The sequence below is a fragment of the Bubalus kerabau genome, chromosome 1, assembly GCF_029407905.1.
Source record: "Bubalus kerabau isolate K-KA32 ecotype Philippines breed swamp buffalo chromosome 1, PCC_UOA_SB_1v2, whole genome shotgun sequence".
NCBI lineage: Eukaryota > Metazoa > Chordata > Mammalia > Artiodactyla > Bovidae > Bubalus > Bubalus kerabau.
In genome coordinates this window covers 191,063,606-191,307,398 of record NC_073624.1, presented here as the reverse complement: position 1 = coordinate 191,307,398, position 243,793 = coordinate 191,063,606, and the positions used below count along the sequence as shown (strand labels likewise).

The following is a 243,793-nucleotide window of genomic DNA, read 5'->3' as shown; positions in this document are numbered from 1 at the left end:
TTGAGAAAGCAAGAGAGTTCCAGAAAAACATCTATTTCTGCTTTACTGACTATGCCAAAGCCTTTGACTGTGTGGATCACAATAAACTGTGGAAAATTCTGAAGGATGTGGGAATACCAGACCACCTGACCTGCTTCTTGAGAAACCTGTACGCAGGTCAGGAAGCAACAGTTAGAACTGGACATGGAACAACAGACTGGTTACAATTAGGAAAAGGAGTACGTCAAGGCTGTATGTTGTCACCCTGCTAATTTAACTTATATGCAGAGTACATCATGAAAACCACTGGGCTGGAAGAAGCACAAGCTGGAATCAAGATTGCCGGGAGAAATATCAATAACATCAGATATGCAGATGACACCACCCTTATGGCAGAAAGTGAAGAAGAACTAAAGAGCCTCACGATGAAAGTAAAAGAGCAGACTGAAAAAGTGGGCTTAAAGCTCAACATTCAGAAAACAAAGATCATGGCATCTGGTCCCATCACTTCATGGGAAATAGATGGGGAAAGTGTCAGACTTTATATTTTGGGGCTCCAAAATCACTGCAGATGGTGACTGAAGCCATGAAATAAAAAGACGCTTACTCCTTGGAAGGAAAGTTATGACCAACCTCAGTGCAGTTGTTCAATCACTCAGTCGTGTCCAACTCTCGGTGACCCCATGAATCGCAGCACGCCAGGCCCCCCTGTCCATCACCAACTCCCAGAGTTCACTCAAACTCACGTCTATTGAGTCAGTGATGCCATCCAGCCATCTCATCCTCTGTTGTCACCTTCTCCTTCTGCCCCCAATCCCTCCCAGCATCAGGGTCTTTTCCAATGAGTCAACTCTTCGCATGAGGTGGCCAAGTATTAGAGTTTCAACTTCAGCATCAGTCTTTCCAATGAACACCCAGGACTGATCTCCTTTAGAATGGACTGGTTGGATCTCCCTGCAGTCCAAGGAACTCTCAACAGTCTTCTCCAACACCGCAGTTCAAAAGCATCAATTCTTCGGTGCTCAGCTTTCTTCAGAGTCCAACTCTCATATCCATACATGACCACTGGAAAAACCATAGCCTTGACTAGACGGACCTTTGTTGGCAAAGTAATGTCTCTGCTTTTGAATATGCTATCTAGGTTGGTCATAACTTTCCTTCCAAGGAGTAAGCGTCTTTTAATTTCATGGCTGCAATCACCATCTGCAGTGATTTTGGAGCCCAAATAAAGTCTGACGCTGTTTCCCTATCTACTGCCCCTGACGTGATGGGACCAGATGCCATGATCTTAGTTTTCTGAATGTTGAGCTTTAAACAAACATTTTCATTCTGCTCTTTCACTTTCATCAAGAGGCTCTTTAGTTCCTCTTCACTTTGTGCCATAAGGGTGGTGTCATCTGCATATCTGAGGTTATTGATATTTCTCCTGGCAATCTTGATTCCAGCTTGTGCTTCTTCCAGCCAGGGTTTCTCATGATGTACTCTGCATATAAGTTAAATAAGCAGGGTGACAATATACAGCCTTGACGTACTCCTTTTCCTCTTTGGAACCAGTCTGTTTTTCCATGTCCAGTTCTAACTGTTGCTTCCTGACCTGCATACAGGTTTCTCAAGAAGCAGGTCAGGTGGTCTGGTATTCCCATCTCCTTCAGAATTTTCCACAGTTTATTGTGATCCACACAGTCAAAGGCTTTGGCATAGTCAATAAAGCAGAAATAGATGTTTTTCTGGAACTCTCTTGCTTTCTCAATGATCCAGCGGATGTTGGCAATGTGATCTCTGGTTGCTTTGCCTTTTCTAAAACCAGCTTGAACATCAGGAAGTTCACGGTTCACATATTGCTGAAGCCTGGCTTGGAGAATTTTGAGCATTTCTTTACTAGCGTGTGAGATGAGTGCAATTGTGCGGTAAAGTTTGAGCATTCTTTGGCATTGCCTTTCTTTGGGATTGGAATGAAAACTGACCTTTTCCAGTCATGTGACCACTGCTGAGTTTTCCAAATTTGCTGGCATATTGAGTGCAGCACTTTCACAGCATCATCTTTCAGGGTTTGAAATAGCTCAAGCGGAATTCCATCACCTCCACTAGCTTTGTTCATAGTGATGCTTTCTAAGGCCCACTTCACTTCACATTCCAGGATAGACAGCATATTAAAAAGCAGAGACATTATTTTGTCAGCAAAGGTCTGTCTAGTCAAGGCTATGGTTTTTCCAGTAGTCATGTATGAATGTGAGAGTTGGACTATAAAGAAAGCTGAGCCCCGAAGAATTGCTGCTTTTGAACTGTGGTGTTGGAGAAGACTCTTGAGAGTCCCTTGGAGATTCAACCAGTCCATCCTAAAGGAGATCAGTGGGTGTTCATTGGAAGGACTGATGCTGAGGCTGAAACTCCAATACTTTGACAGCCTCATGCGAAGAGCTGACTCATTGGAAAAGACCCTGATGCTGGGAAAGATTGAAGGCAGGAGGAGAAGGGGACAACAGAGGATGAGATGGTTGTATGGCATCACCAACTCAATTGACATGGGTTTGGATAGACCCTGGCAGTTGGTGATGGACAGGGAGGCCTGGCGTGCTGCGGTTCATGGGGTCGCAAAGAGTTGGACATGACTGAGTGACTGAACTAACTAATTAAGGGGAAAAATTTCAATTCCTGAAGACTGTAAAAGGCACCTGTAACAGTTCTTTTCTCAAAAAGATAAAAAGTTTGGGGAAGATGAAGTTATGAAGGTGCCTGAAAAATGGCAGAAGGTAGTGGAATAAAACGTTGAATTCGTTATACAATAAAGTTCTTAGTAAAAATGATAAAGTATCTTTTATTTTTATTTTAAAACTGAAGGAACTTTTTGGCCAACCCAATACTTGCTATCATTCATCACATTTCCCTTATGTTATAGTGTAATATTCAAATTATCGACTTAGAGGGCACTGAAATGATACAAGTTTGCCATAAAAGAGGACATGTAACTATACCTAATTATGTAGATTAAACTGAAAATAGTTTCAAGTTCAGTGACAGTGTAGATTATATTTTTTTCCCCTTTTACTCAACATGACTTCTTTTCACAGAGAAATTGAGGTGTCTTAAAGTAGCCTCTTTATATTTAGGGGCAAGAAGGAAGTGTGAGAATAAAATAATTATTCATTAATAACATATAAATGTGGAGCTGTTCGGTTAGAAAGTTAGACATAAGGCCTACACTTTCACTCAGGAGTAGAAAATTTAGCCTCTGTGCAAACCCCAAAGGCCTCTGGGTCTCTGTCCACCTGATTCCAGTAACATAGAAAAGAGGCACACTCCTCCCTACAGCCATTTTCCAGTTATCAGATACAGTGAAAGGTGGCAATAAAACAGGAATCTTGCTCCTTTAACCACCATGCTAATAAGCACAACCTCAATTGTGCTGAATTCTTCTGAAACAAATTAGATTTTCATTGATAACATCTCAGAACAAGATAGTCAAATCAAGATGGTCAAGTAAAACTTCCTGAATGACACTTAGATGGACTCAGAGTACCTCAGTTTTAAAAACTCTTAAGCCAACCAATGATTTACTGCTGTATAATACGGGAATGGCAGTCATTTGAGGCAACAGAAAACAAACAATCATTATTTAACAAATATTTCTTCAGTCCCTCAAAGGTGTCAATTCGATGTTCTGGCTGTCTATTCCTACTTTCAGGAACTTAGTTCTTAGTGGGAAGAGGTGAAGTAAACAAAATGTTTGCAAGTAGTGGTAAAAGTTAGGAAAGAAAGAGTTAATAGTATACAACTGGAGGGAGCCAAATTTAGATACGGTGGTCAGGAAAGTCCCCTCCAAAGATGTGGGGTTTGAACTGAGGTCTAAAGAATGAAAAGGGACAAGCCATGGGAAGATGATGGTAAATAACATTATATAAAAGAGATGAAAAATACAAACACTCTGAGACAGGAAGGGGTTTCTCCTGTCTGAAGAAAAAAAAAGGGTGGGGAGGCTAAAACAGCTGAATATACCCTGGGAGGGGGAAGATGTTTGAGATATGGTTTAAATGGCGACATGGAGCCAGATTATGTAGAACCTTGTAAATAATGCAAAAGAGATTGGATCAAGTGTGATGTAAACTACTGTAGGAATTTAAAAGCAGGAAAGGGACATGATAGAATTTATTATTTTAGAAGATTACTCTGGTTGCTCTGTGGAGAAAGGAGTATAAAAGAATAAGAATGGTAAGAGAGAAACTATATGGGGGTAGACCATGTATTTTAGGCAAGAGTTGGTGTTAGCTAACTATTTTAAAACAGAACTAATAGGATTTATAGTAGAAGTGAAAGAAAAACTAAAGATTGACTCCTAGGTTTTTGCCTTGAGCAACCAACTGGAAGTAATTTCCTGATGCAAAGATGAGTGAAATTATAGGTTTAAAGACGAAAATCTAGCATATTAAGTTTGAATATATTAAGTTTGAATGACCACTAGCTATCCACCTGGAGATTCTGAGTAGAATATATGAGGAGAAGGCAGGACTGAAGAAAAATTTGCTAGACATCAGCTCATACACAGAATTTAAAATAACAGAATGAGTGAGTTTTCCTAGAAAGAATATGTATGTATAGTAGACAGTCCAGCACTAATATTCAGAGAGGACACCACTTACAAGTCTTCACTAGAAAGACTCAACAAAGAAGGATGAGTAGTAGTAAGACAAAAGAAGAAAATAACCCCCAAAAGGAAGAAGACATCAACTGTGTTGAATGTTACTGAAAGTTTAAGTGTCCATTAGATTTTTCAACATAGACATCTTGACAAGAACAGTTTCAATAGAAAGCCGAGTAAAAGCCGGAATGGAGGGAACTCAAAAGAGAAAGAGTAGGGAGGGAGTAATAAAGCAAGTACAGACAACTACTCTGCTTTGCTAAGATAAGGAGCAGAAAAAATGGGGATTGAGAGGAGATGGAAGGAGGGAAATTTGTCTTTTTTTTTTTTTTGAGATGGAAGATATTAGAGAATTTCATATGCTAAGAGAAAGAATCTAATAAAGATGATGAAATCAAACACCTGCTTAGTTCCAGGTGCTAAGGATGCAATAATGTACAAGACAGGTACAGCCCTCACCCTTAAGAAACCAACAAGTAAACAAGTTATTACAGATTGTGATAAGTGCTTTTAAGGAATCAAGCTTTTATCTTCAACATAAAATTGGCTTGAAATCTTCACATTGAATTCTACTGGAAGTATACAAAAGGAAACAGAACTTGACAGGCAATTACATGATGTTATATTATAGTAAATGCTATGATATGGGCAAGTACAGGATGAAAATAAGGAAAAACAAGTAACCTTTTGGAGGAATTAAGGGGAGTTTTCTGAAAGGGGAAATAAATCTGGATTAAAAATTAAAATGGGATATGCTAAAAAAAGATGTGGGCATAGAAAGTGTGTTCCAGGCAGATGGAGCAACACATTCAGGGCTTGGAGGCAAGAGAGAATTTAAAAATCCAGTGACCTACAATATAATCTAATGGTAAAATGGAACTGGATTAATAAAACTATGTAAAAATCATTTAAAAGACTTTATCTAGAGGACATGGGGAGCTATCAAGGGATTTTAAGCAGAAAACAACATGATCAGATGAGCATTTTAGAAATTTCTCTCTAGACGCATTGTGAAAAATTGACTATAGGGTACAAGAATAATGACTGAGAAACGAGTGAAGAGGCTTTTATTCTAAGCCAGGCAAGAAAATACTGGCATGAACTCAGAGAACAGCCATAGGAATGGAGGAATATGGAAAATACTGAGGACTTTTAGGATTCAAAATCAACAGGACTTCATGATTGCCTGCCTGTGAGAAAGTAAGAGAAAAAGGGTGATAGCAACTTTCTGGCTAGGTAACTTGGATAGATGAAGCTATCTAACACTGAAACAGATGATAGAAGACATAACTGCTTCAAGGCGATATAAATTCAATTTGGGATATGTTGAGTATGAGATACCATGAGAATCCCTGTGGTGATGACAAGTAAGCAGTTGGCTACAGAGACTTAGAACTCTAGAAATGTCTCATGTGAGTCCATCAGTCAGGATGTTCTGTGTTGCGCATGATAGAAAACCTAAACTAAACCAGCCTAAGCAAAAAAAAAAAAAAAAAAAAAAAAAAAAACTGATTAGCTAGCATAACTGGAGCTAAAGTACAGAACAGTTCAGGCACAGCTGTATCCAAAGACTCAACAATAATATCAAGAATCTAGCTTCTCTATTCCAGCTCTAATTCCTCTGTGTGAACTCCATTCCCAGACAGTGCCTCCATTTGTGGACACAAGATAGCTTCCAGCAGCTCTCCTTAGAGAAATAGTATAATAAAAAGGCTGTATCCAGTATTCCCAGAAAAAGCTCTGAGATTTAACCCAATACATTATTTTAGGCCTTGCCCCTAATCCTGAACCAATCACTGTGCCTGAGTTAGGAGGGCCATGTAATCGATTTAAACCATTAAAGGCCCACCTCTAGAACTAAAGGTGGGATCAGTTCAGTTCAGTTCAGTCACTCAGTCATGTCCGACTCCTCGCGACCCCATGAATCGCAGCACGCCAGGCCTCCCCGTCCATCACCAACTCCCGGAGTTCACTGAGACTCACGTCCATCGAGTCAGTGATGCCATCCAGCCATCTCATTCTCTGTCGTCCCCTTCTCCTCCTGCCCCCAATCCCTCCCAGCATCACAGTCTTTTCCAATGAGTCAACTCTTCGCATCAGGTGGCCAAAGTACTGGAGTTTCAGCTTTAGCATCATTCCCTCCAAAGAAATCCGAGGGCTGATCTCCTTCAGAATGGACTGGTTGGATCTCCTTGCAGTCCAAGGGACTCGCAACAGTCTTCTCCAACAACACAGTTCAAAAGCATCAATTCTTCGGCGCTCAGCCTTCTTCACAGTCCAACTCTCACATCCATACATGACCACAGGAAAAACCATAGCCTTGACTAGATGGACCTTTGTTGGCAAAGTAATGTCTCTGCTTTTGAATATGCTATCTAGGTTGGTCATAACTTTCCCTCCAAGGAGTAAGCGTCTTTTAATTTCATGGCTGCAGTCACCATCTGCAGTGATTTTGGAGCCCCAAAAAATAAAGTCTGACACTGTTTCCACTGTCTCCCCATCTATTTCCCATGAAGTGATGGGACCAGATGCCATGATCTTCGTTTTCTGAATGTTGAGCTTTAAGCCAACTTTTTCACTCTCCACTTTCACTTTCATCAAAGGCTTTTTAGTTCCTCTTCACTTTCTGCCATAAGGGTGGTGTCATCTGCATATCTGAGGTTATTGATATTTCTCCCAGCAATCTTGATTCCAGCTTGTGTTTCTTCCCCACCTAAATCATGTGACTTGGAAACTCAAAATCCAATTACAGGGGAGGTAGAGGGGAACAGAAATACAGTGGTGAACAAGATGTAGTTTCTACATTCAAGAATCTTAATAGTCGAAGGGAGAAAGTGTAGAATTTGAAAGGCAATTACAGTACATTGTGATAAATAGTATTATGTAGTAAGTACAAGATGCTGTGGGAACACAAGCAAAGACAATAAACTTCTGGGGGACACAGGCAGGGCCAGTCACCACACATATTCACTACCAATATCCATGGCAGTTACTGACAACGATTTGGGGTCAACTGAACAGAGATAATAACCAATGGCAGTGGTAGATGAGATCACCAAGAGAGACAGTGTAATATAAGAAGCCCTAGAATATGGGACTTCCCTGGTGGTTCAGTGGCTAAGATTCTGCACTCCCAATACAGGGGGCCTGGGTTCAGTCCCTGGTCAAGGAACTAGATCCCACATGCTGTAAGTAATAGTTCACAGGTCACAACCTGAGATCCCAGTGCAGAGCAACAGATAAAAAGATAAATTAAGAGAAAAAAAAAAAAAAAAAGAAGTCCTAGATTATAACTCAAAGAAACAACAAAATTTAAAGATGGGACAAAGGAAAGTAAGGAGAAATGGAAGATAAAGAGATCAAAGGTGGGATGAGATAAGAGATGAGATGAAAGCCTGGAGAGTAATGTTTCAGAGAAGTCATTCCTTACTGTAGTATTTCAAGAGGAGAGTAATAGTCTACAACATCATTAGCTAGGAGAGGCTGGGTAAGATGAGAACTGAGAAATACTCCTTAGATTAACATCAAAGGAGTGCTGGTAGCCTTGAGGGGACCAGTGTCAGTGAAGGGCCCAAGGTGAAACCAGGCTTTATGTGTGTTGAGGGTAGGGGAAGGAAGAGGAGAAAGGAATGAGCAGTGAAGGGAATCAGTGAAAAAGCAGAAAGGACTCTTCTCAGGAAACATGGATATAAACAGGTAAGGAATTATTATATAGGTAGAAGAATATATAGAATCAAGGGAGCATTTAAGATATAAGATGATCCAGTATTTTAAAATGAAGGTTAGAAAGCTACAGTAGAGCAGGAGACTGAAGATAACTTCTATCTGGAAAGTCTAGGCATCACACCCTTCATATAAGCACATATGCTGTGTGCACAATATGAGATAAAGAAGCTATTCATAACTGAACAAACCTTGTAAAGGTGAACAAAACTTTAGTTAAATTTTTTAAATGGAAATGGCATCATGATTGCTTGGCCTTTCATGAATTTTTAACTGAATTTTCTGGGTACTTGTGACATGAGGGTTCGTTTTTTCTTTTCATGAACTTGAAAATATAATTTTAAGTGCTTAGAAATGAAATGTAATTAGTTGTATGCTAAAATAAAGTGGTCCAGTCCCATTGTTAACCTTTTAAAAAACACAGACCACTTTGAAAATATGATGAAAACTACGGAGACACTCTCCCCAGAAAGAAATGAACTCCTTTTCTGATGGTCTTCCAGGGAGGTTCACTGAAAGATGTCTGGAGCCTACCCACCAATGCAAAGTTACAAGTATAACCTTCTAGGATTTGCCAACAGGAATCTTCCTAGAACTTCTCACGTCTGGCAGATAGCAAGTCGGGTTATTCTACTTTCCTTTCTCTTAATCATAACTAAAGTTATGTCCTTTACTAGTAAGCCTTGAACTTCAGTTGCAACTCTTTCCTCCCTCCCACCTTTCCCTGTGCTCCAGCTGATAAAAATAGTGGATTCACATAGTCCTACCTTCACTTCCTGGTTATCTCACTTTCTAAATCACATCAGCCTGGCCAAGTCTTTATCTTTATATTTTTCTTATCAGCAATATGAAACTATCAAATGTTTATTTCCTCCAGCCCCACTAGGCCCAGTCTAAGAATCAGGTATCATTTTTTCTCACAAGAACCTACCACCTGTTTAGAAACTATCAAATACTTTGTTCTCATTCTCACCCCTCTCCTTTGGATTATAAACTCCTAGAAGGCAGGAAATAAGCCTTCTATTTAATTTCATATTCCCCCGCTGCTTATCACATTACTGCTTTTTAAAACGACCACAAGAGTTGCTGACTTAGTTGAGTACTGATTGAGAAATCAGGTCTAAATTTGGTTCTAACCTCCATCATTAATGATCTCTTCTATATTTCCTAACAGCTTTCCTGTATTTTACCTCCAAATTAGAATATAAAACCAAAATCACAAGTAAGTTTTGTTAATGGCTTAAGGCCTTGTGAAATTATTTACAAGAATATCTTCATGAGACTCCTATTTTAAAATGAGTACTATATGGGTTATGTAACCTCAGTTAATTCTTCAATTTTAGAATTTTCCTTCATACTGAAGCAGCTCTGAAATTTTGCCTCACTTGATTTTATGTCTAATAACATTAGTAAAACCATCAGAATTAAAACCTCACCACCAGTTATACACTATACTGTGTTCACTGACAATAGGATTGCTGCTTTTTAGGAAGGTCATTTCCAAGATATATTACACCTCAAAAAAAATCCTACAGATAGATAGCACTAGCTAAAGAAGGTTGTTTGGGATGAGGTAATATTAAATACTTAGTATCTGATTGATTGAAAGTATTACACAATTCCTGCTTCAGCAAACCTTGAGTATAAAGTTTCTTTCGGTCAGACCTGGAATTAGGTCTCTCACTCATGTGGTTTCAATTAAGTTCTGTTAAAAATAGCTTGTAATATAAGCATCAACAATTTTACTACTGTCAATCCATACAAAGGATAAACTTGGGAAAAAACCATCAAAGGAAGTTACCTGGTATCCTGGTATTGCATCTTTATAAATAGCTGAAGTCATCTATTTAGTGTACAGTCTTCTAATATAAGCTGTTTGTTATTTTATAATACAAATATATATATATTTAAGAAACAGATAGAAGGATGATTCTTTCTCAGCTCATTAAAAGTAATTTATAAGACTCTCAGTAGAATTTCAACATCAGGATATAGCACAAATAATTAGAGAATTTTGATTTTTTAATTTTATATAATTTCAAGCAGATATTCTGCTTCACGGACTTTGACTTCACATCCAAGTCTTCAAAGTAGTGAAAATTCAGCCACACCTGCTACATCCTTCCACTTGTTTTTATTATAATATCTGGAGAAAAAAATAACAATAGATTATTTCATATACATCACAAGCATGTGTCTAATAGTTATTAATAACCAGTCCCTAGGGGAGAGAACACTTGATGTCCAAGCAACTAACTCTAGTTTCAATCCATCAATCCTTAGGAAACAAATCTAGAGGTCATCAAAATAAGAAAGAAAGAAAAAGGGAAAGCTGGCTCACTCCCTCCTGGACATACTGAGGATACTTCTCTTCTCTTTGGAGGCACAAGGAGACCTGTCTGACATTCCAACAGAAAGCTCAGGAAGACAGCTGTCAGTGGCCATCATAGGCTGCTAACTCCAGCCTGGTAACCTGGTGGAATCCATCCAGTTGTGGTTCCCATCCCAGTCCTCCACAGCCACCAGCTAGTCAGAATCTCCTTTTCCAGGCTATCTCTCCTTCCATTCTCCTACTGACCTGTTGTAGCTGAACCCAGGTTCTTTCCAATACAGGATTCTGAGGACTTTCTTCCTCCCAATATCTTGTACCTTTTGGAAAATCAAACAAAACCTATAGCTATCCTTAGATTTTGAGATTTTTATTTTCTCAGAAAAAATGATAAATGGTATGTTATAAATTCATATCTTAAGCTAATAGAATAACTGGACATATATCTTTAGTGAGAATTTGAATGTTTAGATGATAATAACAGGTGGAGTCAACTTTATGTATTTCCATTGTCACATTCATTCTATGATACACCTTATGCCTGGCCTAATCAGCCTATATCAATGGTTTTCAAACTCTGCTGCACCTTAGAGTTATTTAAGCTTTTAAAAATCCCGATATCCAGGCTATACTCCATACCAAATAGGACAGAACCTCTGAACAAGGGACTCAAATATCCAGGAAAGTCTGATGTACAGCTGTTTGAGCACCGGAGACCTGTATCTTTAGTGGTCCATGGACCAGTAACTTCAATGTCATCTAGGAGTTGATTAGAAATGTAGAATCTTGGGCTCCATTCCAGAGCAAGAGAATCATAAATCTCCATTTTTAATAAGATCCTCAAGCAAGTCACAAGTAAACTAAAGTTTGGGAAGTACTGGCTATTCTACCCTCTGCTGCTGCTACTGCTAAGTCGCTCCAGTCGTGTCCAACTCTGTGCGACCCCATAGATGGCAGCCCACCAGGCTCCACCATACCTGGGATTCTCCAGGCAAGAATTCTACCCTCTACTCTTCCTTATTGTTATCTTCACTGACCTCAGATACTGTTTGCTCACTTGTTGATCACTTTGGAAACTGGGCCACAGTCATCCTCTCCATACAACTTAAACTTTCCAAGTGGCAACCAGCCCATCCAACTATGTAGTCTCCTCCACCCCTCCTTGGCATTCATATATACATCCAGGGCCATGCTCTGTATTTACCCCTGACATCACCTACAGCATATCATCTCTCCTGCTGCTGCTGCTAAGTCACTTCAGTCGTGTCCGACTCTGTGTGACCCCATAGACGGCAGCCCACCAGGCTCCCCTGTCCCTGGGATTCTCCAGGCATGAACACTGGAGTGGGTTGCCATTTCTTTCTCCAATGCATGAAAGTGAAAAGTGAAAGGGAAGTCGCTCAGTCGTGTCCAACTCGTATCGACTCCATGGACTGCAGCCCACCAGGCTCCTCCGTCCATAGGATTTTCCAGGCAAGAGTACTGGAGTGGTGTGCCATTGCCTTCTCCGATATCATCTCTAAAACTTTATAATACTAGAGACCTACAAGTCATCCCTCTAACTGCCTTTCTCTCTCACTACCCTGAACCAGTACCTAAACAGTCACTAAATCCTGGTAATTATACCAATAAACATTTTAGGTTACACCGGTTCTCAGTTCCCAGAAATCTTGAATCAGACTTCTGAAGCAATGACACCAGAATCTGCATAATTTATAAATTTCCAATGTGGTATGAGCACCATACTTAATCGTATTTCTGTGTGATACTTCTGCCTGATGCTGCTGCTGCTAAGTCGCTTTAGTTGTGTCCGACTCTGTGAGACCCCAGAGATGGCAGCCAACCAGGCTCCCCTGTCCCTGGGATTCTCCAGGCAAGAACACTGGAGTGGGTTGCCATTTCCTTCTCCAATGCATTAAAGTGAAAGGTGAAAGTGAAGTCACTCAGTCATGTCCGACACCTAGCGACCCCATGGACTGCAGCCTACCAGGCTCCTCCACCCATGGGATTTTCCAGGAAAGAGTACTGGAGTGGGGTGCCATTGCCTTCTGCCTGCTACTATTATCTAAAAATTCAAACTCTCACTTAAGATATATATCCAGGTAAAAGCTGTTATTATACTAGCTTAAGATATAAATTTTTAACATATCATTTATCAGCTTTTCTGAAGAAAATAAAAATCTCAAAATCTAAGGATAGCTACAGGTTTTGTTTGATTTTCCAAAAGGTACTGTTACCTTGGAAGTCTTCCCTGACACTTCAAAGTTAAAATCATCCTCTCCTGGGCTCCTAGGATGCTTTGCTCCACTTCTAACTTATCACCTTAGAGAGAAGACTGTGAAGTCTACCTCATGATGAATCTGTAAGCCCTGGAGGACAAAAGCTGTATTCATATCCCTAGCTAATAATACAATGCATGCTTGTTGGCTGAATTAAAGTACCAATAACTTAGATCTCCATTGCTGTAACTGTAAAAGTATAAAGCAATGATTGGCTGGTTCTTCTTATTGGTTTAAAAAAAGTTTTAAGTCTCTGTTTAAATAAAATATAGAAATCCAATGTGTAAAGCAAAGAGAAGCAAGACTGCTCTGTCTGGATGAGCTGAGAAACTCAGAGCCCTATCTACTCTTGCATTCCCTATATGACAGCTACCCAGTCAAATATCAATAATCTCAGATATGCAGATGATACCACACTAAAGGTAGACAGTGAAGAGGAACTAAAGAGCCTCTTGATGAGGGTGAAAGAGGAGAGTGAAAAATTTGGCTTAAAACTCAACATTCATGACAAATATATGGGGGAAAAGTGAAAACAGTGACAGATTTTATTTTCTTGGGCCCCGAAATCACTGCAAATGGTGACTGGAGCCATGAAATTAAAAGATGCTTGCTCCTTGGAAGAAAAGCTATGACAAACTATACAGCAAATTAAAAAGCACAGACATCACTTTGCCAACAAAGGTCCATATAGTCAAAGCTATGGTTTTCCCAGTAGTTATGAATGGATGTGAGAGTTAGGCCATAAAGAAGGCTGAGCACCGAAGAATTAATGCTTTCAAATTGTGGTGCTGGAGAACTCTTTGAGAGTCCTTTGCACAGCAAGAAGATCAAACCAGTCAATGCTAAAGGAAATCAACCCTGAATACTCATTGGAAGGACTGATGCAGAAGCTGAAGCTCCAATACTCTGGCCCATGATATAAAGAGCAATCTCATTGGAAAAGACTCTGATGCTAGGAAAGACTGAGGACAGGAGGAGAAGGGGGTGACAGAGGATGAGATGATTGGATGGAATCACTGACTCAATGGACATGAGTTTGAGCAAACTCTGGGAGATAATGAAAGACAGGGAAGCCTGGTGAACTGCAGTCCATGGGGTCACAAAGAATCGGACATAACTTAGCTGCTAAACAACAACAGTCAAACTTAGCAAGAACCAGGAAAGCTAAGTTCTAGTTCTGATTCTGCCAGTAACTACCCATATGACCATGGACAAGTTACTTATCAATATAGCCAGGTCGTTTTTGTTGTATGCAAAATGAGTAAAACAAACTAGATTATCATATGGTTCTCAAATTTTAGTGCTTATAGGGATCATATAGAAAGCTCATCAAATTGTAGATACTTGTGCCATCTCTCCAGAGATTATAATTTATCAGATCTACAGTGATTCCGGTACAGGTAGTCAGAGGACCACACAATGAGAAACCTTGGACTGGATGTTTTATAAGGCCTCTTCTATCTGTCTGTCTGTAACCATTCTCAGATCTCTACTTACCCACACCATCTCTTCAACCATATCTCTTTTGGACTCGTGGTTTACTTTCACCAATTTTTTCTTTAATCAGCATAATACCAGTTATAAATGAACAAGAAGCATACTGAACAGGGGTCCTAGACCATCAAAAGTGAGCTTCGCTCTGTCCCTGATTAGATTACTGCCAAACTAGCTAAACTGTTAAATGCCAGGACTAAAAATAGGCTGCTGCATGTTTAAAATAACATGCTCACAGTTAGCTTGGGGCTTTGCTATTTTTATGAAAGGAAAGACAGAGACAAGTGCCCAGAGGTTGAAAGGGAATTACTTAAATATGGAGGCTGCTGTATGCGATGAGAGCCTAGGAAGAAGCCAGGAGGTGGCACAACTGGTTCAATATGCATCAGTGGGACTCTCTGAATTAAACTAAAAAATTTGGCCTTAACACTAGAAAGAACCTCCTAGACACAATTTAGTTTTGGTTTGTTGCATAATTAAACCCAGAATTATGACATTACCTGATGAGTTATTATGACAGGCCAAAAAGATCAAGTTAAGAGTTTATTTTTATCAATTTACTGATATCAATTTATCAATTTTTATCAATTTACATACACACAGAAAAGTACTATACAGCTTCTTGGGCCTTCAGAAACTTAACACATCCATGTAACTACCATCAGGATAATGAAACGGAACACTACCAACCAGGACCCTAGAATTCCCTCTTATAACACTTTCCAGTTAATACCAGGTCCCCAACAAGGACATCCACCATAGTGATTTCCATCATAGTTTAGTTTTGTACTACTAAATATAAGTGATATTAAATGTACTCTATTGTATTTGGCTTCTTGTGTGGGACTCATCAATACTCTTGCAAGTAACTGTATACTGTTGATTCTCAGTACTATATAGCACTTTAATCAGTGACTATATCACAGTTTATTTATCCATTCTACTGTTGATGGGCATATTCAAAGAGTTTCTGGTTTGAAGCTGTTACCAATAGTGCTGCTATGAACATTCTAGTATATTTCTTATGAGGAATATATGCGCACACTACAGTTGATGCTTTTGAATTGTGGTGTTGGAGAAGACACTTGAGAGTCCCTTGGACTGCAAGGAGATCCAACCAGTCCATCCTAAAGGAGATCAGTGCTGGGATTTCTTTGGAAGGAATGATGCTAAAGCTGAAACTCCAGTACTTTGGCCACCTCATGCGAAGAGTTGACTCATTGGAAAAGACTCTGATGCTGGGAGGGGTTTGGGGCAGGAGGAGAAGGGGACAACAGAGGATGAGATGGCTGGATGGCATCAGTGACTCGATGGACGTGAGTCTCAGTGAACTCCGGGAGTTGGTGATGGACAGGGAGGCCTGGGGTGCTGCGATTCATGGGGTCGCAAAGAGTCGGACACAACTGAGCGACTGAACTGAACTGAACTTACAGTGGATATATTCCTCAGAATAGAAATTCTGGGTCTCTAGGGCCCAGGGAAATGGAATTTCTGGGTTTCTTTCCATTTCAGTGAAACTTCTAGGGGTCCAGTGGTATAAGACATCTGCCTTACAAGGTAAAGGGTAAATTGTTGCATCTGGACCCTCCAACAACCGAAAAACCAGACACAATACGTAGAGGGCCATTTTAGATTTTGGAGTCAACATATCCCTCATTTGTGTGTACAACTCCAGCCCACTTACTGAGTGACCTAAAAAGTTGCTGGTTTTGAGGGGGTCTCAGAACAAAGAGAAGAGTCTGCAAAAGGTCCAGGCTACTGTACTGCTTGTGCCATAATGGTCCAGCAGATCGAATGGTGCTTGAAGTGGCAGTGGCAAAAAGAGAAGCTGTTTGGGGCTTGCAGATGGATAATCACAGTACAGGCCCTGAGGATTTTTCAACAGAGTGCTGCCATCCTCCGTGGGTAATCACTCTCTTTTTGAGAAATAGCTTATGCTCTGCTACTGAGTCTTAGTAGAGATCAAACCCTTAACCATGGACCACCAAGTTACAATGAGAGCTGAGCTGCCCACCATGAATTGTGTGTTGTCTGATGCACCAAGCCATAAGGCTGGCTGCGAAGAGCAGCACACTGTTAGCAAATAGAAACAGGTTTATGAGATTGGGCTCAAGCAGGCCCTGAAGGCAAAAGTAAGTTATATGAGGAAGTGAGCCACACACCATGTCCACTATTCCTGATACTTTATCTTCTCTTTCCCTGCTTGCTTTAATGGTATCATGGGGAGTTCTGGACAGGTAACTGATGAAAAGAAAGCTCAGGGTTCATCTACAGATGGTTCTCCATGATATGCAGACACCACCTGAAAGTGGACAGCTTTAGCACCTATAGCTTCTTTCTGGGACATCCCGGAAGGAAATCGGTGAAGGAATATCCTTCAAGTGGGCAGAACTTCAAGGACTGAATCCAGTTGTTCACTTTATTGGAAGAAATGGCCAAATGTGTGATTATATATGAGGTGGCTCAGATGGTAAAGAAGCTGCCTGCAAGGCAGGAGACCTGGGTTTTGTCCCTAGGTTGGGAAGATCCCCTGGAGAAGGTAATAGCTACCCATTCCAGTATTCTTGCCTGGAGAATCCCATGAACAGAGGAGCCTGGTGGGGCTACACTCCATGGGGTCGCAAAGAATTGGACATGACTGAGCGACCAACACTTTCACTTTCATTGGCTGTGACCAATAATTTGGCTAGGTAGTCAGGTACTTGGAAGATACATGATTTGAAAATTGATGACAAGAAAATATGAGAAGAGGTATGAGACTAGAACTCTCTGAATGGGCAAAAACATGATGATATCAGTATCCCACATGAACACTCAACAAATGTTACCTAAGCAGAGGACAATTTTCATAATCAAGTGGAAAAGATTACCTGTTATGTGGATACCAGTTAGCTTCTTTCCCCAGCCACCCCTGTCATCACCCAATAAGCCAATGAACAAAGTGGCCATGGTGACAGGGATAGATTATGCATGGCCTCAGCAAAACAGACTTCCACTCACCAAAGTCGGCCTGGCTACAGCCACTGCTGAGTACCCAATCTGTCAGCAGCAAAGACCAACACCTAGTGAAGATCCCCTAGAGAAAGGCTACCCACTCCAGTATTCTGGCCTGGAGAATTCCATGGACTGTATAGTCCATGGGGTCACAAAGAGCAGACACAACTGAGTGACTTTTACTTTCCCTGGAGTGGTCAGCGAGCTACCTCGTGGGTTGAGTACATTGGTCCACTTCCATCATGAAGGGGGAAACATTTTATTCTTACTGGAATAGACAATTATTCTGGATATGGATTTGCCTTCCCTGTACATAATGCTTCTGCCAAAACTCACCAACCAAGGATTTACAGTTATCCCAAAACATTGTTTCTGATCATGCTACTCACTTAACAGAAAAAATAGTTTGGCAATAGGCCCAAGCTCTTAGAATTTACTGGTCTTATCATGTTCCCCACCACTCTGAAGCAGCTGGCTTGACAAAATGGTGGAAAGGCCTTTAGAAGATTCATTATAGCATCAACCTGCAGAACTGGGGCAAGGTTATGCCTAAGGTTCTGTATGTTCTGACTCAGCATCCAATATATGGTGGTACTGTTTCTCCATAACCATGATTCACAGGCCCAGGAATCAAGTGGTAGAAATGGAAGTGAGACCATTCAATACTACCCCTTGTGACCCACTAGGAGAATTTTTGCCTCCTGTGGCCATGACTTTATGCTCTATAGGTCTATATATCTTAGTTCAAAAGGAAGAAATGCTGTTACCAGGAGTCACAACAATGATTCTATTGAACTGGAAATTAAGATAGCCACCTAGTCACTTTGGGCTTCTCACACCTCTGAGTCAACAGGCAAAGAAGAAACTTCTTTGTGCTGGCTGGGGTGATTGATCCTGACTGCCAAGGGGAAATCGGACTACTGTGCCATGATGGAGGTAAGGAAGAGGATATCTGGAATACAGGAGATCATTTAGAGCATCTCTGGGCTTTCTGGTGTAGCTCAGTCAGTAAAGCATCTACCTGCAATGTGGGAGAGACCTGGGTTCAATTCCTGGGTTGGGAAGTTCCCCTGGAGAAGGAAATGGCAACCCACTCCAGTATTCTTGCCTGGAGAATCCCATAGACAGAGGAGCCTGGCAGTACTAAGAGCATCTCTTAGTACTACCATGCCCCATCATTAAGGTCAATGGAAAACTATAATAACCCAATCTAAGTGGGACTACTGATGGCACAGGCCCTTCAGAAATGAGGGTTGTGTCACCTGACCAGTAAAAGAACCACAACCAGTTGAGGTGGTTGCTGATGGTAGAGGTAGTATGAAATAAGTAGTGGAAGAAAGTAATTATAAGTCCCTGTTATGACCACATGACTAGTTAAGCAAATATTTTTGTTTTCTTCCCTCTTTCATGCCTATATCATGTAACATAAGTTTTCTTAATAACACTTAACTTTATATCATAGTACCTAAGTTACAGGATATCAAGGAGAAAAACAAACATCACCCAAGGACTTTATCCTCTTCTGGGGAAGGAGTGATCACATTTTCAGTTTTATGTAGAGTAGCTGTAGTATGTTAGGCAGAAGTATTACTTTGTTATTGTCTTTATTTAGACATTAAATATGGTTTAAGGAGATGTGTATGAATGCATAGTTGACATGGAGTAGACTGTGATGGTAAGTTGTATGCATCAACTTGGCTAGGTAACATTACCTAATTAAATTAAATACTAATCTTGGTGCTTCTATGAAGGTATTATGGTTAACATATGTAATAAATAACTTTAAGTAAAGGAGATTATCCTTGGTAATGTGGGTAGGCCTCATACAATCAACTGAAAGACCTTAAGAACAAAACTGAAGTTTCTCTGAAGAAAAATTCCTCCTGAGGATTTACTGTATCATTGGCTCCTGCCCAAGAATTTTTAGCCTGCCCTATAGGTTGCAATCAGACCTTCCAATTGCATAAGTCAATTCTCTAAAATAAATCTCTTTATATACCTATACATATATGTGTCTCTCTATATATACCACTTATTCTGTTTTTTTGGTAGAACCCTGATTGATACAGCATCTACTATTCCCTACCACTATGCTAAAGTTATCAGAGACTGAGATAGAAAGAGGTCTATTACGTGATTTCTGTCATTTAAAACTTCATAACCCAAAGAATATAAAAAGTTAGCATTATGAATTATGTCAGGTAGACTGCCAGGCTCCTCAGTCTATGGAATTCTCCAGGGAAGAATACTGGAATGGGTAGCCATTCCCTTCACCGGGGGATCTTCCCAACCCAGGAATTGAACCTAGGTCTCCTGCACTGCAGGCAGATTCTTCACCATCTGAGTCGCCAGGGAAGCCCAGTAGTATATTATTAAGTGTCAAATGAGCATGACTAAATTAAGTAGTCAAGGAACTTAATGAAAAAGATCTCTGTGGACTTCAGGAGTGCTCTGGGCATGTTCTGTGGAGGAAACGGGGGCAAGGATCAAGTTATACATAACCTATTAAGTTTCAGTTTCTTTACTGCTTGCTTACCTTTCAAAGGTTCCCAAGCTTCATTGAGTAATTAGACATTCTGTCTGATATGCAGTGAGGGAAGTACAGAAAAATCTAAATTTGGAGCATAGAAGCCTTGAAAGATTGAATTCCTCTCCATTACTTGGTAGCAGTGTGATCTTGGACAAATTTCATACTACTTTAAGCCTCAGATTCTTAATATATTTTTTTAAAAGTATACATCCTGTTATCATAAAGTAATAGTGAGAAATAAAGAAGATATAATGAGGTGCCTTTCCCAGAGCAAGTGCTCAACTAATGCTAAGTGAATGCAAAAATATCTCCATATATTTAAAAGTGAAATATCTATGAAACCCAAAATCACTAATTTTAGATAATTATAAAAGGAAAGATACTAGATAAATACACTTTAAATCAATGGCATAACCTAATTTTTTAAGAGATGACAGTAATAGACTTTCAAAAAACCCATTTTACTCAGGTTCTGAAAACTGACCAAGCTTTTTTATAATTTTACCGTTTCCACTTCATGGAAGAACTCTCAGAATACAATTTATAACTAATTCCTGGGTACATAAGGAATTTACAATGAAAAAATCTTTTGTATCTTTCAAAGAGTAGGTTCTACATTCATACTATAGTACCTTGAGGTATATCTTCAGGAAGAGAATATTTCTTCTTTACAATAATTCCTTTACTTTCCACTTGTCTAGTTCCTGGTGATGCTTTAATAATATAACATATTTCTGATGCATTTGAAGGTACCTGAAAAAAACATTACAAAATTTTTCAGGTAATAAACCTATAGATTGTTTTATTTCAAAGGCAAATAGTCTCAATATTGATATATTTCATAGACATTCGCAATATAAAGCATTTAAGAAGTGCTTACTTCACTCCAGACACTATATAATTGGTTTTAAAACGTTTGCTTATTTAATATTCACAAGAACCAGCAAAACAGATTATATTATTCCCATTTGTAAAACAAGGAAACTTAAGTTCAGAGAGGCTGGATAACTTATTTAAAAAACATAGAGAAAAGTAATGGTAGAGTTGAGATTCAAGCACTCCAAAGTTGAAGAGAAAGTTTATAAGATTTACTGAATTAAAACATGAATTTAAATTTAAGTCTGAGTCAAACAATAGATTCCTTGATTTCCTAACTCAGTTAATTTTTTGGAAATTTTATGAAGATATTTATTTATTCTATAATTGATGGATTAAATTAAATAAGCCTTATATACCACTTTACATCTCTTCCCCCACAGCAATAATGTTTAGTTTTTCTAGTGGTTACTTTTATAACTTTTTAAAAAGTTGAAGTATAGTTATTTACAATAACATGTTAGTTTTAGGTATACAGTACAGTGATTCAGCACAGAAAAGTACACAGTACAGAAAAGAATCTGAAAAGGAATATATATATATATACATATATATATATGTATATATAGTATAGAATCCTTTTCAGATTCTTTTCCCTTATAGGTTATTACAAAATATTGAATATACCTCCCTGTGCTCTACAGTGGGTCCTTATTGGTTGTCTATTTTATATATGTAGTAACTTCCTAATTTGTCCCTCCTTTCATCCCCTTTAACCACTGGTAACTATAAATTTGTCTTTTCTACATCTGTGAGTCTCTTTCTGTTTTGTAAATAAGTTCATTTGTATCACTTTTTTAGATTCCACATGTAAGTGATATCATATGATGTTTGTCTTTCTCTGTCTGGCTTACTTCACTTTGTATGATAATCTCTAGGTCCTTTAATATTACTGCAAATGGCATTATTTCATTCTTTTTTTTAAATTTTTTAATTTTCTATTGGCATAGTTTCAGGTGAACAGTAAAGGGACTCAGCCTTACACATATATGTATCCATTCTCCCTCAAGCTCCCCTCCCATACAGGCTGCCACATAACATTGAGCAGAGTTCCATGCGCTATACAGTAGGTCCTTGCTGGTTATCCATTTTAAATGTAGCAGTGTATACATGTTCATCCCAAACTCCCTAACTATCCCTTCCCCCTATCCTTCCTCTGGGCAACCATAAATTCCTTCTCTGAGTCTGTGAGTCTCTGTTTTTTAAATAAGTTTAAGTGTATCATTTATTTTTAGATTCCACATATAAGGGATGTCTGGAGAAGGCAATGGCAACCCACTCCAGTACTCTTGCCTGGGAAATCCCATGGATGCAGGAGCTTGGTGGGCTGCAGTCCATGGGGTCGCTAGGAGTTGGACACAACTGAGTGACTTCACTATCACTTTTCGCTTTCATGCATTGGAGAAGGAAATGGCAACCCACTCCAGTGTTCTTGCCTGGAGAATCCCAGGGACGGGGGAGCCTGGTGGGGTGCCATCTATGGGGTTGCACAGAGTCGGACACAACTGACGTGACTTAGCAGCAGCAGCATAAGGGATGTCATATGATATTTCTCCTTCTCTGTCTGACTTACTTCACTCAGTATGACAATCTCTAGGTCCATCCATGTAGCTGCAAATGGTATTATTTCATTCTTTTTAATGGCTGAGTAATATTCCATTGTATATATGTATCACATCTTCTTTATCCATTCCTCTGTTGATGGATATTTAGCTTGCTTCCCTGTATTGGCTATTGTAAACAGTACTGCAATGAACACTGGGGTACATCTATCCTTTCAGATCATGTTTTTCTCCAGATATATGCCCAGGAGTAGAACTGCAGGGTCGTATGGTAGCTCTATGTTTAGCTTTTTAAGGAATCTCCATACTGTTCTCCACAGTGGCTGTACCAATTTACATTCCCAAGAACATTGAGGTGTGGCTTCCCAGCTGGTACTAGTGGTAAAGAACCTGTCTACCAATGCAGGAGACACAAGAGTCATGGGTTAGATCCCTGGAGGAGGGCATGACAACCCACTCCAGTATACTTGCCTGGAGAATCCTATGGATAGAGAAGCCTGGAGGGCTACAGTCCATAGGGTTGCATAAAGTGGGATACAACGGAAGCAACTGAACGTGCACTCACAACAGTGAGGGAGGGTTCCCTTCTCTCCACACCCTCTCCAAGATTTATTGTTTGTGGACTTTCTGATGATATCAATTCTGGCTGGTGTGAGGTGATACCTCACTGTAGTCTTTGCATTTCTCTAATAATTAGTGATGTTGAACATCTTTTCATGTGCCTGTCGGCCGTCTGTGTGTCTTCTTCAGAGAAATGTCTATGTAGGTCTTCTGCCTATTTCATTCTTTTTAATGGCCAAGTTATATTCCATTGTATAAACATACCACGTCTTTATTCATTCATCTTCCCCTGGGCAACCATAAGTTGGACATTCAAGTTGCTTCACGTCTAGCTACTGTAAATAGTGCTGCAATAAACACTGGGATGCACGTATCTTTTCAAATTATAGCTTGCTCTAGGTACATGCACAGGGGTGGAATTGTAGGATCATTAGTTCAGTTCACTTGCTCAGTCATATCTGACTCTTTGTGACCCCAGAGACTTCAGCATGCCAGGTTTCCCTGTCCATCACCAACTCCCTGAGCTTACTCAAACTCATGTCCATTGAGTCGGTGATGCTATCCAACCATCTCATCCTCTTTCAGCCCCTTCTCCTCCTGCCTTCAATCCTGCCCAGCATCAGGGTCTTTTCAAATGAGTCAGTTCTTCACATCAGGTGGCCTAAGTATTGGAATTTCAGCTTCAGCATCAGTCCTTCCAATGAATATTTAGGACTGATTTCTTTTAGGATGGACTGGTTTGATCTCCTTGCAGTCCATGGGATTCTCAAGAGTCCTCTCCAACACCACAGTTCAAAAGCATCAATTCTTTAGTGCTCAGTTTTCTTTATAGTTCAACTCTCACATCCGTACCTGACTCCTGGAAAAACCATCGCTTTGACTAGATGGACCTTTGTTGGCAAAGTAATGTCTCTGCTTTTTAATATGCCATCTAGGTTGGTCATAACTTCTCTTCCAGGGAGCAAATGTCTTTTAATTTCAAGGCTGCAGTCACCATCTGCAGTGATTTGCTGCTGCTGCTGCTAAGTCGCGTCAGTCATGTCCAACTCTGTGCGACCCCATAGATGGCAGCCCACCAGGCTCCGCAATCCCTGGGATTCTCCAGGCAAGAACACTGGAGTGGGCTGCCATTGCCTTCTCCAATGCATGAAAGTGAAAAGTGAAAAGTGAAAGTGAAGTCGCTCAGTCGTGTCTGACTCTTCACGACCCCATGGACTGCAGCCTACCAGGCTCCTCTGTCCATGGGATTTTCCAGGCAAGAGTACTGGAGTGGGGTGCCATTGCAGTGATTTGGGAGCCCCCAAAAATAAAGTCTGTTACTGTTTCCATTGTTTCCCAATCTATTTGCCACAAAGTGATGGTACCAGATGCCATGATCTTAGTTTTCTGAATGTTGAGCTTTAAGCCAACTTTTTCACTCTCCTCTTTCACTTTTATCAAGAGTTTCTTCTTTATCTTTATTCTTCTTTATTCTTCGCTTTCTGTAGGATCATATAGGAGCTCTATTTTTAGTTTTTAAAGGAAACTCCATACTGTTCCCCATAGTGGCTATACCAATTTAGATTCTCATCAACAATGTAGGGGGAGAAGGCGATGGCACCCCACTCCAGTACTCTTACCTGGAAAATCCCATGGACGGAGGAGCCTGGTGGGCTGCAGTTCATGGGGTCGCTAAGAGTTAGACACGACTGAGCGACTTCACTTTCACCTTTCACTTTCATGCATTGGAGAAGGCAATGGCAGCCCACTCCAGTGTTCTTGCCTGGAGAATCCCAGGGACGGCGGAGCCTGGTGGGCTGCTGTCTATGGGGTCACACAGAGTTGGACACGACTAAAGCGACGCAGCAGCAGCAGCAACAATGTACGAGGGTTTCACTGTAGTTTTGATTTTCATTTCTCTAATTAGTGATGTGAAACATCTTTTCATGTGCTTTTTAGTCATCTGTATATCTTCTTTCAAGAAAAGTCTGTTTAGGTTTCCTGCCCATTTTTTGATTGGGTTGTTTGGTTTTTTGATATTGAGCTGTGTGAGCTGTTTTTATATTTTGGAGATTAATCCCTTGTCGCTTGCATTATTTGCAAATACGTTCTCTCATTTTTGGGGTTATCTCTTCATTTTGTTTATGGTTTCCTTTGCTGTGCAAAAGCTTTTAAGTTTAATTAGATCCCATTCGTTATTTTTGTTCTTATCTCCATTACTCTAGGAGAGGATCCAAAAAGACGTAAATACAACTTATGTCAAAAGAGTATTCTGCCTATGTTTTTACTCTAGGAATTTTATAGTATCTGATCTTACATTTTGGTCTTTAAGTCATTTTTATTGTGCATTTTATTGTGCAAGTTTATTTTGTGCATGGTGTTAGAGAATATTCAAATTTAATTATTTTACATGTAGTTTTCCAGTTTTCCTGGCACCACTGATAACACTTCTAAGCATAAACATGGTCAGAAGACCCAGTCTAAACAATCAATGTATTCTATGCCCCTGGACATAGTGACTGGCTCAGTAAGGGGCTAACAGGAAGAAGGGAATGCTGAACATGAGATTCTGACACAAAACCAGAATCACTAAAGGGGGGCAGAGAGGTCCTAAATTGATACACAACCTGGGCTACACCTGTTGTAGTAGAAACAGATACAGATCTTAGGAGGATGAGATCATCAATTAGATCCACAGGATTCTCATCAAATAAAAGCAACAAAAATGATCAGGGTCAAGGTCAGTGTCAGAGTCATTCTTTAAGATTCAGCTCGGAATAGTTTTAAGCAGAAATGATGACAAAATACACTTCACATCTTCCTATAATTTCATTATAACAACAAAAAAGTAAGTACCAAAAGTGCTGTGGAAAATGTCACTGGTAATTTAATAGTAATTGTCAGTTAATTTTGACAATATCCCATCAAGCAGACCATCTCTAAAGAAATGCCATTTCTTTCAAATATAACATATCTTATCTCTTAGAACTCAGAAGCAGAGATACATATGTATGAAAGGCACCTCATATTTTAAATAAAGTTTATACAGAAGCCTATTCTAATGTAAAATTTATACTCTGAGGTGGACATCTACAATTTTCCTGCCCAGTATTCCTTTTCCCTCCTTCTGATATGGAACAGTACCAGAGTCTTCTTGGGAGAATGTAGTCATTTGGCCCCTTTGGCTGGTTGGAGAACCACTGGAAGAGATAGTAAGGCTGGAGAAACCTGGACTTCACTCATGAGGAGTGTGCAGGTACTGGCTTGATGCCAGGCAGGGAAGACAAAGGTCTGCCCCAGCAACTGCTGGGTTTCCAACAACTGCCTCACAGTACTCTCCAATTGAGTCAAGTGAACACCCTGGTCCAGCTCACTCCATGTCACAGAGTGGCACTGGATGTGTGGCAGCCAACACAGGGGAAAAGACATCACCTTGGGATGCAAAGGTGACTGAGCCTCTACTTTTAGGGTAGAGCCCAGGTGGGGCAGTGGCGGCGACTGCTGGTGCTTACTCAAGCAGTACCCCAGAAGCAGTCTAGACTTCTAACGACAGCAGAGCCACTGGGTTTCCCCAGATGAACTCAATCATACCCTTACCAGGACATGTCATACCTAAAGTGGCAGAAGTTAAAGAATTTCAAATACAGCAAGAGAAAAACAAAGAGTCACACACAAGTGAATTCCTATTCAGCTATCCCCTGATTTCTTTGCAGAAACTTTGCAGATCAGAGGAGAGCAGCATTATATTTTAAAGTCTTAAAAGGAAAAAACCTGCAACCAAGGATACTCTACTCAGCAAGATTATCATTTACAATAGAAAGAGAGAAAAAGATCATCTCAGAGGAGGAAAAGAAGTAAGAATTTATCAATATTAAACCTACCCTAAAAGAAATGTTGAAAGGTCTCTAAATGAAAAAGAAGTAAGAATCTAGAAGAAAGAGAAAATTCCAGTAGGAAAGACAGATATATAGTAAGCATTAAAGATTACTTAATTAAGCCAGTGTGCAGATTAAAAGACAAAAAATAATGGTAAAAGCAACTACAACTACAATTATCAGCAAAAAGATGAATGTGAAGATGCAAAATATGACATCAAAAACACAATGTGGGGGAAAAGAGTAAAATACCTGTGGCGGATTCATGTTGATGTATGGCAAAACCAATACAATATTGTAAAGTAAAAAAAAAAAAAATAAGTAAAAATAAATCAATGAGAAAAAAATTAGATCTTTCAGAATGTGTTTGAACTTAAATGAATACAAATTTAAAACAAGTAGATATAATTATAGGTCAATATTATTTCTATGGTAAAGTGCTAGTTGCTCAGTCATGTGTGACTCTCTGCGACCCCATGGACTGTAGCCCTCCAGGTTCTTCTGTCCATGGGATTGTCCAGGCAAGAATACTGGAGTGGGTTCCATTTCCTTCTCCAGGGATAACCACAGATCAAAAACCTACAACGGACAGAGAAACCAAAAAGAAATGTACCAAATACACCACTAAAGAAAATCATCAAAATATAATGGTAGAAACAAAAAGAAGAAAAAAATGAACAGAAAGCAACTACAGAAACAACTGGAAAAAAGTAATAAAATGGTAATAAGTACATACTTACAATAATTACTTCATGTGTCAATGAAATAAATGTGCCAACCAAAAGACACAAGGTGGATGATTGGAATAATAAAGTCTCTTCAATATGCTGCCTACCTGAGGCTCACTTCAGTGTTAAAGACACACACAGACTGAAAGTGAGGGGATAGAAAAAATATTTAATGCAAACAGCAAGAATGTGGGGGTAGTACTATTCATATCAGATGAAAGATTTTAAAACAAATGCTATACCAAAAAAAAGATTAATTATCATGTATAATGATAAAGGAAACAATACAAGAAGACGATATTATACTTATTAACATATACAAATCCATACAGGAGCACCTAAATATATAAAGCAGACATAACAGTCATAAAGGGAAAAATTGGCAATAACACAGTAATATTAATAGAAGAGGACTTTAAACATTCCACTGACATCAATGGAAAGATCCTCCTTACAGAAAATCAATAAAGAAACAGTGGTCTTAAATGGCCTAATGGACCAGGTATACTTAATAGACATTTATAGGATATTAAATCCCCAAACAGCAGAATACACATTCTTTTTAAGTGCATATAGCAAGTGCTCCAAGATAAATCACGTACTGGGCGCAAAAGAAGCCTCAAAAAATTTAAAGGGACAGAAATTATATCATGCATTTTTTTTCCCAATCACAATGGTATATAAATATAAATCAACTATAGAAAGAAAAATGGGGAAAGAACAAATGAGTGGAGACTAAACAACACATGTTACTAAACCAGTGAGTCAATTATGAAATCAAAGAGAAGACCAAAAAAAAAATCTCAAGACAAATGAAATGGAAACAGAATTTCCCAAAACCAATTAGATGCAACAAAAAAACATCTGTGGAATCTTTGTCAGGTTTTGGTATTAGGGTGATGGTGGCCTCATAGAATGAGTTTGGAAGTTTACCTTCCTCTGCAACTTTCTGGAAGAGTTTGAGCAGGATAGGTGTTAGCTCTTCTCTAAATTTTTGGTAGAATTCAGCTGTGAAGCCATTGGACCTGGGCTTTTGTTTGCTGGAAGATTTCTGATTACAGTTTCAATTTCCGTGCTTGTGATGGGTCTGTTAAGATTATCTATTTCTTCCTGGTCCAGTTTTGGAAAGTTGTACTTTTCTAAGAATTTGTCCATTTCTTCCACATTGTCCATTTTATTGGCATATAATTGTTGATAGTAGTTTTTTATGATCCTTTGTATTTCTGTGTTATCTGTTGTGATCTCTCCATTTTCATTTCTAATTTTATTGATTTGATTTTTCTCCCTTTGTTTCTTGATGCGTCTGGCTAATGGTTTGTCAATTTTATTTATCCTTTCAAAGAACCAGCTTTTGGCTTTGTTGATTTTTACTATGGTCTATCATTGATGAACATAGATGCAAAAATCCTTAACAAAATTCTAGCAATCAGAATCCAACAACACATTAAAAAGATCATACACCATGACCAAGTGGGCTTTATCCCAGGGATGCAAGGATTCTTCAATATCCACAAATCAATCAATGTAATACACCACATTAACAAATTGAAAAATAAAAACCATATGATTATCTCAATAGATGCAGAGAAAGCCTTTGACAATATTCAACATCCATTTATGATCAAAACTCTCCAGAAAGCAGGAATAGAAGGAACATACCTCAACATAATAAAAGCTATATATGACAAACCCACAGCAAACGTTATCCTCAATGGTGAAAAATTGAAAGCATTTCCTCTCAAGTCAGGAACAAGGCAAGGGTGCCCACTTTCACCATTACTATTCAACATAGTTTTGGAAGTTTTGGCCACAACAATCAGAGCAGAAAAATAAATAAAAGGAATCCAAATTGGAAAAGAAGAAGTAAAACTCTATTTGCAGATGGCATGATCCTCTACATAGAAAACCCTAAAGACTCCACCAGAAAATTACTAGAACTAATCAATGACTATAGTAAAGTTGTAGGATATAAAATCAACACACAGAAATCACTTGCATTCCTATACACTAATAATGAGAAAACAGAAAGAGAAATTAAGGAAACAATTCCATTCACCATTGCAACGGAAAGAATAAAATACTTAGGAATATATCTACCTAAAGAAACTAAAGACCTATATATAGAAAACTATAAAACACTGGTGAAAGAAATCAAAGAGGACACTAATAGATGGAGAAATATACCATATTCATGGATTGGAAGAATCAATATAGTGAAAATGAGTATACTACCCAAAGCAATTTATAGATTCAATGCAATCCCTATCAAGCTACGAACGGTATTCTTCACAGAGCTAGAACAAATAATTTCCCAATTTGTATGGAAATACAAAAAAACCTCGAATAGCCAAAGCGATCTTGAGAAAGAAGAATGGAACTGGAGGAATCAACCTACCTGACTTCAGGCTCTACTACAAAGCCACAGTTATCAAGACAGTATGGTACTGGCACAAAGACAGAAATATAGATCAATGGAACAAAATAGAAAGCCCAGAGATAAATCCACGCACATATGGACACCTTATCTTCGACAAAGGAGGCAAGAATATACAATGGATTAAAGACAATCTCTTTAACAAGTGGTGCTGGGAAATCTGGTCAACCACTTGTAAAAGAATGAAACTAGAACACTTTCTAACACCATACACAAAAATAAACTCAAAATGGATTAAAGATCTAAACGTAAGACCAGAAACTATCAAACTCCTAGAGGAGAACATAGGCAAAACACTCTCTGACATACATCACAGCAGGATCCTCTATGACCCACCTCCCAGAATATTGGAAATAAAAGCAAAAATAAACAAATGGGACTTAATTAAACTTAAAAGCTTCTGCACATCAAAGGAAACTATTAGCAAGGTGAAAAGGCAGCCTTCAGAATGAGAGAAAACAACAACAAATGAAGCAACTGACAAACAACTAATCTCAAAAATATACAAGCAACTCCTACAGCTCAACTCCAGAAAAATAAATGACCCAATCAAAAAATGGGCCAAAGAACTAAATAGACATTTCTCCAAAGAAGACATACAGATGGCTCACAAACACATGAAAAGATGCTCAACATCACTCATTATCAGAGAAATGCAAATCAAAACCACTGTGAGGTACCATTTCACACCAGTCAGAATGGCTGCGATCCAAAAGTCTACAAGCAATAAATGCTGGAGAAGGTGTGGAGAAAAGGGAAGCCTCTTACACTGTTGGTGGGAATGCAAACTAGTACAGCCACTATGGAGAACAGTGTGGAGAGTCCTTAAAAAACTGGAAATAGAACTGCCTTATGATCCAGCAATCCCACTGCTGGGCATACACACTGAGGAAACCAGAAGGGAGAGAGACACGTGTACCCCAGTGTTCATCACAGCACTGTTTATAATAGCCAGGACATGGAAGCAACCTAGATGTCCATCAGCAGATGAATGGATAAGAAAGCTGTGGTACATATACAGAATGGAATATTACTCAGCCATTAAAAAGAATACATTTGAATCAGTTCTAATGAGGTGGATGAAACTGGAGCCTATTATACAGAGTGAAGTAAGCCAGAAAGAAAAACACCAATACAGTATACTAATGCATATATATGGAATTTAGAAAGATGGTAACAATAACCCTGTGTACGAGACAGCAAAAGAGACACTGATGTATAGAACAGTCTTATGGATTCTATTGGAGAGGGAGAGGGTGGGAAGATTTGGGAGAATGGCATTGAAACATGTATAATATCATGTATGAAATGAGTTGCCAGTCCAGGTTCGATACATGATACTGGATGCTTGGGGCTGGTGCACTGGGACGACTCAGAGGGATGGTATGGGGAGGGAGGAGGGAGGAGGGTTCAGGATGGGGAACACATGTATACCTGTGGCGGATTCATTTCGATATTTGGCAAAACTAATACAATTTTGTAAAGTTTAAAAATAAAATAAAATTTTTAAGAAAAACATCTGTATGAGGGAAATTTATAGCAATAAAGGCCTTCCTCAAGAAATAAGAAAAATCTCAAATAAACAATCTAATCTTCCACTTAAAAGAATTAAAGGACTTCCTTGGTGGTCAAGTGGTAAAGAATCCTCCTGCCAATGCAGGGGATACAGTTTAATCCCTGGTCAGGGAAGATTCCACATACTGCAGGGCAGCTAAGCATGTGTGCCACAACTACTGAAGCCCACTTATCCTAGAGCTGGTGCTCCAAACAAGAGAAGCCCTTGCAATGAGAAGTCTACAAAACCGCAACTAGAGACTAGCCCCCACTCACTGCAAGTAGAGAAAACCCACGTACAGCAATGAAGACCCAACACAACCATAAATAAATAAATAAATTTTTTTTTTAAATTTCACTCTTTATTTGAAGATTTTGAAATGTAAAAGAAAAAAAAAAAGATTTAAAAAAGAAGAAAAGGCAAAGCCCAAAAACAGCTGAAGGAAGTAAATAATAAAGATGAGATGAGAGAGGGAGGAGCCAAGATGGCGGAGGAGTAGGACGGGGAGAACACTTTCTCCCCCACAAATTCATCAAAAGAGCATTTAAACATCGAGTAAATTCCACAAAACAACTTCCGAATGCCGGCAGAGGACATCAGGCACCCAGAAAAGCAGCCCAACTCTTCGAAAGGAGGTAGGAAAAAATATAAAAGACAAAAAAAGAGACAAAAGAGGGAGGGACGGAGTTCCGTCCCGGGAAGGGAGTCTTAAAAAGAGAGAAGTTTCCAAACACCAGGAAACCCTCTCACTGCCGAATCTGTGCCGAGCTTTGGAAGCACAGAGGGCAACATAAAAGGGAGGGGAAAAAAAAAATAAACAATTAAAAATCGCGGATTGTGAGCCCTACGGGAACTCCCCCAGCGGAGAAGCAGCGCAGACGCCTGCACACGGCATTAGCAAGCGGGGGCTGGGCAGGGAAGTGCGGCACAGGCTGTGTCCCTTAGAGTAAGAATCGGGCTGAATGTCCTGAGCGCTATCTGAGCGAAATAATTTGGGCTAGCAAACCAGACTGTGGGATATCTACCACGCGAAAAGCCAGCCCTAACCTAAGACACCGCCAGGCCCGCGCACAGAACAAAGGACTGAACAGAGATAGCCGGCTGCAGACCTCCCCCTCCGGTGACAGGCAACCAGAGCCGGAAGGGGGCAATCGCAGCCCCAGAGAGACACTATCTATAAAACTGTAAGCAGGCTTCTTTGCTAACTAAAACTTCTTGGGGGTCTGGACGGTCAACATCTGCCTGAGAAGGTGCGCCGGTTTTACACCCAGATAACCGAGTGGCGGGGAGGCGATAAGTCGCAGCATTGGCGCCCGCCAAGCACCTCATCGCCTGAGCTGCTCGACCTGGGAAGAACACAAAACGCAGGCCCAACCGAGTCTGCGCCTCTGAGGACTACCCGAGTGCCTGAACCTGAGCGGCTTGGACCTGGGAGCTCAGTCCAGGGCCGGCCTCTGATTGTTCCCGGCGGAACAACCTAGAGCCCAAGCAGTGTGGGCAGGGAGGTTACACGCGCCGTGAGCGGGGGCAGACCCAGTGTGGCCGAGGCACTTCGAGCGCACGCCAGTGTTATCTGTTTGCAGCATCCCTCCCTCCCTCCCCACAGCGCGGCTGAACAAGTGAGCCTAAATTAAAAAAAAAAAAAAAAAAAAAAATAGGGTCCTCCACCGTCCCCTTTGTGTCAGGGCGGGAACCAGACACTGAAGAGACCAGCAAACAGAAGAAGCTCTAACAGAGGGAAACGCCTTGGAAGCTACAGGCCATAGATTAAAACCCTGTGGTTACTACGGATTACATAGGAAGGGGCCTATAGATCTTGAGAAATATAAGTCGGACTAAGGAACTGCCAAAAATGAACTGAACCCACAATACTCACAACAAAACCAGAGAAAGACCTAGATATATTTTTACTATTTTTACGATCAATCTTTCTTTCTTTTTTTTTTAATTAAAAAAAAAATTTGTTTAAGTCCTCTATTGTCCTTTAATTTTCACTTTTATAACTATTACTTTGCAAAAAAAAAAAAAAAGACCCTATTTTTTTTTTTTTCTTCTTCAGCAAACTTCATATATATATTTTATAATTTTTTGACCGTGGTTTTTTTTTTTTTTTTCTTTTTTCTTTTTCTTCTTTTCTTTAACATTGCATTTTTGAAATTCCAAACTCTACTCTAGATTTTTAATTTTAGCCTTTTGATATATGTTATCAATTTTGTACCTATAGTTTTTTTCATAATTGCTGTGACTTTTTTTTTTTCCTCTGTTTCTTTCTCTTCTTCTTTTATATAACATCGTATATCTGCAATTCCAAACTCTACTCAAGATTTTTAATTTATGCTTTTTGGTATTTGATATCAATTTTGTACCTGTATTTTCTTTATAATTTTTGCGACATTGTTTTTGTTGGTTTGTTTGTTTTCTCTCTTTATTTTTCTTCTTCTTCTTTTTTTTTTTTTTTTTTTTAACGTTGTATTTTTGAAATTCCAAACTCTACTCTGGATTTTTAATTTTTGCTGTTTGGTATTAGTTATCAATTTTGTACCTGTAGTTTCTTTATTACTTTCACGACCTTGTTTGTTTTTCTTTGTTCGTTTTTTCTCTCTTTCTTTTCCTTCTCCTTTTCATTAACATCGCATTTTTGAAATTCCAAACTCTACTCTAATTTCTAATTTTTGTTTTTATGTATTTGTTACCAATTTTGTACCTTTAAGAACCCAATCTTCAGGACCCATTTTTCACTAGTGTACGAGATTACTGGCTTGACTGCTCTCTCTCCCTTTGGACTCTCCATTTTCTCCACCAGGTCACCTGTATCTCCTCCCTAACCCCTCTCTACTCTACCCAACTCTGTGAATTTCTGTGTGTTCCAGACGGTGGAGAACACTTAAGGAACTGATTACTGGCTGGATCTGTCTCCCGCCTTTTCATTTCCCCCTTTTATCCTTCTGGCCACCTCTGTCTCCTGCCTCCTTCTTCTCTTCCCTGTATAACTCCGTGAACATCTCTGAGTGGTCCAGTTGTGGAGTGCACATAAGGAAGTGACTACTGGCTAGCCCACTCTCTCCACTATTGATTCCACCTCATCTCATTTGGGTCACCTCTAACTCCCTCCTCCCTCTTCTCTTCTCCATGTAACGCTGTGAACCTCTCTGAGTGACCCTCACAGTAGAGAAACTTTTCATCTTTAACGTAGATGTTTTATCAGTGGTGCTATATAGAAGGAGAAGTTTTGAAACTACTGTAAAATTAAGACCGATAACTGGAAGTAGGAGGCTTAAGTCCAATCCCTGACTCCAGGGAACTCCTGACTCCAAGGAACATTAATTGACAGGAGCTCATCAAACGCCTCCATACCGACACTGAAACCAAGCACCACACAAGGGCCAACAAGTTCCAGGGAAAGACATAACAAGCAAATTCTCCAGCAACAAAGGAACACAGCCCTGAGCTTCAAGATACAGGCTGCCCAAAGTCACCCCAAAACCATAGACATCTCATAACTCATTACTGGACATTTCATTACACTCCAGAGAGAAGAAATACAGCTCCATCCACCAGAACATCGACAAAAGCTTCCCTAACCAGGAAACCTTGACAAGCCACCTGTACAAACCCACACACAGCGAGGAAACGCCACAATAAAGAGAACTCCACAAACTGCCAGAATACAGAAAGGACACCCCAAACTCAGCAATTTAAACAAGATGAAGAGACAGAGGAATAGCCAGCAGATAAAGGAACAGGATAAATGCCCACCAAACCAAACCAAAGAGGAAGAGATAGGGAATCTACCTGATAAAGAATTCCGAATAATGATAGTGAAATTGATCCAAAATCTTGAAATTAAAATGGAATCACAGATAAATAGCCTGGAGGCAAGGATTGAGAAGATGCAAGAAAGGTTTAACAAGGACTTAGAAGAAATAAAAAAGAGTCAATATATAATGAATAATGCAATAAGTGAAATTAAAAACACTCTGGAGGCAACAAATAGTAGAATAACAGAGGCAGAAGATAGGATTAGTGAATTAGAAGATAGAATGGTAGAAATAAATGAATCAGAGAGGATAAAAGAAAAACGAATTAAAAGAAATGAGGACAATCTCAGAGACCTCCAGGACAATATTAAACGCTACAACATTCGAATCATAGGGGTCCCAGAAGAAGAAGACAAAAAGAAAGACCATGAGAAAATACTTGAGGAGATAATAGTTGAAAACTTCCCTAAAATGGGGAAGGAAATAATCACCCAAGTCCAAGAAACCCAGAGAGTCCCAAATAGGATAAACCCAAGGCGAAACACCCCAAGACACATAGTAATCAAATTAACAAAGATCAAACACAAAGAACAAATATTAAAAGCAGCAAGGGAAAAACAACAAATAACACACAAGGGAATTCCCATAAGGATAACAGCTGATCTTTCAATAGAAACTCTTCAAGCCAGGAGGGAATGGCAAGACATACTTAAAATGATGAAAGAAAATAATCTACAGCCAAGATTATTGTACCCAGCAAGGATCTCATTCAAGTATGAAGGAGAAATCAAAAGCTTTTCAGACAAGCAAAAGCTGAGAGAATTCTGCACCACCAAACCAGCTCTCCAACAAATACTAAAGGATATTCTCTAGACAGGAAACACAAAAATTGTGTATAAATTCGAACCCAAAACAATAAAGTAAATGGCAACGGGGTCATACTTATCAGTAATTACCTTAAACGTAAATGGGTTGAATGCCCCAACCAAAAGACAAAGACTGGCTGAATGGATACAAAAACAAGACCCCTGCATATGTTGTCTACAAGAGACCCACCTCAAAACAGGGGACACATACAGACTGAAAGTGAAGGGCTGGAAAAAGATTTTCCATGCGAATAGGGACTAAAAGAAAGCAGGAGTAGCAATACTCATATCAGATAAAATAGACTTTAAAACAAAGACTGTGAAAAGAGACAAAGATGGTCACTACATAATGATCAAAGGGTCAATCCAAGAAGAAGATATAACAATTATAAATATATATGCACCCAACACGGGAGCACCGCAGTATGTAAGACAAATGCTAACAAGTATGAAAGGAGAAATTAACAATAACACAATAATAGTGGGAGACTTTAATACCCCACTCACACCTATGGATAGATCAACTAAACAGAAAATTAACAAGGAAACACAAACTTTAAACGATACAATAGACCAGTTAGACCTAATTGATATCTATAGGACATTTCATCCCAAAACAATGAATTTCACCTTCTTCTCAAGTGCACATGGAACCTTCTCCAGGATAGATCACATCCTGGGCCATAAAGCTAGCCTTGGTAAATTCAAAAAAATAGAAATCATTCCAAGCATCTTTTCTGACCACAATGCAGTAAGATTAGATCTCAATTACAGGAGAAAAACTATTAAAAAATCCAACATATGGAGGCTGAACAACACGCTGCTGAATAACCAACAAATCACAGAAGAAATCAAAAAAGAAATCAAAATTTGCATAGAAACGAATGAAAATGAAAACACAACAACCCAAAACCTGTGGGACACGGTAAAAGCAGTCCTAAGGGGAAAGTTCATAGCAATACAGGCACACCTCAAGAAACAAGAAAAAAGTCAAATAAACAACCTAACTCTACACCTAAAGCAACTAGAAAAGGAAGAAATGAAGAACCCCAGGGTTAGTAGAAGGAAAGAAATCTTAAAAATTAGAGCAGAAATAAATGCAAAAGAAACAAAAGAGACCATAGCAAAAATCAACAAAACCAAAAGCTGGTTCTTTGAAAGGATAAATAAAATTGACAAACCATTAGCCAGACTCATCAAGAAACAAAGGGAGAAAAATCAAATCAATAAAATTAGAAATGAAAATGGAGAGATCACAACAGACAACACAGAAATACAAAGGATCATAAGAGACTACTATCAACAATTATATGCCAATAAAATGGACAACGTGGAAGAAATGGACAAATTCTTAGAAAAGTACAACTTTCCAAAACTCGATCAGGAAGAAATAGAAAATCTTAACAGACCCATCACAAGCACGGAAATTGAAACTGTAATCAAAAATCTTCCAGCAAACAAAAGCCCAGGTCCAGACGGCTTCACAGCTGAACTCTACCAAAAATTTAGAGAAGAGCTAACACCTATCCTGCTCAAACTCTTCCAGAAAATTGCAGAGGATGGTAAACTTCCAAACTCATTCTATGAGGCCACCATCACCCTAATACCAAAACCTGACAAAGATCCCACAAAAAAAGAAAACTACAGGCCAATATCACTGATGAACATAGATGCAAAAATCCTTAACAAAATTCTAGCAATCAGAATCCAACAACACATTAAAAAGATCATACACCATGACCAAGTGGGCTTTATCCCAGGGATGCAAGGATTCTTCAATATCCGCAAATCAATCAATGTAATACACCACATTAACAAATTGAAAAATAAAAACCATATGATTATCTCAATAGATGCAGAGAAAGCCTTTGACAAAATTCAACATCCATTTATGATCAAAACTCTCCAGAAAGCAGGAATAGAAGGAACCTACCTCAACATAATCAAAGCTATATATGACAAACCCACAGCAAACATTATCCTCAATGGTGAAAAATTGAAAGCATTTCCTCTAAAGTCAGGAACAAGACAAGGGTGCCCACTTTCACCATTACTATTCAACATAGTTTTGGAAGTTTTGGCCACAGCAATCAGAGCAGAAAAAGAAATAAAAGGAATCCAAATTGGAAAAGAAGAAGTAAAGCTCTCACTGTTTGCAGATGACATGATCCTCTACATAGAAAACCCTAAAGACTCCACCAGAAAATTACTAGAACTAATCAATGACTATAGTAAAGTTGCAGGATATAAAATCAACACACAGAAATCCCTTGCATTCCTATACACTAATAATGAGAAAACAGAAAGAGAAATTAAGGAAACAATTCCATTCACCATTGCAACGGAAAGAATAAAATACTTAGGAATATATCTACCTAAAGAATCTAAAGACCTATATATAGAAAACTATAAAACACTGGTGAAAGAAATCAAAGAGGACACTAACAGATGGAGAAATATACCATGTTCATGGATTGGAAGAATCAATATAGTGAAAATGAGTATACTACCCAAAGCAATCTATAGATTCAATGCAATCCCTATCAAGCTACCAACAGCATTCTTCACAGAGCTAGAACAAATAATTTCACAATTTGTATGGAAAAACAAAAAACCTCGAATAGCCAAAGCGATCTTGAGAAAGAAGAATGGAACTGGAGGAATCAACCTACCTGACTTCAGGCTCTACTACAAAGCCACAGTTATCAAGACAGTATGGTACTGGCACAAAGACAGAAATATAGATCAATGGAACAAAATAGAAAGCCCAGAGATAAATCCACGCACATATGGACACCTTATCTTCGACAAAGGAGGCAAGAATATACAATGGATTAAAGACAATCTCTTTAACAAGTGGTGCTGGGAACTCTGGTCAACCACTTGTAAAAGAATGAAACTAGAACACTTTCTAACACCATACACAAAAATAAACTCAAAATGGATTAAAGATCTAAACGTAAGACCAGAAACTATAAAACTCCTAGAGGAGAACATAGGCAAAACACTCTCTGACATACATCACAGCAGGATCCTCTATGACCCACCTCCCAGAATATTGGAAATAAAAGCAAAAATAAACAAATGGGACCTAATTAACCTTAAAAGCTTCTGCACATCAAAGGAAACTATTAGCAAGGTGAAAAGACAGCCTTCAGAATGGGAGAAGATAATAGCAAATGAAGCAACTGACAAACAACTAATCTCGAGAATATACAAGCAACTCCTACAGCTCAACTCCAGAAAAATAAATGACCCAATCAAAAAATGGGCCAAAGAACTAAATAGACATTTCTCCAAAGAAGACATAAAGATGGCTAACAAACACATGAAAAGATGCTCAACATCACTCATTATCAGAGAAATGCAAATCAAAACCACTATGAGGTACCATTTCACGCCAGTCAGAATGGCTGCAATCCAAAAGTCTACAAGTAATAAATGCTGGAGAGGGTGTGGAGAAAAGGGAACCCTCTTACACTGTTGGTGGGAATGCAAACTAGTGCAGCCACTATGGAGAACAGTGTGGAGATTCCTTAAAAAACTGGAAATAGACATGCCTTATGATCCAGCAATCCCACTGCTGGGCATACACACTGAGAAAACCAGAAGGGAAAGAGACACGAGTACCCCAATGTTCATCGCAGCACTGTTTATAATAGCCAGGACATGGAAGCAACCTAGATGTCCATCAGCAGATGAATGGATAAGAAAGCTGTGGTACATATACACAATGGAGTATTATTCAGCCATTAAAAAGAATACATTTGAATCAGTTCTAATGAGGTGGATGAAACTGGAGCCTATTATACAGAGTGAAGTAAGCCAGAAAGAAAAACACCAATACAGTATACTAACACATATATATGGAATTTAGAAAGATGGTAACAATAACCCTGTGTACGAGACAGCAAAAGAGACACTGATGTATAGAACAGTCTTATGGACTCTGTGGGAGAGGGAGAGGGTGGGAAGATTTGGGAGAATGGCATTGAAACATGTAAATATCATGTATGAAATGAGTTGCCAGTCCAGGTTCGATGCACGATACTGGATGCTTGGGGCTGGTGCACTGGGACGACCCAGAGGGATGGAATGGGGAGGGAGGAGGGAGGAGGGTTCAGGATGGGGAACACATGTATACCTGTGGCGGATTCATTTTGATATTTGGCAAATCTAATACAGTTATGTAAAGTTTAAAAATAAAATAAAATTTAAAAAAAAAAAAGATGAGATGAAATAAGTAAAAATAGAGATAAAAAGATCAATAAAACCAAGAGCTGTTTTTTAAAAAAGATAAAATTGATAAACTTTTTAGCTGAGATCACCAAGAAGAAAAGAGGCCTCTGCCTCAAAATAAATAATGAAAGAGTAGAAATAATAACTGATACCACAGAGACATAAAAAGAAAAAAAAAAACATAATACTACAAACAGGAGAAGCAATGGAAATAGCAACAGACTTTATTTTTGGGGGCTCCAAAATCACTGCGGATGGTGACTTCACCCTTGAAATTAAAAGACACTTGCTCCTTGGAAGAAAAGTTATGACCAACCTAGACAGCATATTAAAAAGCAGAGACATTACTTTGCCAACAAAGGTCCATCTAATCAAAGCTATGGTTTTTCCAGTAGTCATGTATGGATGTGAGAGTTAGACTATAAGAAAGCTGAGTGCCAAAGAATGGATGCTTTTGAACTGTAGTGTTGGAGAAGACTCTAGTGTTGGGGAAGACTCTTGAGAGTCCCTTGGACTGCAAGGAATTCAAACCAGTCCATCCTAAAAGAAATCAGTCCTGAACATTCATTGGAAGAACTGATGCTGAAGCTGAAACTCCAATACTTAGGCCACCTGATGCAAAGAACTGACTGATTTGAAAAGACCCTGATGCTGGGAAAGATTGAAGGTGGGAGGAGAAGGGGACAACAGAGGATGAGGTGGTTTGATGACATCACCCACTCAATGGAAATGAGTTTGAGTAAGCTCCGGGAGTTGGTGATGGACAAGGAAGCCTGGCATGCTGTACCCATAAGGTTGCAAACAGTCGGACACGACTGAACAACTGAACTGAACTGAACTGAATGAACAGTTAGTATGCCCACAAATTGGACAACCTGGAAGAAATTGACAAATTTACAGAAGCAAACAACCTGCCAAGACTGAACCAAAAAGAAACAAATAATTTAAACAAACCAAATCATTAGAAGTTAAATAGAACCTTTTATTTTAAAAACTCCCATCAAACAAAAATCTAGGACCAGACAGCTCCACAAGGGAACTTTACCAAACATACAAAGAACTAATAGTTATCCTTCTCAAACTATTCAAAACAATTGAAGAGGAACAAATACTCCCAAGTTCATTCTATTATAAGGCCCCCATTGCCCTGACACCAAAACTAGACAAACATTTCAAAAAAAGAAAATTACAGACCAGTATCCTTGATGAATACAGAAGCAAAAATCCTCAATAAAATTTTAGCAAACCAAATCCAACAATATATAAAAAGAATCATATACCATGATCAATTTAGTCTAGGATTTGGATTTTAGTCTAGGGTCACAAAGACAGTTCATCATTCATGAATTAATCAGTATGATACAGCACAGTAACCAAAGTAAGGATAAAAATCATATCATCATCTAAACTGATGCAAAAAAACATTTGGCAAAAATCAACATCCATTCATGATAAAAACTCTCATCAAAAACTCTCAACTTAATAAAAGTCATTTACAACAAGCCCACTTAATATCATATTCAGTGGTAAAAAGCTGAAAGTCTTTGCTCTAAAGTGAGAAACAAGACAAAGACGCCCACTCACACCAATTCCATTTAACAGTAATGGAAAGCCTAGCTACAGTAATAATGTAAGGAAAACAAATAAATGGTATCCAAATTGGAAGAGAAGAGGTAATATGATATCTTTGCAACCCTATGGACTGTAGCCCTCCCAGATCGTCTATTCATGGGGCTTCTCCAGGCAAGGATATCGGAGTGGGTTGCCATGTCCAACTTGATACTTCATACAGAAAATACTAAAGCTCCCACTCAAACATTATTAGCAATAATAAATGAATTTAGTAAAGTTGCATTGCTGCTGCTACTGCTAAGTAGCTTCAGTTGTGTCTGACTCTGTGAGACCCCATAGATGGCAGCCCACCAGGCTCCCCCGTCCCTGGGATTCTCCGGGCAAGAACCCTGGAGTGGGTTGCCATTTCCTTCTCCAATGCATGAAAGTGAAAAGTGAAAGTGAAGTCGCTCAGTTGTTAGCGACCCCATGGACTGCAGCCCACCAGGCTCCTCCATCCATGGGATTTTCCAGGCAAGAGTACTGGAGTGGGGTGCCATTGCCTTCTTTGAAAGTTGCATTATGTGAGATTAAAACACAGATATCTGTTTTTCATAGAACTGATTTTTATTTCTATACAAAAACAATGAAATAATGGAAAGAAAAAAATCCTGTTTAAAATTGCATCAAAGAGAATAAAATACATAGGAACAAAATTAACCAAGGAGGTAAAAGATCTATATTCTAAAAACTATAAAACACTGTTGAAAGAAACTGAAGATTATACAAAGAAATGGGAAGATTCCCCATCCTCTTGGTTTGAAAGAATTAATATTTTTTAATGGCCATATTACCCAAAGCAATCTATAGATTTAATGCAATTCCTATCAAAATTAACAATATTTTTCACATAGCTAGAACAAGTAATTGTAAAAATCATATGGAACCACAAAAGATCCCAAGTTGCCAAAATAATCTTGAGATAAAATAACAAACATGGAGGTATAACCCTTCCAGACTTCAGACTATACCACACAGCTATAGCAATCAAACGGCAGAGTACTGGCACAAAAACACACACGTAGATTAATGGAACAGAATAAAAAGCTCAGAAATAAACCTACACACCAATGATCAATTAATCTATGACAAAGGACACAAGAATACACAGTGGAAAAAAGACAATCTCTTCAACTAGTGGTTCTGAGGGAAAATGGAAAGCTACATGTAAAAGAATGAGATTAGAACATTTTCTAACATCATTTACAAAATAAACTCAAAATGGATTAAAGATCTAAATCTAAGACCAGAAAGTATAAAACTCCTAGAAGAAAACAAAGATAGAACACTTTTTCACATAAATAGGAGTATATTTTTTTAATCTGTCTTCTAAGGCAGAAGAAGCAGAAGCAAAAAGAAATTAACAGGACCTAATTAAAAAGCTTTCGCATAGTAAAGGAAACCATAAACAAAATGAAAAGACAACCTATAGAATGGGAGAAAGTTTTCTCAAATGATATGGCCAACAAGGAGTTAATATCCAAAATATATAAACAGCTCTTATAACTCAGTATCAATAAAAACAAACAACCCAATTAAAAAAAAAAGGCTTAGAAGACCAAACTAGACATTTTTCCAAAGAAGATAAACAGATGGCTAACAAGCACATGAAAAGATGCTCAGGTTGGCTACTTATCAGAGAAATGCATGTTGAAACAACAATGAGACATTACCTCACATTTGTCAGAATGGCTATCATCATAAAGTCTACAAAAAGCAAATGTTGGAGAGGATGTAGAGAAAAAGGAACTCTTGTACACTGTTGGTGGGAATGTAAATTGGTGCAGCCACTATGGAAACCAGTATGGAGATTCCTCAAAAAACTAAAAATTGAACTACCATTTGATCCAGTAATTCCATTCCTGGGAATACCTGCAGGAAAAATGAAAAGATACATGCACCCCTGTGTTCACAGCAGCACTATTTGCAATATCCAAGACATGTGAACAACTCAAGGGCCCATCAACAGACAAATGAAAAAAGAAGATGCAATACATATACACAAAGGACCATTAGCCATAAAAAAAGAATGAAATTCTGTCATTTGCAGCAACGTGGATGGACCTAGAGAATATTACGCTTCGTGAAGTTAAGTCAGACAAAAACAAATACTCTATGATATCATTGATATATGGAATCTAAAAAATAATTATACAAACTGATATATAAATGTAAAACAGAAACAGGTTCACAGATACAGAAAGCAAACTTGTGGTTATCAAAGTGAAGATAGTAGAGAAAGACAAACTAGGGGGGCTGGATTAACAGATGAAAACTACTATGTAGTAAGTAGATTAGCAACAAGAACACATTATATAGCACAGGAATGAGAGCCAATATCTTATAATAACTTATAGTGGAATATTGTTTCTGAGGTGCCAGTGGTCAGCACATTCACCTTACTTGTAGTAGAATATAACCTACAAAAATACTGAATCACTATCTATATAACTGAAAACAGTATATTTTAAGTCAATTCTACTTCAATTCAAACAATTACTTAAAAATTTTTAAAACAAGATAAAATCAGCAAAAGGAAAAGGCACATAAGGTGCAGTCCAGAAGAAAAGTCATACAGATTTGAATTCAGGAGGATAAGCTTCCAGTTGTCCATTCCTTGCTGAAGTCAAATGGAGAACATTTATTTCTCCCGAGCGCAAAGTACTGCCAACCAGGGAAGCTCAGTGAGCCTTTGTATCAGGGTTTCTATTTAGAGTCAGTCACATAAGTATGCAGTGCCTGCAGAACTGACCTCAGCTACTCAGACCCCAGTCCCCCAGAGGTCAAACTGATACAAGGTGGCCCAAAGCCTCAGGCAACAAAAGCAGGTGTTTACCATAAATCATTTGTGAGCATAAACTATCTGGCCTGGCTCAGGACATACAAAAACACTGTTATCCAAGTATCCACTGATATTCCAAGGCTTCAGAGGTCATCTCCCAGGAGCCTCATTCCAGGATAAGCCTGAGGAACTTGGGAATGTGGAGGCCTGATATTTTTAACCCTTTACTGCATACATATAGTTTACAAAGAAATGACATTAGGCTAACAGAAGTCATAGAAAACTTGAAATAGCGTTAAGTTCTCAATCTAGTAAAGGATGGTGATGGTCCTGAGGTATTTCTCAAAGAGTTTTTGTTTTTCTGGAGAAGATGTACCTCCGGCCCCTTTCTGATTCAGTAAGGTCATGTGAGTATTTCTGGCCACTGAGTTTTGAGCAGAGGTAATGAATGTCACTTGCAAGCCAGAACATTTAATTGCCAGTGTAAGGCATTTCAGAGCTTTCTTTTTCACTGGCATAATTTCTAGAAATATTCAAGATGGGGCTGCTCTATGAGCAGGGCCCTAAGTCAACTTAATGGAGGTATTATAGCATCAGCAAGAAATGAAACTTTGTTGTTTTAGCTGCTAAAAATTGTTTTAGTTATTTCTCACTACAGGTCATGCTGCTTAATACAAGTTGTCTGTAAAATAAGTTTGCACAAGCTTTAAGCTTAACATACCTGTGGCAGATTCCTTTTGATGTTTGGCAAAACTAATACAGGGTTTCAGGTTTAAAAATAAAATAAAATAAAATAAATAAAAAAAAAAACAATGAAACTTTTTAAACAATTTCCTTTTAGATCTTAAATAAGAAATATGTTGTACTAGAGGTCCTATCCAGGACAATAAGGGACAGTTCTTATGGAAGAAACAAAACTGTTATTATTCTAAGATGATATGATTGTCTACATAGAAAATCAAAATGAATTCAACATATATTAGCATTAACAAGATTCAGCAGGGTTCTGCATATACACAAATATATACAAATCATTTGTATTTCTATACTCCATAAACAAATTTTTAAAATATAATGATAAAAAGACATAATTTGCCATAGCATCAAATAATATACCTAGGAATATATTTAACAACAACAACAAAAATACAAGGTTATTCTGGTTAAAATAATAAAACTTTATTGAAAAATATTGAGTAACACTTAAATTAGGAAATATATGATGCTCATGGAATGAAATATTTAGTAAAGATGTCAGTTATAAAAATAAAAAGAAATTAGAGGAAGTGAAGTGAGCTCGCTCAGTCATGTCTGACTCTTTGCGACCCCATGGACTGTAGCCCACCAGGCTCCTCCATCCATGGGATTCTCCAGACAAGAATACTGGAGTGGGTTGCCATTTCCTTCTCTAGGGGAACTTCCCGACCCAGGGATCGAACCCGGGTCTCCTGCATTGCAGGCAGGCGCTTTACCCTCTGAGCCACCGGGAGAGCACAATTAGAGGAATGAATGGCACAAATCCCAGGACAGTCATTACTTATGGGACAGGGTTAATGGAATCATAGTGAGATTCCTTGGGTTTCAGAGAGACAGTATTTGTACTGTTCTATTTCATTGTCTGCATAGTGGGTAAGCACAAGGGTATCCATCTAATTTTTTTTTTTTTTTCTTTAAACTACACATACTCTCTCCAGTTGTGGTACACGGGCTTCTCATTGTGGTGACTTCTCTTGTTGTGGAACACAGGCTTTAGGGCACACAGGATTCAGTAGTTCCAACTCTCAAGCTCTAGAGAGTGGGCTCAGTAGTTGTGGCTCAAGGGCTTAGTTACTCCCTGGCATGTGGGATCTTCCCATACCAGGAATTGAGCCTGTGTCCCTTGCATTGCCAGGTGGATTCTTAGCCAAAACATTAATACAAAAGATGTGGAAGATAAAACTGAGGGCATCTCCCAGAAAGTAGAACAAAAGGATAAAGACAAAAGAAATTGAGAGGGCTGGTATAGGAAGTCCACTATGCAAATAATAGATGTTCCAGAAAAAGGAGAAAAATGCAGAGAGGAGGAGATTATTGAAGAAATAATATGAAAAAATTCCCCAAACCAAAGTGTTTGTTTCCAGGTTAAAAGAAATCCACCATGTTCTACCACAATGCATGAACAAAAACATATACCAAAGTATTAATACATGATGATGAAATTTCAAGACACCAAGGATAAGGAAAAGATCCTTTTAACCCTCACAGAGAAAAAATTATTTAAAAAATTTTTTATTTATTTATTTTAGGCTGGCATTTCACATGATGTACTCTGCATATAAGTTAAATACCCAGGTTGACAATATACAGCCTTGCAGTACTCTCTTCTCAATTTTGAACCAGTCAGTTGTTCCATGTAAGGTTTTAACTGTTGCTTCTTGACCCCCATACAGGTTTCTCAGGAGACAGGTAAGGTGGTCTGGTACTCCTTTCTTTAAGAATTTTCCAGTTTGTTGTGATTAACACAGTCAAATGCTTTCATGTAGTCAATGAAGCAGAAGTAGATGTTTTTCTGGAATTCCTTTGCTTTCTCTATGATCCAATGAATGTGGGCAATTTGATTTCTGGTTCCTCTGACACTTTTCTAAACCCAGATTGTATATCTGGAAGTTCTTGGTTCACACACTGCAGATGGTGATTGCAGCCATGAAATTAAAAGATGCTTACTCCTTGGAAGGAAAGTTATGACCAACCTAGATAGCATATTCAAAAGCAGAGACGTTACTTTGCCAACAAAGGTCCATCTAGTCAAGGCTATGGTTTTTCCAGTGGTCATGTATGGATGTAAGAGTTGGACTGTGAAGAAATCTGAGTGCCGAAGAATTGATGCTTTTGAACTGTGGTGTTGGAGAAGACTCTTGAGAGTCCCTTGAACTGCAAGGGATCCAACCAGTCCATCCTAAAGGAGATCAGTCCTGGGTGTTCATTGGAAGGACTGATGCTAAAGCTGAAACTCCAGTACTTTGGCCACCTCATGGGAAGAGTTGACTCATTGGAAAAGACCCTGATGCTGGGAGGGATTGGGGGCAGGAGGAGAAGGGGACGACAGAGGATGAGATGGCTGGATGGCATCACCGACTCGATGGACATGAGTTTGGGTAAACTCTGGAAGTTGGTGATGGACAGGGAGGCCTGGCATGCTGCAATTCATGGGGTCGCAAAGAGTCAGACACGACTGAGTGACTGCCCTGAACTGAACTGAGGAATAAAGGGGAACTTCAACTTGCTATTAATAAATAACATCTATTAATATGAAAAAAAACCACTTACAGCTAACATCATGCTTAATGATGAAAAACTTGAACCTTTCCCACTAAGATCAGGTACAGGCAAGAATGTTCCCCCTTAACACTGTTTTTCAACATCATACTGGACATCTTTGCTAATGCAATAAAGACAAGAAAGAAAATAAAAGAAATACAGAGTGTAAAGAAGGAATAAAACTGTCATTATTTACAGATGACAGAATTATCTATGTAGAAAATCCAAAAGAGTCAACAACAATAAAAACTCCTGGAGCTAATAAGCAATTGTAGCAAGGTTGCAAGATACAAAGTTAATATAGAAAAATCCATTGCTTTTTTATATAACAACAATGCTGCTGCTGCTGAGTCACTTCAGTCGTGTCCGACTCTGTGCTACCCCATAGACAGCAGCCCACCAAGATGCCCCGTCCCTGGGATTCTCCAGGCAAGAACTCTGGAGTGGGTTACCATTTCCTTCTCCAATGCATGAAAGTGAAAAGTGAAAGTGAAGTTGCTCAGACGTGTCCAACCCTCAGCGACCCCATGGACTGCAGCCTTCCAGGCTCCTCCATCCATGGGATTTTCCAGGCAACAGTACTGGAGTGGGGTGCCATTGCCTTCTCCATAACAACAATAGAGAACTGGAATTTGAAATTAAAAACACATTACCAATTATATTAGCATGCCCAAAATGAATTATTTAGGTATAAATCCAACAAAATATGTATAAGATCTACATGAGAAAAACTATAAAACTCTGATAAAAGATATCAAAAAATAATGAAATAAATGGAGATATAACCCATAGTCATACATGACTTAATGTTGTCAAAATGGCAGTTATTCCCAACTAAATTTACTGATTCAGTACAATCCCAATAAAAATCTCAGCAAGTTATTTTGTGAATATTGAAAAACTGATTAAAGAGGCAAAAGACCCAAAATACAGAACATGATATTGAAGAAGAACAAATTTAGAGGACTTTAAGACTTAATTATAAAGTCTTTATAATAACTTTAAGTCATTATAAAGCTATAGTAATCAAGAGAGTGTGATATTGGCAAAAAAAAAAAAAAAATGGACAAACAGATGAATGGAAGAGGAGAACCCAGAAACAGACATTTATATATACTCAACTCATTTTTGACAAAGGAGCAGAGGCAATACAATGAAGCAAAATAGTCTATTCAACAAATGGTGTCAGTATAATGGACAGCCACCTACCAAAAAAAAAAAAAAAAAAGAATATAAACACAGACCTTACAACCTTCACAAAAATTCAAAATGGATCAGAGGTCTAACTGTAAAATGCAAAACTATGAAATACTCTAAAGATAACTTTGGGGAAAACCCAGAAGATCCTGGGTATAGTAATGTCTTTTTTTGATTAACATCTTTTTAGATATAACATCAAAGACATGATCCATGAAAGAAATCATTGATAAGCTAGATTTACTTAAGATTTAAAGCTTCTGCTTTGCAAACGGGTATATCAAGAAAATTAGAAAAAAAAAAGGCACAAGTGAGAAGAAAATATTTGTAAAAGATACATCTGATAAAGGACTGTTACCCAAAATATACAAAGAACTGTTAACAGTAAGAAACAGCACAATTAAAAAATGGGCCAAAGACCTTAACAAACACCTTACCAAAGAAGATATTCAGATGGCAAGTAAGCATATGAAAGGATGCTCCGTATCGCCACACAGGGATATGCAAATTAAGACAATGGTGAGATGCCACTACACACCTATTAGAATGGCCAAACTCCAAAACATCGAAAACAGTATATGTTGATGAAGATGTGGAGCAAGATGAACTCTCATTCTTTGCTGGTGGGCCCGAAAAATGGTATAGCCATTTGGTGTTTTTTTAAAAAACTAAACATACAGTTACCATCTGAGCTAGCAATTTTACTCCATAGTATTTATACAAATCATTTGAAAGCTTATGTTTACACAAAAATCTGCACATGGGGACTTCCTTGGTGGTCCAGTGGCTAAGACTCCACACTCCCAATGCAGAGGACCCAGTCAGGGAACTAAATCCCATATGCCAGAGATGGGACCACTTTCTCCCCAACAAATTCACCAAAAGATCATTTGAACACTGAGCAAATTCCACAGAACAACTTCTGAATGCTGGCGGAGGACACCACGCAAGGCAGCCTGCGAGGCAAGGCAGGACCCAGAAAGGCAGCCCATTGTCTTTGAAAGGAGGTAGGACAAAATATAAAAGATAAAAAGAGAGAGAAAAGAGTTAGGGATGGAGACCTGTCCCAGGGAGGGAGTTGTGAAAAAGGAGAAGTTTCCAAACACCAGGAAACCCTCTCACCGGCAGGTCTGTAGTGATTTTTGGAATCTCGGAGGGCAACATAACCAGGAGGAAAAAAAATAAATAAATAAAACCCATAGATTTTGTGCCTAACTGCAACTCCCATTGGAGAAGTAGCCCAGATGCTCACGTCTGCCACCAGCAAGCAGGGGCTGAACAGGGAGGCGAGGGCTGCATTGCTTAGGGTAAGGACCGGGCCTGAATGCCCTGAGGATAATCTGAGGGCGCTAACGTGAGATAGCAACCCAAACTGTGGGATAGCCAGAGAGAGAGGAAAAAAAAAGAAAGAAAGAAAGAAAGAGAGAAAGAACTTTCCCGCTAAAAGCTCTAACCTAAGGCACTGGTGGGCCACACACAGAACAAAGGACTGAGCGAATACCAGAGGAGAGCTAGCTGGCTGCGGACCAGCCCATCCCCCACCAGAGGCAGAGAGGCAGGGGGGCAACAGCCAGAGCCAGAATGCGAGGGGCAATCTCAGCCCCAGAGACCGCATCCTCTTCCAAACTGCAAGCAGACTCCCAGTTGCTAACCAAGTCTTCCTGGGATCCTGGATGGTTGACATCCACCAGGAGGGTCGCAGCCAGAGATCAGCTCCCCAGAGGAGACATATGGCACACCTGAGATGGCGCTCCCATTGCGTACCCAGGAAACTGAACAGCTGGGACTGCGGAGGTGATAAGACACACTGCTCACCTGGGGAGAGTGTGCTCACCAAGCACCTGGTCGCCTGAGCTGCTCAGACCTGGGAAGGGCACAAAACGCAGGCCCAACTGAGTCTGTGCCTTTGTGTAGTACCCAAGAACCTGAACCTGAGTGGCTTAGACTTGGGAAGTACACACAACCCAGGGCCCACTTTAGACAGTTCCCCTGCAGAGCAACCAGGAGCCTGAGCAGTGTAGACTGGGAAAGCACACATGCCATGAGCAAGGGCAAACGCAGTGTGGCCCAGACACTGTGAGCAATCCCCCCACACACCAGTGATATTTGTTTGCAGTGTTCCTCCCTCCCCACAGCACAACTGAACAAGTGAGCCCAAATGAGTGACCACCTTCGCCCCCTTGTGTCAGGCACACTGAAAAGACTTGCAAATAGAAGAAGCCAAAATAAACAGAGGGAACCGCTTTGGAAGTGACAGGTGCAATAGATTAAACCCATGTAGATAGTACCGACTACATTGGAAGGGGCCTATAGACCTTAAGTATAAACTGGAACTATCTGAAACTGAACTGACCCCACACTGCCCACAACAATTCCAGAGAAATTCCTAGATATATTTTACTATTATCATTTTTTAAATTAAAAAATTTTTTTGCCAAAAAGACCCTATTTTTAAAGCAAATTTCATATATAATTTTTTATAATTTTTGTGATTTTTTTAATATTGTGAGAGTCTAACCTCTACTCTAGATTTTTAATCTTTGCTTTTTGGTATTTGTTATCAAGTTTATACCTTTAAGAATCCAATCTTCAGTACCCATTTTTACTTAGGACTGTGACTACCGGCTTGATTGCCCTCTTCCCCTTTTGACTTTCTTTGTTCTCCCTCAGGGCACCTCTATCTCCTCCCACCCCCATCTCTTCTGTACCCAACTCTGTGAATCTCTTTGGGTATTCTGGGCTGTGGAGAACACTTAGGGAACTGATTACTGGCCAGATCTGTCTCTCTCCTTTTGACTCCCCATCTTCTCCTCCTGGTCACCTCTATCTCCTTCCTCCCTCTTCTCTTCTCTATGTAACTCTGTGAACCTCTCCAGGTGTTCCAGGCTGTGGAGAGCACATAGGGAATTGATTACTGGGTAGATTGCTTTCTCCCCTTTTGATTCCCCCTCTTCTCCTCCTGGTCACCTCTTTCTCCCTGCTCCCTCTTCTCTTCTCCATGTAACTTTGCGAACCTCTCTGGGTGTTCCTCACTGTGGAGAATCTTTTCTCCATTAACCTAGACATTTTATCATCAGTGCAGTATGCATGGAGAAGTCTTGAGGCTACTGTAAGAATAAGACTGAAAACCAGAGGCATGAGGCTTAAATCCAAAACTTGAGAACACCACAAAACTCCTGACTCCAGGGAATATTAATTGACAAGAGCTCATCCAAAAGCCTCCATACCTACACTGAAACCAAGCTCCACCCAAGAGCCAACAAGTTCCAGAGCAAGACATACCATGCTAATTCTCCAGCAATGCAGGAACATAACCGTGAGCATTAATATACAGGCTGCCCAAAGTCACATCAAACCCACAGACACCTCAAAACTGACTACTAGATACTTCATTGCGCTCCAGAGAGAAGAGATACAGCTCCACCCACCAAACACCGACACAAGCTTTCCTAACCAGGAAACCTTGACAAGCCACTCACCCAACCCCACCCACAGGAAGGAACCTCCACAATAAAGAGGAACCACACACTTCCAGCATACAGAAAGGCCACCCCAAACACAGCAATCTAAAGAAGATGAAAAGGCAGAGAAATACTGAGCAGGTAAAGGAACGTAAGTGCCCAGCAAACCAAACAAAAGAGGAGGAGATAGGGAGTCTACTGGACAAAGAATTCAGAATAATGATAGTAAAAAATGATCCAAAATCTTGAAAACAAAATGGAGTTATGGATAAATAGTCTGGAGACAAGGATTGAGAAGATGCAAGAAATGTTTAACAAGGACCTAGAAGAAATAAAAAAGAGTCAATCAATAATGAATAATGCAATAACTGAGATCAAAAACACTTTGCAGGGAATCAACAGTAGAATAACTGAGGCAGAAGATAGGAAAAGTGAGGTGGAAGATAGAATGGTGGAAATAAATGAAGCAGAGAGGAACAAAGAAAAAAGAATTAAAAGAAATGAGGACAACCTCAGAGACCTCCGGGACAATGTTAAATGTGCCAAATTTCAAATCATAGGAGTCCCAGAAGAAGAAGACAAAAAGAAAGGCCATGAGAAAATACTTGAGGAGATAATAGTTGAAAACTTCCCTAAAATGGCGAAGGAAATAGCCACCCAAGTCCAAGAAACCCAGACAGTTCCAAACAGGATAAACCCAAGGCAAAACACCCCAGTTCAGTTCGGTTCAGTCCAGTCGGTCAGTCGTGTCCGACTCTTTGCGACCCCATGAATCGCGGCATGCCAGGCCTCCCTGTCCATCACCAACTCCCGGAGTTCACTCACTCACATCCATCGAGTTAGTGATGCCATCCAGCCATCTCATCCTCTGTTGTCCCCTTCTCCTTCTGCCCCCAATTCCTCCCAGCATCAGAGTCTTTTCCAATGAGTCAACTCTTCGCATGAGGTGGCCAAAGTACTGGAGTTTCAGCTTTAGCATCATTCCATCCAAAGAAATCCCAGGGCTGATCTCCTTCAGAATGGACTGGTTGGATCTCCTTGCAGACCAAGGGACTCTCAAAAGTCTTCTCCAACACCACAGTTCAAAAGCATCAATTCTTCGGTGCTCACCTTTCTTTAGAGTCCAACTCTCACATCCATACATGACCACAGGAAAAACCATAGCCTTGACTAGATGGACCTTTGTTGGCAAAGTAACATCTCTGCTTTTGAATATGTTGTCTAGGTTGGTCATAACTTTCCTTCCAAGGAGTAAGCATCTTTTAATTTCATGGCTGCAATCACCATCTGCAGTGATTCTGGAGCCCCAAAAAATAAAGTCTGACACTGTTTCCACTGTTTCCCCATCTATTTCCCATGAAGTGATGGGACCAGATGCCATGATCTTAGTTTTCTGAATGTTAGCTTTAAGCCAACTTTTTCACTCTCCTCCTTCATGTTCATCAAAGGCTTTTTAGTTCCTCTTCACTTTCTGCCATAAGGGTGGTGTCATCTGCATATTTGAGGTTATTGATATTTCTCCTGGCAAGCTTAATTCCAGCTTGTGTTTCTTCCAGTCCAGCGTTTCTCATGATGTACTCTGCATATAAGTTAAATAAGCAGGGTGACAATATACAGCCTTGACGTATTCCTTTTCCTATTTGGAACCAGTCTGTTTTCCATGTCCAGTTCTAACTGTTGCTTCCTGACCTGCATACAGGTTTCTCAAGAGGCAGGTCAGGTGGTCTGGTATTCCCATCTCCTTCAGAATTTTCCACAGTTTATTGTGATCCACACAGTCAAAGGCTTTGGCATAGTCAATAAAGCAGAAATAGATGTTTTTCTGGAATTCTCTTGCTTTTTCAATGATCCAGTAGATGTTGGAAATTTGATCTCTGGTTCCTCTGCCTTTTCTAAAACCAGCTTGAACATCTGGAAGTTCCCGGTTCACGTATTGCTGAAGCCTGGCTTGGAGAATTTTGAGCATTACTTTACTAGCGTGTGAGATGAGTGCAAAAAAACAATACCCAGTGTGGATGTGACTGGTGATAGAAGCAAGGTCCAAAGCTGTAAAGAATAATATTGCATAGGAACCTGGAATGTTAGGTCCATGAATCAAGGCAAATTAAAGTGGTCAAACAGGAGATGGCAAGAGTGAACATCGACATTCTAGGAATCAGTCAACTAAAATGGACTGGAATGGGTGAATTTAACTCAGATGACCATTATATCTACTACTGCAGGCAGGAATACCTTAGAAGAAATGGAGTAGCCATCATGGTCAACAAAAGAGTCCGAAATGCAGTACTTGGATGCAATCTCAAAAACGACAGAATGATCTCTGTTCGTTTCCAAGGCAGACCATTCAATATCTCAGTAATCCAAGCCTACACCCCAACCAGTAACTCTGAAGAAGCTGAAGTTGAACGGTTCTATGAAGACCTACAAGATATTTTACAACTAACACCCAAAAAGATGTCCTTTTCATTATAGGGGACTGGAATTCAAAGTAGGGAGTCAAGAAACACCTGGAGTAACAGGCAAATTTGGCCTTGGAGTAACGAATGAAGCAGGGCAAAGGCTAATAGAATTTTGTCAAGAGAACTCACTGGTCATAGCAAACACCCTCTTACAACAATACAAGAGAAGACTCTATACATGGACATCACCAGATGGTCAACACTGAAATCAGATTGATTATATTCTTTGCAGCCAAAGATGGAGAAGCTCTATACAGTTAGCAAAAACAAGACCAGGAGCTGACTGTGGCTCAGACCATGAACTCCTTATTGCCAAATTCAGACTTAAATTGAAGAAAGTAGGGGAAACCACTAGACCATTCAGGTATGACCTAAATCAAATCCCTTATGACTATACAGTGGAAGTGAGAAATAGATTTAAGGGACTAGATCTGATCGATAGAGTGCCTGATGAAGTATGGACTGAGGTTCGTGACATTGTACAGGAGACAGGGATCAAGACCATCCCCATGGAAAAGAAATGCAAAAAAAGCAAAATGGCTGTCTGGGAAGGCCTTACAAATAGCAGTGAAAAGAAGAGAAGTGAAAAGCAAAGGAGAAAAGGAAAGATATAAGCATCTGAATGCGGAGTTGCAAAGAATAGCACGGAGAGATAATAAAGCCTTCCTCAGCGATCAATGCAAAGAAATAGAGGAGAACAACAGAATGGGAAAGACTAGAGATCTCTTTAAGAAAATTAGAGATACCAAGGGAACATTTCATGCAAAGATGGGCTCGATAAAGGACAGAAGTGGTATGGACCTAACAGAAGCAGAAGATATTAAGAAGAGGTGGAAAGAATACACAGAAAAACTGTACAAAAAAGATCTCCATGACCAAGATAATCATGATGCTTTGATCACTCACCTAGAGTCAGACATCCTGGAATCTGAAGTCAAGTGGGTCTTAGGAAGCATCACTATGAACAAAGCTAGTGGAGGTGATGGAATTCCAGTTGAGCTATTTCAAATCCTGAAAGATGATGCTGTGAAAGTGCTGCACTCAATATGCCAGCAAATTTGGAAAACTCAGCAGTGGCCACAAGACTGGAAAAGGTCAGTTTTCATTCCAATCCCAAAGAAAACAACCCAAGACACATATAATCAAATTAATGAAGATCAAACACAAAAATAAATATTAAAAGCAGCAAGGGAAAAACAACAAATAACACACAAGGTCATTCCCATAACAGCTGATCTTTCAACAGAAACTCTCCAGTCCAGAAGGGAATGGCAGGACATACTTAAAGTGATGAAAGAGAAAAACCTACAACCCAGATTACTGTACCCAGCAAGGATCTCATTCAAATATGACGGAGAAATCAAAAGCATTACAGACAAGCAAAAGCTCAGAGAATTCGGCACCACCAAACCAGCTCTCAACAAATGCTAAAGGATCTTCTCTAGACAGGAAACACAGAAAAGGTGTATAAACTTGAACCCAAAACAACAAAGTAAATGGCAATGGGATCATACTTATCAATGATTACCTTAAATGTAAATGGGTTGAATGCCCCAACCAAAAGACAAAGACTGGCTAAATGGATACAAAAACAAGACCCCTATATATGCTGCCTACAAGAGACCCACCTCAAAAGAAGGGACACATACAGACTGAAAGTGAAGGGCTAGACATGAAGACTAAAAGAAAACAGGAGTAGCAATACTCCTATCAGATAAAATAGACTTTGAAATAAAGGCTGTGAAAAGAGACAAAGAAGGACTCTACATAATGATCAAAGGATCAATCCAAGAAGAAGATATAACAATTATAAATATATATGCACCCAACATAAGAGCACTGCAATATGTAAGGCAAAAGCTAACAAGTATGAAAGGGGAAATTAACAGTAACACAATAATAGTGGGAGACTTTACTATCCCACTCACACCTATGGATAGATCAACTAAACAGAAAATTAGCAAGGAAACACAAACTTTAAATGATACAATGGACCAGTTAGACCTAATTGATATCTATAGGACATTTCACCCCAAAACAATGAATTTTACCTTTTTCTAAAGTGCACATGGAACATTCTCCAGGATAGATCACATCCTGGAACATAAATCTAGCCTTGATAAATTAAAAAAAATAATTAAACCATTCCAAGCATCTTTTCTGACCACAGTAGAGTAAGATTAGATGTCAATTACAGGAGAAAAACTATTAAAAATTCCAACATATAGAGGCTGAACAACATGGTGCTGAATAACCAACAAATCACAGAAGAAATCAAAAACAAAATCAAAATATGCATAGAAACGAATGAAAATGAAAACACAACAACCCAAAACCTATCAGTTCAGTTCAGTTCAATGTATGGCAATGTATGCCAAAAACCACTACAATATTATAAAGTAATTAGCCTCCAATTAAAATAAATAAATTAATTTTAAATAAATAAATCCCATTGCCACAACTACAGATCCCACATGCTGCAACTAAAGATCCTTCATACCACAATGAAGACTGAAGAATCCACATGCTGCACTAAGACCCAGAGCAGTAAAAAATAAATTAATTTTAACAACCTGCACATGTATATTAAAAGAAGCATTATTCGTTTTTATTTATTTATTTATTTATTTTACTTTAAAATATTGTATTGGTTTTGCCATACATTGACTTGAATCTGCCATGAGTGTGCATGTGTTCCCAATCCTGAACCTCCCTCTCACCTCCCTCCCCATCCCATTCCTCTGGGTCATCCCAGTGCACCAGCCTCAAGCACCCTGTATCATGCATCAAATCTGGACTGACGAGTCATTTCACATATGATATTTTACATTTTTCAATGCCATTCTCCTATATCATCCCACCCTCGCCCTCTCTCACAGACTCCAAAAAACTGTTCAATACATCTGTGTCTCTTTTGCTGTCTCACATAAAGGGTTATCACTACCTTCTTTCTGAATTCCATATATATGCATTAGTATACTGTATTGGAGAAGGCAATGGCACCCCACTCCAGTACTCTTGCCTGGAAAATCCCATAGACGGAGGAGCCTGGTAGGCTGCAGTCCATGGGGTTGCTAGGAGTTGGACACGACTGAGCGACTTCACTTTCACTTTTCACTTTCATGCATTGGAGAAGGAAATGGCAATCCACTCCAGTGTTCTTTCCTGGAGAATCCCAGGGACAGGGGAGCCTGGTGGGCTGCCATCTATGGGGTCGCACAGAGTCGGACACGACTGAAGCGACTTAGCAGCATACTGTATTGGTGTTTTTCTTTCTGGCTTACTTCACTCTGTATAATAGGCTCCAGTTTTATCCACCTCATTAGAACTGATTCAAATGTATTCTTTTTAATGGCTGAGTAATATTCCATTCTGTATATGTACCACAGCTTTATTATCCATTCATCTGCTGATGGACATCTAGGTTGCTTCCATGTCCTGGCTATTATAAACAGTGCTGCGATGAACATTGGGGTTCACGTGTCTCTTTCCCTTCTGGTTTCCTCAGTGTGTATGCCCAGCAGTGGGATTGCTGGGTCATACGGCAGTTCTATTTCCAGTTTTTTAAGGAATCTCCACACTGTTCTCCATAGTGGCTGTACTAGTTCGCATTCCCACCAACAGTGTAAGAGGCTTCCCTTTTCTTCACACCCTCTCCAGCATTTATTGCTTGTAGACTTTTGGATCACAGCCATTCTGACTGGCGTGAAATGGTACCTCATTGTGGTTTTGATTTGCATTTCTCTGATAATGAGTGATGTTGAGTATCTTTTCATGTGTTTGTTAAACATCTGTATGTATTCTTTGGAGAAATGTCTGTTTAATTCTTTGGCCCACTTTTCGATTGGGTCATTTATTTTTCTGGAATTGAGCTGCAGGAGTTGCCTGTATATTTTTGAGATTAATTCTTTGTCAGTTGCTTCATTTGCTGTTATTTTCTCCCATTTTGAAGGCTGTCTTTTCACCTTGCTTATAGTTTCCTTTGTTGTACAGAAGCTTTTAATTTTAATTAGGTCCCATTTGTTTATTTTTGCTTTTATTTCCAATATTCTGTGAGATGGGTCACAGAGGATCCTGCTGTGATTTAAGTCAGAGAGTGTTTTGCCTACGTTCTCCTCTAGGAATTTTATAGTTTCAGGTCTTACATTTATATCTTTAATCTATTTTGAGTTTATTTTTTGTATGGTGTCAGAAAGTGTTCTAGTTTCATTCTTTTACAAGTGGTTGACAAGTTTTCCCAGCACCACTTGTTAAAGAGATTGTCTTTTCTCCATTGTATATTCTTGCCTCCTTTGTCAAAGATAAGGCGTCCATAGCTGCGTGGATTTATCTCCGGGCTTTCTATTTTGTTCCATTGATCTACATTTCTGTCTTTGTGCCAGTACCATACTGTCTCGATGACTGTGGCTTTGTAGTAGAGCCTGAAGTCAGGCAGGCTGATTCCTCCAGTTCCATTCTTCTTTCTCAAGATTGCTTTGGCTATTCAAGGTTTTTTGTATACCCATACAAATTGTGAAATTATTTGTTCTAGTTCTCTGAAAAATACTGTTGGTAGCCTGATAGGGATCACATTGATTATATAGATTGCTTTGGGTAGTATACTCATTTTCACTATATTGATTCTTCCGATCCATGAACACGGTATATTTCTCCATCTATTTGTGTCCTCTTTGATTTCTTTCACCAGTGTTTTATAGTTTTCTATATATAGGTCTTTTGTTTCTTTAGGTAGATATATTCCTAACTATTTTATTCTTTTCGTTGCAATGGTGAATGGAATTGTTTCCTTAATTTCTCTTTCTATTTTCTCATTATTAGTGTATAGGAATGCAAGGGATTTGTGTGTGTTAATTTTATATCCTACAACTTTACTATATTCATTGATTAGTAATTTTCTGGTGGAGTCTGTAGGGTTTTCTATGTAGAGGATCATGTCATCTGCAAACTGAGAGTTTTACTTCTTCTTTTCCAATCTGGATTCCTTTTCTTTTTCCTGCTCTGATTGCTGTGGCCAAAACTTCCAAAACTATGTTGAATAGTAATGGTGAGAATGGGCACCCTTGTCTTGTTCCTGACTTTAGGGGAAATGCTTTCAATTTTTCACCATTGAGGGTAATGTTTGCTGCGGGTTTGTCATATATAGCTTTTATTATGTTGAGGTATGTTCCTTCTAGTCCTGCTTTCTGGAGGGTTTTTTTATCATAAATGGATGTTGAATATTGTCAAAGGCTTTCTCTGCATCTATTGATATAATCATATGGTTTATATTTTTCAATTTGTTAATGTGGTGCAATACATTGATTGATTTGTGGATATTGAAGAATCCTTGCACCCCTGGGATAAAGCCCACTTGGTCATGATGTATGATCTTTTTAATGTGTTGTTGGATTCTGTTTGCTAGAATTTTGTTAAGGATTTTTGCCTCTATGTTCGTCAGTGATATTGGCCTGTAGTTTTCTAAAAGTAGCTTTATTCTTAATTGCCAAAACCTGGAAGTTATCAAGATGTCTTTCCACAGGTGAGTGGGTAAACATCCAGACAATGGGATATTATTCAGCCCTAAAAAGAAATGAAATATTAAGCCTAGAAAAGACATGGAGGAACCTGAAATACACACTAACAAGTGAAAGGAGCCAAACAGAAAGGCTACATACTGTGTGATTGCAACTATATGACATTTTGGAAAAGGCAAAACTGTGGAGATAATTAAAAGATCAATGGCTGTCAGCGGTACATGAGGGGAGATGAATAGGTAGGACAAGAGGTTATTTAAGGCACTGAAAATACCCTATCAGTTAAGTTCAGTCACTCAGTAGTGTCCGACTCTGCAACCCCTTGAATCACAGCACGCCAGGCCTCCCTGTTCATCACCAACTCCTGGAGTCTACCCAAACTCATGACCATGGAGTCAATGATGCCATCCAGCTATCTCATCCTCTGTCGTCCCCTTCTCCTCCTGCCCCCAATCTCTCCCAGCATCAGAGTCTTTTCCAATGAGTCAACTCTTAGCATGAGGTGGCCAAGTATTGGAGTTTCAGCCTCAGCATCAGTCCTCCAATGAACACCCAGGACTGATCTCCTTTAGGATGGACTGGTTGGATCTCCTTGCAGTCCAAGGAACTCTCAAGAGTCTTCTCCAACACCACAGTTCAAAAGCATCAATTCTTTGGCGCTCAGCTTTCTTCACAGTCCAACTCTCATATCCATACATGACCACTGGAAAAACCATAGCCTTGACTAGACGGACCTTTGTTGGCAAAGTGATGTCTGTGCTTTTGAATATGCTATCTAGGTTGGTCATAACTTTCCTTCCAAGGAGTAAGCGTCTTTTAATTTCATGGCTGTAGTCACCATCTGCAGTGATTTTGGAGCCCAAATAAATTAAGTCTGACACGGTTTCCACTGTTTCCCCATCTATTTCCCATGAAGTGATGGGACCAGATGCCATGATCTTAGTTTTCTGAATGTTGAGCTTTAAGCCAACTTTTTCACTCACCTCTTTCACTTTCATCAAGAGGCTTTTTAGTTCCTCTTCACTTTGTGCCGTAAGGGTGGTGTCATCTGCACATCTGAGGTTATTGATATTTCTCCCGGCAAGCTTAATTCCAGCTTGTGCTTCTTCCAGCCCAGCATTTCTCATGATGTACTCTGCATATAAGTTAAATAAGCAGGATAACAATATACAGCTTTGACGTACTCCTTTTCCTAATTGTAACCAGTCTGTTGTTCCATGTCCAGTTCTAACTGTTGCTTCCTGACCTGCATACAGGTTTCTCAAGAAGCAGGTCAGGTCGTCTCGTATTTCCATCTCTTTCAGAATTTTCCATAGTTTATTGTGATATACACAGTCAAAGGCTTTGGCATAGTCAATAAAGCAGAAATAGATGTTTTTCTGGAACTCTCTTGCTTTTTCGATGATCCAGTAGACGTTGGCAATTTGATCTCTGGTTCCTCTGCCTTTTCTAAAACCAGCTTGAATATCTGGAAGTTCACAGTTCATGTATTGCTGAAGCCTGGCTTGGAGAATTTTGAGCATTACTTTACTAGCATGTGAGTTGAGTGCAATTGTGCAGTAAAGTTTGAGCATTCTTTGGCATTGCCTTTCTTTGGGATTGAAATGAAAACTGACCTTTTCCAGTCCTGTGGCCACTGCTGAGTTTTCCAAATTTGCTGGCATATTGAGTGTAGCACTTTCACAGCATCATCTCCCAGGATTTGAAATAGCTCAACTGGAATTCCATCACCTCCACTAGCTTTGTTTGTAGTGATGCTGTCTAAGGCCCACTTGACTTCACATTCCAGGATGTCTGGCTCTAGGTGAGTGATCACACCATCATGATTATCTCTGATATTATAATTACAGATATACCTATTTTTATTACCCTCTGCTTTACTGCATTTTGCTAGCACTATATATAAATTTTTTTTTTATAAGTTGAAGTTTTGTGGCAACCCTCTGTTTAGCAAGCCTGTTGGCACCATTATCCAATAGCATTTGCTCACTTGATGTCTGTGTGTCACATTTTGGTAAATCACACATTTTTCAAATGCTTTCATTATTATTATATTTGTTATGGTGATCAGTGACCTTTGATGTTACTATTACAATTGTTTTGTCAGTTTTTTGCAATAAAATTCTTTTTGCAGCCATGAAATTAAAAGATGCTTGCTCCTTGGGAGGAAAGCTATAACAAACCTAGACAATATATTAAAAAGCAGAGATATCACTTTGCAGACAAAGGTCTGTATAGTCAAAGCTATGGTTTTTCCAGTAGTCTGTACGAATGTGAGAGTTGAATGACCATAAAGAGAGCTGAATGCCAAAGAATTGATGCTTTCAAATTGTGGTACTGGAGAAGACTCTTGAGAGTCCCTTAGACCACAGGGAGATCAAATCAGTCAATACTGAAGGAAATGAACCCTGAATATTCATTGGAAGTACTGTTGCTGAAGCTGAAGCTCCAATACTTTGGCCACCTGATGTGAAAGGCTGACTCATTGGAGAAGAGTGTGATGTTGGGAAAGATTGAAGGCAAAAGTAGACTATATGAAGTCTAATTTAAACTATGGACTTTGGATGATTATGATATGTTAATGCGGGCTCATTCTTGATTTAAAAATGTACATTCTGATGAATGATATTGATAATAATTATGGCTATGCATGTGTGAGAGTAGTGAAGATATGAGAGTTCACTGAATTTTCCTCTCAATTTTGCTCCAAAACTAAAACTTTTCTAAAACAAATTTTAAAGTAAAAGGATACAAAAATATACACCATGCTAACAACAGTCAAAAGAAAGCTAGAGTAGCTATATTAACATCAGACAAAGGAGATTTCTATGCAAAGAATATTACCAGGGATAAATAAGGCCTTTCATGATAAACAGGATGAATTAATCAAGAGGATATAACAATCCTAACCACTCTTAAATGTTTATACATCTAGTAACAGAGGTTTTGTTTCACATATAAAACATTTTTCATATATAAAAATATTCACATATTTTATATGTGAAACAAAAAAGGATAGGACTAAAAGGAGAAAGAGACAAATCTGCCATTACAGTAAGAGATTTCAATATCTCTTAATAATCAATAGACCAAGTAGGCAAAAAATTAGCAAGGATATAGTCTACTTGAACATCACTACCAATAAACCCGACTGATTGACATTTATAGACCACTTTACCCAACAAAGGCAGAATACACATGATTCTCACATACACAGAACATTCACCAAAATAAGCCATATGGGTTATAAAACATATCTCAACACTTTATGGCAAACAGATGGGGAAAAAATAGAAATAGTGACAGATTTTATTCTCTGGGCTCCAAAATCACTGTGGATGGAGACTGCAGCCATGAAATTAAAAGATGCTTGCACCTTGGAAGAAAACCTATGACAAACCTATACAGTATATTAAAAATAGAGATGCCACTTTGCTGACAAAGGTCCATCTAGTCAAAGCTATGATTTTTCCAATAGTCATGTACAGATGTGAGATTTGGACCATAAAGGAGGCTGCTGCTGCTAAGTTGTTTCAGTCATAAAGCGACCCCATAGACGGCAGGCAGCCCATCAGGCTCCGCCGTCCCTGGGATTCTCCAGGCAAGAACACTGGAGGCTAAGCACCCAAAAACTCATGCTTTTGAACTGTGGTGCTGGAAAAGATTCTTGAGAGTCTCTTGAACAGCAAGGAGATCAAACTAGTCAATCCTAAAGGAAATCAACCCTGTATATTCACTGGAAGGACTGATGCTGAAACAGAAGCTCCAATACTTTGGCCACCTGATGCAAAGAGCTGCCTCATTGGAAAAGACCCTGATGCTGGGAAGGATTGAGGGCAGGAGGAGAAGTGGGTGACAGAGGATGAGATGGTTGGATGGCATCACTGATTGAATGGACATGAGTTTGAACAAATTCTGGGAGATGGTGAAGGACAGGGAAGCCTGATGTGCTGCAGTCCATGGGGTTGCAGAGTTGGACATGATTTAGCAACTGAAAAAAAACAACAAATTTAAAAGGAATCTAGGCATATACAGTATAGTCTCAGATCACCATGGAATGAAATTAGAAATCTGTAACAGAAATATCTCTGGAAATTTTTCAGATACTTATATAATGCTGCTGCTGCTGCTGCTAAGTCGCTTTAGTCGTGTCCGACTCTGTGCGACCCCAGAGACGGCAGCCCACCAGGTTCCCCCATCCCTGGGATTCTCCAGGCAAGAACACTGGAGTGGGTTGCCATTTCCTTCTCCAATGCATGAAAGTGAAAAGTGAAAGTGAAGTCGCTCAGTCGTGTCCGACCCTCAGCGACCCCATGGACTGCAGCCCTCCAGGCTCCTCCGTCCATGGGATTTTTCTAGGCAAGAGTACTGGAGTGGGGTGCCATTGCCTTCTCCAACTTATATAATAGCACACTTTTAAATGGCCCAAGGATGAAAGAATAAATACATAGGGAAAATGGGAAGTATTTGAACTGCATGAAAATGATAACACATTGTGTCAAAACTTGTGGGATGCATCTGAGCAGTAGTTGAAGTAAATGTATAGTTGAAGTAAACTGTGCTGTGCTTAGTAGCTCGGTCATGTCCAACTCTTTGCAACCCCATGGACTGTAGTCTGCTAGGCTCCTCTGTCCATGGGCAATCTCCATGCAAGAACACTGGAGTGGTGGGTTGCCATGCCCTCCTCCAGGGAATATTCCCAACCCAGGGATCGAACCCAGGTCTCCTGCATTGAAAGGTGGGTCCTTTCCCACTTGAGTCATAGGGAAGCCCATGAATAATGGAGTGGGTAGCCTGTCCCTTCTGCAGGGGATCTTCCCAATCCAGGAATTGAACTGGGGTCTCCTGCATTGCAGGTGGTTTCTTTACCAGCTGAGCTACCAGGCAAGCCCAGCATTAAAACTACTATATTAGAAAAGAAGAAAGGTCTCATATCAATGACCTCAGCTTTCACCTTAACCAATACAATATTGTAAAGTTAAAAAATAAAATAAAATAAAAAAATAAAAAAAGAAGAGCTAATTAAACCTAAACTAAGCAGACTAAAAAAAATAACATCAGAGCAGAAACCAGATTGCTCAGAAAAAGGAGAGAGAAGACATAAATTATCAATACCAGGAACGAGAAAGATTATATCACTACTGCTGCTGCTGCTGCTAAGTCGCTTCAGTCGTGTCCGACTCTGTGCAACCCCATAGACGGCAGCCCACCAGGCTCCCCCGTCCCTGGGATTCTCCAGGCAAGAACACTGGAGTGGGTTGCCATTTCCTTCTCCAATGCATGAAAGTGAGAAGTGAAAGTGAAGTCACTCAGTCATGTCTGACTCTTAGCGACCCCATGGACTGCAGCCTACCAGGCTTCTCTGTCCATGGGATTTTCCAGGCAAGAGTACTGGAGTGGGGTGCCATTGCCTTCTCCTATCACTACAGATGCCCATATATTAACCAATAATAGGAGAATATTATAAATACTTGACAATAAATTTACAGGAAATGGACAAATTCCTTGAAATACACAAACTACCAAAGTTTTCTCAAGAAGAAAGAGATAAGTTGAATAGCCCTAAAGAGGTTATACATGCTAAGTCGCTTTAGTTGTGTCTGACCCTTTGTGACCCTATGGACTGTAGCCCGCCAGGCTCTTCTGTCCATGGGATTCTCCAGGCAAGAATACTAGAGAGGGTAACCATGCCCTCCTCCAGAAAAAGGTAGTAATTGTAACATTTCTTTTCAACAAAGAAAATTCCAGGCCTATATGGCTTCAATAGTGAATTCCACCCAACAAAATAATTCAAGGCAGAAATAATACTATCTCTTCTCCAGAAAATTGAAGAGGAAGAAATACTTCCCAACTTGTTTTATGAGCTTATTCGTTACTCTGATACCAAACCCAGACATACACTTTATTTTTTTTAATCAATTTATTTATTTTAATTGGAAGCTAATTACTTTACAATATTGTAGTGGTTTTTGCCAAACATCCACATGAATCAGCCACGGGCACACATATGTTCCCCATCCAGAATCCCCCTCCCACCTCCTTCCCCATTCCGTCCCCCAGGGTCATCCCAGTGTACCAGCCCTGAGCACCCTGTCTCATGCATCGAACCTGGATTGGCAATCCACTTCACATATGATAATATGCACATTTCAACGCTACATACACTTTAAAAGAAAACTACAGACCCTCATGAACACTGATGCAAAAATTGAAGCAAATCAAATCCAACAATATGTAAAAAGAAAAATACATTACAACCAAATAGGGTTTACTTCACGATGCAGAGTTGGTTTGCAACACTAGAACATCAATCATTATATTCAATTTACAATCATCAATTCACCATATTAACAAACTGAAAAAGTAAAACCCTACGATCACCTTAACAGACACAAAAGCTACATTTGGCAAAATCTAGCTAAGAGTCGGACATGGCTGAGCAACTTCACTTTCACTTTTCACTTTCATGCATTGAAGAAGGAAATGGCAACCCACTCCAGTGTTCTTGCCTGGAGAATCCCAGGGACGGGGGAGCCTGGTGGGCTGCCGTCTACGGGGTCACACAGAATCGGACACGACTGAAGGGACTTAGCAGCAGCAGCAGCAGCATCTATTTCTGATAAACTCTCTCAAACATATTAGGAATAGAAGGTAACTTTCCCAAACTAAGAGAAAATATATAGAAAACCTACAGATAATATCATACTTAAGAGCGAATTACTAAACGCTTTTCATCAAAATATAGAAACAAGGCAAGCATGTCTGCTCTCTTTACGGATCTCTTTCAACATTGTACAGGAGGATGGAATCAGTGCAATTATGTAAGAAAAAACAAAAGGCATCCATACTGGAAAGAAAGAAGCACAACTGTTTTTATTCACAGATGATGTAATTGCCTATGGTCAAACAGAAACTTTAGGGGGAAATACTACTAGAGCTAATAATTAAGAATAGCAAGTTTACAGTATCTTTATTATGAAATGAGTGTGTCCCTCCAAAGTTTATATGTTCAAGTCATAACCCTCAATGAGATTGTATTTGGAGATAGAGCCTATGAGAGGGTGATATGAGTTCATAAAGGTGAGGCCCAATCTGAGAGATCTGGTGCCCTCATAAGAAAAGAAAGAAACACCAGAGCCCACTCTTTCTTTGCGTGGAGAGAAAAGGTCATGTGAAGTCATAGCAAGATGGTGGTCACCTACAAGACAAGAAAAGAGCCCTACCAGGTAATGAATAGGCCAGCACTTTGGTCGTGGACTTCCTGGCCTCTAAAACTTTGAAAAAATAAAATTCTGTTGTTTAATCCCCCTAGTCTATTGTATTTTGTATGGTAGTCCAAGAAGACTAATATAAAGATCAACAAACAAAAAGGTATATTTATTGGACTTCTTCTTGGTGGTACAGTGGACAAGAATTTGCCTGCCAATGCAAGGGACAGGGGTTCGATCCCTGGTCCAGGAAGATTCCACATGTCTCAGAGCAACTGAGCAACTCAAGCTCAGTACTCAGAGCACAGAGCAACTCAAGCCCATGTGCCACAATTTTTGAGACCATGCTCTAGAGCCTTCAAGCCACAACTACTGAGCCCGCATGCTGCAGCCACTGAAGCCCACATCCCTAAGACCTGTGTCTGTAAGAAGAGAAGTCTTTGTGATGAGAAGTATGTGCACTTCAACAAAGAGTAGACACCACTCATTGCAACTAGAAAAAACCTGGGCAGCAACAAAGACCCAGTGCAAACAAAAATACATAATTTTTTTAAAAAAGGAATCAGTTGGATGGGAGGGGAATTTGGGGAGAGAATGGATACATGTATATGTATGGCTGAGTCCCTTCACTCTTCACTTGAAGCTATCACAACATTATTAATCAGCTACACCCCAATACAAAATAAAAAGTTAAAAAAATAAAAAAGGAATCATTTTTTAAAAAGGTATATCTCTATATGCTAGCAATGAATAGTGAGAAATAGAAATTAATAGCATAAAAATCAGAGAAGGCAATGGCACCCCACTCCAGTACTCTTGCCGGGAAAATCCCATGGACAGAGGAGCCTGGTGGGCTGCTGTCTATGGGGTCGCACAGAGTTGGACACGACTGAGTGACTTTACTTTCACTTTTCACTTTCATGCGTTGGAGAAGGAAATGGCAACCCACTCCAGTGTTCTTGCCTGGAGAATCCCAGGGACAGGGGAGCCTAGTGGGCTGCCGTCTATGGGGTCGCACAGAGTCGGACATGACTGAAGCAATTTAGCAGCAGCAGCATAAAAATATGAAATATTAAAATTAGGTGAGAAATAATGACATCAGGTGGGAATAATGACCTGTACAGTAAAAATTTTAAGGTATTAAAGAAGACCTAAATAAAATGGACAGATGCCCTTTTTTCTAAAGATAGGAAACTCAATCTTGTTATGATGTCAATTATCCTCAAATTAACCTATAGATTCAATGCAATCCAAATCAAAATCCCATTAGAGTTTCTTGGTTTTTTTTGTAAAAATTGACAAGCTGATCCTAAAATTCATATACAAGTGCAAAGGACCTAAAAGCCAAACCAACTGAAAAAGAATAACAAAGTCAGAGAGCTAATACTATCTGATATCAAGAATTACTATAGTGCCACATTATTCAATACTGCATGGTACCAGTATAAAGACAGACAAGTAGATGAATGAAACGATATAGAGAATCCAGACAGAAACCCATACATATATATGGATAACTTTTTTTTCAGCAAAGGTGCAAAGGCAATATAGTGAAGAAAGGACAGCATTTTCACAAATGGTGCTAGAATAACTGAATGTCAATATGCCAAAAAAGGAACTTGAATCCATATCCTACATTATTTAATAAAATTAACTCATAGGCAAAAATGTAAAACTTTAAATTATGAAACTTCTAGAAGAAACCACAGAAGACCTTTGTGACCCTGGGTTAGGCAAAGATTTCTCAGATATGACAACAAAGGCATATCCCAATAACAAACTGACAAGTTGGATTTCATCAAAGTTAAAAATTTATGTTCTTCAAACTATTTCACAAGTAATTACATATTATATGATTCCACTTATATGAAATGCCCAGAAAAGGAAACTTGAGAGACATAAAGTAGATCAGTATTTGCCTGGGGCTGAGAACAGGGTTTAAGTGTAAATGGGCATAAGGGATCTTATTGTGGGTAAAAAATGTTCTAAAACTGACATATGGTGATGCTTAAACTCTCTAAATTTGCAAAAAAATCATTTAATTGTAAAACTTTAAATGGGTAAATTTTATTAAATGTAAAATATACTACATTAAGGTTTTGTTTGTTTGTTTGTTTGTTTGTTTTTAAGAAGACAGTAGAAATAGTGTGAAAAGACAAGGTACCCACTGGAAGAATATTCTTCAAAGCATATATCTCATAAAGGATTTGCATCCAGAACATGCAAAGAACTCTCAAAATTCTACAATGAGAAAATCAATTTTTTAAATAGACAAAATATTGGAACAGATATATCACCAAAAAGGATATGCAGATGTCAAATAAGTATATGCTGCTGCTGCTGCTAAGTCGCTTCAGTCATGTCCAACTCTGTGTGACCCCATAGACGGCAGCCCACCAGGTTCCTCTGTCCCTCTGTCCCTAGGATTCTCCAGGCAAGAATACAGGAGTGGGTTGCCATTTCCTTCTCCAATGCATGCATGCATGCTAAATCCCTTCAGTCGTGTCTGACTCTGTGCAATCCTATGGACAGCAGCCCACCAGGCTCCTCTGTCCACAGGATTCTCCAGTCAAGAATACTGGAGTGGGTTGCCATTTCCTTTTCCAAAATAAGTACATGATAAAGTGATTAACATCATTAGTCCTTAGGGAAATATAAATTAAAATCACATTACGATATCACTTTATATCTATTAGAATGGTTCAAATTAAAAGACTGGCCATATTAAGTGTCACAAGTTTCAAACACTGCTAGTAGAAATATAAGATGGTATAACTACTTGGAAAACAGCTTGGCAATTTCCATTTTTAGGTATTTATCTAAGAGGAAAGAAAATATACACCCATACTGTAAAAGAATGTGTATTATAACACTTGCTAAAACAATAAGGAAAATTTTATTCAAAACTTGCAATAGTGGTATTGCAATAGCAGAGAGAGGTTGTGTCCAACTCCAAATACAGCAAAGATAGCTGGGGATTTAAAGCCAATGAACAGTGAAAGCATCAGAGGATGGGAAAACTGCTAAGAGGAGAGACATCAAGAATAAGAAAATTCTTGCTAAACTGATCTAAGATACTATGATTTATGATAGGAAATATATATTTGATCTTTGCCCCCATTTCTGGCATAGAGCTGAAACTCCCTAGGTGATAAGAGAAATGAGGTGTCTTTTGTTACATTAATAGAGTGACTTTTGAACTATAGTTAGGATAGGAGCTAGTTGTGAGGGAAACCAACTATGTAATTAGAGGATTGGGACTTTCAGGCCCAATAACATCTTCTCATAAGGGAGGAGAGAGTAGCTAGAGGTTGAATGAATCACCAATGACCATTGATTTAATCAATCATGCCTATGCAATGAAGTCTCCATAAAATTCCAAAAGGACAGGGTTCAAAGAGCATCTTGGTTGGTGAGATTGGGGAGAATGGCATTCCAAGAGAAAGCATGGACCCTCTGCACCCTTCCACCATACTTTGCTCTATGCACCTCATCTATCTGGCTGTTCCTGAATCATATCCTTTTATAATAAAACAGTAATTTAGTGAGTAAAATGTTTTTCTGAGTTCTATGAGCCACTATAGAAAATTAATCAAACCCAAGGAGAGAGTTGTGAGAACTTCTGATTTACAGCCAGTAAGTTAGAAGTAAAGGACTTGTGACTGGAGTCTGAAGTCTCAGGAGACAGGTCATGGGACCTCCAACTTGTAGCCAGCCTGTCAGAAACACAGGTAACAACCTGGGCTTGCAATTGGTGTCTGAAGTATAAGGTGTTCCTGTAGGACAGAGCCCTTTACCTGTGAAATCTGTTGCTGTCTCTGGGTAGTGTCAGAATTGGGTTGAATTTCATCCACCTGCAATGTAGGAGACTTGGGTTCAGTCCCTGGGTTGGGAAGATGCCCTGGAGAAGGGAAAGGACCCACTCCAATATTCTGGCCTGGAGAATTCCATGGACTGTATAGCCCAAGGGGCCACAAAGAGTCAGACAGGAATGAGCGACTTTCACTTTCACTTTCTAGGATACCCAGCTGGTGCCTGGAAGTTGCTTGTGTTAAGTGAGGGAAAATCCTCCCCATCAATACACTCATTGAAACTGGGTCCAGGACCTGATTTAGACTTAATATGCCAGCATGCTAAAGGCAGCCAGAATGATCAGATATCAGAGGTGGAGGACTTTCTGTAAACTGGTGAGCAGAATTCTTGCTAAAATCATATTCAAGGATGGACATGGAAGCCCAAGGTCAAGGCCTAGTTTAGAAGAGAGCTCAGGATAGCCTCACTAAAGTTTGATTATGGAGAGATTCTTTGTTAATACAAATACTTCACTGAAATGTTCTAAGCAGCTAAATAATATAAATATCCATAAATAGATGAATGGGTAAATAAATTATGCTATACCATGCAATGAAATATTACTTAGCAATAAAAAGGAACAAACTATTGATACACTCAAACACAACAAACTGATACACAACAAAATATGGAAAATTCTTCAAGAAATGGATACCAGATCACCTGACCTGCTTCCTGAGAACTGTATGCAGGTCAAGAAGCAACAGTTAGAACTGGACATGGAACAACAGACTGGGTCCAAAATGGGAAAGAAGTACGTAAAGGTTGTATACTGTCACTCTGCTTCTTTAACTCATATGCAGAGTACATCATGAGAAATGCTGGACTGGATGAAGCACAAGCTGGAATCAAGATTGCCGGGAGAAACATCAATAACCTCAGATATGCAGATGACACCACCCTTATGGCAGAAAGGGAAGAAAAACTAAAGAGCCTCTTGATGAAAGTGAAAGAGAAGAGTGAAAAAGTTGGCTTAAAACTCAACATTCAGAAAACTCAGATCATGGCATCTGGTCCCATCACTTCATGGCAAATAGATGGGGAAACAGTAGAAACAGTGACAGACTTTATTATTTGGGGTCCACAATCACTTCAGATGGTGACTGCAGCCATGAAATTAAAAGACACTTGCTCCTTGGAAAAAAAGTTATGACCAACCTATACAGCATATTAAAAAGCAGAGACATTACTTTGCCAAGAAAGGTCCATCTAGTCAAGGCTATGGTTTTTCCCATAGTCATGTATGGATGTGAGAGTTGGACTACAAAGAAAGCTGAGCGCCAAAGAACTGATGCTTTTGAACTGTGGTGTTGGAGAAGACTATTGAGAGTCTGGACAGCAAGGAGACCCAACTAGTCCATCCAAAAGGAAATCATTGCTGAATATTCATTGGAAGGACTGATGCTGAAGCTGAAACTCCAATCCTTTGGTCACCTGATGCGAAGAACTGACTCATTGGAAAAGACCCTGATGCTGGGAAAGATTGAGGATGGGAGGAGAAGGGGACAACAGGGGATGAGATGGTTGAATGGCATCACTGACTCAATGAATATGAGTTTGAATAAACACTGGGAGTTGGTGATGGACAGGGGATGCCTGGCGTGCTGCAGTCCATGGGGTCACAAAGAGTCAGACACGACTGAGCAACTGAACTGAAACTGATTGATATACTCAACAATATGGCTGAATCTCAAAATAGCTATGCTGAGTGAAAGAAGTCAGACTAAAAAAAAAAACAACTCTCTCTTTCTTGAAGGACTCCAAAATCCAATCTGTTACGACAGTAACTAGATAAGTAGTTGCTTGGGAGGCATGAAGAAAGAAATTGTAATATTATAGGAGGAAACTTCTGGTGATGAATATTTTCACTATCTTGATTGTGGTGGTAGTTTCAAAGATGCTTATATACAGGAAAACTTTTTTTTTTTACTTTTGTTAGAGTATAGTCACTTTATAATATTGTGTTAGTGTCTACTGTACAGCAAAGTGAATCAGATATATATAGATATATTCTATTTTTTGGATTTTCTTCCCATTTAGGTCACCATACAGCATTGAGTAGAGTTCCCTGGGCTATACAGAAGGTTCTCATTAGTTATCTATTTTATACATGGCATCACTAATATATCTATGTCAATCCTAAATTCCCAATTCACCCCATTCCCCTCTTTTCCCCTTGGTATCCATAGGCTTGTTCTCTATGTCTGTGTCTCTATTTCTGCTTTGTAAATATGATTGTGTATATCAATACCAGGCTTTCCTGGTGGCTCAGGTGGTAAAGAAAACACATGCAATATAGGAGACCGCCTGCAATACAGGGGACCCAGATTCAATCCCTGGGTTTGGAAGATCCCCTGGAGAAAGAAATGGTAACCCACTCCAGTATTCTTTCCTGGGAAATCCCATGAACAGAGGAATCTGGTGGGCTACCATCTATGGGTCACAAGAGTCAGATATGACTTAATGACTAAACCACCACCATACCAATGTCAACTTTTGGTGATGAATATTTTCACTATCTTGATTGTGCTGATGGTTTCAAGGGTGCTCATATATGTAAGAAATTTAAATTGCACACTTTAAATATTTGTAGCTCATTGTATGTCAATTATATCATGGCTCAACAAAGAATTTTTTTTTTTTTTTTTTAAGTAACAGTTCCCAGTCTCAACAAGGCTCTCCGCAATGGGCTATAATTTTGGGTTTCCCTAGTTCTTCTATTCCCCTAAACTCCTATTTTAAACCCTTTTAAATATCTTAAGCCTCTTATCCTATATTCTTTCTTTCTCTTCCTTTCTCTGGAAGATTATCCCTCAAGCTGCCTCTAGTCTCAGCCTTTCTCCACCCTGGGAGCCAAAATAAACTTTATACTAGAACATTCATATCTCCTGTTTACAAACTCTTACCAGCACCCCCTCCAGAAAAATCCAAATTCCTTAACAAGGATTATAAGACCATCTTTGATGTTGGCCTCTACTTATCTCTACAATCTCATCTCTAGCTTTTTCCTCACCATCTGCATCCCCATCTTCACCTTAGGGTCACACTGGGGTCTAGCCACAATAAACTACCACCCATTCCTAAGTTCTGCATTTTTATTTCTTTAATCTCTCTGCCCTTTTCTTGTCTTATTCTTTCTGTCTCTCTTGTCTGCCCTCTCTCCCTTTTCTCTGTCTCTTTCTCTCTCTCTCCCAGCTTCTGTTCTCTCTTTTTCCAGTCGTCCTCTGTCTTTACTCCCATCCCCCCACACCCCCTGCCATGGCTCTTAAGAGTTATGCATTTTATTAGTACTTCCATATATTCTTGCTAACACAACTAAGTTGATGTCAACAATTTCAATGTACAGACATACTGAGTTTTGGATCCAAGTAGGATAATACTATTTCATCTGGGTTTTTTATATTCCTAGGTCTTGATGATGCAAAGTGACAGCCTAATATCCTTTATTTGGAATTATATCTGATAGCTGACTCCACATGTAGATGATGTTAGCCTCAACTGAGTTACAGATCTCGTAAAGTATCTCATATACAAAGTATCCAGTATAAAAGTAATTATTTCTTTTAGTAAGTGAAGGAAAATTTGAAACTACTACCTCATTTGAAGAATTGTCTTGCAAAGTTGACACAGGAACAATTTCATCTGAATTAACATAATTGCTGACATTTGGAAATAGTTCTTCAAAAGATGCTTTTTGCACTGAGGACAAATCAATCTACAAAAGAAGACATTACTCTTGTAGAAGTACAATACTGCAAAACAATCATTTTTAAGTAACCAAAGAAAAGTTGAACTACTCTCTCAATTGAATGATTTTCTTGTGAGCTTGACATATGAATAATTTTATCTGAATTAATATAATTGCTGATATTTAGAAATACCTCTTCAAAAGATGCATGTTTAACTGGGAAAATGAATCTATAAAGAATAATACAAAGCTCTTTAGCTTTAAAATTATTTTTAAATAAGAATTTTCATTTGCTAAAGTATCATTTAATTTATACATATTAAGTGGTCCCATCACTTCATGGCAAATAGATGGGAAAACAGTGGAAATAGTAACAGACTTTATTTTGGGGGGCTCCAAGTTCACTGCAGATGGTGATTGCAGCCATGAAATTAAAAGACGCTTACTCCTCGGAAGGAAATTTATGACCAACCTGCTGCTGCTAAGTCGCTTCAGTCGTGTCTGACTCCGTGTAGCCCCATAGATGGCAGCCCACCAGGCTCCCCCATCCCTGGGACTCTCCAGTCAAGAACACTGGAGTGGGTTGCCATTTCCTTCTCCAGTGCATGAAAGTGAAAAGTGAAAGTGAAGTTGCTCAGTCGTGTCTGACTCTTAGCGACCCCATGGACTGTAGCCCACCAGACTCCTCCATCCATGGGATTTTCCAGGCAAGAGTACTGGAGTGGGGTGCCATTGCCTTCTCCAATGACCAATCTAGACAGCATATTAAAAAGCAGAGACATTTGTCAACAAAGGTCCGTCTAGTCAAGGCTATGGTTTTCCCAGTAGTCATGTATGGATGTGAGAGTTGGACTATAAAGAGTGCTGAGAGCAGAAGAATTGATATTTTTGAACTGTGGTGTTGGAGAAGACTCTTGAGAGTCCCTTGGACTGCAAGGAGATCCAACCAGGCCATCCTAAGGGAAATTGGTCCTGGGTGTTCATCGGAAGGACTGTTGTTGAAGCTGAAACTCCAGTATTTTTGCCACCTGATGCAAAGAGCTGACTCATTTGAAAAGACTCTGATGCTGGGAGGGATTGGGGGCAGGAGGAGAAGGGGACGACAGAGGATGAGATGGTTAGATGGCATCACCGACTCAATGGGCATGAGTTTGGGTAAACTCTGGGAGTTGGTGATAGAAAGGGAGGCCTGGCGTGCTACAGTTCATGGGGTCACAAAGAGTCGGACACGACTGAGTGACTGAACTGAACTGAAGTGCCCACTAAATGAAATTCACCTACCCAGCAACTACACCTCATGGACTAATTTCCCTGATCTTCCCTTAACTGTTAGCCTTCCCCAGTGTTCTGCCTTTGCCTTCTTTTTGCCTACCACTGTACACTGGAGATTTTTTAAATCTCTACCTTGTTCCAGAGCACCATACCGATATCATTATCAGGTTTCTCAACTTACCACATATTTCTACATCAAAATCAAAATATTTAAAGCCAAAGTCACAATCCACATTCCTTAGTTTTGGATTTCAAGAAGCTCTGTCATGTTGAGGCGCCAGATCTGACTAGAGTAACCTGGCCTGAACCTCGGCTATACCACACGTATGTGTGCCTAGAATGAATTATCAACTGGCTGGGTGGGGACTGGGGGCATGTGCCCTTGCCCAGCTGCTCTTCCTCGTAGGGAGACAGAACAACTTCAGGCCTATCAATGTGTATTTTGAAACAGTGTTAAGAAGGCCACCTGAAAGTGTGACCCTAGAAAATGAAAGTCCTTAGAAGCCCTGAGTCAACTGGCCTCCTTTCAGGGAAGCCAGCCAAGGAATGACAGCTTGGAATTGAGGGGAATCTAAATGACCCATTTGGTGGCAGCAAGCTATGGAATGAACCAAAGGGCAAATAGACTCATTCAATAAAAAAAAGAAAAAAAATGTAGACTTAAAATGTCAAGCCACTAAGTGCTCTCAAAAGTATTTTTATTTATTAAAAGACACTAAATATTTACCTACAAAATGGGAGAAAACATTTGAAAATTATTTATCTGACAAGGGTCTAGTATCTGGAACATATAAATAACACTTACAACTCAACAATAAAAAGACTAATAGCCTAACTTTAAATGGCAGAGGACCTGAGTAGACATTTCTCCAAAGAAGATATACATAAGGTCAATAAGCTCTATTGCAAAATCACAATGATATACTACTTCACATGCCAAAAGATGGATGATGGAAAGTGTTGGTAAGAATACAGACAATCAAGACACTCATACTGCTGCTGGGAATGTAAAATTGTTCAACCGCTTTGGAAAACAGCCTATCAATCCTCTAATTATTAACCACAGAGTCACCATATAACTCTGCAATTTTACGTCTAGCTATATGCTCAAGGGAAATGAAAACACACATCCACACAAAAGTTGTATCTGAATGTTTATAGCTCCTCATTATTAATAATAGCTCAAAGGCAGAAACAACTCAAATGGCCATGAATACATTACTATTATTAGGCCACAAAAAGGAAAGAAGTACTGGTATATACTAACCTTCAAAATATGCTAAACTAAAAGAAGTTAGTCACAAAAGGCTACATATGATTTTATTCACCTAAATGTGAATAAATATCTAGGAAATCTATTGAGATAAAAAGTGGATTAGTGGTTGCTTGGGACCAGATAGTGGGATGGAGGAATAAAGTGATAATGGCAATGGTTAAAAGGAATGGGTTTTGTGTGTGTGTGTGTGGTGATAAAAAATGTTCTAAATTGACTGGGGTGATATACACCCAAGAAAACTGAAAACATATATCCACACAAAGACTTGTCCATGAACACTCATAGCACTGCTATTCATTCAAATACCCATAAACTGATGAATTAGTAAATAAAATGTGGTATATCCTTAATATGAGATGTTATTCAGCCATAAATAAACAAAATACTGATAAATGCTGTAACATGGATGAATCTTAAAAACATTATGGTAAGTGAAAGCAGTTAGACACAAAAAGCCACATACTGTATGATACAATTTATATGGAACGGCCACAATAAGCAAACTTTAAAGAGATAGAAAGTAGATTAGTAACTTCCAGAAGCTGGAGGATGAGATGGGAGGAATGATAAGTGACTGCTAAGGGGGTGATGAAAAATGTTCTTTAATTAGATTGTAGTAGTGATTGCACAAGCTTATGAGTATACTAAAAGTCATTGAATTCATACTTCAGCAAGGTGAATTTTAAAAAATGTGAATTATGGCTCAATTTAAAAAAGATGTTGGTATTTACAAAATAGTCAATTAATTAGTTTTGTAGGGGGAAAATCATTTTAAAACACATTTCTCATATATATATATATATATACATATATATATATATATATACCCAAAAGATAAAACAAAAATGAATAAAAAAAGAAAGTCATTTTCTAGGAAAAATATTAATCTTTAGAATACTAGAAAGACTGTGAGCAGAGTGTTCACAGAATACCTTTTTCCCATCTTGCAAAAGTGATCTTTGGTTAACTCTCCAGCTCTGTTCCACTAAGAATCTGATAAAGGTAAGAATGTCAACTATATTACTAGGCAACACTGCTTAGGGTAAAAATGATATCTAATTTTGAGGAATTATACATACAACGTAAATTTTAAAAATGCTAGAAAACACACATTATGGGCTTCCCTGACTCTTGTAATTAGGCATGTCCCTTGTGGGGACCCTGGAAGCTACATCTAGGTGTTATTATAAAAGATACTGAATCTCATCTCCTTGTATCTGAGCTCTCTCCAGACTGCTGTGCAAGCTACCGTATGAGCCCCTGTGAGGACCGCTTGCACTGAAGAGGCACACCTGATCTTGCTCTACTTGCAAGCTGTACACCTGCTGTTCAGCTGAACCTCAGAAGAACCCTGGCTGGCTAAGAGGCAAATTATAGATTCTTCGAAGAAAATACCAGGAGAAAACTGCGTGATATTGCATTTAATAATGACTTCTTCAATATGTCACAAAAGCACAGACAACAAAAACAAGAACAAAAGATAAACTGGACTACATGTCAATGTACGGCAAAACCACCACAATATTGTAAAGTAATTAGCCTCCAATTAAATTAAATAAATCTAAAAATTAAATTTAAAAAAATTTAAAACTTTTGTGCATCAAAGGGTACTATCAACAGAATGAAAAGGTAACCCACAGAATGAGAGTAAATATTTGTAAACCATATATCTGATAAGGGGTTCATATCTAGAATATATAAAGAACTCTTACAACTCAACAACAAAAAAATTAACAACCTGATTTTAAAAATGAACAAAGGACTTGAACCGACATTTCTCAAAAGAAGCTATAAAATGACCAATAAGCATGTGAAAAGATGCTCAGCATCATTAGCCATTAGAGAAATACAAATCAAAACCACAAAGAGATACCATCTTACACCTGTTATTTAAAAAAAAACACACACACAGAAAATAATAAGTGTGGACAAGGATGCAGAGAAATTGGAACCCTTGTAAATTGGTGGGAATGTAAAATAGTGCAGCTGACATGGAAAAAAGTATGGTGGTTCCTCAAAAAGCTACAATGAGAGTTAACAAAGGATCAGCAATTCCACTTTGAATAATATACCAAATGAATTCAAAACAGGGCCACAAAGAGATATTTGTATACCCATGTCCATAGCAACATTATTTACAATAGCCAAAAGATGGAAGCAAGCAAATGTCCAACAACAGAAGAATGGATAAACAAAATGTGGTACATTCATACAATGGAATATTATTCAGCCTTAAATAAGGACGTAAGTTCTGACATATTCTTCAACATTGATGAACCGTGAAGACATTATGCTGAGTGAAATAAGTCAGTCACAAAAAAGACAAATGCCATATGGTTCATTTATATGAAATGCCTAGAACAGTCAAATTCCTAGAGACAAGAAGTAGAATGGTGGTTACAAGGGACTGGAGGAGGAAGGAATGGGGAATTCACTATTCAATGGGTATGAAATTTCAGTTTTACAAGATGAAAAATTTCTGAGTATGGATGATGGTTACAACAATGTGAATGTACTTGAACTGTATATTTAAAAATGATTACAAGGGTAACTTTTATGTTATGTATTTTTTCCACAGTAAAAAATTTTTTAAAGAATAAAAATATTTCTTTCATGTATAACAGTATATAGAGTACTTCCAGTGAAAATATGTTTATGCAACAGAAAATACAGACATCACTGACTATGTGCAATATTCCCCTAGTCTAGGAGAAATAGAAAAAGAGAGAGAACAGAGAGCCAGAAAACAGATACTACAAGTGCTAAATGATAATAACAACACTTACCACTAAACCAGGTGTTTGCGAAGATGGAGTACTTGTTAACAGGCCTCTGCTTTTCTTATCAGAAGTACTGGATTGTGTGTTCTATCAATATTTTGTGAAACCGAGAATTGAACAGCAGAAAGAAATAAATTAATACAGTAAACACAAAATTTTATAATTTTATACTAGATCATAATGTGTTACAGTAATAACATTTTAATCTACTAACTCAATTTTAAACCACTAGACAGGTAACTAAAGAACTGTTTGACTTGAGCTGGGTTAAACAACTTCAAAAAAACTCCAAGTGGTACAAATGATAAACCTCTTTGAATAGGTGTCAGTATATGCTGAGAAGCCTGGAACCCAAACTCATAAAATTTGAACATCATAGGGAAGTTGTGTTAGGTTTCTTTTTTTCTTTCATCTTTTCTTCCTTTCACTCTTCTGGCTTAGAAATCTCTTAAACTAGTTGTTCAAGACATAATTTGGAATATTTATTAGGAAACTTTTATCAAAAAATTTATAGGTACATTTACCTAGCACACTAAATCTGTTAGCTCTCTAATTTATTAGCTATATAATCTTTCAATATGTTCATCTGAACAACAGGGATTATTCTACCCTAGGAACTGTCATGCAAACGTTACATATGATACATGCCACTCCACTGAAGGAGCACGGTTACCTGATAGCTCCCAGCTGCAACAGCTTTAGAACCTGCTTCAGCTTTTAGGTTGAAGCCATTACCTTCTTGGGCAAGCCTCAGCCAACATTTGAACATAGCAGCCCAATGTAAGATTCCTGTAATGGACAATCTATGCTCCAGACCTCCCCACTGGGAGAGCTTTTGTCAGCTCTGCATTGAAGACCAAGGCTATTTCACCCCAATCTTCCTTCCTCCCTGCTCTTCTTTCTCCAGTATTACCCCCTCCAGTATGGCACTTGAACTCAATTCTGCTGAATAATCTTTCCCAGTGGTTTCAAGCAAACCAACTGTCAACTGTCAGTCCATTTAAAACATATCTGCCTGTATATAGCTGTAAGTATATAGATTCTCTGCAATTTTTCCTAGCTTTGCTAAGAAATTACGTACATCTAAATCTTTCTAATAAGTACATTTTCATTTTACAATCTTTTCAAGAATCAGCTAATAAAAGAACAGTGCTTACCAATGCAGGTTTGAGAGGCTGAGGCAGCAGAACTTCAGCAACTGATTTACCTGCACTGCTTTCTACAACAGACCTCTGGTGAGACGATGGAACCTTGATTTTTAGATGACGAGAGCTTAACGTTGTTTGAAAATTTGTATCTCTAGGTTCAGGATCTTTTTCAGGCTGAAACAAATTCAGAATCCTAAGACACATTTCACAGTGCTATAAAAACATTTGTATCACTTCTCAGATGTCCTATTTTTATTGTTATATGGATGTGTGTTATAATTAAAATGGGATATGTATTTCTATCTATAATTCTCTCACTTCAAAGTTTAAACTTAAAGATAAAAATTTTTCTTAAAATAGGCAAAGCATTCTTCATTTCTGCTATAGTATTTTTGATCTCAAGCATTCCTTTTCTGATTATTCTTAGAATTTCCAACTCTCTGCTTATATTGCATGTTGTCTACTTTTTCCTATAACTGCCTTAGCATATTAATTACAGTTATTTTATATTTCTGCTCTGATCATTCTAACACTGGTAATATCTGACTGTGGTTGCAATGCTTATTCAGTCTCTTTAAACAGAAATTTCTGGCCTTTAGTATGGCTTGTAATTTTTGCTAAAAGGTGGACATGTTGTACTGGGGAATAACAACTGTGGTGAGTAGTCTTTAATAATGCACTGATAAATTGTGGGGGGAGAGAGGAAGCCTTCTACAATTCTATGATTAAGTCAGTATTTTATTGAGCCTATGCCCCTGGACTGTGAACATCACCAGTCCTTCTTAGTTCCCCTCCCCGCAAATTGAGACAGGATGGCTAGAAAGGACCATCCTGCAGTAGTTGGATACTTCCATTTCCCAATGTGGAAGGCTAGAGGGAGTTAGAATTGGGTAATTTCCTTTCTCCACTGGAAGGGCAGAGCTGGCTGGAATCAGATATTTCCCTTCCCCAGGGAGGTTGCTGCTGCTAAGTTGCTTCAGTCGTGTTCAACTCTGTGCGACCCCATAGACAGCAGCCCACCAGGCTCCCCCGTGCCTGCGATTCTCCACGCAAGAACACTGGAGTGGGTTGCCATTTCCTTCTCCAATGCAGGAAAGTGAAAAGTGAAAGTGAAGTCGCTCAGTCTTGTCCGACTCTTCGCAACCCCATGGACTGCAGCCTACCAGGCTCCTGCATCCATGGGATTTTCCAGGCAAGAGTACTGGAGTGGGTTGCCATTGCCTTCTAAAACCCCAGCAAGTTAGGATCTTAAATACCTTCTCTTGAGAGCAGGCTTTGTTAAGAAAAACAGAATATTTCAAAATAGTTGAGGTATTTCAAAATGGTTTCTTTTCCCTTCCCACTACCAGAACCATGAGGGTATTCTTCACTGATATTCATTATGAGGATCTGGTACAGTTTCTGCAGGTAAAACTCACAGAAGTGTGGAGGTTCCACTGATGAATGGGTTCCTCTTGAGTTGTCCACAATGAGCCTTCAGAAATTCATCAATGACATTTTTGGTTTTCCCACCCCAGCACTGGTTCTCAGGGAGGTTTCTGTTCATGTGTTTCTGCTCTGCTAAGTCAATATTCTCTGTATCCACCTGTCTGTCTTTCCATGATCTAGTGTAGCAGTTTACCATGCGACCTTACTTCTTTGACAGATCTATAAAGTGTTGCTGATTTTTCAGTTTGTTCAGGTTTCTACTTGCTAGGACAGAGCAATGATTTCTAAAATCCTTTCATGTTAGATCAGAAACTGGAAGTCCTCCAGTTTTCCAAAATTCTTTATAACACGACCTGCAAGCAGCGCTCAGCAAAACTGGCCACTCTCCCTTTTAGGAGCAAAAGTCCTCCTCCCTTATCTTCTATGATACCATATGCTGTTTATTTTCCCCTCCTCTATGTCCACTCTTTCTTTTCCATCTGGCTGTAGAATTTTCCAAGAATTGATCCTGGATCCCTTTCTCTTCCTTACTCTCTAGATACTCTTTCCCAAGTGATTTCGTCCAATACTATACATTCTAAAATATCTGTAATATTGTACACTCCTCTTTTATTTTTCTGACCTGCAAACTTACAGCCAGTGGTGCTTCCAACATTTTCATCTTCATGTGCCTTCAGACCTCCTGCTTTTCCTGTCACATTATATAGCACCTTTATCCATCAAAGCTGCTTAAGACACAAACCTAGAAGTCCTTCTTGACATCACTCACTCTTTCTGCCTCTATACCCAATCCATGAACTCTACAGGCAGAATATCTTGAATCCATGCATATTTTTTCATATGTCCTACAAAATATCCTAGTTAAAGCTACCACAATCTCCCACCAAAAATCTTTGTAATGAATCTTCTTGCTGACACTCTTGCGCTCTTTCAATCTGCTCCCCAGTTATACAATGACAGTATGGTAGAGTGAAAAAAGTATAGGCTTCAGATCAAGGAAGACTTGCCATAAATTCCTCAAGCATATTGGTTAACACTTAAACCTCATTTTCCTCAGCTATAAAATAGCTAAAAAATAAAACAAATGAAAACCTTACGTAACAGGAATGCTATAAAAACATATAATTAACAAAAAATGCTTAGAATAATGCTTACACTGAGTAGCCACTCCAATAGTAGCTACTGCTATATACAAAGTCAAGTCCGAATTCCTCCCCAAAGACCACTAGATTCCAGGCCTAATGTACTGATTTATAATTCCTTAACATAGAACATTGTTACTATGTTTTGATTACATTATTAACATGTTTTGACTACAAAGCAAATGCATTATTGTCACTTTAAATTACTAACAGATATCCAATTATCCAAAAAGAAATTGGAAAAATTGTACATTTTAATCCTCTTTCATTAAATTTATAGAGTATATATGCATGCAACAATAATGTAATATGAGAAACTCCAAAAATGTTTTCAATTATTGGTTTAAATAGCTGAAAAATAATTCATATAAAGTATTGTCTAAAAGAAAAAAGTATTTTCTATATTAAGAAAATTTATGGTTTATAAGGTTATTCTGCTTCAATACTTACTTTTTCTTTTTTTTCTCCAGGGGTCGAAGGGTAATTTTTCTCAGCAAGTAAAACTCTACAAGATGCATTATCTATAACAAAAATATATGTTAGTGTTAATTATTTAACCTGTTGTTACATCTAAAGTACAGAAAATAGAACTCAAATTTGAAAAAAAATTGATTTTAATGACTGATTTTGTAATAGTTTTAGAACAACCTAACTTGAACAACCTGACAGGAGAAAGAATTCTTAAAAATATATTTATCTCAAAACCTCCAGGTTTCACAGGAATAAATAAACTCTATATAAAAGATTTGTCTTTCAATTAGTAGAAAAAGTTGAATGTAACTTGAATTCTTAATTATCCTTCCATTTCCACTCTCTCTCTACTATAACTTTTTTTACTAGCATTTAAAACATACTCAGCCTTCTTTATTTTAAAAAAATTTATTTTTTAATTGAAGGATATGCAGATGCAGATATGCAGATGACACCACCCTTATGGCAGAAAGTGAAGAAGAACTAAAGAGCCTTTTGATGAACGTGAAAGAGGAGAGTGAAAAAGTTGGCTTAAAGCTCAACATTCAGAAAACTTAAGATCATGGCATCTGGTCCCATCACTTCATGGCAGATAGATGGGGAAACAGTGGAAACAGTGGCTGACTTTATTTTTCTGGGCTCCAAAATCACTGCAGATGGTGATTGCAGCAATGAAATTAAAAGACGCTTACTACTTGGGAGGAAAGTTATGACCAACCTAGATAGCATATTCGGAGAAGGCAATGGCACCCCACTCTAGTACTCTTGCCTGGAAAATCCCATGGACAGAGGAGCCTGGTAGGCTGCAGTCCATGGGGTCGCGAAGAGTCGGACATGACTGAGCGACTTCACTTTCACTTTTCACTTTTATGCATTGGAGAAGGAAATGGCAACCCACTCCAGTGTTCTTGCCTGGAGAATCCCAGGGACGGGGAAGCCTGGTGAGCTGCCGTCTATGGGGTTGCACAGAGTCAGACACGACTGAAGCGACTTAGCAGCAGCAGCAGCAGACAGCATATCGAAAAGCAGAGACATTACTTCCAACAAATGTCCGTTTAGTCAAGGCTATGGTTTTTCCAGTGGTCATGTATGGATGTGAGAGTTGGACTATAAACAAAGCTGAGCACTGAAGAATTGATGCTTTTGAACTGTGGTGTTGGAGAAGACTCTTGAGAGTCCCTTGGACTGCAAGGAGATCCAACCAGTCCATTCTAAAGGAGATGAGTCCTGGGTGTTCTTTGGAAGGAATGATGCTAAAGCTGAAACTCCAGTACTTTGGCCACCTCATGCGAAGAGTTGACTCATTGGAAAAGACTCTGATGCTGGGAGGAATTAAGGGCAGAAGGAGAAGGAGACGACAGAGGATGAGATGGCTGGATGGCATCACTGACTCGATGGACGTGACTTTGAGTGAACTCCAGGAGTTGGTGATAGACAGGGAGGCCTGGCGTGCTGTGATTCATGGGGTCGCGAGGAGTCGGACACGACTGAGTGACTGAACTGAACTGAACCTTTCTTCTCCTGTTCACAAGCTCCTTAATCTTTGATCTATAAAACAAATCTTTCTTCTAATGCTCATCCTCCAGGGTAGTAGGTGCTACTCTTTTCAAGGATGTGTGCTTTTACAAGTTTATTATCACCAGATTCATTTCCCTTAAGATGGAAACCACCTTAATCATTTTTATACCCATAACTTCTTAATACCTAGCATTTTCTAAATGCTCATTACGTAACTGCTTAAAGTAAGAAGAGAAGAAAAGAAGTGAAGTCGCTCAGTCGTGTCCGACTCTTTGCAACCCCATGGACTGTAGCCTACAACGCTCCTCCGTCCATGGGATTATCCAGGCAAGAGCACTAGAGTGGGTTGCTATTTCCTTCTCCAGAGGATCTTTCCAACCCAGGGATTGAACCTGGGTCTCCCACATTGTAGGCAGATGCTTTACCATCTATGCCACCAGTAAAGATAACACCAAAAATTCTTTTTTTTATAGCTCATACAGACTTTTATATGCATCAGGAACAAAGCAAGCAATTCTTTAAATTTATCCCTAAACAAATGCTATAAAACTTACTGCAGGAAATAAAGAAAATAGAAATCTGAAATGTAGCAGATGTTAATAAGGTTGTAAATGTCTTGCTAAGTTTATTCTAATAATAAACTGCATAATAGAGGGCCAAAAAATGCAAGGCATTTTGTTGTTTCTTTTATTTTTCGATCATCACACATAACTTCAATGTATCTGTTAACTGATTACCTTCTTCTCCTATAATTGAAATTTACAAGGACAGGAAAAATATATCACTCCCTGTTGGTATATATCAGTAATGCCTAGTATAGAATATATACTCAGTAGATGTTTATTAAATGAATTAATGATAGGTACTGTGGGGATAGTTAAGACCTAGCCTCACACATCTTCATTTCTTAAATACAACCACACACTAAAAAGCACTCAATTTCCTGGGCTACCAGTTTTCTTAACATATACCATACTGTGACAAAAATAAAGAAATAGAGGATTATAAAAATGATCAGTTACATGATTAATTACATGATTCTGAATATGAACCTGATTCAAATTTCATTATTAATTACCTGATTCTGCCTTTGGTTCTGGAGAAATACTTTGGTCTGCTAACATCGTCATGCTAGAATAAGAACAAATTAATGGAATTCTTTTACTCTTTCAGTAGCTTTTGAGAATCTTCAAATAATACTTAAAATAAGCACATTCCCATGCAATCAATTATCCTATATAAAAAATACAACTAGTTAGAAAAATGTTAATATATCTATATGAACTAATAGTTTTTTGAAAAGGCAATATGTGCATCCATCAGTGTGAGACAACAGGTACAAAGCATAGTATTTTTTAATTTTTTAATTAATTTATTTATTTTAATTGGAGGCTAATTACTTTACAATATTGTAGTGGCTTTTGCCATACATTAACACAAATCAGCCACGGGTGTACACGTGTCCCCCATCCTGAACTCCCCTCCCACGTCCCTCCCCATCCCATCCCTCAGGGTTGTCCCAGTGCACTGGCCCTGAGTGCCCTGTCTCATGCATCAAACCTGGACTGGCGATCTGTTTCACATATGGTAATATACATGTTTCAAAGCTATTCTTTCAAATCATCCCACCCTCACCTTCTCCCACAGAGTCCAAAAGACTGTTTATCTCTGTGTCTCTTTTGCTGTCTCGCATACAGGGTCATTGTTATCATCTTTCTAAATTCCATATATATGCGTTAATGTACTCTATTGGTGTTTTTCTTTCTGACTTACTTAACTCTGTATAATAGGCTCCAGTTTCATCCGCCTCATTAGAACCAATTCAAATGAATTCTGTTTTAATGGCTGAGTAATATTCCATTGTGTATATGTACCATAGCTTTCTTATCCATTCATCTGCTGATGGACATCTAGGTTGCTTTCATGTCCTGGCTATTATAAACAGTGCTGTGATGAACATTGGGGTACACGTGTCTCTTTCAATTCTGGTTTCCTCAGTGTGTATGCCCAGCAGTGGGATTGCTTGGGTTGTATGGCAGTTCTATTTCCAGTTTTTTAAGGAATCTCCACACTGTTCTCTATAGTGGCTGTACTAGTTTGCATTCCCACCAACAGTGGTAAGAGGGTTCCCTTTTCTCCGCCCCATCTCCAGCATTTAGAATCAGACAGATCTCGATTTAAAGCTCAGGTGTGCTACTTACACTTGAGTGGCCTTGGGAAAGTTACTTAACCTGTTTTGAGTCATGATTATCTCATTTATGCAAAAAGAATAGCAGTCTTGTCTTCTAGCATTCTTCTGGTAAGGATCTCAAGTAACATGAGAGATAATACTTTATTTATTTTTTGTTGTTGTTGTTTTGTTTTGTTTTGTTTTTTAAGATTTATTTTTTCAATTATGTTTAATCTTTTTTTTTTAATTTTATTTTTAAACTTTACATAACTGTATTAGTTTTGCCAAATATCAAAATGAATCCACCACAGGTATACATGTGTTCCCCATCCTGAACCCTCCTCCCTCCTCCCTCCCCATTCCATCCCTCTGGGTCGTCCCAGTGATAATACTTTAAAAAATTAATATTCTTTTTCTATTTTATTCTTTTGTAAATGAGACTGCCCCCAATCAAATGTGTGAAAGAGGATTGTTATTATAAGAATACAAAAAGACCAAAGCTCAGCCTTTGATCACCAAAGTGGGGTTTCTGAGTCTCCAGTGGACTTGAAAACTAAATGTGAAAAGATTATTTTTAAATTCCTATTACTGCTTTAGTGAGAAGTTGAACTCAGTAAGCAAAAAGAATTTTACTCCTTCATATTTCCCCTTTAAATTCATCCTGTCAAAAAGACAAATTTAAAACTATAATGCAATTCATGGAGTTGCAAAAGGCTGGACATGACTGATCAACTGAACTGAACTGAAAACTATAATTCAAAGACGCATATACCCGGGTGTTCATAGTAGCAGTATTCACAATAACCAAGACATGGAAACAACCTAAATGTCCATCAACAGCTGAACAGATAGAGAAGATGTGGTGCATGTATACAATGGAGTATATATATACATATATATAAAAAATACTACTCAACCATAAAAAAGGATAAAGTAATGCCATTTGCAGCAACACGAACACAACCAGAGATTATCATATAACTTATATATGGAATCTAAAATATGACACAAATGAACCTATCTATGAAATAGCAGAATCAGAGACATAGAGAACAGACTGGTGATTGCCAAGCAGGAAGGAGTTACAGGAGCGATAGAGTGGGAGGTTGAGGTTAGCAGAGGTAAGCTTTTATATATTGAATGAATAAACAACTGCATAGAGAACATACTGTATAGAATAGAGAACTATTAATGTATTCAATATCCTATGATAAATCATAAAGGAAAATAATACAAAAAAGAATATGTATGTATAACCCAATAACTTTGTTGCACAGCAGAAATTAACACAACATTGTAATTCAATTATACTTCAATTGTAAAAATAGAAAAAAAGAAACAAATACAACAAATACAATTCAAAGACAATAAATTCATCCTGTCAAAAATAGTACTTTTTTGCCCCTAAATGAAATTTCTTGTGTATTTTACTGTTTTTGTGGTACTCTCCGGTAATAAACACACACTTTTAGGTAATAAACACCCCACTATTAGTCTTCTTCAAAACTAGAGGCACTGAAACACAGTCTGAGAATAAAAACCCAGCCTTTTAGCACAAGTAGCTTGAGAAGCACTGCACTATTATGCTGATGCTTGCTGAAGAGAGGGTGTCTCACCCATGCCCACATGGAGAACTTGCTCTCACTGCCTACCTACTCATATTAACAGCATAAAACATTCCTCATTACTTTTGCCTCTTTAACCTGCTGGATGTCTTCAGAATATGTCACAAGAAAACCTGGATTCTGCTCTATCACCATCTAGTGGCTAAAAGCGGACAATGGCAACTTCTACAGGCTTCTCAGGAAGATCGCTCAGGGAAACTTTTGGATTTCCAGAACCGCACTGGGGTAACAAGCAGAAACTCCTGTGCCAGGTTTGTGATAACTGTAAATCACAGAACTTGGCTGCAAAGCAAAGACAAATGAGCACATCCTCACCTGGGACTTAAGTATTAAAACAAGATTAACAGTTACAATGTTTCCCTGGTGGCTCAGATGGTAAAGGATCTGCCAGCAATGCAGGAGACTGAGGTTCAGTCCCTGGGTTGGGAAGATCCCCTGGAGAAGGAAATGGCAATCCACTCCAGTATTCTTGCCTGGAGAATTCCACGGACAGGGGACTGTCAGGCTATGGTTCATGGGTTGCAAAGAGTCGGACACGACTGAGCAACTAAAATACATAATATCACAACACTAAACTCATTATTTAATTTAAACCTCTTCCTTTTCCCAACCTAGCTCTGAGTTAGATTCCTGAAGTGAGGAAAGCAACTATAGTTTTTTTTTTTCCCCCTTCTATTTCTTGTTATTTTCCCTCTCCCATTTGCTAACTACTCTTTAGGATTCTCTGGCATTGGAGCAGCAGGAAGGAATTGTAGGAAAAAATAGGAAAGGTCTATCCTGATCTTAATTGATAACTATTATAACATGTCCTTGGTGCCCTTTGGGTATGGCAGATAACCAAATGCTGACTCTTTCAAACCTGAAGTATTATATTTTGAAGGGTTCAAGATAAGATTTCCCTATCCCTAGGATGCTCTCACTTACTGCTCTTTATGATGTTCTCAGATTTTGCATTTGATGATACAATTTCCAGCCTTGTTTTTTTTAAATATATTTTTCATTGTGTTTTTAAATTTTTTACTTGTTTGGCTGCACCAGGTCTTAACTGCGGCATGCAGGATCTTTAGTTGCAGCATGTGGATCTAGGTCTCTGACCAGGGATTGAACCCAGACCCCCTGCATTAGGAGCTTGAAGTCTTACCACTGGACCACCACGGAAGTCCCTCCAACCTCTTTTAGTCAAGTTTATTTTGTCTTTTCCAAGAAGTCCTACTGGACATGGTCCCTTTCAAGATGATCCCTTCTGTGGGATCTATGTCTGACATTTGGGCAATATGCACAAATCTTTGCTGTGCAAAACTCTGAAAGTATATCTAGCATCCTCTTTATCAGCCACTCCACAGCATCTAACTGACCTTCTTGCTTTGAACCTTTCCAGATGTGAGTCAGAAACCAAATTCCAGAGAATACATGTTGAACTTTCCAAATGGTTCTCTGGGGGTTTCTTCTCTTGTGTTGTAGTGAGGGAGAAGTTTCTCTCTCTCCTTGCATATGATACCAACAACTCTTATCAAAGAAATAAACATTTTTAAAAAAATTATTCATTTTTTAATTGATGGATAACTGTTTTACACAATTGTGTTGGTTTCTGCCAAACATCAACATAAACATTCTCGATCATTTCATCCTCTCAGTGCATTCTTTTTCTTTTTTTTTATTTTATTTAAATTTTTTTATTTTTATTTTTTTTTAATTTTATTTTATTTTTAAACCTGAAACTTGGAGGTTGGTGATGGGTTAATGATGAAAGAATGAGGTTTTGATCTCATCTATTACAAGCGTGACATACATGGTTCTACACAGAATGAGGGATAGAGTAATTGTCATTTTAATTTGTTCTCATCTATTGAGGTCACTTTCCAAACTCTAAGACTACATGAAAGTACATTTAACATCTTTCTTGTTCAAAAGGTTTCACAAACCAAAGGCAATGCAGAGAAGGTGGTCAAATTTAGAACCAAAATACCTGGCATAGGGCTATTGTGTCTAGGAGAGTTTACCATGAAGGTTGCAGAAAGAAAATGAAGTCAAAGTCTTGGTGGAGAACTTCAATGAGGCTTAAGGGGCTTAGGGTGGTAACGAAAGCTAAGGTGAAGAAGAATCAGCAATGGAGAACTTCAGGCCCAAAATAAGGCTATAAGTTCATCAATGACTTTATCAGTAGAGTCCAGACCAGGTATAGAACTAGCCTTGAAACCTGCCACACAAATTAGTAAAAATTCAGAGACAACTCATGGGTCCCAGACACTCTCAAGACCCAACTTCACTTCTCCCCTTCTTTGGCCTATACATCTATATTTACAGTGATGATTTGTCCAAACTGGGACCTTTCTGAGAGTAAAAGTCAGCTCTATTAAAGATTATGTCACAATAGCAGGTACATACTGGGACTGTCTCAGGTAAATCATGAGGCATGACCATCCTCAGGAATAGTTTCATACTTCACCATTCAGCCCTTCAGTGGATTCTGTTAGCCCTGCTTTGAAAATATATCCAAACTCTGACCTCTCACTATCTCTTCTCTTGCCACTCTGGTCTGTAGTCCAATATTTCTTGCCCAGTTAGGGCAGTATTCTCCTAACTATAATTTCCCTAATTCTTTGTCTTATCCTAGTCTGTTCTCAACACAGCAGCTAGGATGATTCTTTCAATACATAAGCCATATAACATCATCCTTCTAAACCATTCAACAGCCTTAAAAGTCACTTATACTTGCCTAAAATGCTTTATTTGACCTGGCATCTTGATGCCAGTTTGCTGTGGGAGGTGAACTCCATCTTCTCCTATTCTACTGTCTTGATTCCCCTCCCCTGAATTATATTCCGAATAGATCTTTTTTCCCCCTTATCTCCTAACTCACTACTCCTCCTCACTTCACACCAGGAGCCCAAGCCTTCCTGCCTTAAGTATGGTTCCAGCTAGTCCCTCTACCTGGAATGTTCTCCAATGAATTACACAGCTTGGTCTATCTACTTCTTATGTCTCTGCTCAGATACTACCTTTTCAATGGTGAGTCTCTGACCACAATACTTAAAAGAGCAAATCTCTACCCTAATACTCTGTAGCCCCCTATCTTGCTTTATTTTTCTCCATAGCATTTATTACCATATAGAATGGCAATGGCAATCCACTGCAGTACTCTTGCCTGGAAAATCCCATGGATGGAGGAGCCTGGTAGGCTTCAGTCCATGGTGTCGCTGAGTTGGACATGACTAAGTGACTTCACTTTCACTTTTCACTTTCATGCACTGGAGAAGGAAATGGCAACCCACTCCAGTATTCTTGCCTGGAGAATCCCAGGGATGGCGGAGCCTGGTAGGCTGCCGTCTATGGGGTCGCACAGAGTCGGACACGACTGACGTGACTTAGCAGCAGCAGCATGGTATAAATTTACTTGCTTATTAATTTATTGTTAATATCCTACAACTAGAATGTGGACTCAATTAAGGCAGAAATTTTGTTTTTAATCAATTTTGTTACAACAATTATATAGTTAGACAGATAGACAGACATACAGATGGATAGATAGAAAATATACTCTGGTAATCAGAACAGTCCTGGCATATATAGTGAGTCCTCAACAAATATTGAATAAACAAACACCTGGATTTCTGGGCTAATAATCATACTTGCTATATAACTATGAGAACAAAAAGCATTAAAAACACAACAACTTTAAAAAATGTTAGTTCTTACACTTTTCTGTGGCATTTCTGATAGTCTTCTGAAGAGGTACCTAAGGGGGAAAAAAGATCTATTAGGAATATAATTCAGGGGAGGGGAATCAAGACGGCAGAATAGGAGAAGATGGAGTTCACCTCCCACAGCAAACATATAAAAAAAATATATCCACATGTGGAATAATTCTCATGGAAAACTAACTGGAAACTGGCAGGAAAATGTCTATACCACCAAAGCTGAAAGAAGGATCTCCACATAATCAGCTGGGCTGGGAAAAAAAAAAAGTCATCAGGTCAGGACGTGTGTCCCTGGGAGGAATCTGTAATGAAATAAAACATCTGTGTGGGTAGACCCTTCCCCTGGGGAGCATTAAGTTAAACCCAACCTGGGCATCACAGTCCTGGGGTCCTGTGTGCATGAGACAAACTTCCTTTCCTGCTCAGAAATCCACTGAGATGACAGTAGGTCTGGAATGAGGAGTACACACATCCTGGCTTGCCAAAAATCAGGGCAAAGAGACCCACATGGTACTTCCCAACCCAAAAGGGGAAGTGCCCCAGCCCCACTCACTCTGCACCACAGCCTGAACCAGGTTCTGGGCAAAGACTTGGTCTAGCTACACAGAGACACACTGGAGTGCCTGGGGCGTGATCTGGATGGAGCTGTGGTGGCCACTATCTTGCCTGCATGCAGGGTGGCATCAAAAGACTGTGAAGAAAGACTTTGGGACCCAGGAGGACCACATAGGTCCCAATGGATTTCAAAATCTTCAAATCACCAGAGGATCATCTAAGAGAGAGGGCTATTCATCAAGGAGGCTGACTTTAAGAGATGACTTCAGCTGGAGGACACAGATCCTGGTGCCAGTAAAAGGGTCTGCAGAAGTGGCACAGCATGCCTTCAGAGTAGATGTTGTCACTACTCCTTCTTGACTACTGAGGAAACTCAAGCACAGGGGACTTCAGAGATCAAGCCCTGAGCCTTTGGAGTGGGCGCACTGACTCCAACACCCTAGACTACCAGAGAAAAAACCCCAGGGAGTATCAAATAGTGAAAACTCACACAAAGGAAACCACTTGAATACAAGACCTGGCATCACCCAAACACCAGTAGCACCCTGTGCAGGATACCTCATCTAAACAACAAACAAAACAAAAATACAAAACCAATCATCAGCAGACAGGATTACCACCTCACTCAGCCTTGCCAATCAGAAGAAAAACAAACAAACAAACAAACAAAAACTCAGCACAAATCTCACCCTATACAAAGCTTACACAAACCATTGGACCAACCTTAGGAGGGCAGAAACCAAAAGGAAGAAATAATTTAACCCTGAAGCCTGGGAAAAGGAGACCTCAAACACAGTAAGTTTTTTAAGGAATGAGAAGGCAGAGAAATACTACACAAATGAAGGAACAACCTAGAAACACAGAAGTCCAAATAAATGAAGAGGAAATAGGCAAACTACCTGAAAAAAAATTCAGAATAATGATAGCAAATATGATCAAAACACTTGAACAAAATGGAGAAAATGCAAGAATCAATTAAGAAAGACCTAGAAGAATTAAAGAATAAACATACAGAGACAAACAACACCATTACTGAAATTAAAAATGCTCTAGAAGGAACCAGTAGCAGAATATCTGAAGCAGAAGAATGAATCAGTGAGCTGGAAGATAAAATGGTGGAAATAACTTCTGAAGAGCAGAATAAAGTAAAAAGAATGAAAAGAATAGAGGATATTCTCAGAGACCTCTGGGACAATATCAAACACACCAACATTCAAATTATAGGGGTCCCAGAAGAAGAAGAGAAGAAGAAAGGGTATGAGAAAATCTTTGAAGAGATTATAGTTGAAAATTTCCCCAACATGGAAAACGAAATAGTCAACCAAGTCCAAGAGGCACAAAGAGTCCCATACAGGATAAACCCAAGGAGAAACACACCGAGACACATACTAATCAAACTAACAAAGATTAAGCACAAAGAAAGAATATTAAAAGTAGCAAGGGAAAAGCAACAAGTAACATACAAGGGAAACCCATATGTTTTACAGCTGATCTTTCAGCAGAAACTCTGCAGGCCAGAAGGGAATGGCAGGATATATTTGAAGTATTGAAAGGGGAAAATCTATAACCAAGATTACTGTACCTGGCAAGGATCTCATTCAAAACTGATGGAGAAGTCAAAAGCTTTTCAGACAAGCAAACGTTTAGAGAATTCAGTACCACCAATCCAGTTTTACAACAAATGCTAAAGGGACTTATATAGTCAAGAAATACAAGAAAAGAAAAAAGATCTACAAAATCAACCCCAAACAATTATGAAAATGGCAATGGGAACATATATATCAATAATTACTTTTTTTTTTTGTTTGTTTTGTTTTTTTTTTTTGTTTTTTTTTTTTTAAATTTTATTTTATTTTTAAACTTTACATAACTGTATTAGATTTGCCAAATATCAAAATGAATCCACCACAGGTATACATGTGTTCCCCATCCTGACCCTCCTCCCTCCTCCCTCCCCATTCCATCCCTCTGGGTCGTCCCAGTGCACCAGCCCCAAGCATCCAGTATCGTGCATCGAACCTGGACTGGCATCTCATTTCATACATGATATTTTACATGTTTCAATGCCATTCTCCCAAATCTTCCCACCCTCTCCCTCTCCCACAGAGTCCATAAGACTGTTCTATACGTCAGTGTCTCTTTTGCTGTCTCGTACACAGGGTTATTGTTACCAATGTAAATGGATTAAATGCTCCAACTAAAAGGCACAGACTGGCTGAATGGATACAAAAATAAGACCTATATATATATGCTGTCTACAAGAAACCCACTTCAGACCTAAAGACACATATAGACTGAAAGTGAGAGGATGGAAAGATATATTCCATGAAAATAGGAAGCAAAAGAAAGCTGGAGTAGCAATCCTCATATCAGACAAAATAGACCTTAAAATAAAGATGATTACAAGAGATAAGGAAGGACACTACATAATGATCAAGGGATCAATCCAAGAGGAAGACATAACAATTGTAAATATCTATGCACCCAATATAGGAGCACCTCAATACATAAGACAAACACTAACAGACATAAAGGGGGCAGTTGACAGTAACACAATAATAATAGGAGACTTTAACACCCCACTCACACCAATGAAGTGGTCATCAAAACAGATAATTAATAAGGAAACACAAGTCTTAAATAATACATTAGATGAGATGGATCCCACTGATATCTTCAGGACATTTCATCCAAAAGTAGAAGAGTAAACCTTCTTCTAAAGTGCACATGGAATATTCTCCAGGATAGACCACATCTTGGGTCACAAATCAAACTTCAGTAAATTTAAGAAAATTGAAATTTTATCAAGCATCTTCTCTGACCACAATGCTATGAGACTAGATATCAATTACAAGAAAGGAAAAAAAAAAACCTTAAGAAACACAAACACATGGAGATTAAACAATATGTTTCTAAATAACCAGCAGGTTACTGAAGAAATCAAAAGGGAAATCAAAACATTTCTAGAAACAAATGACAATGAAAACATGACAACTCAAAACTTGTGGGATGCAGCAAAAGCAGTCCTAAGAGGTAAGTTTATAGCAATACAATTCTACCTTAAGAAACAAGAAAAACATCGAATAGACAACCTAACTTTACACCTAAAACAACTGGAAAAAGAAGAACAAAAAACCCTCCAAAACTAGTAGAAGGAAAAGAAATCATAAATATCCAAGCAGAAAGAAATGAAACAAACAATAATAAAGATTAATAAAACTAAAAGCTGGTTCTTTGAGAAGATAAGAAAAATTGACAAACCTTTAGCCAGACTCATCAAGCAAAAAATTGAGAAGAATCAAATCAACAAAATTAGAAATGAAAAAGGAGAGGTTACAACAGACAATGCAGAAATACAAGGGATTCTAAGAGACTATTATGAACAACTATTTGGCGATAAAATGGATAACCTGAAAGAAATGGACAGATTCTTAGAATAGTTCAATCTTCCAAGACTGAACCAGGAAGAAATATAAATTATGAACAACCCAATTATAAGCACTGAAATTGAAGCTTGATAAAAAATCTCTCCCTAAACAAAAGCCCAGGACTAGACAGCTTCACAGAAGATTTCTGTCAAACATTTAGAGAAAAGCTAATGCCTATTCTTCTAAAACTCTTTCAAAAATTGCAGAAGAAGGAACATTTCCAAACTCATTCTACGAGGCCACCATCACCCTAATACCAAAACCAGACAAAGACAACACAAAAAACGAAAACTACAGGCCAATATCACTGATGAACATAGATGCAAAAATCCTTGACAAAATTTTAGCCAACAGAATTCAGCAACATATCAAAAAGCTCATACACCACAATCAAGTTGGGTTTATTCCAGGGATTTAAGTATTCTTCAATATACACAAATCAATCAATGTGATACACTGTATTAACAAACTGAAAGATAGCCATACGACATTCTCAATAGATGCAGAAAAAGCCTTTGACAAAATTCAGCAACCATTTATGATTAAAACTCTTCAAAAAATGGGCACAGAAGGAACCTACCTCAACTTAGTAAAGGCCATATATGAGAAGGCTACAGCAAACATTATTCTCAATGGTGAAAAACTGAAAGCATTCCCCCTAACATCAGGAACAAGACAAGCATGTCCACTTTCAACACTGTTAATCAACATAGTCTGGAAGTCCTAGCTACAGCAATCAGAGAAGAAAAAGAAATAAAAGGAAACCAGATCAGAAAAGAAGAAGTAAAGCTCGCACTGTTTGCAGATGACATGATAGATAGTGTACACAGAAAACCCCAAAGATACTCTCAGAAAATTACTAGAGCCAATCAGTGAATTCAGCAAAGTCACAGGATACAAAATCAATATACAGAAATCACTTGCATTTCTATATGCTAACAATGAAAAATCAGAAAGAGAAATTAAGGAATCAATCCCATTCACCACTGCAACAAAAAGAATAAAATATCTAGAAATAAACTTGCCTAAGGAGACAAAAGAACTGTACACAGAAAATGATAAGACACTGATGAAAGAAATCAAAGATGACATAAACAGGTGTAGAGATATTCCATGTTCCTGGGTAGGAAGAATCAATATTGTGAAAATGATTATACTACCAAATGCAAAATACAAACTCAGTGAAATCCCTATCAAATTACCAATGGCATTTCCCACAGAACTAGAATAAAAAATTTCACAATTCATATGGAAACACAAAAGACCCTGAATAGCCAAAGGAGTCTTGAGAAAGAAGAATGGAGCTAGAGGAATCAACCTTCCTGACTTCAGTTTATACTACAAAGCTACAGTCATCAAGACAGTATGGTACTGGCACAAAAACATAAATATAGACCAATGGAACAAGATAGAAAGCCCAGAAATAAACCCATGCACCTATGGGTACCTTTTTTTTTGTTGACAAAGGAGGCAAGAATATACAATGGGGCAAATACAATGTGGCAAAGACCTCTCCAACAAATGGTGCTGGGAAAACTGGACAGCTACATGTAAAAGAATGAAATTAGAACACTGCCTAACACCATACACAAAGATAAACTGGAAATGGATTAAAGACCTAAATGTAAGACCAGAAACTATAAAACTCTTAGAGGAAAACATAGGCAGAACACTCAATGACATAAATCAAAGCAAGATCCTCTATGACCCACCTCCTAGAGTAATGGAAACAAAAACAAAAGTAAACAAGTGGGACCTGATTAAACTTAAAAGCTTTTGCACAGCAAAGGACACTACAAGCAAGGTGAAAAGACAACCCTCAGAATGGGAGGAAATAATAGCAAATGAAACAACTGACAATGGATTAATTTCTAAACTATACAAGCAGCTCATACAAGTCAATGCCAGAAAAACAATCAATCCAGTCAAAAAGTGGGAAAAAGACCAAAACAGACATTTCTCCAAAGAAGACATATAGATGGCTAATAAACACATGAAAAGATGCTCAATATCGCTCATTATTAGAGAAATGCAAATCAAAAGTACAATGAGATATCACCTCATACCAGTCAGAATGGCCATAATCAAAAAGTCTACAAACAATAAATGCTGGAGAGAGTGTGGAGAAAAGGGAACGCTCTTGCACTGTTGGTGGGAATGTAAATTGATACAGCCACTATGGAAGATGGTATGGAGATTCCTTAAAAAACTAGGAATAAAACCACCATATGGCCCAGCAATCCCACTCCTAGGCATATACCCTGAGGAAACCAAAGTTGAAAAAGACACATGTAATCCCATTGTTCATTACAGTAGGTAGAACATCGAAGCAACCTAGATGTCCATCGACAGATGAACGGATAAAGAAGTTGTGGTACATATACACAATTTACTCAGCCATAAAAAGGAACGCATTTGAGTCAGTTCTAATGAGGTGGGTGAACCTAGAACCAATTATACATACTGAAGTAAGTCAGAAAGAGAAAGATAAATATCGTATTCTAACCCATATATACAGAATCTAGAAAAATGGTACTGGAGAATTTATTTATAGGGCAGCAGTAGAGAGACAGACATAGAGAATAGACTTATGGACATGGGGAGAGGGGAGGAGAGGGTGAGATGTATGGACAGGGTCACATGGAAAGTTACATTCTCATATGTAAAATAGATAGCCAACGGGAATTTACTGTATGCCTCAGGAAACTCAAACAGGGGGCTCTGTATCAACCTAGAAGGGTGGCATGGGTAGGGAGATGGGAGGGAGGTTCAAAAGGGAGGGGATATATGTATAACTATGGCTGATTCATGCTGAGGTTTGACAGAAAATAACAAAATTCTGTAAAGCAATTATCCTTCAATTAAAAAATAAATATTTTTTAAAAATTAAAGAGAAAAAAGAGTGTGTAGTGGCTAAGTGCTGAACCGTGAACACAAAGGCCCTGGGAAAGGACTTCATCTAGCTCTTCAGAGAAAGCTGAGAGTGGCTGGAATGTGATCTGAGTGGAGCAGTGGAGGCCATTGTCAGCACACTCAGGAAGAGGTGGTGGTTCGTCTCCCAGTGAGAGTGCCCTGGCTCCACCAACTCCTTACCACACTTTACGGGTAGATCTGGAGCAGACAAGTTCTGGGAGAGGTCTGCCAGAGAGGCAGCTCAGATCTCAAGGGGCAGCACAGCCACCTCACTTCCTGTATTCACAATGCCGTGATCCCCAGCCTCAGTCTGTGTCTCATCACAGCCTCGTGCTGTATCTAGGATGAACACAACAGAGAAATGGATGTGACCTTGAGCCATTTCTGAGTAGAGCCACAGATGCCTACACAGGCAGCACATAGGTGCTCTGTGACCGAATAGGCCTCACCTGCTGCAGGGTAGAGGACACACTCAAAGGCAACAGAGCCTGATCAAACCTGACCCTCAGAGCTTCTAATCCAACAAATAGGGAGCAGACCTTGCCTCTGACAAGATGGGACAGCCACTGAGCAGAGAGAAAGCCCTGCCTCACATTCTGCATAGGCTCTAGATAGTCTAGCATGAAACACACCCCCTATCTAGGGAATAATGGTCAGCACAATCTGAGGAAAGACATGGCTGGTGTCGATACCAAAACCAGCCCTTACACCAAAAACACTGGACACACACACCCTGAACCAGGATGCTCCTATGTAAAAACATTCCTTCAAGATCATGGTAGAGAACTGTTTCTCTTAAATTAATAAAGACAGACAAAGTTAAGTAAAATGAAGTTAGAGGGACTACTCCCAATTAAAAGAACAAAGAAATCCTCTGTAAGCAAAAACAATGAAATGGAGATCACCAGTCCTCTAAACCCTGAATTCAAAAAAGTAGTAATAAAAAAGTTAACATAATTAAGAAACATTATTGATAGAAATGCAGACCACTGTAACAGGAACTAGAAATTATAAAAATGAACCAATCAAAACTAGACAATTCAATTACCAAGATAAAAACCAATGTAGAAGCAATGAATAGCAAAGTAAATGACACAGAAGATCAAACAAGTGATCTAGAAGATAGAATAATAGAAATCATTCAATCAGAATAGCAGACAGAAAGACAAATGAAAAAACTGAAAACAACATATGAAATATATGGGATAATATAAAACATTCCAGCCTACACAACAGGGGTTCTAGAAGGAGAAAATGAGAAATGGATGGGAATGTATTTCAAGAAATTATGGCTGAAAACTTTCCACACCTAAAGAAGGAAAAAGTATAGCAAGCACAAAGGGTACTAAATAAGATTAACCCAAACAGAGCACACCAAGGTATATCATAATTAAAATGGCAAAAGTTAAAGAGAGGATTGTAAGGCAGTGAGAAAAAAACAGAGCCAATTACAAGGGGACCCCTCCCCCCAAAAGGCTACTGGCTGATTTATCTGCAGAAATTTCACAGGCCATAATGGAGTAGCATAATATATTCCAAGTACTGAAAGGAAAAAACCTAGGATTCTCTATCAGCAAGATTATCATCTAGAATAGAAAGAAAGATAAAGAATTTCTCAGACAGGCAACAACTAAACGAATTCAACAATACTATACCTACCATAAAAGAAATATTGAAAGGTCTTTTCTAAATAGAAAAGAAGCAAGAATCTATAGTAATGGGAAAAAAACACAACAGGAAAGGCAAATATATAAAATGATTGAAGACCTGCCTGCCTGCTAAGTCGCTTCAGTTGTGTCCAACTCTGTGCGACCCCATAGACAGCAGCCCACCAGGCTCCACCGTCCCTGGGACTCTCCAGGCAAAAATACTGGAGTGGGTTGTCATTTCCTTCTCCAATGCATGAAAGTGAAAAGTGAAAGGGAAATAACTCAGTCGTGTCTGACTCTTAGCAACCCCATGGACTGCAGCCCACCAGGCTCCTCCATGCAGGGATTTTCCAGGCAACAGTACTAGAGTGGGGTGCCATTGCCTTCTTTGATGATTGAAGACAGTACAGAGTAAAAAAAAAAAACAATAAAAAAATTTGTAAAAACAATTATAACTACAATTATCAGCAAAAGGATAAGCATGTAGTTGTAAAATAGGACACAAAAATCACAAAATGTGGGGGAGGGCAGTATAAAATGTAGATCATTTTAGAATGTGTTTGAACTTGCATGACTATCAGTTTAAAGCATGTAGATATAATTATGGGTCAATATACTTGTAATCCAGGGTAATCACAAATCAAAAACATATAAAAGATACATAAAAATGAAAAATAAAAGAACTCAAGCATACTGCAAAAGAAAATCATCAAACCACAAAATAAAAAACAAAAGGAAGAAGAAATGAACAAAGAGAAACTACAATAACAACCGGAATACAAAAATGAAAATGGCAGTAAGTACATACCTACTTTAAATGTCAATGGACTGAATGTTCCTATCAAAAAACAGAGTGGCAGACTGGATAAAAAACAAGAAGCTACAATATGCTACTTAAAAGAGTCTCACCTCAGGACAAAAGACACACACAGATTGAAAGTAAGGGGATGGAAAAAGATATTTCATGCAAACACAAATGACAAACAAATAAGGGTAGCAATACTCAGACAAAACAGACTTTAAAAAACAAGTCTCAAAGAAAGAAAAAGAAGGGCTTTAGGTTCAGTTCAGTCACACAGTCGTGTCCGACTCTTTGCGACCCCATGAACCGTAGCACGCCAGGCCTCCCTGTCCATCACCAGAAGAATGACATTACATAATGATAAAGGAATCAATACAAGAGGATGATATTATATTCATTTACATAAATGTACCCAATAAAAGGGATGCCATGATCTTAGTTTTGTGTTTTTTTAATTTCTCTTATTTTGGTGATAAAATACTAGAAAGATTTAGGTAACATAATTTTGTAACGGGTTTACTCCCAGATATTATTTACATTTCATGTGTAAGGTGAATCACTGATGAAGATTTCCGGGTTATGTGAATGTTTACCACCAGGAGATTGAAAGAAATTATACATGTAAGGGGAGACAGATTTCCTTTTCCCAAACATCTGTAAGAGCATTAAGTGCCTTTTATTTGAACAAATAAAGTCATTATTATATATTTCTTTTCAAAAGAACAAAATATAACTCTCCAATAATGAAATGGTTTTGATTGTTATAAAATTTTATTTTTCAATTCGAATATCACCTTTCCCCAAAATTTTACCCTTTATGAATCATTTGGCATGCTTATGATTATTATGTAGAGCTCTTGAGCTTTATAAAACACTGAAGAAGAAAACTATGTTCTGTGTTTATTTATTTATTTTTAATACAAATTTATTTAATTGGAGGCTAATTACTTTACGATATTGTATTGGTTTTGCCATAAATTGACTGAATCTGCCACGGGTGTACATATGTTCCCCATCCTGAAGGCCGCTCCCACCTCCCTCCCCATCCCATCCCTCTAGGTCATCCCATTGCACCAGCCCCAAGCATCCTGTATCATGCATCGAACCTGGATTGGTGATAGTTTCATATATGATAATATACATGTTTCAATGCCATTCCCCCAAATCATCCCACCCTTGCCCTCTCCCACAGAGTCCAAAAGACTGTTCTATACATCTGTCTCTTTTGCGGTCTCGCATACAGGGTTATTGTTACCATCTTTCTAAATTCGATATATATGGGTTAATATACTGATTGGTGTTTTTCTTTCTGGCTTACTTCACTCTGTATAATCAGCTTAAGTTTCATCCACCTCATTAGAACTGATTCAAATGTATTCTTTTTAAAGGCGAAGTAATATTCCATTCTGTATATGTACCACAGCTTTCTTATCCATTTGTCTACTGATGGACATCTAGGTTGCTTCCATGTCCTGGCTATTATAAACAGTGCTGTGTTGAACACTGGGGTACATGTGTCTCTTTCAATTCTGGTTTCCTTGGTGTGTATGCCCAGCAGTGGGATTGCTGGGTCGTATGGCAGTTCTATTTCCGATTTTTAAGGAATCTCCACACTGTTCTCCATAGTGGCTGTACTAGTTTGCATTCCCACCAACAGTGTAAGAGGGTTCCCCTTTCTCCACACCCTCTCCAGTATTTATTGCTTGTAGACTTTTGGATAGCAGCCATTCTGACTGGCATGAAATGGTACCTCATTGTGGTTTTGATTTGCATTTCTCTGATAATGAATGATGTCGAGCATCTTTTCATGTGTTTGTTAGCTATCTGTATGTCTTCTTTGGAGAAATGTCTCTTTAGTTCTTTGGCCCATTTTTTGATTGTGTCATTTATTTTTCTGGAATTGAGCTGCAGGAGTTGCTTGTATATTTTTGAGATTAATTATTTGTCAGTTGCTTCATTTGCCATTATTTTCTCTGATTCTGAAGGCTGTCTTTTCACCTTGCTTATAGTTTCCTTTGCTGTGCAGAAGCTTTTAATTTTAATTAGGTCTCATTTGTTTTTTTTTGCTTTTATTTCCAATATTCTGCGAGGTGAGTCACAGAGGATCCTGCTGTGATTTATGTCAGAGAGTGTTTTGCCTATGTTTTCCTCTAGGAGTTTTATAGTTTCTGGTCTTAACGTTTAGATCTTTAATCCATTTTGAGTTTATTTTTCGGCATGGTTTTAGAAAGTTTTCTAGTTTCATTCTTTTAAAGTGGTTGACCAGTTTTCCCAGCATCACTTGTTAAAGAGATTCTCTTTTCTCTATTGTATATTCTTGCCTCCTTTGTCAAAGATAAGGTGTCCATAGCTGCGTGGATTTATCTCTGGGCTTTCTATTTTGTTCCACTGATCTATATTTCTGTCTTTGTGCCAGTACCATACTGTCTTATGACTGTGGCTTTGTAGTAGAGCCTGAAGTCAGGCAGGTTGATTCCTCCAGTTCCATTCTTCTTTCTCAAGATTGCTTTGGCTATTCGAGGTTTTTTGTATTTCCAGAGAAATTATTTGTTCTAGCTCTGTGAAAAATACCACTGGTAGCTTGATAGGGATTGCACTGAATCTATAGATTGCTTTGGGTAGTATATGCATTATTGCACATATAGAGTATATGCACTCTATATTGATTCTTCTGATCCAGGAACACAGTATATTTCTCCATCTATTAGTATCCTCTTTGATTTCTTTCACCAGTGTTTTATAGTTTTCTATATATAGGTCTTTTGTTTCTTTAGGTACATATATTCCTAAGTATTTTATTCTTTTCATTGCAATGGTGAATGGAATTGTTTCCTTAATTTCTCTTTCTATTTTCTCATTATTAGTGTCTAGGAATGCAAGGGATTTCTGTGTGTTGATTTTATATACTGCAACTTTACTATAGTCATTCATTGGCTCTAGTAATTTTCTGGTGGAGTCTTTACAGTTTTCTATGTAGAGGATCATGTCATCTGCAAACAGTGAGAGTTTTACTTCTTCTTTTCCAATTTGGATTCCTTTTATTTATTTTTCTGCTCTGATTGCTGTGGCCAAAACTTCCAAAACTATGTTGAATAGTAGTGGTGAGAGTGGGCACCCTTGTCTTGTTCCTAACTTTAGGGGAAATGCTTTCAATTTTTCACCATTGAGGATAATGTTTGCTGTGGGTTTGTCATATATAGCCTTTATTATGTTGAGGTATGTTCCTTCTAGTCCTGCTTTCTGGAGGGTTTTTTATCATAAGTGCAGGTTGAATTTTGTCAAAGGCTTTCTCTGCATCTATTGAGATTATCACATGGTTTTTATTTTTCAATTTGTTAATGTGGTGTATTACATTGATTGATTTGTGGATATTGAAGAATCCTTGCATCCCTGGGATAAAGCCCACTTGGTCATGGTGTATGATCTTTTTAATGTGTTGTTGGATTCTGTTTGCTAGAATTTTGTTAAGGATTTTTGCCTCTATGTTCGTCAGTGATATTGGCCTGTAGTTTTCTTTTTTTGGCATCTTTGTTAGGTTTTGGTATTAGGGTGATGGTGGCCTCATAGAATGAGTTTGGAAGTTTACCTTCCTCTGCAATTTTCTGGAAGAGTTTGAGTAGGATAGGTGTTAGCTCTTCTCTAAATTTTTGGTAGAATTCAGCTGTGAAGCCGTCTGGACCTGGGATTTTGTTTGCTGGAAGATTTCTGATTACAGTTTCGATTTAGCGCTTGTGATGGGTCTGTTAAGATTTTCTATTTCTTCCTAGTTCAGTTTTGGAAAGTTGTACTTTTCTAGGAATTTGTCCATTTCTTCCAAGTTGTCCATTTTATTGGCCTATAGTTGCTGATAGTAGTCTCTTATGATCCTTTGTATTTCTGTGTTGTCTGTTGTGCTCTCTCCATTTTCATTATTAATTTTATTGATTTTATTTTTCTCCCTTTGTTTCTTGATGACTCTGGCTAATGGTTTGTCAATTATATTTATCTTCTCAAAGAAGCAGCGTTTGGCTTTGTTGATTTTCGCTATGGTCTCTTTTATTTCTTTTGCATTTATTTCTGCCCTAATTTTTCAGATTTCTTTCCTTTTACTAACCTGGGGTTCTTCATTTCCTTTTTCAGTTGCTTTAGGTGTAGAGTTAGGTTATTTATTTGACTTTTTTCTTATTTATTGAGGTATGCCTGTATTGCTATGAACCATCCCCTTAGCACTACTTTTACAGGTTCCCACAGGTTGTTGTGTTTTCATTTTCATTCGTTTCTATGCATATTTTGGTTTCTTTTATTTCTTCTGTGATTTGTTGGTTATTCAGCAGCATGTTTTCAGCCTCCATATGTTGGAATTTTTAATAGTTTTTCTCCTGTAATTGAGATCTAATCTTACTGCATTGTGGTCAGAAAAGATGCTTGGAATGATTTCAATTTTTTTTGAATTTACCAAGGCTAGATTTATGGCCCAGGATGTGATCTATGCTGGAGAAGGTTCCTTGTGTGCTTGAGAAAAAGGTGAAATTCATTGTTTTGGGATGAAATGTCATATAGATATCAGTTAGGTCTAACTGGTCTGTCGTATCATTTAAAGTTTCTGTTTCCTTGCTAATTTTCTGTTTAGTTGATCTATCCATAGGTGTGAGTGGGATAGTAAAGTCTCCCACTATTATTGTGTTACTGTTAATTTCCCCTTTCATACTTGTTAGCATTTGTCTTACATGTTGCACTGCTCCTATGTTGGGTGCATATATATTTATAATTGTTATATCTTCTTCGATTGATCCTTTGATCATCATGTAGTGTCCTTCTTTGTCTCTTTTCACAGCCTTTGTTTTAAAGTCTATTTTATCTGATATGAGTATTGCTACTCCTGCTTTCTTTTGGTCTCTATTTGCGTGGAATATCTCTTTCAAGCCCTTCACTTTCAGTCTGTATGTGTCCCTTGTTTCGAGGTGGGTCTCTTGTAGACAACATATATAGGGGTCTTGTTTTTGTATCCATTTAGCCAGTCTTTGTCTTTTGGTTGGAGCATTCAACCCATTTACATTTAAGGTAATTATTGATAAGTATGATACCATTGCCATTTACTTTATTGTTTTAGGTTCGAGTTTATACACCCTTTCTGTGTTTCCTGTCTAGAGAAGATCTTTAGTATTTGTTGGAGAGCTGGTCTGGTGGTGCTGAATTCTCTCAGCTTTTGCTTGTCGGTAACACTTTTGATTTCTCCTTTATATCTGAATGAGATCCTTGCTGAGTACAGTAATCTGGGCTGTAGGTTATTTCCTTTCATTACTTTAAGTATGTCCTGCCATTCCCTTCTGGCCTAAAGAGTTTCTATCGAAAGATGAGCTGTTATCCTTATGGGCCTCCCCTTGTGTGTTATTTGTTGTTTTTCCCTTGCTGCTTTTAATATTTGTTCTTTGTGTTTGATCTTTGTTCATTTGATTAATATGTGTCTTGGGGTGTTTTGCCTTGGGTTTATCCTGTTTGGGACTCTCTGGGTTTCTTGGATTTGGGTGATTATTTCCTTCCCCATTTTAGGGAAGTTTTCAACTATTATCTCCTCAAGTATTTTCTCATTGTCTTTCTTTTGTCTTCTTCTTCTGGGACTCCTATAATTCGAATGTTGGGGTGTTTCACATTGTCCCAGAGATTGTTAACATTGCCTCAGAGAGTCTCTGAGATTGTCCTCATTTATTTTAATTCATTTTTCTTTTTTCCTCTCTGTTTCATTTATTTCTACCATTCTATCTTCTACCTCACTTATCCTATCTTCTGCCTCCGTTATTCTACTGTTGGTTCCCTCCAGAGTGTTTTGATCTCATTTATTGCATTATTCATTATATATCGACTCATTTTTATTTTGCTAGGTCCTTGTTAAACCTTTCTTGCATCTTCTCAATCCTTGTCTCCAGGCTATTTATCTGTAACTCCATTTTGTTTTCAAAATTTTGGATCATTTTCACTATCATTATTCAGAATTATTTATCAGATAGATTCCCTATCTCTTCCTCTTTTGTTTGGTTTGGTGGGCATTTATCCTGTTCCTTTACCTGCTGGGTATTTCTCTGCCTTTTCATCTTGTTTATATTGCTGTGTTTGGGGTGGCCTTTCCAGGAGTTCTCTTTATTGTGGAGTTTCCTCAGTGTGGGAGAGCCTGGACAGGTGGCTTGTCAAGGTTTCCTGGTTAGGGAAGCTTGTGTGGGTGTTCTGGTGGGTGGAGCTGGGTTTCTTCTCTCTGGAGTGCAATGAAGTGTCCAGTAATGAGTTATGAGATGTCAATGAGTTTGGTGTGACTTTGGGCAGCACGTATATTGAAGCTCTGGGCTGTGTTCCTGCGTTGCTGGAGAATTTGTGTGGTATGTCTTGCTCTGGAACTTGTTGGCCCTTGGGTGGTGCTTGGTTTCAGTGTAGGTATGGAGGCGTTTGATGAGCTCCTATCGATTAATGTTCCCTGGATTCAGGAGTTCTCTGGTGTTCTCAGGATTTGGACTTAAGCCTCCTGCCTCTGGTTTTCATTCGTATTCTTACAGTAGCTTCAAGACTTCTCCATCTATACAGCACCAATGATAAAACATCTAGGTTAAAGATGAAAAGTTTCTCCGCAGTGAGGGACACCCAGAGAGGTTCACAGAGTTACATGGAGAAGAGAAGAGGGAGAAGGGAGATATAGGTGACCAGGAGGAGAAGAGGGGGACTCAAAAGAGGGGAGAGCAAGCTAGCCAGTAATCACTTCCTTATGTGCTCTCCACAGTCTGGACTGCTCAGAGATGTTCACGGGGTTATATAGAGAAGAGAAGAGGGAGGAAGGAGACAGAGGTGGCCAGGAGGATAAAGGGGAGAATGAAAAGGAGAGAGACAGATCCAGCCAGTAATCAGTTCCCTAAGTGTTCTCCACAGTCCAGAACACACAAAGAGATTCACAGAGTCGAGTAGAGAAGAGAAAGGGGAGGGAAGAGATAGAGGCGACCTGGTGGAGAAAAAGGAGAGTCCAAAGAGGGAGAGAGCAGTCAAGCCAGTGATCTCGCTCCCATGTAAAAATAGGTATTGAAGATTGGGTTCTTAAAGGTACAAAATTGATAAAAATACCAAAACGTAAGGATTAAAAATCTAGAGTAGAGGTTGGATTCTCAAAAATACAATACTAAAGAAAAAAACAAAGTCACAAAAATTATAATATACAGATGAAGTTTGCTTTATAAAATAGGGTCTTTTTTTTTTGCAAAGTAATAGTAGGTTATAAAAATGAAAATTAAAGGAGTAATAGAGGACTTAAAAATAAAAAAATTTTTATTTTAAAAATTTAAAGAATGATAATAGTAAAAATATATCTAGGACTTTCTCTGGTGTTCTTGTGGACAGTGTGGGATAAGTTCATTTTCAGATAGTTCCTTGATCTGGCTTATACTTAGCAAGATCTATAGGCTCCTTCCTATGTAGTCGGTGCTAACTACAGGATTTTAATCTATTGCACCTGTCACTTCCAAGGTGGTTCCCTCTGTTTATTTTAGCTTCTTCTCTTTGCTGGTCTCTTCAGTGTCTAATTTCTGCCCTGACACAAAGGGGCTGTGGTGGACACTTTTTTAGGCTCACTTGTTCAGTCGTGCTGTGGGGAGGGAAAGTGAAAGTGAAAGTGAAGTCGGTCAGTCGTGTCCGACTCTTTGTGACCCCATGGACTGTAGCCTACCAGGCTTCTCAGTCCATGGGATTTTCCAGGTAAGAGTACTGGAGTCGGTTGTCATTTCCTTCTCCAGGGGATCTTCCCGACCCAGGGATTGAACCCAGGTCTCCCACATTGTAGGCAGACACTTTACCCTCTGAGCCACCAGGAAAGAACGCTGCAAACAAATAATACTGGCGTGTACTTGCAGTGACTCGGCCACACTGGGTTTGCCCCCACTCACGGCGTGTGTGCTTTCCCTGTCTATACTGCTTAGGCTCTAGGTTGCTCTGCTGGGAACTAAGGCCAGCCCTGGGTTGTATGCACTTTCCAGGCCTAAGCCGCTCAGGTTCAGGTACTCGGGTACTCCACAAAGGCGCTGACTCGGTTGGACCTGCGTTTTGTGCCCTTCCCAGGTCCAAGCAGCTCAGGTGACCAGGTGCTTGGTGAGCACAGTTGCTTTGACTTATCACCTCCCCTGTCCCTGCCACTCAGTTTTCTGGGTTTACAACCGGTGCACCTTCTCAGGTGTGCCTTGTGTCTCTTCTGGGGAGCTGATCTCTGGCTGCGACCCTCCCGGCGGATGTCAACCATCCAGAATCCCAAGAAGTCTTGGTTAGCAATGAAGCCTGCTTGCAGTTTGGTAGATGATGCCTCTCTGGGGCCGTGATCACCCCCTTCTGGCTCTGGCTGCCCTCGCCTGCCTGTCTCTGGCGGGGGATGGGCCAGTCCACAGCTGGCTAGCTCTGCTCAGTCCTTTGTTCTGTGAGCGGGCCTGGAGGTGTCTCAGGTTAGTGCTTTTTGCTGGATAGCTATCCCACAGTCTGGTTTTCTATCTCAAGTTAGTTCCCTCAGATTGCCCTTGGGACATTCAGGCCTGGTCCTTACTCTAAGCAGTGCAGCCTGAGCCTCCCTATCCAATCTCCGCTTGCTCGTGGTGGATGCCGGCATCTGCGCTGCTTCTCTGCTGGGAGTTACCATTGGGCATGTAATCTGTGGGTTTTAATTATTTATTTATTTTTCCTCCCAGTTATGTTGCCCTCTGAGGTTCCAAGGCTCCCCACAGACTCACCAGTGAGAGTGTTTCCTGGTGTTTGGAAACTTCTCTCTTTTTTAAGAGTCCCTTCCCAGGACAGATCTCTGTCTCTACCTCTTTTGTCTGTATTTTTATCTTTTATATTTTTTCCTACCTCCTTTCGAAGATAATGGGCTGCTTTTCTGGGTGCCTGATGTCCTCTGCCAGCATTCAGAAGTTGTTTTGTGGAATTTACTCAGCGTTCAAATGTTCTTTTGATGAATTTGTGGGGGAGAAAGTGGTCTCTCTGTCCTATTCCTCTGCCATCTTAGGACTGCCGATTTTAGGTTTTTTTAACATTGAGTTTCAAGTTGAACCATAAAGAAAGCTGAGCATTGAAGAATTGATGTTTTTGAATTGTGGTTTTGGAGAAGACTGAGAGTCTGTTGGACTGCAATGAAATCAAACCAGTCAAAGCTAAAGGAAATCAATCCTGAATATTCATTGGAAGGACTGCTGCTGAAGCTCCAGCACTTTGGCCACTTGATGAGAAGAGCTGACTCATTGCAAAAGTCCCTGATGCTGGGAAAGATTGAAAGCAAAAGGAGAAGGGGGTGGCAGAGTATGACATGGTTTGGTAGCTTCAGTGACTCAATGGACATGAATTTGAACAAACTCTGGGAACTAGTAAAGGACAGAGGACCTTGGCATGCTACAGTCCATGAGGTTACAAAAGAGTTGGACACAGCTTAGTAAATGAATGAAAACAACAACAATAAATATATTAAACAAATACAAACTAACATAAAGGGATAAATGGGTAATAGTACAATAGAGACTTTTAACACCCCACTGACATCAATGGAGAGATCACCCAGACAGAATATCAATAAAAAACAGAAGTTCTAAGTGACACAACAAACCAACTGGACTTAATATCTACAGGACATCACACACACACACACACACACACACACACACACACATATACATACACACACACACACACACACACACACATTCTTCTCAGGTGTGCATGAAAATATTTTCCAGAATAGACAATAGGTCACAAAATAATCCCCAACATATTTAAGAGGACAGAAATTATTTCAAGCATCTTTTCCAACCATAATGGTATGAAACTATAATGAAAAACAGAAAGAGAACAAAAACTCATGGAGACTGAACAACATGTTACTAAAAAAAACAATGTTGAAATCAAACAAGAAATCATAAAATACCTTGAAACAAACAAAAATGAAAACAAAACAATACAAAATTTAGGCGATATTGCAAAAGAAATTCTAAGAAGGAAGTTTATAGCAATATAGACCATCCTCAAGAAACAAAAAAAAGTCTTAAAGAACCTAATGTATTACTTAAAATAATTAGAAAAAGAAGAATAAAGATAACCTGAAGTCAAGAGAAGAAAGGAAATTACAAGGATCAGAGAAGAAATAAATAAAATAGAGATTAAAAAATAATTGAAAAGATCAATATAACCAAAAGCTGATTTTTTTAAAAGATAAAATTGACAAACCTCAGCTAGCCTCATGAAGAAGAAAAGAGAGGATCCAAATAAACAAAATAAGACATGAAAGAGGAGAAGTAACAACTGATACCACAGAAATACAAAAAAAAAAAAAAGAGAGAGAGAGAGAAGAGTATACTATTAAGATACGTAAGCCAGCATATTGGAGAACCTAGAAGAAATGGACAAGTTTCTAGAAACATACAGGCTGCCAAAACTGAGATAAGGAGAAACAGTTTGAACAGACTGATCACTAGAAATGAAATAGAATCTGTAATTTAAAAAACTCCTTGCAAACAAAAATTCAGAACTGGTTGGCTTCCCTGAAGAATTCCACCAAACATAAAAAGAACTAATCCTATCCTTCTCAAACTATTTCAAAAACTTGAAGAGATAGGAGCACTTCCAAATTCACTCTATGAGACTACCATCACCCTGATTTAAAAAAAAAAAAAAAACAAAAAACAGAAAAGGTTCTAAAAAAAAAAGAAAGAAAGAAAATTAAAGGTAAGTATTGTTGATGAATATAGAAGTAGAAATCCTCAACAAAATATCAGCAAACCAAATCCAAAAATACAAAAAAGGACCACACACTATGATTTACGTTGTATTCAATCCAGGGTCATAAGGATGGTTCAACACATGCAAATCAAGCAATGACATACATCACGTTAACAAAAGAAAAGACAAAATCACATGATCATCTCAATAGACACAGAAAGAGCATTTGATAAAATTCAACATCCATTTATGATAAAAAAAACTCTGGCCAAAGTGGGTATAGAAGGAACATATCTCAATATAATAAAAGCCATTTTGACAAGCCCACAACAAACATGATATTCAACTGTGAAAAGCTGAAAAGCTTCCCATTAAATTCAGGAATAAGACAAGGATGCCCACTCTTGGCACTTCTATTCAATGTATCATTGGAAGTCCTAGTCACATCAATCAGACAAGAGAAAGAAATAAAATGTATCCAAATGGAAAAGAGAACCCTCCTACACTGTTGGTGGGAATGTAAGTTGATGAAGTCTTTATGGAAAACAGCTTGGAGATTCCTCAGAAAACTAAGAATAGAATTACCATATGCTCTAGCAATCACACTTCTGGGAATATACTTGGACAAAACTATTAATATAATTCAAAAAGACAAATGCATTCCTATGTTCATAGCAGCACTATTCACAATAACCAAAACATGAAAACAACCAAAATGTCTATTGACAGATGAATGGATAAAGAAGATATGATAGATATATTAAATGAAATACTACTCAGCTATAAAAATAATGCCACTTGCAGCAACAGGGACAGATCTAGTGATTATTGTAGTAAGTGAAGTAAATCAGAAAGAAAAAGACAAATACCAAATAGTATCACTTATATGTGGAATCTAAAATATGGCACAAACAAACCTATCTACAAAACAGAAACTGACTCACAGACAGGGAGAACAGACTTGGTTTCCAAGGGGAAGTGGGGAGACAGAGGTATGGATCGGGAATTTGCAGTTGGTAGATGCAAACTTTTACATTTAGAATGGATAAACAACAAGGTCCTACTGTATAGCACAGGGAACTATATCCAATCTCCTGGGATAAACCATAATAGAAAAGAATATAAAAAAAGAACATATCTACGTATATAACTGAGTCATTTGGTTATACACCAGAGACTGGCACAACAATGTAAATCAACTATACTTTAATTTTAAAAATTCCTCAAAAATGGATTCAAATGGAAAGGAAGAGGTAAAACTGTCATTATTTGAAGATGACATGCTACTCTATATAGAGACTCCTAAAGTCTCGAGACAAAGATTATTAGAACTAAAAGATGAATTCAGGAAGGTTGCAGGATATGAGATTACTATATACAAATCTGTTGCATTTCTTTACACTAATAATGAAATATCTGAAAGAGAAAGTAAAAAAATCCTGTTTAAAAATCATATAAAAAAATCTAAGAATAAACTTACCTGAGGAGGTAAAAGACCTACATGCTGAAAACTATAAAACACTGATTAAGGAAACAGATGATTCAAAGAAATGGAAAGATAACCCAAGCTTTCAGATTATAAAAATTAATATTTTAAAAATTACAATACTCCTCAAAGAAATCTCCAGATTTGATGCGATCTGTATCAAAATATCCATGGCATACTTAACAGAACAAGAACAAATAATCCAAAAATTCATATGAAACCACAGAAGACCCAGATTGCCAAAGAAATCCTGAGAAAAAAGAACACATAAGGAGGCATAAGCCTTCCAGATTTCAGACAATACTACAAAGATACAGTAATCCAAACCCAGCATGGTATTAGCACAAAAACAGACATAGTCAATTAATCTACAGTAAAGGAGGCAAGAATATACAATGGAGAAAAGACAGTCTCTTCAGCAAGAGGTGCTAGGAAAGTTGGATGTGTTGTGCTGTGCTTAGTCACTCAGTGGTGTCTGACTCTGCAACCCCATGAACTGTAGCCCATCAGGCTCCTCTGTCCATGGGGATTCTATAGGCAAGAATACTGGAGCGGGTTGCTGGATAGCTACATGTAAATCAGTGAAATTGGAACACGCCCTCACATCATATACAAAAATAAACTCAAGATGCTTTAATAAATATAAAGGCATGACAGAGATTTCCCTGGTAGTCCAGTGGTTGAGAATCCACCTGCTAATGCTGGGCATGGGTTTGATCCCTGGTCTGGGAACTAGGATTCAACATGCTGAGGAGGAACTAAACCTGTGTGCCACAACTACAAAGCCTGAACTCTAGAGCCTGTGAGCTGAAACAACTGAAGCCCTTGCACCCTGGAGCCTGTGCTCCACAACGAGAAGCCATCACAATGAGAAGCTCAGTAGCCACAACTAGAGAAATCCCATGCACAACAATGAAGACCCAACGCAGAAAAGAAAAAAAAAGGACTGAAAACATGACATGATGAAACTCCTACAAGACAACACAGGCAAAATATTTTGGACATAAATCGTAGCAATATCTTCTATGCTCAGTCTCCCAAGGCAAAAGAAATCAAAGCAAATATAAACAAATGGGACCCAATTAAGCTTAAAAGCTTTTGCACAGCAAAGGAAATCATCAACCAAGTGAAAAGACAACCGACAGAATTAAAGAGAATATTAGTAAATGATGCAACTGACAATGGGTTAATATCCAATAGAGACAAACAGGTCAAACAACTCAATATGAAAAAGCAAACAACTCACTCAAAAAATGAGCAGAAGACCTAAATAAACATTTCTCTAAAGAAGACACATAGATGGCCAATAAACACACGAAAAACACTCAATATCACTAATTACTGGAGAAATGAAAATCAAAACCACAATGAAGTATTACCTCACACCTGTTAAAGTGGCTATCATGAAAATGTATATCCAAAAAAATGTTGGAGAGAGTGTGGAGAAAAGGAACCCTCCTACACTGTTGGTGGGAATGTAAATTGCCACAATGAAAATGTAGCCACTATAGAAAACAGTATGTAGATTCCTCAAAAAACTTAAAATTGAGCTACGTATGATCCTGCAATCCCATTCCTGAGAATATACCCAGCAAAGATGAAAACTCTAATTTAAAAAAATACATGCATCCTAACATTCACAGCAGCACTATTTACGATAGTCAAGACATGGAAACAACCCAAGTGCCTATCAACAGATGACTAGCTTAAGATGTAGTATGTATGTGTGTGTATATACATACATACAAACACACCACACAGTGGAATATTACTCAGCCATAAAAAGAATGTAATATTGCCATGTGCAGCAACATGGATGGACCTAGAGAATATTATATTTAGTAAAGTCAGACAAAGAAAGACAAATATATGGCATCTCTTATAGATGGTATCTAAAAAATAATACAAATGAATCTATTTACAAAACAGAAACAGACTCACAGACATAGAAAACAAACTTATGGCTATAAAAGGGGAAAGGGAAGAGGGAGAAGGACAAATTCAGAGTATGGGATTAACGGAAATAAACTATTATACCTAAAATAGATAAGTAACAAGGATTTACTCTATAGCATAGAGAATTATATTCAATATCTTACAATAATATATAATGGAAAATAATCTGAAAAATACATATATACATAACACCTTGTTGTATACCTGAAACTAATACAATATTGTAAATCAACTATACCTCAATTTAAAAAAGAAAGAAGATACACAGGGCTTTGTTCATTTGTGTAAAAGAAACACAAAAAAGATAAAGCATAAATTAAAGAGACTGCTTACCAAAAAGGGGTGGGTGGAAATGGGGTAGAAAGAAGAGGGCAAAAGCATCATGGTAGTAGTAGAAGAAGATAAAGCAATACTCTTCTGTAGATTGCTTGTATGATAATATTTTTTGTATAACTATAATTCTTAGAACCATAGTAATGTTTCACATACTTTCAACAGCCCTCTCCCCCTGAATAAATAAACAAAACCAAATAGGAAGGGGGAATCAAAAACTGAATTCAACACTACCAAATGAGTGTATTAATTACTACATAACAACTGAATAATAATTTCAGTGAAAGTGGAGGAAAAGAACTAGCCTACCTAATTTTTAAAAAGAGTCTGTTGATAGGACACTGTAATGCTAAAGACAAATAGCTAAGTCACTTCAGTCGTGTCCAACTCTGTGAGACCCCATAGACGGCAGCCCACCAGGCTCCCCCGTCCCTGGGATTCTCCAGGCAAGCACACTGGAATGGGTTGCCAAATAGAACTGTACATAAATGCTGAAGTAATCTACTTAGTAAATGTATTTCTCACAGAGATCTGGGTTAACAAATCTGAAACTTCTCTGTGTGTATAATAGGAAAAAGGAAGGGAAGGAGGGAGGGAGGAAGAGAGAGAGAGAAACAAAGCAAGAAAGAAGTGGATTTTAACCCATAAATAACTGAATAAATAAATGGCAGAAAATAGTTATTTTACAAAAAGAAATTTCCGTTAATAAATGTAACAGGTAACAGCAAAGTATTGATTGAAAATCACCATTACATGAACACCACAGTAAGAACTGTTGCAGTCAAGTTCCTCTGAGGAATGGTAGTATCAGTGGATGAAAGTTTGAGGAGAAACAGGACTTATGGAGCCATAAACTATCTTTTTTTTAGGTATTTATTAACTACAGAGGGAAACTAGTAACTTTACAGTGGAGAAAACCAGATATCACCTTAATCAAGTGAACATTAATATGACCAATAATAACATAAATGCACTGACATTAAGAACTCCTTAATACAACATCATTTCTGTGGTATTCTTATCAAAAACTGCATAATCTCTTTCTAATCATGAGAAAACACTGCTGCTGCTGCTGCTAAGTCGCTTCAGTCGTGTCCGACTCTGTGCAACCCCAGAGACGGCAGCCCACCAGGCTCCCCCTCCCTGGGATTCTCCAGGCAAGAACACTGGAGTGGGTTGCCATTTCCTTCTCCAATGCATGAAAGTGAAAAGTGAAAGCGAAGTCGTTCAGTCGTGTCCGACTCTTTGTGACCCATGGACTGCAGCCTTCCAGGCTCCTCCATCCATGGGATTTTCCAGGCAAGAGTACTGGAGTGGGGTGCCATTGCCTTCTCCAAATCATGAGAAAACACTAGACAAATTCAAATGGAGGGACATTCTACAAAATAACTGATCAGTAATCTTCAAAAGTATCAAGCTTACAAAAGACAAAGACTGAAGATCTGTCACAGTAGATTAAGGGAGAAATAACAATCTAATTTAACTTATATGCAGAGTACATCATCAGAAATGCTGGGCTGGAAGAAGCACAAGCTGGAATCAAGATTGCAGGGAGAAATACCAATAACAGATATGCAGATAACATCACCCTTATGGCAGAAAGTGAAGAGCTAAAGAGCCTCTTGATGAAAGTGAAGGAGGAGAGTGAAAAAGTTGGCTTAAAACTCAACATTCAGAAAACTACGATCATGGCATCCGGTCCCATCACTTCATCACAAATAGATGGGGAAAAAGTGGAAACAGTAGCTGACTTTATTTTTCTGGGCTCCAAAATGACTGCAGATGGTGATTGCAGCCATGAAATTAAAAGACACTCCTTGGAAGGAAAGTTATGACCAACCTAGACAGCATATTAAAAATCAGAGATATTAATTTGTCAACAAAGGTCCATCTAGTCAAGGCTATGGTTTTTCCAGTAGTCATGTATGGATATGAGAGATGAACTATAAAGAAAGCTGAGTGCCGAAGAGTTGATGCTTTTGAACTGTGGTGTTGGAGAAGACTCTTGAGAGTCCCTTGGACTGCAAGGAGATCCAACCAGTCCATCCTAAAGGAGATCAGTCCTGGGTGTTCTTTGGAAGGACTGATGTTGAAGCTGAAACTCCAATACTTTGGCCACCCGATGTGAAGAGCTGACTCATTGGAAAAGACCCTGATGCTGGGGAAGATTTAGGGCAGGAGGAAAAGTGGACAACAGAGGATGAGATGGTTGGATGGCATTACCGACCCAATGGACATGGGTTTGGGTAGACTCCAGTAGTTGGTAATGGACAGGGAGGCCTGGAGTGCTGCGGTTCTTGGGGTCACAAACCGTCAGACATGACTGAGCAACTGAACTGAACTGAACAATCTAATGCAATGTAGGATCTGAGATAGGATCCTGAATCAAAGAAAAGACATTAGTGGAAAAACTGATGAAATGTGAATAAGGTCTGTAGCTAACAGTTTAACGCCAATGTTAACTTCCTAATTATGAACACTGTATTATGCTGAATAATCGATGCTTTTGAACTGCGGTGTTGAAGAAGACTCTTGAGAGTCCCTTGGACTGCAAGGAGATCCAACCAGTCCATCCTAAAGGAGATCAGTCCTGGTGTTCATTGGAAGGACTGATGTTGAAGCTGAAACTCCAATACTTTGGCCACCTGATGCAAAGAACTGACTCATTGGGAAAGACCCTGATGCTGGGAAAGATTGAAAGCAGGAGAGAAGGGGACGACACAGGATGAGATGGTTGGACGGCATCACCAACTCAATGGACCTGAGTTTGAGCAAGCTCCGGGAGTTGGTGATGGACAGGAAAGCCTGGCGTGCTACAGTCCATGGGGTCACAAAGAGTCAGACATGACTGAGTGACTGAACTGAATTATGGTTATAGAAGATAACATTTCAGAAAGCTGGATGGGAGGTATATGGGAACCCTTTTTATTATTTTTGCAACTTATCTGCAAGTATATTAATAAAATTCAAAATACATGTTTTTAAAAAGTAAACCCATATATGCTTAAGTTCCTTAGTATTAGTCATATATTATGTGTAGCCAAAAGTAATCCTAATTGATTAATTTAGCTAAAAAATCATTCAGGAGAAAAAATACTTTGCTTTTTCAATACTGACAAGGGTTTTTCCCTTTATGACGTGAGGAAAAAGAATGTGAAACTTACCTAAAATTGCAGAGAGATTTGAAAACTCAGGTACCTTCTCTATTGCTACTGCTTTACTTATGTCCAAAAGAGTAGAATTCTTACATGGCATGTTTTCTTCCAACATGGGATGCTCCCATTCTAAAAGAAGCAGAGAGAAATGGCACAAAATTTTGAATAGCACACAAGTGGCAGGTTACCTTTTTCTCCCCAGCATAGGTCCCTAGCCCATACAAAGCTACGGTAATTGGAGAAAGTTTAAGTGAAGCATAAAGAAAAGCCTTGAGGACATCAGGATATTAAATAATCTTTGGGCTATTACAATACCCAAATACTCTTATTTCCTTTTCCCCACTTTCCCCATTATCCTCATATTATTATATGGCATATTTAGTTAGGCCAGTATTCAATGCAAACATTATAATGATAAATTGTCATAAAAATGCTGTCTTTAACTCTTTTGGTATATATACAATGACCACCTCTTGTTTTTCCCAGAGCCAATAAAATGTTGTTTATATTTTTCTGTATTCTTCATCTATTTAATCCTAAACCCTACCAAACTGTATAAATCCATTCTATTTATTCCATTCTCTGATGTTCTGAAATTTCATATTGTTCCATCTTGGTGTTTTTCATCTATTGTGCTAGACACTGTAATGGTCCTTTCAACCCAGAAATCATACTTCTTAGATCTAGAAACTGTTCTTGAGTTATATCTTTGGTAATTTTCTTCCTCCTGTTTATTTCATTATCTTTTTCTGAGACTCCTATTATTCGATACTAGATTTCATATACTACTTCTCTAATCTTTTTTATCCTTTTTTTCCCTCCTGACTTTTTTCCCCCTGGGAAATCTCAATTTATTTTCTAATCCTTCTACCGAGTTTTCCATTCTGCTATTGCATTTAATTTATTCTCTGAATATTCTCACTCCCCTTTTTTTAAAACAGCATCCTGTTCCTATTCAATGGATGCAATATACATATTTTTATCTCAAGGAAAACTTTCCCCCCAGATCTTTCTTGTATTCCTATTTCTGTTTGGTTTCTTCTCTTATTTTTAATTTTATTGTGGTGGGAACACTTAACATGAGACCTACCCTCAAATTTGAGAGTACAATAGAGTATTGTTAACTATAGGCACAATGTCGTGCAACATAGCTCTAGAACCTGTTATTCACCTTGCATAACTAAAACTCTACCTGTTGATTAGCAACTCCCCACATCTCCTTCTCCTTGGGCCCTGGCAACCAACAGTCTACTCTCAACTGCTATAAATCTAACTACTTTAGCTATCTCATACAAGTGCAATAATACAGTATGTTTCTTCCCATGACTGGCTTATTTCACTTGCCATAATGTCCTCAAAGTTCTTCTATAGTGTTGCATATAACAGGATATCCTTTTTAAAGGCTGAATAATATTCCACTATATGCATATACCATATTTTCTTTATTCATCCATCAATGGTCATTGGGCTATTGTGAAAAGTCTGCAATGCACATGGGAGTTCAAATATCTCTTCTAGATCCTGACAGTAATTATTTTGAATAAATACCCAGAAGATTGCTGGACCACATATGTTACTTATATTTTAAATTTTTTGAGTAACTGCCATACTCTTTCATTGCAGCTTCACTATTTTACATTCCTATCAACAGTGTACAAAAGGAAATCCAATTTCTCCACATCATTGCCAACACTTACCTTTTAAAAAAATAATAATAACCATCCTAATAGTTGTGAGGTGATATCTCACTGTGATCTTGATTTGCATTTCCCTGACGGTTAGTGATCTTTTCATATACCTGTTGGCCATGTGACTGTCTTCTTTGAGGGGAATATGTTTATTTAAGTTCTTTGTCATTTTTAAAAATCAAGTTATTTGGATTTTTTCCTATTGAATTGTGGGAGTTTCTGATATATTTTGGATATTAATCCCTTATCAGATATGTGGTTTCTAAGTATTCTCCCTTTTTATAGGTTGTTTATAGGTTATTCACTTCATTGTTTCTTGTGCTGTGCAGGAGCTTTTCAGTTTTATCTAGACCTACTTGTCTAATTTTGCTTCTGTTGCCTGTGTTTTGGTGTCACATCCGAGAAATAACTGCCAAGATCAATTGTCATAAAGCTTTTCCCCTATGTTTCTCCTAGGAGTTTTATAGTTTCTGGTCTCACATGTAAGTCCTTACTATATTTTGAGCCGACTTTTTTGTATAAGGTAAGGGTCCGATTTCATTCTTTTGTATATGGCTATCCAGTTTTGTCAACATCATTTGTTGAAGAGGCTATTTCTCCCACATTGAGTATTCTTGGCACTCTTGTTAAAGATCAAATGTCTTTATGGATTTAGTTCTGGGCCCTCTATTCTGTCCTACTGGTCTATATCTCTGTCTTTATTCCAGTACTATAATGTTATGTTTACTATAGCTTTGCAGTATACTTCGAAATCAGTTTAATGTTAATTTTCTGTCCAGATGTTCTATCCATTATTAAAAGTAGGAGTATTGAAGTCTCCTACTATGACTGTATGCCTATTCCTACCCTCAGTTCTGCCAGTGTTTACCTTATATGTTAGGTGCTTTGAAGTTGGGTGGATATTTATTCCTAACTGTTGAGTGTTTTTGATGAATTGATCCTTTTATAATTATGCAACATTCTTCCTTGTCTCTTATAAAAGCTTCTGACTTAGTCTATTTTTATCTGATATAAGTATAGCCCCTTGTGCTCTCTTTTGGTCACAGTTTACATGGAGTGCCTTTCCCCACCCATTTGCTTTCAGTCTATGTGCGCCCTTAAATCTTAAGTGAGTCTTTTGTAGAGAGCATACAGTTGGATTATTTCTTCAACCCATTCAGCCACTCTTTGTCTTTTGATTGGGTTTAACCCATTTATATTTTTGATAGAGGAGGATTATTGATAGAGGAGGATTTACGATTACAATTTTGTTAACTCTTTTCTGTTTTATAGTTATTTTGCCCCTCTTCCCTCTCTTGCTATGCTCCTCTGTCTTTCATTGATTCTTTTATATTGATACGCTTTGACTCCTTTCTATTTTTCTTTTATGTATCTTCTACAGGTACTTTTTGTGTGTGGTTACCATGGGGCTTACATAAAACAGTTTTAACAGTCTACTTTAAACTGATAACAATTTAATAAAAACTCTATGCTTTCACTTCACCCCTCAAATACATTTTGCAGTACTGATGTTATAATTTACCACCGTTCATATGGTATATCCATTAACATATTTTTATAATTATATTTAATATGTTTGTCTTTTAACTTTTATACCAGAATTAAGAGTGATTTATATGTCACTGTTACAGCATCATTGCATTTGTCTATATACTTACCAATGAGTCTTATACTCTCATATGCTTTCATACAGCTGTTTAGAGTCCTTTGTTCTAACTTGAAGAACTCCCTTTAGCACTTCTTGTAAGGCAGGGCTACTGATGATTAACTCCTTCAGCTTTTGTTTGTTTGGACTTATCTTCTCTTCATTTCTTAAGGACAGTTTTGCAGGTTTCGGTACTATTGGTTGGAAGTTTCTTTCTTTCAGAACTTTGTCTATTTACTTCCACTCTCTTTTAGCCTGCAAGGTTTCTGCTGAGAAATCCATAAACAGTCTAATGAGGTCTCACTGTATATATCAAGTCGCTTTTTAAACTGCTGCTTTCAAAGTGCTTTTTCTTTGACTTTTGACAGTATGACTATGTGCCCCCGTGTGAATTTCTTTGGTTCATCTTATCTGAGGTTTGTTGGGGTTCCTAGGTCTGGATGTACACTTCCTTCTCCAGATTTAGGAAGTTTTCAGCAACCATTTCTGTGAAGAAACCTTCTGGCCCTTTCCCTCTCCCTCCCTCCCCACTTCCCTTTTCCCTTTAGGACTCTCACAATGCATATACTGATCTGTTTTCTTGTGTTCTGTAAGTCTCAGACTTTCTTCATTCTTTTATATTCTTTTTCCTTTTAGCTCCTGTGACTGGATAATTTCAAATGACTTATTTTTGAATTTGCTGATCCTTTCTTCCGATTGATCTTTTACTTTTTTTTTTCCTTAGTGCATTTATTGTTTTTCTCAGCTCTAACATTTCTTTTTGGTTCTTTTTAAAAAATCTCTTTCTTAAAATTCTCACTTTTTCCATACATTGTTCTCCTGAGTTCTTTATGAACATTTGTTGCATATCTTTATGACAATCATTTAAAATTCTCTGTCAAGTACTTCACATATTTCCATTTAATCAGCGTCACTTTCTGGAGCTTTATCTTATTCTCATTTTTTGGACCATGTTTCCCTGCTTCTTCTTTCTCTTTAATCATTTGTGTTGGTGTCTGCACATTAGATAAAACAGCCAGCTTTCCCAGTCTGTAAACAGATAGGCCTCATACAGGAGAAGACCTTCATCAATCTTTCCAACCAGGATCTTCTCAAACCTTCTTGCTAGTTCAAACCAGAGTCTTTGTTTTCAGTGGCCACGAGGCATCTAGAATATAACAAATCCTATCACTGCTCTAAGACAAATGAGACAAAAGCTAGTCCCTTGGGCAGCCCTAGAAATGTTGGAATGTTGAACACAGTCCAAATCTTTCCCTCCCCAGAGAGAAGCTGGGATCTAGTGAATGTTCTCATGCTAGGATAAACTAGTATCTTTGTTTCAGCACTCATCAGACTTCTAGAGTATGTCAGGTCCCACCAGCACTCTGAGGCAGACAAGTCAGTAGTCCATTCTTTGCTTATCCCCAAATAATTGAGAGCTTTTGGAACACGGTTCAGTCCTTTCCCTTCCTCCCTAGGGAAAATCTGGGAGCTAAAGGTTTCCTGCCAATTGTATGGTGCTGTATGGCAGATGTGAATTATGATGAAAGGGTGTCTTGAATTTTTCTACTTGCTTTGATGTGACTGGTTTAAAGCTTGCCTTGGGGTGCAGGAGTCACTCAACCAGTTCTGAGATTTCTCACAAGGGAAATCTCACAAAGGGAAATACATGGACACAAATTAGTCCATGTATTGTTGTTGAATTGGTGTGTCCATGGGGAAAGGCAAGTCAGGGCTTACTATTTCAACACTTTACTGACTTACTACCATATTTTGCTGTTTTGACCTCTATGCTTTATGTTAGAGAATTCATCAGAAGTCTGGTAGTCCTTGTCTTCTGCTCATATTTAAGAGGGGGCCCTAAATGGCTAAGTGGCATCTCTATGGCTTAGCTGGGGCTGGCCACATAGGCAACTTCACTGTAGGGTTCCTGTTAGTTTCACTGAAGCACTACTGAGGTCAGTATCTTTTGATACTTTCTTTAGGGTTGCTCAGATTTCTCAGGAAAAAATCTTCCATTTTCCTGCCTGGAAGTTTCAATTCTGGGTGCTAGCATTCTAGAAGCTGAATAGAGAAATGGACCATTGGGTTAGAATGAGACTAAGCATTGGCTGAGCAGTCCCACAATTTGGAATATACATTTGCATTTAACTACCCCTTTCTGCATTCACTACAGTATCTGATGCAGTTGGCTTTTTCTATATAATAAATAACACTGAAATCTCAGTGGCATTAAATGAAAGCATTTCTTTCTTACACCTGTCTACTATTTGGCTCAAGCAGCTCCACTTCAGGCTATAGGTTGGGTAATCAACTGGAGCAGCTTTCTGAAGTCTGCAGTCTGCCCAGGGCTATCCTGCTCTGTATCTCTTATTCTGGAGTTCAGTAATAAAGGTAGAAGCTAATTAGGATATGCATATGGTCCCTGACTCACAATGGTTCAGCTTAAGAGTTTTTTCCATCATAAGTGGAAGAAGATGTGTATTTTCCTCATGATAGCAAAAGGATAGGGGGACAAAACCAATTATGTATGCACATATCAAAAGTTTGCTTCTGATTCTGGGCAACTGATATCCATGTTGCCCAAAGTCATATGGCCAACCCCAAAGCCAAAGAATGAGAAAGTAAACTTCACCCACCATGAGGCTATGACAAGGTTAATGACAACATTTCAAAATACCATGGTATCCCTGTTATTAACAGTGCTTAGTTCAGGGTCCCTCTGTTTCAAAACACCCCAAAGAATAAATTTCTAGGAAAGGAGAAAGAGAAGTGACCATAATTTTTGTATTTTGGACACAGCTTTTTACAAGTATTTTACAAGCCACATTGAAAGCTTTTCTGTGATACTATAGTATTGTACAAACTAGCTTGTTTCAGGGGTATTCCCATTGTTGATTCAGGAGTCAGCTTTTTAAGTCCACTTCATCAGACCATTTTCTATTTAGCTTTCCAAACTTTATGTTTTATTCTTTCTCATTCTTTTTACTCTTATGTGTTTATGTCTTTTTTTTAAAAAGTCATTTTCTGCCATTGCACAAAGTTGTGGAGGAAGGTATATGTTCAATCTGCATCATTAACCAAAAGCTGTTAATTATACATATGGCAAACATAAATAACTGATAATTTGTAGAAAAAATTCAAGCAGGGAGATGGTCCAATCAACCTTTGAATTACTGAAAAGTAAGAGAAGTATAGGAAATAAAAGATAACCCATAGTTCAAGAGAACAAATATACATATGTTATGTATAAAGTTGCTCAATATTAAAAACTGGATATGTATTACATGTAAATGCTAATCTCTTCATCTTTTCCTGATCTGGGGGGTTTTGATCTATAGTCCTATGTGACTGAGTGTGGAACACAGTGGATACTGGGCAGAGAGGTTTTGGTGAGGAAGATAAGTATACCTTCTCAAAAGGAACACTATTCATTGCAAAATTTGTAGACAAAGGACCAGTTTCTATGGAGGAGCAACTTAAGGTTGAAATTTTCTCACCTAAATAATCTGATCCTCTGAAGAGCTCAGGTGATGGGAAGCTACTTAAATTCTCTTCGGAACTCTTGTATTCTGTAGAAGAGTCTGTAAATGAATAACTTAGAAGAGAGCCAGAAATATCATGCTGCAAACTTAGTCCTATAGAATAAACAAGCAAAAAGAGTAAAATGATTCAACAGTAAACAGATTCAAAATCCTAAGAACTTAAACTTGTAGAAATATACATGCAGTTGTATACTAGTAATGTAAATTTACACATAAAACTGAAATGGCATGCGATTGTATACAATCTTAAATTGTACTTGAATTTCAATCTTAGAAAAGGTCTATTTTTGATATGAAGAAAATGCAATATAAACCCCTTTCATTGTTTTTCAAAGTTTTATACATTTATTCCTTCCCTACTTTGGTTCAGTTATAATTCTTGACTCAAAAATACAAATTTTATCAAGTACACCTTAATAATAAATATAAATAAATAAAATGTATACCTAATTTTTCAAGTGCAAGTTTTATATATAAGTAACCCATTAACTGTAAGCTGACTAGCTGAGAAGAAGAAAGGATGATTCTAGTTATTCCATTTAAAAAACAATGAGCATAAACATAGATTCAAGGGAACATAGATCAAAGGAACTGAACAGAGTCCAGAAATAGACTTACATGCATAAGAGTAACTTATTTTTGACCAAGATGCAAAGGCAATTCAATGGAGAAGGGATATTCTTTCAAACAAATTATGTTGGAACAACTGTATATCCACATGCAAAAGCAAAACAAAATAACTTGCACTCATATCTTCCATCATATAAAAAATTAACTATAAATGCATCGTGAGTCTAAATGCAAATCCTAAAACTACAAAACTTCTACAAAAAACAGAGGATAAAATCTTCATGACACTGAGTTAGGTAACAATTTCTTTAGTGTAACAATTAAAGAATGATTCATAAAACAAAAGCAGTGATAAATTGGGCTTCATCAAAGTTTAAACCTTCTATTTCAAAGAGACAAGCCACAGAGTAAGAGAAAACACTTGTAAATGGACTGGAATCCAAAATATAAAGAACTCCAAAAATTCAATAATAAGAAAACAAACATCTCAATAGGAAATTGGGGGAAATATATGAACAGAAAATCTCTCTAATTCAGAAGTCTTAAAGTCATCCCTGTGAGAGTAGACTAGAATGAAAATCTTTCCAATAAATGACAGGGATGGAACTTAGTATTTACTTGAAGAACCAGAAAGTTTAGTAAGAAAAGAGAAAATACACTCTACTATAGACAGTCAGCATTTATGAAACATTCCTAACATGATAAAACAGAGGTCAGCACTAACAGAAATTGGTGGAGTGTGGGATAAGGGATGAAAGGAGAGCATCACTCTTAAAACCCATTATCTTCTGCCCTGGAGCTGACTTATACCTATCTCTGTTCATTCATTACCTACCCAAGACTACTAACTCTTTATCCTTCCCACTTTGATCTCACCACATCTTTTTCCTTCACTCCAACCCTCTCCTTAATGTTGACAACTGCTCCCAATGTGCCCACCTCCTCCAGCCACCAGTACACCACTTAAATTGACTGACTCAAGCTACCATTCTTCCCCTCTTCAGATGTCAGTCAGGCTATTCCTCTGAATATGTTTCTCTTCCCATACTTCAGCTGTCCCAGAGTGTCCTTCCCTGTCCTTGCTACTTTTCTCACTGTCTTCATCTTTCTCATTCTTGGTTGCCGCATCTCTCGTGCCTTCTACCTCTCAAAATTCTATGAATACCACTCTTAGGAGAGGAAATCCTTCCATCAAACTCCAGAACTCAAACTGGGCTCAGAAACTAGGAAAGCCCTGTACTCACCCCCTGGGTAACTTGGCAGAGAAAAGAATAAACAAATGTTCCTGACTATAATAATAGAAGGCTGCTCCTGCTGTCACAAGTAAGAAATATAAATGCACTTCTAAATTACATTTATATCAAATTATACTATACATTTTAAAAAGTCAGTTCTACAAGCTTTTATCAAAAACTACCACCTCTTAAAGGAATTTTTAAAAAATTGCAACCTCTTGTCTCATAACTCCCTATCATAATGAGACAACTGTTTTCAACCCTATTAACTCTATTGTTTTTATATGCTTATATTTATAAATTAAATGTATTCAATGATTCTGTTATTATAATTGCTTAAATGTATTTACAGCTGAACCATGTACTATGAGCTCTATCATTTATGTTACATTTTTGCTACAAGTTCTTATTTTTCCTTTGAGTTATTGATTACCTAATTTTCAATTCATTTTCTAAGTACCTATTTCATCTCAACTTTTTGCAAAAGTATAAATTTCCTCTCAATAATTTTTTTAAAAAAATGTCAGGTTATCTATCAGTTTTTTTTCTTCCTTTCTTCTTCCCTTCCTTTTTCTCCTCCTTTTTCTTTCCTTCCTTTTTTTCTTTTTTTAAAGTACTGCTGCTGGAGATCTCAATACACTTGCTCAAATTGGGATTGATTGTCTGCTAGACATGCTGCACAGGTGTCTTCCTGGGATTTCCCTTTACCATGATCCTAAGAAATTCTTTTATATATTTCATGTATTAGAGCCTTTGATTCCAGATTTCATGATTTCTTCCTTATTGATTTCCTTTCTGGTTTTGTTGGAATAGCTTCTTCATTTCCTGAGAAAAGATGCATAGAAGACCTGTTTGAAAATTTCTTTATACTATCTTCCTATCTGAGTGATTGTTTAGCTGAGTACAGAATTCTAGGCCAGTATATTAAAAAGACTGATGCAGTCTTTAGTGTTTGACAGATTTAAACCTCACTGTTTCAAGTTCCCTTTCTGTCCCATATCTGTACAAGTTGATGAGCCCTGGTGCTCCATATTCTGGCAACAATGGCAAGTTAAAGCCTCATCCCAGCCCCACTCTAACCACCTAAACATCCCAACCCAGTTTCCTTTCCCTGCTCTCTCAAGCCATTTTCAGTCCTGTTCAGGAAGACAGTCTCCTCTCTAGGCGGCCTCATTATATCAGTAATAAACTTTTCCACACCCTCTTGGTATGTGAGCGGCATCATTAATCTTGAAATTTAAAACAAAGTTTGGGTGAGGATTTATCCTGTCTCTGCAAATCAGTTCTCTTCAGAAAAAGTGCACTTTTCCACCATGTTTTAGCCTCTAGAGTTGCTTCTGATATGTTCAATATTATTCACCTTATTGATTGCTTATTTGCAAAAGGTCATCTTTTTTCCTCTGAAAAACTGAAGGATTTCTCTCTTTATCTTGAAGATTTTTAAATTACATGACATTGGGTCTTGGTATGGGTCTTTTTCATTCATTGTGATGGGCAGTTGGTGGGCTCTTTCAATATGTACACTCATGAAGATGGCAGAGGAATAGGATGGGGAGACCACTTTCTCCCCCACAAATTCATCAAAAGAACATTTGAACGCTGAGTAAACTCCACAAAACAACTTCTGAATGCTGGCAGAGGACATCAGGCAGCCAGAAAAGCAGCCCATTATCTTCGAAAGGAGGTAGGAAAAAATATAAAAGATAAAAAGAGAGACAAAGAGGTAGGGACGGAGATCCGTCCAGGGAAGGGACTCTTAAAAAAGGGAGAAGTTTACAAACACCAGGAAACACTCTCACTGGCAAGTCTGTGGCGAGCCTTGGAAATTCAGAGGGCAACATAACCGGGAGAGAAAAAAATTAATAATTAAAACCCACAGATTACGTGCCCAATGGTAACTCCCAGCAGAGAAGCAGCACAGACGCCCGCATCCGCCACGAGCAAGCAGGGGCTGGACAGGGAGGTGCGGGCTGCACTGCTTAGAGTAAGAACCAGGCCTGAATGCCCCAAGGGCAATCTGAGGGAACTAACTTGAGATAGCAAACCAGACTGTGGGATAGCTAACCAGCAAAAAGCACTAACCTAAGACACTGCCAGGCCGGCTCACAGAACAAAGAACTGAGCAGAGCTAGCCAGCTGTGGACCGGCCCATCCCCCACAGGAGACAGGCAGGCGAGAGCAGCCAGAGCCAGAATGGGGTGATCACGGCCCCAGAGAGGCATCATCTACCAAACTGCAAGCAGGCTTCATTGCTAACCAAGACTTCTTGGGATTCTGGACGGTCGACATCTGCCAGGAGGGTCACAGCCAGAGATCAGCTCCCCAGAAGAGACACAAGGCACACCTGAGAAGGTGTGCCAGTTGTACACCCAGAACACCAAGCGGCAGGGATCGGGGAGGTGATAAGTTGAAGCGACCGTGCTAGCCAAGCTCCTGGTCACCTGAGCTGCTCGGACCTGGGAAGGGCACAAAACACAGGCCCAACCAAGTCTGTGCCTTTGTGGAGTACCCGAGTACCTGAACCTGAGCGGCTTAGACCTGGGAAGTGCATACAACCCAGGGCCGGCCTCAGACAGTTCCCGGCAGAGCAACCTAGAGCCTAAGCAGTATAGATGGGGAAAGCACACACGCCGTGAGTGGGGGCAAACCCAGTGTGGTCTAGTCACTGCGAGCACATGCCAGTGTTATTTGCTTGCAGTGTTCTTCCCTCCCCACAGCACAACTGAACAAGTGAGCCTAAAAAAGTGTCCACCACAGCCCCCTTGTGTCTGGGTGGAAATTAGAAGAGGCCAGCAAACAGAAGAAGCTAAAACAGAGGGAACCGCCTTGGAAATGACAAGTGCAATAGATTAAAACCCTATAGTTAGCACCGACTACATAAGAAGGAGCCTATAGATCTTGAGAAGTATAAGCCGGATCAAGGAACTATCTGAAAATGAACTGACCCCACACTGTCCACAACAACACCAGAGAAAGTCCTAGATATATTTTTACTATTATCATTTTTTAATTAAAAAATTTGTTTTATTTTTAAGTCCTCTATTACACCATTATTTTCATTTTTATAACCTACTATTACTTTGCAAAAAAAAAAAAAAGACCCTATTTTTTAAAGCAAACTTCATATATATGCTGCTGTTGCTGCTAAGTCGCTTCAGTCGTGTCCGACTCTGTGCAACCCCATAGATGGCAGCCCACGAGGCTCTGCCATCCCTGGGATTCTCCAGGCAAGAATACTGGAGTGGGTTGCCATTTCCTTCTCCAATGCATGAAAGTAAAAAGTGAAAGTGAAGTCGTTCAGTCGTGTCCAACTCTTAGCGATCCCATGGACTGCAGCCTACCAGGCTCCTCCATCCGTGGATTTTCCAGGCGAGAGTACTGGAGTGGGGTGCCATTGCCTTCTCCATTCATATATATATATATTTTATAATTTTTGTGACTGTTTTTTTCTTTAATATTGTATTTTTGAGAATCCAACCTCTACTCTAGATTTTTAATCTTTGCTTTTTGGAATTTGTTATCAATTTTGTGTCTTTAAGAACCCAATCTTCAGTACCATTTTTACTTGGGAGTGAGATCACTGGCTTGAATACTCTCTCCTCCTTTGGACTCTCCTTTTTCTCCAGCAGGCCATCTCTATCTCCTCCCTCCCCCTTCTCTTCTCTGCCCGACTCTGTGAATCTCTTTGTGTGTTCCAGACTGTGGAGAACTGACTTAGGGAACTGACTACTGGCTGGATCTGTCTCTCTCCTTTTCATTCCCCTCTTTATCCTCCTAGCCACCTCTGTCACCTTCCTCCCTCTTCTCTTCTCTATATAACTCTGTGAACATCTCTGAGCGGTCCAGGCTGTGGAGAGTACGTAAGAAGTGATTACTGGCTAGCTTGCTCTCCCCTCTTTTGAGTCCCCCTCTTCTCCTCCTGGTCACCTCTATCTCCCTCCTCCCTCTTCTGTTCTCCATGTAACTCTGTGTATCTCTCTGGGTGTCCCTCACTGCGGAGAAACTTTTCATCTTTAACCTAGATGTTTTATCATTGGTGCTGTATAGATGGAGAAGTCTTGAGGCTACTGTAAGAATAAGAATAAAAACCAGAGGCAGGAGGCTTAAGTCCAAATCCTGAGAACACCAGAGAACTCCTGAATCCAGGGAACATTAATTGATAAGAGCTCATCAAACGCCTCCATACCTAAACTGAAACCAAGCACCACCCAAGGGCCAACAAGTTCCAGAGCAAGACATACCACACAAATTCTCCAGCAACGCAGGAACACAGCCCAGAGCTTCAATATACAGTCTGCCCAAAGTCACACCAAACTCATTGACATCTCATAACTCATTACTGGACACTTCATTGCACTCCAGAGAGAAGAAACCCAGCTCCACCCACCAGAACACCCACACAAGCTTCCTTAAGCAGGAAACCTTGACAAGCCACCCGTCCAACCTCTCCCACACCGAGGAAACTCCACAATAAAGAGAACTCCACAAACTGCCAGAATACAGAAAGGCCACCCCAAACACAGCAATATATACAAGATGAAAAGGCAGAGAAATACCAAGTAGGTAAAGGAACAGGATAAATGCCCACCAAACCAAACAAAAGAGGAAGAGATAGGGAATCTACCTGATAAAGAATTCCAAATAATGATAATGAAAATGATTCAAAATCTTGAAGACAAAATGGAGTTACAGATAAATAGCCTGGAGACAAGGATCGAGAAGATGCAAGAAAAGCTTAACAAGGACCTGGAAGAAATAAAAAATAATCGATATATAATGAATAATGCAATAAATGAGATCAAAAACACTCTGGAGGGAACCAACAGTAGAATAACGGAGGCAGAAGATAGGATAAGTGAGGTAGAAGATAGAATGGTAGAAATAAATGAAACAGAGAGGAAAAAACAAAAACGAATTAAAAGAAATGAGGACAATCTCAGAGAGTCTCTGAGGCAATGTTAACAATCTCTGGAACAATGTTAAATGCCTCAACATTCGAATCATAGGAGTCCCAGAAGAAGAAGACAAAAGAAAGAACATGAGAAAATACTTGAGGAGATAATAGTTGAAAACTTCCCTAAAATGGGGAAGGAAATAATCACCCAAGGCCAAGAAACCCAGAGAGTCCCAAACAGGATAAACCCAAGGCAAAACACCCCAAGACACATATTAATCAAATGAACAAAGATCAAACACAAAGAACAAATATTAAAAGCAGCAAGGGAAAAACAACAAATAACACACAAGGGGATTCCCATAAGGATAACAGCTGACCTTTCGATAGAAACTCTTCAGGCCAGGAGGGAATGGCAGGATATGCTTAAAGTGATAAAAGAAAATAACCTACAGCCCAGATTACTGTACCCAGCAAGGATCTCTTTCAAATATGAAGGAGAAATCAAAAGCGTTACAGACAAGCAAAAGCTGAGAGAATTCAGCACCACCAGACCAGCTCTCCAACAAATGCTAAAGGATCTTCATTAGACAGGAAACACAGAAAGGGTGTATAAACTTGAACCCAAAACAATAAAGTAAATGGCAACAGGAACATCAGTTCAGTTCAGTTCAGTCACTCAGTTGTGTCTGACTCTTTGCGACCCCATGAATCACAGCACGCTAGGCCTCCCTGTCCACCACCATCTCCCGGAGTTCACTCAAACTCACATCCATCAAGTCGGTGATGCCATACTTATCAATAATTACCTTAAAAGTAAATGCGCTGAATGCCCCAACCAAAAGACAAAGACTGGCTGAATGGCTACAAAAACAAGACCCCTATATATTCTGTCTACAAGAGACCCACCTCGAAACAAAGGACACATGCAGACTGAAAGTGAAGGGCTGGAAAAAGATATTCCATGCAAATAGGGACCAAAAGAAAGCAGGAGTAGCAATACTCATATCAGATAAAACAGACTTTAAAACAAAGGCTGTGAAAAGAGACAAAGAAGGACACTACACGATGATCAAAGGATCAATCCAAGAAGAAGATATAACAATTATAAATACATATGCATCCAACATAGGAGCACTGCAATATATAAGACAAATGCTAACAAGTATGAAAGGGGAAATTATCAATAACACAATAATAGTGGGAGACTTTAATACCCTACTCACACCTATGGATAGATCAACTAAACAGAAAATTAACAAGGAAACAGAAACTTTAAATGATACGACAGACCAGTTAGACCTAACTGATATCTATAGGATATTTCACCCCATAACAATGAATTTCACCTTTTTATTAAGTGCACAAGGAACCTTCTCCAGCATAGATCATATCCTGGGCCATAAATCTAGCCTTGGTAAATTCAAAAAACTTGAAATTATTCCAAGCATCTTTTCTGACCACAATGCAATAAGACTAGATCTCAATTACAGGAGAAAAACTACTAAAAATTCCAACATATGGAGGCTGAAAACACGCTGCTGAATAACCAACAAATCACAGAAGAAATCAAAAAAGAAATCAAGATATGCATAGAAACGAATGAAAATGAAAACACAACACCCAAAACCTGTGGGACACTGTAAAAGCAGTGCTAAGGGGATGGTTCATAGCAATACAGGCATACCTCAAGAAACAAGAAACAAGTAAAATAAATAACCTAACTCTACACCTAAAGCAACTAGAAAAAGAAGAAATGAAAAACTCCAGGGTTAGTAGAAGGAAAGAAATCTGAAAAATTAGGGCAGAAATAAATGCAAAACACACAAAAAGACCATAGCAAAAATCAACAAAGCCAAAAGCTGCTTCTTTGAGAAGATAAATAAAATTGACAAACCATTAGCCAGAGTCATCAAGAAACAAAGGGAGAAAAATAAAATCAATAAAATAAATAATGAAAATGGAGAGATCACAATAGACAGCACAGAAATACAAAGGATCAAAAGAGACTACTATCAGTAACTATAGGCCAATAAAATGGACAACTTGGAAGAAATGGACAAATTCCTAGAAAAGTACAACTTTCCAAAACTGAACCAGGAAGAAATAGAAAATCTTAACAGACCCATCACAAGCACGGAAATCGAAACTGTAATCAGAAATCTTCCAGCAAACAAAAGCCCAGGACCAGATGGATTCACAGCTGAATTCTAAAAGCCCAGGACCAGATGGCTTCACAGCTGAATTCTATCAAAAATTTAGGAAGAGCTAAATTCCTACTCAAACTCTGCCAGAAAATTGCAGAGGAAGGTAAACTTCCAAAGTCATTCTATGACGCCACCATCACCCTAATACCAAAACCTGACAAAGATGCCACAAAAAAAGAAAACTACAGAGCAATGTCACTGATGAACATAGATGAAAAAATCCTTAACAAAATTCTAGCAAACAGAATCCAACAACACATTAAAAAGATCATACACCATGACCAAGTGGGCTTTATCCCAGGGATGCAAGGATTCTTCAATATCCGCAAATCAATCAATGTAATACACCACATTAACAAATTGAAAAATAAAAACCATATGATTATCTCAATAGATGCAGAGAAAGCCTTTGACAAAATTCGACCTGCACTTAGGAAAAAAACCCTCCAGAAAGCAGGACTAGAAGGAACATACCTCAACATCATAAAAGCTATATATGACAAACCCACAGCAAACATTATCCTCAATGGTGAAAAATTGAAAGCATTTCCCCTAAAGTTAGGAACAAGACAAGGGTGCCCACTCCCACCACTACTATTCAACATAGTTTTGGAAGTTTTGGCCACAGCAATCAGAGCAGAAAAATAAATAAAAGGAATCCAAATTGGAAAAGAAGAAGTAAAACTCTCAGTTTGCAGATGACATGATTCTCTACATAGCAAACCATAAAGACTCCACCAGAAAATTACTAGAGCTAATCAATGACTATAGTAAAGTTGCAGGATATAAAATCAACACACAGAAATCCCTTTCATTCCTATACACTAATAATGAGAAAATAGAGAAATTAAGGAAACAATTCCATTCACCATTGCAACAAAAAGAATAAAATACTTGGGAATATATCTACCCAAAGAAACAAAAGACCTATATATAGAAAACTATAAAACACTGGTGAAAGAAATCAAAGAGGACACTAATAGATGGAGAAATATGCTGTGTTCATGGATCAGAAGAATCAATATAGAGAAAATGCATATACTACCCAAAGCAATCTACAGATTCAATGTAATCCCTATAAAGCTACCAGTGGTATTTTTCACAGAGCTAGAACAAATAATTTCACAATTTGTATGGAAATACAAAAGCCTCGAATAGCCAAAGCAATCTTGAGAAAGAAGAATGGAACTGGAGGAATCAACCTGCCTGACTTCAGGCTCTACTACAAAGCCACAGTCATAAGACAGTATGGTACTGGCACAAAGACAGAAATATAGATCAGTGGAACAAAATAGAAAGCCCAGAGATAAATCCACACACCTATGGACATCTTATCTTTGACAAAGGAGGCAAGAATATACAATAGAGAAAAGAGAATCTCTTTAACAAGTGGTGCTGGGAAAACCGGTAAAAGAATCAAACTAGAATACTCTCTAACACCATACACAAAAGTAAACATAAGACCAGATCTAAATGTAAGACCAGAAACTATAAAATTCCTAGAGGAGAACATAGGCAAAACACTCTCTGACATAAATCACAGCAGGATCCTCTGTGACCCATCTCCCAGAATATTGGAAATAAAAGCAAAAATAAATAAATGGGACCTAGTTAAAATTAAAAGCTTCTGCACAACAAAGGAAACTATAAGCAAGGTGAAAAGACAGCCTTCAGAATCAGAGAAAATAACAGCAAATGAAGCAACTGACAAAGAATTAATCTCAAAAATATACAAGCAACTCCTGCAGCTCACTTTCAGAAAAATAAAAGACCCAATCAAAAAATGGGCTGAAGAACTAAACAGACATTTCTCCAAAGAAGACATACAGATGGCTAACAAACACATGAAAAGATGCTCAACATCACTAATTATCAGAAAAATGCAAATCAAAACTACAATGAGGTAGCATTGCATGCCAGTCAGAATAGCTGCGATCCAAAAGTCTACAAGCAATAAATGCTGGAGAGGGTGTGGAGAAAAGGGAAGCCTCTTACACTGTTGGTGGGAATGCAAACTAGTGCAGCCACTATGGAGAACAGTGTGGAGATTCCTTTAAAAACTGGAAATAGAACTGCCTTATGATCCAATCCCACTGCTGGGCATACACACCAAGGAAACCAGAATTGAAAGAGACACGTGTATCCCAATGTTCATCACAGCACTGTTTGTAATAGCCAAGACATGGAAGCAACCTAGATGTCCATCAGCAGATGAACGGATAAGAAAGCGGTGGTACATATACACAATGGAGTATTACTCAGCCATTAAAAAGAATACATTTGAATCAGTTCTAATGAGGTGGATGAAACTGGAGCCTATTATACAGAGTGAAGTAAGCCAGAAAGAAAAACACCAATACAGTATACTAACGCATATATATGGAATTTAGAAAGATGGTAATGATAACCCTGTATGCAAGACCACAAGAGACACAGATGTATAGAACAGTCTTTTGGACTCTGTAGGAGAGGGCAAGGATGAGATGATTTGGGAGAATGGCATTGAAACATGTATATTATCATAAGTGAAATGAATCGCCAGTCCAGGTTTGATGCATGATACAGGATGCTCAAGGCTGGTGCACTGGGATGACCCAGAGGGATGGGTTGGGGAGGGACGTGGGAGGAGGGTTCAGGATGGGGAACAGATGTACACCCGTGGTGGATTCATGTCAATGTATGGCAAAACCAATACAATATTGTAAAGTATTAGCCTCCAATTAAAGTAGATAAATTTATATTAAAAAAATAAAAATGAAAAATATGTACACTCATGATCATTTTGAATTCTAAAAAAATTTCTAGTTTCATGTGCTTAATAAGTCCATTCCTGTTTACTTTATAATATCTGGAACTACTGTTTTTCAGATATTAGAATGCCTGGACTCAGGTTATAATTTTTCTTTTTAAAATAGCAGCTTTATTGAAATACAATTCACATTCCATAAATCCCAGTCTTTTAAAGGATACAATCTGGTGGGCTTTAGTTTACTCCAGAGTTGTGTCATCACTATTTCTTTTATCTTCTCTTTAACATCTGTTCAACTTTTGGAGTATTTCCTTAAATTGATCACCCAATCCTTCATACAATGTTTTATTCCTGATTTCATATTTTTAAGAATTCTTTTTGTTCCCTGAATGCTCCTTTTTTTTGTAGCCTACACTCGTTTCATGGACATGTTTTTTCATCACACTGAGGATAATAATGAAAATATGACTTAAAAGGTTTTTTTCTTGCATTGTCTGTGTTCTTCAAGTTTCTTTTTATTTGGTATCTAACTTTTATTTTATACATACTAAATTTGTATAATTCCTTAAATGTCTGGTAATTCTTGAATGTTTAAGAATGAGGCACTAAAGAGCGGCTGGAAACTGGATTCATAAGTGAGGTTTAGGAAGCAGTATGGGCTTTAGTGAAGGGTACCTGGACAGGAACCAGGTCATTACTGCCAGAATATAGGTCTTCTCCTGGTCAGAGAAGTTTCCAAGAGAGGAACCCTCTAGGCTTTTAACTGGGGTGTATTTTCCTGAGTCTGAGGTAAGTAAACAGACTTTACTTAATTCCCTTCCCTCCTCCTCCCACTCCTCACTGCTAGTTTTCAGTATAGCACCCCTGCCCTCAGCAGTACTAGCATCCCTTTGCTTCAGTGTCTCTGGACAGCCATGGTGGGAATAAGAGTAGCTGCCTGGCTACATCGTCCTGGGGGAGGGATCATAGTATCTAACTGCTACTTTTAAAGATTTCCAAAAATTCTATTTTCAATATTATCTCTACCTCAGATCAGATCAGATCAGTCGCTCAGTCGTGTCCGACTCTCTGCGACCCCATGAATCACAGCACGCCAGTCCTCCCTGTCCATCACCAACTCCAGGAGTTCACTCAGACTCACGTCCATCGAGTCAGTGATGCCATCCAGCCATCTCATCCTCTGTCGTCCCCTTCTCCTCCTGCCCCCAATCCCTCCCAGCATCAGAGTCTTTTCCAATGAGTCAACTCTTTGCATGAGGTGGCCAAAGTCCTGGAGTTTCAGCTTTAGCATCATTCCTTCCAAAGAAATCCCAGGGCTGATCTCCTTTAGAATGGACTGGTTGGATCTCCTTGCCTATTCCTTCACAAATATGTGGAATATGTGATGTCTCTAAGTCCTGAACCGCAGCCTGCGTCATTTCACTTCGTGGTCTGTCCTAGTTTCAGCCTTTTTTATTTTTTGTTAGGATTATTCAACTTAATTCATTTACATTGCAGATTCCAAACTTTTGTTGATTATCTCTTGTCAGCTAAGGTTTCTTCTCTTTTTCTCTACATTATGGCCTCATGCCTTTTTTATGCCTTTATTGATATTTTAGTGTTTTCTTAAATATGAAATCCTGAGTTAATTTTAATCATGTTGCAAAATTTCTAGATTCCAAGACAGAATTAAAACAATTATATGTTAAATAGAATTCTGTGGGTTGCTCAAAACCTAACCATTTATACTTTATTGTAGTATAACGTATTCTAGGTTTCAAATATCAATCAAATATCAAACAAACTCAGATACAGCTAGTTTGTTAATTAGAGACAGTCTATCTTCTATTTTCTCATACCTTTCACACATCAACTTGATAAAGCTAGTAACCAAGGACATTTATCATATATTTAAACCATAATTTCTTAAAATATTGATTATGATAAAATTGCTTATTCCCTCTAAATAGAGTAGAAAACTCATTCAACAAGCATTTAAAATTATATTATGTCTCAAGCATGGAATAGGAGGACAAAAGGCAGTGCTTATTCTTAACAGCATTAGGGCCTAGATGAACAAATATTATACTGTTGTTTCGAGTCCTGTGACAGTGCCAAGGAACTACCAGGAAAGAACAACTCATCTAGAAAGAGAGAAGAGCAGTCAGGAGACGCTTCCAAAAGAGATGGCACCTGAATCTGTATTTGAAGAAGTAGCGGAAGTTAACTAGGCAAAGAAGGAAGAAGAAGGAGGGAAAAGCGTTTGTTAAGCACTTTCCATGTTCTTTTACACTATATTTTAAGAAAATTCCTGTATTTTCTACCTAGCTAATTTGATTTTCAGCTGAATAGGTTGATTTATTGTTTTAAAATTTTATATTTTTAGTTTCCAGGGACTATAATTTTTTATAGCAGCCTATTACATTATGGATTCAATTACCTCTTGTCTCTAAAGAGTTATTTAAAGTTTACTATCATCCCTTCAGGTTTTGATTCTTTTGTTTGGTGCATTTGTGATCTCTCTTCCATGGCATTGGTATTCTTCAAATATTTGACTGTTTTTGATTGTCTGTTCATATGTCTATTTGAGAATTTCTGTTTATATGGCAGAGAATATAAATTCTGAAAAAAACAACCTACCTCTGGAGATTTTAAAAGAGTGATGAGATATTCTGGGGACTTATGTTCTGAGTGGGGATGTTCTCCTGTATTTTCTGGGCATTGTAGGCTACACGGGAGTGCATGCAAGCTCAGTTGCTAAGCTGTGTCTGACTCTTTGTGACCCTACAGACTGTAGCCCACCAGGCTCCTCTGTTCATTGGATTTTCTAGACAAGAATACTGGAGTAGGTTGCCATTTCCTCCTCCAAGGGATCTTCTCGACTCAGGGATCGAACCCACATCTTCTGAATTGGCTGGCAGGTTCTTTACCACTGAGCCATCTAGGAAGCCCTAGGTTACATGGGGGCACTGCCCTATTTGGTTAGTATCCACACTGGAAGTCTCCTATATCAGAATTCCCATTTCAGAGAGCCATTATGTATCTTTTCCCTGGGATTAACAAGTATAGCATAATCTATATTTTTAAACTTTTCTGTCCCTTTGCTATCTGTATGGCAATCTGGAGTTACTTCAGACTCTTCTGCTTCTCTCTCCAGCTGCAACATTGATCCTAAGGAGCCAAAATGAAATCTTAGTTCACTTTGCTAGGCAGTAATTCCTAGGGTTCTGACCTGGCAGCAAGCACTAAGTTGCCAGTGTTTCCAATATAAGAAGGGGATGAGTAGGGGGCCAGGTCATACACTGCCTAAATGTAGTGCTTAATCCATCATCTTGACAACTCCTTCAGGGTCCCATCTATTATAGTGTTTCACATTTATTGACCAAGTGTTTTGAGTTAAGTGTATCTCCAGAGCTACTTTTACCTCTTCAGTGGTTCTTCTCTGCTCTTCATATATTTATCAGTCCGATCTCATCTGTCTTTAAGAATTCCTCAGGCTTAGTGTAGTAATGACATCCTTTTTTGTTTTCAAAAATAAGTTCAATTACACCAAAATTCTATCAGCAGCCCTCCATATTCAACTCCCTATTTGAATTACTAGTCATCTTAAAGGCACCCATTACTTAATATATTAAAGAGAGAATTTATGCTTTTTCCCTCAAACAAGATTTTTTTCAGTGAATGGCAGCACCACCTTACACTCAGTTATGCAAACCAGAAACACATGTCACCTTTGACACCTCCATCTTCAAACTTCATCTGTAAATTCTGTCAATTTCATTTCCTACAATAACCATACGTATATCCACTTCTTTCCATTTCCAGTGTCATCTGTTGGTATAAAGTGCCATCATTCCTCCCCTTTACTATTGCAGTAGCCTCCCAAAGGATGCCTATTTACATCCACTCTGCTTCTTCCCATACAGTAACTAATATGATCATATTATTCCCTATTTAAAAGACTTCAGCATATTCCTGCTGCTCCAAAGATAAATATCTTTGGCATGGCCTGCAAGGCAATGGAAGGTCTCATCTGTCCAACCTTATCTTATTATCACATTTCCTCCTCTGTTCCCTCTGCCTGGATTTCTCTTTATTCATCTTTCTGTATAGTTAAGCTCTACTTTTCTTCAGATCTCAAGTAAATTACCACTCCCTCATGGAAGCCTTCCCTAATCTCTTCAACTAAATTCAGTTACAGTCAAGTCTACCTCACTTTTGTAACACTTATCACAATTGTGTTTGAAGGCTTTGAGGATGAAGTCCAGAGCACAGGCAGAAGGATTCAACTTGGACCAGGAGAAAGACATCTTTTCCACTGAGATGGGAAGATAAGACAGATACAAATGGATGTTTATGTTTGTAAGAAAGTAAGTTGAAGGAGTTCACATTGCCAGTCTTACCTGTTACTTGTTTACTATTTGATGAACTACTATCAGCCTGGAGATCATCTGTCACTGACTCCTATGTGAAATAAGAATTAAACATATAGCACAAATTATGAGATGGAATATTTTTATATTATAATATTATAAAAACATTGATTTGGTTATTTTAAAAATGTAAAACTAATGTTAACTTTGTGTATCACTTTCATATTTAAAACATTTTTCAGCTTATTGATATAGATGTAATCTGATATATAATATTAAATCTTAACATATAATACTGTGGACATATCTAGGGTGTCAAAAATATACTAGTCAATAACTATTGTGGGATAAACCAGCAAAGTGAAAATGAAAGTCACTCAGTTATGAAAGTCAAAGTCACTCAGTCATGTCCAACTCTTTGTGACCCCATGGACTTATACAGTCCATGGAATCCTCCAGACCAGAATACTGGAGTGGGTAGACTTTCCCTTCAGGGGATCTTCCCAACCCAGGGATAGAACCCAGGTCTCCCACATTGCAGGAGGATTCTTTACTGTCTGAACCACCAGGGAAGCTCAAGAATACTGAAGTGGGCAGCCTAGCCCTTCTCCAGTGGATCTTCCTGACCCAGAAATCCAACTGGGGTCCCCTGCACTGCAGGCAGATTCTTTACCAGCTGAGCTGCCAGGGAAGGGAAGTCCCTGATAAACCAGCAACAAGAAGATAAAGATGAATATTTTTCTGATCCTAGGCAAGAAGGAATTTTTCCCCCTCTAAATACAAAAGCAAAATAAATAAAAAGAAAATGATTGATAAATAAGTCTAAAATACCAAAAGTAAAATAAAAGGCAAACAAACAAATGTGGAAATATTTGTTACATATGTGTGTAAAGTACAACTATCTTCAATATATAACAAATAAGTATTTCACAAAGTTACACAAATGGCCAATAAAATGAGAAAAAGTATCAACTTTACTAGCATTCAAAGAAATGGAAAGTAAACAACATGCTACTTTTCATCTATCAAATATATCTATATATCTTTATCTATATCTATATTTTTAAGTTTCAGATAAGATGGTGCCAACTGGACAGAATGAAATAAATAAAATAAAAATTTTAAACATAATCCAACCCTTGACCCATTGCAACATATTTATTTTAGGATAACAATTTGAGGTATATAAAAATAATTTCTGTGGTAGGATATCTACTGATATCTAAAACAGCAAAACCTTGGAAACAATCTCAACCTCTCAACCACAAAAAATAGTTATAGAAATTAAAATATGCCTATATATGACAAAGCACTATGCAGACACTAAAAATCATATTTTTGAAGATTATTTAATGTTAGAGGAATTTATACAATAATTTGTAAAAAAAAAAAAACATTTTTAAAGGCACAGGAAAAAATAAATGGAAGGAAAATACAAAAATTGAAAAGAACCGCTTAAATATTCTTTTTGCACATCTTGAATCATCTGTTAGGGATACTTAACACCGCTAAAATCTGGGGAAATGTATTTTGTCAAAGTTGCCCTCCCCAAAATAACTTGTAGAGAAATACGCAAGCTAAAAAGCTGGATTGTGACTATCAAATTTAATGCTAATGTCATATGCTCCTGCTGCTGCTGCTAAGTCACTTCAGTCGTGTCCGACTCTGTGCGACCCCAGAGACGGCAGCCCACCAGGCTCCACCGTCCCTGGGATTCTCCAGGCAAGAACACTGGAGTGGCTTGCCATTTCCTTCTCCAATACATGAAAGTGAAAAGTGAAAGTGAAGTCGCTCAGTCGTGTCCGACTCCTAGAGACCCCATGGACTGCAGCCTACCAGGCTCCTCCGTCCATGGGATTTTCCAGGCAAGAGTACTGGAGTGGGGTGCCATTGCCTTCTCCAATGTCATATGAGTCACAAGCAATTTTTAAAATCTGAGTTTCTCCAAACTACTGTTCCAGCACTAGAGTGGGTAGCCATTTCCTTCTGCAGGGGATCTTCCCCACCCAGGGATCAAACCCAGGTCTCCTGCATTGCAGGCAGATTCTTTACCATATGAACCACCAGGGAAGCCCAAACTACGGTTATACATCTGTAAAATATTTTACAGAATCCATATTAAGTACATTAGATCAGGAAGTTGTATAATATTCTAATGATAATGAATCCTGTTTCTAATTGTTAATGTAAGTCAAATGAGAAAACATGAAAATGGCTTTGAAATGCGTGCTACCAAACATAGCAGAATTACTAAGAAGCACTTTATATTTGTCACACAGAAAATTAGCCAGTAAGGAATATTTCTTAAATCTTTGACAAAGGAAAGAAAAATAAAAATGCATGGCTATGAGTCTACCAGAATCAGAAATTCAAGGCCCTATCTAAAGCCACAGCATCAGTATGTATAAAAACACTGGAAAGTTATGTAGTCTCTATTGAACAAAGATCATATTACACTTTCTTTCAGAGGTTCATTAGGTACCATTAGTCTCTACACTAAGTTTATCCAAGGACCAGGGGAGAAACATACGTACACTCAATAGAGCAATCTTCTCATCCTGGGTCTCTTCACTAGTGCTATTTTCATGCAGGTTTTGCTCTCCTGTAACTCTTAACTCAGTGCTAACAAACAAACAACACAATTAGTTTGTAGTGTCTGGACTTGGCTCTCCACACTCCAGATCATTGTTCACACTGTTTAGAATCTGAAAGGCTCTATGGGGGTCATCATTAGCCACAAGAACATAGTGCGTGAATTGTATCAACACCCAATACGCCGGGAATGCTTTCCTGGAGATTATATCGCCCTTGCCGTTAGGCAACTTGGCCAAGTTTCCTTCTTTAAAACAAAATATCTCTCTTTCCTAAGTCAAATTCCCAGTTCTGTGTTCTGAGAAGAGCCAAATCAGAACACATTATTTCCTTCACTGACTCTTCTTCTTCACTGACTCTTAGAATGAGAGGTTATTAGGATCAAATCAGGACTGAAATTTTGAGGTGGCCAGAGGCATGGGGCTGTTACTTGTGCATACACACCTCGGTGGCCGAGAGCTGCCACCTCCCTGACCACTCCGCTCAGATTTTTCCGCGATTCTCTGCAAACCACGCGTTTTGCCATTTCTTTTCAGGCCTACAGATAGGGTGACCCGTTTCAGGATAAAAGCCCCAGAGGCCTGCCTGCAGGCTTTGGGGGGACCCTGGGGCTGAGGCCCAACCGCCCCCGCCCTTGGTTCCTGTCCACCCCGCATCCTGCGCCATGAGCCAGCCCCGCGGAGCTTACAGTGGGCAAAGAGCTTTCGGCCGGGCCGTGACGGGGCCTCCGCCTTGGCCCGGGCACCTAGACCTGGCGTTGGGGTTAGGTTGAGCCTACCGCGGGCCTGCTTTTTGCGGGTATAGACCCCTAGTGACCACATTGCCACCCCACCACCAGGCCCCAGAGGCCTCTTAGCCCTGGACGGCCTGTCTCGTCGTCTTTCTGCGGAACCCAGCTACAGTCCTGAGGAACCAGAATCCAGGCCTGCGGGGCACCCAGAGAGGAACGGAAAAGGTGAGAAAAACCAAAAGGCCTACAGCGCCAACCCCCACCCTGGCCTGGAGCGGCCTGCCTCACTCCCGCCTTTTTATCTCCGCGAAGTTGCGCGGAGGCTTCTGGGAAGACGCAGTAACGTGGTGGCTTCTGGGAAGACGTAGTCAGCTGGGCCCAACACCTGGTACTGATACTTGGGCCAGTCTCCTTAGCAACATTACCAGGAAGGCCATGGTAATGGAGTTTGAGGTCTCTAAGCACAGAGTCTTCCCAGGGGGAAGCCTGACTCAGTGTAGGAAGGTGAGAGAGGAATGAAAGCACATTACAGTGACAGGGAATGTTTTCTGAGCACCTCAGTCCCTAGAGCCGCCAGTTTGCTGTGGCGCCTTGGTAACTTGAGAGTCTAACCAAGCATTAGAAGTGCTTAGGTTCCAGGAGGTTTCTTCTCAGGGACAAGCAGAATCTCTGAACCCCTGCCTAGAAGCTACCTCCTGGACATCTTTTAGTAGCCTTGTGGTTAAGGTAGAGAGTTCCACAAGGGCTCCCCTCCTCGTGCCCTGAGGCTCAGGTCTTTTTCTCTGCCCAAAGGGAGTAACATGGGAATGACCACTCACTCCATACACTGAGTGTATGGAGACCATCTGGCTGCATCTGATAAACATATTGTGTATATAATAACCATCTTCTTACTTTTAAAAATGACATTTCACAACATTAAAACATGCTATTTGTATAGATGAAATTAGAAAAACTCAGACTTCTTTTGTGATGCTCCAATATTGTGTATGTTCATTGGAAGGACTGATGCTAAAGCTGAAACTCCAATACTTTGGCCACCTCATGCGAAGAGTTGACTCATTGGAAAAGACCCTGATGCTGGGAGGGATTGGGGGCAGGAGAAGAAGGGGACGACAGAGGATGAGATGGCTGGATGGCATCACTGACTCGATGGACATGAGTTTGAGTAAACTCCGGGAGTTGCTGATGGACATGGAGGCTTGGCGTGCTGTGGTTCATGGGGTCGCAAAGAGTTGGACATGACTGAGCGGCTGAACTGAACTGAACTGAAGCACACATATAGCCACAATATTTTCATAATAAAATCACTGGATTTTTTAATTCAAAATCTGCTTATAGAAAGTCACTTATTAATAATTAATCATTAAAACTTAACTTTGTAAAGCATAGAGGGCAGTCATTCTTACTTTATTACATATAGTGCTTTGAGTCACTGAATTAGTACTTAGTCAGCACCTTACTCTGTGTCAGGCATTATGGTAGGTCGTGGGGTACAAAAGTGAATTAGAAATGGTTCTAAATAGTCAAGGACCTCACAGTTTTGTTGTTGTATAAAGCAATTATCATATTTCAACATCCTTTCTCTAGTCACATCCATACATGCTGACAGGCAGTCTGTAGTTTACAAGCCAGGTTTCCAGGCTCCCTTCTCTCCCATTGGAGAATGTTTTCTAAAAAAAATTGTGGGGTTCTTAAATGAATTTTTAGGAGGTATGGATCCTGGAATGCCTAAGACATAGAAATGGAAGAAATGGTGAAAAAGGAAAACAGCTTGAAGCAAAAGCTGATCTGCCCTTTGATGGCCCTATTCTCTAGAACCCTCTCTATACTGAATTACATTCGCTGAGGTGCCATCAAGTCAAGATTTATGGGAGTTAATGCCCAGGGCTTCAAAACTTGAAATAACCTCCGGTGTCATTTCTTGGGCCAAAAGTGTCCTTAGAGATGATCTGGTTGTCCCCTCAATTCAAAGGTGAGCAATTAGGGCACCTGTCTTAGGAGGCTCATTAGGACAGGAGGTTGGCATAGGTGGCATGAATCTCCTAACATTTGGCTAGTGTGCTTGTCATGCTCCCATTCCTCCCAACACATGGCTGGGAAAGGAATACGGGAGGAAAGCAAGGAAAAGAGCTTGAAGCCTTAAGTAGCAAGGGGAAGAGAAGAGACTACAGTCAGACTTGGTCAATTTAAAGCTCCGCCTGCCCAGCCTACACAAGGAGAAAGAAATGTGTCTCCTACAAAAGGGTGAAGTAGGGCGGAGGTATCTCAACGCAGTAATCTATCTCCCTCCACTCTATCCTCAAACACACAAATGCTATTTCAAGCATTCAGTCCTAAGTGTTAAATTGAACATCTTCCATTTTCCTGTTATATTGTTTCCATATCTATACTTTAGAATTCTGCTTTCAGTGTTTCAGTTCAGTCATATGATTGTTTTGACTAGATTTGGAAGTCATGGAAATGCTAACTTCTATGGGCAAACAGATTCCAAATTTTTAAGAGATTTCTGAAGAAAGCTTTTGGGAAAACAGCCAGTTCGTGTATATAGGATTCCCTGGAGCCCAGAGGAAATCTTTCAGAATACCATTTTCTTATCAAGTGACCCCCCCCCCTTCCCCAAACTCCTGCAACCTGAGCTCTGAGCAGTTTCATTTGTGGTACCATCCACAGGATTTAGGGTTCAACTGAAAATCAACTTATTTTTGCTTAGTCCACAGGACTGGGAAAAAATAAGTGATAAATGGAAAGTATCTTCAAGTATTGCAGTCTTAATACTATGCAACATATGTAAAAGGGCCAAGGGGATTTTTATTCAACAGACATTTCTTGAGCCTTCATGATGGTACACACTTTCTATGCTGGGGCTACAACCACAAGCAACTTAGTCTTGGTGGGCGTGTGGCAGAGGGTCAGTCAACCATGCAACCATATGGGAAGCTTCTTAGAGAAAAGGGTAGTTGAACTGAGATATAAGAGATGAATGATGGGAATTAGGGAGATTAAAGGAAAGGGTATTCTATGAAAAGGAGACTAAAATCATGATGCTTTTAGGACACTGCAAAAAGTAGTTGGCATAACTGGAACCAAGACTCTTTGGAGGAAGGACTGGAGAAGAGACCCTGGGCCTTATGTGCTGAACCAGGGAGCCTGAACTTTATCCTAGAAACTATGGGAAGTCACTGAAGGAATACTAAGCAGGAGAGTGGCATGACCAGATTTTCAATTTAGAAACATTGCCCTGACTCAAATGTGAGGAAGCTGACGTGGAAACAGGAAGACTAACTTTAAAAGCACTGTAATATTCCAGACAAGAGATGAGAGGGGCCCCAGCTACACTAAAAGCTTTGAAAACAGAGAGGAGTAGATGGTAGCAAATATATGGAGAAGGCAAAATCTGCATAATTTAGACTGCAGAATATACCATTTTAAGAGTGTACTCACTGTGTATGGGTAAAAGACATGGAAATACTGTTTAAGGGCCATCGTGATGGAAAATTTGAATACAATCGTGTGTTCTTTTAAAATATAAAAATGAATTAAATCCTGGAAACACTTAAATCCAGGACACATTTGATAATAGCAAATGTGCAAAGCAAAGGAGCTTCTCTGGGGGGACCATAAGTCTTCGGAGTTTGGGGATCCTTACAAAGGATGTGGAGTATGTTGCCTAGTGATATAGCTTGATTCTATTATAATCAACCATAATTACCATAAGCATTATGACCAGTGATCACCAAATATACTAACATCAGAGGATTATGCTAAATAAATTTATAAAATAGTAATTATAAGAAACTTTGAGAAACAAAAAAAAAATCTTTATTTTTTACAAAAGTTTTCATAAATGCATTGTATATTTGATATGCATGCTAGTATAACAAAGCAACTAAAATATAATTACAGTTAATATACTTTTATGCATATTTAAAAGGTAACTTTTAAATTTCCTCAATTTTTAAAAATTGAAAGTAGAATAAGCAATTCTTCAAAAAATATCCATTTCCCCTTCATGCAACTGCTGCAATGACTTAACAAGAAAAATAAAAATAATCAGTCAAATGAATGTTTAAAAGCCACTGTCACCCCATGAAAACCTTTTGTTTGGACCAAGTTTAGAAGTGCTTGCCTCCAGGTAATATGTATCTATTGCCTCTGGGTTATAACCATTTATGTGTTCTCATTAGGGCTTTGTCCTCACTTGAACGCTAATTCCATTCTTACTGTGGTTAACTGTAGAGTCACAGAAAGGACCGTGTAGCATACTTAGAAAATCCTGACTACCGGGATCATTTTTTCTTTTCACGTATATGCTTTCTTAAAATAGAAACAGGCAAGAAAATATACCAACTTAATTCAACATATAGTTTATCAATTTTATATATAATTTTTCATTTTTCCTGAGATATTAAGTTTGTAAGTGGTCTGTTTTCATGCAAAAATACAGTTTTCCATTCTTTACATTCATTTCATAGTATTTTGTATTCTAAGTAACTACATCACATTTGTGCTTTATATTAATACATTTGGAAAATAAAGAATAATTCATTTCCTTTACTGCTAGAAACAGAAAAGATTAGAGACTCTTTGATGGGTAATACAATCAAAGTGCTGACTGCAAGTTGCTAAAACATTACCTAACTATAAAAATTGCAATGAAAAATTCTATTTTTTTCATGCTTGCAGTTTTACCTAAATTTAGAATGGAAAGTTGACCTGCTCATGTGAGGGAGACTGGGTATTTATTCCTTAGATTCCTGAGTTCTTGAGTTCCTAATATGTGAGGCTAGGCCTGCACACCACACCTGGTCAGTTTCCTCTCTCACCTGGAGGAAAATCACAATACAATACAAAGACGACTTTTATGGCAAAAGGAAAGAAAATGGTGTATATTCTACTTTATATCTTTATAAACAACAATATCAGTTTGTAAAATGTGAGAATTATCAACAAATTTGAATGAGAAACAGAAAAAAGGCCAAACATTTAAGAACATGTTTATGCTTAAGTAATTGATTGCTGTTATACCTTTGGATTTAAATTGGATCGATGTCCACTATGAATGTAAATATCTTAAGTATATAGCCTTTTTCTATATTGGTTAAAGAGAAATACCAACTTTTTCCCCTCAAAATAAAGTTGGAAAATCTGAGGCAAGAAGGATTTTCTTTCGTTAACACATACTGTTTCATTTCTATTTTATTAAAAAATTCAGTAGTTAAACAGAGGAAAAAATAAATGTACATGCAATATATTTAAGGCCTGCTGTTTACTTTTCTCAGCACATCTGTAAGAACCTGTTTATATGCCCATGTGGCGATTTTCATGAGCATTAGGAAGGCTAAACAGAAACTTAAGATCTTTAAAGTGAGGAAAAGAAATCTTAAGTTACCCATAATCAATTATCTCTATTACTAGGTAAAAGTGGAATCAAAATAAAATCGAAATTATTTGCTTAAAATTACACTGTCTAAAATCCTTTGTAAACAAAGATAAACATGAAATTGAGTGGAAGGACAAAGGGAAACAGCTTCATTTTCTTCAAGATGTGAAGCTACTCGCCTTTAAGATAGTATGAATATCCAATTCAGGTAGCGATTTTCTTTTAATTAGTCAAATATATATTAAATATAAAAAATTAATGTTATGAAGATGTGGCCTTGGACATTTTTAGTATTTGTTTGTTTAGAAATGCCTTTAAAGTTAGTGCACATAGAATAATGTGCATAGAACTGGGTTATTTACCATAAGTCAAATCTTAAGTGCGAGCAGTGGGACTGCAGAGAGAATCCAGTAAAGGAATATGTAGAAGACTGGATAAATACATCAAACAAAACTGGGGTTGGTCCACTATTGCAAAGACTGAAATGTATCATCTCTGGTGCAGATTCATCTAGTAAGCCTATGTGATTATGCAGTTTCTAACCCACAGCCTTATTGACAGTATGGATTTGCTCCCAGTGAAAGGAGCTTCTGGACTGTGACCACTGCCCCCGTCTATTTTCAGATCCTGGCTCTACAGATTAAAACACTTTAAAAACACTTTCCTAGGGACAGTTTCTTCTTCAGATGCAGTCTGTAGCTTGGGACTTAATTGCTCTTCATGCTGGGCTTTAATTATATGACATTGTTGGCACCCAGGTACAAGAAATATTTAAGCACATAATACAAGAGAGGAGGTTTTCATGGGTATTTAGAAGCATTTAGAGATTCTATGCATGAAATTATTCCCCAAGGAGACAGTTATCTATGATTGGACTTAAGTAGTTTTCTAGGGGTATTTTGAAGAGGTTCTTCAAACTTACATTGTTGAAAAATTATTTTATTTAGAGATGACATTCCCCTTCTCCCTACATCCTGCCTTGACAGTCTTATTGGAAGAAAGAGAAACTGTTCAGAATTATTGCCACCTATGTTTCCCAAACCTGGCATAGACATGTTGAAAATGGAAGACTGGAAGAACCCAGCAAGGAAATTTGGTATATTAATTGCTGCCCACTGTGAGAAATAATTCTGGGTTTCTTATCCCAAGTCTTCCCTAAAGCTCCATCCAAGTAGAGTCAACAGACATCTTTCATAATACATGTGGTAAGACATCCATGAATATACACATACTATCCTTGAAATAGTTGTATATTACATTACTTCTGGGTAGTTCCTAATATTTTAATAAGCTTAATAAATAAGGAAATGGATTGAAAAGTCTTTGTAAAATGTTATGTAAATATAACATTTAAGAATGTTTGAATTTGCATTCATCATAAATAAAAGTAAAAATTGGACAGAAAACGTTTTCAAACCAATAAGGATTATTATGTTTAAAGAATCTGAAGTTATGTAGCTATAAAGTTATGTAGAAGTTATGTATCATGTCTGTTTCAGCAAGATTCTGTGTTAGTTTTCATTTAAGTCTAATTTAATTGTGATTTTGTCCATCAGTTATCGAATAAGGCAGTCCACCTTGCCTCAGTATTTGCCATACCTGTTTACTATTTCAAAAATAATTAAGTACAATGTATCAGTTATGTTTTTCTTTTATATTTAATAGAAGTTCTGTGAACATTGAGAATATATTACTTTTAGTGGTACACAGTTCTTAAGAAAAGTCGATTTTTTTACAATGCCACTTGTGATATTTTTAGCAGTTTGCTACAATATCATTGTAATAAAAATAAAGTGTACTCAGTGATGAGAGAGAAAATATTGTTAAAGACCTCTAGAGACAGGAAAAGGCTCAGTCATAAGGTCACGTGCTTTTTTCATTTTCAGCTGCATCATTCTGACTTGTTACTTTCAAGAACAACTATAATATTGCTACATTGTCCATTATACCGAGAAGAACTTTCCTTGAACTTCACATGGAGGTTGAGTAAAGCTCTTCTATTTGTTTTTTGAAGTACTCTCTCAGCTCAGGTCTCTTAGCCTTTAGGGTCGGTGTCAGCAAGCCATTTTGAACTGAGAACATATCAGAGTGGATGTGAATGGCTTTAACCTAAAAACCAAATGCAGAATACATCTTTAGCAGGAGTATAACACAGCATTCATAGCATACATGGTAGAAGTAGACAGGCATGTGGGAATAGAAATTCTGACATAAAAACAGGCCTATTTAAAAAGTCAGAGTTACTGTAACAGCATGTCAGCTTATTTGATATATCTGAAAGCCACCTCATCCCCTTCTTACTCCCCAATTTAGCCAGTCAACAGAAATGAATGAGTTCCTCACTCTGTGCCAGGCACCAAGGGCACAAAGAGGAATCACGAGTGCCCCTACCCTTGGGGAGTGCACACTGGCATCCAGCAGAGCAGATACACTGGGCAATGATTAGAGAGAACGGAATACACAGGAGGAAGGGCACCTAACTCAGGGAAGCCTTCCCCAATTAGGGGAGTGTTAAAGAACAAGCAGGAGTTAACCAGCTAAGGAGAGGCGGGTGAAGGGCATGCCGGGCAGAGGCAACCCCATGAACACAGCCACAGGAGTGAGAAATGGCAGAGTGTGAAAAAGGAAATCCAAGTGGTTTCTTTTGTAGTTTCGTGAAATAGGAGGCCAAGGAGGTGACGGATGAAGCTGAATTGGTGGACGGGGCAGTTTTAGAGGAAGATAGTAGGAAGACACTGAAGATTTTTATACAGGGCACTAACACAGCTGAATACACATTTTATAAAGTTCTTTCCAAGAGAAACGTGAACGTGGTTTTTAAGAATGATAAGACTAGAAGCAGGAAAACCAATCAGAAGGATCTGACCAGTCCATAGGAGAGCAGAGAAGGGGCTACGCTTAGAGTGGTGGCAGAGACAGGGTCAAGTAAGCAGTTCTAAGAGAGATTCAGAGATAAATGAGATGAAATAAGGAAGAGGCAGTTTTGAGGATTCCCAGGCTTCCAGCTTGGAGGGCTGCATGGAAGAGATGCCATTCACAGGTGGAATATAAAATCTAGGTGGGACATGATGAGTAAATGTTAAAAAAAAAGAAAAGTTCTGCCAGAAAATTTTATAGCATTATTGGAAGGAGGAATGGAGAGATCAGGTTTAGTGTTCATGGTGCTTATTTCCATGAGGCAGGTCCCAAGCCTCCTCATACAAAGTCTCTTTGCAATGCTGAATGGGGGGCCAGAGAGATAGATCAACTATTCTGGGAAGGCCTGGGCAGACTCCTCTCATGTGGATTCCAGCTGAAAGGGTCATTGTCAATTCAATGAGAACTTTTATCATCTGAGCTTGAGCTGAATCCTGGAATGACAGTCTCTCCAAAAAATTGTATCCTGACTGACAGTTGCGTCTACCTTCAGTTATTTTGCTGAGATAACAGATCCATATTATTAAAGAGCAAAGGAGTCACTATATAAAGACCTAAAAAATTAAATGTGCTAAATACACATATACTTTCACTTGCTGTTTCACTGAACTGATCATTTATTGAGCAACTACTATGTGTCAGGTATGGTATAAGGCACCAGGGATACAAAGAAAAGACACAGTCTCTGCCCACATGGGCTTACAATCTAATGAGAGATGCTGCCATGTGAATATTACTACACAGGGACAAGCAGTGGTCCATTGCTTTGCTAGCATCATTCCCCATCTTCCATGCTAACAAAACCAGGGTTTGTTTGAGGCCAAAATGGTCTATATGTAAACTGTGACAATCCTATTCCCTATTTCCAAGCCTCCCTTGAGACTAAGCGGGTAATCATCAGATCCATTTTTGGCTGCTGAGAAGGGAAAGTTTTTGCTTTCCTCATGAAAGTTTCAGATATACCTATTTCTACCCACTCCCCATTTTTCCTTCCTTGAATATGGACTATGTCCAAAGCCGTAGCAGCCACCTTGTGACCATAAGGTGATATGCCAACATACCCAGAATGGACAGTGGGAAGAAAGACGGAGTGCTTAGGGCTTTGAAGACCTGTACCTGCCTTGGACATCTTATCTTTGGACTTCTTATGTGAGAAAACCACAAAAACACACCCTATGTATGTAACATACTGAGGGTTTTCTTTTAGAGCTGAATGCATTTCTGACATAGCACCTAACCCTACCTGGGTCAGGATTCACTGCAAAGGGATGCTTGAGTAAAACTCTGAAGGATAAGCAGGCTTTGGCCAGATGAAGATAGCAAGGGGAAGGGAGAGGCTGCTCTGTGGCTCCAGTAATGGGGGCGTGGGTTACAGAAGCCAGGAGAACAAGAATGCAAGGTCCCTGTGGCACATGCTACTGCCACAGGAGAACCGTTACTTAAAATCCATGGATACAATCAGGAAATGACTTATTTAAAAAACAAAACAAAATACTCTCACACCCATTAGGATGGCTATTATCCAAAAAAGAGAAAATAACAAGTGTTGGTGAGGATATAGAGAAATGGAATCCTTGTGCGCTGTTGGCAGGAATATAAAATAGTGCAGCCACTACGGAAAACAGTATGGCAGTTCCTCCAAAAATTAAAAACGGAATTACCATACGACCCAGCAGTTCCACTTTTGGGAGTGCGTGCATGTATCCAAAAGAACTGAACGCAGGATCTCGAAGAGATATTTGTACATCCATGTTCACAGCAGCATTATTCCCAACAGCTGAAATGGAGAAGCAACCCAAATGTCCACTGACAGATGAATGGATAAGCAAAATGTGGCAGAGATATGCAGTGACATTTAATTCATAAAGGAAGGAAATTCTGACACATGCCACAACATGGATGAACTTTGAGGGCATTGTGCTAAGTGAAATAAGCCAGTCACGAAAAGATAAGACACTTAGAGTAGTCAAAGTCACAGAGACAGAAAGTAAAACGGTGGTTTCCAGAGACTGGGAGTAAGGAAGGAATTAAGAGTTACTGTTCAATGGGTACAGAGTTTTATTCTACAAGATGAAAAGAGTTACAGAGATGGGTGGTGATAATGGTTGTACATTATGAATGTGCTAATGCCACTGAACTACGCATTTAAAAATGGTTAAGATGGGAAACTTTATGTTATGCATATTTAACAACCAAAAAAACTCGGGGAAAAGAATCAATGCATGCAAATAGTCGCAAAAAATTCAACATGTCAAGGATTGTTTTCAAAATCTCTGATGCCAATTGTCTAGTGTTCTGGCAGGTGGATACTGTGATATGACAAAGAATTCTTGGCCCAGAAAATTCTCCATTGCATTCACTGATTTTTCAGATCAAAGACTCAATGTTCAAAGAAGACCCCTAAAACAGCTATACTTTCTACTTCTTAAAAAGCTTTCAAGAAAAATTCTAACAAATTCTGGCATTTTTTAAATGCATGCTTGTAATTTAAAAATGTGATGATTTTTAAATGAACACAACATTAACAAATGAGATTCACCTTTGCCTCTTAGAAATTTGTTCAAATGAAGGATTCACTTTTGCTATAGAAAGAACAGCATTTTAAGGGAACCATGTGTGGTGAGAAGGGGAGGACAGGACTACACTAAAACTAAAGCTAGCATTACATGTAGCAGCTTCAGCTTTACTTCACATATCTGAAGGATTTCTACTTGGATATCCAATATACATACGTGGAAATCTGAGGCACCTGCCCAAAAAATTATCTAATGTTTCAAAATTTGTAAAGGTCCTTGTAATAAGTGTTTTGTTTGAAAATTCCCACAGTGATCTTGATATTCAAAGAAGCAAGTAAGTAAGTTGGTTGCTGGAGTTAGTAAGGAATAGGGCTGCCAGTTTTTGTACCCTCTGGAATATACTTTTTTCCTAATTTGCTTCTATCAAACACAAATCATCCTAGGGGATCCAAAAGTCACTGGAAACAGGTCCCAAGGGAGCTGTTTTTGGCCCATAGTACACTGAGAACCAGGGGTTCTGCAGTGGCCACTGCTGATGGGTGCGTGGAGGTGGACGTGGGCATGAAGGTGGGGTGCTGACAGGCAGGGGCGGGATGGAGTGAGGGAGAAGCAGAGGTGCATGAAGGTGGGGTGCGGGAGGGGTAAGTGAGGGGGTTGGGTTGAAAGTGGGGGTAGAGGATAGGCTCTGGCTCAAGCCCTAGATCTACTAGAGCAGCTCTGCTCTTATGTCTGGTACGTGTTATCTAAGTTCTGCTACTTAAGTTTGGAAATCACCATTTGATAACAAGACTAGTTAGCATGAAGAAAATATGAACAAAATCCAAATAAAACTTGATCCAAGATCGTGGTTTAACTTCGTAACTCATGTTTACTGTTATGAAATGAAAAACTGAAAAAGTGGCAGAGCTAACATCCTTAGCTCCTTCTGATAGAAATGGTATCACGGGAAGGCTTCTGACAAGTGTAAACAGTGTACCCACCTTCTTCTGTAAATGAAAATAATAATATATTTAAAAGAAGATGCCAATGCCAAAATATAAATTTCTACAGGGTCCCTGCAGCCTGGGTTTCAGCTTATGCGCCTTCCTAACAGCATGTGGAGAACATGTGTAACTGAGACAAGAGTCTACGTTCACTACAGGGACCTGGGTGAACACCTCTGAAAATCCAGCAGTGATAAGCAGAGGCTTCAGACAGTCCAGTACGGGGAAGATGACTCTCACACGGAGAGCTACCAGTGCCATTATGCTATTAAGAGGGTAAGTAGAATGTAAAAGAAACATTATGATCTTAGGAAGAAAGAATTGCATCAGCTGGTAGATTCTGCGTATCTGTCAAACCAGCTACCTGCAGCAAGCCTAAAGCGCTGCCCGGGGCATCTGCAGTTTAGTGTGGCTCTCTACAACACAGTCTCTTCCTGAGGAGAGGAAACGAATACAGTCTTGCAGGAAGCCGAGCAATATGGCACTCAGCACGCCTTTCAGCCACTTAACAAACAGATCAAAGTGGCACCGCTGCCAGTCCCTGCTCCAGTCTGACCTACGGCCCTGGGTCCATTTAAATCCTGCCATGAAAATACCTGTACAAATTGCTCCAGTAACTAAAAATCTAATCAGTAATTGGGAAAAAATGAGTCAAAATAGTTCTTTAGCTAACACTGACCTTAACTGTGGGTCGCCAACCTAGTTTTTAATTTTTCCCCAGAAAAAAAAAATTTCTCAAAACTTACCAATTTTCATTTTTTATAATTACATATTTTCTAATAAAACCAAATTGTTGAATTGTGGCTGGGAAAAAAAGGTATAAATCTTGATGCCCCCATTATGCCTAACACAACATAAAATGTGTTTTCTAGTTTGCAATAAACAAAGTTTTTGTTGTGGAAAGAAGGAAGGAGATACTTGATGTTAGCTCCCTTTTTGAAACTATACAGTTATCAGTGATTTCTTTTTTTGTTGTTTTTAATTTAAAGACACTGTAACATTTAAATTTTATATTGGAATATAACGTTTCACAAGTGTCAATTTATGCCATCTCACTAAAGCATAGAAATTTTCATAATCCTGAAAAATCATTCAATGGAATTACTCAGTGAAACACTTTAACACACAACATTGCCTGTAGATAATAAATACAAAATAAATAATTTAGGACAGGAGAAATTTTTAAAAATTTAATTAGGGAAATGCTCAATTAATTTCTGATTTAAAGGCAAACTGATTAAGTATTCATTTCAATGACAGAAAATACAGTAAAAGATATTTAGCAAGGGCTCTGCAGTCAGGATTTGAAAAATCTATTAAGTTTCAAAGTTCACTTTGTATTTATATGCCTATTCAAACTAATAAGCCATATAAGTGTCAAGAAAATGGTTAAATAATGGTTAAGTATGCTCAAATACTTCCCAAGAATCTATGTGTTTTAATTATTGATGCAGTTATTTTAAATGCTTCCTATCTACTCATTAAGAAATATCTCCCAAAGATCTCCATAAATTAATGATGGTTGGCCTAGTTCTAGGAATTGTTTCTGAAAATTAAATTACATTAAATTTTCATCTAATTCAAAGTTTAATTCAGATCAATCCTGCCCAGTAAGTCTCAACTCCTAATGTTTCTGTTGAATGATTTAAGCCTTGGGCTTGGGTATGTATTTGGGGTGGAGGCAGCAGGGGAGCGTGCTGTTAAAAAATTAGCAAAAGCCTTAATTGATCATTCTTTTATGAGGAAAAGGAAAAGGACTAGCTGACAATAGATTATGGCTTAACTGGAATAATTTATGTCAAGCTTTAGAATACAACTAGGAGCATACCCTTCTCAGGCATGGAGCCTGGTTTTTGCTTGCCTGTGCGCAGCTGAGGATACACACTGGCTGCGGTGGGGAGGATGCCACAGACCAACAAAGAGGAGAATGAGAACAGAGAAAATGAAGAGGTAACAAACAGCCCTGGCAACGAAACTCAGGCCTTTGGGATGCCACATGACTTCTCTGTATTTGAGGTTACCATGGCAAGGGCAGATTAATAGAGCAGAAACTCTGCTTAAGGCATATGGAAAGTCAAGAATGTGCCCACTCTCAGTAAAAGCTCTAATTTGAGCAACGGTTAACACTGGAAAAGGTTCTTTAAACATAACCTTAAGAGTGGTAGTCTTTTCCAGGAAAGAGAATCAGTTACAATTCTCCATGTACCTTGAGGCAGGTCACACAGCCCACATCCAGCAGGGGGCGTGCAAGCCTTGAGAATCACAAAGATATCTGTAGGATCCCAGTGCATCCCCAGCGCCCTTACCGCCAGCCATTCAGGTAACAGAGGCCCAGACACACCAGGTCTCCAACCACTCTGTGGCCCCTGCTCTACATACAGGATCATGTCTGTAGTCACACAGCTTCCCTTAATGGAGAAGCAACGAAGTCAGTTCTAGCAAATTTAAAAATTTAAATAATTATCATGCCAGAACTGACTGCATTCAGAAAGATATATGTGACTTCCCTGAATGCCTTAGATTTTATAATTTTTAAAAGTAAGGATCTATTTATCCAGGTCTTATCTGCCCGAAAACACGCTGACAGATGCAGGCAAAGCAGTGTTTCTCAACCTAGATTAATGTAAAGATCTATTTCAAAAGAAAAACATTTCTCTCAAACCCTGAAACTGTGTTTACTTAAGAAATTAAAGTCAATCTGTGGAACTGTTTTCTAATTGCCAAATAATTGCTGTAAGAATTTTAGCACTATATTTAAAACTGGTTTGAAAATGGTTTGGGGTTAACATCAAAATGAACATATAAAATTAAAAAATTCTCATAAACCTTACAGACTCTGTTTGAGAAACATTTTATGAAAAACAATTATATTAAATGCATACTGGGGAATTTCTTAAAATCCATATTAATATTTTTCTGTTTAAAGAATTGTGTTTTTGAATTTTTGACTACAGAGGATTACACATGGTATGTGTAAGAAGGACCAAGTATGCTCATGAATTCAGTTACAAAGAAGAGGCCCAACCTTGCAAAGTCAAAAAGTCTTAAGAGGTTTGCCGTGTCCACTCCCAGCACACTCTTTGTTTCCTCCTCTTTGTAAAGAGCACACTGGGCTGACAGGTCCCTGGCCCCAGAAGGGCAACCTTTTCCATGTCCCAGCAAGTAAGATCACCGGCTGCAGCCAAGAAGACAGTCCCCATAAAAATAAACATGAGACAGGGCTCTGCTGCTCTTGAGTATTGCACACAGCTCGGAGACACACCATGTAGACACGCTCTACCGGTGACAGCTAGGAAAATATTTCAGCTTTATGAACATTTGTTATTATGAGGACAATGAGTGCAGTCTCACTTAGCATACGACCTCTTTTAGTTAGATTGCAGGTTGCTGCAAAGTCAGCTTGGAACAGGCTTTCGGAGGTCTGCTGGTACATAGCCTGCCTGTAGGGCACAGTGTGGAGGATAGGGAATCTAGGTTAGGGTCACCGTCGGTTGCTTTCATTTTCATCCCTACATAAAGGGCCATAACAAGTATGGAAAACTTAACAGTTACCTGTTCAAAAGAGTGGAGTCCACTTTCTTGTCCTAACCTCACCATATCTTCTAAAATGGCTTTCTTCAGCTCCTGAATCAAACCATATAGGTAAAATTACAAGGCAAAATCACATTTCAAAATGGAGATAGAAGAATCAGTGAGTTTTGAGCAAAGTACAACTAGTAACCATACCAACACGTGCCCTCACCGTTTGAACCTCCAGCTGTGGCTGACACTCCCTGGCAGCAAGCCAATCACCACCTCTCATCTGGTAAGTAAGTGCTGGCAAGGCCTAAGGACTGCCCGAGAGCAGGCTAAGGGACTACTCAGCTTTTCTAAAAATCGGCCCTCTGGTCAGCCTGCTGAGTCCCTGGTGCCTTGTCACCCCCAGAAGAGCCCAGGGCCTGGTGGGAGCTCTAGAGTTCACACTGCTAAGAAACAGACCGTGTGACTGAAGGGCTGATGCTGAGTCAGGGCACAGAGATCCTCTTCCATAGAACCACGCATGTGCCAGGAGGTTTCTGGAAGGTGTGAGCAGCTAATGCTCTCAGCAGGAAGAACTGTGCTCCTTTTGCAATTCTATGACCGTCTCTCTAAGCCCAGTAGACACAAAATCTACCTCCCATCAGGAAAGAACAGGGCTGTCAGAAGGCCTACGCTCACATCTGACCTGCTGTTAACCAGCTGTGTGGCTCTGGGCAAGCCCCCTCACTCCCTGGACTCTGCTGCAAGCTGCAAAACAGGGCTGGACATGCTTTCTGTGATGTCTCCTGGCTGGAAAATTCAAACATTTATCAAGTATTCTAAGAGGAATTAAGGTTCTTCTACAACAATAACAAAAGACAAACCTCTGGTTTAGGACTCCCACCACTTATAAAATGAAGTTGGAAATTTCCCTACTGGCTCAAATTTCACTTGGGCTACTGTTTTTGTGTTCTCTCATTATGCAGTATATTAGAAGGTCTGGCAGGCTTTGAGGAAACAGCCCCCAGGTACAGACCTTATTTGCGCAGAGCTCTGCATACGTCCCTTCAATTCCTCTCTTCTGGGCCCAAGAGGGCATGACTTCTGCATCGGGCACGACAATGCCCACCAAAAAGGCCTGTGATCCCATCAGAGGAAAACATAGTTATGACGAAAGTTTTTAAAGTGGTTATTTGTGGTCCACCATTAAAACTTATCTTGGTATTCTCAGACTCTCCTCTTTTCTAAAAATATGTAAATGCTTATGAAACATTTCCACTAACATATCACACATTCTTGACAGAAATATTCTTGAATATTTCTCATATATTTCCCTAACTTTGTAAAAGATTGATTAATAAAAAATAAGCTTAAAGGAGATTAAAAATCAGTAAGGTTAGTCCTGTATGTACCTTTAATTCTCATGACAAATTTAAATGAGACCATCTTTAGGACACTAATCAACCAACTCTACAATCAAAAACACATACATTTCTAAGTATTTCCAGACCATTTTGAAACTGATTCATTAATATGCTCCTCATTCATCAAGAACACAATTTTAACTTTTAAAGTATTTTCTTAAAAAAATAATAGTCTTTAACCACATAAATCTAATGACAGCCCATGGGCTTCCCAGGTGACACAGTGTGAAAGAACCTGCCTGCCAGTGCAGGAGATGCAAGAGACTCAGGTTCGATCCCTGGGTTGGGAAGATCCCCTGGAGTAGGAAATGGCAACCCACTCCAGTATTTTTGCCTGGGAAATCCCATGGACAGAGGAGCCTTGGAGGGTTACAGTCCATGGGGTTGTCAAGAGTCAGACACGACTAAGCAACTGAGCATGCAATGATAGCAGAGAATATATTCACAGTGATCCTTCTACTTCAGATCTAAATGATACTGAAAAGTAGAATAAATAGAAATTCTCTCCAAATAATTTAATCCTAAACTATATTAGTATACTAGCTTAATACATTAAGTATTAAGCTTAATACATTGTACATTATAATCAGTACAATTACTTGCAATATTGCACCTATTTATCTGTAAAGTTCACTTACATATTTTAAAACCAAAACAGCAGAAACCCTGAATCTTGCTTCACCATATTACCTCAGAATTCCTCTTGGAAGTAGATGAAGCATAAGTTAAAAGTCGTGGGAATGTACATTACTACTACTTCAAGCAACTTATTTACCTTCATTGCAAATTTATCAAACTATAAACAATCAAGATTTCTCCCTTAGATAAACATTTTCTCTCCTGATCTTATATGCCAGATAATACCAGTGTCTGATCGGAAATGAATGGTCATCATTTTAAATCAAATACCAGATACTTAGGAAATCATTCCCCAAATTCTCATCAGGCCCGGCACGTGTGGGAAGGCGGGAGCCTGGGGACTCACCTTTAAGCTGTCCCCGTGGACATAGACTTGGGCAACAGGCTCGCTCTGGATGTAGATATTCTCAATCATCTCGGGCGCAACATATTCTCCCTGAGCAAGTTTAAATATATGCTTCTTCCGATCAATAATTTTAAGAGTACCAGTCTGTGGAGTTGGACAAGCAGCTTCATAAAAAGATGGCATTCCCAAGCTTGAGCCCCTCACTTATTCATGCCATAGCCCCTCAACCCCCGCCCTGTCCCACCCTGCATGCCCCACTGGATCTGCTCGTGCACCCAACGTCTCTGCCCTCACAAAGTCACCATGTGGCCAGAGAGGGACAGTGTGTACACAAGTGGGCAGCTCTCAAGCTCTGCTGGGCCGAGTGCCCACTGTCCTCTCCGCTCAGCATGTGCCCCATTCCCCCTCCCAGCGCTGCCAGCCAGGTGCCCAGCAACAGGTACCCTCCTCCTCAGAAGACTCCCCACCTTCCCATCGGGGCTCCTCTCACCAAGGCCCTCACTCCAGCTGTCCCTTTTCTCATCTGCATCTTCAGATTCGCCCCGTGAACCACGCTTAGGCCACCACTCCCAAAGGATGGACTCTCCATCCATCAGCACACAGCACAGCTCTGGATGGAGGCCCCCAGACGGCAGGAGGGGCCCTCTCTCTCCAAGATTTCTGCGGCAGGCAGGCCACCCCTGGGCAGTGAGTGCTTGAGCCCCTGGCTTCCAGGACCCCCACCCACTTCCCTGACTCCCTTACATCTCTTTGAATTTCCGAGGTGAATAGGTTGGTCTCTCTCCTTTGGCTCAACCCTTGAATGCAGCCATGTCCCCACTTCCACTGACAATGTCCCTTGAGGTGACTACCATTTATCTCCTCAGTGGCCACTCCTGCATCGGTCTGAGCTTCCTGCCAGAGCTCTTCACTGAGTTCTAGCCTCAGAACCTCACTATCCTCAAAAGACTAAAAAAAAAAAAAAAAAAAAACACACAAAAAAACAGGCTGTTTGCCCTGCATAATGCAGTGTGCCCTAAAGGATGACCCTCCTCAAGCCTGCCCCATTCCCCAAGCCCCAAACCTAGAGATGGCCTTGCCACTGCATTCTCCTTTGACTTCCAGCAGTCAGGCTCACCCGTCCTCACGCATAAATCCTCCTTACAGTCGACTCTTCCTCCCATCAAAACCACTTCCTTATCTAACGTGTGCACACATTCTGGCCCCACTCTATCTGTTCAATTATCAGAACCACAGTAATCTCACCAGAAGAGAAAAACAAGCAGGCCTTGTTTTGCTCAAAATCCAGCCTGGACATCAAGCACTTTCACCACACTGGCTTCTTTGGGCCTCGTGGCACCCCATGAGTTGGGTGTCATCACCTCCATTTTACAAACGGTGAAGGTGAGGATTAGAGGGGTCAGTCAACTCCTCCAAAGCCATGCAGGTAGGAGGTGAGAGAACCAGAACTTACACCAGGTCTTTCTGAATCAGAAACTTAGAACTTTTTCCCTGACCTATCTAATACTGTTCCAACATAATAATAATTTTAAAAATTGATTCCCACAGACTATCTGCCTACTGTGTTGGGATGTGAGTTCAAGCATGAATCAATTTACTTGCTTCTCACAACACCCTGCAAGGTGGGTGGTTCATCTGAGTTATAGGGCATCAGTGGCAGGTGCAGTTTTGTGGGACTTTTCCCCCAAGTTCTTCCCCAATTTTGAGGATTCCCCCCTAATATTAAATGAAGTACAGAGCCTTGAAAGGGGCCTATACAGGCAAGGCCTGAAGCCTGGGCTTCGTTAGCTGACAGGACAATCTACCCTCTGCCAGTGTCCAGGGCCCTGCTTGCTTCTCCAGCCTCTCTCCTCCACTGTGGGCCCTCGGCTAGAAGTGCTTGCCTCATGCCCTAGTTTTCCTCAACTTAGTGCAGCTACTACTCCTGCCCTGACTGTCCTTGCTCTCCCCTCTCTTGGGACAGGACTTACATTCTGAGACTCAGAGCCAGTGGGCTCCTGTTCTTCTCTGCCTCTCCCCCAGGTGAGCATGGCCGTCATCTCATGCCCATCACACTAGGTTGGGTAGCGTCTAAAGACGCGTCTCTTCCCTGAGCAGAGTCCCTGGTCCTGGGTACACGGTGGGGGCACACGACGTCTGCTGCAGGAGTGAGGGTATCTCCCAGTGAAGTGCACAGTTCCAAGGGGCAAATCAGCTCACCAGCCCCTGGAGGGCTCAACATCACTAACCTGCCCAATAAACTCGACATCTCAGAACATCCACCCAAGGCCTTAGCAATTTCCCAGAGACACAGGAATGGTTTCCTGGGGTGGGCTGCAGCAGGTGGGGGGCTCTTCGTTTCAGGGATGGAGGCTTTTTGTGGTCACAGCTTTCACCTAAGCATATGCTATGTGCCAGGCAGTGTGTTAAGGGCTTTACAGGTACACTGTAATCTCATTTCTTCCTTACAACATGACCACAGAGGTAAGCAGTGTTATTACCCCCATTTTACAAATGATAGAATGAATCACCATAACTGGTTTTAACTAAAAGTTGGGGGCCACAGCTAAACAATGCCATGTAGCTTACTCTCTTATTCTACAAGTGAGTTAATAGGAAGCCACGGGGAGGGATAAAGCTTTATTCAAGGTCACCGGAGTAGCTGCTAGCAAAGACAAAAGAACCCTAGAATCCTCCTGCCCAGCTCCAAGCTTTTCACATCCCTCACTGTCACCTCTCAGCTGGAGGCCAGTGTCCCAGGCCCTGCCTTTCTCAGATCTCCGAGAGCTATGAACCCCTTGTTCCATGTATAATACTTTATCCATCATATTCCAGAGCACTGTCAGACTTCTTCTAGGAGGCCACTTAAGGGTGGGCAGTGGGCCTCAAACTCCAGTTCTACGCTCCCCAAAGATCCCTGTCACCTTCATCAGGAGGATGGAGAAGGAAGCTTTGGGGGCAAGGTAAGGAAGAACCTCCCAATTCCCTGAGGTTTTCTGGAATGACTGATTGTCAGGGTGGACATAAAGACTCCTGCCTCGGGAGTGAACCAGATGACACACACTTCTACCACCAAAATGTGTGGAGGTCCATGGTTCCAACGTACGCACCGGCAGCCATTTCCCGATGTCTCCAGTGTGAAGCCAGCCGTCATCATCCAGGGCTTCCTTTGTCCTCTCTGGGTCTTTCAAGTAACCTTTGAACACATTTGGTCCTCTCACACATATCTGTAGGGACAAACACCTGGTTTTTCTCAGGACGCAGCATAGGGAACCTTGATAGGAGGCTGTCATGAGGCATGTGTAGAAAAATGTACACTATCCCTCAGGAAATCCACTGAGGAAACCACAGTGGTGGAAAGAGAGGACACGAATGGCCACCGGCGTTCTCTCAAGCAGTGACTTCTCTGCTCTGGCTACCCCAGGCCTGCCTCTGTCATCCCCTCTTCCTTAGGAACCCAGTGGCCTTCGGTATGTGCTGCTCTGCAGTACTGGATGGTGTGTCGCCGGAGACAGAAGTGCTGGCTAATTCTGCCGGAGATGCCTGACGCCCTGCTTCATGACCAGGCACTCAGCATTCCCATCCACTCCCATGGGATCAGCAAGTGCAGGCAAGCTCTATCTACCCCATCTGGCCTATCTCCAAATGGTCACATTTCTGTTTGGACAGATACACAGCCCAGGCCATGCCAGTTAAGAAAAAAAAAGGGTTTTTAAAAAAAAGTTTAGCAATCCCAAATCTTATTTTAGATCAGCCCAGCCCCATCCTTGGGGGTTGGTTACTTCATAAACAGGAGAGGAAATGCTCAATTTAGTTGGGCTTAAATTAATCAGGAATATGAAATGACTTTACACATAGGGTGAAAGGAAAATAATTCCTTTTTTTTTTCCTTTTACTCCCTACATAATAAAGCATCCACAGACATGAATGGCTAAACACTCAAGTTTACCTCTCCTTCTCCTTTGCTGGTCCAGTAGTTCAGTTCCTCAACATCGACGAGCTTGATATGATTGCAGGGCAGAGGTGCCCCTACGTGTCCTAAAACACCAGAACAAAGGGGCATTTGTCAGCGTTCATTTCAATTTCAGCACTGAAGATGCTCCGTGCCATGTAAAACCCCTCAGGTGGTCACAGTGGGGAATTGTGGATGGAAAGCAATACACCTTTAGACAGGCAAGCACTGATGATAAAGTTTTGGAGCAAGGTGAGGCCAACCAATCCCTGTGGGGCCTTTGTTCTACATCCGTCCAGTTGGACAGACTCACAGGGCCCAGACTGGAGGCTCACACCCACACCAACCACACAGTCAAGATGTTTTATATTAAGACATTTCCCCATTATTAGATCGTATCTTTTGGTTTTGTTTCAGTTCAGTTCAGTTCATTTCAGTCGCTTAATCATATCCAACTCTTTGAGACCCCTGGACTGCAGCACGCCAGGCTTCTCTGTCCATCACCAACTCCCGGAGCTTACTCAAACTCATGTCCATCGAGTGAGTCGGTGACGCCATCCAACCATCTCATCTTCTGTCATCCCCTTTTCCCATCTTCAATCTTTCCCAGCAACAGGGTCTTTTCTGATGGGTCAGTTCTTCCCATCAGGTGGCCAAAGTATTGGAGTTTCAGCTTCAGCATCAGTCCTTCCGATGAATATTCAGGACTGATTTTCTTGAAGATTGACTGGTTGGACCTCTTTGCAGTCCAAGGGACTCTCAAGAGTCTTCTCCAATACCACATTTCAAAAGGATCAATTCTTTGGTGCTCAGCTTTTTTATCCAACTCTCACATCCATACATGACTACTTGAAAAACCATAGCTTTGACTAGACGGACCTTTGTTGGCAAAGTAATGTCTCTGCTTTTCAATACGCTGTCTAGGTTGGTCATAACTTTTCTTCCAAGGAGCAAGAATCTTTTTATTTCACGGTGGCAGTCACCATCTCCTGAGTTTTCCAAATTTGCTGGCATATTGAGTGCAGCACTTTCACCGCATCATCTTTAAGATTTGGAATAGCTCAACTGGAATTCCATCACCTCCACTAGCTTTGTTCTTTTGGTTTGAGGATCATAAAATAGTCATTATTGCTTTTCCCCCAGTCACAAAACTGTTGATTAATGTGCATAATAATCATCTACAATTCTCTCTACCTCACACCTCAAATAAGACTTTACAGTTTCTTGGTCTTCTATATTCCAATCACAAAACTACAACTAAGCTATGTTCTAATAACTGGTTGTTACACGGTTTACTGGCAAAGCAGAGGATTTTTATGCAGGTGCTGGCCAAGGTCCTGAAATAAAGTGAGCCACGAAAACAAAAAGGAGGCTCTGCCACTTTCTCTTTTAATTGAGACGTTGTCAAATCTTTTACAGTATTGTACAAAGACAACTACCCTCTCATACTCGATAAACTTTCATATGTTTTTATGGTAAGGATGCCTAAAAAAGGTAAAACCTCCAAACCTTCTCATGTGATAATGCAGAGGATATCACAAGAGGGAAGAAAGTGTCCAAAAGGAAGGGTACATATGTAAGCAATCATATAATATGGCATATTATATATAATATGGCATAACAAGAAAAAAGTTAATGAGCCAGAATCTCAGAATACACTCATCGTAGTAAATCTGCCAGTGGTAGGAAGACCAAAAATTGTGCATACAAGATATACTTTACTCAGCGGGAGTTTAGGGAGATACAACTCAGAAAAAGAAAAAAAGCTTCTGTACCTCACTTGGCCAAATGTGATTTCTTTTTTTTTTTTAGTTTTATTTTATTTTTAAACTTTACATAATTGTATTAGTTTTGCCAAATATCAAAATGAATCCGCCACAGGTATACATGTGTTCCCCATTCTGAACCCTCCTCCTTCCTCCCTCCCCATACCATCCCTCTGGGTCATCCCCAATTTAGAATCCACCTATCATGTTTCTGCTGACTGCTTCAAGGTGCTCAGAAAATAGTTGCATTACTAAGCATGTTTCTTCCTATGCACATCATTGCAAGTTTTCCAGTTATAGTTGAGCAAACTTAAGCATGAAGGGTAGCCTCAGGCTCACAGAGGAAGCTGGCATCTGGAAGGAGTCTTTTGACGAATGTTTTTCATATTCTTCCAGCATTTGGTCTAAATTTGGCGATGGCCAATACATGTACAGGCCAATACCTAGTGACTCCTTGTCCTAAAAAATAAGTCTCTGCAGAATGAGGGTGTGGGCAGTAGTTGCCCCTCTCTGAGGCTGCCACTGCCTTCTAGATGTTGCAGTCACAGGAGACCATAGTTCCAAAGAGCCTCTGAAATGGCCCTTCAAGAAATAGCACATTGGCTGCTATAAACGTGCCCCTCCCTCTTAGGTCTTATCCAATTTGCAGCCTGCTTCCTTCATTCTAAAATGACTATAGGCTAGACTGTGATATTTAGAAACTATAAAATCCAATATATTGATATTATAGGTATTTTTCTATCTGGAGCTGTATTTTGTGATCTGTTACTTTTCTTTTAAAACATGACTTCTAATTATCTATGGAAGAAATAGGAAAATACACAAAAAAAGGAAGTACAAAAAAAATAACAAAAAAACCAGATCCATAATCCACAACACAGACAAAACCACCATCAATGTTTTTCTTCTATTTCCTAAGTGCCCTTGTAAATACGCTCTCCAAGAGGAAGTTTTCAAGCTTGCTGTTCTAACTCATTCCCGCATCTCCAGCCCATCCTACCTGAGGTCCAGTCCCCAGGTGTGGTGAAGGTACATCCCGCCGTGCACTCTGTTTGGCCATAACCTTCATAAACCTTCAAGCAAAACACAAGAACTGCACTGTAGCTGTGCACCCTCCCGCAGGTAACCGGCTGCCCTTTTCAGGCAGCTAACCTCCCACTGAGCATCTGGCTGCTCCTGGCTGGGGACGGTGCCCTGAAACTAGGTAACTCTAGGAGAAACTGGACACAGATAACAGGCATGGCTACTCTGCTTGGAAGAAATGCTATTTTTACCAGAGACACTTAGTAGATAAGCTTATGTGGTTTGGGATAAAGACTTCTATTTTCAACCACTGACTTTATTTTCAGTTTGAATAATACATAGTAAAGACAAACATTTTAAAATCCATTAGAGGTCTTCTTTTGTCTCTGTAAGATATTCCCCTTCAGAGCCCCCTGTGCTGGCATGACTAGACCATGTAGGAGAGCTGCCTTTAGGAGAGGTCAGCTCATGTTGCTGTGTAACAGGAGGGTCAGTGTAAGAAGCCCATGGCTTCTTTTTCCTTCCTTTTTTTTGTGTGTGTGTGTGAGGTGGGGAGGCTTGCAGGATCTTAGTTCTCTGACCAGGGATCGAAACCAGGATCCCAGCAGTGAAAGCACTGAGTCTTAAACACAGGACTGCCAGGGAAGTCTCAAGAAGGCCACGGCTTCTAAAGCATAAAATTTTAAGCTTGCATATTTATGAAATAGATGTGCCTACTTTACTGAAAACCCACCAGTCACAACTATGTTACTATATAGTCTGCATAAGTCCGGAGAAGGCGATGGCACCCCACTCCAGTACTCTTGCCTGGAAAGTCCTATGGATGGAGGAGCCTGGTAGCTGCAGTCCATGGGGTTGCTAAGAGTCGGACACGACTGAGCAACTTCACTTTCACTTTTCACTTTCCTGCATTGGAGAAGGAAATGGCAACCCACTCCAGGGTTCTTGCCTGGAGAATCCCAGGGACGGGGGAGCCTGGTGGGCTGCCGTCTATGGGGTCGCACAGAGTCAGACACGACTGAAGCGACTTAGCAGCAGCAGCAGTTTGCATAAGTAGGAACTTAATAAACATTAATTGAATGGATAAATAAAGGAATGGATTTTTTTTAGCAATGACAAAATCTACCCAAATAAAAGCACACAAATGAACTTTCATCCCCCTCCCCCACGCTCCTTCTCTGGGCTGGGGGACAGTCTACAGGCTGGAGAATGCAGAGATGCCAGTACAGGTGTGGGACAGATTCTCCGGCACACTGATGATCCATGTAGTTCTCTCCCAGAGTGGATACACGCCTAGGCTTTCTACAATGTCACAAGGCTATCTTGGCTGTCAGTGACCCTTAGGCTTTTTACATCTTCAAAGCAGGGGCTCTTACCCCACAAAAATCTTGCCCCTAGGATATTTCTCTATACAGAAGAGGGATCAATGGGTTCCCTGCCCTGTCCTAATGTACACCCCACTGCCCCCAGTGAAGGCCACAGAAAGGCAATCAATACCTGGCAGCCCAGAGCTGCACGGAGAAATCCCAGGACTGTTGGTGATGCGGGGGCTGCTCCAGTAACAATCATCCTCACGCACCCACCGAGACTGGCCTGTGGGGAGAGAGAAAAACGTGCCCGAGTCTGTGCTGCTGCAGGTGACGTGCAGCTCACCTGGGTCTCACTCAACGAAAACACACCACAGTTGCACCCTAACCTGGATGCTGAGGTTGGGATCAGAGAGGCAGCCTGAGGCTGTACAACCTGAGAGCTGAGGTGAGGAAGGCCCTTCTCCTTCCACATGAATCAATCCAAATGGCTTTGCAACCCAAGCCATGGTATGGCTGGCTAACCCTTTTACGTATTTTGAGACATGAGCCATTAATCTGCGTGGCATTCTGTAATTTTGATTCTCCCTTTCTTAAAATGCATAGCTGTTCCCTCACTCTCTCATTGTTTGCAAGCATCCACAACAATTACTTAGGACAATTTCTTCCCACTTGCACCTTAATAGCATGGCCTTTTAGTTCATTTCTAAATCAATGCCATGAGCTATTCACCTGTGCACGGCAGAAGACAATAAATTTTTTAAGCATTTTGTTTCTGTAAGTTGAGCCAAGAGATTTTAAATATTCATTTTCATAGCTAAAAATAGAGTAGTAAGGAAAAATGAGTAATGCTCACTCCTCTAATTAACTACAAATTCTTTGTGTGATGCAGAGCTTTACAACTTTAGTGGTGATACAGGAATGAGTAGTTCATATACGGCTTGGTTTGGGAGAAGCTGAAGGGATGGGAAACAGGGAGGGAAAGGAAGATTCTTGGTCATCATGCTAGAGCCTTGTGCTGCTTGGAAAGGCACCGTGACCAAGGTTACAGGGAGGGGGCGAGAAAATCCTCAGGTCCCAGGAGTTCCCTGGTAAGCCCGACTACCCATGGGCAAAGTTGTCCTACTGCCTACAGAGGTCAAGGAACTCACTTTCCAAGAATTCACTCCAAGAATTCTTGCTGGTTGCCTCAGGCAAATATAACACATCTCCAAAGAACGAAAATGAGTCCTTTAAAATTTCAATGGCAGCTTAAGCTTTGGTTTCATTGGCAATTAAGTTACTGTTTTATAAGATTACATGCCATGCCACTGGGATAGAACTTCTCCAGTTCTTCTATAAGGTCACCCACTGGATACCTGGGTGCCACTCCACCATCACTTGTTCATTTTCTCACCTGAATCTTATGAAAGAAGAGTTCATCCCAGATACTATCATTCCTGATGATTCCACTCCGGACCTCGGCCTGCTTACGCTTTGCTGCAAATTCCAGGAGCCAGCGCTTTAATGGGGTGTCTGCCTGGCTGAAGATCTGAGGAACAGAAGTTGGGAACAGCTGTAAGGACCACATACCCCACCTCGAGACATACTCTCAGGAAGAAAGCTCAGACTGGTCAGCAGAGAAGCCACACTATTTTTGCCCCGGCACGTGAAAGTATTAATTACTCAGTCATGTCCGCCTCTTTGTGACCCTGTGGACTGTAGCCTACCAGGCTCCTCTATCCATGGAATTCTCCAGGCAAGAATACTGGAGTGGGTTGCCATTCCCTTCTCCAGGGGATCTTCACAACCCAGGGATTGAACACACGTCTCCCGCATTGCAGGCAGACACTTTACCAACTGAGCCACCAGAGAAGCAGGAGCTTCACTAAATGTGTGACATCCAGTTAAAGGTTAACACTACAAAGGCCCAGGCACACAGCTGAGAAAGAAGCTTCCTTCCCCTCAAAATCTCCCAACCAGTGTTTTGGACAGCAGGAAGCAAACAGAAGAGCGGGTGGGAGTCAGGAAATACGAGAGGAGGCGACTTTCAGGACCTGGGGCTGGAGGTGTAGAAAGTCTGCCTGGGGCTCCAGCCTCTGTCCGAACAAGCAGAGACTCCCCGCGAGGCTCACCTTGTTGTACATGCGGTTCAGCAGCCGGGGGACCACTGGGAAGATGGTGGGGCACAGGGCCTTCATGTCATCTGAGAGGAGGCGGATGTCTCCCTGGAAGAAGCCCACGCGCCCTCCGTGGCAGTAGACGACGGACTGGCGGAAGAGGACAGGAAGAAAGGAGTCCCTCAGGGCGGTCACTCTTGGGAGCAGTCCAGAGCTGTCCAAAGCTCTGCCCCATACAGAGGCACCTGTGACCCCCAAAGCCAGCTCTAGCTGCTGCCATAGGACACTGAAGAAAGCCATCTGAGGTGGCATATCGCCCTCCTCAGCTCCCTACTCCCCACTAAGTCCCACTCAGACATGAAGCAAAGCAGGAGACAGGGTAGAATCCTGAGCCTTTGGGGGATGCCAGAGCAGCCAGACTCACTGGTGGCTGCCCCTTCGTGCTCACTCCCAAAGCCTGGACAGCGGCCTCAGTCCCTAAGCTGTACTACCTCATCAGTGTGTCTGCTCCGGATCTCAGAATGCCTGCGCACTTCCCCAGGGACACCTTGGCAACTCTGGAAGGGTATGCAGTGCCCACGAGTACTGGGGATGCTGCTGATTGTTGTTGGCCAAGGGAGGCCAAGGTGGAGCCTGGCTGGTTGCTAATGGGACTAGGAATATGCCAAGGGCTCCTTTCTTTCGTATTCATAGCAATTATGTAAGGGAGACAGAATTCTTATCAGTTTTACAGATGAGGAATGCAAAGGCCTCAGAGGTAAAGGGATTTGCTCAGAGTCACAAGTGATAATTGCTGGCACTGGAATCCAGGTCTGAAACGCTGGAAAGCCCTCCCTAGTAGACCAGATCTCCCCCAAGGCCAAATGGCAGAGGCTTAGGAGATAATGCTTCTGCTGCACCCAGAAGTAGGGCAAAAGCTAACAGAGTTTTGCCAAAAGAACACACTGGTCACAGCAAACACCCTCTTCCAACAACACAAGAGACGACTCTACACATGGACATCACCAGATGGTCAATATCAAAATCAGACAGATTATATTCCTTGCAGCCAAAGATGGAGCAGCTCTATACAGTCAGCAAAAACAAGACTGGGTGCTGACTGTGGCTCAGATCATGAACTCCTTATTGCAAAATTCAGACTTAAATTGAAGAAAATAGGGAAAACCACTAGACCATGCAGGTAAGACCTAAATCAAATCCCGTACAATTATACATTAGAAGTGACAGATAGATTCAAGGGACTAGATCTGATAGACAAAGTGCCTGAAGAATTATAGATGGAGGTTCATAACATTGTACAGGAGGCAGAGATCAAGACCATCCCCAAGGAAAAGAAATACAAGAAGGCAAAATGGTTGTATGCAGAGGCCTTACAAATAGTTGAGAAAAGAAGAGAAGCTAAAAGCAAAGGAGAAAAGGAAAGTTATACCCATTTGAATGCAGATTTCCAAAGAATAGCAAGGAGAATAAGAAAGCCCTCCTCAGAGATCAATGCAAAGAAATAGAGGAAAACAATAGAATGGGAAAGACTAGAGATCTCTTCAAGAAAATTAGAGATACCAAGGGAACATTTTGCGCAAAGATGGGCACAATAAAGGACGAAATGGTATGGACCTAACAGAAGCAGAAGATATTAAGAAGAGGTGGCAAGAATACACAGAAGAACTATATAAAAAAGATCTTCATGACCCAGATAACCACGATTGTGTGATGACTCACCTAGAGCCAGACATTCTGGAATGCAAACTCAAGTGGGCCTTAGGGAAGCATCACTATGAACAAAACTAGTGGAGGTGATGGAATTCCAGTTGAGCTATTTCAAATCCTAAAAGATGATGCTGTTAAAGTGCTGGATTCAATATGCTAGCAAATTTGGAAAACTCAGCAGTGGCCACAGGAGTAGAAAAGGTCAGTTTTCATTCCAATCCCAAAGAAGGGCAATGCCAAAGGATGTTCAAACTACCACACAATTGTACTCATCTCACAGGCTAGCAAACTAATGTTCAAAATTCTCCAAGCCAGGCTTCAACAGTATGTGAACCGTGAACTTCCAGATGTTCAAGCTGAATTTAGAAAAGGCAGAGGAACCAGAGATCAAATTGCCAACATCCACTGGATCACTGAAAAAGCAAGAGAGCTCCAGAAAAACATCTATGTCTGCTTTATTGACTACGCCAAAGCCTTTGACTGGGTGGATCACAACAAATGGTGGAAAATTCTGAAAGACATGGGAATACCAGACCACCTGACCTGCCTCCTGAGAAATCTGTATGCAACAGTTAGAACTGGACATGGAACAACAGACTGGTTCCAAACTGGGAAAGGAGTACATCAAGGCTGTATACTGTCACCCTGCTTATTTAACTTATATGCAGAGTACATCATGTGAAATGCCAGGCTGGATGAAGCACAAGCTGGAATCAAGATTGCCAGGAGAAATGTCAATAATCTCAGATATGCAGATGACACCACCCTTATGGTAGAAAGTGAAGAGGAACTGAAGAGCTTCTTGAGAAAAGTGAAAGGAGAGTGATAAAGCTGGCATAAAGCTCAGCATTCAGAAAACTAAGATCACGGCATCCGGTCCCATCACTTCATGGCAAATAGATAGGGAAACAATGGAAACAGTGAGAAACTATTTTGGGGGGTTCCAAAATCACTGCAGATGGGGATTGCAGCCTTGAAATTAAAAGACGCTTGCTCCTTGGAAGAAAAGTTATGACCAACCTAGACAGCATATTAAAAAGCAGAGACATTACTTTGCCGACAAAGGTCCACCTAGTCAAAGCTGTGGTGTTTCCAGTAGTCAAGTATGGATGTGAGAACTGGACTATAAAGAAAGCTGAGCGCCGAAGAATTGATGCCTTTGTACTGTGGTGTTGGAGAAGACTTAGAGTCCCTGGAACTACAAGGAGATCAAACCAGTGAAACTCAAGGAAATCAGTCCTCCTGAATATTCTCTGAAATGACTGATGCTAAAGCTGAAGCTCCAATACTTTGGCCACCTGATGTGAAGAGCTGACTCATTAGAAAAGGCCCTGATGCTGGGAAAGACTGAAGGCAGGAGGAGAAGGGGACAACAAGAGGATGAGATGGTTGGATGGCATCACTGACTCAATAGATGTAAGTCTGAGCAAGCTCTGAGAGTTCATGATGGACAGGGAAGCCTGGCGTGCTGCAGTCCATGGGGGTCACAAAAAGTCGGACATGACTGAGCAACTGAACTGACTGACTGACTAGGAGATAATGTGTGCCAAGGCTGGTTCCTTAAGTGACACACACAGATGTTTCTCTGTCCCTACAACCTCATATGGATTCCTCCATTCTCTGTCCCCAGGAGGTCTGTCCTAGTGCTCAATCACAATGGCAGTGCCATCTATAGCCTGAGGGGCTGTGAGAGTTTGATTCCCCAACTTTACTGTCTTTACTGTTTTCTGTTTTAGGAGTTTGTGAGTGATGCAAGTTACAAAATGTAGGTGTGTTGGGCATAAACGGAGCCACACTGCACAGAGGTTGAACAATAAAGCACTTCTGCAGAGAAGCAATGCTCGCTGAGCAGATGCATCAGCTGGGACCTCTCTCAGTCAAGGGGTGTCCACAGGTGGGGCAGGCAGGTCCCAAGAGAGACAGGTCGAGGGGCCATGGTCCTCTGACCCCTTGTGGCACCTTCCAAAGACAGGCCAGTTTAGTTCTATTTCACGCTGCCAGTGACAAAGCGACACCCTGCTAGGGTTGCGGGTTCAGGGCACAGACCGTGCCTCCCTGAAGCCAGGGCCTTACCTGTACCATTCGCTCAAACATGTGTGCTAAAGGCAAATAGGAAATGTGTACATCCGCACAAGTGGGAGCCCACTGACTCTGTAAGAAAACAGAAGGAGCCCAGGCAAGGCCCGGTCAGTCAGGGGGCGTCTTACCTGGATGACTCTCTCAAACATGTGAGCCAAAGGCAGGAAGGAGATGAGCACATCGTCCTGTCTCGGAAAGATCACTTTCTGCAGGTGCCGGGCATGGGAGACAGAAAGGAAAGAAACACTGACAGGAAGACAACAAGAGAGTCATAAAACAATAAAGAGAAAATGACCTGGAGGGGCGAAAAGGAAGAGGGGGAGGGCTGGGTGGGGGAAGGGGGAGAAGAGACAGAGGAGAGACGACAGAGAGAGAAAAAGTGAGAAGGGGGACGGGTGAGAGGAAGACAGAAGGTGCAGAAAGAAAAGTGAGAGAAAGGGCAGCATAGGAAGCCAAGTGTTAGGTCGAAGCACCAGTAGGTCTAGGTTATCTGCAGAAGCAAAGAGCCAGTTGAAGCACATATAAACCAGCAGAGTCAGCTGCACAGGGGAGTCTCCTCCGGGAGGGCCTGCACCTCACACACAGCCTTCCTGCCACCTCGGGCACCTCCCCCTCCCCACAGCTGCAGGGCTGCCTCTGGCCCCACTTCACCAGCAGCCCTGGGCCACCTGGGTAGGGATTCAGAGGGTCTCAGCCTGTCGGCACTTTCCAGTCCTTCTTGGAGAAAGGGGCCCAGTGAACCCTAGGTCTGTGCCTACAAGGGCTGGGAACAGAGGTGTGGCGGGTGGAGCCAGGCCTCAAAAGCCACAGCCTGAGAACAGGGCTTCACAGGGGATGCCAGAGCAGGATCCCCCTCTCTGGGCCAGGTCTGACCTCAGGGACAGGAGCTGCCCTGGTCAAGGGGCTCTGCTCAGGGACGAGCTCTCCTGGGCTGACTTCCCTGCTCTCTGCTCCTTTTCAGAGGTCCTCAGTCTCCTGGGCTGGCTTTCGGACAAGTCTGGACAAGCCCTGGGAAACTTGCTCATGGCTCCTGGCCTGGGCTCAGCTACCAACAATCTCTCAGTTTCCTACCAAGATGTAGGAACTTTCCTACTATTTGGGCATATGCTCCATAATGCCATCTGGCATAAATATAGATAGTGGTTTTCTCTACAGTGGAGAAAAAGCTTAATTTATATGAAAAGGTATGTCCCTTCCTCCTTAAGGAAATTGTAGGACATTCAGATACTCACCACTTGTGGTAAAAGGTCCTTCCTTCTTAGCTGGTTAAAAATGCTAACATGCTTTTGTCAGGCCAAGATATCAAGCTTTTTTTTATTTTAGATTTACCTTTTTTAGTACAGCCTTATAAATTAGCAGTTGCCGTTGTTTCTCAGACTCTAGTAGTCCTTAAACACAAAATGATTGAATTAAACCCTGACTTACTTGGAAAAACAAGTTACCAAGGATTACTTTTTAGATAAAGGTATACATTACCCACTCCAGTACTCTTGCCTGGAAAATCCCACGGACGAAGGAGCCTGGTAGGCTAGAGTCCATGGGGTCGCAAAGAGTCAGACATGACTGAGTGACTTCACTTCATACATTAAACCACAAGTATCTCAATTTTGAAGTTAAAAATGGAAAACAGTTTCCCATGTTTTTTCTTTCTGGGATCTCAGCACTATTAGAAATCAACTGAATATTTACCAGGTATGGATCATTTCAGCGTTTGTGGTTCTAAGTATCTGTGAAAGTGGGATTGCTCTAATGAAAACAGAAACTCCTGCCTGGGAAAGGCAGCCTAGATTATATCAGGGGAAAAAAAAAGAAAGCACAAAAAAAGCCTCTGAGGCTTGAGGGTGACCTTGAGAGTAAACCTGCATTAGAGTCTACTTTATTCACCTCTGTCACTTTCAGAAAGCCTGAGAAATCAGCCACCACGTTCCCATGGGTGAGCATCGCACCTTTTGGGTTCCCTGAAAGGAGAGAGCAAGAAGGAAATTAGTTGGAAGCTCGTCGGCCACTCCTTGAGAAGAGCGCCCGAGTCGTCAGTCCCAGACACCCAGTGCTGTCCACGCAAACCTCTGGCCTTCGTCCACAGCCACCATCAGAGTCCCACACAGATGAGTGCTGGGAAGGACCATCATTCTGCAGACGCTCGAAGCTCACCCACCTTGAGGCTCCCAGCTGCCTGATGCCACAGAAGGCAGGTGACACAGCTGCACAGGTGGGGTGCCTCGAGGCCTGATGGGCTGGCCGGTGCCTTCCCTTCTGCCTTCCTCAGGGAGCACAGGCTCTTGGCCCCCAGTCTCCTTAGGCATATCCCCAGTAACCCATGCTGCTCTCTGGGCCTGTGCTGTTCCAGTCTCCAGCTGCCAACTGTGCTGGCAGAGGACTTCCTCACTGTAACTGGAACCTGGAAAGGCCCCAGCCCAGGCCAGGCTGGAGGCCCGGACTGCTGGGAGAGCCCTCCCATCTTCTCATTGGCAGACACGGGACATGGATGTTCTTGCTGTGTCTTGACACGACCTTCCACTGCTGCACCTGAGGAAGCCAGGGGCTGCTAGGATGGCTCAGAGGCCAGGTGGGGACAGAAGACACAGCAGGCTGTGGAGGAGGCCACTGGTTAGCATGACCTATCAGGGCAGACACACGCTGCTGGTGCTCCTGGACAGACCTGACCAGGCTCTAGTCCTGGCCTTGCCCCTCAATGCCAGCCCAACACTGGCAGGTTGTTTTCTCTTTCTCCATTTCCTGACCTGTAAAATGGGGCTTATCTAAGTTCTGAGGACCTAGCCAGGTATAAAAGATATTAAATTACAAGTTACCACTGAGGCAGGAGATACATGATCTGTTAAACTCCAAAAGTGAGCAGTCAGACCATGTGCAGAATTTACCCCAAAAATACCAAATAAACCAAAATGTTAACTTTGCAACCCTCACCCAGAAAAGAGGTAATAAAAGGGCTGAGTTGAGGTTAAGAGAGTATTGCAGTAAATGCCACTGAACTGTTCACTTTAAAAAGGTTAATTTTATGCTATGTGAATTTCACTTCAATGAGAGAGAGAATACGAATGAATGAAGGAGAATTTGTGAGGATTTCTTCAGAGAGCTGTTGAGTCCTACAGCTCATCAAAAGGGAAGGAATGACGAGTCCTCTCTCCCAACTCCAGTCTGAAACCCAAGCTAACTCAGGCCCTAATGAGACTATTTGAAAAGCACAATCATGTTCCTTACAGCTCGGGGTTCCCAATAAGAAAGGTGAAGACGGCTATGGCTGAAAATCAGATAATAAACCCCAGAAACTGAACATGGAGTCTACAGAAGGCACATCAGGTAGTGATGGGAATGGTGTCTTAAAGAGGAATCTTACCCGAAGGCCAGTACCCGCCCTCAAATCAGAGGGGGCAGTAAAGTATATACCAGAGACAGAAGCGGATGTGAAGCGGGGAGAAGACAACCAAAAGCAGGCACTGCCTGCTTCAACAAACCTCCTAAAAGTGTCCATGAAACAACAGACTGAATTGTAAACATCTGCCCCAAACCATTCTCCCTCCCTACTTTCATCTGGTGGGAGAGGGCAGAAACCTTTATCAGCCAGTGGAGGAAGGGGAGGACCACCAGGTAGGAAGGCATGATCTCACACCTTTCCCACCCAGCCTGCAGCCAGCCCTGGCCTGGGTAGGGAAATCTCAATGAAGTGGACACATTCATATTTTGGACCTACACTTGTAATTCTGAATTAAGATTGAGTTTGACTTACAATGCCCATGGGACTCACCTGAGAGGGACCAGAAAAGGCATGGATGCCTAAGTTTTATCCAGGGGCAGAAAAAGAGCTATCCCCACCCAGCAATTGTAAAAGAATAGATGGAGACAAAAATAAAGTTGCTCTCATAATTAGAATCTGTGAGGCTCACCCTATTGGTGACCTGTTTGTCAATAATGGCATCACCTCTGTCTGACCAAGATGTGGTGTGTTTTAACATGTGATCAGGCACCTACATCCATATTGCAAATCACAGAGGTGATTTTGGGGACATAGAAAGTTACAGGATTGAAAAAACATTATTTTCTAATAGGTGGCTGTTAAAATACCCTCCTTTTGAAAATAAGATCCATGCACTTTGTTTTACTGCTTCTCTTTCTTTCATCCCAGCATCTTTCCTCAAACCCAGGCCCTTATTAAGAAATTTCCCTGAACTGTCTCTTATGTACAAATCCCAGAAGAGTCTCTCAGCCCACAAACAATTCTGAGAGTATCATCTAGAAATTTTCACCTGTGGAGTCACAAATTTTGGATTTTTTTCTAAGGAACACCCCCAAAATACCAAGTATGAAATCAGAACTGTCACAAAATATGGTACTATGCTACACAGCTTTAGACCTGCTAGACTGGGTAACTTGCTCACATCTAATATAATCTCAGTGAAGAGTTTGAGAATTTCAAGAGAAATTTGTCTTCATTGATGAAAAACGTCTAAAGCCTCCACTCAGTGCAGGCCAGGATACACACAGTGGTAGCACTTATTCAATTCTACTTAGTTGGACATGCCCCTTTCCTCTTCAACATGACAAGAAAAGCTTACACCTTTCAGAAACAAATGTTTTCTTGTAGATATAAATGAAATTTTACAAACTTCTAGTGAGTTGCAGAATTTTTAAATATTCCTTAAGAAATGCTCAAATTATTTCCTCAAGTCCACTCGAGATGTGGCCCCAGAGGATAAAGGAGAGGTAAACACTGGCAGCAAATCCTGGGAGAAGACTCACAGGTCTGAGTTGGGAGGTGAGAGGCGAGCCTTCGAAAAGGCTCTGCTTGCTTCTGATTCAGGACAAGGACACACCCCTGGTGGCATTTGTTTTAAACGTGATACGGAAATGTTTCCAACTTGCTCACGTGGAGCAACAGGCTAAGCATTCCCAGCTAGACCTATGTGCCATCAAAGTTGCAAAATCATGTCCTCTGGTTCTCTCCTTTCCTGGTGCAACGTCAGTGACAAGGCGGGCATCCAGGCCCTCACGTCTTGGCAGAATGAGACCCGTGGCCCATTTCCACCTTGTACTTATAAACTCGCCATCCTTGCACTTCATTTTCTCTCCAGCTGCTGAAGGAAGAAAACTCTCTGAGTTTCAGATTCTGCCAACAGCATTTTGGCTTTAGCCAGTGCTCCTGGGTAGGCTACCCATGGCTGGTGAGCAGAAGGGCATTTCACTGGGTGAAGATCTGCCCTGGATGGATGTGGGTCCTGAGATGGAGCAGCTGTGGGGTGAAGCTGAGCTCAAGGTCTCTCCTCTAGGAATGGATGGGAGAGGGACTGGGAGCAGTGTTGGGTCCTCTGGCTGGGGGCTCCTCTGGCTCTTTTTTTCTGCTTTCACATAAACGTGGGTTACGAAAGATACCAGTGACAGAAGTGCTTTAGAAGTTGTATAACACAGATAAAAGTGTTCATCTCCCTGCTAAAGGTTCCCAAATCTTTTTAAGAATTGAGTCTTACTTTTATCAACCCCACATCCACCAATTTTTTTAAACATCAGACTCAAGGACTAGCAGGAATACAAATAATAACTGTAACAGCAGGCAATTACTGAACACCAATGTGGGCACTGTGCTAGGCATTTCATATATGGTAGCTCAGTTATTTCTTGCAACAAGTCTATGCTATAGGTATCAGATGTATGCATTTCCTCCCCAAGGAAACTGAGGCTTAACAGAGCTTAAGAAACTCCCCTAAAGCTGCACAGCACAAGTGCCATGATGTAATCTTAGGCCTGTGGTCACACAAATCGTGAGTGGGAAGGTCCAAAAAGCGTAAGTCAAGGTGAGCCTTTGCCCAAAGAGCCCACCCTGAGCAGGCACAGCTGTAGGGCCGGTGGGCACTTAATGCACTAGATGAAACGACAGGCTTCCCTGGGCATCCTCGGCTGGAATAGAGGGGATACTCCAGTTCCGGGGCCTCCACCTTCTCCTCAGCCTCCCAGCCCCGCTGCCACCACTAAGAACTAACCTGGCATGCTGAGACCCTTTCCTATGACTCCAGACACATAATGCTCCCCAGCCCCCCCTCCCTCCCAAGCTGGACTCCAGGGTCCCTCACTCCAGCCACTCTCCCGCCAAGTCCTTCAGTCCCCAGGCATCCCCTGGAGGACCCCACTCAGGTAACCCCACCAAGTCAATCCAGCTGCCCACCTTTTCCACTCCTCCCACAATGTGACCCCAGAGGCTCACGTTCTGCAGCCCCAGAGAGGTGTGTTCCTCACAGAGACTCACATGGCACCCCCTTAGACTCTGGTCCATTCACGACACATCTCACCCTCAGGCAGGACCCTGACTCCTCCACGGAGGAGGCCTCCCAGCCTCCTGGTCTCCCAGAAGCCTTTCTTCCTCCTTTCGTACCCCCAAGGTAGGTATCTCTCTACAGTACTTAGAAGCCTGCTCTCTCCCCAGACCCAAAGCAGAGCTTTGGGGGCTTTACTCCACTGAGCTTCACCTCCCTTTCTCTGTCTCCGGTGGCACTCTCCCAACTGTTCAAAACACCTTCAGGTATTTCTGGGAAAACAACAAAAACTCCACCTTCCCTCAACCTCATGGCTTCCACCAGCTGCCACTCTGTTCGCTGTCATCCCTTCACAGCTGATCTTTTTTTAAAAAAATAAACTCTGTTCCAATATAACATACATATGGTAAAGTGCCCAAATACATACACAGTTCAGTAGATTTTTTTCAAAGTGAAAAAAATTATCCAGGTACCAGTTATCTGGGTACAAGTTATCCAGCCAACTAGTGCCCAGATCAAGAAACAGAACATCACCAGCTTTCCACGGCAGCAGAATCCCAGGAGGCAACCACAATCCTTGACTTCTGAAACCAGAGAATCCTTTACTGTGCTTGGTCACTTAATATAAAAGAAATCATACAATATTTTGTGTCTTTTTTTTTTCTTGAGTTATAACTTCCTATGTGTAGATATACCATCCTACTGCTGACAGGCATTTTAAGTTGTTTCCAGATTTCAACTTCCCAAGTTTGCGTTGCTAGGAACATTATGGAGCATGCCTTTTGGTGACACAGCCACGGCTCTTGAAAGAACTGTCCACACTTGCTGAACTGACATCCTCCTCTCCCACCCACTCCTCAGGCCGTCACCGTCACCTTCTGCGCCCAGCGCCGCCCCCACCACAGGGCACCAGCAGGCGCTCTTGCGGCAGCATCCCGTGGGCACAGCTGAGCCACCTGACCATGCTAACAGCTTCTATCCTCCTCTGGCCTCTCGGGCTGCTTCTGCACAGCTTTGATTTGGAACTCTGCCCCCCATCACTCCTCTCCTGTCAGTGTTGCCCCCCTGCAACCAGACCCCTCTCCCTCACAGAAACATTTTCCTTCTTGCTGCTGGTCCTCTCTGCACATGCTGTTCCCTCTCCATCCCCCTCTTCTCCTCCAGCCACCAGTCCTTCAAGACTCTGCTTAGACCTGGAGTCCTTTCCATTCTGCTGTGCCGACCTCTGGGTGGCCTAGCACTCCACGCACCCTGGGATGCAGGCCCTCAAGGCAAAGAACCGCCTCAGGACGTGAGCCGTGAGCTCATGTGGGCAGGGCGGTGACTTCTCCATCCCTGTGTCCTTGGCCTCTAACACCAGGTCTGATGCAAAGTGGTAACTGAGATGAATGAATGAATCCACATACATCAGAAAAGGACTGCTAAAGACCCATAGACTAACAAGGACATGTTTGAAAAGACCACTGTATTTTCTTCTCTGGGAAGACAGTGTACATGAACCCATAAGGATACATCTGCACTATCATTCATGGGGCCCAAGTCCCCAGATTAGGCTACGTTATACCCACAGAGTATACAAGAGAAATCTTTCATTTGGGAAAGGCAGTTCGATTTCATCCAGCTAATACTTATTCTGAAATGAACGACCAACCACACACCCACCCATTAGCCATCCCTGAGGGCAGACAAACCTCAAGCTTTCACCTCCTCCAGGGCCTTCTTGGCCTGACTAGTGGCTCCAAAGCACTGGCTTATTCTGGGAATCTCCAAAGATGTTTCCATCACACACCAAGAGAAAAATCTTCCCCGAATGATTCCACCAGAATCATGATTTCAAATGTAAGGTTCAGACAGTATTTTCCATCTTTCCTCACTGAAAGAACAACGTGGCTCTTGACGAAGCCAAGGCCAGGATGCTTATCGTGGAAGGGAAGCTGGATCCTCAGCCGTGGTGTGCTGGACAAGAGGACAGCTATCAGGGACACAGCTCAGGCTCAGGCTGACGCCACAGAAATTTGAGTGTGCGGCCAGGTGGGGTGACACCAGGTAAGGGGCCTGCTCCCCTGCCAGCTCCACTCTGGCACCCACCACAACTCTGGAGTGGGAGCTTTGGGCAACGAATCTCAACCTGTTTTCTAGGCTCCATGTACTCTGTTTCCTCCATGTAGAGCTTGGGCAGGTGGCTCAGCTTCCAGTTGCGATTCCATAGTCTGAAAAAGCCCTGGACACCAGGCCTGTCCTCCACAGCTAGGCAACAGCACTGTTTCTGCATCATGAAGTTCTTTTCCAGATACAAGGGGGCAGCAGTTGTGACTAAGTGACTCATTTTTGTGACTAAGTGACTTAGTCACATAGTTGTGACTAAGTGATTCTGTGCTTCGAAGCTCGAGGACTCTCTTAAACAGCAAGGATCCAAAGTTAAAGGCCAGAGTAGTGACCTGCTCCCAAATCCAGGGTGGAGGGACAGGTTATCAAAATTTCACACTGTGAAACTCTTTAATAAAGCAATGGCACCCCACTCCAGTACTCTTGCCTGGAAAATCCCATGGGCGGAGGAGCCTGGTAGGCTGCAGTCCATGGGGTCACTAAGAGTTGGAAACGCCTGAGCGACTTCACTTTCACTTTTCACTTTTATGCACTGGAGAAGGAAATGGCAACCCACTCCAGTGTTCTTGCCTGGAGAATCCCAGGGACGGGGGAGCCTGGTGGGCTGCCGTCTATGGGGTCGCACAGAGTCGGACACGACTGAAGTGACTTAGCAGCAGCAGCAGCATAAAGCTGAAGGGCATATTTTTAAATTCTGGGTTGGCTCTGGATATCAGTTCCTGGGGAGCAGAGGCTGTGTTATTTTTCTTCTGACAGGGTTTAGCAGTAAGGTGGAAATTCTCACACCCACTTGCGTGCGCGCATGCTACATTGTCTCAGTCACATCTGACTCTTTGCAAATCTATGGACTGTGTAGCCCACCAGGCTCCTCTGTCCAGGGGATTCTCTAGGCAAGAATACTGGAGTGTGTTGCTGTGCCCTCCTCCAGAGGATCTTCCCGACCCAGGGATCAAACCTGGGTCTCCTGCTTTGCAGGCGGATACTTTACCGCTGAGCCATCAGGGAAACCCCAAACCTACACGAGTTAATGGCAAAATCCATTTTGATTCAATAAAGTCATACTTGTCATGCGCCACCCACAAGGATAGTCCTGCCTGTGGGACTGGTCAAGGATCTGCCAAATGCCTTAGAGGCTGCATCTGGAGAAGGCGTGGGGAGCCCTAGTTCACTGCCCATCAAGAAATATCAACAAAGTAGGCCAGTCCTAGGTCTGGGGAAGAGGCTAGAAACTTCCCGCCCCTTCCCGAGTTATCAGATGAGGCAGAGAGGCAGCAGTGAGAAGAGCACCGGGAGGGGCAGAGGGGAGAAGAGGGCACAAGCCTTTTGCATCCACTGGCCGCTGGTGCTCCCTTGGACAGTCCCCACCCCGCTTGCCTCGCAGGCTGTGCTGAAGTCTCAGAGACACAGTGATAGGGTGGACAGGCCACTGAAGACTGCAAAATGCCATGCCTGTGGAACTGGTCCTCAAGTGCGTCCTGCCTCCTTCAGGAAGACTTCCTTGGCTGTACCTGCCAACACTGATGCACATACTCCTCTGCCAGCACCAGGCATGGAGTGCGTCATTTCCTCTTCCTGAAACCTTTGCCCACAACACACCAGCCACAGATCATCTGCACTGCCTTCTAACACATCTTTCCCACCTCCTGTTTGGCACCTTTGACCACCCAGGTGAGAAACCGGGGACGGTGGTGGCAGAGAGGTTAAGTGACCATGCTGTGCCCCTCCAGCAAGTGGTGGAGATGGGGCTCAAAACCAGACTCTCCGACACCAAACTCCACACTCCTTCCCCAGTCCCTGACACAAAGGCCAAGCAGGTGCAGGGAGCAGAGGGGTGAGAGCCCTGCCTCAGAGTCACGCGTGACCCCACTGCCTAGACTGCCTCTGGTCCCCACTCTGGGAAGTTTGTAGCCCCCACCCTAGTCCTCCCGAGTCCACACCGTCCAGCCGCTCCGTGCTGCCTCGTGTTGGCCGCTGGGAGCAGCAGGGAGGAGCCAGCGTCTGGAGCCAGGCACAGGACAAGGCTCAGCCCGCCCCACAGAGGGTGCCAGAGAGCCCTCGGTCGCCCTGTCCAGGGTGCCAGGAAGGAGCAGGTGGCTCTGGCTGGTGAGTTAGAAGCCTCACTTACCTGTCGTGCCGCTCGTGAAACACACAATGGAGAGGTCACTGGGTTTCGGGGGCTACAGAGGTGAGAAGAGTGTGTTAGAGACCCAGACGGTGTGGCTGCCTGGACCCCTTCCCCGGCCAGCCCCTCTGTGCACACCCTGCCCCACCTCACGTGTGTGTGCATGGTGTGAGATGCAGGCATGTGCTGGCACACGTGTGTGGCCCTGCATGCTGTCATCAGAAAGGTGAGCAGGCAAGTCCCCAGGAAAGAGGAGGAAAAGCCAAGGAAACCTAGCCAGGCATGGACACATATCCGTCTCACCCACCTCACACTTGCTCCTGCCACCTCCCCCACTGTGTCTAAGTTGAATTCTAAGGGGATTGCGCTGCAGTGGCCACACACAGGCCTTCGTCAAAGATCTCACCTTTCTAGGCAATGTGACCCATTTCCTCCTTTCTTCCCACTTTTTCCCCCAATGTCTGGGTTTAGGCTTGGGAACAGAGCATGGAGCCCAGAGCTGAGCTGCCCACTCTGTCACTGAGATTGCTCTGCATCTGGCCCTTGCCCTGTGCATGTAGTCCTGGGGTCACCAGGAGGAGCCCACCATGACCACTTGCATGTAGAAGATGGTGTCCCAGAAGAGGTGACATGAGTTGAGACTGATGGACAAGCCACATCTCTCCAGATGAAGTCAGAGTGGGCATTCTGGGAGAGGAAACCAGCCTGGGCACAGACAGAGGAGCAAGAGACAGGGCATGCTGCTGGGTCAGAAAGGAATTCTCTAAGGCTGGGGGCGTGGCACAGTGTGTGGAGGTAGGAACACATCAGGGGCTACAGGGAAGGTAAGGGCCCTGGGAAGAGGGATGTGACCTGCTGCTGCCTGTGCATGCGAAGGCTCACAGGGTGGGAAGTGAGTGGGAAGAGCTGAGCTGCAGAGGGGGCTGGAGGTAAGAGGCCTGGTTAGAAAGCAGAAAGTCCCCACACGGCCCCTCCCAGAGGGCAGTGGCCCACACTGGTGACTCCAGCTCAGGCAGGATCACTTGGGGATGACACACAGAAAAGCTCAGACAGCAAAGATGAGCAAAGACAGCAGAGGCCGCAAGGCGTCCACTTCCGGCTCTGTTGCTGCTCCTGCCCATCTCATCCTCTGGAGAGCTCACTACAGTGAAAGGGAAAACATCAGGTCTCCCAAAGAAAAAGTTACTGGAGATGCAAGGGATTGGTTGCCCTTTTTCCTCCCTCCCGAACATTCGACTGCTGTTCCAGGTCCCTCTCTGGACCCTCACTCACAGAAGTCCTCAGCACCCAAGGGGACATTTCCTCAGTTGCTTATTAACACAGGGGTGCTACTCTGGCCTCTCTACCAAGCCTTGTGGATGGTGAGGAAGGTCTGTAAGGATGTGCCCTGGGCACCATTTTGCTCAATCAAGACCTGCTGGAAAACGAGCTTACCACAGGATCACAGTGATTCTGCTGGCCACAGTCCTGAAAGAGGAAAACATTGGTTTTAAATGCTCAGAAGTTCTAATCAAAAAAAAAAGATAAATAAACACAGTATGCCTCGATCCTGCACCAAGCCCAGAGGCCAAGATTCCCAATCCAGGGAATACAAAGATACACACGCAGGCACTGGCCACCCCACATCACACATAGGGCTCTGCAGCCCAGGGAGAGGCTAAGCACTGTATACAGGCACAGTGGGGAGATGGCCTGAGGGGTGCACGGTACATCAAGATGGAGCGGCTAGGTGGCCTGGGCCTCCTGCTAAGTGGTCAGGGCTGGAGGGGCAGATTGGGGCTGCCAGCTTAGGTGTGGCCCCTAAAACCATGGCAGGGCACAGGCATTCAAGAGCACACAGGGAAACAGGCGGAGAACTGGAAGGCCACGGGTCTAGGGCACAGTGGCAGTCAGCTGCTACTGAGTAAGGTGCGAGGCCCTGGAGCATGCCCTGTGTCACCCCGGCAGGCCACAGGCTGCCACCAGCCCAATGTCTCTGGGGAGGCCATGCAAAGGAAACCAGCTCTGTTGGCTGCTGGTGGCCTGGGAGACACCTACAAGAACCTCTTCAGGACTCGAGTTTACTACAGTCCCCCGGCTCAGACAGGCGCGCCGTTAGCTGGCAAAGAGGAGACTCCAGAGGCTGTGGGAGAAGCTGTGGGGCACGCTGGCACTACCATCACCTACTGGCGCCTGTGTCATTAACTGTGCCAACCAGCTGAGCCCATACCAAAGAGGATGCCTGCGGGGACCAACTCTACTACCCAGCACCAGCCCCTGGGAAGCTGCCCCTGTTTGAACCCTGGCACATGAAATATCCTGATGGCCTCAGACATCCATCCCAGGGTCATAAGATGGGCAGATAACCCGCAGCTCTGGCTCAGGGGCCAACTAGCTGTGGCCCAGGAAACAGCCCAGAAGCAGACCCTCACCTCCACATTCTGCATGGACTTAATGACCACCCCGCACTCCTGCCCTCTGTCTTTCAGGGCCTCCTCGAATGGCTCCATGAGGATGATCAGCTTGAGCCCTGGCGTCTCCTTCCTCTCCACGTGCTCCAGGAGAACCACAGCTTTCTGAGGTTTATCCACGATCACGGTGCTGATGTCAGCTGTAGGGGTTGTCAGGGAGAGTCAGGCTGTGCGGGCACAGGCTGTGACTGTGGGCGGCACATGCCAGGTAGTAGAAAAACGGGCTGTGTTTGCCACAAGACAAGCTTGTGTGTAAATAAATACGTATGACAGGTCACATGCGACATGTTTCCAGAGGAAAACTGCCCAAAGCCTGGATGAAGCCGAGGGCAGAAGACCAGGAAATCTCTTAGAAGGCATGCTTGGAATCTACCCTCAAGAGATTCCCTGGGGTAGATTCCAAACATTTCTTTTTCTCCAGGTTCAGCTACCATCCTCCCTGGTCTAAGATACTGATCACACCCCCAACACCTGCCTTAAGCTGAAGGGAACTCAGAGGGTTGGCAGCCTATGTGGGGGGCTGGTGCGGAAGCTCCTTCTTGGCAGCCCTACTGTGTGGAAGGAGCCTTCAGGTAAAGTCCAACTGGGGACTCAGGAAGCCAATTCAAGGGCCAAAACGGAAGCCCCCAGTGTTCTCTGAGAATGGCAGCAAAGTGTTTACTAGTGTCAGACAATCAGCATAAGCTGAAGGCTGGGAAGGGGAAGTGGGACCGGCCACCAGGGACAGGAGGGGGCAGCTGGGCTCACCTGTGTTGATGATGTAGCGGACTGCCCCAGGGCCCAGGGTATCATATAGAGGGACCACCACCATTGAGTATGTGTAACAGGCAAGCTCTGCGATGATCCACTGTGGAGAGAATTGGGGTGGGGGACAGGGGAGCACAGAGCAGATATCAGGGCTGCACTGCCCTCAGGCCCAGGCAACCAGGGTCCTTGCCTGGGGCCCTGTGACCAGAGTGCTCTGTTCTGGTCCTGTGCACAAGGCAAGGGACCCATGCAGCTAATGGGCTGTGCCTGCTCACCCACAGCCTTCTAGTCCGTGCGTGCTCCAGGGAATCACGGACTCCAGATTATCCCAAGCCCACCTCCGGGGTTTGTATGGGCTTCTTCCCCAGGTCCTTCCTCTCCCATGGCTCAGGGAGTCGCTGTTTGTGCAGCTGGGTGGGGTGCGGATGGAGCTTGGCTGAAACGTCCACCCCGATTAGGGGCAATGCCAAGGGAGTGAGAGATGGCATGGATGAAGGATCTCCATTTTTCCTCTTGCCCCAGTCCCTTCAGGCAGTGGGAGCTGGGCTGTTCTATGGTACCCAATCCTGTATTCCACTGATGCCTCTAAAACCAGTTAAGGCTGATGCTCACCTCTGGTCGATTTTGCGCAAAAACGCCGATAAACTGATCTGTACATGGTTTACAATTGTGCTGGAGAAGTCCAGACCCTAGAAATTCAGCCCTGTCGGCCACCTGCACAGAGACACAGAGCAGTGATGGGAAAACAAGGGTTCTTCAGCAGGGAAGGGAGAGATGCAGGTGGGCTTTCTATGGTCTGAGGGAGCTCCCCAACTCCCTACTCAGGTGTGTTGGAAATCTTGAAAGGTTGCTGCCAGGAGTTTGACAGACAGGCCAGACAAAGAAAAAGTAACTGAGACCGTCCAGGGTGCCCCCAACCCACCCTCCCACCTCATTCCAAGCGCCAGGTCTGTGTGGGTAGACAGGGTGGGTGCTGTCTTCTGTTACTCACCTCCTGGTAGGACAGCCACTGATAAGGCTGCTTGGGATTCCTGAAGCCAAGACAGGGTCCATTCCCTGCAGAGAGATAAGCAGACCTTGTACCAGGGAGGAGGGCAGGGTAGCAGTACCACCTGCACCCACTCAGTAGACACCTGGATGAACCTCCCGCCCCGGGAGGCAGTCCATGAGCCAAGTGAACTGCTCCCCACCTGCCTAAACCTGCTGAAGTGCAAGAAGGCCTACAGTACACAAACATGGCATCTCCCCAGGGAGACCAGGGAAGCCCAGGAATGGGAAATGACACAGTGCCAGTTAGTTCCCACCATGACCTGTGTGATGCAGCCCCAGGAGGACACAGAGACCCGGGGACCCCTGGGCAGAGGTGGCACTTTGCCTCTCTGTGACAACTCCCTTCACCCAGACATCCTGGAAGTTGGGATCAGAGCCATGCCAGCCAATAGCCCGGTAGTTCAAGGCTCACCAGGGGTTGCCAATGGGAGATAGGGAGCATGCGCTAAGAGACAGCTTAAGGTCAGCGGTTCCAGGGCTGGACAAAAGCTGAGGTTAGCCGTTGACCACATTAGCAGTTACCTGTGTGACTGGGTGGCAGGAGGGCTAAGAATGGCTTCTCTCCCCTGACCCTGGGAATGACTCACCCGCCACACCCCTGGAACCACACTTACTCACTCCCACCCTTGCACCTGCTCAACCCCTGCCACGACCCTTCCATACCCCCATGGCCCCTCTTACCTGAGATCCTAAGCCCACGGCGGAACACCTCGTACATGGTCCTGGCATCGTCATAGTAGTGGGTGAACAGCTCCGGGCTGTCCCCTATTACAGATCGCCGGGCCCCACCACTGTCCTACGAGCCAAGCACAGAACGGAGAGGCAGCCGGGGGTGTCGGGAGAGGGCACACCAGTGTGGGTGCACACCTGGGCCGCATGGCTGGAATGGGACATGCTCTGTGCACACTCACACACATGGCCTACACACACCTGGGCTGTAGACACACAACCTCTACACACGTTCATGGACACGTGGCTTGTACGCACTGGGCCCGTACATATCCACACTCAAACAGGCGGCTCATGCCCATGGGTCGAGTATAGTGGTCTACACACGCACACACAGCACCCACACACCAGGTCAGCATACACTGCTGCTTCTGCTGCTGCTGCATCGCTTCAGTTGTGTCTGACTCTGTGCGACCCCATAGATGGCAGCCCACCAGGCTCCCCCGTCCCTGGGATTCTCCAGGCAAGAACACTGGAGTGGGTTGCCATTTCCTTCTCCAATGCATGAAAGTGAAAAGTGAAAGGGAAATAGCTCAGTCGTGTCCGACTTGTAGCGACCCCATGGACTGCAGCCTACCAGGCTCCTCCATCCATGGGATTTTCCAGGCAAGAGTACTGGAGTGGGGTGCCACTGCCTTCTCTGGAGCATACACTAACTGCCCATAACCTTTAGTTACTGTGCATACACACCCATGGTTCACTCATACAATAGAGTGGTGGATGCTGGCTGGAGTCAGGCTTCAGGATCAACCCACCAAGGTGTTGCTGCCATGCATGTAGGTTAAGAATCATGGCTGCCATCCATCACTCACATAACAGTGTGATTAGTTTGAGAACCTGCTGAAGGTACTTTCCCAGGAAAAGAGGCCTAGAAGGCTGTGAAGGGAACAGCCCGGACCTTCAGTGAATCGAGTGGGAAGGCAGCAAACGCCATGTGTGCTGGGGGCTAGGAAAGGAGCTGGGCTTCTCCTGCCTCTTCCCCTTCCTCATGCCACCCCTCTCCTCAGGCTCCCAAGCCCAGTACTCTCCAGAATCACCACTCCAACTCTTCTCTGAGCACTATTTGGGCTGGGCTGGGCTGGCCCATGGTCCGCTACCTCTTGGAACATCAAGTCTGAGGAACAGCGTGAGAGCTACAAAGCAAACAGCTGAACTCTGAACCAGAGGCGGCACTCAGCTGTTTTGCAGTGGACAGTTCTGTCTGGCCAGTGCCTCCTGAGCACCGGGTCCATAAGGACCTGCATGGGGATCTGGGGACTGATACAATCAGACCTGGTGAGCACTTAGAGGGGACAGAAACGATGAAGCAAGAGACTGTTCCAGGGACAGAAGGGGCGCACGTGGGCAGGTGTGTTAGAGCGTGGCTGCTGAGCTGGGTTTTAAAGGATACAAAGGGGTTTACTGGGCAGAATGAGGAACAAGGACTGGAAGTCTCACCAGAGGCAACAAGTGCAAACACTTGGGGCAGGAGGGCACCTGGGGGCTGGAGGAACTCATGCCGCTCCGAGTGGTAAATGGAGGGGTCCAGAGAGGTGGCAGATCAAGGCGAGGCGCTTGAGCTTTAGGTGGAGGGCAAGGGGGAGCTGGGAAGGATTGTTAGCAAGGGTAAGAGACATGATCTTCACAACCCAGATAATCACGATGGTGTGATCACTCACCTAGAGCCAGACATCCTGGAATGTGAAGTCAAGTGGGCCTTAGAAAGCATCACTACGAATAAAGCTAGTGGAGGTGATGGAATTCCAGTTGAGCTATTTCAAATCCTAAAAGATGATGCTGTGAAAGTGCTGCACTCAATATGCCAGCAAATTTGGAAAACTCAGCAGTGGCCACAGGACTGGAAAAGGTCAGTTTGCATTTCAATCCCAAAGAAAGGCAATGCCAAAGAATACTCAAACTACCGCACAATTGCACTCATCTCACACGTTAGTAAGGTAATTCTCAAAATTCTCCAAGACAGGCTTCAGTAATACGTGAACCGTGAACTTACAGATGTTCAAGCTGGTTTTAGAAAAGGCAGAGGAACCAGAGATCAAATTGCCCACATCTGCTGGATCATGGAAAAGGCAAGAGAGTTCCAGAAAAACATTTATTTCTGCTTTATTGATTATGCCAAAGCCTTTGACTGTGTGGATCACAATAAACTGTGGAAAATTCTGAAAGAGATGGGAATACTAGACCACCTGACCTGCCTCCTGAGAAATCTGTATGCAGGTCAGGAAGCAACAGTTAGAACTGGACACGGAACAACAGACTGGTTCCAAATAGGAAAAGGAGTACGTCAAGGCTGTATATTGTCACCCTGCTTATTTAACTTATATGCAGAATACATTATGAGAAACGCTGGACTGGAAGAAACACAAGCTGGAATCAAGATTGCTGGGAGAAATATCAATAACCTCAGATATGCAGATGACACCATCCTTATGGCAGAAAGTGAAGAGGAACTAAAAAGCCTCTTGATGAAAGTCAAAGTGGAAAGTGAAAAGTTGGCTTAAAGCTCAACATTCAGAAAACGAAGATCATGGCATCCGGTCCCACCACTTCATGGGAAATAGATGGGGAAACAGTGGAAACAGTGTCAGACTTTATTTTTCTGGGCTCCAAAATCACTGCAGATGGTGACTGCAGCCATGAAATTAAAAGACACTTACTCCTTGGAAGGAAAGTTATGACCAACCCAGATAGCATATTCAAAAGCAGAGACATTACTTTGCCAACAAAGGTCCGTCTAGTCAAGGCTATGGTTTTTCCTATGGTCGTGTATGGATGTGAGAGTTGGACTCTAAAGAAAGGTGAGCACCGAAGAATTGATGCTTTTGAACGGTGTTGTTGGAGAAGACTGTTGAGAGTCCCTTGGACTGCAAGGAGATCCAACCAGTCCATTCTGAAGGAGATCAGTCCTGGGATTTCTTTGGAAGGAATGATGGTAAAGCTGAAGCTCCAGTACTTTGGCCACCTCATGCGAAGAGTTGACTCATTGGAAAAGACTCTGATGCTGGGAGGGATTGGGGGCAGGAGGAGAAGGGGACGACAGAGGATGAGATGGCTGGATGGCATCACTGACTTGATGGACGTGAGTCTCAGTGAACTCCAGGAGTTGGTGATGGACAGGGAGGCTTGGTGTGCTGTGATTCATGGGGTCTCAAAGAGTTGGACACGACTAGATGACTGAACTGAACTGAACTGAAGAGACATGATCTGAATCGTTCCCCACCAGGTAGCACACAAGAGTAAATGTTACCAGGCCCTCTATGATCTGGATCCCTCTTACCTCTCTCATCTCACCTCCTACCACTCTCTCCTCGCCTCCTTCACTACAGTCGCTCCGGATTCCTGCACTACTGGACGATGAGGCAAGGGAGGGCACCACCCTCCCAGGAAGAGAGGCCTTGGCTGTGCCCATGACCTGTCCTCCCCGCCAGACCCACAAGGGACTCGCTCTCTGGCCCTCAACCTGACTGAATCCAGATCACTGTCACCTCTAAGCCCAGAAGCCCCAGGTGCCTCCCCACACATGGCCCCTGCAAAGCCACAGCAAAAATGGCCCTGTCTCTCCTACTACCGAAAACCCCAAATAGATCCAGGCTGTCCACACCGAAGAGTCCCTCTCCAGTTCATGGGGCTTTGTCCTTGCTGGCCTCTCCAGGTGAGTTAATTCATCTTAGTGCTTCCTCTGCATCATCTCACCAAATCCTTAAAATAACTTTAGGATGCAGGTTGTCTTTTTATTGCCCACTTGACACATGAGGAAACTGAGGCTCAGAGAGTTTATTAAAAAAAAAAAAAACTGCCAAGGACCACAAGGCTAGTAAGAGGCACGGCTGGGCTGCGAATCCAGAGCTGCTGGTCACCACAGGCAACTAAGTTATATACCCACAGCCCTTCTCCACCTCCCAGCCACAGCACGTGAATCGCCACTTCCCAAAACCACCAGGTCGCAGTCACACACCTGCACCTCTGTACACATTTCCAAAGCATTTTATGGAAAAATGCTCTAAAAGGTCCCACTCCTATCTCGGCCTGTGCCCTCTCCCACCAGGCAAAACTCCGTCATGCTTATGATCGGTACCTACAAGACATACCATCAAGAGCAAAAGCAAGGAGTTGCATGGTGTATGTGGTGTATTATCATTTTAAATCATGGGCAGATGTCTATACGTTTGCTTGTGGAAAACAGCTAACACAATGCTCAGGTGAAGAGAACTGGGAGGCAAGGTGAAAAAGGTGGAAGCTTATCAGTCTATGTCCTTTGGCTGCTTTTGAACTGTACACTAACTATTCAAAATAACTAAAAGAAGATCCTCTGGAGGAGGGCCTAGCAACCCACTCCAGTATTCTTGCCTGGAGAATCCCATGGACAAAGGAGCCTGGAGGGCTACAGTCCATAGAGTCGCAATGAGTCAAATACAACTGAGTGACTAACACTTTTACTTTCAAAGGTTTTTAAAAGGCAAAATAAATTCCATAAACTTAGGAAACAAATCTTACAGGTCCTTCTAGACTGAGCCTGGAACCCCTTGTCCAGGCCAGGCTGCCATCCCTTCTTCCCTCAGCGGCTCTGCCTGTGAGTTGTGTGCTCTGGAAGGGCAGGGCCCTGCAGTCGGGCCCCTCTGGGTCCCAGCTCCAGACCAGGGTTGGGCACAGGGAGAATCTGGGAGGAAATGTACCCAGCACCCCCTTGAGAACATGCTTAGAACAGGCAACCATAAGCCAAGGCCCCCTCCCCGAGAAGCAGGCAAACCAGAGGCCCAGGGCAAGGGCCAAGGTCAGTCTCTGGCTGGGTTTCAGCTACTGGGAGAGGCAGAAGGCTCATCTGGTAGGAGAGCTTGTCCAGGGCCGCTTCATAGCTTCCTGGCTGGCTGCCCAGGGAAGAAACCAAGGTTCTCTGGGCCATCTGAGGCCAAATAAGCCACAAGTTTGGGTTCTCCCTTCAAGACGCCTATCCCCTGCCCACTACTTCCCACAGTCCAGCTGCTCACATGCTGCTCACCTTCACCTCCTCTGACTGCATCAGGAGATTGCACGGTGGCTTTAAGGCCTTCGGTCGGTGAGTGAACCAGTAGGCAAGGATGGCAGCTAGCGCACCCATACTCACAAGGGTGGTGGCCGAGAGGCTGCGGAAAAACTGGCCCAAGTCGGCCAGCTCAGGCAGCCGCAGCATCCTCAGGATCTCCTGAGTCTGCATCTTCTCCAGAAGCGAGAGGAAGAACTCTGTGGGGAACGAGAGGCAGGTGAGGAAGGCGGCCTGGCAGGAGGCAAGGGAGGGGTGGTCTGGGGCCTCTCTCCCACTTGAGTCAGAAGCCACACACTGATCCTGGCCAGGCCCCAAGCGAGGTGAGATGTACAGTCTCCTGGAGCAGCACAGCATATACTAGGAGCTAGATGCTAGGAAGGGCCCTTCCCGGTGACAGGCCAGAGAGCCCTTAGCAGCCATACCAGACAGTCGGACATCCGGCCCAGTTCTCCTGAGAAACATATGCTCAGGCCCTGGGCCGTGCCTGACATGTGCTTCCGCATCTCCCAGGGGTAGAGCGTGCTCTGACAGCTCTGGAGTTAATGCCTCCGGAGCCCCAGCATCTGGGTGTACTGCCTCTCCTGTGTCGTCACAGCATCTTGCTTATCCTTGCTCCCGCGGTGTGGACTGGATGGAGGGGCAGCAGATGTGCCTGGCACTGTGCCCAGGATGAGTGGGGGTGAAGGGATGTAGACGCCTTTCATGCCACCTCAAAGCCGCCAGCAGCCGGCTCTCACCCTGAGGGACACAGAGAAGGCGAGGGGGCAAGGCCCACAGACCAGCCCCAACAGAGGTGAGGGTAGCAAAGCAGAAGGCAAGGGTTCAGTGCAGCAGAGTCCCCTCAGCCCACCAGGGGGCTTTCCTCGAAGAGAATTTATAAGCAAAGGCCTGCCAGGGGCAGAGGTGATACGGGGGCCAACTTTCTGAAGAACGGCAGCGCTCCCAAGAGCAGCCAGGCTGAGGTGCGGACCCGGCTCTCCGGCCCTGGACTGATTACCACTATGCACTGCGGCTCCGCACCACCACAGACCAAGAAGCCAACGGCAGGAGGAAGAGGTGGCCCACCATTAACAACGGCCCTGTGCTGTGCTCCCTGGGATCCCATCTGCTAATGTTCAGAGGAAAGAGGAGGCAACAGAGGAGGAGCGAGAGTTAAGGTGGTGGGAAGGAAAAGGGGTTCAGCAACGGGCTGGGTCCCTCTTGGGACCACAAGCATCCCTCGTGACGCTGCCCATGGTGGTCAGGGTGCCCTGATGGGATAAAGCATGCAGTCCAAGTGGACACTGTGGGCCTCCTAGGGGCACAAGGAGGATGCCCTAGGGTGGCCAGTGGGGGCTTTTCTGTGGCAAGCACTGGGGGCTTAATTTGGTTCAAAAAGGGAAGCCCCCAAGTGCTACCAGGCCCTCCTGTTAACTGCTAAGTGAAGTAATGCTGGCAAGACACGCACATGGCTAGCTGGGCTCAGGGGTCTGCACTTCGCCCAGGCCTGGGGAAGGCAGCCAGGGTGGGCCAGGTGCTGGACGCTCTACCCCCACAGGGGCCTTCTTGGTGTCACTGCCCATCTGGGGGGCCCAAAGCTAGGAGTGCTGTATGACATCTATGGGTCTGTCAGCTCAGTGAGGGTTGTGTGGGCTCCTGGCTGCCATGCACTGGCCCTTCACCCCCATCTCTGGATGCATGACTGTTGTTTCCCTTCTTGGGAAAGAATGAGAAAGGCCAACAACAGCTACTCTGCAGCCACAGGATATGAGCCAAATAGCAAATGCTTGACCCTTAGGAGAGGAGAGAGCTGCTGAAATTCTAATGGCATCTGTGCTAAACATCACTATACCAAAGATGAGGTCAGTACTGTGCACTCACTGCAGAGGAAGTGGGCAAAGCTCCAGAGTTCAAGTCCCTTCTCCTTCACTTGTGAGCTACGCTAAGTTGAGCACACCTCACTTCTCTGGACCTCTCCTTTCCCATCTTTAAAATGGGGACAGTATCACGCATGCATGTAAAGCTCCTCATCCTGGGTGTGGTGTAGCTAGAGGCACGATGGGACTAAAGAGATGGCAGCGGTGTGCTTGTCAGAACAAGGAGGCTGTTCAGCCCAGGCCGAAATACACTGGACACAGGTGTCCGAAACCAGGTACACGGACCCACGGGGGTTTATGCTCTACGGATGGCACGCTGCGCAGGCTGTGTGAGCCCAGGTTATACTCATCAACCACACACAGGGTCTGGGTGAGAGAAGTGAGCCCCCACCTAGCCAGAGCGTCCTCACTGAGTCCCTGAGCCAGAAATCCAGTTTTACCAGCAGCCTGCTTGAGCTGGATCAGTTTTGGGGGCCACCCTGCAGGAACAAATAACTGCTGGCAAACTGGAGAAATTAAGGTTCTGCATCAGCAAAGCAGAGGTCAGGCTATGGACCAAGGTAAATCCACTAAGGAAAACTGCTCTGGGGAGGCCCCTGGGCAGGAGGCCAGTTGGCTTTCTTGGGATATTTACTTCCTTAAGCTGCAAATAAGAGACTAAGTTACAGCCAGGCCCATCAGATAAAAAATGACTCACTACATAGTGGAAAATCTAGATATGCCCTCTAGCTCCTTGGATGAGCTCTGAGAGCTGAATGATGTTTCCTATAGCAGACTCAACTGACTCCATAGGCTGGGAAGCCAAGGCTCAAGAAGTCCCTGTCCAGCCCTGGGGCTCAACTATGCAGTCCCAAAAGTTTCAGAGAAAACCCTGGAAGTATGCCTTACTACCTCCAGTGTTCTTGCCTGGAGAATCCCATGGACAGAGGGGCCTGGTGGGCTACGATCTATGGGGTTGCAAAGAGTCAGACATGACTAAGCAACTAACACACACACACGCTTTACTACCACCAGTCCCTGGCCCTTGGCAGCTCCTTGCAGGCCCCAGGCTGCAGCCAAACGTGGGCACTGGTTGCAATGCTGGGGCTGTCACAAGAGCACAGAAAAGAATGACTAAGCCATCCATTCACTTACCCATCTACCCACCCACTCACCTAGTAGACCCTCATATGGCCCCACTCTGATCCAGTTCAGTGCTGGGCACAGGGCCAAGCCAGATGTGGGCCTGCCCGCAGTCTCATCAGGGAGATCCAAAAGGGAATGGACAGTGCTGTGAGGGCAGTTTGGGCTGTGATCAGACATAAGGCACCAGAAAAGATGCCCAACTCAGGTCCAGAGAGTCAGGGCAGACTTCCTGCAGGGAGGAGCACTGATGCCAAGACTGAAGGATAAAGAGGAAAGGTGTCCCAAGCAGAGGGAAACAAATATGCAAAGGCTGGAGCTGAGGGAGACCATGGAGCACTTAGCAAACTAAATATTATACCCAGGAAAGAAGTCTGGAGCCCATGAACCCTTGTACGAGGTCCAGGGCCACAAGTCTGAGGCTGGTTTCCCGGATGTGCTGACCTTTCAGTCATCACCAAAGCACCACAGACCCCAGGAGAGGGAGGAACAGAACCTGCGTAAACTCCCTGAAATGTTGGTATACCTGGGAGTCCACGCCTCCACACTGCACCACTCAGTCCTCATGACTCCTTATGAGGTGGAGACACAGAGACTCCACCGAAGAAGTTACCTGCCATTCACAGGTGCAGCAAGCGAGCAGGGGAGCCAGGACCTGAGCCCCAGATGACCACAGCCTCTAAACCACTGCCTTGCTTTGCACTGCCACCCCAACGCTTGCCTACGCTGTGCCATCCACATCCACAACCCGTGCTCTCCTTTGCGACAGTGCTAAACCCACAGACAGGACTTCCCAGGAGGCACTGCAGAAAAGAATCCGCCTGCCAATGCAGGCAGATGTAAGAGATGTGGCTTCAGTCCCTGGTTTGGGAAGATCCCCTGGAGGAGGGCATGGCAACCCACTCCAGTATTCTTGCCTGGAGAATCCCATGGACAGAGGAGCCTGATAGGCTGAAGTCCACAGAGTCACAAACAGTCAGACACAACTGAAGCGACTTAGCATGCAAACCCACAGAAAATCAGCTTCAGACCTGGTTAGAAGAGTCCAAGCCCAGGTCGGGGGGTGGGCAGTGGGCAGCACATGGCCACCAGAGCCTGTAAGCAGGGAACAAGACAGCCAGGCCAGCCACTTGCACTTCACCATGCACACACTACAGGTGGGCTCCCTCTTGGCCTCACATTACGAACTTGCCATTTTCCCATGGTTGGGTTCCCTTCCAGGAAGCCCACTTGCCTGGGACGCTGGAGGGTGGTGGGAAAAGGGCTTGACCACTCACTCCTCCCCAGGCTCCTACTCAGGTGCCCACCCTAAGGAGGCAATTCAAGTGACTGCAGGTCCTATAGTGCTAAGGCTGGGCCTGTGCCCCTTCCTGGCTGGGCAGCGACCAGAGGGTGTCATTCCTGCCAGCTCGCCGACCTCAGACAGTCAGGGGTGCTTTCCCATGCCCTGAGAATGCTTCAGATCGGGACCCACCAGAGGGGAGAGCTGCAAATTCAGGTCCTCTAAGGACACGGACCTCAGAGCCAGCCTGTGTCACCAGGCTTTTGGCTTGAGGCGGGGCCTGGGAGTCTGGTCTCATCTCATTACTTAACATGGCCTTGGGCTCTTCTGACCTCTGCTCCTTCTCTGTCAAGCCAGGGTAGCGCTTGGTGGTCCCTGGGGTCTGAGCCATTGGTGCTTCACTCCCTGTCCCCGGGAGGCTCTCGTGGTTGCAGCAGCATTGGGCATGGGCAGGGGGCGTGGGGGAGGGGGACAGCAGCTAAGGGAATCAGCGGTGGTGCTGGTGTTGCCAAGAGAGCAGCTGTGTTTGTAAATATTCACCTGGCAAGGGCTTCCAGCCCTCAGCATCAACTAGCCTCCTCTCCTTCCGCATATCCTATGCCTCCTTCTCCAGTTCAGAATACCAAGTGGTGGCACCAGGCCCCTCCTCACCCCCAAGGACAGTGGGGAGTGAGAGGCACAGCTGTTAAAACCCAGGAAAGAGAGAGAGCAGGAGGAAGGGGACCCTGGTTGGAAGCATTCTGACTTCAAGGTGGCAGAGGCAGAGCCCCAGGGCCCATTTCCAGTGCAGATGGCCCCCAAATCCATGGCTCCACTCCAAGAGCCCTCTGCTGGTCCAGCTTCCTAACCCCACCCCAGCACTCTAGACTTTCATGATCTGGCAAGATGGCTCTGTCAGGACTACTTCCTAAACATCTCCCAAATCTGACCACTCCTTCCCACCCTGCTACCCCTCTCCCTTTCCCCGGCCTGGTCTGGTCCAGCCATCACCGAGTGCCGAGTGCCGTCCAGACTCCCACACCAGTCTCCCCACAGGCCACCCTGCTCGGTGCAGTGTTTACACCAACACCAGAGTTATGTTCCTGATACACAACCATGACCAAATCGTGCCACTGCTCAAAAACTTTATCTAGGTCCCTCCTACCTGAGGACAAAACTTCGAAGTCAGCACCCTGGTACTGAGACCCTCCATGATCCTCAGATTCTTCCTTCCCCTTAGAAACACACTGGCTTCCCTCTATATCTGCCTGGAGGCAGGTGGGGGGTGGAGTCCATACAATGGGTTTGTGTAAACCTCTGAGGGCTTCAGAAATGGGGACGCACAAGGCAAGCCAAGAGATCATTAAAGGACCTCCTTAACTCCCAGTGAAGGGCTCTGAAATAAAATTATAAATTCCTAGGGTCCAGGGCTCCTGCAAACAAGCCAGGGAAAAGGCCCATAGGAGAGTTCTGGTGCTGGACTGACTGGGTCCAAGTCCTGACTCATACTGATAGCTGTATGACCTCAGACAAGTCACTTTACCCCTGTGCCTCATCTCAAAAAATCTCGTGGACAGACTATAGTGCCAGGCGCGCCGAAAGGGAAATAGTCAATAGACAGAAGTTAGCTCAAGAAGTTACTCTGTCTCTGCCAGCCAAAAGGGCTCAAAGGCAACCTGCAGAATGACATGCGTTCACACCCTACCTTTCCAGCAGGCTCCTGGCACTGGGCAGGCAGTGAGCTGGTCCCACCAGGACCAGTCTCCGTTTATAAAGGGTATGTGGGGCTTGGGGAGCACTTACCACATCTTGATCAAAACACAAAAGTGGTGAAGGCCCTGCCCCAAGTCTGCCCTCCTGGGGACAGCTGATGGCAACAAATGCCTGCTCTGAGAAGCCAGCTGGTGGTGGCAGAGGCTCCCCGGCAGCTGTGGCAGTGGGTCTGGTAGGGGACGGGGTGCAGAACAGCTCTGTGGGGAGCTGATGGCCCCTCAAGGCCCCCGCTGGCCCCCACCCCCATCTGCACGCAGGGCGCACTGGCTCAGATCAGCTCAGAGGCAAGCAACCCAGCCTTAACCCCCACTCTGCCAGGTTGCAAAGAACCTCAGATTATACCCCTCTGCTTCTCCCCACCTCCACCCTGTCTTCAGTTCTAGAGAGCAGTTTGTCAGAAGGGTTGCTTAAGGACAAAGTCTTCTTACACATCTATCTGTGGCCAGGCCCTCAGCCGTAGGCTGGGGACCTGCAGGCAGCATGGGTGGTGGGGGTGGTGGGAAACAGTGGAAGTAGGGGAGGGGATGCCAGATCTCCTGGCAGAGGGAAGCCTGCACTATCGCCCAGGAATCTCCTCCAGCTCCTTCCAGGGGCTGCCTCCGCCCCCACCAGGTCACACCCAGTCTACTTGGGGGATGGGAAAGAGATTAGGCACAGTCCCAGAAAAAATATTTGCTTAGAGATGTTCTGGGCAGTGGGGACACTCCAGACCAAATACCAGTATCAGCAGGTAAAAGATAATGGCTGAGCTTCCCCGCGAGACCCCAGCACAGCAGCACACCAGCCCCTTCTCAAGGCCTGCCCTGAGATGCTTTCCCACTTTGCTGGTGGGGGACAGGGGGCAGAGGAGGTGGGGGTGGCCACCCTGGAGCCAGAATCCACACCTTGGCCTGCTGAACCCAAAGCTGAGCCCCGAAACTCCCTCAGCACCTCTGGCAGGCAGCCGGGGACAGCGAAGTCCCAGGACGTGCAGGGCCTCAATCCTGCAAGTTTTCTTCACAGGGGAAGGAGTGGGGGTGGGGATCAGCTACAGCCTTTTTTCACTCTTCCTTCCCAAGCCAGGATGTGACAGAGCCACTGCCGGAGAGTAAAAGGCAGGTCTGGCCCAGAGGACCCACCGCACCACCCTCAAGCCCTACTCACACTCGGTGCTTCCGAATTTTCCAGAACAGGGCCTTCCCAACACCGTCCACCTCCTCAGGTCGCAGCACAGCACTCTGAGCTCCCTCTTGAGAGCTATGCGCTCAGCCTGCCTGGAAACTCTAGTGCCTGCGGGCCTTGCAACACCTTCCCTGGAGCTGATTCGGCTTGCCCTGCTAGCCCCACCATTGGGGGAGGGCTGCTTGGAGAGCTTCCTGCCTCAGCAGCCCTTACCTGGAACCTGGCACAAGCCTGTTTGGGCTCCCAGGCCCCAGCCTCTGGCAACCCCACCTGGAGGGAGCTCTAAAATGTACAAATGCCTGAAGACCCACCCTCAGCCCCCAAAGCCCTTTACTCTTCTTTCCTGGGGGGACCCTTACTTATCTATGCACATTTTCAGAGATATCTTTAAGGTGAAAGCCTCCTTCGATGCTTCTCAGGGTAGCTTCTGGGGCAGAAAATTCAGTGGACGTACCCCAGCTCCTGGCCGACAGAAAATCACACAGGGTGCCAGAGGCGGGGAGTCCTGGCCCAGCAGTGCTGCCCCAGAAAGCACGGGGCCCAGGCGCCAGGTCAAGAGAAGCACAAACCTCACCATCCAGCCCACCTGGGTGGCCTGGTCTGTTAAGACGAAGACACAACAACTCTCCCTCAGCCCGGCACCCTCCCCATCCACACAGGCATCAAGCTCTGTGCTGAGAGAGGGGCCGCCTTCCTCCTGGATTTTAATTAGACTCACAGGACCACAGACGACTGGGGCAGACACAGGGCCAAGGGCCTCCCCGAGCTGGGAATTGCTAGGTGAGGCCCACTGCACGTTCCCCCATGAGAGAAAGGCGCAGGATTCAGGGTTGCTGGGTTACAGAGTGGCTCACCGGCCGAACCTCCCTGCGGAGCCTGAGTGTAGTTCAGAAGGTTTAACTCAGACTCCTGAGGTAGAAAGGCCTAACTAAAGGTTGGCTGTGCCCGACTGCTGCGCAGGGCCCCTGTCTCAATAGCCTGAACCCGCCTCGGACAGGCTTCCCTTCAGCAGTTCACTTGGAGGTGGCCCACATCACCCTCTGCACCCCATCCTCAGCCCAGCACCTCTCAGGAATCTCACTCACCCTAAGCCCTGGTCAGGGAACATGGGCCCGCATTCCTGACAGCCACACGGGGCAGCCAGGCTCAAACAATACTTAATCAGACACTTAAAAATACAAATAGCCTTGAGTGCAGAGGAGCAAAGAGAAACACAGTGTCTTTTACAAGCTCTGAGATAAAAGTTGTCCTTACCACGAATCAGGCTGGACAAAAATTCTCAGAATGAAGAGGGGCAGCAGATGTTAAGACAATGGCAATGTTCCCTTCAGCAGTATTTCCAGGGGACCTGACAGGACTAACAGGGTGCGTGAGCCTCGGACCTCACCGTCCTTCCTTCCACACCAATTCCGGGGGGCGGCAGACAGGGAAAGTGGCGAGGGCCATGAGTGCTACACAGACAGAGGATACACCCTGGCCAGGCCCCACTGTGCAGGAAGCCAAGTCCTGTGGCTACAACATGATCTTTTCCCCACCCCACCCTGCCCGTCCAGGTTAGGGCTACCAGGGCCCTGGCCTTGGGAGCAGTGATCCATTTCATCATTGGCCCCAAGTGAGGGCACACGGCAAACCCTACAGGTTCAAGCTCAGAAAGAGAACGTGGGCTGCGCCTGGCAGGGTCATGCTGCCCTGCTGTCAGAGCTCAACCGCCAGGGGCCAGGGTTACAGGTGGGACATTATGTGACTCCCTCCAGCTCCAGGGAAGTTTCTCATAGGCGGGTTGAGGGTCCTGTGAAGAGGTGGTTGGGGTCACTGAGGTGAGGGGAGCAAGAGAGCAATGGATGCGCTTGCCCACTCATTCACTCAGGAGCAGCTTGGAGACATCCTTCTTGGGGTAAGAGTCACAAGACAGAACCTAAAACACATCCTCAGACAGGGACAGGGAGCAAGAGATTAGGAGCAAGGTGGGAAGGAGAGTTCTGAGAAGGCAAGAGAATCCCAGAAAGAGGCCTGTAATATGCGGGGACTCCTGGGAAGGAGGCACTGAGGCTGAGAAGACGGCACGTGGCTGCCGAGAGAAAAAGACTATGATCTGCGCTATACACCACCCCGTGCCTTATACATCAGCCACAGGCCGATGGTGTCCACCAGCTCACCTGACCTAGCACCGCAGGGTTTGAGGATGTCAGAGTGTCCCAGGCAAGCCACGCCTCCAGATCCCAGCCAGAGGGACCACTACCACGGCCAGGAGCCAACAAGGCACCTACACCCACCATTTCCGGGGTCACGGTTTATTTCACAGGAATGACAACAAGCAGAGAAAAGGGAGTTCTGCTTTTGGTTAGTTTTCTGGGACTCTGATAAACAGCTTAATTTTCTGGCTTCCTCATTTTTTGACCAAGTTCCTCTTGAGAACTGCACAAGGAAACACAAATCTGAATCTCGCTCTGTTCAGCACAAAGTCTGTGCTGGTCAGCGGGACCCTGCCACCTCCTGAATCGTCCCCTCTGGAGTGACTCAGGGCCATGGAGAGACTACTGACTTCCACTGCCCTCCAGTCAATAAGACCTGTTGTTGGCTGGGGAGAGCTGGTGGTGTCCACAGAGTTAAGGCAGCCCAGCCCACTGCTGGTCAGGGAGGACTGAGAACTCAGGCCTCCTTTTCAAGGCCAGGATGAATGGGGACTATGCAAATCACTGCCTCCGGAGGAGCTGCAGCAGGGGAGGGCCTGCTGCTGGCAGGCCTGCACCTCTCTACTTGGGTCTGTCACATGAAAGGGTTTGTATTCCTACCGCTGCCTCTGGCACTTGGCCAGACTGGGGCTGTTCTCACCAGAAAACAAAAATCTCTTTCAGACCAAAGTTAAACCAGGTCCCGGCTGGCCCAGGGAGGCTGACAGACGTTGTTCACACTGACCCACTGAGAAGTCATCACCTGGATTCTCACTGAACCCCCCAGCTCTCCAGAGGGAGCTGAAGGCCCCTGTGGCTGCTTAGAAAATCACTGCGTCAGGTCAGGGAAGGCAGGGCCAAGAAATGGGATTGGCCCATTCTGAGGCTCTGGCTGTTATGTCCTTAGTCATGACTGGGCCTCAGGAAGCAACCTTTTGGTATGAGGGAACTTCAGTAATTCCTCACGGAGTTGATGCGAAATGTGGAGAAAGAAATGGGAAGAAATACGTGACAATAAACAAGAGCCCTTGCAGTGCACAGAGAAGACCTTTAAGAATGCGGTCTCGGGTTCCCCTGCCTGCTGCCACAAGCACCCTTGGGCTGTGGGTGGGGTCGTAACCCAGAGCCCAACGCGCACAATCACGCTCCAGAGCCGGGACTCCATCTTCCACAGAGCTCCACAACAAGGTCAGACTTCAACCTTGTTCAGACTTTCAGAGCTGCTTGTCTGACACCCTAGGGTCACCAGGAGCTGTCCATTAACCATGGCACAAATATCTGTATCTATCTACATATTTTTAAAGGAATGTATTGATAACAAAACAAAACCCCAACCAGATTCCCAACATATTTTATTACAAGACAGATGGAAGAACATCATCTCAGAATAAAGGATAGTCATTTAACTTGAAAAACTCACAGTACTGCCTTCGTCTTCCACATCGTGTGCCACGTGTGGTTGCAGATTTCCTCTGCAGCGGATGACACCGAGTGAAGAAACCAGATACAAAACAGCGCACACCCTAGGCATCCACCTAGAGACAGGACCCACAGCAGAGGCTAACCTATGTGGACAGCACAAACCTTGTAAGCTATGCAGCATGGATGCTACACAGACTCCCATCAACAGGTGACAATGACACAGCAAGATCTCAAACACACATATGATCATTTAGCCTGAGAGAAAATCTAGGACAAAACCACCTCGGAGCTGATTCTGAACCGATAGGAGGGTTTGTGGATGTTCCGCAGGTGTCCTGCAACCCAAGGCAAACAGGCCTCGTCTGCCTCTTAACCCAGAGAAACCTACCCATCTCTGATGACCATCCACCCTCCTTGGTCCCTCCTTTTGTCAGCTGGGATCATACACCACGCCCAAGAAATCCTGAGCGAGTTCATGGGGCTGCCCCACTAGGGAGAAGCAGGAAGTAGGGGAGGAAGAGAAACGAAACTTCAATCCAGATGGAAAAGGGGACTTCACAGGTCACAGCCTTCCCTGCTGCCTGACCTGTGGCAAGGGGATCAGGGACACACATCCCCAAACCTCCCAACAGCCCACTAGGCCAAGGGAAAGCCGCCTTCCCTTTCTCTGCACCACCCCAGGCAGCGCCAGGCTGAGGAGGAGGCAGCCGGCAGGCTGAGTGGGGGCTGATACAGGTGAGTCAGTGGTGTCCCCCAGAGCACACCCCACGCACCTGCTGGAAGGTACGTTCTCCAGCATCCTGGGGTAAAGGTGGCTTCATGCAGAAGAATGGCCAGAAGCACCACCCCTTCCACAGTCAAGGGGTCATGGCAGGCCTGGATAGGTTCTCCTGGAGGCCCCCTTCTCCATGTGGACACCTGCTTTCCTCTTACTGACCTCTAGGCCCTCACCATCCACCCTCAGGTCAACCTTACTCTCCAGTCTCACTGGCTGGCCCACATTCCATCTTGCTGCGTTCTCTGTCCCAGCTCTGACTACCTTTCCATCCCCATCTCTGACTGTCCCTGCTGTGTGGCTCCAGCTGGCCATGCTGTCCAATCTCTGGCTGACCTTACTGTCCCCCCCCCACCCTGTAGCCCTCCTGTCCATGTGGCAGGACCCGCAGTCCGTCCCCAGAATGGTTTATAGCCAAGGCTGGGGGAAGGGTTAGTGGTCAGGAGGAACCCCACTGGGGATTCTTGGCCACGAGAACAATCTAGAGAAAACAAAAATCAAATCAAACAACAAAAACACACTAGTGGGAAAAACAGGGCTACCAAGGGCTAATCCCGATAGCCACCTCCCGTGCTGGTGGGCCAAACTGTGGTGGCTCACAGAGAGGGGGTCAGGGTTCCTGGTGTCGATTGGTGGGCACTATCCCAGAGCTGCCCATTCAACCCAGGCCAGCCTGTCCTCTCTCTCCATTCCTCCAACAGCCATAGTCACTAGAGCTATTCCCAGCCCTGAGAGTTACCAGCCCAGGTTTGCTTACCCCAGGATCTGGCAACGGATGCCAACTGTTACCTCATTGGCACCATCCTGTCCTGGCTTCCTGCTCTAAAGCCCCAGGCGGCAGTTACCTTGGAATGCAGGCCTGAATGAGCGGATGACAAGTCAGAAGCCAGCCACCCCCAACTCTCCGTGGCCACCCCCAAGCACCCCTACTCCCTGGAGTAGCTGTTGGGAGAGGAGAGTATCTCCAGGAAGAGCTGGTGAACAGGCACACACGGAAATTCTTGGGATCTGAAATCTTTCCGGCTCTGAGATTACAGATTGAACTTCTGAACAGACAGCTCGGCTTGGCTCATATTTGTCCCAGCCCGTTTCCCATTTTCCTACTTTTACTTGTCATGGACCCCAAGCCTCACATGAACCAGGAAACCACACCAAGTAGCGAGGTCAGAGAATGACCACACCAACCAGGGGAGCCCAGAGCAACTGAGCAATTATGTGCCACCACCTCTGGGCCTAAGCCGAAGGCCAACCCCAAAGGCCCCAGACAGCACCCCAGCCACAGTGCTCCCCTCCTAGGGCTCAATGAGCGGTTGGTGGGCATTCTGACCAGGCTGACACAGGGCATGGGGCCATCAGACGGCATCCTCCAGTGAGCTGAGGCCCGGGGCTGGGGCCTCCTTTCAGCTCTGCTTGGCCAGAGTGGGTTCCCAGCCTACTGGGAGACTGGAAACTTGGAGCTCTACGGAAACGATAGGATCTCGTCCTCAGAGAAGACTACCTTCCACAAAACCCATCACCCTGCAGCTGCAAGTGCAGCCATTCACTCATCCGTGAACTCACTTCTGGAGCACCTCCTTCTGTTCTGAGCTCTCCAGTGAGGGCTGCTTTGGTTCTGGCTGCAAGGGGCTCACACCTGCTTTCCCCTAGGACTTCCCCCATACTGACGGCATCCCGCAGCTAGGCAGAGAGCCTGGCGCCCAGCAGGACCACATTCAAGGTCTGCTGTCGGTCAGTGGACTTGTGTTGAGGCAAAAGATTATAAAGCACATCATTACCAAGATAAGTTATTCTCAGGGAATTTTTTCTTATCATTCACTTACACAATCAACACTACACACACACTGTACTGGCCCTGGCTTGGGGCACAGGCAGGAGACACCCTGGCTCTGCCCTCAGGGGATCACAAGGCTCATAGGAGGCCCAAGACCGTAGTTTAGTGGAATCTGTGCCCCAGGAGATGCGTGTGGCTTGAAGGGTGCGGGGACAGTTCACCTTGGCCACCCACATGCTCAGTTTTGGCCATATGCCCTCGATACGGCTACCACACAGGATAAAGCCTCTTCTGCCTGGCCTCCTAGGCCTGAAAAGCCCAGCCCTGGAGACCTCACTGGCTGAGTAGAGATAATGCCAAGCTCTCATTCAACTGTCTTCTCAGTCTTTTCTCTCATGGATCCTTCTGCCTAGAATGTCTGTTCTTTCCCTACTCCCTTTCGGCATGTCAGAGTCCTGCATCTCCTTTGAGGAAGGCTTAGCTCAAGGTGTTATAACTTTAGCTAACATTTAGTTAGCCCTTCCCTATGGGCCAGCCCCTGCTCTTTGCTCTTTACACCTGTCTTCTCCTTAAACATTTCCCATCCAAGGATTGCTCCCTTGTCTGTGCCCACCGACCAGCCTGCTGGAGGGGCTTGGGTTCTTTCCAATCCTCCAGGTCCCTCTGTGGCCTAGAGTCTGAGAATGTGGTCTGACTCACAGCTCTCAGGGGTGGCTTCACCACTGAACCTCCCTGTGTCTTGGTGCTGCATCTGTTAAAGGAGGCTAACAGCACCACAGTGTCATGGGTGAAATTAAACGATAGCTTGCGGACTGTAGAACATGGTGCTGGACACATAATACACGCTCAAGAAAACAGCAGTCAAGTCAGCACGTTTGCAACAACACTTCTGCCATGAAAACACTGCTTCTCCCCAACAGTACTTCATTCACTGAATGTTTTGAGTGCCTACTATATGCCAGGCACTGGCTAATTACACATTGCAGCTTCTGTTACACAAATGCCTGCAACTTCAGCCTCTTTTTGCAAAAAAGTCAGAGCCTCATGCTCACTTATCCTGCATGCTGTGTGTGGGGGACAACCCTGGATCCCATCTGGGGCTGTAGCTGAGCCAGATTCGGCCTTCTGAAGGTCAACCCAAGAGCCCTTACAATCTCAAGTGACAGAAAACCAGTCAGGGAGCAAAGTGGCTAGGTTCTGCTGCCCCCTGGTGTCAGCGTGCTCTCATCGGGAGTACCCCCTACCCCACCATCGGCTGGGGAGCGAGAGAGGGCATTAAGGTCAGAATTCTCCCACATAGAGGTGTGCCATAGGCAAATCCAGGCCTTCTTTTGTGAGGTGTGCCCTCGATGTTCTGCCCAGAGTCCACTGTCTGTCTGATTCCTGGCTGCCGTTCTGGGGCCCCTGGGATGGCCCCAGACCTCACACCCGTCCTCTACCCTAATGGGAGCAGAGATGGAGGGAGAATCCGATTGGGCTGAGCTAAGCTAGGCTGTGCAAGTCTGCACCTGCCCTGGACACCCATAGCCAGATTGCTGTCACACCAGTCTCTGCCACCATTCCTCTTCCTGGAACCTAGCCTCAACTGGGCCATCTTTGGCCAGACTTAATTCTCATCCATAATATCGCAACAGCTTCCCACTGCTCTCCCAGCCTCTGCTCTCCTCCTGCTGGCTCAGCCTGGCCACTGCAAGGGCTTTTCTGCCCCCGAAATAAAACCCTCTTCTCTAGAATCCCCTCCCATCCAGACTCCATCCCCTCTGACAACCCACAATATTCAGGCAAAAGACCCTAAAAGACCCATCTCCCACCACAGTTCTTCCTGCACGTCTTTGCTGACCTGACTTTCTCTACCTGGGGTTTGGCCTACCTGCCTCTGACAAACACCCCTGTATGCTGCAGAAGCCCACTCAGACGTCACCGATGGTCGGGTATATGGTTGCGCAGACTGGATCCTGTAGAAGGACACAGGGTTGCATCAGCCTCGAAGTTCATCCACCAAGAGGGGAGCCTCTTTCTATTCTGTACAAGGGTGCCATTTGGCAGGCAGAAGTGCCAATCCATTGGGAGCACTCAAAGTCCTCTGAGTGCTCACAGCACTGAGACCATGTCTTCCTGGGCCAGGCACGGCATCTGACTCGCCACACCGGGTCTATTTTGTTTCCTTGTTTATTACTCAACACACAGGAGGGATCTGGGTTGGCCTCAGTATAGCCGTTGCTCTGCCAAGGCTCAGAGCACATGGTTGCGTCCCCCAGATAGGCAGTTCCTCCTCCAGGTGGCTCTCCTCTATCCTTGCCTTGTCTCTGTAGGGCCAGACTGGGTGGTAAACGGCACATCACTCTACAAAGAGTACTATCACTTCAGGGGGGCCAGAGGATTCTGGCAGCTGCCATGGGATCAGAATGTGTTCTCAGTGTTAGCCTAGGTGTCCTCCCTGCCCTCGGAGAAAGGCTGGGTCCAGGCAGAGTCCCAAGGAAGGTAGACATGATCTGTGAATGCCATGACGTGTGGCTGGAGTGAGCGCCACACAGCAGCCTCAGTGTTTCACGCTTACACCAACCGTGGCATCTTTTGAGAAATTTCCTGTACTCATTGAGAAATCTGGCCTCTAGGGAAGCAGCTGCCCCCCTGTACCAAGAGCCTCCCTGCTTGAGCATTCCGAGGCCCCTCAAAAGCCCTTCAGTGAGGCGGTTTCCCCACTCTAGGCGGCACCTGATCACTTTGCGAAACACTCCGCACCAAAGCAGGACTGACGGCCAGTTTGAGTTAGTGTTGGCTGAATCCCACTTTCAGATGAGCATCTTGCACTGAAAGGATTTTTTTCCTCAGAGGCTGCTGATGACTCCTGCAGTTCTCAGGCACCTCCCTGTAGCCACAGAAGACCAAGGCTCCAGAGAGCTACCCTTGGACCTACAGCCGGGGGGTTGTTGTTGGTGGTGGTGGTGGTGGTGGTGATGGGGTCTCCTAAGGGTAGGGCGACGGGGTCCTCGCACAGGGAAAGGGCTCTGAGAGCATCAGCCACGCAGTAAGCAGGGGCTGTTACTATCATCATTGTTATTTTGATACCTCTGGCCTTCTGTTCCTAACCCTAGCTCTAGCTCCAACCCTGTCTGCTGGATGTGCACATCAGACCCAGAGGGCCCTGCCTGGCTTGTCCTCAGACCGGGCAGACAGAAGGAGCTTAGGGAGCTGAGGGGATTAGGGAGGCCTCACTCTCTCCCCAGCTCAGGGGAGCTGCCCCTGTGGCCTGACACAGGGCAATGGTGGCAGGGGACGCCCACCAACCCTCTAGTTCAAGCCTGATGCCACGAAGCACTTAGCAACGATGGATCAATTAAAACTTCAGATCAAACCCTAATCTTTCAGGTATTATCCGTGTGACATTGGCAAGTCAATTAACCTCTGAACCTCAGTTAAAAAACAAACAAACAAACAAAAAAAAACCCCAGCATCACTGACCTCCTAGGATTTGCCGTGAATATTAAATAACAGGCAAAGTTTCAGTTAAGAATTTCAAAAGGGTCGACTTCCTCCCCTTCTGCTCAGAAAAAACCTTACTACTTCCTCTGATACTGCTGTTTGAATGTGAAATAACAATAAAACTAACATTTCATAAAGCATTTGCTCTGGGCTAGGTCAGCTTAAAGCCAGTTTAAGGTTCAAGCACTGCACATACATGATCAGGCTGAATTTGTACAAGGGGGTAGGTGGAGACCCTTTAGTGGTATCATAACCTAGAGGAAATCAAAGCTCATAGCCTGACTGATGCAGGCAGGAAAACTGCTGGATGAATGGGTCCTGGGTGAGAGCCCAGGTTCTGTGTGGGGGAGGAAGAGTGTTGGGCAGGGACTTGGAGGAGGGGGGTCCTCAAAGTTTCTTGAGAGGATGCAGAGGTAAGAAGCTGACTCCTGTGAGGGGGAGAGGTTGTGGGCTGGCACAGTGGGGACACAAGCCCTGGGCATGGCTGAGGAGCCAGGGGAACCCTGCTTTACCGAGGGTCAAAGGTGGGCAGGGAGGGGTTGTGAGGAGACCCTCTCAACCAGGATTGGGATGCCCCAGGTCAGTCTGGGTCATGTCCTTGACCTGCTGTGGGACCTCAGGGCCCAACACCCTCCTTTTCTGGACCCTGGAGATGAACAAGGATAAACTGTCAGTCCCTGGACTTGGTCTTGGGGGACGACTGGGCTCAGGCCTAGTCTGTTCAGCGGATGGTCCTCGCCATATTGGGGGTGGGGGTGGGGGGAGGCCACGAGAACTAGAGGGAAGTTGTGGGGTCGCAAAGACGAGCTTGTTGTGGGGTCGCAGTGAGCAAGGTCCCTCATTTTTACTGACACAGCTGCTTCCCAAACGCGGCCCGGAGCCCGCCAGAATTTGGAAGGGGGAGACTTGGGCGACCTAGCGGAGTCCCGAAAGGATGGCTCAGGAGCCGGGGCTGGGGGCTCAGACAACCCAGGACCAAGATCCCACAGTGTGCTGGGGATGGGGATCACGGACGAGGACGGGGATGGAGGGACTCACCTGAGAACAGCCAGAGGGAGCCCCCCGACACGAGGAAGAAGGTCAGCATATCGGTCAGCAGGACCCAGCCTGGCCCCGCACGGCCGCCCCGGCCCGCAGCCCAGCAGCCCCAGCAGTCGCCGCGCCGCCGCCGCCGCCGCCGGGTATTTTTAGCCCCCGCCCCTCGGCTCCGCAGCGCCCCGCCTTCCCGCGCGGCTGCGGCGTCTCGGCGGGAGGGGGAGGGCCGGGAGCGCGCTCTGCACTGGCGCTCGCAGCCAGTTCTGCCGCGGGCCAGGTCGGGGCGCCCGGTACGTTCACCCCCACGTCGGAACCGCCGAGTCCCCGGACGGGGGAGGGGCCAGGCTGCAGAGCGGACCGGGCCTCTCCACCGCAGCCCAACGTCAGGACTCGGCGTTCTGGGGAAACGGGCAGGAGAGGGGCGGACGGGCGACGCGCGCGGGGTGCTGACGCCGCGCACCTCGCCAATGCGCGACTCTTACCCCTACGCGCGCGATCCTTGCTTTTAAGGCTGGGCAGACTCTGGGTGGCAGAGAGGTTGTGGTCACCTGTTCTAGTAGGCGCACGTGCTGCTGTGCCGCTTCCCGCTGACGCTAACGCCCCCTAGGACCTCAGTTTGCAGACACTGGGAGCCTCTGGGTGTCGAGCCCTCTAACGAAAGAAGAGAGAGGGCGATAAGGGTCTAAGTAGGATCTGGAAAAGTGGCTGTTAGGACGGATAGTGCCCATATTCGCTGAGAACCCCAGATCGCGCATCACTCCTCCTGGGAAGATTGAATCTGAGGCCACCCAAGGTCACAGGAGGCTCCATGTGGTCACAGGCTGCCACACGGGGTCACATGAGGTCACAGAAAGCCACACGGAATCACAGGTGTTTCACCAGGTAATCCTGGTCTTCACACACAATCATATGTGGCGCATGAGGCCTCTCAAGAGGGCCCCTCACAGCTACAAAGAATGGCCACACAGGCACCCAAAGACGGGGATGGCTCCACATCTTGGTGACCAGTTGTGTTACCAAACTGAACTCACCCAGCCTGAGGCACCGCAAACCTAATCTACTGACACCAGGTTTTGGCGAGGGAAAATACAGTGTTTATCGCAGTGTTCAAAGCAAGGGAGTGGAAGATAAGCCCCAGATCTACTTTCAGTTCGTCTTTGAGTTAGGGTTTTTTTCTTAAGGGATATGAACAAACAGGCTGAAATTGATCGTCTTGTGACATTTCTGTGACATTTCTTCATCGCAGTTTTGAAATAGAGAAGGGGCCAGGGCACAGCCTTTGAAAGAATGGCATTTCCTGAGGACAACATGGGGCTTCCAGGTGGTGTCAGCGGTAAAGAACCCACCTGTCTATGCAGGAGACTAAGAGACATGGGCTCAATCCCCGGGTTGGGAAGATCCCCTGAGAAGGGCATGGCAACCCACTCCAGTATTCTTGCCTGAAGAATCCCATGGAAAGAGGAGCCTGGTGGACTACCATCCATAGGCTCTCAAAGAGTCAGACATGACTGAAGCAAATTAGCACACATGCAGGAGGACAACATAAACTATTAGAACCAAATGGGTCCAAGATGGTAGTCAATTTCCACCAGACCTTAATCCTCAGTATACACTGGTTGTAACAAATCAGCAAGCTAAGTGACACACCCATAGATGCCAGGAGAGTTCCAAGACTGACCATCGAAGACCCAAAAGGAGCCGATGGCCCAATTCCTGGAAACCTCCACCCCTTCCCCAAAATAACTGGAATAATCCTGCCTATTAAATTACCCAGCCTATAAAAACTAACCAGGCCATATTTCAAGGCCTTCTTGCCTGAGATGGCCCACCTTCTTTCTGTGGAGTGTTCTTCTCTCTAAATAAATCCATTTCTTCCCTATCACTTTTTTGACTCACTGAATTCTTTATGTGATGAGACATCAAGAACCTGAGTTTCATTAAATCCTGAAACCAGGTGTGTGATTCAGTTTCAAGAGTTAGGATGTTCCTGGTTTATGATACTCTGGCCAGGTGATTCATGGCTTGCAGTCTGTTACCTCATCTTGCCCTGGATAAACAACCTGAGTTTGTATATTAATAGTGATCTCTCTAATAGCTTTTAGTACATTAATGATATCAACCACAGCAATTTTAGTCATCTGACTCTGGTTGATTACTGTTTAGTTAGCACAGGGTTGGTGTCAGAGGGGACAAGAAAGGGGACAAAGTTTTGGATAGAGAGATTAATCATAAACTTGGTAAGAAAATTTGACTTTAGGGAGACACAGCTTCAATCCCCACTCCTGTTTTAACTTTCTGCCCAATCTTTGAGGGAAGAGAGTGATGACCATTCTGGTTATTTCCTGCTGAAATGGGGGCATAGTCCTGACTCAACTGGAAATGGAAACGTTGCATACCAAGTAGGAAATATTTCTGAGGTCCAGGTCTTGCACCTTTGGTGCAACAGCTTACAGTACATTTTATAATCAGGTACCCAGTTAGAAGCAGGAAGAGGAGTGACAACCTAAACTTAAATGCACCTTGGTAAATAGGTCTCACTTACTGAGGAATTCAGAAAACCAGCCTGCACCTGGTGCTACTGGGGAGACTTGTCACCAGGTAATGAATTTCCTAATTTTATCTAAGTAGGTCTTAACTTCTGATGTGGTATTAACATATACATAACAGAGTCTATTAGCTGCTACACTTATGTTTCCTTTTTCTGCTAAAATCTAATCTAAACGCACTGGTCATAGCAAACACTCTCTTTCAACAGCACAAAAGAAGACTCTACACATGGACATCACCAGATGGTCAACACCAAAATCAGATTGATTATATTCTCTGCAGCCAAAGATGGAGAAGCTCTATACAGTCAGCAAAAACAAGACCAGGAGCTGACTGTGGCTCAGATCATGAACTGCTTATTGCCAAATTCAGACTTAAATTGAAGAAAGTAGGAAAAACCACTAGACCATTCAGGTATGACCTAAATCAAATACCTTATGATTATACAGTGGAAGTGACAAATAGATTTAAGGGACTAGATCTGATAGACAGAGTGCCTGATGAACTATGGACGGAGGTTCATGACATTGTACAGGAGACAGGGATCAAGACCATCGCCACGGAAAAGAAATGCAAAAAAGCAAAATGGCTGTCTGAGGAGACCTTACAAATAGCTGTGAAAAGAAGAGAAGTGAAAAGCAAAGGAGAAAAGGAGAGATATAAGCATCTGAATGCAGAGTTCCAAAGAATAGCAAGGAAAGATAAGAAAGCCTTCCTCAACAATCAATGTTGTTGTTCATTGTAATGTAGAGAATTAGAGAATTACATTACATTAGAGAAAAACATTACAAATGTAATGTAATGTAATGTAATGTAATTCTTTACATTACAAATGTAAAGAAATAGAGGAAAACAACAGAATGGGAAAGACTAGAGATCGCTTTATGAAAATTAGAGATACCAAGGGAACATTTCATGCAAAGATGGGCTCAATAAAGGACAGAAATGGTATGGACCTCACAGAAGCAGAAGATATTAAGAGGTGGCAAAAAATACATGGAAGAACTGTACAAAAAAGATCTTCATGACCCAGATAATCACGATGGTGTGATCACTCACCTAGAGTCAGACATCATGGAATGTGAAGTCAAGTGGGCCTTAGAAAGCATCACTACAAACAAAGGTAGTGGAGGTGATGGAACTTCAGTGGAGCTATTTCAAATCCTGAAAGATGATGCTGTGAAAGTGCTGCACTCAATATGCCAGCAAATTTGGAAAATTCAGCAGTGGCCACAGGACTGGAAAAGGTCAGTTTTCATTCCAATCCCAAAAAAAGGCAATGCCAAAGAACTCTCAAACTACCACACAATTGCACTCATCTCACATGCTAGTAAGGTAATGCTCAAAATTCTCCAAGCCACGCTTCAGCAACGTGAACTGTGAACTTCCAGGTGTTCAAGCTGGTTTTAGAAAAGGCAGAGGAACCAGAGATCAAATTGCCAACATCTGCTGGATCATCAACAATGCAAGAGAGTTCCAGAAAAACATCTATTTCTGCTTTATTGACTATGCCAAAGCCTTTGACTGTGTGGATCACGATAAACTGTGGAAAATTCTGAAGGAGATGGGAATACCAGACCACCTGACTTGCCTCTTGAGAAACCTATATGCAGGTCAGGAAGCAACAGTTAGAACTGGACATGGAACAACAACTGGTTCCAAATAGGAAAAGGAGTATGTCAAGGCTGTATATTGCTTATTTAACCCTGCTTATTTAACTTCTATGCACAGTACATCATGAGAAACGCTGGGCTGGAAGAAACACAAGCTGGAATCAAGATTGCCAGGAGAAATATCAATAACTTCAGATATGCAGATGACACCACCCTTATGGCAGAAAGTGAAGAGGAACTAAAAAGCCTCTTGATGAAAATGAAAGAGGAGAGTGAAAAAGTTGGCTTAAAGTTTGATATTCAGAAAACTAAGATCATGGCATCTGGTCCCATCACTTCATGGGAAATAGATGGGGAAACAGTGTCAGACTTTATTTTTTTGGGCTCCAAAATCACTACAGATGGTGATTGCAGCCATGAAATTTAAAGATGCTTACTCCTTGGAAGGAAAGTTATGACCAACCTGCTGCTGCTGCTGCTAAGTCGCTTCAGTTGTGTCCCACTCTGTGCGACCCCATAGACAGCAGCCCATCAGGCTCCCCTGTCCCTGGGATTCTCCAGGCAACAACACTGGAGCGGGTTGCCATTTCCTTCTCCAATGCATGAAAGGGAAAAGTGAAAGTGAAGTCGCTCAGTCGTGTCCGACTCTTAGCGACCCCATGGACTGCAGCCTACCAGGCTCCTCCGTCCATGGGATTTTCCAGGCAAGAGTACTGGAGTGGGCTGCCATTGCCTTCTCTGTATGACCAACCTAGATAGCATATTAAAAAGCAGAGACATTACTTTGCCAACAAAGGTCCATCTAGTCAAGGCTATGGTTTTTCCAGTGGTCATGTATGGATGTGAGAGTTGGACTGTGAAGAAATCCGAGCACTGAAGAATTGATGCTTTTGAACTGTGGTATTGGAGAAGACTCTTGAGAGTCCCTTGGACTGCAAGGAGATCCAACCAGTCCATCCTAAAGGAGATCAGGCTTGAGTGTTCATTGGAAGGACTGATACTAAAGCTGAAACTCCAATACTTTGGCCACCTCATGGGAAGAGTTGACTCATTGGAAAAGACCCTGATGCTAGGAGGGATTGGAAGCAGGATGAGAAGGGGACGACAGAGCATCCAGATGGCTGGATGGCATCACCGACTCGATGGACATGAGTTTGAGTGAACTCCAGGAGTTGGATATGGACAGGGGGGCCTGGCGTGCTGCAATTCATGGGATCGAAAAGAGTCGGACACGACTGAGCGACCAAACTGAACTTAATCTAAAGCTATTTTTGTCTAGTATTAATCTGGCTACGGAGAAAGCAATGGCACCCCACTCCAGTACTCTTGCCTGGAAAATCCCATGGACGGAGGAGCCTGGTAGGCTGCAGTCCATGAGGTCGCTAAGGGTTGGACGTGACTGAGCGACTTCACTTTCAGTTTTCACTTTCATGCATTGGAGAAGGAAACGGCAACCCACTCCCGTGTTCTTGTCTTGAGAATCCCAGGGATGGGGAAGCCTGTGGGCTGCTGTCTATGGGGTCGCACAGAGTCAGACACGACTGAAGCGACTTACAGTACAGTAATCTGGCTAAAGAATCTAATGCCTTCTTCTGGGAGGCTATGGCTTGAGTTGTTTCATCTGTCACTAATATTCCTAAAGTAAGAGGAAGATTTCATAAGGTTGAGTTGGCAGCTGCTAGCAGATTTTGTTTTGAGAACAGCTGATGGTGTCCTTGAGTCTGATATGGTTCGTTCAGAAAATTAAAATTCTCAGTAATGTAGGAACCAATCTGAAACCATGTCCACGTATGGCCACCCAACTCTGTTTTTGAATGCTTGAACCAGTTACTATATTTTCACTTCTAAATGTATTTTTTCCTTAATGGTTAAAGCAGATGTACAATGTATGTTCAATAAGCCACAGAATAGACTGTTCCAATTTAATTTAAATGATGTGTAAGCCAGAATGACTTTCCCAGACTTCAATATGTGAACAATTTTTTGGTCATTTTGTTTGCAAATCTTTCAACAGATCAAAATAGTTGTCCATATTAGTTGTCCCTAATAGATGCCAGGATGATTACTGCCTCCCTGAATCCATCATGTCCCTCAATGCTAGACCTTCTTGTTTACACACACATCTACATAGATATCTATATCTGCTATATCTATCTATCTACTTAGAGAGAGGGATCTCCCTAGTTGTCTACATTGGAGGAAAACTAATGAGACCCAGTGAACAAGTTCAGAGGTCTGATTATGGGGAAACATTTTATAGGATATGCATTTTATCCATTATACTAAGTTATCACACCATCATTGTACATGTATTTTTAGCGGTAGACTTACAGCAAGCAGTGATATATGTCATGAGTAGTTATACTCTGATAATTTCACTAGAGAATTTTCCTTCTATCCTGAACATCGGGGACAACAGTATGGTTAGAAGTAAAACAATAACTTTCAATTTTGATAGTAGACAAACATTTGGTAAACAGTTCAATTGAATTAGTAGGATAGGTCTTACAAATCTGGTCTGGATTCTTGGGTCAGCAGTCTACCACTGTTTTCATCTTCTTCCTGTCTGGATGTGGGTGTCATTTGAAGTTAGTAGTCCTTTCCATAGATCAGTCCAGTGAAGAAACTCTTCTTAAATGGAAAATATTAATTCAAGAGTCAATTCCCTTCAGTTTTGCTGTGCATGAGCTAGTTAGGAGTCCCTAAGAAGGATCTTTTCATCTAGGTTGGAGACAGTCCTTTGATGCCCTTTCCAGTAGGCATAATTTCCTGGTTGCAGGTCATGGGGCATCTGCTCTTCACCCAAAGACAGAATGCTGTGATAAGCTTCAGAAACAAATTTAGAGTGTCCTTTTAATAATTCAATAAAACCTACAATAATGTAGCATAAGAACAAAGAATTATCTGGGAAATGAGTCAGGCAGTAAATACAGACCTCAACTGGTGACTCAGTCGGTAAAGAGTCTGCCTACAATGTGGGAGACCCAGGTTTGACCCAGGGGAAGATCCCCTGGAGAAGGAAATGGCAACCCACTCCAGTATTCTTGCCTGGATAATTCCATGGACAGAGGAACCTGGCGGGCTTACAGTCTGTGGGGTTGCAAAGAGTCAGACACTACTGAACGACTAACACTTTCACTTTTCACTTTCACAGACGTCAACTAACAGAACCAGAATCTAATATTCACTGAAACATACTCTTTTTCTCTCTAAAATCACCCTCGTGTCTACCAAATGTAGCCAAATTAAAACTAGTTTGTTTGTAAAATGCATCTGGTTTAATAAACTTGGCCTGATTATTTATATAAGTGTAATTGACCATATGCTTACCTAGTAGCACAGTTGTAAAGAGTCTGCTTTCCAATGCAGGAGACATGGGTTCGATCCCTGAGTTGGGAAGATTCCCTGGAGAAGGAAATGACAACCCACTCCAGTACTCCTGCCTGTGAAATCCCATGGACAGAGGAGCCTGGCCAGCTACAGTCCGTGGGGTTGCAAAAGAGCTGGACATGACTTAGCAATTAAGACAAGAACAATTGATCATATAGACTCTTTTAAATTGGCTGTCCTAGAACTTTTCATAAGGAATCTTAAATTGAACTTTTTAAAAGGATTCTCAAGGCCAGGAAAGTCATGCCAAGGGCTTGTCACAGATTCTGCTTATGATATCTATAGATCTGGGTGAATTCTTCTCTTCTCAAGTTCCCCTCTCCCGCCAAATACCTTGCAATTCCTGCACCTGTCAGGAGGTGATCTTCCTTATTCACCTGATGAGGCTGCTGGAAACCTAAGAGTTTACAATTTCTAGAGGGATCAGGGAGAGAGAAAAGATAAATGTTTCCGTTCTGCTTGCTGCTGCTGCTGCTGCTAAGTCGCTTCAGTCGTGTCCAACTCTGTGCGACCCCATAGATGGCAGCCCACCCAGCTCCCTTGTCCCTGGGATTCTCCAGGCAAGAACACTGGAGTAGGTTGCCATTTCTTTCTCCAATGCATGAAAGTGAAAAGTGAAACTGAAGTCATTCAGTCGTGCCCGACTCCTAGCGACCCCATGGACTGCAGCCTACCAGGCTCCTCCGTCCATGGGATTTTCCAGGCAAGAGTACTGGAGTGGGGTGCCATTGCAACAATAACTGTCTATAAATGACAAAAACTTCAAAAGGCATTAAAGATCTTACTTACTACAATGCAACTGACAAACTTGGATAGTGCTATGACAGACAGCATTGGAAGATAATAATTAGAATTGTAACTGACAGCATTTTATCAGGACATATCAGATTTTTTTAAGAATTCCATATGATTTTAAAATATATCTATTAATATTTACCCATACAGTATAACCTGAGAAGGTTTATCACTATCTGACAATGCTTCCCATGTAATTTAACATACCAAATAATCCTACTTAGTTTAACATCTCTCTCTAAGTTGCTTCTCTGAGGAACCAGGGATCAAATTGCCAATATCCGTTGGATCATAGAAAAAGCAAGAGAGTTCCAGAAAAACATCTACTTCTGCTTCATTGACTCTGCTAAAGCGTTTGACTGTATGGATCACAACAAACTGTGGAAAATTCTTCAAGAGATGGGAATACCAGCCCATCTTACTTGCCTCCTGAGAAATCTGTATGCAGGTCAAGAATCAACAGTTAGACCTGGACATGGAACAATGTACTGGTTGCAAATTGGGAAAGGAGTATGTCAAGGCTGTATATTGTCATATTGCTTATTTAACTTATATGCAGAGTGCATGTGAAATGCTGGACTAGATGAAGCACAAGCTTGAATTAAGATTGCAGGGAGAAATATAAATAATTTCAGATATGCAGATGACACTAGCCTTATGGCAGAAAGCGAAGAGGAACTGAAGAGCTTCTTGATGAAAGTGAAAAATCTGGCTTAAAACTCAATATTCAAAAAACTAAGATCATGGCATCTGGTCTCATCATTTCATGGCAAATAGAAGGGGAAACAGTGAGAGACTTTATTTTTGGGGGCTCCAAAATCACTGCCGATGGTGACTGCAGCCATGAAAAGACACTTGCTCCTTGGAAGAAAAGCTATGACCAACCTAGACAGCATATTAAAAAGCAGAGACATCACTTTGCTTACAAAAGTCCATCTAGTCAAAGCTATAGCTTTTCCAGTAGTCACGTATGGATGTGAGAGTTGGACCAAAAGAAAGCTGAGCACCGAAGAACTGATGCTTTTGAACTGTGGCGTTGCAGAAGACTCTTGAAAGTCCATTGGACAACAAGGAGATCAAACCAGTCAATCCTAAGGGGAAATCAGTCCTGAATATTTATTGAAAGGACTGATGCTGGAGCTGAAACTCCAATACTTTGGCCACCTGATGTGAAGAGCTGACTCATTTGAAAAGACCCTGATGTTGGGAAAGATTGAAGGCAGGAGGAGAAGGGGATGACAGAGGATGAGATGGTTGAATGGTATCACTGACTCGATGGACATGAGTTTGAGTAAGCTCCGGGAGTTGGTGAAGGACAGGGAAGCCTGGCACGCTGCAGTCCATAGTGTTGCAAGGAGTTGGACATGACTGAGCTACTGAAGTGAACTGAGATGCTTCATGGGCCCTTTGGAAAACTCAAGGTTAGCTAGAGGTCAAATCATTTTCAATTAGAATTTGATCTCTCAGAAGTTTGTCAAAAATACCAAAAAGTTGCAAAATACTTGATGAAATAGGGTCATAGGTCACTGTGAAATTGTACTTATCTACTTGACCAAACTGACAATGAAAGTTAGCAAAAGCAAATATAAAAATTTACAACAAATTTCTTAAACGCTTGTAAAGAACTTACAATCTGTTATCAAAAGCAGCTCAATATTAAAAAACAAAACAAAACAAAAATCTATGGGGACTTTCATGGTGGCTCAGTGATAAAGAATCCCTTAGCCATTGCAGGAGTCACGGGTTCAATCCCTAGCCCAGGAAGAACCCACATGCCCAGGGGCAACTAAGCCCATGTGGCACAATTATTGAGACTGTACTCTAGAACCTGGTAACCACGACTACTGAGCCCACATGCCACACCTGAAGCCCATGCGCTTTAGAGCCTGTGTTCTGCAACAGGAGAAGCCCCTTCAGAGAGTAGCCCTTGCCTCACAACTAGAGAGTAATCCTGTTTACTGCAACTAGAGAAAAACCCAAGCAAAGCAATGAAGACCCAGGACAGCCAAAAATAAATAAGTAAAAAATAAAATAATAAAAACAAAAAACTCCTTTGTTCTCTTAACTGAGAGAGAAATTAAATTCAGGATTTTTACTATCTTTAATATTAAAGTTGATTTACTTAATTAAATTCATGCTAATCTTAGTCCTGACTACACATAGAATTCTTTTCTAAAGATGTTTCTTTTCTCTCACAAACCATCTACAACTTTCTATAGCTATATATATTAGTCCCTTATTTTCTTTCCTATTTAGAAATAAACAGCTTTCAGATATAATTATTTTCCCTTAACAAAATGCATTTCCATTCCTCATACCTTCTTTTACCTTGCATACAAAGATGTTTTTGTTATTAATTTTTAGTTTTAATTACATATATTAATGAGAATTCTCAACTCTTAAAAACCTTAATTTCTAGTGAAAACAAAGAAGTAAGCAAGCAATTGTGACCTGTCTCTCATTAGCATTCTGTAGGTTGGCCAACTTATAAATATTATTTGTAATTTCTAAAAACATGTGTGTATTATTTACCAAAAATGTCTTGGTGTAACACCAAACCTATTTATTAATAGTTCTAAATGCCTTTTTCAGTTCAGTTCAGTTGCTCAGCCATGTCCAACTCTTTGCAACCCCATGGACTGCAGCATGCCAGGCTTGCCTGTCCTTCACCAACTCCCGGAGCTTACTCAAACTCATGTCCATTGAGTCGGTGATGCCTTCCAACCGTCTCATCCTGTCGTCCCCTTCTCCCACCTTCAGCCTTTTACACCATCAAGGTCTTTTCCAATGAGTCAGTTCTTCACATCACATGGCCAAAGTATTGGAGTTTGAGCTTCAGCATCAGTCCTTCCAATGAATATTCAGGGCTGATTTCCTTTAGGATGGACTGGTTGGATCTCCTTGCAGTCCAAGGGACTCTCAACACCGCGACTGTGGTCCTCCAACACCACAGTTCAAAAGCATCAATTCTTCAGCGCTCAGTTTTCTTTATAATCCAACTCTCACATCCATACATGACTACTGGAAACACCACAGCTTTGACTAGATGGACCTTTGTTGGCAAAGTAACGTCTCTGCTTTTTAATATGCTGTCTAGGTTGATCATAGCTTTTCTTTCAAGGAGCAAGCATTTTTTTTTAATTTCATGGCTGCAGTCACCATCTGTAATGATTTTGGAGCCCCCTCCCCCCCCCGCCCCCCGCAAAATAAAGTCTCTCACTGTTTCCATCATTTCCCCATCTATTTGCCATGAAGTGATGGGACCAGATGCCATGATCTTAGTTTTCTGAATGTTGAGTTTTAAGACAGCTTTTTCACTCTCCTCTTTCACTTTCATCAAGAAGCTCAGCAGGCTCTTTAGTTCATCTTCACTTTCTGCCTTAAGGGTGGTGTCATCTGCATATACGGAGAAGGCAATGGCACCCCACTCCAGTACTCTTGCCTGGAAAATCCCATGGATGGAGGAGCCTGGTAGGCTGCAGTCCATGGGGTCGCTAAGAGTCGGACACGACAGAGCAACTTCACTTTTACTTTCCATTTTCATGCATTGGAGAAGGCAATGGCAACCCACTCCAGTATTCTTGCCTGGAAAATCCCATGGACGGAGGAGCCTGCTAGGCTGCAGTCCATGGGGTCGCACAGAGTCGGACATGACAAGCGACTTAGCAGCAGCAGCAGCATCTGCATATCTGAGGTTATTGTTATTTCTCCCGGCAATCTTGATTCCAGCTTGTGCTTCATCCAGCCCGGCGTTTCGCGTGATGTATTCTGCATATAAGCTAAATAAGCAGGGTGACAACATACAGCCTTGATGTACTCCTTTCCTAATTTGGAACCAGTTTGTTGTTCCATGTCCAGTTCTAACTGTTACTTCTTGACCTGCATGCAGATTTCTCAGGAAGCAGGTAACATGGTCGGGTATTCCCATCTCTTGAAGAATTTTCCACAGATTGTTGTGATCCACACAGTCAAAGACTTTGGCATAGCCAATAAAGCAGATGTTTTTCTGATACTTTTAATGTCTCTGTAAAAGGAAGCCTATGTTCAACAATTAGTGTTCCAGTATCTTATTTTATTTAGGAATGACCTAGATATTTTAAAAACTTTCAACACTTAATTTAGCAAAACTTTAAAGTTTCACGTTACCCAAATCTGGAAAGACTATTTTTAAGTAGACAATCCTAAAACATGATAATTCCTAAAGAGTTTACCTAAAAGCTTTTATCTCATTTATATTTAATTTACTTATAAAAATTTCATCATGGACTTCCTTGGTGGTCCAGTGTTAAGACTCCATGAACTCAGTGCAGGGGTGCAGGCGCCATGATTCAACCCATCGTCAGGAAACTAAGATTCCCACATGCCATGTGGCTTGGCCAAATAGTAAAAATATTTAAAAAATTTCATCATACCAAGTTATTATCTGTTTTCTGACAAATTTTGCAACAGATATAGTAAGATCTTATTTGACATCTAGTAAACCTAGGTACAATAAAATCATTATACTTAATGTTGGTGCCTCTAAAGATATGTCTGTATTAATTAAACCAATAAACTTAAACTAACTTTAATACCAAATAACAATTTAATATGGAATATTTCCCAGTTCATGTGAACTGGAAATTCATTTGGGTTACTTTTATTTTTATATTTCCTTAAAGCCAATTAAACAGAGCTCATTTAGAAATTAATTTTGGTAAGACCATCCAAATACAAAGATATATATTTATAACACATACATGGACATACAGATAAACACAACCAGAGAGTTCATAGCTTCATTTTAAAACTTAGTTATGAAACACGTATTACAATATAAAACTCTTTAGTTTATAAATAACAGTTGGAATAAGTTTTAAAAGACCTATTTTTCCTTTTTTTCTTCAGTTGAAAAAGAACTGGAGATGGTCTACATAAGACAAAGATGAGTTCCTGAGAGCCTGTCACAAAGGCACAGGGAGAGAAAAGCAAGTTCCTTTTAGAAGGACTTGTTCCCTTAGAGTAAAAGTTCTGAAAAATGATATTTTATCAAGCCAGCAAAATCAGTTTTAGACTGTCAAATGAACCTCATTTTGTTCATATTTTCTCCAGAGCCTAAAGAATATCATGACCATGTGTTGTTAACCAATGTAAGTTTGGCTTCAGTCACAGAACCATAAATAAAGGTGGTCCCATTTCTTGGTATGCAACATAAAGGGCTATTTTTAGGAACTGAACTTTTGTTGCCCATGTCTGCCAACTAAAATAGTGCACCTCCTTTAACACAAATATACCCTCACACATGTATATAAGATAAAAATCAAACCAACTCCAAAGCCTCAAAGAAAAACCATTTTCCAAAGCCTCACTTCAACCCAATAGCACAAAAACCCACCCATAAGGAATTTCCTCATGTGTCCTTTTTTACAGTTCTAGTTGGTAGATGGCATTATAATTTAGAGAGCCATTAGGGATCATTGTTGTCCTGATTTTAAGGAGTACTGAAGTCAAGTAGTGTTACAATAAAATACTTTTTTTTTTCCTTTTCACAGGTGCACAACTAAAAATTTCTCAATTCTGCAAAATACACCCTAGAGGGCTACAAGACAGAAAAGAGCCCCGATTATCTATTATTAGCTGTTCACAGCCGGTGTTGTCAAATATCAAGCAAATAAACAAATCAATGCAGAGTGGTCTCTCAGGGTCACAGTTTCCTAATCCAAAAGGGAAAATCCCAATCAATGTCCTGCCAAAGATGAAACCAAATACGACAGAGAATACCCTGTTGCCGTCACACATAAGCTCTGCTACTTGCCAGAGACATCTCAACAAGTCAATGCCTTGCATCTTTCATCACAAAATTGAGAGCTCCATGGGTCAACAATGCCTGGTCAGCAGTAAGCCTGTGGGACTGTCCATGAGACAGAAGCACTCAAGTCGCTGCTACACAGGATCTTAGAGCCACCACTGGCCAGCGGCCGATGTGCCATGGACAAGATGCCTACACGGGATGGTGGTCCCTTTGTGATTGTGTAAATTGTAACTTAACTAAACTTGGGGCCTGTCACCTAACACTCAACAAAACCAACCTACTGATGCCAGGCTGTGCTAAAGGAAAGTACAGTATTTATTGCAGAGTGCCAAGCAAAAGAGTGGAAAATAAGCCTCAAATCTACTCCAGCTTGGTCTTTGAGTTAGGGTTGTTTTGGGTTTTTTTTAATTGTTTTTTTAAGGGGAAGAGCAAAGAGGATGGTATTAATCATCATCCATTTCTTAATCCAAGTTTTCAGAGTCAGGATGACTCTAGTTTTTGATTCTCTGTCCATGACTCAGGGTCTGTTAGCTCATCTTGCCTTGGAGAAAAAACTTGTGTTTGTACACTAGTGATGATATCTAATAATAGCATTTTTAGTACACTAGTGATGTTACTGACATCATAATCATCTGACTCTGGTTGATGACTATTCAAGTTAGCGCAAGATTGAGCTCAGACAGGACAAGAAAGAGGATAAAGGTTTGGATAGTGAGATTAATCATAAACTCAGTAAGAGAACTCAGTTTTAGTGGGACTTGGTTTCGGCTGAACACCTTCTGTTTCAGTGTCTGGGACTGAAAGGAAGCCCAGCTGCACATTCTTCTGGGAGAATAAATGTAGTTATTTTGGTAGGCTCCAGTGAACACCCACGCCGGATTTCAAGGTTACTTTTTCCAACACTCTTGCTTATTCTCAAAACATGCATGTACCACCAGGCCTCCAGCACCGAGGACAGCGCTCAGGCAGCCCAAGCCTGTCTATATGCAGCCATCCCAAGCCAGGCAATAGCTGACCCAGGCAGAAAAGGGGAGGAAATCGGAGAGCAGAGGTCAGGTAGCAGACGGTGGAAGGGCCAGAGCTCTCTTCAGACCCACCAGAGCCTACCTACCCCGTGTGCATGTGCGCTCACAGCTCAGCAGCTAGGGTGTGAGTTTATGTACAGGCACAGGCCTGTTTGCTAAGTCACTTCAGTCATGTCCGACTCTGTGCAACCCCATCCATGGAGCCCACCAGGCTCCCCCGTCCCTGGGATTCTCCAGGCAAGGACACTGGAGTGGGTTGCCATTTCCTTCTCCAATACATGAAAGTGAAAAGTGAAAGTGAAGTCGCTCAGTCGTGTCTGACTCTTCGCGACCCCATGGACTGCATGCAGCCTACCAGGCTCCTCCGTCCATGGGGTTTTCCAGGCAAGAGTACTGGAGTGGGGTGCCATCACCTTCTGCGGCACAGGCCTGTAGTAGCAATATATGTCATGTGTGTGCTCAGCCTGTCTATACACACCTTGTGGGTGCAGGTGTGCAGGTATATACCTCTGAGACACTTCCTGTGTTTACTTATAGGCACTTCCACCTTCTTCCCTATTGTAAAGTTGGGATTCCAGGGAGAGATGCTCCTGCTGGAACTCAGGCACAGACTGGCAGGGACTGTGGAATTGTTCATGCTCCCAGATTGGCAGGGATCCTCCAAGAGGGTCTCATATGGCTGTCAGAATACCCTCACTTTACTCCCACTGGCAGCAGATTAACTAAAGACCTTCTGGAACTCAGGAGGAAACTCAGGGGAAGGTAGAATGCTGGGCAGAAAGAAGGTATCTCCCCAGACCAGACAGTCTTACAGAGGTGAGCAGGCAACAGAACCAACAAAGCATTTCTTTGCAGAGGGAGGAGCCCAAAAGCCAAGCCTCAAGCCGTACACCCAGCCCCCCTCTGCAGCACTCACCTGAAGAAGTGTTCCAGGTCTTTGCATAAGTCCAGGCGGCCTCCTCTCCAAAGTGATGTCATGGGATACATTTAGTCTGACCTCCTTCAAGATGTAACATCCAGTTACTATTCTTACAGATGCCTCTGCTACTTGTGAATATTTTAATTCATAAACCTGTGCTGAAGCTGTGACACATTACAGCTTCACTGTGTTTTCCTTTTTTTTTTTTTTTTTTACACTGAGCATGCTTTGGTCCTCCCTGAGGAATGGGGCTAGCAAGACCAGATCCCTCTTCTCTATGGGTCTGTTCCTACCACTAGGTAAGGGGTCTTGTTCTTTCCTGTCCTGGGCTTCAGAGATTTCCTTTCCACTCTGTGGTTTTCCATCTATGCACCATTTGTTAGCTTGGGAAGCTGTGACTCTACATGGGTGTGGCAATCATGGAACCCAATAGGAGTGAACTGGGGGCCCAGAGATACCTAGGCAGAGCTGAAGGACCCTTGGATTTCTCTCTTTGTTAGCAAGGTCAGCCAGCCACAGGAGTGATCAGTGCTGTTTATGCCATCTCCTCTCAGATCAGCATCTCTGAGAGGGCAGGCAGGCAGGCAGGATCCTGATCATATTTTCAGCCTTGGCAACAGGTCCTGACCCAAAGAATGCAGAGAACATTATCACATGTAACAGAGCAGGAAACTGAAGTCTAGCGATGAGAGCGTCTTCCTCAGGTCACAGAGCAGTTCTCGTCTCCAGGCTCTCATTTGTTCATTCATTCAGCTCTTGTTTACTAATAATGTGCCTGCCCCCTGCTGGGCACTGAAGGGGCAGGAGAGACAAGTAGGAAGCAGCAGTAATAGCAGTCCAGGGTGGTGAACATGATGACATACATTCAACCCAGAGGAGACATCCTGGGGAGAGGGAAGTATTTGAGTAGGCTCTAAATCTTGCCAGGCATAAGGAGTGGGATATAGGACACCGCTCCCAGTCCTGGCTCTGATTCTGTCATGTGGAGCAGCCCTGAGCAAGTTTCTGTCCCTCTCTGTGTTCACTGGTATAAAAAGAGGTGGATCTAGAGGCTTCTGGGCATCAAAACTAAGTAGCAATAACTCTGAGGCCTCTTCATCATCACAAGCGGCCATTGTCTGTTCTGCACGGCCTCATGTCCATTCTAAGTCCAGCCTTCTAGTGACCCTGACAAGCAGTCAAGGATGGACTCAGTTACTCTGGACCCAGGTTTTCTTACACTTAGGAGACCTGGGCCATGCTTCTCCGACAGTGATGGACCCTCTGTTATTTGAGCTCTCCAATATTTTTGACCACTCTCCTATTTTTGGATAGTTCCCCACATTGTAAGTACCTCCTTCCCAAGGTAGAATCCAGAAAACTCTCTTATCCAGCCACTCTTGCAGGAAGGGGTAGATAAGTGACTTAGACTATACCAGTGAGATGAACGCTCATGAGCCTTTGATTCAAAAGCCAGCAATGAGCAGGTGAGAGTCCTACATGTGGGCTCTATCTTACTGACACAAGACAGGTAGCAGAGGTGATGAGTAATAGATAGATTTGGGAGCTGTTTCTGAAAGCTGAGATTTAACCCTGCTTCTTGGGCCCTACCAACTATGCTGTAAGCTTCCTAACATTTAAAATATATTCTCCTTCTGCTTAAAGTAGTATGAATTTTGTTGTTTGCAACCAAGTGCTCAGGCTGACAACAAAATTCATACTACTTTAAGCACTGTTAAAGGTCTTTCCAGCCCTCTAGAGGGTGGACGTGGGACTGGGCACACAGCACAGTGCACACCACCCCACCATGGTACACACCAGGAGACAGAGATGCTGGCTGCCGGGCCTGGGTGAGCCAAGCCAGACCTTTCATTCTCTTTACTGCGACAACCACAAATCTGGACAGCTGAGCCAAGAACTTGAAATTACTATCCAGAGCAAAGGTTTTGAATACATGATGAAATGGTTGCAAACCATGTTCAACTCATTGTCTTTTATTGAATAGTAGTGCTTTTCCCCCAAGTTAATAAAATTGTTCAACATAGAAATGTTTGGAAATTATCCCCAAGGATAATCACCAGTGCAATTTTGTGTATTTCATAATAATAATAAGTGTTTATATAGTGCTTAGTATTAATATGGGTCAGCCATTATTTCTAAGCATTTCTGACACATGATTTACATATGAGTTATGGACTGAATTGTGTCTTCCCAAAATTTACATGTTGAAGTCCCCCATATGACTGTATTTGGAAACAGGGCCTTTGAAGGGATAATTAAGGGAAAATGAGTTCATAAGGGTAGAGTCCTAATACAGCAGAGCTGGTGTCCTTACAGGAAGAGGAAAAGACACACATGCAGAGTAAAGTCTTGTCAAGAATCAGCAAGAAGGCAGCCATCTGCAAGCCCAGAGAGGTCTCACCAGAAACCAACCTTACAAACACCTTAATCTTGGACTTCTAGCCTCCAGATACATGAGAAAATTAATTTATTTTGTTTAAGCCACCCAATATGTGGTATTTTGTTATGGCAGTACTGGAGGACTAACACAATATGTTAACGCATTTAATCATTACATCAACCATTTTTCCCATGCATAGACCAATTCAATAAATATTTGCTAAATGAATGAAGGATAAATTTATTTGGTATCATATGCTACTTTTTAAAACCTGACCACATAAGTACTTTCCTTATTTTATTACCTCTTTAAATTTAAAAAAAAATGGATACATGATGTCCATGCATTCATTCAGTTAACTATTTGGTTAACAAGTACCACGCTGAGTCTCCACCAAGTGCAAAGCATTGTGTAGGTACTGGGGATGTAGCAATGAACAAACAAACAAAAAGTCAGCCCACATGAAATGTACTTGTGCTATGGAAGTGCCACTGCCAAACTGTCAGAAATCAATTAACCCATTTATTGGGGTTTCTTTTGATTGAAAGTTCTCTGATGAGCCAATCAGACAAAGGCAGCTATATTCTTTTCTCTTAAAAAGGTCAACTAGATAACTAGAGGGCTCCTGGGAGCCAAAGAAAGACAAGGATGAAGCCCTTGGCATTTGTCCTGCATCCACAGGGCTGATCAAGCCACTAGTACTGACCCCTGAGACACCTGTGCATACATCTCCAGCTCACACAAGGTCAGGACTGATGGAAAACAAACCATACCTTAAAGACTTCGGAAATGAAACAAACGAATCATTTCAAAGAAAATTTGGTTGAATGCTTATACCATCTGGGGGTAGGGAAAATCTTTTTCATCACAACAAAGCAGGCAGAAACCACAAAGGAAAAGACTGGTAGATTTGAAGATGTGACTACATGCAAATTCTAAATGTCTCCATATTAAAAAACCACCATTAAAAAATCTATAAGATACATAGAAAACTTGCAAAAACTGTAACACTGGAAACAGAAGAAGGGTTTGACCTGTAACTCAAATCAAGAATAAAAAGACAAATAAGCAAAGGACAAAGACAGGCAATTCCAGAAAGAAGAAATGCTGCCCTTCTCTGCCTAGCTGCTCATTCAGGTGAGATGTGAAGTAGCTGCCTTAATGCCGCCACCTGTTTTTCCATCTCCTTCTTCCAAAGTCTAGGTCATAGGGGTGCTGATCCCTGTAAGAGGAGGAAGGACCAGGCTTCCATAAGCCACACCTCACTCACCTGGTCCCTCCCTTCTATCACTCTTCCCATCTAGCCAGAAGCCAGCCCCTTTTTCCTGGTGGCAACCTAGGCAGCTTAGCCCACAGCCAGGCCAGATGAACGCAACAATAAAAGCAGGGTAAAGATCAGGAGAAAATGTGGACACCTAAGTGTCTGACATCCTGCAAACCCTTTCTGATGGGAAGCTTGGCAAGCTGTGTCACAAACCTCAAAGAATTCTTAAACTCTGACTACCACCAGCAGGTTTGCTTAGGAATTAACATGGAGAAAAAAAAATCATGATTTTTTTTTTGTCCATGAGGATTGTCATTGAAGTATTATTTACAATAGTGCCAAGGTGGAAACTATCCAAAAGTCCAATCCCAAAGTGGCATTCATTTTTGTACATCTGTAGGATGCTCTGCTGCCCATAAAAATGATGATGCAGAAGACTGTGGAATGACACAGAGAGATGTTCGTGGCATGTGGCCAGGTAAAAAATGCAGGTTACAAAACAATATATTCAGGATGATTTTCATGTGTTGTAGTGTGAAGAAGTCACTTAGTCATGTCGACTCTTGGCGACCTGATGGACTGTAGCCCGTCATGCTCCTCTGTCCGTGGAATTCTCCAGGCAGGTATACTGGAGTGGGTTGCCATTTCCTTCTCCAGGAGATTCTCCAACCCAGGAATTGAACCCAGATCTCCTGCACTGAAGGCAGATTCTTTACCATCTGAGCCACTTAAAAGCATGTATCGTGGTTTAGTCATTAAGTCATGTCCAGCTCTTGCAACCCCATGGACTGTGGCCTGCCAGGCTCCTGTGTCAATGGGATTTTCTAGGCAATATACATTCATGGAAAAAAAATCAAAGAAAAGTTAATAGTGATTATCATTGACTGGTGGGATTATAAGAGTTTTTTTTTTTTCTCTCTTCTTTGAATTTACCTGTATTTTCCAATTTTTCTGCAATGAATAGGCATTTCTGTAACAAGGAAAAATCTATTTTAATAAGGAGCATTTCCAGAGCTCTCTCTTGGCTCAGAAAGGGTTGGAATGCTGGAGAGGGAGAAGCATGTCATGGGAAGATCATGACAGAATGACGTCCCTCCTACATGGCCTGAATTGCAAGGTGTGAGTAGAGGGTCAGTGCTACCAGACTCCTCATATCCTGATTTGTGGTCTCCTTGCATGTGCCCAAGTCTTTCCTTTCCCTGGTGGTCATTAGAAGTCCACATGGTCAGGACTGGAGGTGGCCATGAGGACCTTAGGAGAGGCTCATGTTAGCCCAGGAAGATGTTAGAGAGTATAGGGAGGCAGGCAGAGGCAGGCCCTTTTAGAGGTGATGGGAGAGCTCTTGGGGAAGGGCCAGTGCTGGGAAGTCTAAGGAGAAGTGAATTTTCAGAACAGGACAGTACATTCCCTGGAGGGAGTTAGGCTGCTTCCCAGTCTCAGAGCTTATTACAGGGAACCAAAAAATCAATGCTAAAGACACAGCCCAGTGGGCTCAGACCTACAGATAACAAAAACAGTACTTTAAGAGGCCGCTCTCAGGGTCAGGAAAGAAACAAGCGCACAACATAGAGCACTTCAAAGGCAGGGAAAACACTACTGGCTAGAAAGCTGCTGGAAGGCACCAGAAAGGTGGAGAAGGGACTGCCAAAAGAACCAACCCCAGTGACCAGTGGCTGACTCCCCAGAAGAACCAGCTAAGTGGGGGCTCAACACATCTGAGCCAGCTGTCCTGTCCTCCCTAATCCCAAAGCACCCCAGGGAGGGACAGGGACTTGCTTGAGGTCACACAGAAAATTAAGACAAAGACCAAAATGTGGACATTCTGACTCCCAGTCTAATATGTTAACCATTACTCCCTAAAGAGGACTTCCCAGGTGGCTTAGTGATAAAGAATCCACCTGCTTGCCAATGCAGGAGACACAGGAGACTCAGGTTCAAACCCTGGGTCAGGAAGATCCTCTGGAGAAGGAAATGGTACCCTACTCCAGTATTCTTGTCTGGGAAATTCCATGTTCAGAGGAGCCTGGCAGCTTCAGTTCATGAGGTTGCAAAGAGTTGGACATGACTGAGCACAGGTACACCCTCTAAGGAGAATTTTATTTCATTTGAAGACATAAATAATGTCTATATCATATAAAGTATTTGAAACTATAAAAAAATGTATCATTTAATTTATGAAGTAAATACAGATAGAATTCCAAAAGTTGATGTGACATCAAATTTTCAAACAACAAAAAATAGATAGGCTAATACCAGATATAAGTATAGGCACAAAATCTCTTAAACAAAATTTTAACTGATGATTAAATATGTAACTTGAATTTCCACTAAAATAAAACAACATGTATCTCTAGTGTGCCAGGCTGATATCGAACAAGCAATCAGGGCAGTACATAAAGATTTGTTGAGCACCATCCAGGTGTAATTATATGATGAGCTCATATTCTACTGTAGCAACTCTATAAGGATGCCAGGTTTATCTCTGCAACAGCTACATTACGACTTTCAATCCATCCACAGCTGCTGTGTTCAAACAGGTGACTCTACCCTTGTCACCGATGATTGGTCCAAATGACCAATAACCGGTACAATAGCTGACCCCAATGTAGTTCATCCAAGGGAATTTGGAATTGGAATTTTAGTCCTTTTCTGCAGAGAGTGCACATCTGCAGAGAACATGAAAAATGAAGCAAATACTTCCAGAGAAGCAAAAATGAGAAACAAAGAGAAATTCATTGTTGAGTTCTCCATGGGCCAGTGAGGGGTGAAGGAAGTCAGTGCCAAAAACCAGACCAGAAGAGACCTCAAGCCCAACTGTGTTGCATCTCAAAAAAATCCCCAGGGAAAGTTTTTTTTTTAGCCAGTCCTTGATAGATTATGAACTTGTGATCTGCATTTCCATCTGTGGCTGTATTTCTGATTCTGGTGTACCCTGGAGGCCCAGCTACATTCCTGCATCTGGAGCAAGTGAGGTTCTTCCCAGTGACCTCTAGACAATCTTTATCTGGCTTGAGTAGGTTACTATTGCTTGTGATCATTTTTACTAAAATATCTAATTTTGCAGATGAGGATATTGAGGCTCAGAAGGCTGAAGGAACTTGTCCAAGATTTCATAGCTAACCTGAGATTTGTCCAAAGCCATCTGACTCCAAAGCCTGTGTCCTTTGTCATATTAAAGAGAAGTCCACAACAATTCAATGTCTTTTCTCAGTAAAATGTCTTAAAATTAGAAATAGAGGATTTTCCAGGTAAAAAGGAAAAAGTGCAAGTGAAGTCACTCAGTCATGTCCGACTCTTTTCGACCCCATGGACTGTAGCCTACCACACTCCTCTGTCCATGGGATTTTCCAGGCAAGAGTACTGGAGTGGGTTGCCATTTCCTTCTCCAGAGGATCTTCCCGATCCAGGGATCGAACCCAGGTCTCCTGCATTGTACGCAGATGCTTTAAAAGCAAGAGTTAATTTCTTGAAAAGAAGAGATTTGAATTCAGGAGCCAGTCTACTTTCTAATGGGAAAAGATAGCAAATATAACCCAAGTCTTTGCTGTCATCCCCGAAGCTATTAAAAGCTTCACTGTGGTTTGTGTGGGGGCAAACCTTGGAGAGAAAGAAAGGGAATATCCCCCGCATTTGTAGAAGCACTGGATGAACCACAAGGTCTCAGTGATGACACACAGCAGGGAATCCACCTAAAATACCAGCGTCCTGCATACATGTGCTGTATGACTCCAACCTCACTCGAAATAATTTCAAAAAAATATTTTTAATCAGTAGAATTAAAGTTCCCCCAAAAGAAAAAAAAGGCAATGGAATCTAAAACACGCAGGATGGACGTGGTGGGCCCAAGTGTGTAGTGAAGAGAGGACAGTTTCACAAGGTGAATTTCCAGAGAATGTGGGGTAAGGAGGGAGGGCGGTGATTCAGCCACTGACACCTGTGGGAGCATCAGACTGAAACCCACAAGGCCTGCCACCTGCTACCTCCTCCACCCAGCACACAGGCTGGTACGTGCTCATCATTTGGTATTCAGAAGACACTCAGTAATTAAGTCGGGTGTTGTAGGATTTCAGAATGGAACTCTTAAAGCAGCAGTTGTAAATATCAACAAGACCTGTTTAGGTGGAGAAGTAGACACAATTTGTGCTGGGGACAATGTGTGTGTGTGTGTGTGTGTTCCTGAGTCAGCGTGAGCCTTTTAGGAGCCAGGAGGATGGACCTCTAAACTTATGCCCATGGAAAGGCTCAAGAAGGATGTCTTCGGGTGTAAGAGCAGACATGGGCACTTGAAGGAAGGAGATTGGCAGACAGGTCTTCTCCTTTCAAGCACCTCTGCTCCCTCTGGTGCTCTTCCACAGATCCTGCCCCACGACATATGCACATTCAGTCCCTATTCTCCCTTGTGCTCTCCCATTCCCATTCCCATGTTCCTCAAGGGCAGATCTTCCTGCCAGATGAGGAATTCAGGGCCTCCAGAAGCTCCAAACACCCACAGCCAATTGCTATACTGAACCTCTGGCCATATTACCTACAACTCCCCCCAGGTGCTCTCTGCTCCACCTAGTTTTTGCTCCTCCCAGGAGACCTGTTTCCGAAGTTCCTTGGCTGGGCAATCTGTGTCTCTCCTGTCTCACTCTGGACATCTTTGCCTCCAGATTAGACTCGTCTTTCCAAGGTAAGCACAAATGATCCCACTGGGAGAAGATCATCCATATTCCTCTGAGGACAGGGGCCCATGATGACCTGTCCTCTGATTTGAGGTATCCAAACTTAGTTCTACCTCCACCTGTGTGTAAATGGAAGAGAGGAGGAAAGACCAAAAGTGAGCACCTAGAGGGTAGAAACTCCAAGAGAAGAAACTAAAAACTATTGTACTACACAGGAGTGTTTGTAAGGTGGTTGAATATTTATGAAGTTTTGAAGCAAACATTACAGGGAAATATTTCCTTTACTGAAGCAACAACGACAAATAGAAAATAGGAATAAACAAGGTCTGTTCAGGATTGAGATGAAGAGCACTATGAAACTTTATAGAAGAACATAAAAGAAGGCTCCAGTGAATTAGGAGATGAATGATATTCTTAGATGACAACACTAAATACTACAAAGACACCAATTCTCTCCAAAGTTTATATTTATATTTAATGCACTCTCATTTTAAAACTTAACAGAATGGGTTTAAATTCAATTCGAAGAATGTTCATGCACAATACTGACCAAGAAACACTTTTGAAAGTAGAATAATACTAAAAACTAAAATACTACAATGAATAATACGAGTAACACAAAAATCAAATCTGTGGCACAGAAATAGATCAATTATCAGAAAGCTCAAACACTAAACAAAAATACAACATGAAATTTTAAAATTTTGCCACTCAGAAATATTTATCATATGAGGAGCTCTTAGAAATCAATTTGAAAAAGAAGAGAGTCTGAAAAAAATAAGGGGCAAGAAGAAAACTAAGTAATATGGAAAAGAAATGTATATATAGCTTGTAAACATAAAAATTAGCCAATTTCACAAGTAATCAAAGAAAATTCAGTAAAAATAATGTACATCTTTACTATCAATTATCAAAGTTTAAAACATGATAATAGATTCCACTGAAAAGGGTTAAGGACATGTATGCAAATCAGCCTTTTGGGGTCGGAGAGCAATTAGACAAACGCATGGAAGCACATTCAATCCAGCAATTGCACTTCTAGAAATCTATCTTCTGAAAGTAATGTGTAGAAATAGCTATATATGAACACTCAAAGACGTTCAGCCAGATAGTACCTGTAGTATAAAAAATTCAAGGCAACTTCAATATCTACTAACAGTGGGTTAGATTAAAAAATATTGTATACACACAGGATAAAATACCATGCAGCAGTTTAAAATAACAGCATAAGAGAATACACAAAAAATGCCAGAAAACAGTTCCATTGCATTAAGTGAAAACAAATTATAAAATCCACTCTTCTAACAATTACTTATTGAGTGACCACCACATGCGACTGAACAACAGTGAGCAAAATAGATAACATTCCTACTCTTATGAAATCTTCAGTTTCATAAAATTTATAAACTGGACTACAAGCATGGTTCCAACTAAAAAAATAAATACATAAAAGAAGATGTGGTTGCAAGGGTGTCAAAAAAAGATACAAAATGATGTGTCAGGAGAAAGTGACTGCCTCCAAGTTTGGCACTGAAGGTGGTTTTTGTACTCCTTTTGGTACTTTTCTGAGTTTTCCAAGTTGTTTGTAATGAATATATATCATATTTGTAGCCCAGAATGAAAATCAAAGAATGTCATCTTTTTTCAAAGGTGAGTGGGACCTGTGTAGGAGGTGGTGAAGAGAAGACGGGCTGGATAGGGGTGGGCTGGTGTGAGGAGATGCTGGGGAAGGGCCACACAAGCAGGAGTGGGTGTGGAATCCAGATAGTGGGAGGAAAGAAAAGTCCAGGCAAAGGAACATCTTATAGGTCTTTCTCTTAATATCCTCCCCCACAAAATCATATTGATCCTGATTACAGTGTCTTTCCCATGAGTCAGGGGATGTCCTCTCATCCCTAGGCATGGCTGAGGCCCTAGCCTCCCCTGAGGACAGAGGCTGTTCACTATTTGACTCAACATTTCCTAACCTGGCTTTTTTCTTTTTTTCTTTGAACCTGTGCTGCCTTTTAGAAAATTAGGTTTCAGAATTGATCACTCATTATCTGATCACTTGTTCACTTTCATTTATCAAATGTTGTCACTTTTAGATTCCTTCTAGTGTCCAGGCAATGGGTGGCCAAGATGCTCTCCCACATGCTGAGCTGTTATAGATAACCCCCTTTCACCCTCAAGACAATCAGTCTAGCCAAGTCTCTCTTCCCAACAGACCTGAGGTCCCAGAGTCAGTCATGGATAGATCTTACCCCTGGGAATTAGACTGATGGTCTTTGCAGGCTGACCATCTCCTATGTGGCTTCTTTCACTGAATGAAGCTCTGCTTTGGAGTTTG

General features: G+C 41.8%; 2 protein-coding genes across 12 annotated transcripts; both read right to left on the bottom strand.

Annotated features, from left to right (window-relative positions):
* Positions 1-10,347: 10,347 nt before the first annotated feature.
* MEIKIN (meiotic kinetochore factor) lies at positions 10,348-147,456 on the bottom strand. Of its 6 annotated transcripts, XM_055548118.1 has the most exons (16): positions 147,107-147,456; positions 146,863-146,956; positions 146,361-146,448; positions 143,857-143,917; positions 127,775-127,912; positions 120,972-121,091; positions 93,989-94,028; positions 87,576-87,628; positions 84,959-85,029; positions 81,948-82,112; positions 80,797-80,877; positions 75,370-75,489; positions 71,720-71,776; positions 20,594-20,714; positions 10,914-10,984; positions 10,348-10,481 (listed from the first exon to the last, which is right to left on the bottom strand). In XM_055548118.1, the coding sequence occupies exons 1-16, from the start codon at positions 147,237-147,239 to the stop codon at positions 10,473-10,475; spliced, it is 1,422 nt and encodes a 473-aa protein (XP_055404093.1). In that variant the 5' UTR covers positions 147,240-147,456; the 3' UTR covers positions 10,348-10,472. The 6 variants fall into 6 exon arrangements, with proteins under 6 accessions (XP_055404093.1, XP_055404100.1, XP_055404108.1 ...); XM_055548125.1 differs by lacking the exon at positions 10,914-10,984; XM_055548133.1 differs by lacking the exon at positions 71,720-71,776.
* A 3,491-nt stretch (positions 147,457-150,947) lies between these two features.
* ACSL6 (acyl-CoA synthetase long chain family member 6) lies at positions 150,948-217,232 on the bottom strand. Of its 6 annotated transcripts, none has more exons than XM_055548098.1 (22): positions 217,080-217,232; positions 199,223-199,443; positions 194,182-194,296; positions 193,442-193,506; positions 193,063-193,164; positions 192,451-192,550; positions 191,665-191,843; positions 190,688-190,720; positions 189,257-189,308; positions 180,650-180,723; positions 178,894-178,971; positions 178,760-178,837; positions 174,995-175,129; positions 174,277-174,411; positions 173,071-173,166; positions 171,551-171,623; positions 168,782-168,870; positions 167,943-168,059; positions 164,854-164,997; positions 163,481-163,582; positions 162,499-162,570; positions 150,948-154,640 (listed from the first exon to the last, which is right to left on the bottom strand). In XM_055548098.1, the coding sequence occupies exons 1-22, from the start codon at positions 217,126-217,128 to the stop codon at positions 154,503-154,505; spliced, it is 2,247 nt and encodes a 748-aa protein (XP_055404073.1). In that variant the 5' UTR covers positions 217,129-217,232; the 3' UTR covers positions 150,948-154,502. The 6 variants fall into 6 exon arrangements, with proteins under 6 accessions (XP_055404073.1, XP_055404051.1, XP_055404031.1 ...); XM_055548076.1 differs by lacking the exon at positions 178,760-178,837 and adding an exon at positions 214,429-214,513 and having other exon boundaries at positions 217,080-217,194; XM_055548056.1 differs by lacking the exon at positions 178,760-178,837 and having other exon boundaries at positions 217,080-217,230.
* Positions 217,233-243,793: the final 26,561 nt, after the last annotated feature.

What these genes read in the sequence shown, in the direction of transcription:
- MEIKIN (XM_055548118.1), bottom strand. Translation starts at nt 147,239, where the DNA reads ATGTGGTCACTAGGGGTCTATACCCGCAAAAAGCAGGCCCGCGGTAGG. An exon ending in AGCCTCTCAAACCTGCATTG is followed by an intron (nt 80,878 to 81,947) that starts GTAAGCACTGTT and finishes AAATATTGATAG; the next exon opens with AACACACAATCCAGTACTTC. An exon ending in AAGACAATTCTTCAAATGAG is followed by an intron (nt 71,777 to 75,369) that starts GTAGTAGTTTCA and finishes CCTACATTGCAG; the next exon opens with GTGGATGAAATTCAACCCAA.
- ACSL6 (XM_055548098.1), bottom strand. Translation starts at nt 217,128, where the DNA reads ATGCTGACCTTCTTCCTCGTGTCGGGGGGCTCCCTCTGGCTGTTCTCA. An exon ending in TTGCGCAAAATCGACCAGAG is followed by an intron (nt 192,551 to 193,062) that starts GTGAGCATCAGC and finishes TTCTCTCCACAG; the next exon opens with TGGATCATCGCAGAGCTTGC. An exon ending in AGTCCATGCAGAATGTGGAG is followed by an intron (nt 190,721 to 191,664) that starts GTGAGGGTCTGC and finishes TTCCTCTTTCAG; the next exon opens with GACTGTGGCCAGCAGAATCA.